This window comes from Diabrotica virgifera, chromosome 9 (assembly GCF_917563875.1).
Source record: "Diabrotica virgifera virgifera chromosome 9, PGI_DIABVI_V3a".
Taxonomy (NCBI): Eukaryota; Metazoa; Arthropoda; class Insecta; order Coleoptera; family Chrysomelidae; genus Diabrotica; species Diabrotica virgifera.
Genome location: NC_065451.1, coordinates 43,065,842 through 43,354,199, shown reverse-complemented (window position 1 = coordinate 43,354,199; position 288,358 = coordinate 43,065,842). Strand labels below are relative to the sequence as shown.

Genomic DNA, 288,358 nt, shown 5'->3' with positions numbered 1-288,358 from the left:
TAACACTAGAAAATGTTAGTTTGATGTCGTATAATTCGCATAGGTCTTTGATTATAGCATTCTCGAATTCTCGACCGCAGTCGCAATGAATTCTTAATGGTGTTCCATAGTGTTGAAAGAAGAGTAAAAGTGTCTTGGCTACTGTTACTGCTCTTTTGTCTTCTAAAGGATAGGCTTGTGTGAATTTTGTCAGTTCGTCACGAATAGTTAATGCATAATTTCTAGTTGGGTATTCGAATATGTCCATATTGATTCTTTCGAATGGTGTTTTTGGAGTTTCTGTTATGACTAGTGGTCCACTTAAGTTTTTTCTACAAATTTTAACTTTTTGGCAAATTTCACATGCTTTTACAAATTTCTCTACATCTTTTGTTAAATTTTTCCAATTATATTTTTGTTTTATTCTTCTGACAGTTTCGTTTATTCCACGGTGTAAATTATTTTTACCACAATGGTAAGGATCTAAAATTTGAGGGATTTCGTCTTCGCTGGCTGTTTTAATTATATTTTGACAGATTCTTAATTTTAATTCTTTGTCAGCAAAAATATAAGAAAATATCTCTAGAATAGGTAGTTCGAGATTATTTTCGACACAATATATTTTTGATTCATCGAATTGATCTTTATTTGCAAAAAGTACAAGAAACAGGTGTGATATTACTCGTTCGGGATCAAAAGGTAATGGTATAATAAAATATTTTCGATCTTTTACTGTTTTGCCGTGTACAATATTAATTCTTCTGTTACTATATTCCATGTTTTCTTCGAATATGTCATTCATTATTTTCTCGTGAAGTTCTTCAAGTTTATTTTGCCAGAAAAAGGTAACAATATTTTTGTTAGATTTGTCTAATAAGTCCGTATTCGATATTTCAACTTTAGAATAATCGATTATCGACTTAGTTCTATAAAGTTCGATAAACTTATCAAGTTCTTCGGACATTTTTTCTATATCTTCTTCATCGTTGTCTTCCTCGTTTTCTTGTGTGTCCGTGTCGTCTTCATTCGATGCATGTAATGTGATTTTCGATTGAAAGTTTGCACAATCTTTAAAATGGTTAATCTTAATCCTTGAGAGGGCATCAGCGTTTCTGTTTATTTTTCCTGCACGATGTTCTATTTTATAATTGTATTCTTCGAGTTTTAGGCGCCAACGCGCTAATCGGCTTCCGGGATCTTTTATCGAGAAAAGCCATGTAAGGGGTCGATGATCGGTAATAAGTGTGAATTTTCGGCCAAAAAGGTATGGTCTAAAATGTTTGACTGCCCACACAATAGCTAGTAATTCTCTCTCTATGGTTGAATATTTTGTTTCTGCACCGCATAACGTTCTGGAGGCATAAGCTATGGGTAAATCTTTTCCTATTGGGCCTTGTGATAGAACGGCTCCAATCGCGAATGCACTAGCGTCAGTTGTTAGTAAAAATGGTTCCTCAAAATTCGGATATATGAGTATTGGATCTGATGTTCTGATTCGTGATTTTTGAGTTCGTTAAAGGCTTCTTTGCATTCAGAATTAAAGATAAAAGGTACGTCTTTCTGGAGTAGTTTTGTAAGTGGTTTAGAAATTTTTGCAAAATTTGGAATAAATCTTCTGTAGTAACCGGCTAAGCCTAAAAATGATTTTATTTCTTTGGTGTTCTTTGGTTCCGGGAAGTTTTTGATGCAAGAAATTTTAGCTGGATTTGTTTTTACACCATTTTCTGTTACAAGGTGGCCCAAATATGCCACTTCTTTTCTTAAAAATTCGCATTTGTCTGGCTGTATTTTTAAATTTGCTTTTCGTAACCTTTTAAAAACTTCTGTTAGTCGTGACATGTGATCATGGATAGTGGGTGAGTAGATAATTATGTCATCCATGTATACTAGGCATCTTTCGTTTTGTATTCCCAAGAGGATGTTGTCCATTAGTCTTTGGAAAGTAGATGGAGCATTCATTAGTCCGAATGGCATGCGGACAAATTCATAATGCCCATTTTCGACGGAAAAGGCCGTTTTCTGGATGTCTTGTGGCTCTATTTCAATCTGGTGAAATCCAGACGCTAAATCTAGTGTTGTGAAGTATTGGCATCTTCCTAATTGGTCTAATAGTTCTGATATTTGTGGTAGAGGATAACGGTCTTGTACTGTCAGTTCGTTAAGCTTGCGATAATCAATAACAACTCGCCATTTTTGTTTCCCTGAGGCATCCAATTTCTTCGGTACAACCCAGACTGGACTCGAATATGGCGACACGCTTTTCTGGATTATTCCTTCTTCTAACATTTTATTAATTTGCGTCTTTACCTCTTCCTTATGTATTTGAGGATATCTATAGGATTTAGTGAAGATAGGTTTAGCGTTGTTTGTATCGATTTTGTGCTTGATTTCGTTTGTGAAAGTCAATTTGTCGCCTTCGACATAAAATATATCTGCATATTCAGTACAGATATCTAAAATCAGTTCTTGTTCTTCGCAATTTAGGTGATCAATTCTTAGTTGTTCTTTAATTATTTTTGTTCTATCTACTACGGGTTCTCCAAAATCATTTCCGTTGTAGGCTAGGATTGTCTCCGAATTTTTGAAAGCTTCAATTGAAATGTCTGAAAATTCGATTGTCTTCGGCATAGCATTAGCATTTAGGACGGAAGTTAAGAATTCTCCATTTTCGTCTACATGGACTAATGCATGAGGTAATCTAACTTTTTCTATTTCTTGAGCTGATAATATGGCATCTGTATTTGATAAGTTGCATTTTAGTCTGCATATTTGTTCGGTCCGGCTGTCAATGGTAATTATGTTTTTTCCTTTTATTCGTTTTCTCTCCGGTCTTTCAAGATTTTTGTCTTGATCTCGGTTATTTACGATAGTGTATTTTTCATTCATAGGGTTTTGGTATCTTAAATTTGATTCCTGTTTAGAATCTGGTTTAATTTTTATTTTAGGTTCGTTTTGTCTTGTTTCCGTAGGGTGTGTCGGTGATATGTCTTTAGGAGGTGTGTTTGTATCGTGTCCTACCTTGTGAAGGGTGAGAGTTTTAAAATTTGTATGCAACTGTCGGGATTTGAGATCTATTACGCATTCATAATGATCTAGAAAGTCTAGGCCTATTATGCCATCGAAGTCAATGTCTAAATTGAAAATAAAGACTTTGTGGGGATTATCGTCAGTGAAAGGAATAAGGACAGATTCTGTTATTAACAATTTTTGATCGGTTATACCTTGGATAGTAACGTTTTCAGGAAATCTATTATGATAATTGCGTGCTGTGTTTTCTTTGAAAACAGTGATTCCAGCACCTGTGTCGATTAAAAGTTTAAAAGTGTTGGTAGCATCGTTAATGTAATATAAATTTTTGGAACTCATGTTATGAAATGGGGTTACAGGAACCTTTGTTCGGGAAAATTGAGATCCGGATGAAAATTGTCTAAGTTGAGTGCCTGGATTTGTTCTTGGATATTCGTAATATCCGTTGAATGGTTCGTATGGTTGGGAGGATGATTTTGATTCTGAAGTGAAAGAAAATCCTGATAATTTTCTGTGTCGAGTGTGTTATTGGTTTCGTAAAAGTTATCTGTTTGTGGATTATTTTCTGTATAATAATCTGTTTCATAGTTTTCGTAGTTATCGGGATTATAATAATTATTATCTGTATAGTAATCGTCTGTATAATAGTTAGTCGTCATTTCATCAGGGTATTCATTTAGAACATGTGCCCTTTGAAAATTTGGGTTTCTTTGAATAACGGATGGACGATTTTGATTTTGATTTTGAGATGAAAAGGAAGGTCTCTGTTGGTTGAAATTTGGATTGTTGGAGGAATATTGATTCCTATTAGGGTTTTGATTGTTTTGATAGTTGTTAGGTCCATTATTATATTGGTTTTGATAACCGTTAGGCCTAGAAAAAGATTGATTTGGTTGTACGAAACGGGAAGAACGGCATTCAAAATTTTGATGACCTATTCGGCCACAATTTGTGCATTTTGTAAATTGAGACGAGGGTCTTCTCATTGGCTGAGAGGGTTTAGGAATAGTTGTCTTAGAATTGGATTTTTGTTCTTCAAAATATGACAATTGAAGTTCGCGTCGAATACGATTGCTTGCTTCAATGAGATCTTTAGGGTTACTAGCCCTAATAATTTGTCCTAGACGAGGTTCTAAACCGGTTAAAAGTGTGTTTAGGGCCATGGTATCGATTAAGTCACATTGGGCGGTTTTTTGTTCTGCGGATAAATCTGCAATTTGGATCGAGGCGTATATTTTTGCATTCAAAACTTGTAAGCGATTAAAGAAAGTTAGAGGAGATTCGTTAGATAGTTGTCTTAGTCTTTGTCAGTCTTGTATTAAGGAGGTCAGGTCTCTACTGTCTCCGAAATGTAGATTTAGTAATTGTTTTATTTCTTTATAAGAAAGTGGTTTTCTAGAATTAATAAGCTGTGCAGCTTTACCTTTGAGTTTATTTTTTATGTGAATCGTTAAAAGAACGCGCTGATCGCCTGTAGCCATCTTAATAGCACAGTCGCACGCATCTAAAAATGTTGAAAGAGAAATCGGATCGCCTTCAAATTCTGGGATAATGGAAAAAATTTCCGAAATCTTATATGGTTCGATTTCTTGTTGAGTTTGGGAACGTGTCTCGGGCATTTTGCGGGATATTTTTAAACGAATATGAAAAAAAGAAGTCTGGAGAAATATAAAATATCTGTATGTAAGGGAGAAAAGAAATATGTAGTGGTATATAAAGGGCAAAATGTATCAATAAAAATAAAAATGTTATATAGAGACAAAATGTATCAATAAAAATATCAAATAATATATCAATAAAAATGTATCAAATATATCAATAAAAATATCAAGAGAAAATATACCAAAAATATAGCAAGTAAAAATATGTCAATAAAATATGGTAGAAATATACCAAGTAATAAAATTATGTCAATAAAATATCAGTATAAAATAGTATAAAGAAAAATGTCAATATTAATACTTTCAAATATTAGATAATCAAATTGTATTTTATTTTTTTTTATGTATCTTGATTAATAAATAATTGACTTGCAGTATAGTCAATCTCGTAAATTATTAAAACAAAATTATTAACGAGATGATTCAAAATCCACTTACATAAAGAAGAACATCGGGACGCCTTGTTCTCTCTGCTCAGCTACCAGGGGCTTCACTAGGTGTTCCTTCCGTAGATCACAGGAGTGAGGTTGTTCGGAGATGCTTTCTTCTTTAAGGGTCGTCTTGTTCTCTCTGCTCGGCTACCAGGGCTTCACTGGGTGTTCCTTCCGTAGTTCACAGGAGTGAGGACTTCCGTAGATTCTTTGATCCGTTAAGGGATAAGAATCCGCCGCTGCCAGTGAGTATACACGTGTTCTAGCAACGTTAAACGGACCCTACTGACTGCGCCAATTGTTAGATCACTAATCACGTATTTGACTTTTTAAAAAAGAACTTTATTTGTTACACATTAAATATTCAAACAATAGTACAAAGTAAATTAATTTAAAATGACTACAATAACTGGACTGGTCGAAGTTGCAGCTAAGAGTGGTCCCGGCATCTGAAAATGGTAATTTATAGGATTGGTATAAAGTGCTGAATCGCTGTTCCCATGAATGTTGGCCAACGGTTCGTACAAAGTTCCTCTGCTGCTTGCTCAGCGGTTTCTGTGGGAATGGTATGATGAAATATGAAGTCGGCGAACTTAGGCTAGTTCAAGGTTAATATTTTCTCATATAACATATATATATTGTTATATTTCTATTTGATATGAAAATTAAAATTTGATAATTATAGACAAAATTCAATTTAATATAAAATATTTTCAATTTTCTCAACCACGGGCATATAAATTTAGAACAACCTGTATACAACAAATTGTTATATTTAATTTTAAGAAGTGATTAAATAAGACTCAAGTGAAATCGATAATAGGTAATTATGTTTGTTCGCGGAAGGATCGATCATTAGCCGATGCTAAATAAGACTAAGTGGAAATAGAGAATAGGTCATTAAAATTTGTATATAGTAGAAAGTAATTTTAGAATGGGAATTAACTATTTTCTTTGAAATCCATTAAGCATATTTAGAAAGTTTAAAAATTGGTTTTGAGGAATACTGCGAATGAGAGTTGGTGGTGGAAGTTTGATTTGTGAATCTGGAAGGGATATTTAGAAAGTAAGGGAATGAATGACAAATAGAGAGCAGAATGTTTTGAGCTGTCGAGAAGTGAAGTCGAGTAGTAGACGGTAGTGTACGGAGAGTGAGAAAGCCGGTGTAGTTCCGTGAGTGTGGAGTATCTATCGTGGAACGAGAGGTAGGCCAGGTTGAGAGTAAAAGAACCTCCTTGAGCCAGGAGTTCCCGGTAGCTGATTGCAGTTTCGAAAAAGGTAGAACACAGCATCACGACAGAAGCAGGAAACGAGGGCTATACGAGCTAGTTTCAGAGGAGAACATTACTGGAAGCCAGGACGAGGTTTTGATTGCAGCCAAGGATAGCAGGAAACGGGTCTTGTGTGAAGACATTCTCAGTTCATCAGAAAAAGGTCAGTCTCATTTGTTTGGACATGAATGTATGGGTTTTCGTAGTAAATACCACATTTAAAATTGAAGAAACATAATCAATAATATCAGAAAAGCTTCATCAAACTTAAATAGAATTGTTGCTAATAAATCATAATAGTTAAATGTTAATAAAAAACTTTCAATTGGAAACCAAAAGGAAATAAGATTCCCATGTGTAAATGTTATGTTTAAGAATAATAAGATATAGCAAATATGAAGCAGTGATTGCCATTTAAATAAAATAAACAATATTTTGATTACAATTGTAACCCATATGTGTTATTATTTTACTCTTTTCTTTCCTATCCCGATTAGGAACCATTGAGAAATACTTAGAAGCCACGTATGTAAGTAATTAATTTTATAAAAAGCCCTGAGATTGAAAACATATTGATATGTGATCTGGTAAATTAATTAGATTATTATTAATGCATTGATTAAATTAAATGACATATGAAAATATTATCTCATATCAACAATCAAGATCACAACAACTGTCGTCCAACGTGGAAAGCATTGATAAGTATTTCTAGTGGTAAATTTGAAGGATAGAAAGAGTAAAGCCGGTATTTGAAAATTTATATGCCTGTGGTAAAAAGTGAGATACTTACATTTGATAACATAAAATTTTAGATCTCTTTAGGTACAAATTTTACATAACTGATTTAATATTTTATTTTTACGATATTTACATTTGATATATTTATTGACAATTTATAATATTTGGGTGAGAAAAAGTCGTCTTGGTAACATACTAGTAAAATTTCATATTTGGCGGGGACAGTACTTCTTGAAAACAAATGTCTGTGACAAGAAGCCAAAGCAAAGACAACAAAAAACAAAAAGAACATTCAAATCAAGAGAATAATTCAGACCAAGAAGATATTTTAGACACGACAATCATGGCATCAGAACAGCAAGAATTATCAGGAATAGATAAATTATTACAAATGATGCAACTCCAGTCACAAAGAATAGAACAAAAAATGGATAAAAATCAGGAGGAAACAAAACAAGCAATGGAGAAAAATCAGGAAGAAACATCAAAGAAAATGGATAAAGTGGATCAAAAAATGGATGAAACACAACAAAAAATGGATGAAACACAACAAAAAATAGATGAAACACAACAAAAATTGGATCAAAAAATGGATGAAACACAACAGAAAATGGATGAAACAAAAAGAATAATGCAAGAAAATCTGAAGGAAACAAAACAAGCCATAGAAGAGAACAACAAGAAAATGGAGGAACGCATAGAAAAGTATGAAATGAAAATTAAGGATCACATGAAAGAACAAGAAATGAAAATTCAAAATAAAATAAAGGAGATAACGAATTGCCAGAAAAAAGAAATGGAAAGTTTGGAAAACAAGTTGCAAAACGCTATTCAAGCAGACATAGAAGAAGTGGAAAGAAAGATTGCGGAAATCAATACTCAACAGAATGTCGGAGAAAGAAGAGAAATGGTTATACATAGCACAGATGACGTGAAGATAAGGTTTGGCGGGGATGTAAGAAGATTACACCCAGTGCCGTTCATAAATAGCCTAAAAAAGAAAATACAGCACATCGGAAATTTCGAAACAGCAAAAGAAACTATCAGAAACCATCTCAAATATGAAGCAAGCCTATGGTTCGATAGCAAAGAAGAAGAATTCGGAAATTGGCAACAATTTGAACAAAAATTTTTGAATTATTTCTGGGGAAAGGTCCAACAATTGGAAATTAACAAGGAATTGCAAAATGGGAAATACAATGATAGGATGGGTGTATCAGAAAGGACATATGCTTTGCAAATTTACAATAATGCAAAACATTTACAATATAATTACTCATCGGAACAATTAGTCGAACTGATTGCAAGACATTTCGAAGAAACGCTGGAAGACCATATCACATTGCAAAACTACAAAGACATAGAAAGTTTATGCCAATTCCTACAAATAAGAGAATCACGGTTAAGAGAAAGAAAATCAAGAAGGTCGCGAGAAGATTACAGGCCCCGAGAAACACAGGATTACAGAGATAGAAATCAAAATAGGAGGGACTATACAAGACGAGATTTTAATCCCAGAAGGGAAAACGAAAATAGAGACAACGGAAGAGGAAATTATGAACAAAGAAATAGGCAATGGAATGAGGACAGAAATCGAGAATACCAGAATAGAAACACCACACGCTCAAATCAAGAAAACAGAAATAATGGTAGACAAAATGAACAGGGATATCGAGAAAACCGAAACAGATCCGACAGACCAAGAGAAAATAGAAGAGAGGTAAATAATACCCAGACAGAAGAATATGACGGAGAGAGAAATTATGACGAAAATATAAACAACAATGAGCAACCGGCGTCTTTTCACGACGGCGCTCACTAAAAACAAAAAAACAAACAGGAATCTTTTGTCACCCCAAGGAGTTTATTAAATTGGCAGGAAACAACGAAAAGAAAAATGGAATTAATTTAAAATTTGTGGATGGATTTATCAACGAGAAACCAATTAAAATTATGATGGACACTGGATCTGAAATAACATTGGTCAACAGAAAACTAATAGAAGAAGTTAACTTAACAAATTTAATTTACAAAATACCTAGGGTAAATTTAGTGGGCGCAAACAAACGGACATTGGCAACTATAAATGAAGGCATACGAGTAATGGTACGACTGGGTAAGAAGATGTATGCACTACAATGTGTAATATTGCCAAACATGTCACATGACATGATAGTAGGAGTTGACGAATTGGCAGAAAAACATGTAGTGATAGATTTTAAAAATAATACGATGAATCTAACAGAAAAAAAGGAATAAAATGGAATTGGAAAGAAGAACAGGAGGAAGCTTTCGAAACATTAAAACGAGAATTCGCAAAAGGAACGAAAATATACCACCCCATTTACAATTTACCTTTTATACTCCGAACTGATGCGTCCATACAAAAATTTGCAGGAGTTCTGTCTCAAATACAAAACGACCAAGAAGTGCCGATATGTTTTATATCTCGAGTGACTAAAACACATGAGAGAAAATATAGTGTTACAGAATTGGAGTTTGCCAGTGTACTATATTGCGTAAACAAATTGAGGTTTTACTTATTGGGAGCAAAATTCACAATCGAAACAGACCATGCAGCTTTAGTACATATCATGAAGAATAGATTAGTAAATAATAGAATACATAGAGGCATTCTATTATTACAGGAGTATGATTTTGAGTTCCGATATATAAAAGGGAAAGACAACATAATAGCCGACGCTCTAACACGGGATGAGGACACCGGAAAAAAGGAAACAATTACTCTACAGGTGGGACTAAATAGATTAATACAAGAAGAAGGGATATACTCGTTAAATGAGATAAGGACAAACCAGGAAGACCTAGAGGAAAGAGAAAAAAGAAGAGCGGAAGTAGAAAATAACATATATTTTAAGAGAATAGACGGAAAGGAACTATATTTAGTGACACAGACATTGGCCGAAAAGATAATAAAGAAATTACATGAGGACAATGGGCATATCGGTAGCAGAAAAGTTTGGCTCGTTTTTAGGGAAAATTACATCAGCCGACAGGATTACCGCATTGCAAAGGAAATTACCCAGAAGTGCGATGTATGTCAAAAGTATAAGAGTCGGAATTTCAAAAACGAAAATGTTGCCAAAAATATTGAAGCCCGAAACAAACTAGACATTGTAGCAATAGATATGTTAAGCGATCTAATTATGACCACTAAAAGGAACAAACATATTCTGATAATGGTGGATGTGTTTTCAAAATACGTAAAATTATATAGTTGCCGCACCACAAAGGGGGAAGAAATATTAAGAAAAATCGACAATTTTATAGCCATAGTAGGAACACCAAAAAAGATTCTACTGGACAATGCAACGTATTTCCGAAATGATCGTTTCAAGGGACAACTTCGAGAACGAGGAATAGAGACAAATTTTGTCAGCATCAGGCATCCACAGAGTAATCCTTCGGAACGATTCATACAGGAAGTGACGAAATTTCTTCGCATTGCAACAGATGGTCAACATCGCCACTGGGACAGGAAAATGGTGGAAATAGAAAGGTATCTAAATACAATTCCGAGCACAGTAACAAAAGAGACCCCAGAATACATCATGAAGGGTGTACTGCCGATAAGGCCATGGGAAGACCAAGAGCCAAAAGAATATCAACAGGTGATTGAAACCGTACAGAGAAGATTACGGCGAAGCAACGAAAAATATATCCAAAGACAGGAACAAAATAGAAAAAGAAGACCAGTGACTTTCCAAAAGGGTGAAAAAGTACTCGTGAGGGCATTACGAGTATCAAATCTTCCTGGGGGCATTTGCGCAAAGTTGATGCCTGTTTTCGAAGGCCCGTATATCGTGAATAATGAAAATGGGATAAATAGTTATGAGTTGAGGCACAGGAACTCGGAAAAGATCCGAGGAATTTATAATATTCACGATGTATACAAATATCACGAATAAAAGACAGAATTACATGAAGTAGATAGTAAGTTAGGATATAAGACGTAGATTAAAGTAAGGAAATATACAGGGAGTTGGTTTTGCCTCGAGAAAATTTATTTAAAAATGCAGATAAATTTTATCGAATACAAGGCGGGGATTTGTTATATTTCTATTTGATATGAAAATTAAAATTTGATAATTATAGACAAAATTCAATTTAATATAAAATATTTTCAATTTTCTCAACCACGGGCATATAAATTTAGAACAACCTGTATACAACAAATTGTTATATTTAATTTTAAGAAGTGATTAAATAAGACTCAAGTGAAATCGATAATAGGTAATTATGTTTGTTCGCGGAAGGATCGATCATTAGCCGATGCTAAATAAGACTAAGTGGAAATAGAGAATAGGTCATTAAAATTTGTATATAGTAGAAAGTAATTTTAGAATGGGAATTAACTATTTTCTTTGAAATCCATTAAGCATATTTAGAAAGTTTAAAAATTGGTTTTGAGGAATACTGCGAATGAGAGTTGGTGGTGGAAGTTTGATTTGTGAATCTGGAAGGGATATTTAGAAAGTAAGGGAATGAATGACAAATAGAGAGCAGAATGTTTTGAGCTGTCGAGAAGTGAAGTCGAGTAGTAGACGGTAGTGTACGGAGAGTGAGAAAGCCGGTGTAGTTCCGTGAGTGTGGAGTATCTATCGTGGAACGAGAGGTAGGCCAGGTTGAGAGTAAAAGAACCTCCTTGAGCCAGGAGTTCCCGGTAGCTGATTGCAGTTTCGAAAAAGGTAGAACACAGCATCACGACAGAAGCAGGAAATGAGGGCTATACGAGCTAGTTTCAGAGGAGAACATTACTGGAAGCCAGGACGAGGTTTTGATTGCAGCCAAGGATAGCAGGAAACGGGTCTTGTGTGAAGACATTCTCAGTTCATCAGAAAAAGGTCAGTCTCATTTGTTTGGACATGAATGTATGGGTTTTCGTAGTAAATACCACATTTAAAATTGAAGAAACATAATCAATAATATCAGAAAAGCTTCATCAAACTTAAATAGAATTGTTGCTAATAAATCATAATAGTTAAATGTTAATAAAAAACTTTCAATTGGAAACCAAAAGGAAATAAGATTCCCATGTGTAAATGTTATGTTTAAGAATAATAAGATATAGCAAATATGAAGCAGTGATTGCCATTTAAATAAAATAAACAATATTTTGATTACAATTGTAACCCATATGTGTTATTATTTTACTCTTTTCTTTCCTATCCCGATTAGGAACCATTGAGAAATACTTAGAAGCCACGTATGTAAGTAATTAATTTTATAAAAAGCCCTGAGATTGAAAACATATTGATATGTGATCTGGTAAATTAATTAGATTATTATTAATGCATTGATTAAATTAAATGACATATGAAAATATTATCTCATATCAACAATCAAGATCACAACAATATAGAATGAACTATTTCGACCTCACGCGCCAGCCTTGGTCAAGGGCGGGCAATTAATGATATGCTTTACTTTCAATCAAACATCTTTTGTACAGGGTGATATTATAAAACCACACCTCCCCGTTTTGTTAAAATTACATATTTTTAAAATGAGATTGATTGTCCATCATCGCCTTTTAGGAGATAGACCTTATATTACTTATATAGTTAAAAAAAATCCTATTCTACACAAAAGTTCATATTTTCCCTATACTAAACTGGTATTTTATAACCTATCACTAGTTCACGTACTTTCACGTCGTGTCTTTTCGTCCTTTTTTTTTTCGTTCACTAATTAACTTCATCAAAACAGTGTCCACACTGCATGAAATTGATCCTAACTTTTAAATAGTCTTTTAGTGCCTATAAGCCGTAACTAATCTAATTGTAATAAAATCTCGAATTTAATACTTCCTAAGCTAAGCTAAATATTACCTAAACCTCTATTAAATGGTATATAAAAAAAGAATTTAACGTTACTTTACTATTTCACCTTATTATTTCAGTCTTATTTTGATTTATTTATATACGCCTTACTAACTTTAAAATATTGTACCTATAATAAAAATGTAATCTCTCTAAGAACTTCACTTTTGTGTCCCTTTGCTTACTATCTACTAACACTATTGTAAGATATTGTCTATCCTTAATTCAAACACTTCCATTTTCCGCGAAAATTTAACCTGAATTCATTATATACAAAAAATAAGTTATTTATAATTTACGTTACTTTAGAGAGAAAAAATTTACAACTTTAATTCTTAGACATAATTCAATGATTAGCTACTTATTTGATATTATTCTTAATTCTGCTTTATTTTGACATTTCTGACAAATTTTATGTATCATCTTTCATTTTTCCCACATATTTTAATAAAATTCTTTTTTCTCTCTCTTCTTCTTGTCTGGTACTATAACTATATTTCTTCATTTTTTTCCACATAATAACACTTCTACAGTGTAAATAATTCATCTTCATATAGATATTTCATATAACAATCATATATCATTTATCTCATATATCATTTCATATAATACCATATTCATCACTTCATATACTAGCTCCGATACCTTCGTTTTACCTTAATAAAAGAGGTTTCACTCGGATGTCTTAGTTCTCCGCCAATATTAACCCGAATTTTCGCCCTGATCTGTACGCACCATTGAGGTGGTATAGTTAACTGAAAACACGAAATAGGTATTTTATGCGGTTCAAATTCTTCTAAAAATATCACAACCTCAATCCCTTGCTTTGAGGCCGTTGTTTATTCACGAATAATCATGAATAAAATAGGTACCCTTCAAAACACAGAGTGGGTCTCTAATAAGCTTTCAAGCTTCTATAAATCACTTAGTACCTTCCTAATTTGACAAGAGCAGTGGGTTTCTTATTGTCTCTAGTTGCCTCATAATATTTAGCTTATAATATTGTTAGTTCTTCTTCTAATCTATATAGTTCTTCTCGAAATTCTTTATCTCGACCAATCAGGTCGGTTCGTTAAAAATATATCTCTTGCTTGTAGCAATGTTTGTCGTATGTCATCACTAATCATTATTTATTAAAAAAATCATTTATATATCATTTATCGCACAAAAATTATTAATTCAGGTTCATCCCATACAAAATTTAACACAAAATCGATGAAAATGTACTAAATATACTCAATAAATATCAATAATAAAACAACTGGCTAATAAAAATTCAATAATAGTATACATATTCGACACAAATTCAATTCAAAATCAAAAAAGAGCGTATGCAAAAGTTAGATAAAAATATTCAAACTCAGTTCATATCTCAAAATTCGATACAAATTTTTGGAAAAAATTCGATATTCCATAAATTATTCAAAAATAACCGTACTAAAAATCGAAATCGGATGGAGATTTTTCAAATAAATTCAATAAGAATTCAAAATTCAATAAAAATTCAATAATAGCATATATTATAATAAACTTCGATAAAAATATTCAATTCAAAAATCACTTCATGTTTCAAAATTCATAGATATTCTTAAAAAAAATCGATACTTCATAAATTATTCAAAAATCAGAAAAGATAATTATTCAATTTTCAATAATAATATGTATATAAAAACCGAGGGAAGCATTTTCAATAAAGATATACTTAATTTCTTACTTACATTTTAACACTTGTGTCTTTTTTCACTGGGTTCGGTTCTTGGGTCCTGGTCTGGTCCATTTTCCGCCGTCGGTGTTTCCAATCTTTAGTTCCCATCTTCAGAAGATTCTCCAACTAATTTACAGGAACGCCATGTAATAAATTATATGTGTTTTGTTACTGCCTTCTAGGTCCCAATTAATTAAAACTCTCTTCTTGGTTCAAATACGTTATATTTACATTTAACTCCATCAACGATTAACCATAATAAATTGTTTACATATCACAGTAACGGCCTACCTTTACATTACTACTACAAATAATAATGATGATATCATATCATCGGGCATTCACTTATATATATTGTTATATTTCTATTTGATATGAAAATTAAAATTTGATAATTATAAACAGAATTCAATTTAATATAAAATATTTTCAATTTTCTCAACCACGGGCATATAAATTTAGAACAACCTGTATACAACAAATTGTTATATTTAATTTTAAGAAGTGATTAAATAAGACTCAAGTGAAATCGTTAATAGGTCATTATCGTTGTTCGCGGAAGGATCGGTCATTAGCCGATGCTAAATAAGACTAAGTGGAAATAGAGAATAGGTCATTAAAATTTGTATATAGTAGAAAGTAATTTTAGAATGGGAATTAACTATTTTCTTTGAAATCCATTAAGCATATTTAGAAAGTTTAAAAATTGGTTTTGAGGAATACTGCGAATGAGAGTTGGTGCTGGAAATTTTGATTTGTGAATCTGGAAGGGATATTTAGAAAGTAGGGGAATGAATGACAAATAGAGAGCAGAATGTTTTGAGCTGTCGAGAAGTGAAGTCGAGTAGTAGACGGTAGTGTACGGAGAGTGAGAAAGCCGGTGTAGTTCCGTGAGTGTGGAGTATCTATCGTAGAACGAGAGGTAGGCCAGGTTGAGAGTAAAAGAACCTCCTTGAGCCAAGAGTTCCCGGTAGCTGATTGCAGTTTCGAAAAAGGTAGAATACAGCATCACGACAGAAGCAGGAAGCGAGAGCTATACGAGCTAGTTTCAGAGGAGAACATTACTGGAAGCCAGGACGAGGTTTTGATTGCAGCCAAGGATAGCAGGAAACGGGTCTTGTGTGAAGACATTCTCAGTTCACCAGAAAAAGGTCAGTCTCATTTGTTTGGACATGAATGTATGGGTTTTTCGTATTAAATACCACATTTAAAATTGAAGAAACATAATCAATAATATCAGAAAAGCTTCATCAAACTTAAACAGCATTGTTGCTAATAAATCATAATAGTTAAATGTTAATAAAAACTTTCAATTGGAAACAAAAAGGAAATAAGATTCCCATGTGTAAATGTTATGTTTAAGAATAATAAGATATAGCAAATATTAAGCAGTGATTGCCATTTAAATAAAATAAACAATATTTTGATTACAATTGTAACCCATATGTGTTATTATTTTACTCTTTTCTTTCCTATCCCGATTAGGAACCATTAAGAAATACTTAGAAGCCACGTATGTAAGTACTTAATTTTATAAAAAGCCCTGAGATTGAAAACATATTGATATATGATCTGATAAATTAATTAGATTATTATTAAAGCATTGATTAAATTAAATGACATATAAAATTATTATCTCATATCAATAATCAAGATCACATCAACTGTCGTCCAACGTGGAGGGCATTGTAAAGTATTTCTAGTGGCAAATTTGAAGGATAGAAAGAGTAAAGCCGGTATTTGAAAATTTATATGCCTGTGGTAAAAAGTGAGATACTTACATTTGATAACATAAAATTTTAGATCTCTTTAGGTACAAATTTTACATAACTGATTTAATATTTTAATTTTTACGATATTATATTTGATATATTTATTGACAATTTATAATATTTGGGTGAGAAAAAGTCGTCTTGGTAACATACTAGTAAAATTTCATATTTGGCGGGGACAGTACTTCTTGAAAACAAATGTCTGTGACAAGAAGCCAAAGCAAGGACAACAAAAAACAAAAAGAACATTCAGACCAAGAAGATATTTTAGACACGACAATCATGGCATCAGAACAGCAAGAATTATCAGGAATAGATAAACTATTACAACTGATGCAACTCCAGTCACAAAAACTGGATGACATTCAAAGAGAAACAAAACTAGCAATGGATGAAGCAAAAAGGACAATGGATAAAAATCAGGAGGAAACAAAACTAGCAATGGATGAAGCGAAAAGGACAATGGATAAAAATCAGGAAGAAACATCAAAGAAAATGGATAAAGTGGATCAAAAAATGGATGAAACACAGCAAAAAATGGATGACAATCAAAAGGAAACAAAACAAGCAATAGAAGAGAACAATAAGAAAATAGAGGAACGCATAGAAAAGTATGAAAAGGAAATAAAAGGATGTTTGACAACAATGAAAAACGAGATAGAACAGCAAGAAATGAAAATTAAAGATCTAATTATGACCACTAAAAGGAACAAACATATTCTGGTAATGGTGGATGTGTTTTCAAAATACGTAAAATTATATAGTTACCGCACCACAAAGGGGGAAGAAATATTAAGAAAAATCGACAATTTTATAGCCATAGTAGGAACACCAAAAAAGATTCTACTGGACAATGCAACGTATTTCCGAAATGATCGTTTCAAGGGACAACTTCGAGAACGAGGAATAGAGACAAATTTTGTCAGCATCAGGCATCCACAGAGTAATCCTTCGGAACGATTCATACAGGAAGTGACGAAATTTCTCCGCATTGCAACAGATGGTCAACATCGCCACTGGGACAGGAAAATGGCGGAAATAGAAAGGTATCTAAATACAATTCTGAGCACAGTAACAAAAGAGACCCCAGAATACATCATGAAGGGTGTACTGCCGATAAGGGCATGGGAAGACCAAGAGCCAAAAGAATATCACCAGGTGATTGAAACCGTACAGAGAAGATTACGGCGAAGCAACGAAAAATATATCCAAAGACAGGAACAAAATAGAAAAAGAAGACCAGTGACTTTCCAAAAGGGTGAAAAAGTACTCGTGAGGGCATTACGAGTATCAAATCTTCATGGGGGCATTTGCGCAAAGTTGATGCCTGTTTTCGAAGGCCCGTATATCGTGAATAATGAAAATGGGATAAATAGTTATGAGTTGAGGCACAGGAACTCGGAAAAGATCCGAGGAATTTATAATATTCACGATGTATACAAATATCACGAATAAAAGACATAATTACATGAAGTAGATAGTAAGTTAGGATATAAGACGTAGATTAAAGTAAGGAAATATACAGGGAGTTGGTTTTGCCCTCGAGAAAATTTATTTAAAAATGCAGATAAATTTTATCGAATACAAGGCGGGGATTTGTTATATTTCTATTTGATATGAAAATTAAAATTTGATAGTTATAAACAGAATTCAATTTAATATAAAATATTTTCAATTTTCTCAACCACGGGCATATAAATTTAGAACAACCTGTATACAACAAATTGTTATATTTAATTTTAAGAAGTGATTAAATAAGACTCAAGTGAAATCGTTAATAGGTCATTATCGTTGTTCGCGGAAGGATCGGTCATTAGCCGATGCTAAATAAGACTAAGTGGAAATAGAGAATAGGTCATTAAAATTTGTATATAGTAGAAAGTAATTTTAGAATGGGAATTAACTATTTTCTTTGAAATCCATTAAGCATATTTAGAAAGTTTAAAAATTGGTTTTGAGGAATACTGCGAATGAGAGTTGGTGGTGGAAATTTTGATTTGTGAATCTGGAAGGGATATTTAGAAAGTAGGGGAATGAATGACAAATAGAGAGCAGAATGTTTTGAGCTGTCGAGAAGTGAAGTCGAGTAGTAGACGGTAGTGTACGGAGAGTGAGAAAGCCGGTGTAGTTCCGTGAGTGTGGAGTATCTATCGTAGAACGAGAGGTAGCCCAGGTTGAGAGTAAAAGAACCTCCTTGAGCCAAGAGTTCCCGGTAGCTGATTGCAGTTTCGAAAAAGGTAGAATACAGCATCACGACAGAAGCAGGAAGCGAGAGCTATACGAGCTAGTTTCAGAGGAGAACATTACTGGAAGCCAGGACGAGGTTTTGATTGCAGCCAAGGATAGCAGGAAACGGGTCTTGTGTGAAGACATTCTCAGTTCACCAGAAAAAGGTCAGTCTCATTTGTTTGGACATGAATGTATGGGTTTTTCGTATTAAATACCACATTTAAAATTGAAGAAACATAATCAATAATATCAGAAAAGCTTCATCAAACTTAAACAGCATTGTTGCTAATAAATCATAATAGTTAAATGTTAATAAAAACTTTCAATTGGAAACAAAAAGGAAATAAGATTCCCATGTGTAAATGTTATGTTTAAGAATAATAAGATATAGCAAATATTAAGCAGTGATTGCCATTTAAATAAAATAAACAATATTTTGATTACAATTGTAACCCATATGTGTTATTATTTTACTCTTTTCTTTCCTATCCCGATTAGGAACCATTAAGAAATACTTAGAAGCCACGTATGTAAGTACTTAATTTTATAAAAAGCCCTGAGGTTGAAAACATATTGATATATGATCTGATAAATTAATTAGATTATTATTAAAGCATTGATTAAATTAAATGACATATAAAATTATTATCTCATATCAATAATCAAGATCACATCAATATAGAATGAACTATTTCGACCTCACGCGCCAGCCTTGGTCAAGGGCGGGCAGTTAATGATATGCTTTACTATCAATCAAACATCTTTTGTACAGGGTGATATTATAATACCATTATAAATATATAATCCGTTATGGAAAAGGAAAGTCAGAAAGTTATAGAAAAACTGGATATCGAAATTGATGAAAAAAATGATATAAGTGAAATCAGAAGAATTGGAAAGAAATGGCAAATAAACAAGACCTATGCTAATAGAGCTAACAGATTGGAATAAAAAAGGGAAATAATCAAGGCAACTCATAAATTAAAGGAAAATAACATATTCATAGATGAAGACTACCCCAAAGAAATTCAAATTCAGAGAGGAATATTACGAAAATAGATGAAAGAAGCGAGAGGAAAAGGATATAAGGCAAATATAGAATATAACAAATTGTACATAAATGATGAAATTTATACAGCAGAGAGCTTAGCTTATGAACAAGAGGAGCAACAAGTCGTAATAGACGCCGATAAGAAACATAATGCAAGATCAAAAGGAGGAAGAACATACAGCGAAAGGTCTACTGAGATAAGAAGCAAATACCCAAGAACAATCCATCCAAAAAACTGATTAGCGAATCGGACGGAGACACGTTGATGACGACCAAGCAAGAACATGGAACATCCAGTACTACGAAAAAGCAAACAAAGAGGATAACTAATAACAAGGAAAACAATAGAGAGAAAAACAAAAAAAAATGAAAAAAGCCATCAAACTAGGAACTTGGAACATCAAAACTTTGTATAACAAAGAGAAGGAACTAGAAATGGAATTTGAAAAAGCAAATTTAGATTTTCTTGCATTAACGGAAACTAAGAAGAAAGGTAAAGGAGAAATAGAGCTAGAAATGGACATTTTCTATTATACAGTGGGGTCGACACAATTAAAAGAGCTGCATCAGGAGAAAGAAGCATAATACACTCCAGAAACAGAAATTTTATAAAAAATTGGAAGGGCATACCAGACAGAATAATGGTAATTGAATTTAAATGCAATAAACAAATTAAAAGTAAAATAGTGGCGTATGGGCCGAACGAAGACGAAAGAGCAGAACGAAAAGATGTTTTCTAAGAAGAGCTATCAAGAGCGACCGAAGGAAGCAAAGGATCCATATTAGTAGCCAAAGATCTTAGTGGGAGAGTAGGGCAGAGAGATCATGCGTACAAGGCAGTAATTGGAATACATGGGGAAAAGAAAAGAAATAATAATGGCAAGAGACTACTCGACTGCTGTCAAATACACAATCTAATCGTCACAAATACCTTCTATGAACACAAAAAGATATTCATAAGTATACAAGGAAAGAACCTAGCAGAGGTGAAAAATCCATAATAGATTAAGAGACGAAGTAACAGAGGATCACAACCAAAGAGCAATAACAAAAGAATTTAGCACAATCAAATCATACAGATTAAGACACAAAACTTTAGCCAACAAATATGTACATGTTTTGAACGAAGAATTAGGAAGGAAAAAATGGGAAAACTTACAAGTGGACCAGATGTGCCAAACATTCAAAAACACAATTATAAAAACAGCAGAGAGAGTTTTTGGAATACACAAAAGCAACAGTAAACATAAATGTACAGCATGGTGGTCAGAAGAAAATAGGAGAAACACACGCAAGAAAAAGGGGATGTGGAGAAAATATCTAGGCAACCGAACAGAAGAAAATTATAAACAATACAAAGAGCAGCAGAAAAGAGTTAAAAATATAATAGTAGCAGCAAAACAAAATTCCTGGAAATATTTTGAAGACAAATTAGAACATGATAGCAGAAGCAATCAGAAATTATTTTATAAGGTCTTAAAAGGAATAAGAGGTAATAAACATAAAGAAGTAACATAAATAAAAGATTTTAATGGAGATCTACTGACTGGTGAAGTGAGCATTATGAGAAAATGGAAAGAGTATTTCCAGAAACTACTACAACATGAACTACACAGCACAAGTGAAGAAGATGAGCAAAGAACGGGCGAGCAAGAAGTTGACTTTATACCAAACATTACACTGGATGAATTAATTGACGCGATTAGGAAGATAAAAAATGAAAAGGTACCAGGTCATGATAAAATTACGGCAGAAATTATCAAAAACATGGGTGATGTGGGATTACAAAAATTATTAGAAATATTTCAAATGATTTGGAGAGATGAACAAATACCTACAGACTGGGAAATTGGTCTGATTTTACCTATACATAAGAAGGTTGACCACAAAAATTGCAACAACTATAGAGGAATAACTATGTTAAATACATTGATGAAAGTTTATGAGCTAATAGTAGAGAGTAGACTGAGAAAAATAATAGAACCAACATTAGATGAATCGCAAAGTGGTTTTAGACCTGGTGGATGTACACAAGATCACATTTTTACGTTAAACGATATAATAAATAAAATATTATCTAGGCAGAAAATGACGTACCTCAGTTTCCTTGATATGGAAAAAGCATTCGATAAAGTACCTAGATCAAAAGTATGGAAAAGTCTGAATAACAGAAACATATCCGAGAAACTTATACGGGTAGCTAAATCAATATACAGAGACACTAAAAACCGTATGATAAGTAAAAATATGATATCCGACCAGCTCAGAACAACTGAAGGTATAAGACAAGGGGAAGCTTGATCCGTTACTGTTTATTCGGTTTATGGACGAAATAATAAAAGAAACAAAAACAAAAGTCAGATCACTACACATGGGGTATAGAAATCTGAAAAGTACAGAGATAGCAGATTGTATATTTGCCGACGATGTAGTAATTTTAGCAGCGACTGAAGACGAGTTACAAAGAAGTGTAAAAACATGGAACAAAGTTTTAAAAAAGTATGGTATGATTACGAACAAAGAAAAATCGAAAGTAATGGTAATATCCAAAGAAAGAGAGGATGTACATGTTCAGATAGATGATACAGAGATTAGACAGGTACAGTCATGTGAGTACTTGAGAGTAACCATGGAAGAAATAGGTAAACAGGGAGCTGAGATCAATAAAAGAATTGATAAAGTGAATAGACTGTACCACGCAATAGAAAAAGCAATTATTAACAAGAAAGAAGTATCGAAACATTAGAAAATAAAGGTATTCAAGGCTATATACAGACCAGTACTTACATACAAATGTGAATCCTGGGTACTAAATAGACAACAGAAAAGTAAGATTCTGGTAGCAGAAATGAGGTATCTACGCAGAGCTTAAGGAGTCACTAGAAGAGATAGGGTAAGGAACAACTACAGAAGAGAAGAACTGAAAATCGAGACAATGATGGAGTATGTTGAAAAAAGACAATTATGTAATTATGTTGGTGGGGGCATTGACAACGACTACAGAAAGAAGTACCAGTTAAAAAAGATATGGGAAACGAAGGTACAGGGGAAAGGAAATAGAGGAAGACCAATAGAGACATGGAACGAAGTGGTGGCAAGGATTCTTGACAAAAAAGGAATATCATGGAACGAGGCAAAGGCTATGGCACAGGACAGGAAGCAATGGAAGAGATTTGTGCACTGTTAACAGAGCACACGTTAGTACCTACACCCAAGGGGTAGAAGGTTAAAGGTTATACATAAGGAACAGAAAATTGGCTTACTTCGGCCACAATATGCGTAATAATAAATACCGACTTCTACAGGTATTTATACAAAGCAAGAGTAAGGGCAAGAGAGGCCCTGAACGTAGACCTATATCCTGGCTGGCCAATCTTAGGAAGTGGACTGGTCTAACGTCTACGTGATCGGATTTCCAGTACAGTTTCTGTTGGAGAACTGTATTCTCCACCCAAAATAAATTCTATTTCACCAACAACAAATTTCCGCGCCGCCTCTGTAACAACCATAAATAATTTCATTACGCAGTGCCTGAAGAAAACTTCCAAGAATGTTAATCTCCGCCCTCTCTCTTTTACCCAAAGCACCCAACGGAAATATTTGTTAACGGGATGAAAGAGCGGGGTGCAACAGTCAGTCAACTATCAACACTCATTAAGAACGTACGCAAAAACCTCTTTTCATTTACGCTTTTTCGAAGAGAATTCTTCACGCCGCAATTAGCAAAAAGCCGGTACAAAGTGTAAATATATGTGTAGTGGCGTCTTTCACGGATAAGTTGTTAACTCAATTGTTCACATGTAAAATTCTATTTCTTGCCCTTTTCAACTTCATTACAGTCATAGCAAAATAGAAAGTGTTTTATTTACATTAACAATTCAACAGGCCAGAATTACAGCATCTTACGGTTCATTAAAAGTTCTCCTCTTAGCTATCGAAGGCTTAGCGACACATTGAACTTACTGCAAGTGCAAAACGCTGGAAAGAGACATTGGAACTACTCCAAACTCTCCATGGAGGAATGTTGAACACCGGCGTCCCTCCATTTTGTTCCTCCGAGACCGGATTTTATTTCAAAAAACACTCAATTCAAGTTTCTATCTAATTCTATTATTTGTTAAAAAACATTTCTGGCTAATGCCAACTCTTTCTAAAAGACATTATAAGTGTCGCGTTTTTCGGATATTCTCGTCGAATAGACAATAATTCCAAGAGACAAAGTGATTGCGTTATTTATTCTACGGACAAATAAACATTCTGTGAACAAAAACAGTGATAATAGTTTACTTCAAGAAGTGGTGTTCAAGGACTAGCTGATTCCAGGAAAAGCAGCCCACATTCAAGTACCAAGAGCCCAGGGGTGACGTACAAAATAAACTTTTCTATATGTAAATTCAAAAAGTTAATTTTCAAAGATCTCTTGCGAAATGTTACTCTAATAAAGTTAAACACTATTTAAAGAACTATTCAGGGTTGAATTTTTGGTTTAATATTGCATGCTTGTTAAAATTCAAAAATAAATAATAATTTCATTCAAAAATAAACAAATTAAAGTTATTACAATGAGCAAAAAAGGTTTAAGTAAATTAGTAAACAAAAAGCATTCAATTCTAGATTCTGTTAATAGAATTCAAACGTGGCTAGAAGCAAACCATGACTCGGAAAAAGATGTTTTCTCATTCAAAACAAGAGAAGGTCGATTACAAGACCTGTTCTCTGATTACAATAACGTACAGGATGAAATTGAATTCCTGGACGATTCTCAAAAATGTGATCGTGCCATATTTGAAGAAAATTATTTTGCGGTTCTGTCAAAAATACAAAGTTCGATTAGAGCATTGGATATTACCAATACAGGGAGCGTCGCTGCCGCTAAGCAAGTGGCCGTAAAGCTCCCGGTAATAAGCATATGCAAATTTTCCGGGCAAATAGGGGACTTCGAAAGTTTTTTTGAGCTCTTTGACACACTGATAATACAAAATCAGTCCCTTTCTGACATCCAAAGGTTTCTTTATTTGAAAAGTTACCTACAGGGTGATTCTCTTAAGTTGGTGGATTCTTTGAAAGTCACAAATGAAAATTTTTCGATTGCTTTAGATATTCTAAAGAACCGCTATCAGAATAAGGTCACAATCATAAATTCTTACTTAACAGAAATTATAGACATTCCTACACTGAGAAACAGCTCACCGCAAGCCCTCAGAAATTTTCTAACTACCGTAACAAAAAATATGCAATTGCTAAAAAATTTGCAATTTTCAAGTACAGAGCTCATTGATATAATTTTAGTTTTCCTGCTAGAAAGCAAATTAGATTTTTCAACAAGGAGACTTTTTGAAACTGAGCGAAATCATTCAGATGTACCAAAATTGGATGTTCTTCTTAAATTTCTTGAAAAAAGGTGCATTGTTCTGGAAAGCCTGGAAAATACAAATCCTAGGCAAGCCAAAAACGTAAAAGTTTCACATCATGCATCCAGTAATAACACATCAGAGGATTCAGATAAAAATAATACGTCAAATAATTTAGTTTCTGATTTTTATTGCATTTTCTGCAAAAAGCAAGGTCATAAAATTTACAAATGTCAATTTTTCAAAAACATTCAGCATGATGACAAAATAAAATTCGTGAATTCAAAAGGTCTCTGCGTAAATTGCCTAGGTAGGCATAATTCTAAAGATTGTTCATCAAAACATGTATGTACCGTTTGTAAAAGGCGCCATAATACAAATTTGCACATTCTGGCACCAAATAATAATTCGGGTAAACATAATACTTTTTCTACGACCCATAAAAATGAAAGTCCGTCCACTTCTACAAATTCAAACAATTACGAACGCGAACATTCGTCAAATTCAAACTTTCAAGGTCCTTCGTTTCAAGGGCAAGAACCTTTTACAAATTCCTTTTCTGCCTTGTCCGTAAAAAATTTAAACATACTTCTAGCTACGGCCAAAGTAACCATTTTCGACAAAAACGGGAAACCTTTAACGGCCCGATTGTTACTCGATACGGGAAGTCAAAATAGCTTTTGTACCCAGTGTCTCGCTGATAGGCTGGGCTACAAGCCATATGACATATCTCTAAACATTTCTGGCATAGGCCAAAGTAATTCGGTTTCAAAAAAGGTGGTCAACATAAAAATGCATTCTAACTATAATAAAAAGTCCTTCAAAATTTCATGTGCCATCTTAGAAAATATTACTTGCAATCTTCCACAGTTCCGCATTCTTACAAAAAAATTACCAATTCCAAGGGACGTTTTTCTCGCCGACGATTCATATCACAAACCTAGTCAGGTAGACATCTTGGTTGGGGCTGATTTGTACTACGACTTAATTCTTCCTGACATAATTCCCCTGGGCCCTAGGCTTCCAGTTTTGCAGGCTTCTCATCTGGGGTACCTAATAGCCGGCGTGATTGCTCCTCACTTGACGGCACCTACAGTAGCAAACAATGCTTCTGGAGATGTTGCTCTACTTTCTACGTGTAGCACAGACGAGCTGCTCACGAAATTCTGGAACATGGAAGAACTTTCTCAAAAACCTATTCTGTCGGAAGCTGACGAGCTGGCCGAACAAATATTTCAAACTACAACAAAGATCCTTGAAAATGGACGCTTTGAAGTAGATATTCCATTAAAAAGTGCACAAGAACACCAATTACTGGGTGATTCATTTTCTATAGCCAAACGGCGTTTTCTTTCACTCGAAAATAAATTCCAAAAAGATAAAAAATTATTTTTCGAGTACAAAAATTTCATTGACACATATATTTCTTTAGGGCATGCTGAATATGTACCTCTTTCGTTCGTAAATGAAAATTCGGACAAAAAATATTTTATTCCACATTTATGTGTCATCAACGAACAAAATAAAAGTACAACTTTGCGTGTCGTCATGGACGCTAGTTGTAAAAGCTCTACAGGAAAAAGTCTGAACGACATTTCATTAAAAGGGTATCAGGTTCAACCCGATTTATTCGACATTCTGGTTCGTTTCAGGCAATACAAATTCATATTTTCCTGTGACATTCAAAAAATGTTTCGACAGACGTGGATCAACAAAGATCAACGCTTTCTACAAAATATTCTATGGAGGGACGATACCCACGATTCTATAAAATGTATTCAATTAAATACTATCACATACGGGACGAATAGCGCCCCGTTTCTTGCGACGAGAGTCTTGCAAGAAATTTCAAATAAAAATAAAGTTCAATTCCCATTGGCCTCGCATTTTCTCGAAAACCAATTCTACGTAGATGATGGTTTATGTGGGTCAAATAATATTCAAGAATTGCTCGAAATACTTCAGCAATTAAATTCTGTTCTAAACCGCCATGGGTTTACTTTACATAAATTCCATTCAAATTCATCCATATTCCTACAACAAATCAACCCAGAACATTCAAAAAATACTACTCAGGAATATGACCTAAATTTCGATTCCACTTCCAGTAAGGTTCTAGGCCTAAAATGGGACCCTGCGGAAGACCAAATAACAATTTCCGTCCCCGAAAATAATTTCTGCCCACCAATAACAAAAAGAAAAATCCTATCTGCGTTAGCGCAATGTTTCGACCCTCTGGGACTCATCAATCCGTTTATTGTTAAAGGCAAAATGCTTATGCAGAAACTCTATCTGCAAAAAATTCACTGGGACACAGAAATTTCGGACAAAACTATTCTAAACGATTGGAACAACTTTCTACAGGACTTGTCACAATTAAAACAATTAAAAATTCCTCGTTTCTATTTTTCTGAAAAAATAATTCTGAAGGTTGAGCTTCATGGATTTGCAGACAGCAGCATGGCAGCTTATGGCGCATGCGTATACCTAAGAACTTTCTACTCAGATGAGACCATCTCTTGTGCATTAGTTTCTTCCAAATCAAGGATAACTCCGTTAAAGACGGTAACACTTCCTAGGCTTGAGCTGTGCGCAATGGTTCTTCTTTCAAAACTTGTTGCAAAAATAATTTCTATCTTTGAAAATCAATCTATAAAATTTCATTCAGTCAGCCTCTGGTCAGACTCCCAAGTAGCTCTGTCGTGGTGTAAAAGTCATCCAAGTCGGTGGTCGGTTTTCGTGGCTCACCGGGTAGCTCTTGTCCAAGAGTTGACTCACATGGCTTCACATAAAGTCTGCGCAAAATGCCGCAGACCTTCTTTCTCGAGGAATGTCTGGTTCTGAAATTCTCAATAGCGACTTCTGGTGGCAAGGTCCCAAATGCTTGCGAGATAAAAATTTCAATGTTTCAAATCTAGTAAATGACAGAGTTCTCGAAAACCTACCCGAGGAAAGAAAAATAAGCCTCGTGGTAAATTCTAATGTGGAAAATTTCTGGATAAAAATTTTCTCACGTTTCTCAAATATTTCACGCTTAAAACGTACAGTAGCGTACGTATTTCGTTTTATTTCTCATTGTAAAAAACAAAAAATTTCTGAACCTCTTTCTGTTGCGGAGTTAAATTATGCAATGGATTTCATCATCAAGAAAATACAGGGTGATGCATTTTCAAAAGAAATTTCGGCGCTTAAAAATAACAAATTTATTTCGAATAAAAACTTCATGTCACTAAAACCATTTTTAGATTCTTCTAATTTTCTCAGAGTTGGAGGCAGACTTACGAACTGTCCCGACATAGACTATTTGCAAAAACATCCGATACTGCTCCCCTCCAATAATCCTATCGTCAATCTTATCATCAAAAATGAACATCTCAGATTGGGACATGCTGGTGCGCAAACAGTTCTCTCAAATCTTCGTTTGAAATTCTGGGCTCTCAATGGTCTAAAGGAAGCAAAACGAATCATTCGCAACTGTACCACATGTTTCCGATTTTCGTGTGCTCCTGCACAACAGCTTATGGGTAATTTACCTGAAGATGGGTTGTCCATTACAACAAGACCCTTTCAAAAAGTGGGTGTAGATTATGGTGGACCCTTTCTGTTAAAATCTTCTTCACTCCGAAAAGCGCCAAAAATCAAGGCATACATAGCCATTTTCGTGTGCATGGTGACCAAAGCTGTGCACATTGAGGTTGTTTCTGATCTAACAACTTCTTCCTTTCTATTAACACTTAAGAGGTTCATTTCCCGACGTGGTAACCCAACTGTCATTTACAGTGACAATGCCACATGTTTTTCTGGTGCAAGAAACCAACTCTATGACTTACACAAATTTTTTCAAAATAAGTCTAATTCTCAAACCATTATGGAATACCTTTCTGAAAATCAAACCTCGTGGAAGTTTATCCCCCCTAGATCTCCTCATTGGGCTGGGCTCTGGGAAGCTTCAGTAAAAAGCGCAAAATATCATATGCGTAGGCTAATAGGCTGTTCTTCTTTCACTTTCGAACAGTTTTACACTGTCATGGTTCAAATTGAAGCTGTGATGAATTCAAGGCCTATCTGTTCCATGTCCAGCGACCCTTCAGATTACACCTTTCTCAGTCCTGGGCATTTTATAATTGGCTCCAGCCTGTCAGCGCATCTTGAGCAAAACTTACAAAAAATTCCGGAAAATAAACTATCCATGTTTCAGCAAATTACAAAAATACAACAAAGTTTCTGGAAAAAGTGGTCTGTTGATTACTTGAACCGGTTACAAAATTCTCCAAAATGGTCCCGACCAAGGGAAAACGTAAAAGTCAATGACTTAGTTCTTCTGAGAGAGGATAATGTACCTCCTCTAAAATGGCCTTTAGCACGGGTAGTTGATACAATGCCCGGGCAAGATGGCAAAGTCAGAGTGGTCAAGTTGAAGACCATCGATGGTCAATTCACAAGGGCAATCTCTAAAATTTCGGTTCTCCCTAATCAAGGTAAAGAAGAGTAGGTTAGACCACAAGGCTCTAACGCCGGGGGGAATGTTGGAGAACTGTATTCTCCACCCAAAATAAATTCTATTTCACCAACAACAAATTTCCGCGCCGCCTCTGTAACAACCATAAATAATTTCATTACGCAGTGCCTGAAGAAAACTTCCAAGAATGTTAATCTCCGCCCTCTCTCTTTTACCCAAAGCACCCAACGGAAATATTTGTTAACGGGATGAAAGAGCGGGGTGCAACAGTCAGTCAACTATCAACACTCATTAAGAACGTACGCAAAAAACTCTTTTCATTTACGCTTTTTCGAAGAGAATTCTTCACGCCGCAATTAGCAAAAAGCCGGTACAAAGTGTAAATATATGTGTAGTGGCGTCTTTCACGGATAAGTTGTTAACTCAATTGTTCACATGTAAAATTCTATTTCTTGCCCTTTTCAACTTCATTACAGTCATAGCAAAATAGAAAGTGTTTTATTTACATTAACAATTCAACAGGCCAGAATTACAGCATCTTACGGTTCATTAAAAGTTCTCCTCTTAGCTATCGAAGGCTTAGCGACACATTGAACTTACTGCAAGTGCAAAACGCTGGAAAGAGACATTGGAACTACTCCAAACTCTCCATGGAGGAATGTTGAACACCGGCGTCCCTCCAGTTTCATTAGGCAAATTTTGTAAAATTTAGATTTTTTAATTTTTGATATTCAATTACGCCCTCTAGCGGTGAATCTACAATTATAAAAATAATTTCCAGGCTTTTCCTGAGACAACTTTTGTTTTAACATTTTTTTTCTCTAAGTTGTACTAAAAATGGTTCCTGAGATATGGCCGAGAGCCATTCTTATTGGGACACCCGGTACACGTGCAATATTCTTCTTCAGCTTTAAGTAGTCCAACATTGGATATAGGCCCCCCCAATTCAATCCAGTCTTTTCTATTTTACTTATTGCCACTGCTTCTCTTTATTTATCATGGTATCCATTGTTGTATTTAAAGATTCCATCTTTTATCCTTCAGTCGGTTTTGTGTCCTGCGAAGCTCCATTTTAATTTGGCAGCATGTTCTCCTGCGTCTTTTAACATTTATTTGTTTTTTTTTTTTGTCTATAAGCTTCACCCCGAACATTGATCTTTCCATCGCTCTTTGTGCCTTTAATGTTTTATCCATATTGGCCTTGGTGAGTGTCCACGTCTGTGAACCATGCGTAAGTATTGGGAGGGTACACTGATCGTAAACTCTAGTTTTCAAGTAATATATTGAAACGAAAAAAAATGCATTAAAAAGTTTTAAATGTATTTGGACATAACAAAACTGCACTAACAAAACACCAAACAGTTACCAACAATACAGAGATACAAGAAATTACATCAATTCTAAGATAAAAAATATAAAAAGAGAATATTGGACACGCTTTACCAAATAAATGGAATACGATTTGTATGGGGCGCAAAGAAAAGTTTGGAAAATACTAAAAAGTAGGAAAAAACGAACGTAGTAACGAATATAGAAGTTTAAATAAAATAGAAGCAGAACAATGGACCGCCTATATAGAAGAACTATATAAGGAAGATACTATAATACCTAAAGAAGAAGAAGAAACAGGAAATGAAGATTAATCCAACATAGAGAAACAACTAGAAATCACAAAAGAAGAAATAAGGAATAACATACGTTAATTAAAAAACAGAAAAGCCCTAGGACCCGAGGGGATACCAAATGAAACCCTAAAATACGGAGGAGAAACATAGAGATCGTTTTCAAGAAATAATATGTAGCCAGCGTGTACTAGACTAGTGGAGGACGAGTATAACAATACCTATACACAAGAAAGGAAACAGCAAAAACCCTAGCAACTACCATACCATCACCTTGCTAAGCACAACTCTTAAACTTTTAACAAAAATACTTGCCAATAAAATAAATGAAGAATACACAATTAGTGAGAAATAACAAGGTTTTCGGAAAAATAGGTCCACAATAGACGCCATATTTATAGCCAGACAAATTTCTGAGAAAGCACTGGAATATAATAAACCTTCATTTATGTGCTTTATAGATCTGACTAAGGCCTTCGATTCTGTAAGATTGGAAGATGTGCTAAGATTACTAAAGGAGCAAAATCAGAACAACAAGATGATAAGGATAATTAAAGGCATTAATACGAAGAACAAAACCAGAATAAAAGTAGAGAATGAACTAACATCGGAAGTAGGAATCAACTCGAGAATTAGACAAGGGAATAGCTTGAGCCCATTGCTTTTTAATTTAGTAATGGGCAAAATCATAGAAAACATTAAAGGTATTGGAAAAGGATATAAGATGGCAGAAAAACAAATAAAAATCCTCTTTTATGCTGACGACGCAATCTTAATCTCCGATAGCGAGGATAACCTACAGCGAATTGCACAAACTTTTAATACAGTCAGAGGCGAAGAACTACAACATGAAATTATCAACAGCTAAGACAAAATCCCTGGTAGTGTCAAGGGAACCCATCAGATGCAAATTAGTAATTAACAACGAACTAATTGAACAAATCTCGAGATTCCAATATCTGGGAGTCGAAATATGTAGTTATGGAGATGTTAAAGAGAGCGTCAGAAACCAAGCAAATAAAGCCAATTACGTGTCAGGATGTCTGAGGGATGTCATCTGGAGAAACAAAGATATGAGGCTGGAAGGGAAAGTACGCATATACAAATCATGTGTAAGACCGATCATGACGTACGCGATAGAAACAAGATGTGGCACAGCAGAAACCAAGAGGATAATGAGAACATCAGAAATGAGAACGTTGAGGTCAATAACTGGGAAAACATTGAGAGACAGAATACCGAACGACAGAATAAGAAATATCTGTAATATACAAGATATAGTAAGGTGGGGAAGACAGAGACGACGAGAGTGGAATCAGCATGTGACGAGAATGGACAGCGAGAGAATAGCCCGTATAGCCAGGGATTCGAAGCCAACAGGCAAGAGACCAATAGGAAGGTCCTTTAAAAGGTGGCGAGATAGCTGGCAATCAACATCACAGCTACGATAAAAGCTCAAAATCGGTTAATAACAGGCCAAGAGGCCTGATATAAGAAGAAGAAGAAGAACATAACTATTGCATTTTAGTCTCTCGTGACGTCAGTAACAAAATATACAATAGTTTATTTATTTTTAAAATTTCCTCAGCTTTTTACTTATTCAATTTATTACCATTCCATAAATAATAAATGGTCTTTGAGAACAACAATCCACACAGACCTGGAAAGTGAAAGACGGCAGATTTATGCAGTATCGGCACTCAAGAGTGTCTATATTGTTCGTTAAAATATTCCGCATTGGATCTAACACCTACTTGAGTGCATATTGTTAATTTTAGCCAATTGCATATCAACTTACTCCGGAAGATTTATAAATTATTAGTCTTAGCACTTAAAAAATCAAAAACAGAACAATCTTTTGCGATAATGAACAGAATTTTGCACATTAGTAATGATCTTTCTCAAATCAAAATAGCTAAATGCAACAGCATACCCAATTACAGCTTGCTCTAGAAGCTTAAATACCAGACACAGACAATATAGAGGGCAAACAGCGCACTGGTTGAAAAAAAGAATAACGCAGCACAAAAATAACTGGAATACAGAGAAAAAATTGTGTGAGGGAGTACATCACTCTAACCTAGTAGGCCATATATTGAATTTATCAGTCAGGATCTTGGAGATATAAGACAACTATTAAAAAGATTATTTTTCGAAATTTATCATATTATCAACAGAAACAAAAATCAATCAATATAAGACAGATACTTGCAAGTTGTGTCATGTATTGCATTATTTTTGATTCTGAGAAACACGGATATTTATCTAACACCTGGTTCCATAATAAAACTAGTTAGCCCTCATGACACATGTGAAAAAAAAACGACCGAAATTAGTACAGCTTCGGATGCTCGACGAACATGATGTATATACAGAGTGTCCCAAAACTCTACCGACAAACGAAGATAGGGGATTTCTCAGACAATTTTAAGACAATTTAACCAAAATCACCTAGTCTGAAAATGCTCCCTAAGAGAGCTAGAGCTCTTTGAAGATGGCGTCTTGTAATGAGTTTTTCTTAAATTCCCCCAGAACGCTTCTATTTAGAAAAACGAAAATGGGAACACATAGTTTGCCTTTCAGAGATAAATCGACTCCATCCATTGCGAATTTCTAGTACCGGTCATAGACGTCTGTTTTGGGTAGGGTAACAGTTATTTTATTGCATCACTTTTTTGTCTTTAACTTTGAAGCGTTTTTGACTCTGGATTATTAAATTAAGAGGTATTCTAGTACTAAGAGGTACTCTTGCTTTAAGTCGGTAGGACACACCGTTTTTTAGAAAAAATCAATTTGAAAATTTTTCGATTCTTGAATTTGAAAGAAACAATTAAAAATAATTTTCAAAAAAAAAACTGTGTGTTTTACCAACTTAAAGCAAGAGTACCTTTTAGTACTAGAATGCCTCATAATTTAATAATCTGGTGTCAAAAATGCTTAAAAATTATAGACAAAAAAGTTATGTTATAAAAATACGTTGACCTACTCAAATCCGACGCATATGATCATAGTATGATACAATTGATCCAAATAATGGCATAATCCAGACATCCAAAATGAAAGTTATCCTCCAACACCAAATTGTTCTATATGGTCCAAATAATGTTCAGAAAAAGTCACACCATTTTGAGCGTCGGGTTTAGGGGGGAGAGGGTGGAGAAATCGGTAAATTCGTAGTTTTGTACGTTTTTCGTCAATATTTCTAAAACTGTACATTTAAGCATGAACAACCTTTTATACAAAAATATTCTACATTAAATTATAAATAAAAAAGGCCCTATGTATAATCTTTCTAAAATGAACGGTTCCAAAGTTACGGAGGTAGTATAGTATAATTGGTCCAAAAAGAGGCCGAACCCAGACATCTAAAGTAAAAGCTTTCCTCCAACACCAAATTGTTCTATATGCTCCACATATTGTTTAGTAAAAAGTTACACAATTTTGAGCGTCCAGTTTGGGGAGGTGATAGGGGAAAAGTCAGTAAATTAGAAGTTTTTAAAAATGTTCTACAAAAAATTTAAAATAAAAAAGGTCATATACAACATAATTGATATAAAATCAACGGTTCCATAGTTATGGAGGATGAAAACTGGAGGTTTTCGATACTTTTTAAATATTATTTGGGGAATTGATGATGATTTTGGGTGGTGAGGTTGACGTTTCTTCAAGGGCTTATCACTAACATACCATCGGCCACTAAAATAGCAAATTTTATTTACAAAACACAATTCTGTTAAAGAAAATTTCTTTCAGAAAATATAAAAAGTATCGAAAACCTCCACTTTTCACCCTCCGTAACTCTGGAACCGTTGATTTTATAACAATTGTGTATAGGACCTTTTTGTTTTAAATTTTATGTAGAACATTTTGGTATTGAACATTGTTTATGCTAAAGCCAGTGGCGGCTTGTCCTATGAGGCAGGTGAGGCAGTGCCTCACCAGTATATCAATTGACTATTTACGTTATTTCGTTGTTTTATAATCAATTTTTTAAATATAATTTAGCTTTTTGAAATTTTCTAAATACCTTTATTTTTATGAAAAAAATTAAAATCCGTACGGCCCTGACTCTTTATCTTCTTATATACCCGTCTTCCATGTGCCATTCCAACTTTCTCAAATCATTACAGTTGAAGCAATTCTCACACCATCTGCAACAGTATGGGACAACGCCAACAGTAAAACCAGAGAACAAAGACCACAAACCGGCAAAATTTGAAATTGTGCCACCAATTCTAGGAGCAAAATGCAACATCCTAGAGGCCAGCCTCACGCTCCGCGGAACGGAATAAAAATAGCCGAATGGCCTCAGCTTCCGCGGAACGGGATGGGAATAACCGAACTGAACCGACTACAAGCACCAGTCGATTGCAGATCATAGTTTTCTATGTACACCCGGTATAGAAGAATGGATTAGTTATTATATTTTAGAAGTTTATATGTTTAAAATATTGTTCATTTTATATCATTGTTCATCATCACCTAATATATTGTTCTAAAGATATTTCTTTGTGGCATTTATGTAATTTATTATTCTAAATGAGAAATAAGATTATACAATTTAACTTAAAAAATGATTTTATTAACGTCTTCACTTCCACATCGGACGTTTACATAAAAAAGTAGTTTTGAAGTGTTTCAAAAATGTTGTATTTTTTGTTTGTGTTTTTTTTTGTAAAATATATAACTATATAATAAATTATTTTTCTTTATTTATTTGTTACAATTACATACAATAGTATATTAAGTATGGAGAACGGTAAGGGTTTTATACCGATCGAAGACAATTGTTTGGAGGAGGAGCGGAGCGACGACTCCAATTATTGTCTGCGATCGGTTACCTTTAATGTTCGACATGCTTATAACGTTTTTTGCACGATTGATACCATTATAAATTATAAAATTAAACATTTTCATCATATTGACTAGTTTCATTCATTTTATCAAGATAGATACATTGGTTGTTAGGTAGGAACTAGGGTGCATAACAACAATGGAGAATTGAGTTTTTATTTAGTTGTCAGTAATTTTAAGTACAATTTTGATTATTATAAATTAAAATATGAGCGAAAGTGAATTTGAAGAAATTGAACGGGCTTGGGAAGAAGGGTGTTCCGCAATTATTCCCGAAAAATCCAAAATCCGTTATCAAAATACCTACCAAAGTTTTAAAAAATGGTGCGAAGGCAAGAATTTCACAATCGAAGAAAATTCAATATTAATAAATAATTCGTTAGTTTTCTTTATTCTTTCAAAAAATAAATTAAAATTAAGAAATTTTTTAACTCGACGGTACGAGAATTACTTACCGTCGAGTTGGAGTACTTACCGTCGAGTTTCTAGTAAATGTCACCTACTGACGTAAAATCTGTCACGGTAAACAGTCAAAAATGATCAATCATGCAAAAAAGTAGTTTTTAAATGTTTCAAAAATGTATGTTGTGGTTGTGTTTTTTTTGTAAAAATTTTTTGAACATACTTATTTAAATCAGAGCGAGCAAAATATTTAAGCGAATAATAATATATTGCAACATGATTCCCACAGCCTTAGCTCATTCCTCATATCTTCCACGATTTTTGAAAAAACGCACACTCTTTTGTTATGTAAAATTTAAAGTTTTCAATATTTGGAATTCAAAATAACTCTATGCACTGAGGCTGAAAGCAATTGAATCGATCGCATTCACTGGAAAAGTTTTAGAGAACTAATCGACAGCGAATTTTTTGTCCGGAATTCTTTGTGAGGATATTTTAAATAAAAAACTTTTGTAGATTATTTGTCCGGGATTTTTTGTTGGATCTTTTTGTCCGGAGATTATTTGTCCGGGAATTTTTTTGGAAATTTTTTGTTCGGGGATTTTTTGTCTGGGAATTTCTTGTCCAGGGATAATTTGTGAGGGTTTTTTGTCAGGGATTATTGGTCCTAGATTCGTCCTAGCGTTATAACGTCACAAAATCAACCTTCTGGCCATTAAAAGGAAGCTAACCATAATAATAAAATTCCTCAGGTGTAGTCTGCCTCACCACCTTATACTATCACGAGCCGCCCTTGGTTAAGGCAAAGTTTTAGAAATATTGACGAGAAACGTAAAAACTACTAATTTACGGACTTCTCCCTAATCTCCCCCCCAAACCAGACGTTCAAAATGGTGTAACTTTTTACTGAAGAATATGTGGACCATGTAGAACAATTTGGTGTTGGATGAAAACTTTGACTTTGTATGTCTGGGTTAGGCCTTTTTTGGACCAATTATACTATACTACCTCCGTAACTTTGGAACCGTTTATTTTAGAAGTATTATGCATAGAATTAGTGTTATTTCAAATTTAATGTAGAAAATTTTTGTACAAAAAGTTGTTCATGCTAAACCGCATAGTTTTAAAAATATTGACGAAAAACCTAAAAAACTACGATTTACCAATTTCTCCCCCCCCCCCCCCAAACCCGACGCATAAAATGGTGTGACTTTTTTCTGAACATTATGTGGACCATGGAGAACAATTTGGGGTTGGACGATAACTTTCACTTTGGATGTCTGGGTTTGGGTCTAGTTATCCCATACTACCAGTACTAGTCGCAATTAATGAAATCGATTCATCTCTGGAATTTTTATAGAAAACGGTGTCTATCGACTCACAGCACGAGTACCTTTTAGTACTAGAATGCCTTACAATTTAATAATCCAGACTCAAAAATGCTTAAAAATTAAAGACAAAAAAAGTTATGCTATACAATAACTGTTGCCCTACCCAAAACCGACGCTTATTACCAGTACTATAAATTCGCAACGGATGGAGTCGATTTTTCTCTGGAAGATAAAATCGCTTTCCAATTGTCGTTTTTCCTAAACAGAAGCGCTCTGGAGATATTTAAAAAAAACTAATGACGCCATTTTTAAATAGCTCTAGCTCCCTTAGGAAGCATTTTCGGTCTAGGTGAATTTGTCTTAAAATTATCTCAGGAATCTTCTGTCTTCGCTTGTCAGTAGAGTTTCTCGATACCCTGTATATTTTTATATACAGGTATTTACTCTGACACTACTGTTTTCTGGTGTGTTTTCGATGTGATACTGTTTTTTTTTGTAGATTCTAATACAATTCTTGCATTTTAGCCTCTAGTGACGTTAGCAACTTAACGTAGAATCGTTTCCTCATTTTAAAAATTCTCCGCAGCTTTTTATTTATTCAATTTATTACCATTCCATAAATAATAAATGGTCCTCGAGAACAACAATCCACACAGAGCTGGAAAGTGAAAGACGGCTGATTTATGCAGTATCGGCACTCAAGAGTGTCTACATTGTTTCTTAAAATATTCCGTATTGGATCTAACACCTACTTGAGTGCATATTGTTAATTTTAGCCAATTGCATATCAACTTACTCCGGAAGATTTATAAATTATTTGTCATAGCACTTAAAAAATCAAAATCAGAATAATCTTTTGCGATAATTAACAGAATTTTGCACATTAGTAATTATATTTCTCGACTCAAAATGGCTAAATGCAACAACATACCCAATTACAGCTTGCTCTAGAAGCTTAAATACCAGACACAGATAACATAGAGGGCAAACAGCGCACTGGTTGAAAAAAAGAATAACGCAGCACAAAAATATTTGGAATACAGAGAAAAAATTGTGTGCTGGGGTACATCACTCCGACTTAGTAGGCCATATATTAAATTTATCCGTCAGGATCTTGGAGATATAAGACAACTATTAAAAAGATTATTTTTCGAAATTTATCATATTATCAACAGAAACAAAAATCAATCAATATAAGACAGATACTTGCGAGTTGTGTCATGTATTGCATTATTTTTTGATTCTGAGAAACACGGATATTTATCTAACACCTGGTTCCATAATAAAACTAGTTAGCCCTCATGACACATGTGAAAAAAAAACGACCGAAATTAGTACAGTTTCGGATGCTCGACGAACATGATGTATATACAGAGTGTCCCAAAACTCTACCGACAAACCAGTGGTTCAGTGCCAGAGTTGCCTAAGCAACAAAATTTTATATTTGGTAGTTCCAGCATAAATTGAAAGAAAATTACTAATTCTATGTGTATAAAACTTGCCTACAAACAAATAATAAAATTTTCCACTGCTGCCATCTAGTTAAAGGTTATGCAGTTAGGTACAACTAACCAGTGATGTGAGCCATACTTGCCTAACCCACTCCAAAATGGCGGTACAGCTGTCAGAAGATGAAGATGGCTCGACGTTTTCTCGGAAAACAGTGAAACTGATCAGGATTATGAACCCACAAATGAAGATTTGGTTTCCTAAGGTATGTACTTGTCATATTTTTAGATTTATTGGTAAAACTATGTTCAGCATAAAGTGTGTTGAGCAGTTAAATATTTTTGTGGCTTACGCAACTTTGTTCCTTACAGTTCTTGAAGGTTTTGAAAAAGTGTAGTTGTTTAGACATTGTTCTATGGTAATAATACATTACAGTAACTACTAACAATTTTCTCATTACAGGTGACGAAAGTGAAAGAAGGTGGAAGGCGATGAGTTATTGAAAAATGGAGAGACAATAAAAGCCACAGATAACGAGAGTGACTAAATACTTATACATTTTATAAACAGTATAATAAATTTAACGTTTGCTTTTCGTAGTTTTATTTTTTCTCTAATTGTTTTATTTTTTCTCTAATCGGCCTTGTAAAGGCAAAAATTGTAGAGCCAAACATGTTTTTAAACATTGCTTACTCCACATTTAAAAAGTTTCAATTACATTTTAATATGAGCTAAGCTTGCCTACAATTTATTCTTCTTCTAAATTCTAAATCATATTCTATATTATGTATATTTTTTAAATACCATTTTTGCTTGGAATGCAAAATAGTCAGGACATAATGAAGTGGAATTAAGTATTTTTTGTTGAGTCATTATTTTTTAATTTGCTTTCAAGTTTGACCTTAAATTCCTCCGTTGACAGAAATTGTGGCATAGGCAACTATGTCACTGAACCACTCATCGTTACGAAGATAGGAGATTTCTCAGATAATTTTAAGACAATTTAACCAAAATCACCTAGTCCGAAAATGCTCCCTAAGAGAGCTAGAGCTCTTTGAAGATGGTGTCTTGTAATGAGATTTTCTTAAATTCCCCCAGAACGCTTCTATTTAGAAAAACGAAAATGGGAACACATAGTTTGCCTTTCAGAGATAAATCGACTCCATCCATTGCGAATTTCTAGTACCGGTCATAGACGTCTGTTTTGGGTAGGGTAACAGTTATTTTATCGCATCACTTTTTTCTCTTTAACTTTGAAGCATTTATTTTTGACCCTGGATGGATTAAATTGAGAGGTATTCTAGTACTAAGAGGTACTCTTGCTTTAAGTCGGTAGGACACACCGTTTTTTAGAAAAAATCAATTTGAAAATTTTTCTATTCTTGAATTTGAAACAAACAATTGAAAATAATTTTCAAAAAAACGATGTGTTTTACCAACTTAAAGCAAGAGTAACTTTTAGTACTAGAATGCCTCACAATTTAATAATCTAGTGTCAAAAATGCTTAAAAATGAAAGACAAAAAGTTATGCTATGAAAATATCTGTTGACTTACTCAAAACCGACGCATATGACCAGTACTAGTCGCAATTAATGAAATAGATTCATCTATGAGACGATTCATCTATAAATTAAAGACAGAAAAGTTATGCCATAAAATAACTGTTGCCCTACCCAAAACCGACGCTTATTACCAGTACTATAAATTCGCAATTGATGGAGTCGATTTTTCTCTGGAAGATAAAAACGCTTACCAATTGTCGTTTTTCCTAAATAGAAGCGTTCTGGTGTATGTAAAAAAACTAATGACGCCATCTTTAAATAGCTCTAGCTCCCTTAGGAAGCATTTTCGGACTAGGTGAATTTGTCTCAGGAATCTCCTATCTTCGTTTGTCAGTAGAGTTTCTCGATACCCTGTATATTTCTATATACAAGTATTTATTCTGACACTACGGTTTTCTGGTGTGTTTTCGATGTGACACTGTTTTTTTTTTAGTATATTCTAACACAATTCTTGCATTTTAGCCTCTAGTGACGTTAGCAACTTAACGTATCATCGTTTCCTCATTTTAAAAATTCTCCGCAGCTTTTTATTTATTCAATTTATTACCATTCCATAAATAATAAATGGTCCTCGAGAACAACAATCCACATAGACCTGGAAAGTGAAAGACGGCAGATTTATGCAGTATCGGCACTCAAGAGTGTCTACATTGTTCCTTAAAATATTCCGTATTGGATCTAATACCTACTTGAGTGCACATTGTTAATTCATAAGGTCATCTAGTGCATGCTTTCAGTATAAATAGTTAAACGAGAAAAAAAGAACGAATTTATGGTTATGGCGGAGACTTCGCGTGTTGGAACGATACGCAGAAGTTTACAACGTTCTTAACGGATTTTGTAAATTTATTTCGATTCTTTATCCAAAAACAAACAAAAATTTAGGTTTTATGTTTATATACCTACTACTGAGCCAAAATTATGGGTGTAATTGTATGTATTTTTTTTATTTATTTAACCTTTAACTACCCGCGCAGCAAGTTATAACCTAACTACACGCGTGGCGTACTTTATACGCCACAAGAAAATACACTTAAGAACAGCGGATTTGTTTATTTTTTGAAGTTATACTTCTTTACCGGCGATATGAGGGTGAATTTTTATATGTTAAAACCTATGATCCCGGCGAATGCGCATTATAACTTTGTTCTGATTGGATGTTCAAATGACATGTCAAAAATTATTCAATATGGCGGCTGTGGCACATCTGTAGTTAAATTATTTATGGTTGTTGCGTTTTAAAATTTGTGTGAAAAGAAACAACAAACAAAAGTTAGTTAACAGTTATACTGCCTTTTTAAATAGTTTTCATATACCTATATTTTTGGACTTTTGGACTATTTTGGACAAGGAAAACTCATTCTAATTTGGTAAGTAGTTTTTATTATAATCATATTGTAATTATACATTTGGATTAGGTTGAAATACAGTAGAGCGTCGATGATCCGAACTAATTGGGGGACATAGGTGTTCGGAAAACCGATTTGTTCGGATAATCGAACTACAATATATTATTGATACATATTTATAGTCATACATATTTATCCACAAGTGAATAAAAGCCATATTTATATACCTACATATTTATTTATATCTTGATAATGACAACTAGCAACTAAACAAAAAAGTGCAGTCTTTGCAACAACATAAGTATTTTTGGATACAATATTGAAGAAAATTGAAGATATTTTAAGCGTCAATTACTAACGCTTGCTCGGTATTCGAGTACGGGACGCGGGAGTCGATAGTTCGAATAAGCGGTCGTTCGGTTGATCGACGTTCGGATAATCGACGCTCTACTGTACATTTATTTTCTCAAGAATGGGGATTTTAGAGAGAAATCCCAAATTAGGTCCGATTTTTTTTAAATAATGATTTTTTGGCGTAGATTTATTTATCTAGTAGGTATGTAATGCTTTAATTTACATACTTAATTTGATTACCAACAAAAGTTCTACCAATCTTCATCTAATATATTGTTTTCTCACTGTTTTGTTATATTTTAATATTTTCTTCCACAAAATTTAAACTACATAATTTAATTATATTCAAAACAACTGTCAAACCGTAAAACGTTCAGTTGCCCTATTTTTCCACATGACAAATAATATGGAATTGGACGAGTGAGTCTAGGCTTCGATTACCAATCAAAGCGCCCCGAAATTCACGGGTTCGATTCCCGATGCAAGTTTTTATTTTTTAATTTTTTTATGCATTTTATGATTGTAAGTATATTTGTTATATAATTTTTTTTTTCGGAAAATGCGTATTTAAAATTTTTGCCAACAATTATTATTGTTCAGAAATCATTTTTTCTTTGTGGCATTTTTCAATGTGTTTGTGTGCGTTTTATTCTTTTATTTTTTAAATTTTTAGTATTGTCTTAAAAATCACATAATATGTAGTAGAAGTATAACTTCTTACGTGCGTACAAAGTACACACACATTCTTTTTTTTTTTTTGAAAAAACACACTTAGTTGTTTGTTATAGGCCTTATTCGGCATCAGCGAATACTTGGAGTTCCTTCTCAGTACGCCAGTTGCGATTTATAACTGGAATCTGTTTACATAATAAATAAAATTCCTAATAAAAAATGTTTTAAAATGTGATTTTTTACATGAGAAAAAGTACTGTTTATAAAGAAAAATATGTTTTTTCTATGAATGCTATACAATGTGCAACTTCTCTCACTACTTACATACATTCAAAACGAACAATTTCTCAGGCAGTGAGAAAAGTCGGCCACTGCAGTGAGAAATATTTTTTCTCACGGGTTCACCGCCAGTTTACATACATATGATCGCCATTTCCACGGTAACATGCACAATACAAACACAATTATTTTTGTCAAACAAAATGTGTTGACACGTGTCAAAACTTACCAAAAATTAGCTTTTATAAGCCTGTTCAACTGTGAATTATATTTTTAAATAAATAAAGTATATAAATATTAAGAATAATAAATACCTATGTGTATATATGTATTTTATTTCAATTTAGGCATATAATATACCTAAAAGCACCTAAATTATTTAATTTTGAAGTTTTAACTTTTCACAAAAACGCATCCATAGAAAAAGTACAGTGTGCAACACGAGAGAAAATGACATATTGCTCTCTCGCTTGATTTGCGGCACTCGCCTCGTGCCTCGGCTCGTGACAACAAACTTCTGCGTTCGTGAGAAATATGTCTTTTTTCTCTCTTGTTGTACAATATACTATTGTGCCATAATGACTTAAAAACAATTGAAAGATGTACTTATGTTACTACTTATATTACTATAATCGTCTCGTGTATTGTACACCACTGGAAACAACAAATAATAAACTGTAAATTACGATGTTCCCAGAACGCCGATTATAACAAAACTAAAAACAATTGTAAAGCACATTCTGGTGATAGGTTAAAAAGATAAACAAGGTCGAAAATTAAATTTTTAAATATATTTGCAACAGAAATCTTATATCTGCGTACAAAATACGCCAGCGCGTGTAGTTAAAGGTTAATTTAAAAGAATTTTGCAATCTGTTGAGTGTCAACAATAAACAAAAGTAATGACATTGACTAAGGACAAGAAAGATTTTATCTACGGGTAAAATCAAAGTACAATTTTTATAAAGTTGTCTAGAAAATAATTACATTTTATAACTACTTACTAATTAGTTTAAAAGTTTACTATAAATGGTAAGTCCAGTGGTTTAAACCTCTTTAACCTACGCTGTTCTTGGAGGTTGTCTAGGAGGTTAAGTGCAAACTGGTTTTCATGATCCTCCAACTTGGCAATGTATGCAGCGCTACGTTTTGTGATGACTTCTTGTACCATATCCATTTTAAGGTCTCGAAGAATAATTCTCTTGTTGATGTACCAAGGTGCCTTATTGATGGTTTTTGATTGGAAGCGTTGGATGATTTCGACGTTGGAGTGACTGGCTGTTCCCCATAGTTCATATGTCCAGATTGGCATAAGTATTGCCTTATAGAGCACCAATTTATTATCCAGAGATAGTCTGCATGAACGGCCCATTAACCAATACATACTTCTGAATTGGAGACCTAGTTGCTTTCTCTTGGTCCAGATATGTTTCCTCCATGTGAGACTTCTGTCCAAATGAATACCAAGATATTTAACCTCGTTGGCTGATGGTAATTGGTGATTGTTTAAAGTTACAGGAGAACAAGTTCCTTTTCGTTTATTAAAAATACCGTGAATAGATTTTCCTTCATTGACTTTAATCTTCCATTCCAAAAACCAATCTTGTATTCTGTCTAGATACGTTTGGAGGAGATGCGAGGCATAAATAGGGTCTGTGTGTGAGGCTAGGTTTTCAGTATCGTCGGCAAATGTTCCTAGCATCATTTCTTCGGTAGGTGGTCTCTCCTCTAGTGGTTTCTGAAGAGTTGGAGGTATATCTGCGTAAACAAGAGATACAAGGTAGATCCCAGCACGCTACCCTGTAGTACGCTGTATGTAAAACTGCATTTTAATTAACCCTTAACTACTGGCGTAGATGCTTCAAGATATAAACTGTGACATGCGGTATGTTATACCGTTGCCTATTCTTTTTTTAATACGAATTTTTTGTATATGTTGTATAATGAGAGTATTTGTTTTTTTTATATCAACTGCGGAATGATTCTTTATACTGCTGTAGTAAAATACTCTGGACCAATAGGACCAACTAGATCCAGACATAGAAATAAAACGTAGAATAGCCAAATCCAAAGAAACCAAAAAAGATTGGATAACAGACGAAATACTAAACTTAATGAACAAAAGAAGAGTATATAAGGACAAAAATAAATCGCTAAACCAGCAAAATATGATGAAATCGAGACGCTACAACATAAACATCGCAGCTTTAATGTACACAGGAAAATAAAAGAATTAACTAGAAAACCAGAATACACACAAAATATACTAGTTGATGAAAAGGGAGATATAGTAATGGATACAGAAAATAAATTGATGGTATGGACAAACAAACTTTATAGAACAGCTGTTTAACGACAACCGAGACCCAATAGATAACGAATATTTCGTTGAAGAAACTGGACCAGAAATAACAGAAAGTGAAGTAAAAGACACCATTAAAGAACTGAAAACTGGGAAAGTTGTAGGACCGGACGAAATACCTACAGAAATATTGCAACTTATAGCCGACTGCAATATATATGTAATTTAATTGTCGAATTATAATATCATATACAGAACAAGTATATTACTCAAAGAATGGCTTCTATCAACATTCGTGACTATACCGAAAAAGGGAAACGCCAGGCAATGTTGCGAACACCATACCATCAGTCTAATGTGCCACATACTCAAAGTATTTCTAAAGATTATTCATCGTAGAATATACAAAAAGTTGGAACAAGCCATTGGACAAACTCAGTTCGGATTTAGAAACGCTCATGAAATCAGAAAAGCATTATTTGCAGTAAATGTGCTAATACAGAGATGTTTAGATGTAAACCAGGACATCTATGTCTGCTTCCTAGATTATCAGAAGGCATTCGATACGGTGAAACATAATCCGTTAATAAAACTACTGAGAACAAAGAACATCGACACACGGGATAAAAGAATAATAAATAATCTGTATTATGAACAAGAAGCTGTCATAAGAATAAATAATTTAATCACCGATAAAATAAAAATCAAAAGAGGTCTTGGACAGGACTGTGTCACAGTATATAGAGGTTCCACAGTAAAACCACTCCTCTGTCGGCGCTTTGATCTCAAGAAGTAATACCGGCAGTACGAAATTGGTAATTCACCAGTGGTGGATGCGGGTTTTCGCTGTTAAAATCCGTACGTTTCTAAGCAACTAGCAATGCGAGAGGGGGGCAAAAGCGACTAAGAACATTGCGCGGTCGCCACGCGCGACTACAGATTTTACTTTCAATTTTTCAGAGAGTGGTTCTACTGGTGGCTGTGTCTGGTCGCCATCACTGTTTAATACATACTCAGAAGAAATATTCAAAAAAGCATTAGAAGATGAAGTAGCAGGCATAAAAATAAATGGCCTACCCATATGTGAAATTAGATACGCCTACGACACAATACTAATAGCAGAAACTATTACAGATCTACAAAGAATTTTAGATAAGGTTGTTGCAACGAGTGAAGAATTTGGTCTGTCACTAAACATAAAGAAAACGAAATTCATGGTTATATTTAATAAAAATATTAGAAACATCAATCTACACGTAAATAATAAAACGATGGAACGAGTTCAGAATTATAACTATTTAGGGACAAACATTAGTGAAACAAACGATTATACCAAAGAAATCCGAATTAGAATAGAAAAGACTAGAAGTGCATTCACTAATATGAAACAAATATTATGTAGTAGAGACCTCAGCGTAAATCTTAGAAAGCGAGTAATAAAATGTTAAATATTTTCTGTTCTTTTGTATGGTGTGGAGACATGGACTCTCAATAAATAATGCCTCAATAGATTGGAAGCATTTGAGATGTGGACGTATCGAGGAATGCTGAGAATCTCCTGGACAGACAGAATAACCTATGAGGAAGTACTAAGGAGAATACAGAACTGCAGGGAGATGCTGGATTTCATCAAAATAAGAAAACTTCAATACTTGGGTTACAAAACACGTAAATTACTCCTAAAATTATTTATGCAGGGGAAGCGCAGCATAGGTAGGAGAAAAATGTCCTGGCTGAGAAATCTCAGAGAATGATTTGTATGCAGCTCAACTGAACTCTTTCGGGCTGAAGTGTCAAATATGAGAATAGCAATGATGATTTCCAACCTTCGTCGCGGAGATCGCACGTAAAGAAGAAGTAGAATAGCAATGACTAAAACTACTTTTATAAAAATAAAGTCATTTCTTTGCAATAATCATCTCAGTTTAGAACTCAGACAAAGAGTGGTTAAGTGCTATGTTTGGTCCGTACTTTTGTATAGTGCAGAAGTATGGACGCTAAAAGTATCGATCATGAACAGAATTGAAGCATTGGAAATGTGGATTCATAGACATATGCTGAAGATACCCTGAACAACAAGAAAAACTAATGAAGAAGTACTAAGAAGGGTCAACAAAGATAGAGAACTGCTAAAGACTGTTAAACATCGCAAAATGTCTTATCTAGGACATACAGTGAGGGGAAGTCGATATAAAATACTACAACTGATCCTTAAAGGCAAAATAGGGGGTTATAGAGGTGTAGGAAGAAAACAAGTTTCTTGGTTAAAAAACATTCATAAATGGACTCAGATACCAAATGCAGGACAATTATTCCATATTGCAGAAGATCGAGAAGCCTTCGCAATGGTGATCGCCAACGTCGGATAATTCTGATATGGCACGTGAAGAAGAAGAAGTAAAATACTCATCCAAATAAAATAAACTTTATTTCTTGAAAAATTGAACAAAGCTACCAAAGAATTGAAAGAGCTAATCATAGCAGAACAAAATCAGGGAATCCAGTGTTATCTGGAAAGCCTTACACCTACAGAGGCCACAGATTATTCGCTGTGGAAAGCAACGAAAAAATTAAAAAAGTCTTACTTGCCTAATCGACCAATCAGAAATGATAAAGAAAAATCTGAAACTTTTGGCAAATATCTGACAAAAGTCTTCATGGCCTTTCCTTCAGATTTATCTGCTGAAGAAGAACACGAAATTACCGACTATCTAAATGTATCCTTCCAAATGGACCTGCCTCATAACAAGTTAACTATTACAAACAATTATGGAAAAAATTAACATAAAAGAAGCTCCTGGTTTCGATTTGGTATCTGGAAAAATTCTTCAAGAACTCTCCTAAAAGTGCTATAGAATTATTACTTACATTTTTAATTCTATACTACGACTAAATTATTTCCCTAGCATCTGGAAAGTGGCCCAGATATGATAGCCAAGCCCGGGAAGAAAACAGAAGAGTTGTCTTCCTACAGACCGATAAGTCTACTGTCAATTCTTTCCAGTGTTTTTGGGAAGCTATATGTTAAAAGGCTCAAAACTATAATAGACGAAAAGAAGATAATTCCAGATCACCAATTCGGCTACCGCAATAAACACGGGACTATAGAACAAGTTCATAGAGTAGTAAATCAAATCAATAAGGACCTGAATAGTAAAATATATTGTTCAGCAGCTTTTCTGGATATATCTCGGGCTTTCGACAAGGTGTGGCATGAAGCATTGCAAGTTAAACTAAAAAGGTTACTGCCCCATCCCCACTTTCAACTTCTACAATCATACCTGACAGATAGGCACTTCCAAATAAAACATGAAAGTGAATATACAGAGCTGCATCCAATAAATTCAGGAGTTCCACAAGGTAGCGTACTTGGACCGATTCTGTACTTATTGTATGCAGTATACGTGCCATCAACACGACTTATCACTGTTGCGACATTTGCCGGTGTGTGTGTGTGTGTGTGTGGGTGTGTGTGTGTGTGTGTGTGTGTGTGTGTGTGTGTGTGTGTGTGTGTGTGTGTGTGTGTGTGTGTGTGTGTGTGTGTGTGTGTGTGTGTGTGTGTGTGTGTGTGTGTGTGTGTGTGTGTGTGTGTGTGTGTGTGTGTGTGTGTGTGTGTGTGTGTGTGTGTGTGTTTAGATTTATGACCTTGGTTTGAACCAATTGGCCAGCTCAATTTTTTATTTTTTTTTATTTTCATAGACACAATTTCCTAATTTTAACTGATATACATTATATTTTAATAATCACAAACATATATTACATACATTACATTAAAAATACATACTAATAAAACACTATTACTAAATACTTATACTAAACCACTAATTGATATTAATTTTTTTTTCTTTTTTTTTTCTTTCGCGCTAAGACCTAAACCCGATTCATCCTCGCGGAGGTTTAGGCCTTCTTTGTGATTTTTTTGTTTTTTTTTTGTTTTTTTTTATTTTGTTTTTTTTATTGTTTTTTAATATTTATTTATTTTTTTTTTATTTTTTTTTTCTTTTTTTTTTTGTTTTTTTTATATATATTTTTTTTTAATTTTTTTTATATATATATTTATTTTTAAATATCAATTTTCATATTTTTTAAGTGGTTATAAACAATTTTATACAAATTTATATTTCGTGTACATAAAATGGACATTGGTACATAAAAGGGAGAGTAACTCCTACTGTTTGTAGATTCTTATATAACTGTTGATTCAGCATCTGGAAGTTTGCGCAATCGAAAATCACATGCTCTAAAGTACCCAACTCCCCGCATGTGCAGTTTTGAGAAGTGGCCAACCCTAGTTTATTTTTGTGAACTGGATATAAACCATGTTTGTTCCTTGCTCTATTTAAGGTTTTAATGAAGTGCCGATTTGTAATGTCGTTAAACCACGGTTTTCTATAAATTTTTGGTTGGATATCATGAAATCGTACACCTTTAAGAGAGATATCATATTCCAGTTGCCATTGTTCCATTTGTTTTTTCTTAAACCATTGTCGTAGATCAGTGACTGGCATTAATGGTTCTTCTATCGTTTCCCCTGTTGTAGTAGCATCCTTGGCAAGTCTATCCACTATTTCATTTCCGTTAATTCCATAATGAGCCTTAATCCAAACCAAAGAAATTTGTTTACCTGTATTCGTAACTGGATTGTTTCTAAAATTTTTATAATTACTACTGATGAAGTGCTTGATAATTTAGTTTGTACTATTGTGTCTACCGAACTTTTGCTATCTGTTAATATAACAAACTTATTCTTGTGATGGATATTAATATACCTCAAAGCTTGAAGAATTGCGATGAGCTCAGCAGTATAACTAGACATTTGATTTGAAAGTTGAAATTTTTTGGATAGATTTTCATTTGAATGGTAAAAGGCGCATCCAGTTGACTCAGCGAATTTGGATCCATCTGTATAAATACAATCGGACTCCGGCCATCTTTTCAGAATTGTTTTCTCAACAAACGTATTTATGTTAAATTGATTAACATGTGGTTCAATATTAAGATAATAATAAGGAATTTGTAGTTCTAATAGGTTATAATCACAATTATAAAAGGGAAGGATGTCATTTCTGTAAACCTCTCTATTAAATTGGATTAATAGCTGATAACTGCTTATTACTTTGGGATGAATTTTACGTCGCCAGAAGGGACTATCTATTTTTGAATTGAGGTTTTGTATTTTCTCAGATCTTTTCTGTGCTAGGAGTTTTGACATAAAAACATCACACAAAAATTGCCGTCTAAGATGCAAAGGAGGCTCTGCGGCTTCAATTTCTGAAATATGTGTTGGTGTGCTTTGTATACATCCAAGACAAAGTCGTAAACACTTATGTTTTATTTTTTCCAATATCTCCAATTAAGTTAAATTTGCATTTCCATATAAAATACAACCATAGTCAATCACTGAACGTATTAGTGCTCTATAGAAGATTAGTGATATATTTGGACCGGCTCCCCACTTTGTGTGGCTAAAAGCTCTTAGTACATTTATTGCGTTTTCACATTTTTTTGACAAATGATGAATATGTTCTTTCCAAGAGAGCTTTTGATTTAAAATTGTGCCAAGGTATTTAACAGATGTTTTATATGGGAATGTGAAAAGTCCTATATTAATTTGGTTTGGTGGTTGATAACGTCTTCTCGTAAATGAACACATGACTGATTTATCTTGAGAGATGCTGAATCCATTTCTTTGTGACCATTCGGCAATTCTTTCTGTGGCGTTTTCTAATGCATTGATTGAAGCTTCGATTGACTTCTTTTCCGTATAAATGCAAAAGTCGTCTGCGTACTGAAGTATTCTAGTTTCTTCGGTAATAGAACTAGTAACATCAGCAGTGTACAGAATAAACAATAATGGACTTAAAATACTTCCTTGAGGCAATCCAATTGATGTGGATTTGGGCGTACCTATCACTCCATTTATATTTAAATACACTTTTCTCTCACGGTATAACTTCATTAAGTTCTCAATAACCCCTTCTGGAATTCCTATGGCGTATAATTTATCTGTCAATATGTCTAGATTAACTACATCATATGCTCCCTTAATGTCTAAAAATAGGCAGGATATTGAGTTGTTACGAGTAAATGCTAATTGTACATCAGTAACAAATGATGTTGTAACTTCTTGAGTTGAACGTCCTCTTCTGAATGCATATTGAACTGCTGATAATAATTGATTTTTCTCCAGCCAGTGTTCTAACCTGTTTTTAATAAGTCGTTCGTACGTTTTCATTATACAAGACCCCAATGCAATAGGTCTGTAGGAGTCTGCAGAATCTCTAGGTTTATTAGGTTTAAGAATAGGTACTATTAAATATTTTTTCCAATCGTCTGGTATGTTCGACTTGTTTGTATATATACTGTTATAAATGCCTAATAAGCGCTGCTTAGTTATAAATGGAATCTCAGCAATCATTGGGTAATGGATGTTGTCTATTCCGGGAGACGTATTATTTCTTTTCTTACAAGCTTGTTGTAATTCGTTCATTGTGAAAGGTTTATTTAGCATGTGATCATTTGTATAATTATTTTTGAACTCTCTTGGTTTTTCGTTAACCCAATTCGGACAGATTTTACTATGAAAATATTCTGTCCAGTCTCCCCACTCTATTTGATGTCTATTTGCTTGTTTCCTGTTTTTGAATCTGTTTAATTTAGCCCAAATTTGCAATTTAATTTCCAATTTAATTTGCCGGTGATACAGCAATTTTGGCATCCCACACTGACCCAACATCAGCCTCTAGGAACCTGCAAACTAGTCAAAACAAGGTCCAAAACTGGCTAAAAATATGGCGTATTAAAGCAAATGGATTGAAATCAACACATGTGACGTTTACCCTGCGCAGAGAAACGTGCCTACCTGTTCAAATTATTGATTGCCAACTTCCACAATCTGATAGCGCCAAATACCACGGAATTCACCTGGATCGACGACTGATTTGGACAAAACACCTATTCACTAAGAGGTGATTTTTAGAACTTTTTATATAATAAATTATACATATTTATTACAATTTTTTATCAATTATCATATACATAACATTACTTGGTAGTTGTGTACCTAAAACACGGAAAAATAGATTTTTTTGAAAAAACTTATTCAAAAAGTTTATAACGAAAAATTTACCATACCTTTACATAATTATTTATTAATACTAAGTGCATTTTTTATTCACTTTTTTTAAACCAATTTGAAAACATTCTTTCACGGTTTTTGCTCTAAATTTTAAAGAACCGCTTGGATTGACATGAAATTTGGCATGCGTATAGCTTACATATCAAAGAAAAAAAGTGATATTGTGCCGATGTGTGCTTTAGCCCTGGGGTGACTTTCACCCCATCTTGGGTGTGAAAAAATATATGTCCAAAATAAGTCCGGAAATGGGTAAACTGACTAATTTTAAGTAACTTTTGTTTTATAGAGCTTTTTCGCCAAGTCAACACTTTTCGAGTTATTTGCGAGTGAATATGTTCATTTTTTAACAAAATAACCACATTTTTAGACGATTTTTCGCAAATAACTCAAAAAGTACGTATTTTGTCGAAAAAAACGTTCTTAGTAAAAATATAGCTTATATAAGAGTAAAAGCCAAGAGTTATAGCCAATGAAAAATAGATTCATATTCACCAAATTGCAAATAGAATATTTCGACGTGAAATATCCAAAAAATTAAGCACTTTTTGGGGAAAACACATTAAAACTTTTTTAAAGTGTTTAAAAAAGCTTTATTTATGTTTTTACAAAAAGTTTCTAGCATTAAATTTAAGCAAGTTACGCTCAAAATAAAGTTGGTCCCTTTTGTTTTTGCAAAAAAAATCGTTAAAACCAACCCCTAATTAGCAACTTAAATGAAATTAATCGTTACCGCTCCACAAATTATTTTACTTACGTTGTGTTTATATGATCTGTAGAGTTCCATCGATTCAAAGTGCTTATTTTTGAAAAAATTTGGTTTCAAAGTAAAATTTTTAAAAATTTAAATTTTGAAAAATATGATTTTTTTTTAAAATCACTTAAAAATTGTTAGAGATACCAAAAATCTCGAAAAACAAAAAAAGTCAGATTTGCTTTTCTGAATATCATGTATTTTTTTGTTTTTCTGTTAGACAACAATTGATTAAGATTTGGTGTTTCTAAATTTGCATACATTCGTGATTAGTGACTCGTTCAACCCCTTGTAACTAGAGCCCTTTCAAAAATAAGGACTTTGAACCGATGAAACTTACAGATCATATAAACAATATATACACGAGTAAAGAAACTTGTTAAGTCTTAACGATTTAGTTCATTTCAGATACTAATTAGGGGGTATTTTGAGCGTAACTTGTTTAATTTTGATGTTAGAAATTTTTTTTATAAAACAAAAATGAAGCTTTTTTTAAACACTTTAAATAAGTTTTATTGAGTTTTCCCCGACATGTGCTTCATTTTTGGTTATTTCACGTTAAAATATTCCATTTGGAATTTGACGAATATGAATCTATTTTTTATTAGCTATATCTCTGCTTCTACTAGGTGTAGAGACGTGATGTATACACCATTAATTTTTTACATGCTATATTTTTGCTAAAAATGTTTTTTCGATAAAATACTTACTATTTGAGTTATTTGCGAAAAACCGTCTAAAATCGTGGTTATTTTGTTGAAAAAATGAATATATTCACTGCCAAATAACTCGAAAAGTATTGACTTAGTGAAAAAACTCTATAGAACAAAAGTAACTTAAAATTAGCCATTTTATCCATTTCCTGACTTTCTTTGGACGAATATTTTTTCACCCCCAAGAGGGGGTGAAAACCACCCCCAGGGCCAAAGCACATATCGGCACGGTATCACTTTTTTTCTTTGACTTGTTAGCTATGTGTATGCCAAATTTCATATCAATCCAAGCGGTTCTTTAAAATTTAGAGGTTTTGCAATATTTTACCGTTAAAGAACGGACTAAAATGAGTATATCAAACTTTGTAATACGCCATTTTAATGCTTTTTCCATTCTCTCGAAGATGTTTGTACTAAGATACAAGACCTACTAACCTACTAACAACCATAGGTGTTACTCTTTTTCATTAATTAGAAAAAAAAGGAGAAAAGTCTGTTCTTTGAAACTAAATTGTTTATAAATAAAAATGTCCGCCAGATCCTACGCAGGAAATAGTTACAATTTGTTCTTATATACAGGGTGTAACAAAAATAAAGGTCATAAATTAAAGCACATATTCTGGGACCAAAAATAGTTCGAATGAACCTATTTTTTTGAATATATCGAAAACTATTAAAGGTTTTTGTTGAAAATGGATACGTAGCATTCTTATGGAAAGAACATCTGAAAGAGAAATTATAGTGATATTTGTGCACCCCATAAAAATTTTATGGGGGTTTTGTTTCCTTAAACCCCCCAAACTTTTGTGTCCGTTCCAAATAAATTATTATTGTGGTGCCATTAGTTAAATTCACAATTTTTAAAACTTTTTTGCCTCTTAGTATTTTTTCGATAAGGCAGTTTTTATCGAGTTGCGGCTTCTTTTTTAATATGCTTACATAAAATTTTTATGAGGGTTTTGTTCCTTTAAACCCCCCAAATGTTTGTGTACCTACGTTCCAATTAAACTATTACTGCGGGACCATTAGTTCAACAATTGTTTTTAAAACTTTTTTGCCTGTTTGTATTTTTTTGATAAAGCATCTTTTATCGAGATGTGACTTCTTTTTTAATATGGTTCAAAATATACTTAAAAATGTAAATCATAAATAAATTTTCATATTATTACAAAGTCTCCATAACCGTACTTTACCATATACAAAAATATGTGGTGAATTTGACAAATATTCAAATATCTCGATAAAAACTGACTTTTAAAAAAAGTAATAAGAGACAAAAAAGTTTTTAAAAACTTGTGCTTAACTAATGGCTCTAAAATAATAATTAAATTGGAACGTACACAAAAGTTTGGGGGGTTTAAAGGAACCAAACCCCCATAAAATTTTTATGGGGTGTCCAAATTGCATTATAATTTTTTCTTAAAATACTACTGCCATAAGAATACCACATGTCCATTTTCAATAAAAAAAAAATATCTAATAGTTTTCGATATATTGGAAAAAATCGATTTTCATTTTGTAACTTCGAAGGGCTGTAACTTTTTTTCCGTGCACATTTGTACTAAGGTAAGTTAGGTTCAATCGAACTATTTTTGGTCCCAGAATATGTGATTAAATTTATGACCTGTATTTTTGTTACACCCTGTATATTACCTGTCGAAAAAACGCTTCAGTAACTTGGCTGTTGAAGTGTCATGAGCAGGGTATATTTTAGTCTTATTACCCTGGCCTATATTTGCAAATCTCTTAAACCCACGTAATGGTAGGGGAGCCCAAGCGGGGATTTTTCAGTTACTCGAAAGCGTCAGATTATCATATGGGGAGAAACCTTGTACCCTATAAATGTACCCTTACTATATATTGCATCTTAATACTCTGTTCGTTAGGGGGTTCCCAAAAAAAATGTACCCTTAGAGAACCCATATTTAAAAAATCTGACGGTTTGAGCAGGGCGTAAGGAAATGGGCGAGTCACAAAATTTCTCAAGAGAAAAGCGAATATTTCGAGTAATAAACGTCACATCAAAAAACTAAAAAATACGTGTTTAATATTTTTCATAAATTTATCGAATGATATCAAACACCAGCCCCCACGGAGAGGGGTGGGGGTTAAATTAAAATTTTAAAGAGGAATTCCGCGATATTTCTCGAAATGAACATCATATCAAAAAACTGCAAAATATACGTATTCAATATATTTGAAATATCTATCGAATTACTCCAAACACGAACACCCACGGAGGTGGGTGGGGGGTTACTTTAAAAAATTAAAAAACACCCCAATTTTTTTTTGGCAGATTTGAATTCCTTGCGTAAAAATAAGTAACTTTTATTCGAGACATTTTTTCGAATTATGGATAGATGGCGCTATAATCTAAAAAAACGATTGTTGGAAATGGAAAATAAATTAAAAATAGAAAATCCTCACTACAATGGAAAACTTTGCTTAGCTTTTTTTGACTTTAGGACCTACTCTTCACAACCAAATAGATTCCCTTATAACGCTCGAGTAACTGCAAATTTAGCATACTTTCCTCCCCTACTATAAGGATGTGCTTGAAAAACATTTAAATTTTTGCATACACTTAACTAATAATAATTTTAAAGCAGTCTTTTTAAAATGTAACGACTTATTAACAAAAGCCACTTCCCTTAAGAAATAATGTACACAAAGAGGGTAAATATAATATCTGAAAGTTAGGTTTAAAACAAGTTACGGTTGTCAAGTTCGCTAGTTCTAAATGTCAACTTGATTATTAAATCTTTATTTTGTGCTAAATGTACTGGCAAATAAGAAAAAGGATATATACGTCAGTTCGCATGGTTTGAAATTCGAACTGGCGTTAAATAAATAGAAATTTTTTTCACCCGAAGTGTAAAATAAAAATATTTTTATTTTGAATTTAAGCTCAAGAAAATGATAATATTTGTTATACAGTGTGAGTCATGAGGAACTGTAAACTGGGGAATAACAAATGAGGAACATTAAAAAGTATATGCTTATATCTAACTTATAAAAGCCCAAGGTGAGACGTCGTGTAGTTTGTCCAGGAAAATAATTCCCGAATAATTTCATTATTTATATTTATTACTGATTTTTAAACAAATTGCATAGGTACGTTATATTAAAATAATGTTTCTAATATTGAAAAAAAAATATTATTTATTTATTATTTGGATTGAAAAAATATTATTAATATTGTTTTTAAGCAATATTGTTTTTAAGCAATTTTTAAGCATATTCTTCGTGGCGTCTTATGCAATTTTCTATTTTACTTGGGAATTAAATCACAATTTGAGTTGGAAATTAAATTTATTGACGTTTAGACTTTCATTTCGGAAATCGTTATCTAAATTTGAAATATTAATAATTTAATCATATTAGTTTTTCACTAGGAAAAATTTCCTGTAGCTGGCTGTATACCATTAATCACAAATAAAATTTAATAAAAAATTTTTGCTTGGTAAAAGGTATATTAGTTTAAAAAGCCCCTATATGGCTACAAACATTGAAACAAAACGTTTTCGCTCTGTAACAAGAGCATCATCAGTGTTACCTAAAATAAGTATAACCATATTAATTAAGCAAAATGTTAAAGTTAAAATGATGACCAAGGTAAAAGCAAAGTTTGGTTATACTTATAAGAACATGGTGAGCCAACCAAAAAATACAAAGGTCAAAGCCTTTCAAAAACAGACTAAAAGTCTTATATAGTTGCTAACATGGCAAAATCCAAAGGATGGATAAAATTCCTATGGCTACGGCCCTAGGGCAACATATGACTCCCACACATGGTAAGTGGGTCAAAAGGTAACTTTAGGTCATTATGTTACAACAGGTGACAGGTATAACTAAGAGATATATATAACACCGGTTTATAGCGTCCTGCGCCTTCCGGTTCCTATTCTCCAGCCGCGTCGATCTGTCCAATCTCCTGGTCGGAGATCTCTCTCAGACATGGCTTTCTGGATTCCACTTATCCAGGTTGTTTTCGGTCTGCCCCTTTTCTTTCTTTCCGGGGGTTGCCATTACATTATTAGCTTTGGGAGTCGATGTTCCTCCATTCTTTGTACATGGCCATACCAACAAAGTTGTTTTTGTTGGACTTCTTCAATTATGTTTGTTTTTCTATTCATAACATCTCGTACCCGTTCATTCGTTATATGTGAGACTCTGGAGATGCAGACCGATCTTCGCCAGAAGTCCATTTCCAGTGCAAGCAACTTCTGTTCTGTTCGCTTATTCAGTTGCCAGGTTTCACATCCATACAGTACCACGCTTTTAAAGATGCTATTATAAAGCTGTGTTTTCTTTTCTTTTGATATAATTTTTGACCAAAGTAGCGAGTTCAAAGCTGCTATTACCTTCTTTCCTTTCATAATTCTTTCCTCTATTTCGAATTCTGTCCTTCCACTTTGTTGGATTCTCGTTCCAAGGTATACATAATCAGAGCTTGGCTCGATAACCATATCATCCTCTAGATGTAACTCACTTTTCTGTCCTCCTATACACATATATTTGGTTTTCTTCATATTAACGTATAGGCCCCATTTTTTGTATTCTCGAAACAGCCGGTTTGTCATAAATATTAGATTATCTTTATCCTGGGCAATCACCACCTGATCGTCAGCAAAATGCAGTGTGTATAATGTTGAGTCGTCGTTTAGCTGTATCCCCATTCCAGAACACGATTTGCGCCACTTATGCAAGACCTCATTTATATAGATTTTAAACAGTGTTGGCGATAAGCTGCATCCCTGTCGTAGTCCCTTATTCACCATGAAGCTATCGGATAATCTGCTGTTGATTTTTATGTTTGCTTGGATATTGTTATAGAATTGTTGCACTGCTTTTATTAAAGTTATATTAATAGGGGATTTTTCCAGGACTTGCCATAATTTACAAAGTGGTACGGTATCATATGCCTTAGTTAGATCAACGAATAGTAGATGTATTTCTCTGTCTCTGGCTACTTTTTTTTCATCGAGTTGGTTGAGCGTGAAGATGTGGTCGATACAGGATCTTCCTGCTCGGAATCCTGCTTGTTGTTCGATCTCTATAGGTGCATATTCATTTTCTATTTGAGCTTTTAAAGTTTTCCCATATAATCTGCTAAAGGTGCTGGTTACAGTAATACAGCGATAGTTCTTGCAGTCTTCCTTGTTACCCTTTTTGTGTATTGGGGTTATCCATCCTGTTTTCCAATTTTCTGGTATGTTTTCTCCATTTGTGTAGTTGTTGAAAATTAAGGTTATTAGTTTGATCAATTTTGCAGTTCAATTTTTTATAAGTTCCGCTGGTATTCCTTCTGGACCACATGCTTTTTTATTTTTTAGTGATTTAATCATTCTCTCAACGAATTCGTCATTTAATTCTACGACTTGACCATTTAAATTGTAGTGCTTTGGTGATGTATTTATGTATTCCTGTCTATTTTCTTGAAGTTATTCTTTGTAGTGGGTTTTCCATTTTTTTAAATCAATCATTTGAAGGTTTGTATTATTTCTGTTTTCATTTCTTAGATTTCGAATGAACCTCCAAGCTTCTGAGGATCTGCTTCAACCTAGATGGCATTCCACTTCCCTACATCTCTGTTCCCAGGTATTGTTCTCATTTTTTGTTAACATTTTTTTATATTTGATTAATTCTTGGCGGTATTGGGTTTTATCATATGCGTTTCGTGATTTTAACCATTTATGATATTTCTGTTGTTTTATTTGTTTCTGTTGTTCAAGTTCATTGCTCCAGACTATGCTGTTATTTTTCCTGGTATTTGTTATCTCCTCCATGCCTAATGCTTCACTGGCTGCTTCCTTAATCGCAAGTGTTATTTTGTCGTAAATTATATTGGTGCTACATGTCAGGTCAATTTGATCAAGTTTTTGATCCAGTCTGTTCTGGTATAGGAACCTGGTGCTGTCGTCATATAGCCCAGTTAGTTTGTATTTGGGTTCTTTGATTATTTCTACTCTTTCTTCTTTCGATGTTTCATTTATTGCATATTTGAAGAGGATTTTGATTCGAGATATTAGTAGGTAATGGTCAGATCCGCATTCTACACCTCTATATACTCTTGTGTCTTGGATTTTCCATTCTGATTTTTGTTTTATTATAATGTAGTCTATAATCGATCGTAGTTGTCTTGTCTCTTGATGCCAAGTGAACTTATGTATGTCCTTGTGGGGATAGAAGCCGTTTAAAATTTGTAGGTTAAATTGTTGACATAGACTAATGAGCCTTTCTCCATTATCATTGGTTACTTCTTCCCCTTAGTTTCCTACAATTAGGTGGTCCTTCTGTCCAATTTTAAGCCGTTTAAAATTTTTAGGTTAAATTGTTGACATAGACTAATGAGCCTTTCTCCATTATCATTGGTTACTTCTTCCCCGTAGTTTCCTACAATTAGGTGGTCCAATAACTAAGAGATGAGACTTCAAAAGCTAATCTGTCTGATGTCAGGGCAACGATTGTCAATGGAACTTGAAGTTTTATGAAATGTTGGTTACGCAGCCACTAAATTTAAAGTTGTTTATGGTACAAGCTATGATAACAGCTAACATCAGTGTGTTGGAATTATAAAAATACGAGAGTTAGTGAAAATAAACTATCTAAGATGTGAAAAAGGAGGCGAATTTGAAAAACCGCAATCATCAATGAGGTGTACTTGAATTGTTGAAGCAAAGATAGGCAAACCAAATTACAGAAGGTATGTTTTGTTAAAACACCCAGTATTTGAAATTTGTGTTGATGAATCTGTCTCTATTCAATAAACTCACAAACAAGTTTTGCATTTACAACATTTCTCAGCATTTGATATCACAACCCCTATTTAGTTGTCTCATCTTTATTTCAGCCAGGTTTATCAGCCATAATTTGTGTTGGGTCACAAATATTAATTATCTATTTCCAATACAAACTACAAAACATACCTTCTGTAATTTGGTTTGCCTATCTTTGCTTCATCAATTCAAGTACACCTCATTGATGATTGCGGGTTTTCAAATTCGTCTCCTTTTTTACATCTTAGTTAACTTCTTTTCACTAACTCTTGTATTTTTATAATTCCAACACACTGATGTTAGCTGTTATCATTGCTTGTACCATAAACAACTTTAAATTTAGTGGCTGCGTAACCAACATTTCATAAAACTTCAAGTTGCATTGACAATCGTTGCCCTGACATCAGACAGATTAGCTTTTGAAGTCTCATCTCTTAGTTACCTGTCACCTGTTGTAACATAATGACCTAAAGTTACCTTTTGACCCACTTACCACGTGTGGGAGTCATATGTTGCGCTAGGGCCATAGCCAAAGGAATTTTATCCATGCTTTGGATTTTGCCATGTTAGCAACTGTATAAGACTTTTAGTCTGTTTTTGAAATGCTTTGACCTTTGTATTTTTTGGTTGGCTCACCATGTTCTTGTAAGTATAACCAAACTTTGCTTTTACCTTGGTCATTATTTTAACTTTAACATTTTGCTTAATTAATATGGTTGTACTTATTTTAGGTAACACTGATGATGGTCTTGTTACAGAGCGAAAATGTTTTGTTTCAATGTTTGTAGATCTATAGGGGCTTTTTAAACTAATATACCTTTTACCAAGCCAACATTTTTTATTAAATTTTACTCATATTAGTTTTGTTTATGTTGCTTTATAAAGATACTGTTCTAATAATAATTTAATTTAATTTAATCTGACTTATTCAAATTGACCCTTCAGACATTATTCACTTCAAAGTAGAATACTTTAAAATTATAATGCCAATATATTTATGAGTTGCACTTCTGGGATGACTTTATTGGAAGAGATTTTACATGAAATGTGATTTGTATTTATAAAGACTACTACATGAAATGATAACAGTAAAGTTCTCGTGTTAGTTATTCCATGGTAAATCACGAGAAAAAAGTGGATTATCTTCGAATAACGTCGTCGCAGGAACGCAACTCATAAATATTGGCAACTTAATTTTAAAGTAATCTACTATTTATATTTAAGCATTAGTACCATTGGAATATAACCAATCTTTTAAGAACTGTACCATATCAGTAGTTACCTGATTGATATAAGGGTGGTGAAAAATAAATTAAGGAAATTAAGAAAAAAATATAACCTTAGGTTGGAATTATATAGCCGAGGCAACACCTACATATGCATGTTAAAAGACATGCTCCACTACCAAGATAATCATGTATATCAGGGGTTCCCAACCGGTGGTACGCGTACCACTGGTGGTACGCGGGAAGAGTTCAGGTGGTACGCGTCGTGTCAACGAAACAAGCGATTACGCTGAGTCTCTATCTGCGGAAGTTCCAGTGCGCTACTCGTATTTGAACGATTTGATTTTCATGAAAAAGTTATAGAAGAGTTTTGTTCTGCAAACCACTTGAATCAAACACTACAGCTGAACTCATTTTAATACAGTAAATGAGTATGTCACATGTTGTATATGTGTTGAGTATGTAAAATTGACAGGGCTAGCAGCAAAAATAAATAAAGTTGCTCCTGAATGCTTGAATACACATTGGGTCTACATCGAGAAGAATAAGCTGCTAAAAGTGTGCCAGAAAATACGATATCCATTTTATCACATATTCTATAAAGGATAGGGCTCTTAATTCAAGATTATTCTCCTTGATGTATAAATATATGGGTGGCAAGTTCAAAACTCTTTTGCTGCATATAGAAGAGAGATCGTAATCTCGAGGGAAAATTTTCACCCGTCTTTTCGAACTAAGGTCAAAAGGTTTAAAGCTTTTGAGTGAAAAAAATAATAACATGAAAAACTTGTCCAGTGATGAAGAACGGTTGTCAAGATTGGCGTAAACTAGCTGACATTTTCGACAGACTTAACACGCTGAACGTGGATCTTCAGGGAGTAAACACAACACCCTTCACAGCCAATGAGGAAATAAACTCTTTCAAAAACAAGTTGGTTCTTTATGTTCTCAAATACAGGGGAAGAAGGTCTGCATTTCCTCAGCTGTCATCATTTTTTGAAGAAAACGAAATATCTGCAATACCGGATGTGGTTGCTGATATAATTCTTCACTGGGAATCTCTTCAAGAGAGTTTCGATAAATATTTATCTAAAGATTATTCCACAAATGACTGGATCAGAAATCCATCTGCAGGAATCCCACCAAATGAGTTGGAATTACAGGGAACATTCATCAATCCAACAGAAGACAGTTCTGTGAAAGTCAGTTTTAAAGAGAAATCCTTAATTGACTTTGACTATGACTCTGCTATTTTTGATGCCATTTGTCACTGGTTAAGATAGTGTCACATTGTGAGACTGTTTTTTTCTGAACTATTGTATACTTATAAAAAATAAAATATAGAAACATACTACCAAGTGTTGAAAAGGACTTAAGAATAAAATTAAGTTCAATTACTCCTGCAATTGACGCTTTATTCACAGGCAAACTGCCACAAGCTTCACATTAATCTCGATACACAATAACTAATGTTAACCCCTCTGTGGCTCAGTGGTAAGAGCGCCTACCTTTGGATCGAAAGGTCGTGAGCTCGAATCTCGCCAGGGTCAGGAATTTTTCGTTTATTATAAATTAATAAATGAAAATAGTTTCTGTCCTTGTGAGATCGGTACTCACGGGAGGGACCGCAGACGTTCGGATACAATTAGCGTCTCTTTGCAAATACAATGACGTGACTTTGCAAAGTAACAACACACTTACTCAACACACGCACTACACATGACACTAGGTACCAAACTGCAAAAATTCACCGTACCTACCAAGCCACTGGCCATTGGTTGTCGAGGCATTAGCTAAATAAAAAAAACTACTGTTGATTTTTGTTGATTCGTATCTTCTGTTTGGCTGATAATTATTTAATTAAAAAAAAACAAGCCAATGAACAAGTACCTAAGTATGTTAATAAAAAAATTAAGGATCGGGGAGGCTTCCTTCCATTCCCCGCACCCAATATTTGGTAGTATGCCAAAATTTTAAAATATTTCAGGTGTTACGCAATTATTGGTAGGTTGGGAACCCCTGATGTATATCATCATCTCAACCAAAGGAATAATCTACTATGGTGTACCTATGTTCTCAGACTGATTAAAAAACGTTATTTGGTCAGAAGATTTTAAGTGTGTTCACGAATTTTATGTTTGTAAAACTGTTCTTTAAAACGAGCCCTATTTCAAAAAGAGTTACCGCCAAAATCACATAGATAGCAACATCTACGAATTTCAATCTCACGCTCAATCTCAACTCAAAGTCTAGAAGTCTGATTGTACGAATGCTATTTTCCTTTCATCAAAGGTGTAACTGACAAAGTTGAAAAAAATCTCAAACCACGAGAAATAAAGACAATTACACCGAGAGAAAAAAATCCTTGACATATAGAAACTTTATTTCTATTTAGAAATGATCGACTTGGCATATTGCCTAAGAAATATATCTTTGTATGAAATTTATAATTTCATTTCTGGCAAACTTCAAGCCCATTTATCAGAAAAAAATTACCCTTGATGTTAATTGATTTTATTAGTCATAAGAATATATTTTCTTGGCATTACAAAACTATTATTTCTGAGCAATAATATAATCGTATATTTAGAATAAGATTAATATTTCTTGAAAATAAAGTAATATTACATACGGCGAAATAAATCATTATGTAAAATCATTAATTTATTAATAAAAACAAGATACAAAACGTTACTATTACATACAAATATTCTCTCCACTCTTAAACTACTGGCTTCTACACAACAAGATGGAGAGGAAGGAAAATCCAACTTCCTTAATTTTTCCTTCTTTTGTTAATAGCACTTTGTATACCAGCAATTCACTAAAACAAAATCGTTATGTAGAAAGTGTAAACTAATTTTAATAAAAAAATTTTTTATAAAGATATACCTAGATATTTATTTTGACAAATTTAGGAAATAAAAAAAAAGAACAATTACACGGCCCCACATAAGAACTACCGTAAAATGGGGTGACTTTTACCGATTTTGTACTTTAATCCTATAAAAATCATATTTTAAATTTTGCTACATTTTTCTATATGCAAATATGTTATGGGTTTAGGCGTCTGCTTTCAGTAGCTTAGATTATAATTACAAGAAAATAATCATGACTTAGAAAAAAAAATAAAAAATGCCTTTGCAAAAACGGCCAACCTAATAAAATTTCACATATTTTTTGTTGCAAATAATATTTGGCTTGAATCACCAATAACTCACAAACTAAAGCAGGTTCACCCCATCTGGGGGGAAGTTGACCGTATATGCATTTTGCCTGTAAAATTATTTTTCTTGTAATTGGGGTTAATTTGACTGTTTTTTAAACCATTTTTTCTTAATTCGTTATATCGGTGGATTTAACAACCCTTGGAATATTAATTCTTTTTTTTTTAATTAAAAATGAATTCTTAGATATTTATAAATTTGAATCGTTAAAAATAATTTTAAAAATTATACAGGGTGGCTGAAGTATATCACAATAGATATTTTTCTATGTTTTCGGCAAATTCACCCCAGCGGTCAAAGTAACCCCATTTTACGGTATTACTACTAATAATAATCAATCATATTTAGTTCAAACATGACATTATTTAACCTACACATATTTGTTTATTTTTTTCTTTTTGTTAGTGAAATATTAATTATTTATCTGTATAATATTAAGTCACACAAAAAACATTGGTTAGCTAAAACAAGAGGGAAAATACAACCAATATAAAATATTGAAGCAGACATAATATTATGTGTTTTTTGTTTTATTTTTTTAATCTAAAAGAGATAACATACCTAATCATTAGGAAATTTTATTACGGGAAAGTATTATTGGTTTACATCTAATAGTCCTGTCGCCAGGGGGGGTACAACGGCCTCGTTAATTCAGATGGACTTACTCAAGTTTTTTTTATGTATTTTGACCCGTAGAACACGAATTTTTTGGGTAACAGTTGATCCGGATGTCGATAAGATTGTTATAGACCAAGAACTTCAGGAATCAAATAACAGCGATTTTTGGCAAAACAAAACACTATTTTGTATTTTTTGGGCCATTTTAAGTAAAAAATATTTCTACAAGTTTTTTCGTAGGATGCACAGTTTTCGAGATAAACGCGGTTGAACTTTAAAAAAATCGAAAAATTGCAATTTTTGAACCCGAATAACTTTTGATTAAAAAATAAAATAGCAAGTCTGCTTACCGCATTTAAAAGTTTAAGTCAAATTATATCGGTTTTGATTATTTCCATTGGTAAAAATTTATTTTTTTATTGTTTAACAAAGCTATAAACACGTAGGGTTTCCCGTGCTTTTACATGTGTTTTAACGCATGTAACGTAGAAATAGTCTTGATTGCACTAGTACCTATTCTACCTACTCGTTCGATTTTAAATGAGAAATCATAGAAACATCACTCACGCACTAGTTGTTTGTAGCTTTGTTTAACAATAACACAATAAATTTTTAGCAATGCAAATAATCAAAACCGACATAATTTGACTTGAACTTTCAAAGGCGCTAAGCAGAATTGCTATTTTATTTTTTAATCAAAAGTTATTCGGGTTTAAAAATTGCAGTTTTTCGATTTTTTGAAAGTTCAACCGCGTTTATCTCGAAAACTGTGCATCCTACTAAAAAACTTGTAGAAATATTTTTTGCTTAAAATGACCCAAAAAATACAAAATATTGTTTTGTTTTGCCAAAAATCGCTGTTATTTGATTCCTCAAGTTCTTGGTCTATAACAATCTTATCGACATCCGGATCAACTGTTACCCAAAAAATTCGTGTTCTACGGGTCAAAATACATAAAAAAAACTTGGGTAAGTCCATCTGAATTAACGAGGCCGTTGTACCCCCCCTGGCGACAGGACTATAAGTCATTTGATATATATTAACTGATTCACAGTTTTTGGCAACAAAATTTCTTAACCATTAAAATATTTCTTTTAGGCTAACTGATTTTTTTATCACAAATAAATTAACAGAAAACATTCTCAGCGTTGCTCCGTGTCTGATGTAGCGTTGTATTGTATATTTTTATAGAAGACGATACATTCAAGGAACCTATTATAGTTGACACATAAGTACATATACACATTTTTAAAAAGGTACTTACATGTACAAATTTCTACCATTTCTGGAAGGCCCCGCAGTTGGTTAATAGCTCCTTTCTTAATATTGTTCTGAAGCTATATATTATATCATTACGTCCCAGCTTTAAATTGTGGCTTGTTTCCTAGTTAGAATAATAAGCACCTTTCTTTCAGAGTTGTCCATCATTATACCTAAAAAGCATGTAAATATACTAATATGTTGCTTTTATAACTACTCGGATATGCAACAATATTATTATTCCATCTTAAATTACTCAATTTACTTTTATTTAATACCTATATACATATTGAAATTGAATCGGAATTGCGAACAGATATGGAATGCTCATAAATAATATTTTGAGTCCTATGGTTTGTTTGGTCTATGGAAGATTGGGGACAGTCTAAATAGGGAACTTCATAAACTCCGTGTTGTTCATTTGGTTTGTTGTCTTTGACTGATCGAACAAGGGATGAACAAGTTTTTGATGCGAGCTACACCGAGAGAACAATTTCTTTTCTCCTAAAACACTGATTTCTTTGAGCCATCTTTCTTAAAATTTAACATATCATATTAATTTTAAACATACCGGTACACGTATAAAGAAACGAGTTTTTTATACAGAACTCAATAATTTCTTACAGATAATTTCTTCAATACTAAGAAATGCATTAATCGGTATATTTTTATTTTTTTGTCCTAAAGTTTTTTTTTAAATTGAAAACTACAAATATTTTACAGTATAAGAAATATATGTTAACTTAATCTATATTTATGTTTGTGAACAAGAAATTTTCTTGCAATCAAATAAATATTTTAAACCACAACAAATAATTCTTCAGAAAGACGAAATGTTACACCAACAAATCCAGAATCCCTCTATATGAACATGAACTAATATCACGCCATCTTGACAAATACTGACGATTAAATCGTAAATAGTTAATCTGCGCAATTCTTTTGTGGAAGAAAATCTATTTGCAAGTAACATTTCGTCTTTCTGAAGAATTATTTGTTGTGGTTTAAAATATTTATTTGATTGCAAGAAAATTTCTTGTTCACAAACATAAATATAGATTAAGTTAACATATATTTCTTATACTGTAAAATATTTGTAGTTTTCAATTTAAAAAAAAATTTAGGACAAGAAAATAAAAATGTTACGATTAATGCATTTCTTAGTATTGAAGAAATGATCTGTAAGGAATTATTGAGTTCTGTATAAAAAAAAAAATCGTTTCTTTATACGTGTACCGGTATGTTTAAAATTAATATGATATGTTAAATTTTAAGAAAGATGGCTCAAAGAAATCAGTGTTTTAGGAGAAAAGAAATTGTTCTCTCGGTGTAGCTCGCATCAAAAACTTGGTCATCCCTTGTTCGATCAGTCAAAGACAACATACCAAATGAACAACACGGAGTTTATGAAGTTCCCTATTTAGACTGTCCCCAATCTTACATAGACAAAACAAACCATAGGATTCAAAATATTATTTATGGGCATTCCATAACTGTTCTCAATTCCGATTCAATATCAGCTCTGTAGGTCAACACCATCTTAATACACGTGACAAAATTTACTTTGAACACTCCAGGATCATAGCCCTCATCTGCTTCTATAAACCAAGAATTATCAAAGAAGCCATTTAAATTAAAAAATGACCAAATTGTCTAAATAAAAGAGATGACGGCATTTGGTTGCCCTCGACATGGAGACCACTCTTAAAGAAAACATTGTCCGCTTCACCTATCAATCCAAATCCCGCCGTGAAAATTCGTCGCGCTAACCTCCACTTAAGGACCACTCCAAATTTCACCGTCAAAAATCTTCGCTCCAACCCTTCTACAAGCCCCACTCCAGCGAACTATTGCATAAATGAGTCGTCCGCCATATTTATGTAATAATATAATTATTATATATAGTGTCCAGTGAATAGTGTAATAGTGTCTGGGGGCTCGGGAGACTGAGACCACGAAAGTCCTGGAGATGGCGTCAGAGATGACGTCGAAAGTTCGGCCAAAAGAATATCCACTCGTTTTAACCCGAATATCTACCCGTTTAGATTTGGACATTAATTCTTGTAATAATAGTGTTGTTAGCTTTAAATTTCATTGTATTAACCGCGGAAATTTTTCCTACAGTGAAATGTAAACCAGAGGTGACAATGATTGACTCTCGACAGGTGCAGGTGGTTGCGATAAGCAACTTACAGCTAAATCATAGCAATCAGGCTATATAGGCCTCAGAAGCACTGAAGATGGTGCATGGGCCAAAAGCAATAAAGAAAAAGACAAAATTAATAAGTTTTATTTACTTCTCCTTCCTAATAGTATCAAAGTCGTTTTGCTGGGATTGAAGTATTTCTTTGAGCACCAACTTTTGATTCCGTTATTTATAGACGGAATTTAGAGCATTTATAGACGATTTGCCTATCTGGTATGCAAATTGATATTTGTGAAGCGGTTTCCTAATTAAAGTTTCGCTTATTATGTAGTAATCTACTAGTATCTTCAATGTTCTTAGGAGAAAAGACGTGAGGCACATGGGGCGATAGGACTTCGGTTCGTCCGTATAAACTTTCCCCGTCTTTGGTATTTTTTTTTATTTAAACAATATAAATACACCTAATCTACAAGATTGATCAGTATTTTTTCTTTAACCTAATTTCGCTAAAAATGTTTGTAAACTAGATGTCACCTGGTCCATCCTAGCTTTTTTTACATGAAATACCCACTTCTTTGTTGTGGCTACACAGCACAGCACTGACTCTGCTTTTCACTAATTGCTCACGTCTTTGTTGTGGCTACAATACAATGCACAACACTAACTAAGCCCGGCACAACTTCACACATTACACGAGCTCGAACGGTTTAGTCCTCTTGAGCCTTCGCATCTGGGATTCGTTGACAAGAAGCTGAAGTGCTTCATGGTTGGGATGCTTATGGAGCCTCTCTTCGTGTCTCCTGGCGACTTTCTTAGTTTCATTTGGAATAGATTCGATTTTAAGATCTCTACGCAAATCGTCATTCCGAACATACCAAGGAGTGAGTTCTTTCAATATGTAAGTTAAAAAAAAAAATTAAAAAATTGTTAGGTCAATATGTTTTTTATAGTCTGGATGAATTCTTTTTAATAAATTTTAATGATCTAGACGGTTCCAACGCTTAGGCTAAAATCACATACTGTTCTTGTACAAATATTTTTGTTAAAATTATAGTTATTGTAAATTTGTGATTTTTTGGAATAAAGATAACTAACTAACTAACACATACAATATTCCTTAATATTCGGTTCTGGAGCGTTTCTAAATTTCGGTAATTGCTTTTTTTGGTACAGCCCCATAATTGTAGGCCATAGGTCCACACCGGTTTCAATATCTGTTGGTAAATTAGTACTTTGTTCTGGATGGAAAGTTGAGAGTACCTACCTATTAGCCAATACGTATTTTTGTATTTTATCTTCAACTGTTCAGTTTTCTTTTTAACGTGCTCCTTCCACTTTAGTTTGACGTCGAGATTTAAACCCAGGTATTTCGCTGTTTTTTTATTAGGAACAACGTTGTTGTTTGGGATAATTGGAAGATTATTGATTTTCTTGTTAGTGAAGTTAATATGAACTGACTTATATTCATTCAACTTTATACGCCATTTTTTGGACCAGCCTTCTATGCCATTAATTGCATTTTGTAAGTTAATCGTAGATTCACAGAGATAACTCTATAGTTGCTCCTATTCTCAGGACTGCTGTATCATCAGCAAATGTGGCCAGTTGGATGTTTTCCCTCTCCGGAATGTCAGATGTGTACAAAAGGTATAGTATTGGTCCAAGAACGCTACCTTGCGGAACCCCTGCATTTATTTGCTTTAACTCAGAGTACCTACTCGTTTTCCATTTTAAATCTAAATGTTCGCTGGTGTAGGTATGACTGCAATATTTCAACGAGTTGCATAGGAAATATTTTCTTTAGCTTCATTAACAGATCGTCGTGCCACACTTTGTCAAATGCTTTTGCGATATCCAAGAATACTGCTGAACAAATTTTGTTCCCTTCTAATGCTTTCTCTATTTCAGTTATTATTCGATGGATCTGGTCAATTGTGGAGTGTTTATCACGAAATCCAAATTGGTGTGTTGAAATAATATATTTTTGTTCAATTATATGGTTCATTCTTCGTAGTAGTAATTTTTCAAACACCTTTGAGATTATGGATAGTAAGGAGATTGGCCTGCATGATGTTAATTCATGGTTATCTTGTCCTACTTTGGGTATCATTATAACCTCTGCAGTTTTCCAAAGGATGGGAACATATCTAAGCCTAAAGGATGCATTTATTAGTGTAGTAAGCTTTACTATGGCTTTTCTAGGTAATTTTTTTATTATCTCACCATTGATCAGGTCAAACCCAGGCGCTTTTTTTGTATTGATGTTCTTGATTAATTTTTGAACTTCTTTTGTAGTAGTCAGTTGTATGTTAACAGAATCAATAGCTATTCGTTCATCGTCTACATGAGTTTCCCCAGGGTTTGGTTGAAATATGTTTTCTAAATAATCAGCGAACGCATCCACTTTCTCTTTGGGATTTCTTGCCCATGTTCTGTTTTCTTTTCGTAAAGCATGTATATGCTGAACTGGTTTATTTATCTTTTTGGCTGCCTACCAGAGGGAGTAATCGGTGCATGCATCATCAGTTAGTTCTCTCAGGTACTTATTGATTGATTCGTTTTAATTTTCGAGATTTCTCTTTGCAGCTGTTGTGTGAGCCTATTTAGCTTATTTTTATTTTCTGTAATTCGAGTTCTTTGTCATACCTTACGAGCCTTTCTTTTTTTCTGTATCAAGTCTCTAATTTCTTTGGGGTAATTGTTTCCCACTGTTTTTCTTTGGATTATAGGTGTGTTGTTCCACGCTGCCTGCTGAATGTTTATCATAAATAGCTCGGTTTCTTGTTCCAATTGTTCTATCGTTTGAATAAATCCACTGAACTCAATTTTCTCATTTATTTCTGATTGGAAGTTTACCCAGTCCGTAAACTTATTGGTCAACGCGGGTTTCATTTCAGTGGTAACAATTTGCTCACTAATTGTTAGTACGATTGGAGAGTGGTCAGATATAAGCTCCTCTACATCCTCTACTATTATAAAATTTGTTGCTACACCTCTGGATATGAAAAAACCTAGGAGTCACTTGGCCAGTAAGTGGGTTTCCCAGTAGAATGCCATCTACAATTGTGTCCCGTCACAACATGCTGCAATTCTTTACCTTTAGGTGTTGAGAGTCTGGAGCCCCAACAGGTATTTTTTGCATTAAAGTCTGCGCCAATTATGTATTTTTCACCCAAGGTTGACAAGAAGTTAGCACAGTCTTCTCTTTTGAGGTTATGTCTTGGAGAGAAATATGCAGCTGCAATGTTAAGTGTGTATTTCTTAGTTTTAACACTGATAGAGGCACATTGTATTTCTTAAGTTTAAATTTTTTCACGTTCCCAGTGGAAAATACTATTTTTAACAGCGACAGCAGCTCCGCCTCTGGCTGAATTTTGTGGATGTATGGCATGATAGATTTGATAACCTTGCAGCTTAATAAATGATTGTCTAGTTAGATGTGTTTCTGCAATTAGGCATATGTCTATTTTTTGTCTTTGTATGGTTACTAATAACTCTTGCTGGTGTTGTAAGAGTCCATTTGTATTCCATTGGAGTATCCTAAGGTCCAGGGGCATTATAGACTGATTATGATCGGCTTCTGATACTTTCAAATCTGTCCAGCCTTTCAAGTATTTTTTTGTTAAATTCTTCTTGTTTGCTCATTTTCTCCATTATTTTTTGCAGCATTTCAGTTACTGTGCCTGTATTATTTTCTGTTTCTGGTTGTGTTGCTTGAGCATAAGATAGTCCAGCTCTTCTTAAAGTTCGGTGTCTATTTTCCATATTTCCTTTATTTAATCTGCTCTCAGGAGCCTTGTTATTTATATTTTTATTTCTTAGTGTTTGCAGAGCTTTTGCAGTGCTACATCCTCTATAATTAGCTTGATGGTCATTGCCGCAGTGAACACATTTTGGAGCTATATTTTTGGGTTTTTTACAGTCTTGGGTTAGATGTTTTCCTATGCATTTGACACATCTTGGTTCCCTTTTGCAGTAATTCTGTGTGTCCCCATATTCCTGGCAGCGCTTGCATTGGGGCAGCAATTTTGGTTTTCTGAAAGCCTCTATTTGTAATCTCGGATTTAATATTTCATTAATGGCATAGATTTTTTTTATATCTTCAGTATATCGAAGCCTTTGTTCTTTAGGTCTTTTAAAATTTGTTCAACTTTGCATGACTGGTGTAAGTTTCTTGCAACTACCTTGACAGGTCTTGACTGTTTGTTTTCAAATGAAAACCACTCCATTTTTTGTATTGTTTAAGACTTCAGTTAGACTCCTGTATGCATCTGAGTCAGTGACATTGATTTTCATATTCCCTCCAGCCAACATGGTTGCCTGGAATTGTATCTTGTTCTTATGTAGATAATCTGATAATTCGTCATATTTTGTACTTTATTAATTATAACTGGTGGAGGTTTTATATTAACCGGTTGCAGTTTGTTACTTTTGGTATTCGTTTCAGGGGATTGTACCTGCGGCGAGTTGCTAGCTTTTCTTTTTTTTTTGAGTTTCTAACCCTAATCCATTCTGTCTCTCTGCTTAGTTCTTCTTCATCTGTATGATATTCAGTTTGGTCTTTTTTAGTGTTCTCCTCAACTGGTTCTATTTTATTTTGAATTATCTCAACTTGTATTTGAAGCTGTTTAATAGTGACTTCTAATTTTTCTCTTAATTGTTTTTCACTCATCCAAGCATTATACAACGCCTACTCATTTTGACTGCGGGCTTGATTTTCGTTGAACAAAGCTTGGTTTTGTTGAACTAGCAGCGCCTCGTTCAAGGTAGACTGCTGCATGTACCCATCCATTTGAATATTTTGATTATCATTCTCAGTAGAATAAATTATGATTTAACAAATATTTATTAAATAAAAAGTAACTACTTACTCAGTTTATCACTAATCACTTTCGGTATTATTAATTACACGATAAAAAACATCCTTCACTTCAACAGTTCGGAAAAGATGTCTTCTTAATTGTTTATAATTGTTTATTAATAGCCTTTAATTACAGAACTGAAAAACTGAGTGTAAACACGTCCGTTTTGTTTCGCTGCTCGATTAGAAGTCCCGTCTTTGGTATAAATACCACTTTTGAATCCCTCCAAGTTGAGGAATGTGACTGAGTACAAGGCTTGCTATGGAAAGCCGCTGTAGTTGTAGCTGTATTTGCAGAAAGCCTTTTTGGAGTAAAGCTCGACCCACTTTATTTTAGATAACTGTATAATTCGTATTAAAAACAGGATATTTTCCTCTAGTTTAGAAATTAGCTCAAATAATCCTAATTCAAAATCCGGGAAATGTTCGGAAATAAAGTCCTAAAATCCTGTTTGTAGGACTTGTTTTTATAAAAACTTCTGACTTGCTACTGAAATCGTTCAAAATTTTCAGAACAACACTCGTAGATAAAACGTACACAGCGCCTGTATTGCCTGTAATCTGTAAATAATAAAGTCCAAAGTGAATAATGTTGTAATGCTAAAACCTTCAAATTTGCTCCCAACTAAACGCCGTTACAGTGTTAATGAAAAGACACAATGAAGATGAGATTGGTGTGGCGTGGCGTGTACACGGTCTTCGCATTCGACGCTTTCGGTCATCCATCATCTTCCGCTGAACGAAATAATTTATCAAAACTACGCCGTAATAAATTAACACGAAAAAGTGCGCATGCTGCTGTTTCCTGAGGTGTACTAAATAATCGCGATTCATTATTTGCTTTGCTTTCGACTATTAATGCAGATGGATGGTTTCGTTTTAAAAAGCCTTGATTTTCCATGACAAATGAGTCTTATTGTTATTGGCAATTATAATGGTACCAGTATCTGAGATAGAAAATTCTGATTGATGGCAAACCCATTTAAAGATTCATGGCTTTTAAATAAAGCTCCAATAAGTCACCTCACCTAATTATCGCAAACATTATCCAGTACATAATCAAAATAAAAGTGGCTACGTTTTGTATAACGTAAGACCTTTTTTATTTTTATATATGCATATAAATTTTCACTTCGGAAAAAATCAAACAAGATAGAACTTTTTGTAATTTTATTAAAAAATTTTTAATAAACATATCAAAAATTCTACTCGAGAAGTGGGTACTTAATTTTTTATTAAACAAATGAACTACGAAGTTTGATGTTTTTTTAAATAACTCCGAAAATATAAATTTTAGAACAAGACTGACTTGACCATTGAAAAATTTTAATACAAAGAATTTTCTAAAATTAAATCTGTATCTTTTTTATTTATAACGCTAAAGCCACCCTTCTCACAAACATTGGCGCACTGTGTAAACTAGTGTACGGCGAAGTGCACGGTTGAGTTATTTTAACGTAATTCTTTAACTAGTGGATCAAATAAAAATTTTCAAATTGAACCTAAAAGAAGAATAATTAAGCCATCTTATGGTTATAATAAAAAGAAATAAAATATATGGGCATAAATACGGTGGGGGCGGAAAATAAGCCTTACATGAATTTTGTTTAAAAATGATTTAAAAATGTGTAACTAATCCAATTTTTTTATAAAACCCTCAATTTTGCACAACTTACCTTTCAAGCATCGTACTAAATGATGTTTTATTTAAAAAAAAAAACTCAAAAATGTAATTCAAATGATATGCCGTCTTAAAAAATGTAATTTTTGAAATCTTCGTAATTTTATAGAATTACCACCACTTTAAGACGGTATTACTCAAGTTTGAACAGATCTATTACAGTTTTATAAGTGCTTTTTTAAAGCTTAGGATGTAATCTTTAAAATGCATTAAATTATTTTCCTTTAGAAATGAAATAGACTATTTCTTTTTGAGAAAATTAAGAAAGATAACAAAAATGCAATACAAAAACCGAAAATTACCAGCTAAAAAAATGTTTATATAAAGTGATCAAAACTTTTTTCTTGGAAAACTCACCTAAAATACATTTAATAATAAACTTCAACAATAATAAATGTTCAACAAAAAAAATTTTTTTACCTCATACAGTATATCTGCGTAGCTCGGAACCTATTGATAACTTTTCTATTATCAGTTTTACGAAAAAAAATTATTCCTTATAAAATACTCTGCATCGTATATAATCTAAGATGGAACCATCAAATATCAAATTTAATGAATTTTATACGAGGTATGTCAAAAAATATGAATTTCACTCAAGAGTAAAGTATCGTTAAATTTCACAATATCGAAAATTGTTATTAAGAAAACTTGTTTGGAATTAAAAAATTTGTTTTAGTGTTTAATTACATCCTTCCAATTAAAATATTGTATGAAATAAAGGCACTTAATTCTTAACCCGCCAGTGGTCGCTATATGAGATTTTCTCTCACGGTTTCAGAAAATGGCGCACAACTTTTTTTCTGGGAAATTATACGCGCTGTAGTTGCTTCTAGTCTCCTAACTATCCTCCCTAGACAATCTAATAGACTCGTCCGCTCAGACAGTGACTCAGTTTACTTAATATCACCATATTGTTGAGTCAGTGTGTTTCATCTGAGAGATTCTCTCATCAAGCGACCACCGGCGTCACCAACTGTGTATAAAAATTAATTTTATTTTTCCCCTTAAAACCCAAAATAATATCCTTTTATAATGTAATAAAAGGCGCCGTGGATGTTGTCTATGATAGGAAATTCCTATATTCTGTTTCACGGGTTAGTTGTAGATGGTCACTTACCATATATTTTTTAATGTTAAATATTGGCGACATCAATAGTCACATTTTATATAAAGATAATAATAATACAAGAGAAAAACGTCGTGTCTTGTTAAAGCAAAGGGCTTTATCGTTGATGAAACCGCATATTTTTTTAAAAATGTTGTAAAGAAAAGCAAAAGTTGGATATGTGAGAGAAAATCTCACGCGCGACCACTCGCGTAACAACCTACCTAGCGACCAATGCCGGGTTAAGACAAATTCATATTTTTTACATACCTCGTATAAAATTAAAAAAGTTTAATATCTGATGGTTGTATCTTATATTTTTAGACGAGGGAGAGTATTTTATGAAGAATAACTTTATTTCGTAAAATTGATAATAAAATAGTTATCATAATTATTGTAATAAAATGATGATGAGTATCCGTAATTTCAGAAAAAAATTTTAGATTAGAATAATGTAATTATATATTTAAACATAGTTTTTAATTTGTAATGGGAAATAAGCTTATAATAATAGTTTTTAATTTTAAAAAACATAATAGCATTTTTTGATATTCTGAAATATAAAGGTACTTTACTCTTTAACGAAATTCATATTTTTGACATAACTCGTATAAAATTGATAAAATTTGATATCTAATGGTTGAGTTTAAGATTTTTGACTATCCAGAGCATTTTATGAAGAATAACTTTTTTTCGTAAAATTGATAATAAAAAAGTTTTCCATGTGGCTCCTAGCTACGCAGACATACTGTATAAGAGCATCTTTATAAGAATTTTTAACTTGCAATGCCATATTCACAACATATAATTTGATCAAAGTAAAATGATGAATTTAAAGATATTTTTAAAATTATTAATACAAAACAGTTGTTATTGTTAAAACAATTAATAAACAATTAGCGGCCAAATCCGCGAGTAGCACTTTTTACTTTAACAATATATATAAACTAACAAAAAAGGTTTTAGGAAAATATAAGCTTGTTTGAATTTTTCCGAAACAATGCATGTTTTCGTTCTAATTGCACTCCCATATTTATAAATACATATATATAACACCGGTTTATAGCGTCCTGCGCCTTCCGGTTCCTATTCTCCAGCCGCGTCGATCTGTCCAATCTCCTGGTCGGAGATCTCTCTCAGACATGGCTTTCTGGATTCCACTTATCCAGGTTGTTTTCGGTCTGCCCCTTTTCCTTCTTTCCGGGAGTTGCCATTCCATTATTAGCTTTGGGAGTCGATGTTCCTCCATTCTTTGTACATGGCCATACCAACAAAGTTGTTTTTGTTGGACTTCTTCAATTATGTTTGTTTTTCTATTCATAACATCTCGTACCCGTTCATTCGTTATATGTGAGACTCTGGAGATGCAGGCCGATCTTCGCCAGAAGTCCATTTCCAGTGCAAGCAACTTCTGTTCTGTTCGCTTATTCAGTTGCCAGGTTTCACATCCATACAGTACCACGCTTTTAAAGATGCTATTATAAAGCTGTGTTTTCTTTTCTTTTGATATGGTTTTTGACCAAAGTAGCGAGTTCAAAGCTCCTATTACCTTCTTTCCTTTCATAATTCTTTCCTCTATTTCGAATTCTGTCCTTCCACTTTGTTGGATTCTCGTTCCAAGGTATACATAATCAGAGCTTGGCTCGATAACCATATCATCCTCTAGATGTAACTCACTTTTCTGTCCTCCTATACACATATATTTGGTTTTCTTCATATTAACGTATAGGCCCCATTTTTTGTATTCTCGAAACAGCCGGTTTGTCATAAATATTAGATCATCTTTATCCTGGGCAATCACCACCTGATCGTCAGCAAAATGCAGTGTGTATAATGTTGAGTCGTCGTTTAGCTGTATCCCCATTCCAGAACACGATTTGCGCCACTTATGCAAGACCTCATTTATATAGATTTTAAACAGTGGTGGCGATAAGCTGCATCCCTGTCGTAGTCCCTTATTCACCATGAAGCTATCGGATAATCTGCTGTTGATTTTTATGTTTGCTTGGATATTGTTATAGAATTGTTGCACTGCTTTTATTGAAGTTATATTAATAGGGGATTTTTCCAGGACTTGCCATAATTTACAAAGTGGTACGGTATCATATGCCTTAGTTAGATCAACGATAGATCTATCAACGATAGATTTATAAATACATAAGGTTCTTGAAACACTAGTACAAGTAGAGCATAGAGCTTCAGTGAAAACGCACCGTCGAGTGCTATTTTGCGCAAGATCTTCACCTCATTCCAAGACTTTCCTTCATCTATTATCTCGTCCACAAGTGATCTTCTACAAGCTTGTGCTGGGCGACCTACTTTTCTTTTTCTTTGAGGATTTCACTCTAGGGCAGTCTTTACAATACTGAAGCTTGTAACAAAAATAAGAAAACTTCTGTTGGAGTGAAAGTAAAAAGAAAGATATAGGTACTCCAACAGAAGTAAGGAAAAAAATAAATAAATAACTAATGGGACATAGATGTAGAGAGGTGGGCTGTGTAAAGAAAAGGGGGAAGTTGCTTCTTCGTTGAGAAGCCGCAGTAGGAAAAAAATAAAAAATACTACTTTAGTGCAGTAATACTGAAGAAAGGGGGATTAGAAGGGATAGAAGTAGAAGTGGGAAGAGACAGAGGCAAACTGAATAGAGTTGGCTAGCAAGAGATGCAAGAAAACCACTTGACACTCAAGGATGGATACGGCTCGTTTGCATGCCTGTCGAAGAACAGTAGCTCTATATAGATAGTAATGATGACTAAAAGGTGAAATAATAAAATAAGAATAATGTACTGAAACTGAATGAAGATGGATAATTGCTACAGACGAACAAAATAAATAAATCTAACAAATCATGGGCGCCATGAAAATGATCTTCGATCATTTTCCCAGGTATCTTATACTGCTGTCAAATATTAAATATATCAAACCTGTAATAATGAACATAAAGGAATAATAAAATAATTGATATACAAAATAAATACATATTTATTAAAAATAACTACTAGATTTTTGACAATCTCTGAGTTACACAAAGTGTATATCATGTGACTCTAAAATGACATAAGTTATACAAAAAGTTATCTCTAAGATAACAACAATAATGTTATCTGTTACAAAATTACAGGTATAAGTACCTCTCACTAACATATAGGGTACAGAATTACATAAGTCTTCTACCAAATGGTTATAGTACGCCTGCTACGTACAACTAAATGAAACTGACAAAGATGAAAATACTACAAATAAATAGGCCCAAGCCTCACTAAGAGAAAATACCATAATGAATAAATAAAGTTAAATATACAAATGAATAAAGTGATAGTAATAGTAATTAACACCGAAACGATGACCTAAATTAACCGAGAAAATGCAGTGAAATAAAGTAACGACGAATTAACCGAACAATCGAAATAAAGCGAATAACAAGAAAATATTTGGGAAACAAGCAAGTAATATTACAAAATAAATTTACCCGAATTACATAAACCAATATCAAAGCAATAATAAAGTATTAAAAACCTAATTTTCTCTAGGCTTATTCCTGTGCACAAGAAGTTACCGTAGATACAAAGTTTGGGAACCAAATACAATAGTATACAAATATGTCATATAAAAACAAAGGTATGCTAAATCTGAAAAAAAAATAATTAAAAAACATAATGTATCAAATAAATGTCTGATATATAAAACCCATAGTTACTTAAAACACAACACTAAATGTTCCCAAACGACTCCTAACGAGGTTGCTGCTGCATCCTCAGAAATGAGCATCAATATGATGCGGTCCCATGCCCTCCGTAGGCCCAGGTGGCAGGACGAAAAGGAGCTGGAATGCTCCCAAAAAGCTTGTTCCCAAAAATGACTTACTCCCAATGGTGACTTGACTGTGGCTGTGGTGGTTTCCCTAGGTGGTCAAAGAAGGGGCTATGACTTCATCTTATGGTTTCTCCCAAATGGCTAAAAACATTCCCAGTTTTATTTCCCATTTTAGACATTAGCAAAAAGTAAAGGGAAGAAGAAATAATTGAGGAAACTTTTTAGAAGCATTAACATAGAAAAACCGATCATTAAAATGGAACAAAAACTAATCTCAGGTAACCTTGAACTATTTTGAGTGTGAAAACATGAACAAATAATGATGAATGTGAAATTTGAATATGATTTATCTGAGGGAATATCTGTAAAAATATATAGAATTTATAAAAAATATTGGATGTTCAATAAGTTTAAAACCTACAGAGAAATGATAACTATTTCCAATATTAATTGAGAATTGCATATGTTTGGTTAATCTAACCAAAAAATATATTAATATATAATTTTCCTTGAATGAATATTCAATAATCGAAATAATCTACATAAAATCCAAATAATGAGTTGACTAAGAAATTTAACAATGAACCTAATATATCAAATGTTCCATCACAAAAAAAACCAGGCTATATAAAAAAAATTATTATGAAAAACTAAATATTTTACCGGGTTGATTCTTATCCATATTCCATGAGGTGTTGAGTTACACATATGTTTCCATACTCCAGGCTCCAGATAGCTTTTCACTTGGAAATTAACAAAAATGATTTAAATAGTTGAAATTATCAACCCGCCATTGGTATAACCGATTCGAACCACAGCTCACAGTCAAGTAAAGAGCATTACTCTCTCATTCAGCGAGGAAGACGTCAAACTCTCACGGAACACGAATTAAATGACAAGGAACGGTTCGACTATGTTCCGTACAGTGTGACGTCACATGAGAAGTCCTTTACGAGAAATTAAAGAATTTAAATGGGAGGTCAAAATAAAATAATTTTAAAAATAATTAAAGCGCTAAAAATGATATTATAACGGGTGGACCGTTACAAGCTACTTTTTCAAAGTTTCTCCAACTCTACATTCTGGACTTTATTTCATTTTCTACACTTTTGTTCGGCCAGGTGTAGCAGATGTTCGTTTCTGATGAAGTTAAACCAGAAAATACAATCAATTATTTGAAGTGTATGTTAAACAAATATCTACAGTTTGTCTTTTTCCAGAGCAACTAGAACAGACATGACATTTGACTCAAATATTCTTACCTTTGTCTTTGTAGTATACTGACGAGATCTCCAAACAGGCTTGAGCATGCTGAATTCCTGTTGAGCTTTTCGTAGCCTCATACGAATATCGTTTTCTATGCATCCGCGTTCTGTATTTAACCCGGTCTATACAGACATTTCAAATAACAAAAATTGCCGGAGAGCCAAATTTTGGTGGAGAGCTAGGGTATACCATAACAAATAAAGTTTAAAAAGTCACCATCGATCCCATGTGTGCGTCAAAAGTTATTCGGGGTCAAAGGTCAAAATTTGAGATTTTTTGGATTTTTTTCGAAAACGGTAAGTTTATCAAAAAAAAAACCTTAAACCAAAGTTGTAGATCTTAAAATTCTCTACAAAAATAGTCCTTACTATTTTTTTCCTAAGAGTTGCCATTCCTGAGATATCGCGATTCAAAGAGTCACATTATACATGATATGCACACGTTTCCACACCACCTGTGAGGTAGTGTAAATACTCGGCGCGTTTTTTACCGTGGTTTCCCCTGTAGGCCTACTCCACTAAATGTTTTGACAATTTTAGGATAATTTAAGGAAACAATACCGGTCAAGTTCTAGATATTACCTTATTATTGATATTGATTATTGATATTGCTATTGAATATTAGGTTAACTATTGTTTTGATTTCTTTAGATATTTTATCAGATTCATATTCTTGAAAGTCTACTTCAACAGTCAAGTCTTCTTCGATTTCATCTTCTTCCTCTTCCTCTTGCTGGATGTTCAAAAATTGTTCAAATGTGACTGAGTCATTGGTCTCTTCATTAAAATCACAGGAGTCTTCCTCTGTTGTACTAAACTGGACATTTGAGCAAGACTGACCTTGGCAGTTGGTACACACTAGAGAACACAGCAACCCACAGAGAACACAGAGAATATGACATTGATTCGGGAATATCGTTATTTATATCCTCGAACATTCTACCGGGTGGGGGGGGGGGGGGAGTACATAGTATTATCGAAAACACAAGATTGAATATCTTCACGAACAATTGCTGCTGCGGCTTTCAAAGTTTTTAACCGCTTGTCTTTTTCATCCAAGTCTTTTTTATCAGACCAGACTTGACTTAAAATATCTTGGTAATTGTCAATAAAACAAATAAATGTTAATTTTCCAGGCTTTTCTGTAATAATAATTCTACTACTATACTTCAATTTCAATCGTATTTTTATAGTTCTGTCATCTAAAACTACATCTTGCCAAACATTCCTTAATTCATCCAACGAAAACTGGCAATTATCACTCGTTTCTATGAATTGAAACATTTTCTCCATCGCAGAGTTTACAGTTTCATCTTGTGGACGGCCAATTTTACGACCAGTATTAGGTTTTAAGAAAGATTTGTAACAACTGTCATGGTATTTTGCATCAGCAGCGACTAAATCATACTCAAAATTAATACGTTCAAGAACAGCCTTCGCAACATCATCAGAACGATCTTTAGCTAATTTAAACAAGGATTCTTTGAATTTTAGTGTAGTCACGTTACGAATTATTTTTCGAAGATGCTGTGCTTTCTTTATATCAGATTCTTCATTGGCTTCATTGCCACAAAATAAACAGTATTTTTTAAAACAAAAATGTGATTTACTTACTCGCGTTCTAGTATGAGGTGGACTTACTTTTGAAGTACTAGCCTGTTCCTCCTCACGTTGTCTTTTCACTGCAGCGATTGAAGTTTTCCGAATGTATGATTTTCTGCAATTCATGTGTATTGTAACGGATTTTTGAGTTCTTAAATACTCAATAAACTCATCACCTCTCTCGACACTAGCTTCGATTAAATTTGGCATTCCACGATCAACCACAACTGTTTTAGTTTCACTTAAAAGGTTATTGCAAATAAAGCAAAACTGACACATTTTTTTTTTTTTTTTTTTTTTTTTTTTTTTTTTTTTTTTTATTTAGAAATAACCGCATTAACCACGAAGGTCATCAGCGGGGTAACGAGAATACAATTAATAAGTTTACAAAAGTATGAAATTGTGTACAATTAAATCTTACTTACTAGGTTACATTTATTAAGGAATTGGAAAAGAGGTTTACAGTCGGTTTGCAGGTTAAGAATGTCTTTCATATTATTTGAATAACCAGATATAGATTGTTTGTAAGCGGCGAATTCATCACATTCTGTTAGCACATGTTTTACTGATACTGGTATATTACATCTTCTGCATTTTGGTGCTTCGGTATGTGTAATGAGATGCTCATGAGTAAGTTTACAGTGTCCTAACCGAAGACGAGATAAGATGACTTGGTTCGATCTGTTGGTTGTATGTGGATTCCATGGACCAGTATCTTCTTTAACGTCTCTTAACTTGCTCGTGGATGTTTTCCATTTTTCACTCCATAAATTGAGAGTCATTGATTTTAGTAATTGTTTTGTATCTGCGGCTGGAATTGATTGTTCTGCCAATATTGGTAATTGCGCAGCTGTGTAAGCCCAACGATCAGCGTTTTCATTTCCCTCGATTCCAGAATGAGAGGGAACCCATAGAAAAACTATTTTTGAGTCTGTTTGATGCAGACTGTGTAATATTTCTTTGATTAATATGACTATTGGATTTTTCGTAAAGGTTTGTTGTATGAGTCTCAATGAATTGAGTGAGTCAGATATTATTAAGGAGTGTTTGGTTTGTGCATTGGAAATGTGCTTCAACGCTTGTAATATGGCATAAAGTTCACCATTTAAGATGCTGTAGGAGCTGGGAAGCTTAAATAAATATTTGGTTTCATTGTTTATGTATACTGCTGCTCCTACACCTTGGGAAGACTTGGACGAATCAGTGAATAAGTGGGTATAATTTTTATATTTTGCGACTATTTGTTTATAATTTTGATATATAAGACGTGGATTGGTATCGTATTTATTATATTTCGTCAATTGGGTGTTTACATGTGGGGTTCTGATAATCCATGGAGGAATGCTGTGTTCATTCATTAACCACGTTCTGGGGAAATTTTGGAGATTTAACGTTGATATATATCGGTGAATTCTAATATAAAAGGGTGGTGGAGAGGTGCTATGTTGAAAAGTTGATTTGAAACGATTACAGAACGTGTTTTTGCGAGCAGGAATTGATGGTATTGATGCTATTCTGGAGGCATAGGATAAACTAAGAATTTGTCGTCTGAAAGATAGAGCTGGTTCGCCCAGTTCGCAGTATAGGCTTTCTACAGGCGTTGTCCTGTAAGCCCCTAGAATTATTCTTATTGCGGTGTTGTGTATAGTATCTAAGCATTTTAATATTGAAGGACGAGCAGATGTGTATGCAATACATCCATAATCAATTTTCGATCGAATAAGGCTTCTGTATATTTTTAGCAGCATTAGACCATCAGATCCCCAAGACTTGTTTGCTAAGCATCTTAATAAATTTAAGCCCTTTTGACAAGAAAGAGTTAGTGTTTTAATATGATTTTTCCACGACAGACGTTCGTCGAATATCATGCCCAGAAAATTTATGTGTGGAGTATAGCTTAGTTTCTGGTTGTATAGGAATATTGATGGTCGATGCTGCTCTGGTATGTTTCTTTTTGAGAATAATATGCAATTTGTTTTGTTTGGGGAGAAATTGTACCCAGACATTATAGACCAACGTTCGAAGGATGTTATGCATTGCTGAAGGCTTTGAGCCATGGTGCTAAGACATCTTCCCTTGATAAACACGATCATGTCATCTGCGTAAAGTCTGGCTACAACTGGTTTCTTTAAATCTTTTAAGACATCATTCATAGCAATTAAAAATAAAGTTGGGCTGAGAATTGATCCTTGTGGTGTGCCGTTTAATTGTTTCTTGGTTGATGATATTGTTCCAGAAATTCGGACTTGGAATTCTCTTTGAGATAAAAAATTGCGTATGAAATTTATTATATTGCCTTTCAATCCCCAGTGATGTAGTTTATTTAGGATGATTTTATGGCATGTAGAATCAAAGGCTTTATTAATGTCAAAATAAATTGCTAGACATTTATCTTTAGTAGCAAATGCTTCGTGAATATGACTTTCTAGGTCAATAATGTTATCAAGTGTGCTTCTAGATGGTCGAAATCCGGATTGTTCGGGAATTAATAATTTGTGAGTTTCCAAAAACCATATTAGTCTCTTGTTGATTATTTTTTCTAGCAATTTACTCATGGAGCAGGTTAGGGAGATTGGCCTGTAAGATTCAGGCAAGAGTGAAGATTTGTTAGATTTAAGTATGGGGATGATTGTTGCTTTCTTCCAGATTAAGGGGAAGTCACTATTATTCCACATGTGATTAAAGATATTAAGCAGGATTTGTTTCGCCGTTTCTGGGAGATTTTTTAGAAAAACTGGAGGGATGTCATCGGGACCAGAAGAACTGTCTTTTAGTGATGAGAGAGATTCCTCCATTTCTTCTTTTGTCAGTGGCTTGTTTAGAGAATTAAGGTTTGCCAGCTCTTTGAATTCCGTAGGGAGGGCAATGTTATCATTAGTTATATTTCTGTTTATGGAAAGCTTATGATAATAGTCTGCGAATGCTTCACCTATTTCTTTTGTTTGGTTTATTCGTTTGCCGTCATAATCTAATGCTTTAATGACATGGTAAGTTTTGTTTCCATAAATACCTTGTATCTTCCTCCATGCCGATGATATTGTAGTGTTTCTGTTTATGCTTCCTACGAACTTCTTCCATGACTCTTTTTTACTTTTGTTGGTAATATATCTTGCTTTTGCCCTATGTTTTTTGTATTCAATTATACTTGTTGCGGTTTTCTCCCTCCTACATATATTTAGAGCAGATTTGCTGTTTTGTATTGCTTCGGCACATTCGTCATTCCACCAAGGCACAGGTTTAAATTTCTTGATATGTTTTGTTTTTCCTATTGAAAATTCAGCGGCTTTTATGATTATTTCGTTAAGTTGAGTTACTGCTGTATTTGCGTCCTTCCACTCATTAATTTTGTATATGTTATTCTCAATGGTTGTTGAGAAAGAGCTCCAGTCGGCTTTCTTTATTTTCCATTTCTGATGGATACTATCTCCGTTTGATATTTTGTCTTTTATAATTGAATTCGTTAATTTTATAGGAAAGTGGTCACTGCCTAGTAAGTCATCCATAACTCTCCATTCAAGGTAAGGACTAATAGTTGGGCTACATAATGAAAGATCGATGCAAGAAGAATTGCCAGTAGCTATATTGAATCTAGTATTGCTGCCATCATTCAGTAAACTTATGTTCATGGTGTTGAATATGTTTGATAGAATTCGTCCCCTTCTGTCTGTTTTTTGAGAACCCCAGGAGTAATTGTGGGCATTAAAATCTCCTAGAAGAATGAAAGGAGTTGGAAGTTGATTAACTAGAGACTCCAGTTCATCCTCAATTAAATAATGGTCAGGAGGAATGTATATGTTGCAGATGGTGTAATTTAGTTGTGCTTTAATTTTTACGGCTATCGCTTCTAGGTTTGTATTTATTCTAATTTGTGTTGCTTGTAGATTCTTTGAGACGTAAATGGCTACGCCGCCACTCGCAACTTGTACATTTCGGTTTTTAACGAATTCATTGTATCCCCTCATTTTGTGGACATTTTCGTCTCGGAAGTGAGTTTCTTGTAGACACAATATGTCCAGAGAATGGAGGGTTATGATATGCTGTAGCATATTTAAACGGGTATAGTACCCATTTAAGTTCCACTGGAGTAATGACTCGAATGTATTTATTGGGTATCTTGAGATGTATTTGAGATATCAGATTGGGTATCACTTAAATCTTGGGATTGCTTTAGTAATTTCTTTTTTAGCCTTGTGACACGAGTTTTTAGTTTCTTAGTGTTTGCGTGAGGATGTAGTTCTTCTAACATATCTATTAGTTTTGGAATATCTTCTGTGAAGTCTTCCGCAATGCTAAGAACATCCCTCGATCCGTATGTATTTTCTAGGAGCTGTTTAAGCTGATGGCTGTTGATTATGAAGTGAGGAGAATGAGAGTCGATATAGTTTATAATAGATTCAGTAAGTTCTATTTCTGGATCTGATGTATTAGATTTGGGTTTTTTGTTTTTCTGAACGGCTGTTTGGGGAAGAGAGAAGGTAGAAGTATTGGGTGGCATTTGTTCTTCTGGAGTGGCTGGGGTCATATCTTCAGCTGTTCGTTTTGTTGCGGATGAAGTTGTTGACTTAGTAGTTTTGTCCGAGGTTGGGATATTTTCAGATTGAGCAGTGTGATCTGGATTTGTTACCAGATTGGATGTGATCAATGCAGTATTGGCGACGTTTGCACAATTTTCTACTACTGAGGAACTTTCGGGTAGAATATTATTTATTGAGTGGGAATTTAAGTCATTAGGAGATGTTTCATCCGGTTGAGATATTGACGAGATTGGAACATTATGTGTGGGTTGTGATGATTGTTGGGAATGTGGGTTAATATTGCCCGAAGGGCATTGGGATGCAACATGACCCGATAATTTGCAGGTGAAGCAGCGTTGACTGTCTAGGGCTAAAAAGATATGATATGATAGATTATCATGTGTTATTTCTAAGAATTCGGGTATGGTAATATCTGGGGAAGGAGCGATATACACCTGTCTTCTGAAGCTGAGTATGTGTTGGTATTCTGGATTTGATGCACCTATTCTAAGAAAGTTTATTGGAGAAACTAATTTTAATCCAATATTTTCCAGTAAGGTTACAAGAGTTTCGTGTGGGATCGTTGGGCTTACATTCGATAATACTAGTCTGTCTGCTGGTGAAATTAGACGTCTTGCTTTGATGACTTCATTATTGACAACAATTTGACCATGATTAGTTAAAAACTCATCAACCAGTGATTTATTGGTTAGATAAACACATATTCTGTTGTGTGAAATTCTGCTACAGAAAATTATGTTTATTGGTTTTACCAGAGGTCCCAATTGGAGAAGATAATCTTGAAGTTTTGCTCCCTGAATGGAGCCGAAGATAAGTGCCTGGTCTTTGTTAGGATACTTGTAGATATTTTTTGAGACAGTGCTTGCATAAGATGTGTTGGAGGTATTCATATTATTTAAATTATTATCTGGGTGAGTGTTGGTGGATGAAGATTGATTTGTAAATGTTGGTTGTGACATTTTATTTAAAATATTCAAATTTGCTAAGTTATTTTGTTAAATATAATTATTGTCCAAAACATTTTTCCCAGGCCGACCCTGCCTTTTGTTGTTAAAAATTCTTTATTTCGCTAGGCGAGTTTTTACTAGCTAATTACTTTTCAGTCTTGTGTATCTGATATCTAACTTCAATCAGCCTAACAAAAATCGTCTGGATGCAGTTAATATTAAAAATTTACTCACAGTTGCTGTTCTTGGTATTTTATGTCACTGCACTAGTAAAACTTAACTATTAAAAGGCTTTTATTTAGCGATAATTTGTTTAAATCGACCGTAAATTACAAAACGTGTGTTTACAAACAGGTCTCACAAACAAGTTCGACACATTTTTAAAACTATAAAATTGTACAAATAACGGTAACGGTACTAAATGATAGACGCTTGTAATAAGTACTTATATTCACTTGAACTGAACCTTTAGCACTAAAAGAAACAGATACAGTAGAGCGTCGATAATCCGAACCCTGGTAATCCGAACTATCGCTAATCTGAACGCAAAAAAAATATACAATTAAAAAATATGATCGCGGACCGAATTTTTGGATTTAATATGACAATATGGGCAAAATATGACCGCGGATTTTTGTTTTGTTTATGCAGAAATGCATACAATATATTTGTTTATTATGCAGGTGTTTCATTCCTTGTAACTAAAACGTACGTACATGTACAGATGTACTATGTTTATGAGCTTTGTATGTATTTTGAACATATGTTCTATAATCCGAACAATTTGATAATCCGAACTACCCCTGTACCAATTAGTTCGGATTATCGACGCTCTACTGTAATATTATGAACCAGACCTACGGACAATACTGTAGCCATTGCCTATAATAGACAATCTGTTCTTTTTTAAACAATGGTATAGCCAAATGTTTTTCAAGGCCACGTGGATAGAGGAAATTCAGTTTGGGACTGATTACCTTTTGAAGAAATATTTTCAGAATAGTATAATATACTATATAAAAGAGACACAAATAGGCATTTAAAATATCTCTTAAGGGCCACATATGTATATACGTGGCTTATATGTGCGTATAATGTATAAAGTAACTTTTAAAATCGCGATATCTCAAGAATGGTAACTCTTAGGAAAAAAATTGTAAGAACAATTTTTGTAGAGAATGTTAAGATCTACAACTTTGGTTTAAGGTTTTTTTTTTTGATAAACTTACCGTTTTCGAGAAAAATCCAAAAAATCTCAAATTTTCACCTTTGACCCCGAATAACTTTTGACGCACACATGGGATCGATGGGGACTTTTTAAACTTTATTTGTTATGGTATACCCTAGCTCTCCACCAAAATTTGGCTCTCCGGCAATTTTTGTTATTTGCCAAGCATTTTGATGTCTAAGTTGACCGGATTAATTGACACTTTCAAGATACTAAGGGCCGGTTGTTCGAACGCTAATCAACAATGATCATTATCAAATAATTAATTACTGTCAATGTCAATTGTTAAAACATAATTAATTACAATTCTGAGACTATAATCAATTAATATAACAATAATTATTAACATAATTAATAATAAATCTCATAATTGTAATTAATTATGTTTTCAGCGATCCAAACAAAGTTGACATTGACAGTTTTGGTGACAGTAATTAAATATTTAATAATGATCATTGTTGATTAGCGTTCGAACAACCGGCCCTTAGTGTACGAGTAGGCATATATAATATGTGAAATTGTTAGAAATTTTATAATTTTGCGGACTGTGTGTTTTAGAGGTATGTGTGATGGTTTAAATGGGAATTTATAAGGGTTTCCACAGAAAATATTATAAATAAGTTAAATCTTACCAAGACTTCTTCTTTAATTTTCCACTGTTCGCGTTTTTTACACACGTGGACCAGTTCGGCAGTTTGCCCGCGTTTCTTTTAAACAGATGTATGAGTTCATTCACGTTTTGACTATTCATGGATTTTTGCACGATTAACCCTTACTCGCGGATTCTTGAGTACTTCTGAAGTAAACAGTGTTTGTTTCACATCACTGAAACCCAGATAGAAAGGTATAAAACGATAATATTGGTGTGACTTACGGATTAGTACAACCAGTCCTTACGCTATGGGTAATAGCGCCAAAGAGAACAATTATACCCTCAAAGCGAGATGAGTGGCACTCGATATACAGTTTCTCCCTTTAACGGGGAGTATTAGAAGAGAGAGTTTTTCCTCTCACAAATGTCCAAGTAAAATGGTCTGTATGGGTAGGGATGAGGGTGAGAAGTAAGAGGGGTGACTGGTACTGCTTTACTGGATAGACCTGGCTTTGTAAATATTATGGATTTAATACAGTAATAAATACATTATTTTTTACATGTGAAGAATATTCCACATTCTCAATCTGCATGTTGTTAATAATAAATAGTATGCTTTCGGTTATACGTCATCTTCCACTAAACGAAATAATTTATCAAAACTACGCGATAATAAATTAACACGAAAAAGTGCGCATGCTGCTGTTTCCTGAGGTGTACCAAATAATCGCGATTCATTATTTGCTTTGCTTTCGACTATTAATGCAGATGGATGGCTACGTTTTAAAAAGCCTTGTTTTTCCATGACAAATGGGTCTTATTCTTATTGGCAATTATAATGGTACCAGTATAAGAGATAGAAAATTCTGATTGATGGCAAACCCATTTAAAGATTCATGGCTTTTAAATAAAGCTCCAAAAAGTCACCCCACCGTTCAGAGTTGACTCCGAATTGCATGAAAGTTGACCGGAGTTGACTTTACTGGGCTAATTAGTATAGTGATTAGGTAAGCAAATTTATATTTGACTTGGTTTTGTTATCTGTTTAAGTTGTTATCGCTCCTGATTTTAAGTCACCTAAATCTTAATATCACTTTTAGGTAATGTTTTTGTTAAAGTTAAATGATAGCACTATGTCTATTACATATTTAAAAAAATATTTTAAGCTATGGGAAATTCTAACTTGTTGAATTTCTGCTTCCCTATTTATTTTACATCAAAATTATTTTTTTTTTATTAGAAAAAGAGGTCGCATCCACCAAAAGGTTATTAGCGACGGAACAAAATATGAATAACAAAAGTAAACAATTACAAATTGCACAAAATGTTTATGGATTTTAGATAATTAACTCTATTGTCGCAGGTACAGTTTTTACCCAGAGCCTGTGGTAGAGCGTTTGGGATCTTGTAGCGCTGTCTTTCTTGTAACTTGTAGCGCTGATCACATATAGGTGGATTCTTTTTTGTGAAAAGGTAAGAGTGCGTTAACCTGGTATGGCCTAGACGTAAACGCGCAACCGCAATTTGTTCTCGTCTATTGCGCGACGATGGAAACCACTCAGACACATTATTTTTGATTTTATTCAACTTAGAATTAGATTGAGATCACTCATTTTGCCACCAACACAACACTTTATTTTTAAAATAAGCTTTCTGGAATAAATAAGTCACTGGAAACACACTTGTCTATCGGTTCCGAAAAATCACTTAAAATTGCCTCTCGTGCAGTCCTGTCAGCATCTTCATTTCCTGTTATTCCGACGTGTGAGGGAACCCATAAAAATTGGACGCTTCTTCCATGTTCATGAGCTTGGGAAAGCTGGTATTTTAGCAACTTTTTAGAAGGATGTTTCGGAATAATGTGTTTTAATGAGTTTAGAGAGCTAAGGGAATCTGTTATGATCAGGGTTTTTGTGAGTGTAAGCTCGTTAAGAAGTTTCACAACACGGTATATAGCGTAGAGTTCAGCTGAATATGTGCTACATACTGGGGGTAAACGGAAAAGAAGACTGTTTTCTGAAGAAACGATTGATGCCCCCACTCCGTCTTCGGACTTAGATGCATCTGTGCCCTTTATAAGGGGCCTCGAACTTGGACCGAATCAGAGAATGGTGTGTATTAGATTTATCGAAATACTCCAGAGATGCATCACAGGTTGGTATATCGATCAGCCAAGGCTCGGGGTATTTAATATCCGAGGAGAAAACCTCCGGAAAATTAATGTTTAGGTTTTGAAGTATGGATTTAATTATTTCGTAGTATGTTTTTTTATTATAGCAAATATCTTGGAATAATATGTTTACATATTTATTTGTAAAATTGTTTTGATATATTGGCTTTGAAATATTGCAAGCGACTGAGGCTGCATGTGATAGAGCGAGGTACATGCGGCGGTGATGTAGCGATGGTTCTCCTAAAAGATAATAAATGCTGGATACAGGTGTAGTTGGGAAAGCCCCTAAGATTAGTCTAAGACTTTTATTATGAATAATATCTAGTGATTTCAGTAGAGATTAATTAGCAGTGGAATAGGCAATTGCTCCATAATCTAGCTTAGAACGTATTAAAGCTTTATACAGGAGGAGTAGAGTGGATTGGTCTGAGCCCCAGTTTTTATTACACAGTTTACAGTTTATTTTCAGTTTACAGAGTTTACAGTTTATTTTCAAAATTAATGAATTGCTCAAATTTTTATTTTATGATTTATTGTTAATAAATTTAATAAAATGTAGTTTAAGATATTCTAGTAGACGAATTCCAGGTTATACTTAGGTATTTACTTTCCGTGTCTGGAACACCAGCAACTTTAAATTCTGTAGTTCCAAGGGCTGGCCACATAGATGGCCTGCCATTTGCTAAAATTAGGTTTTCTTGTGTGTAGTGCTCTCTTATCTCTGTGCATGATAATACTTAAGCTAATACTACATGATAATACTGTCCGCGGAGCGGACTGGTAAAGGCCGAACTGAACCGACTACAAGCACAAGCAGATTGCAGATCCTAGTTGTTTTCTATGCATACGCGGTATATACGAATGGATTTTTATATTTTTTTAGAAGTTTATGGATATGTATTTAAAACATTGTTCATTATCATCTAATATATTGTTCTGAAGCTATATAATTGTGGCATATATGTAATTTGTTATTCTAAATGGCAAATAAACCACAATTTAACTTAAAAAATTATTTTATTAACGTTTCCACTTTAACATCAGACGTTTACATACAAAAGTAGTTTTTAAGTATTCCAAAAATGTTGTATTTTGTGTTGTAAAATTTATAACTAACAGCATTCTAACAGATTATTTTTATTTATTTATTTGTTACATTTACATACAAAAGTAGTTTTTAAGTGTTTTAAAAGTATTGGTTGTGTTTTTTTTGTAAAATTTATTACTAATAAATTATTTGTCCTTCTTTATTTGCTACATAGCCCGATCAAAGAACAATCTGACCCAAAAAAAAAATAAAGGAAGGATGAAAATTTGGGAATATGTAGTTGAAATTGTCTATTATTATATAAGAAAAAGTTTACAGCTCTACATTCCCTCCACTTTACAAAAATGGAGGGGAATAGCTTCTTCTCGGGGGTGAAAAATATACATTCAAAATAGGTTCGGTATTTGATAAAATGATTAATTCCAAGCAACTTTTGTTCTATAGAGTTTTTTTACTAAGTCAATAGGTAGGTACTTTTCGAGTTATTTGCAAGTGAATATATTCATTTTTAACAAAAAAAAAATATTTTTGGACGGTTTTTCGCAAATAACTCTATTGACAAAAAAAATCTTAGCAAAAATATAGCTTATATAAAAGTGAAAAAAAGGTGTTCTTATGTAATAAAATATATTATAAAACGTTTAACAAGATCAGAGAAGAATATGTAATAGAAACGAAAGAGAAGAAGAAAATTTAGATGAATGATACTATACTGTAAGTTATCAAAGAAAGAAGCCATTTTTTTTGGCCTTTCGTATTTCGGTTGTTTATTTGCCTCTGAATCTTGTTGTACATTATTTTGTTGTTCTTTGATTTTCTTCTTTCTTCGATAAGCTGCAGTATAGTGTGATTCATCCAAATCTTTCTCTTCTCTTTCTTTTCTATTACATGTTCTTCTCTGATCTTGTTAAACGTTTCACATATATTTTATTACACACACCATTTTTTTCACACACCATTTTTTTCACTTTTATATACGCTACCTATATTTTTCCTAAAAATATTTTTTTAATAGAACACTTACTTTTGAGTTATTTCCGAAAAACCGCCCAAAAGTATGTTTTTTTTTTGTTAGAAATGAACATTATCACTCCCAAATGATTTGAACGGTACCTAGCTATTGACATAGTAAAAAAAACTCTATACAACAAAAGTTGCTTAGAATTAATCATTTTATCTAATACCAGACTTATTTTGAATGTATATTTTTCACCCCGCAGAAGAAGGGAATGTAGAGCTGTAAACTTTTTCTTATATAATAATAGACAATTTAAACTACCTATTCTCAAATTTCCATCCTTCCTTTATGTTTTTTGGGTCAGATTGTTCTTTGATCGGTCTATACAGGGTGTCCCAGACTAATTTACCCACGCTATATCTCTTAAACGAATAGAGATTTTCGAATGGGACAAAAGGTGATATATTCTACTTGTAATACACTTTAATATGGCGTACAAAAAATCATCCCCTAAATAATCTTCCCTTAGTTACAACCCCTAACTTTAATATTTTTAATAGCACCCTGTATATTTTTTTATAGTTTTGGATGTGGTCTTTTATCGTCTATTCAACACATTTTTTGAAAATACAATCGGTTCGTAAATAACCTAGAAACTATCAGTTTATTTTTGTTAAATTGTGTGTCCCAGACTAATTTATCCAGGCTATATTTCTTAAACGAATAGAGATTTTCGAATGGCACAAAAACTGATCTATTCCATTTGTAATACACTTTCATATGGCGTAGAAAAAATTCATCCCCTAAATATTCATCCCTAACTTACAGGGTGCTATTTAAAAAAATAAGGTTAGGGGTTGTAACTAAGGGATGAATATTTAGGGGATATTTTTTTTCTACGCCATATTAAAGTGTATTACAAATGTAATAGATCAGTTTTTGTCCCATTCGAAAATCTCTATTCGTTCATGAAATATAGCCTTGATAAATTAGTCTGGGACACATAATTAACAAAACTAAACTGATATGTTCTTGGTTATTTACGAACCGATTTTATTTTAAAAAAATGTTTTGAATAGACGATAGAAGACGACATCCAAAACTATAAAAAAATATATAGGGTGCTATTAAAAAAATTAAAGTTAGGGGTTGTAACTAAGGGATGATTATTTAAAGGATGATTTTTTTGTACGCCATATTAAAGTGTATTACAAGTAGAATATATCACCTTTTGTCCCATTCGAAAAGCTCTATTCGTTTAAGAGATATAGCGTGGGTAAATTAGTCTGGGACACCCTGTATAGCAAATAAAGAATGACAAATAATTTATTAGTAATCAATTTTACAAAAAAAAGCACAACCACAACTTTTGAAACACTTAAAAACAACTTTTGTATCTAAATGTAACAAATAAATAAAGAAAAATAATTTATTAGTTATAAACTTTACAAAAAAAAAACACAAACACAAAATACAACATTTTTAAAACACCTAATTACTTTTGTATGTAAACGTTTGATGTGGAAATGGAAACGTTAATAAAATATTTTTTTTTTAAGTTAAATTGTGGCTTATTTCTTATTTAGAATAACAAATGACATAAATGCCACAATTCAGTAGCTTCAGAACAATACATTAGGTAATAACGAACAATCTTTTAAATACATATCTATAAACTTCTAAAAATATATAATAATCCATTCGTATATACCGCGTATGCATAGAAAACAACTAGGATCTGCAATCTGCTTTTGCTTGTAGTCGGTTCAGTTCGGTCTTTCCCAGTCCGTTCCATGGAACCTTAAGTCATGATAATAGATGGTGACTATTCTGAACCGCGCTACCGTGGCAGATACGGTATAGCTATTTGTATAACAAGGGAGGAAAGTGCTACTTTTCCTCCCGAGAATGAAGTTTACTAGCAGTAATCATTCAAGGGAGGAAAAGGCACTTTACTCCCATGTTATACATATGTTTTTTTTACCTTCCTCTAATTAATAACAAGTCATTTTTCAGTTTTACTTAATTTATTTATGTAACTAACCAACAAAATTTAGTAAAGGGTCATTCCATTTCAAATCACTCAATTTTGGAGCAAAACAAATTTTGGACCTCTGATTTGTCTGAAAATTGGTATATAGCTTCTGCGGGACGTAAAAATAAGATATATAAGGTCAAAAAATCTTCTTCTTCTTTTTTTCTCAAAATGTTATTTTATGCGATTTTACAGTGATTTGGTGTTTATTTATACAAATTTGCATTTCTATAGTAAAGTATCAATGGAAAACATAATATTTTAATAGAAGGGACTCAAAAATGTCATTATATGGCATTATAACAAGTTACTTTAATTCAAAACAAGCTTTTGATCAAATTTTATAGTGTAGAAAACGTTAAAATACCGTTTTTTACATTTTTCTCCATTTCCAAAATACATCATAATCGATTTCGCTGAAAATTTGCCCACAGATAGACAAAACATAGGACTTTAAGTGGTGAGAAGGATTTGAATTTTATTACAATACCAAAGAAGTTACATGCAATATTATAGTCAAAAATATAGGCGTCTACTGTAAGTACAATTAACTCGAAAATATCGACCTCAAGATAAAAATTGTTAAAAAGAGATTGTAATAATTGTACATACGATTAATTTTGGAACAATTTCAGTTTCTACCATTTTTGTCGAAAAGTTAAAAATGGCGGAGATATTGAGCAAAACAGGTTCCCCTTTAAAATCAAGATGGCGGGTAACGTAACGGAGGAATTCATTCGTGATTTTAAATTTAGGTTACTACTGACTCCCCTAAAGATCAGAAAAATAAAATTTTGGGCAGCTCGGCATTCAAGGTCAAATGCTATACCGATTGGACTAATATGTACTTTTGAGTCTGATATTACTGCATGTAACTTTTTTGGTATTGTAATATAATTCAAATCCTTCTAACCACTTAAAGTCTATCTTTTGGCCATCTGTAGGCAAAATTTTCAGCCAAATCGATGATGATGTATTTTGGGAATGGAGGAAAATGTAAAAAACAGTATTTTAACGTTTTCTACACTATAAAATTTGATCAAAAACTTGTTTTGATTCAAAATAACTCGTTATAATGACATATAATGACATTTTTGAGTCCTTTCTATTAAAATATTATGTTTGTCATTGATAATTTACGACAGAAAATGCAAATTTGTTGAAATAAACACCAAATCACTGTAAAATCGCATAAAATAACATTTTGAGAAAAAAAGAAGAAGATTTTTTGACCTTAAATATCTTATTTTTACGTCCCGCAGAAGCTATATACCAATTTTCAGGCAAATCTGAGATCCAAAATTTTTTGCCTGAGTGATTTGACATGGAATGTACCTAAAACTAAAACTAACAAGTAGGTACAATATAACGGTCAACTGTCAAATATAAGTCAAATTATTAATGTAAACATGGTTAAATCAAAATAACAATTTACTGTTTTTTACCATTCTGCGAAATACAGGTTGTATTATAAATAAACGTTAAAATGTATAAATGCTTACGTAATAGAAAATAGATACATATTATACAGGGAGTCAATAAGTTATATTTCATGAATGAAATACCATGACGTCACTTTCCTCCCTAGGGAGGAAAAGTACAACTTTGTTCCCTACAATCCGGTCCGGAAAAGTATACATTCGGTAGAGGTAGGTGCAAAAATTGTTTGCAGCAACCATTTTCTCTGAGGGTACTAAATGTGTTGTGGTAACTCACTCTTGTCATAATATGGATCTTGATTTTTTTTCGGAAAACTTTTTCGAGCTCTTAGTCTACTTGTCTGAGTCTGATGGTCATAAAAGTGGTGTCTTCGATCCCTCTCCTGCTTCTTTCGTTCTACCCCTGACGTTTCCTGCCTACTGATGTGTGGTGGAGCGATTCCAAATATGAAGTAGACCTCTTCTATGTGTCGGTTTCAGGTTGTAGCATTTAAAATTCACTTTTTGGTTTTTGCACCTCATTTCAAATCTAATAAAATATATAGTACCTTAGCCGTATCTTAGCCGATTCTACACTTTGATATTCCCAAGTGCATGTAAATAACTTTGGATAACAGCGTTTTATTGAGAGAGTCGCAGAAAGGACACCGCACAAACCTTATGGAAAATAGGTCCCAGTGGATTTCGTTCATACTTTGGGAAAATATTCTTTGAAGCATCCTGATAAAAAGTTCTCATGGGCACAACTCAATCGTATGAAGGATGTTCAAGATATAGAGGCCCAAACTCGGAAAATTATAAGATTTACGGGGTATTCCAATTCCGTGAGTTAGGTACTGGTTATTTGGCAACATGTAGAAGTTTGGATCAAGGAAAAGTACTATTAGTCTAGGATTTCTTCCTGGCTATCCAATGGCAACCTTTACTTTGACCTTGACCTTCAACGGACGTCATCTTCTAGAGTTTCGAGGGTTTTGGCATTAAATTGATATAAACAGATTACTCATGGGTTTTGTGATCTCAGAACACGAATATGCCATCAGAATTTCCCTCCGGATGACGTAGTGGCCAGGGCGTCATCTTCTAGAGTTTCGATGGTTTTCGGCATTCAATTGATGCAAATAAATACTGGAGGGTTTTTGAGGTTGCTAAACACGAATATGTCACCAGAACCGACTCCCGGAGCACCAGGTTTCCAAGGTCAATGAAAGGGGCTCCTGGAGTTTCGAGGGTCTTTGGTACTACATTGATGCATACGGATTAATTATAGGTTTCTGGGGTTGCTGAACACGAATACGTGATCACATTATGCCTACGGCACAATGTGATCCGTGGGTCGGATCTGATAGTGTATGCATGTTCAGCAACCTCAAACTCAAAAACCTAAGAGTAATCCATTTGATTCCTCCGAAACTCCAGAAGATAACCTGTCTTAGGCACCAGGTGCTCCTTTGTCTGTGCTGATCACGTATTCGTGTTCAGCAACCCCAAAAACTCATTACTAATCCGTTTGCATTAATGTAGTACCAAAGACCCTCGAAACTCCAGGTGCCCCTTTCATTGACCTTGGAAATCTGGTGCTCCGGGAGTCGGTTCTGCTGGCATATTCGTGTATAGCGACCTCGAAAAACCCTCCAGTAATTCATTTGCATCAATTTAATGCCGAGAACCCTCGAAACTCTAGAAGATGACGTCCGTTGAAGGTCAAGGTCAAAGTAAAGGTCGCCATTGGATAGCCAGGAAAAAATCATAGACTACTAGTACTTTTCTTTGATCCAAACTTCTACATGTTGCCAAATAACCAGTAACTCACGGAATTGGAATACCCCGTAAATCTTATAATTTTCCGAGTTTGGACCTCTATATCTTGAAAATCCTTGATACGATTGAGTTGTGCCCATGAGAACTTTTTATCAGGATGCTTCAAAGAGTATTTTCCCAAAGTATGAACGAAATCCAGTAGGACCTATTTTCCATTAGGTTTGTGCGGGGTCCTTTGCATCGAAACTTAACCAGAATTTCTAATGAGAATGATCCGAATGATCATTTTTGTGCACTCAACGTTGATAAGGTTTAAAATATTCCTAGTTATTGCGCAAAGTCGCAACAGGTCATTTAAAATAATTGTAGTTTCAAATTTTCTCATTAATTTTTTTTGTTTTAAAACGAGCAGGTTTTAAACTTTTAAATTTACATATGTAAACATGTTGTATGTATAGCCTCCACAATACTATTAAATCTAAGAGCCCTAACACGAGCATCAAAGATCAGAATATACAACAGTGATTAGACCGGTGCTCATGTATGGGTGTGAGACGTGGACTCTGACCAAAGCAATTGAAAGAAAACTTAGATGTTTTGAGAGAAAAATCCTCAGAAGAATCGTTGGACCTTATCACGACCCTAATAGCAACCAATACCGAATGAGAACAAATGCTGAGGTCAAGCAGATGTATAGGTCGAGGGACATAGTCCATGAAATTAAATCTCAGCCTCTAAGATGGGCTGGCCATGTCCATAGACTCCCTAATAATCGCCTTACCAAACTGATCTGGGAGGAAACCCCTACAGGAAGAAGACCCTTAGGACGCCCAAGAATGCGATGGAGAGACAATATTATGGTCAGATCTAAGAACAGTGGGGCTACCCACTGACCCAACTATCATGGACGACCGTTAGAGATGGAAGTGAGTTGTGCATTCAGCCAAGACCCACCCCGTGTTGTAGTGCTACCAAAAGAAGAAGAAGATATGTAAACAAACTTTGTCCTGCTTTATTGTGTAGCACCATGGCAAAATTTTAACCACAAGAAAGTTTTTAGATAAGCAAAGAAAAAGAGTTTAGAAGAAAGAGCAATTCTCCCTAAGTTCTGCCCAATTATCCAGTTCGTGTCCGATTTTCTACCCGAGAAGGAACTCCTAGCAAGGTGCCCTCAACAAATACAGCCTGGACTCCTTCAGTTAAATGTCAATTAGAACATCTATGTAAGTATGCTTATTTACTTGGTGTTGGTAGCTAGATCTCTATCCCCTGAACGTGCCCACAAACCCAGCCACCAAACTAAACCCTGAGAGCCGTTCAGAAGAGTGGTGTGCATTACTTTATCTTCTGTAGAGCCCATATATGTTTATATTCATTAGCCCCCTACCCCTTCAGAGTAAGCATCCCCAATTATAATAAGGTAACCCATTTAATTTAGAGCCACGTCGACATTTCGACGCTGCCAAGCCAAAACGGCATAAACGCCAAAATGACAACTTTTTAGTTAACTGCACTAAAAAATAGGATTTTAATTTCCGCACCAGACAGTCAACGCGGAATAACCGCAGAAAAATTGAAATAGGTGTAATATAGGTTTAAAATTTTTATAAACGCCAGTCTAGTCACGCACGTGAACACCGACGTGAACACCGATTGACATAATCGCCAGTGCCCGTAAGATTATCATTGTGTACATTTCGGTCCAGTAATAATAGTAAAGGTATGTATTTTTACAATTTCTATGGATAAGTAACATGGTATTATCTACCTTTGCAATATTTTCAATTTGTATTGATTTTTGAAGCGTAAACACACTGAATTTCTTTAAAAACTATGAGGCGTTTATGCCAAAACCACATATTTACATCGTGGTTGACACAAGTGCCATTCCTCAATGGTATTCTTATGCAGGTTACTTATTTAAAAATTGCGCAAATAAAACGTTTATTTTAAAATATTATATTGTAACTTTGGACTAGTGTGATGAACAATTCATTTTGTATTACAGCATAGAGTTCAAATTAATTTTATATAGCTAAAAATGGCGATCGATTTTTGGCGTTTATGCCATTTTTTTGTTGCACATGAATAGCAGAAGTAAAAAATAATGGCCTTACTAAATGAAAATAAAACATATACCGAATCAGTACAAAATGATATACTGACTGACAATAATCACGCTATATTTCCCTTAGAGGTTTATGACATTTATAATGCCAACATTGCAGAAGCTTTTAGCAATGACATTATCATCTTTGAGGAACCACCAGACGTTGCAGTAGAAGAAGAAATATTTAGTCACGATCTCACATCATGTTTCAACTTAGCAGCAGATAATGGTTTGGATGCCGGTATAAGTAGTGATCAAAATAAGGAAAATACAAGCAATCAAATCAATACGGATGTTGAACCAAATATTGACAGTGATTATGAATTAGAATCCACTACTTATTATTAGATATCCACTTTTAAGTATTTCATATTTACTTTTAAGTATTCATTCTAGCACCAAAACATGTTTAAAGAATTTAAGGTTTTGTTTTTAACTTAGAATGTATTTTTGATTAATAAAAAATAAACCCTATCAAAAATCTTCGTAATTTCGTCATTTTTCTTGTTGGCATAAACGACAATTTTTGATTTTCGTTTCTTTTTTCATTAATGGCATATATCCCTTTTAAGCGCCATCTTGACTAACCTTACAACGATGCGATCGACACAAATGCCAGAGGTAAGTTTGGCATATTCACCAATGTTATATCTTGATTTGAAATAAGCGCCATTTTATAGTTTTTAATTTATTTCAGACAGTATTTTCAGCCACATTAATGTTCACAATATACTAAAATTTGAAAAAAATAATCACCAATTTTTTTGAATCACTGTGCAGATAAGCAGAATTAGTAAAAATAAAAATAATCAGTTTTTTGTGTTTCCTGAAAAATCAAGTTAATGTCGTTTATGCCGTTTTGGCTTGACAGCGTCGATTTTTAGCGTGAGCAGAGTTACCCCAGACGGGCTTCAAACTCTGCTGTCGAAAAACATCATGCTTATGCAGACGTGCGGAGAGTGTGTGGCTATGCTGCCCATTTTCTGTTAGTTAGTTTGCGGATGATATTGGCTGTGTTCACCAGAAATAATCGGTTTAAGTTTCAACTAAACAGCTGTGTTGCAGCGCTTTAAAACTACGTTTAGTCTGGTGAATGGTATTTTTCCGTTTGACACTTTCATAGTTGGTTTTTTTGTGTTCTCACCTGTTCTATGAACCTAACCTAAAACGAGATTCGTTGTTTTTGTTGATTTATTATACCTATCGTTCAACGATAAATTGGACGTATCTTAAACAAATTTAATTCAAAAATGGATAATATACTACCTTTATTGATGTTTGATAATGAGATGAACAAGAAATAATTTTTAGTGCTGCTGGCTGTGCTGGACTTGGCAGAGCAGAACCATTGGATGACCCACCATAAATAAATAATAATTATCACTTAAATATGAATTATGTTGAAAATGTTGTTCCTTAATACACAGATTTACAATTTCGTGAGCATATACAATTATGTATCTCCTAAGTTTCAATTACTTTATAATTAAAACCATTGTAAAATAAATATTTTCAAATAATTGCGCCATTACAATATATTTCTTAAACACGTTCAATATTGAAGCGATACAAATAATACGTTCAATAAAATGGCGACCGCTTCGTCAACACGTTGAAGTTTAGCCTAAATTGACATGACGTTCACCCGAAAAATCTTAAACAGTTTCAATGCGCTGACGTAGCGCACTGGTCTGGTGAACGCACCCATTATTTCTGGCGCTTACTTTTTTCTTCACATCTTGACAGCGACATTAGTCTATCCATATTTACACCAAGTTATTTTGGCTCGTTCTATTCCAGCATTAGATTAGCGTGCTTCGATCATGCTTATTGCTAAAGTGAAAAGCACATACCTGTGTTTTTGTGAGATTTAGTGGAGTCACTGAAGGTTTTCACCTCCGATTTCGTTGAACCTTCATCGATTTTCATGAAAATTGGTAAGTAGTTAGAAGATACTTCAAGGAACAAAGGTGACATGATGTCAACTTGCGCTTTTACCCTGGGGGTGGTTACCACCCCTTCTCGGGGGTGAAATTTTTTTATTAAAAATAATACCAGAAATCGATAGAGGGGCAACTTCTAAGCAAAATTTGTTATATAAAGTTATTAACATAAATCAATACTTTTTGAGTTATTAAATATCAAAGATTTTATTTTTTCTTAAAAAAATGCATGTTTAAAGCTGTTTTTCACGTATTACTCAAAAACTATAAGCTTTTCTAAAAAAGCTATTATTACCAACATTAAAGATAATAAAAAATTTAATAGACTCCCTACTTAAAGAACTAAACTAATGTTATTTTAAAGTGAGTTATGGGTAATTGAATGTATATTTTTTTCGACGAGTACTCAAATCTAAGTATTCAAGCTTACATAACGGGAAAACGATGCATTTTATAGAATATACTTGTTAAGCACTTGACAAAGTACTTCGGAATACCTATCACACGAGCTTCAGTAGAAGTTAATAGCATCAAAATTAAGCAAGTTATGATGAAAATAAGAGAACCCTTTCGATTTTTTTAGGAAAAAGTTAAAAACTAAACATACGCCATTTCCGCAAAAATTAAAATTTGTAGTAATCCTCACAAGAATTTCTTTATGTTATCATAGTTAATTATTTCAACAAATTTGACCGGTTTAGAATGCATATTTTTGAAAAAAAAAAAGAGGTATAATTTAAAAAAATCAGAATTTTTAGAATTATCGTACTTTTCATTTTCTTTTGATAATAACTCCAAAAATACTCAATATACGTAAAAAATGATAAATAACTAAATTTTAGTTTTTTCTGTAACAAATACTTTACCCATTTTACTATTTTTGTAGAGTAAAAAATAACCGAGATAGAAACGTTTAAAATTTCAATTTTGCTGCGAGAACCATGTAACCGGGGCCATTTAACCTTTTATTGTTAAAAACATAAGAGGTATAAATGACTGTTTTGACGTTTTTTAATAGCTCTTGGAACAAAATTTTAACCATTTATTAGATGGACTTGCTAGTTTAAAATTTAACGGAGTTATTTACAAAAAAACAATAACATTTTTTAGAAAAATGTTTAAAAGTTACATTTTGAAACATTTTTGGTGCATAAACTTTAATGCTATCAACTTGTTCGAGCACTTATTTGATAGATATTTCAATGAGCTTAGACAAATGTTTAATAAGTTTATGTTATAAAATGCATCATTTTCCCGGTATTTAAGCTTGAATACTTAGATTTGGGTACTCGACGAAAGAAATATACATTCAATTACCTATAACTCATTTTCAGTTAACATTGAAAGGTTTTTCTAGTAAGGAATTTATTTGATTTTTTATCAGCCTCAATCGGTTAAAAACATGCATTTTTCTCACGAAAAATTAAAATCTTTGATCTTTAATAACTCAAAAAGTTTTGATTTATTTTAATAACTTTATATAACAAATTTTGCTTATAATTTGTCGCTCTATCGAATTGTGGGGTTATTTTTTATAAAATAATTTTCACCCCCGAGGAGGGGTGGCATCCACCCCCAGGGTAAAAGCGCAAGTTGGCACCATGTCACCTTTGTTCCTTGAGATATCCTCTAACCACTCACAGGTAATAGCTCATATTCACCTTCAGTGACTGCACTAATTGGGTTCCAGATGATTTTCATCATAGTGATCTATGATTGCAAGTTATACAACAATTCAAAGGATTTTCCTAGGACCGTGATTCCTAATTTTGTCTGTATATCGCACCCTCAGTGCAAGACTGCAGTAACTCAAAATTTTATGAAAATGAAGTAATCATGGAATTCGATTGTAAACATGCATATCTATCCCCTGTAAAACTTTAGTAACTTTCAAATGCTTAATGGGCTAAATATTACAACAACAACAGTTTAACTATTTTACGTTTTTGAACATAAGTTCCGTGCAAAACTGTTGTAACTCTAATGTAACAGAGTAACAACAGTTTTGCACGGAACTTTGCAACGGATTCGATAACAAGCAACGAAAAAAGTAATATATTTGTTATTTTCATATCTATATCTGTGGTGTTTAATTTTAATATACAGACCGTCTACGTAATCCATTAACGGCCGAGACAATAAACAAAGATTTTCGAGACCAATCTATTCATGCAAATTTTATGTCCTTTGTGTAATACAGTAAAACCTGTCAATAACGGTCACTAAAAATGACAGAACTATTGGCCGATATAAAAAGCTATTGACAGAACTATTGGCCGCTAATACCAGGTTTTGTAGTCCAAAAATTTTGGTTTGGTTTGAAGCTGGCCGGCTAGTTCAGGTGGCCGGTTTTGACAGGCGGCCGTTAACAGAGGTTTTACTGTATTATATTTATTTTCTATAAGATTTTAGAAGGAAAAACTTAAAACTTGTGTATTGACAATACTGAGAGGTCAAAAATATCTATTCTCAGAAATCTTGTCAAAGAACAGCCAAAAATTCAAATGGCCAAAAAAAAAGATTTGGTATACTTATGCCATTCGGGTATGATACCAGAAGCCCACCATAGTTTTTATAAAAATATTTTGGCACAAGATGATGTACGAGAAGAGGACAACAACTACGGTAAAACCTGTCAGCAACGGCCACTAAAAATGAAAGAGCTATTGGCCGATATAGAAAGGTGGCCGGTGATGCCAGTTTTTGTAGTCTAGACATACAGTAAAGCCTGTCAATAACGGTCACTAAAAATGACAGAACTATTGGCCGATATAAAAAGGTGGCAGCTAATACCAGGTTTTGTAGTCCAAAAATTTTGGTTTGCGGAACTTTGAAGCTGGCCGACTAGTTCAGGTGGCCGGTTTTGACAGATGGCCGTTAACACAGGTTTTACTGTAGGTACATAACTGGTTTGGGTAATTTTTAAACTGGCCGTTAGTACAGGTGGCCGTTGTTGGCAGGTGGCCGGTAACACAGGTTTTACTGTAAAAGTAAATGTGTCTACGCTTTTTACAATTTTCTCCGTGCAAAACTGTTGTAACTTTGAAATTCTAATACTAAATATGTAGTGATTAACAATTTTTTCAGTGCAAAAGTGTTGTAACTTTGAAATTCCTAATTTTTTTTGCGTTAATATTATTTTATTTAAATTTCTATTTTTGGTTAATGTAATATAGGCTGAAAAGCATGCAAAATCATAATTAAATGTTAATTTTCTTAAAATTTGTGTCTTATTTCACCGATATTATCACGAAAATAAACAAAATCGTCTTTATCTCGAAACTTACTTATTTTGACTTACTGCGGTCTTGCACTGAGGGTGCGATATTTTTATTAAATAAAGAACGAATAAAAATAATTTATAATAATATTTATACACAAAACTATAATAAATGTTTTAAAAATTCGCCATTTTATATATGTACCAAGCATTATCTCGAAAGTCTGAGATGAGATAGACGAATACGTCTATCGACGATACGATAGACGTCAGAGATAGAGAAGACTTCCGACCAATGTGTGCTTCCAGTCATGACTTATGGCGCCGAAACATTATCATTAACCCAAGCCACAGTAAACAAACTTAGAGTGGCCCAAAGAAGAATGGAACGGTCACTACTTGGACTGACTCTCAGAGACAGGGTCAGAAATGAAGAAATCAGAAGGACAGGCGTTACAGATGTCATAGAGCGAGTAGCATGGCTGAAGTGGGATTGGGCGGGCCATGTAGCCAGAATGAAGGACGGGAGGTGGACGCAAAAAATTACAGTGTGGAGACCAAGCGAAGACATAGAAAGTAGCGGTAGACCACCTACACGATGGACAGACGACGTCAAAAGGATTGCTGGGAATTGGTTACAGGAAGCCAAGATCGACAAAACTGGAAGAAATTAGGGGAGCCCTACGTTCAACTTTGGATGCAGAAGGCCGGATGATGATGATGAAGCATCTTCTCAATACATTGTAACATTTTCTCAGACTGTTCATTCTTTCGCATTTTAAGTGCTTTAATATCTGTAAATTTTCTTGCGTAGAATAAATTTTGGATTTTAGGTACCCTCAGATAAATCATTTGGAGCTAGATCTCTCGATATTGAAGGCCACTCAATGTTACAGTTAGGTCCAATCAAACAATAATTAATAAAACTGTTTTTAGCGAGTTCCTTAACTTCTCGGCCTTTCTCATTTTAGTGTAGTCACTGAAGGTGGATATGAGCTATTACCTCCGATTTCGTTGAACTTCTATCGATTTTTATGAAAATTGGTGAGTGGTTAACGGATATCTTAAGGAACAAAAGTGAGATAGTGCCAACTTGCGCTTTTATGTTTTTCAAAGTTTATGTTTTTCAAAATATCCCGGGCGGCCCGGGTTCAATTCCTGCCATTGAATTTTTGTTTGTTTGTAAAATTAACAATTTATTTTGAAAAATAATTATTTTTATAATACCACATTTTTATTATTTATACTAGACAATATAAAAAAATCCGTATGTCTTTTATAGAATCGTAAACTATGCATTCGATCATAATTATTATGATTGACCTTAATAAGCAAATTTGTTATACATGAACCCCTGAAGGTTCCTGAGATGGTACGACCAATCTAAGTGAAAAGGGGGGGTGCCCTCTTCGACATTGTTTTTTATTTTTTGGGACAAACTGTTTTTTCTTAATTCTATATGATGTAGAACCAAAAGATACATACAACCCTATTTTTTCACTTTTCTATCACCAACTCCCATTTTTAATAGCAATTTAATATTTCCTTAGTCTCTATAATATATAAAAATTAATGTTTTTTTGTATGTCCCTTATAGAATCACAAACTATGCATTTGGTAGAAAAGGGTATACGCAATATTTTTGAGACAAGGACAGAAACTATTTTTATTTATTAATTTATAATAAACGAAAAGTTTCTGACCCTGGTGAGTTTCGAACTCACGACCATTCGGACCTGTCGATCCAAAGGTAGGCGCTCTTACCGCTGAGCCACAGAGGAGGTTAAATAAAATATTTGATAAAGAAAAAATTTAAGAATTTAGTACTAAATCATTTTTAACGTACATTGAGTATTTTTAAAGTTACTATCAAAAGAAAATGAAAAATACGAGAATTTTAAAAATTCTGATTTTTAAATCATATTTTTTTTTCAAAAATATGCATTCTAAACCGGTTACAATTTTTTAGATCACTACATGCTAATATAGAGAAAGTCTTATATCCTATAAATTTTGATTTTTATGGAAATGGCGTATATGTTTTATTTTTCACTTTTTCCTAAAAAACGTGAAAGGGTTTTTTTATTAAGCGCTTTTCTTTAGTTCAATAGTTTGCGTCAAAGCTTTAGACGTTAATTTGAATGCCTTTTCTTCAATGCAAATGAATGAAAATTTGCGGACATATGCATTCTCGCGAACAATACACGAACAGTCAATAATTTGTTTTTTTGTTTATTAATTGTTTAAATAAAAAAAAAAACGATTTTAATGGAAAATGCTTAAAATTTATTGTTTTTTACAATGTAGAAACTTGAAACTTTTACAGATTGTAGCCAACGATATGAACTATACATAATTTCACTTTTTGCGTTAATTGTTTACATTATGCGTTATAAATAAACAATAAAGTTTCAAATTTTGATCGCTCATATATTTGTTTATATACGAGGGTCGTTTTTTTTCAACCTCCGTTTGTCCATAAAAAATTTCCGTGAAGTGTTTCGCCATTGCGGTGCGGAGTGGGCGACAGCGCATATCCCCTGCTACACTCTACATTAATCCCGACTTCCAGGCATCAGTCTGTACTCTGCTACACACGAAACAACATGGCCGCGACAATTAGTTCTCCCGCCAAGTGTGAATTACGCGCTGTAATTTGACACACACTTGACACATCAAGGATGTGTCAAGTGTGTGTGTCAAATGAAACTTGTGGAAATTCCATTGCCAACGATGTTAAAGTGAAGCGACGGTTGTTTCTCACCGCTTCATCAACACGTTGAACAAGCTCATCTGTAACGACAGAATTGCGACCTTGACCCCCTTCGTCATGCACATCATTTCGTCCTTCTTTGAATTTTCGGCACCATTCACGCACAACTCCATCACTCATAAACCCTTCTCCGTACACTTGACACATCCTTCGATGAATTGCAGCTGCACTATTGCCTTCTGCCTGCAAAAAGCGAATGACAGCGCGTAATTCACACTTGGCGGGAGAACTAATTGTCGCGGCCATGTTGTTTCGTGTGTAGCACAGTACAGACTGATACCTGGAAGTCGGGATTAATGTAGAGTGTAGCGGGGGAGATGCGCTGTCGCCCACTACGCACCGCAATGGCGAAACGCTTCACGGGAATTTTTTATGGACAAACGGAGGTTGAAAAAAAACGACCCTCGTAAAAATCGGCGCTTATTCGTGTCGCTTATTTCAGTCAGTCTTTGGCCGCGGAGTCAGTCGGTTGTGTTTTGATTTGATCGGCCAGCTGCTCATTGTTTAAATGTTTTGTTTTGTTATTGTTTTATTGTTTTGTTTTGGAGTGTTGTGAAACTAGTGTAAGTGTTCAATTTTTTTTTGTTTATTTTCATTCGACCCAGTTTATTGCATATCTAACCTTTAAACCATGTTTTACAACTGTGACAACTGCCTTGAAAAGTTTGCGGATTCAGATAAATATAATCGATTGCGGTGCGATGGAGATTGCCGCAGAAATTTCTGTATGCGATGCACAAAATTAAATAAGTCCACCACTAAAGCTCTATTGGAACAAAAATTTCCCCATCTAAGATTCTTTTGTACAGTATGTGACTCGCCTAGCTTAAGATATTTAAACGGAAAGATAATCAACTTATCAAAAAATCAAATACCACTAGAGAACTTTGAAGCTTTAACTCAAGTTACTAAGAAACTTACTGATAATTTGCCTATTTTCATTGAGACTTACGATTTGTTGACAAAAAATGAAGACAAACTGGACTATCTTACGAAAAAAATTGATGAGATCCATAAACTAAATAACCTGCTGAATCCTGAAATGTTTTAAAATCTGTTAGGCAGATGGAGCATGATATTTTTAATATATCGTCAGTTTTTTTCGGGGGTTCAGATGAGACTATTAAGGTTCAAATCCAAGAATCAAATTCAACTGATATTAAGTTGGGATTAGATAGGCTCTCTTCAAACATCAATGAAATATCGAATCAAATGAGCAATCTTACCAAAAGTCTATCTACCATACCAACGAAAAAAGAGGTATTGAAGAAAAATACATGTTATGCCACCTCAAGTACCCAGACTGAAGAGCCTCAACATTTCGAAGCAAATGCAGAGCAAAAGTCAAAAATTACAGAAGATAAGTGTCACTTTGTAGTTATTAGTAACTTGAGCCCAATATACACCCCTATACAAGTGGTTCACTATATTAAAGAGAAGCTAGGTATCAAGGAATATATAAGATGTTATGCCCTCCTTAAAGATGCCGACACAACAACTGGTTCTTCATTCAAAATAGGTATAAAATCTAGACATCTATTAACCTATTATTTAATAAGGGCATTTGGCCACCGGGTGTAAACATTAAATGGTCTATCGAATCTTCATATTCCGAACCAACGCTTTCATCTGAGTCACATAAGAATATCAGAAGTCCTATTAGCCTGGAAAATTCAAATAGCAGTTTATGCAACAACAAAGATGAAGTTCAGAGCACAAACATAAAAACAGACAAACAGGCCATCGAAATTTGCAAAACTAAGAATCCGTTCCATACCCAAATTAATTTCATTAAGAATGATACTTTAGAACCATCGACTAATCTGGATCCATTGACCCCACCAAGAGTTAGATTAACCAATAACTCTAATAGTCGATATCTTTTAGCCAGATTAAGGGAACCGGATATCTTAAAGGCCATTAAACTTCATCTTGCTTATTTACACGACCAACCTGCATCAGTATTTTATGATGGGTATACCAACACAAGTGTTAAATTGTTTCTGGCTTCCGAAGGACTTCTACAAAGAGTGAAGATCTACGAAAAATTCTTCTAGATTTTAATGATGCTTATGGAATTGGTGCAGATGAGGTAGACGCTGATCTTGCTGCTTTTAGGTCTTTTCTAACTTCGGAAAGAATTATTCACCTACAAAAATCAAGGGAATGCCACCGAAACTACTATTCCGCTGCCTCTCCAAGACGAAATTTTTAAACACCACGACGTGTTCTGAGGGACTAGAATCCTCAAATTATTTTAGTGATAACAACTTTAGCATGGTTCTGATTAATATTCGTTCTATAAGATATAAAACTGATGAATTATTTCTGTTTCTAGAGGAATTAGGGTTTCCACCGATAGTTGCGGTTACTGAGCACTGGATTGAAGTCAACGAGCCTTTTTTTGTAGAAAAATATTCCACTATTGCTAGGTATGACCGTCCAAGTTCAGCTCATGGAGGCACCCTAATTCTTTCTACAAATAATGATTTTTCTCTAGTAACAAAATATGACTTTCTATTAAGTGAAGCATTCTTTGAGTTTTCCTTAGTTTACAGTAAAAACCTTAATCTTTATATTATTTGCATTTATAGATCACCTGACTCTTCCGTGGAACTATTTTTTCAGAACCTGCTTAATTTGTTAGATGACCTGCCACATAAAAGCAGAAAAATTTTATGCGGGGACTTCAACATTAATTATGCTGCTGCTTGTGCTACACAAATATCCCTGGTCAACATATTTGAATCATATGGTCTACCAATGCACATTGATTCTCCTACAAGGATTTCAAAGACTTCATCTACCATAATTGATTATATTGTCTCAGATTTCTCACCCCTTGATGTCTGTGCTACAACTGTTAATGCGGGATTATCTGATCATGAAGCGGTTTATACGAAGTTTAACATCTTTAGCAAGTCCTCCTCGAAAACTCGACGTTTAGGCAGGATTTTTTCCGGTCGGAACTTTCGTAAATTCCAAAATTTATGCTGAACCTCTGAGTGGCACTTTCCTTCCTTGGACGTCGATCATAATTTCAGTGATTTTTTGAATAAGCTGGTCTGTATCTTCAATAAAGCATTTCCTTTAATCACAATTAAGCAAAAACATCGGAAACCCTGGACTACCAAAGGTGTCCGCATATCAGCCAAAAACATGCGTTCACTACTGTATATCAAGAAATTTACTACCAACGTCTCTGTTATTGAATATATCACCAAGTACAGGGCAGTCTATTTAAAACTTATAAAATCGGCTAAAAAATTGTATTATCAAAATCGTCTCAGAAGCTCCAAAAGTGTTGCAAAAGAAACTTGGTCCATAATAAACGATCTTCGAAGTAAAACTCACACAGCTCAAACATTTTCCCTTCCAGACCCAGAAAATCTAAATGAATACTTTGTTAATGTGAGTAAAAATATAACATCAACTATTGTGTCACAACAAGATCCCATTTCCTATCTCCCTAATTCAAGAAAGGTTTCGAATTCATTCTTTAAAAGACCGATTGGTAAATCTGAACTGATCCAAACAATCAAGAGTATCAAAAGCAAATCTTCCTGTAGTACCGATGGACTATCCATAAAAATTTTCTCAAATCTCCCAGACAATTTGCTGGGAGTCCTCATCAGAGTGCCTAAAGACGGCCATCATTATTCCTCTTCATAAGGGTGGTGAAAAATCTATTGCCTGCAATTATAGACCTATTGCATTACTACCGGTACTCTCCAAAATTATTGAAAGACTCATAAAAGCCCGACTTATGTCCTTTCTCGTTGATAACAAGATTTTATCACAAAATCAGTTCGGCTTTTTAAATAATAAATGTACCACCGATGCCATGTTTTCTGTACTACATGAGGTTTGTCAAGCATTAAACAATAATCTCCACACTTCCACTGTTTTTTGTGATTATGCCAAAGCTTTTGATTGTGTAAATCACGACATTTTGATAAAAAAACTAGATTTCTATGGAATTCGAGGTATTTCTTTGAACTGGTTTCAATCTTACTTGGAAAATAGGAAACAACTGGTTAGAGCAAATGATACAGACTCTAGTCTCAGAAATGTTGTATGTGGGGTACCACAAGGTTCAGTATTGGGTCCTTTACTTTTCCTTATCTTTATAAATGACATCACTAGTTTAAAAATCGATGGAAAAGTTTTTCTTTTTGCTGACGATACCAGTATCACTTCGCTAGTTAAAGAGCACACTACCACACCGAAGCCCATTAAGGACTTGTGTAAGAACCTCGCAAAAAGACATTCTTTCCAGAAGATGGATCTGGTGAAAGACTGGCTGGTTAAGAACTCAATGGAACCAGTAGAGAAACTGTTAATAGAGAAGGAGACCCAGGTTGATATGGGAGCCGAAAAAACCGTGGAATGCGGTACCCAAACCGACGCATGGCACGGTCCCCCCAGCGCGGTCAGGATGACGAGTTTTGATGGAGTAAACTCTTACGAAGACTTTCAGAGGCACGCTCGCTTTGATTGGCCTGATTGGATCTTTAAAAAGACAAGCGTTGAAGTGCGGAACCCCCTTGACTCGGTCTGCAACGTGAAAGTTGTGGCCTTAGAGTCAAACGACCCAAATATGGCCCTGTCTATACAGAGATTATATAGGGACAGATACCCGGCTCTCTCCACCCTCGAAGGCGACTTCGAGGTGATGGAAAACTCCTATACGGTGAGAGTAGGCGGCGTAAGGAAAACGACGGAGGAGAGAATCGTTAAAGTAAAGGCCAATACACCGGAGAAAATATGGCTCGCCCTGGAGCGGGTCAGAGAAGAAACCAAGGCGGGAGACTCGGTGGCACTACATCACCTTAGTTTCATGCAGGTGCATGATTTGCGGAAGATGGCTGAAGTTATCTTCTCGAAGACGGAGGTAAGTAAGGTGCAGATCCATACTACGGCCACAAGGAAAGAAAGGCTCACCTATGGATTCATAGTCTCGAAGAAAGATTCGTCTTATTCACAATTACTCGAGGGGGTGGAGAAAGCTGTTGGGGACTCGAAGGCGAAAGATGCCATCCGTAGTCTGCGCAGCACTAAAGATGGGAACCTTCTTATTACTCTGGATAAGGACCAGGATGCAGCCAACAGCATCAAAACCGCCATCACTAACAAGGAGAGCGGGTTAACGGCCAAGATGGTGGGTGCGGAGAAGCAGGTCATCATACATATAAGAGGCATGACCGAAAATACTGAGGAATCACATCTAAAGGCAGCCATTAAAAAGGAATTGGGCACCTGGGAGCCCAGTTTCCTAATTAAGCAACTCAGACCAATGCGTAACAGTACCAAGGCGACCACGGTGGTACTAAGCGCACAGGCGGCCACGAAAATATTGGAAGTCGGACACCTCAAGGTCGGCCTCGTACGCTGCGAGGTGGAGAAGAGGTACATTGTGAAAAAATGCCAAAGGTGCTGGAGCTACCTCCATGAAAGTAGTAAGTGTAATGGACCCGACCGCACTGGGTGCTGTCAAAACTGCGGCAAGAAGGGGCATGCTTTCGATGCTTGCAAAGAAGAGGAGTTCTGCGCGGTGTGCGAGCAGTCGCACCGCATCGGCAGCGGGAGATGTCCTGCCTTCCGAGAGGCGCTTCAGAAAGTAAAGGCGGCGGACCAAGGTAGATCCTCCGAACCTTCCCCACCACTATTCAACCAGCGGCCGGCCACCGGAAATAAAGTCACTAAAACAAAACGCGCGGGGACTCCGTCTAAGGAAGATATTCCTACCCAAGATATCGCTGCTACTTCTCGCACGCAACAGGAGGAGACCGAAATAAATGAGGCCTTAAGCCGTCGCCCTCCTACTACAGAAGACCTGGAGAGGATGGATGACGAGGTGTTCAACGGAGGAGTGTTTACCGATGAAGGACTTTTGGATAATTACGATGTGATGCTAAATGAGGCCACAGAGAATTTGCGTCGTGTTAGGGAGACGACGAGTTCCCCCTTTCCACCCCCCCACCTAGGAAAGGGAACCTTGGATGTCTCAAACCCCCCTCAAGAACAATGCAGCGGTAGTGGCAGCACAAGTACGCTACCCCCCAAGGAGTCTTCCCATCAGAATGGCTCTGGGGCCGAGGAAAATGTAAGAAATGTCGATTAGTGTTCACCCATTCTGCTTTTACACTTCGGGGCTATTGGTTGGGTAGTTTTTCGTTACTAGCGCGATGACGACGGCGGCGAACAGACAGCTCAGGATTTTACAAGTGAATGTTGGTAGAGCCAAGGTGGCGCACGACTTGGTCTATGCGAAGGCCTTAGACATCGGGGCGGATCTGGTGATCGTACCAGAACCCAATAAAAATATCGCTAGTAAGTTTGGGTGGGTGACGGATGTGCTCCGCGACGTCGCTGTCCACCTTATCAATAAGAACGTGAGTATAAAAAAGATCCAAAGGAAGGAGAGTGTAGTCAAAATCAACTTAGTTGATGTGGCTATTATAGCCTGCTACATCTCTCCTAACGTCAACATGGCGGTCTACCGAGATAAGGTGGACAGCATCATGGAAGCTGCTCTGGTGGAAAAGGATTTCATCATAGCCGGGGATATAAACGCGAAATCCGTTCTATGGGGTTCCCCAAGGAACGACAGTAGAGGAGAGGTATGGAATGAGTGGATCTCCTCTCTCGATCTGGTCACCGCGAATAACGGTAAGCCTACTTTCGAGAGGGGGGATTCGCGCACCCATATCGACGTTACGCTGGTGTCAACCAAGTATTCCAGTAGGGTCACGAAGTGGGATGTGCTGGATGACAATCTATTCACATTCCACAAGTATATCTCCTACGAGATCGGATCCAGGGGGTCGACCAGTGGCGGTAGAAAGGTCATGACTTTCGATAGGGCAACCTTCATCGACCGTGTTAGGGATCTCCGCGGGGAGGTCCCTGACTTTGCCAGCCTTAGAGATGTCATGATACGCGCGCATAGGGCGAGCACGAGGCGCAACCAGATTCCGTATACGGTACCGTAATGGTGGAACGAGGAGGTACAAGCAACTAGAATTAACTGTTTCAGACTAAGACGCATCGCACAGAGGGACAGAACCCTGCAATCCAGGGACACATACAAACAAGCCAAAAAGGACCTCACCAAGGTCATCAGGAGGTCCAAACGTATGTGCTGGATGAACCTGTGCGATGCGCTCGAGGACGACATATGGGGCGAGGCCTACAGGATTGTCACTAAGGCCCTGCGTGTCGAAGCCCCATATAGACTCACCGAGAGTAGAACGAGAGACATTGCGGGCATCCTCTTTCCCAGGAAGCCTGATTTGTTCTTCGTGCCCGCCACATGTGAGCGCCCTGAAGCCGTCACTTCCATGGAACTCACCAGAGCAGTGGAAGCGATCAAGACTGGGAAGTCGCCGGGACCGGACCGTGTGCCGCCGGAGGCGGTTAAAATTTTGGTAGCAGCGCAGCCTGAGTTGGTCAGATCGGTACTGACCCAGCTCCTCACGGCTCAAATTTTCCCTGACGTTTTGAAGAGGGCACGCCTCACCCTAATTCCGAAGCCCGGTAAAAATCCGGAGGAGGCCAGCTCCTACCGACCGATCTGTCTCCTTGATAGTCTAGGCAAACTCTACGAAAACGTAGTTAAGAACCGCCTACAAGCGGAATTGGATGCTATAAACGCCATCTCTGATAGGCAATTCGGATTCAGGAAAGCCAGATCGGCGGTAGATGCTGTTAAGTTCATTACAGACCGCGTTAAAGCCACGGCGAGGAGGTGGGCAGTAGTGATCATGTTCGATGTTAAAAATGCATTTAACTCGGCAGGTTGGGGACATATAGTCCGCAGGATGGAGGCCCTCAACGTGTCGAGTTATCTGACAAACGTGATCAAAAGCTACCTAACTAATAGATACGTGTCTGCAGGTAACGACGACATTAAACTTACGGCAGGTGTTCCACAAGGGTCCGTCTTAGGCCCGACGCTGTGGAACATCCTCTACGACGACGTCTTAAATATACGATACGGTCGGGACTGCATCGCGGTTGCATACGCTGATGACCTGGCCATTCTCGTAACCAGCGATATGTACTCTGCCCTGCTAAGAAAAAACCCCGTATCTCCAAAATTTTAAAAATTGAGATTTTTGCACGATTTGAATAATTATGATTTTTATAACATATTCACATAGAAAAAAATCCGTATTTTACATTTCTAACTATTTTATGAAAGAAAATAGTTTCCCCGTAAACGCCAAAAATGACTATTATGCTTAGTATAAACCTGGCATTTAACGATTCATAGTAAAAACCGGGTATATGCTCAGCAGATACGGGTTTTTAACGTAGGATAAACGATATGCGAGGTTTTTTCTAAGAAACAGAGCAACCCCGCTAATAATAGCGCTGTCATTACAATGTTTTAACTAAGTATATTGTCGTGTAAATCGACATTGTATTATCTTGTTTTGACTTCTAAAGACGTTGTGTGCTATTTAATTAGTGTTGTTATTAGCGGAAAAGGTGGAAAATAATTCGTTTGGTAAGTTTACATTTTTATAATAAAATTTTATTAGATTAGAGGTAACCTAAATTGTTTTTTTTTATTTTCAAATGTTTAAATCATTTAACAATAAGATTGTTTTGTTAACAATTGGAAATATTTTAGTTGTAGAATCTTGACCTCAAAATATTAAAATTTAACACAAATCACTTAGATAGAATATGACTGGTTACTGAGTTACAGGGTGTTTTGCTTGTATGGTTGTTCGTTTTTTGATATGTTTCTTTTTTTATATAGTAGGAAAAATAAAAGAATACCCATGAACGATCGCATCAATCACATTTTATTAAGATAATTAATAATCTATCTCTCTCGTTTGTTATTTATTGAAAAAGAACAGCAAATACAATATATGTGATTGTATGTGATTGACGTGATCGTTCATGGGTATTCTTTCATTTTTCCGACTGTATATGCCTTTATATAAATATTTATATAGAACTATTATTTATTAGATATGTCTTCGAAGGCAAAGACAATGATTGCAATGGCGCAAAAGGTAACTGAATTGGACCCAACGTCGAATTCCTCTATTTACAAAGATGATATTCAGCTAGGTGTTCTGGAATCATTACCGTATCCCTTAACTTCTATCACAGTAGAAATAGACATGGTTGAACCAAATAATACTGATGGATGTTTTTAATTGGCCGTTAAAACATGTAATTTGAATCGTGTGGTGGTGAAAGAAATGGGAGTTTCCGATTTTTTTATCTGGAAAGACGTATCATCACAGTCGAAATTAAAAAAGGCAGAGTCACGTGTTTACTTATCACAAGTTGCTAAAGTAATTTTAAAGAGAGAGAGCAAAACTTTACACGTTAAAATTGACGATAACGAAGAGTTGATGGAGATTGACTTTTTGCAGAGCAGAGTGTTAACATCTGGGATAAAGGACCCCTCACCTGGGACCACACCTTCTGGGATTTCTCAGAGTACAAAGGACCAAATAATAAAAAACTTAGGTGAAATTATACCTGAGAACCGTCATCAATTTTGGGAAGAATTACCAACATTAAAATTACCGATTAAAAATAATTAATTTTCATTAATTCAATAATTTTTTGTATTTTTAAATAAAAATTTTCATAAAAACATGTTTTATTCACAAATCTTCATAGAAAATATCATTAAAATATTTAAATGTTTTGCCTCTCGAGGCAGTTATATAAATTTTATAATAATTACATAGTTAAAACCACGCATAAGACAAATTTGGATTATACGTGGTTTTAGCTAAGTAAATTTGAAATAATTCTTTGCATTCTTAGACCGTATGTCGCGTAACTAATGTCCATATTGTAATTTTGCAATTTTTATTTTTGAAATAAGTTAACTATGATGCTACATACTCTACCCTAAATGATTTTATGTTATTATTCTACCAAAAGTACAACGGATTAAATAAAAATCTTTAATCGCGTTTTTCTCAAAACTCGCTATAGTGGAGATACGGGGTTCTCTCTTAGTAGGGCAGTACTGGGAGGTGGTTAGTACGGCCGAGATGTGTTTCAGGCGGGTGAATGCCTGGATGAACGAGAACGACCTTGAACTCGCAGGCGGTAAGACAGAGGTGGTTATCCTAAAGGGACCTAGGGATAGACCGGACCTGTTGTTCCATTTTGGAAACAGCGAGGTCAAGTCGAGCCTCTGTGCCAAATATCTTGGCGTGGACCTCGACAAAGGGCTGGGATTCACCAAACACCTCGCAAGGGTGGTGAGGAAGGCCGAGGCACAAACTGCAGCTCTCCGGAAAATAACACCAAATATCGGAGGGCCAAGTAGTGCCCGGAGAAGACTGTACCTACACGTCGTACAGTCTACCCTTCTCTATGGGGTTCCGGTCTGGGTTGAGGTTCTACGTCACAAGAAATACAGAGATATGATAAACAAGGCACAAAGAAAGCCTCTGTTGAATGTAGTAAGCTCATACAAGACTGCATCAACCGTGGCTCTACAGGTGATCGCGGGCGCCCCTCCCATACATCTGCTAGCTAAGGAACGCCAGTTCCTATATGAGCACCGCCACGGCCACTTACCAGAGGTAAGATCGGCCGCACGACAACAACTCCTGGCGGACTGGCAGCTGGAATGGGAGGCGGAATCTACCAAAGCCCAGTGGACCAAAAGGCTGATCCCGAACGTAGAGTCGTGGTACGCCTGCGAGTTCAAGAGAGTAAATTTTTACTTTACACAATTTTTGACCGGTCATGGATCATTCAGGGCATTCACCCACAGGATCGGGAAGTCGGACGACGACCTGTGCCGGACCTGTCGCGTGAGGGAAGACGCAGAACACTGCGTTTTCCAGTGCAGCGTCTTTGCTCACGAGCGGGTCAGGCTACGTAGTAGGTTTGGCGACATCGGCCCTAACAATATTGTTAATTTTGCGGTCGGAAACAAGGCGGATTTCGAGGCCATAATTGACATTATAACCGGTATAGTTAAGAGAAAATCCGAGTTGGAACGACTGGAGCAGAATGGGTGAGGCGGGTCAACACAATAGTTGTAAAATAAAAAAATAAATATAAAAAATAAAAAAAAAATAAAAAAAAAGCAAAATAAGAAATAATAAAAAAAATAATCCGCGTCAGAAAAATATGACCCTAATTCTTCTAGGGCTCATTCTATCCGCCATACTACAGAACAGTCACCCAAGCCCTGCCGTCTTCAGGCAGGGGTTGGCCCACCTTCCTCCGTGTAGGAATCAGACTTTTCTCTATTTAGTCCTACCGTTTCTAGGCTGGAAAATAGACCCTTAAATGAACCAATGCTTCTGGTTACTTTCTTTCAGACAGCTCGGGATATCCCCATGCATCGCTCCCTAAGGAGCACGTCCAGGGATATTCCGGGTCGGAAGAGGGGGTGGTTTTAGTTGGTAGGCGGCTGGTCATGGGGGGCATGCGGGACGCACGGGCCATATTGTGGCTGGCGCGCCCTAGCGTGTTCTCCTTTCCTGTCCGAGTCCAACAGTACTAGGGACACCTTCCCTAGTCTGCTAAGAGCGTTCCACCTCAGTCCAAAAAAAAAAAAAAGTATCACTTGGAGCAACTCAAATATCGCAACTCTTCATGCTACTATAACTTCTGATCTACTCACAATAAAATCCTGGTCAGATTCTAATTTACTCTCTTTTAACGTAGATAAAACAGTCGCATTACCCTATAAAGGAACTCTTCAACCCTTACCTCTTCATAACAGCCAGATCAGTATCGTTGATTCTGTAAAGTTTCTTGGTATTTTTTTAGATAGCAACCTTAAATGGTCCCTTCATATCGATGTGTTAAGCAAGAAACTATCCTCAGCTTGCTTTGCAATAAGATCTGTCTCGAAGGAAATGGATTTAGCCTCTTCCAAAATAACATACTTTTCATTGTTCAAGTCCCATCTTCGATATGGTCTGCCTTTTTGGGGTTTTGGTACAGCTGCCCAATCCGATGTTATTTTTAAATTGCAAAAAAGAGCAATCAGATATCTGTTTGGCCTCAGAAGAACAACACATTGCAGAAGCTACTTTAAAGATCACAGAATTCTAACATTACCTTCTTTATATATTTTAGAAACTGTTTGCTTAATTCGTAAACATCTACATGTCTTTCCAGAAAGACCTAGACATGACTATTCCACCAGAAATTCTACTTTTGACATCTATTTACCGATCCCGTCCAGTGAGTTAGTAAAGAAATCTATATTATATTCTGCAAAAAAACTATACAACCATCTCTAAAATGACAAAAGCCTATTTATCTGAAAGACCATATTATTCAATAGCAGAGTTTCTTAACCAATAACTAAGAAATTGCAGTATTCTTATGTATAAGTAGAATCTTAATATATATTTGAGTGTCATATGCAGCAGCATAACTTATTAAATCACTTATTAAATTTCTTAAGGTAGATTACGCAATTTGCAATTTTTTAAAATTTTGCAATAGATTGTTACTGATTTTTATTTGATTTTATTATGTTTTATTTATATTGACGATTTGTATAATTTTAGTAAATTGTATTTGTTATTTTTTTTTATTTATGATTCTTGTAAGCTTTGTCTATAAAATTGTTAAATTTTTCATGACAATAAAGCATATTTCTATTCTATTCTATTCTATTCTAAATTCCAATACGATACGAAACAAAACTTCAACGAAAACTCGAATTAAAAAAAAACCGTTTTTTTATCGTAGTCTTAGAAAAACCACCGGTAGAGACGTTTTGTGCTACAATTAATATTATAATTCATTTGGGCGTATTAATTAAACGCTTTTCTTCAGTTCAATCGTTTGGGTTACATCTTTAGACGTTAATTTGACCGCCTTTTCTTCAATGCAAATGACTGAAAATTTGCAGACATATGCATTCGCGAGAACAATACGCGAATAGTCAATAAAATTTTTTTTATGTTTATTAATTGTTTAAATAAAAAACCGATTTTAACGGATAATGCTTAAATTCTCTTGTTTTTTACAATGAAAAAACTTGAAACTTTTACAGATTGTAGCTAATTATATGAACTATGCATAATTTCACTTTTTACGTTAATTGTTTACGTTATGCTTCATAAATAAACAATAGAGTTTCAAAGTTTTTGCAGATTCCGACTACTTTTCATGTTTGTACATCATATGTTTTATACATATTTTAATAAACAGGACGATATATTTTAATGTTTGAAAAGTGTAAGACAAAAAAGTAAAAAATAAAAAAAATATGGAAAAATGTTTTTAAGACACGCTTTTCTTAAGTTACGAGTGACTAAAATTAAAAATATTATAAAAAAAAACAACTAAAAAGCAAAAACTAAAAAAAAGCCACGCTTTTCTTTGACGAATGTGTTAGATTTTTTCATTTTTTTTTAGTTTTTGCTTTTTAGTGGTTTTTTTATATTTTTAATTTTAGTCACTCGTAACTAAAGAAGAGCGTTTCTTAAAAATTGTTTTTTCATATTTTGTTTTTTTTTCATCATCACAACTTGCTTAATTTGATGCTATCAACTTCTTATGAAGCTCATTTGATAGGTAGGACAAGTATTTAGTAGGTATATTTTATAAAATGCATCTTTTATCGTTATTTAAGCTGGAATACTTAGATAGTGAGTATTTGTCTAAAAGCATAAATATATTCAATTACCCATAACTCACTCTAAATAATTAATATTAAATGGTCGTTTAAGTAAGGACTGTATTCAGTTTTTTATTATCGTCAATTTTAAGCATAATAACTTTTTTGTAAAGCTTATAGTTTTTGAGTTATTTGTGAAAAACCGCTTTAGAACATGCACTTTTTTCACGAACAATTAAAGTTTTTGATCTTTAATAACTCAAAAGTATTGACCTATTTTAATTACTTGATATAACAACTTTTGCTTAGAATTTGTCTTTCTACTGATTTGTAGTGTTATTTCTAATACAATAATTTTCACCCCCGAGAAGGGGTGGTATCCATCCCTAGGGTAAAATCGCAAATTTGCAACGTATTTTGCAACAACGCCTTTGTCACTTTTATTTCCTGATGGATCCTCTAACTACTCACCAATTTTCATAAAAGGCTATGGAGGTTCAACGAAGTCGGAGGTCGGAGGTTAAAACCTTCAGTGACTGCACTATTTGTATTTTAGGTACTTTTAATACTTTGTGAAATGAATATACATTAAAAGATTACATTGGAAATCATTCGCCGTATTACGTATTCGTTTTGACACTATCAGTTTTACCAATTTAGTTAAAAATATGTGTAAACTAATCAAATCAATATTATTTAGTTTACCATGGGTAATATAAATATGTCCAAGTTTTTGAAAATTATCTATAAATTATTAAAATCTAGCAGTGAAGTGAATCGGTGACCCTGAAAATATCTTTATAGTTGGAGAATAGTAAATTTTTCGAACATATTCATTTTTTATACACAATAAACATTGGTAGTGCTCATTCAGATTTGCGTATTTGTAAGTATCAAATACTTTTTGTATTTTTTTTGTCGAAATGTCCTTTTACTCCAAGGAAATAAGCTAGAAATAGACCATGTTCGGGGCACTCAAAGATCCAGGTAGCTGACTACTTTTTTTATTTATTGTAGACCTATAGGAAGAAAACCTACCTAATTCCTGCCTAGAGTTTGAGTCCGTTTTTAATTATTAACAATTTAGTGCAAAAATGTCGTTTTTTTATTTTTTACACCCAATTCAAAAGCTAAACAGTTGACATAAAACTACAAAATTTAGTTTTTTAGAACATTGAAAATCCTTCAAAATGCCGCTTTTTGAAAGTTAAAAAGTTAATTTGTTGCTACGCAAACTGCCAAATCAGTGAAAATCATTATTTGTTAATAACTTTTACTTAATTTAACTTAGAACTTTTCTGTTTTACCCAATGTTGGGTATTGGGGTACCAAACCCTCAAAATTTGAGACCGATCCATTAATTAGTTTAAAAGTTATTCGATTTGTTTATCCCAGAGGTCTTTATTTTGTAATAACATAAAACAGAAAATAATGAAGATAGGGCAATTCGGCGTATGCCAAATGAAAGTAAAAAGTCGTACTATTAAAATGTACTAAAAAAAGATAAAAAATTATCATATTATAGTCAAAAATCCTAAAGACAAATTTTTCAAATTTTGTAGTTTATAAACATTTAGAATAACTTTAAAAATAAAAAGGAAAAGATTCCTCTCATTGGCTGTATACCATAATAAAAAACTTACTAATGAAGTAAAAACCTCACGTGTAGGTAGATGGTATATAATTTATTAAAAAAAATTTTCTAAAATGATCCAAAATGGATAAAATCACACAAACGTTTTCGGACCAATCAGTCCATCATCAGGTGGTAGAAACCTAAAATAAGCAAACCACTCCATTAAAAAAAAGGCCAAGATGAAATTTTGACTGTCTGAAAGTTAGGAAATTACAACATGTGGTTACTTACTTTAGATCCAAAGTAGTTGGAACTAGCTACATATTTAGGTCAAAAGACCTTAATATTATAATAATTATGCCATTTCGGCTACAAAAATGTCGACAATAAGTCGATGTCACAAGAAATTAAAATGCAGCGGTATTACAAAGTGGTCTTCATCTTGGCTTCAAACGGACAGACTGAAATATGACATTAAACGGATATTGACAAGACCTTCTAGGTAGGGAATTTTATGTGTATGTAGTTATATTGTATTTTAGAAATGCAAAAAATATTTCTATATTTACTTAAGAGGATCGGTACGTATTTTCGGCTGCAATGCAATTCAAATGGGGATTCATTTTTTTTCGAATCCTGAGAAAACTAATAAGTATTTTTGAAAAATTTAAACGCAGAATGAAAGATCACGTTATTAGCGAGGGCCGAAAGTCCCTGAAAACTTATATAATGTTTATTTTAATAAGTTACAGGGGTGAAAAACTAAGAGAAAATTTAGTGTGATTTTTAATTTCAAATATATCATTCAAAATAAACTTTTTATTTATTCTAAGGGACTTTCGGCCCTCGGTAATAATTTAGTCTTTCATTCTGCGTTTAAATTTTTCAAAAATATTTATTGGTTTTTTCAGGATTCGAAAAAAATAAACACAATGCCGTGGTAATATTTTCCAAATCTATCTTTGTCTTACAACGCACTCAGCCGAATATAATATTGTCAGCATATATTGTCAGTCAGACACTGACAATCAGTGACAATTTTAAATATTTGACATTGCATCGGGAATATGTTGAGTTATTGATTAAATATTATTGAAATATAGTGTATTTGATAAATAATTGATTTAAGACGTGAACTTAATAAAAAGTTATTTATTGTGTATTATTTGTGGAAGATCCAAGCAGAGAATACATCAGGATAATATATTCTGTGATCCAAGTATTTTGTTGTTAAAGATGTTCAAAATTGTAAGCGTTCCATAACAATATATTATTAAAAAATCACTTTAACACTTTTCCTCTTTTCTCGATTGAGTATTAGTCTTTGTTGTACAAATAAATTATTACAATCACTGAATACATAGTTAGTGAAAAAATTATCACATTTATTAACTGAATTAATAATTTCCAATTATAAAAATAACAGTTATCCAAGAACATTCAAAACCCATCTCTTGAAATTAATGATGACATTTTCAAGTAGAATGACATTCTAGTAATGTTTACATGTCCATACCAGTGTGAATTTTACTACGCGTAATTTGCCGTGTAAAGACAGAAAAAGTAGGGATACACGTAAAATATTTGCGAATTATGTACCCATAGCCTTAACTGAATGAATTTAATTAGATATTAAATGAATGAGTGAGAATAAACAATTTAAATTAATAGTCACATAAAATTATTTATGATAATTTCATGACGGTGAAAGCGAAAATTTTGCCAACAAGGTAATGTCGTCACTTGGTAAAAAAGAAGAACAAAATGAAAAAATAAACTGAAGAAAAATAAAAATAAAAAGAAATTTACTAGATGATAAGTATGAGGTAAAAGAATTAGTGAATAAATCTGGAGTTTGGCTATTATGAAATCTAATTTAGTTAAAATCATAGTGTAACAGTATAACTGGTTGTCTAAATTCAAGTAGATATATTAGGGTGAATAAAACAAAACTAAGTAAAATACTATGGTTTAACGGAATTGAGATTAAAGTTCTAAATGGATGTATTATTTAAGTGAAAGTACTGTGAGCTGTAAATAAAACAACGATAAGAGAAAGTTAATATGGTGTGAAGTAAATAATAATAAGATGCCAAATTATCGTATAAAATTATGTGAAAATAAAATTAAAATTAAAAATAAAATAAAAATATAGAGGGAATAAAGCGAGGGTGAAAATAAAGGTCGAAATGTTGCATTATAAAATAAAACAAAAATTGTAGGCCTTGAATTAATGGTTGTCTAACTTGAAGAGAGATTGAAAAAAATGAAAATTAGGAAAAGAAAATAAATTAAAGTTAAAAAGAAAATGAACATTTTATGTGGTCACTGGACCAACAGAGACATGAAAACCTACGCATACCTCCACAAAGGATAGGAGGCACGCAAAGGCACACACATATCTGTCAGCTCAATGATCACATAATAATCATGACAAATTGGCACAATTGTTCTCACAATAACATTATAGGTAATGGTGTGATAAATATATAGTAAAAAAGTAGAGGAAGGTCTTGCTTGTTATGTATAACAAAGCTAATAAAAAGCAAAATGAAAATGTTTGTGGTCAACAAACTGACTGAGATAAACATGCCCAAACCTACCTCCACAAAAGATAGGAGACATGTAAATGCACACACATATCTGCCAGTCCAATGATCACAAACACTAATAACGACAATTTAACTTAGGTGAACTAAAGGATTGTTTATTAGAGGTGTCCAATAACCACCAGCAACCGAACCACAACAAAAAACCTGTTTATTAGAATAAAAGGTAAATAGTTCAGAAAAATATATTGTAAATGGATGGAGGGTTTGTGAAATGTTATTAAGTAACATGTAGTTAGGTAAAGTTATGGATTTGGAGTTATCAAGCTGAAAAATAAAGAATGTCCTAAAATAAAAATGAAGAGAAATATCATGTGAAGCATGGACCCAGTGGAAATAAAAATAGATGTATTTCGAAAATTATGAATTGAGTGAAAAAGGTTAATTCTAAACTATGGAAATAATTGACGGTGTATAGGAGTAAAGTCACGGTTTAATGAAGTTTGACGATTAACACAATTGGGGCTAGTACGTATGTCCTTGATAATCTCCAAATCTTCACACAAATCTAATCTGAGTGTATTTTTATCTTGAATGTTGTGGATCAAAGAAACCCCTTCTGGAACCTTGAGATGATGTTTATTGACTTTAAGATGATGGGAAAAAGCAGAAATATTGTCACGTTTAGAGTGTTCAGAAGTTCGAACTGCAAGAGACCTATAAGTTCTGCCAACGTATGTAGCATCACAGTCAGAACATGACAATTTATAAACACCACTGCGATTAATATAGTGGATGGAGTCTTTGGTGTTGGATAGGATTTTACCAAGAGTGTTATGTACTTTAAATGAAATATTAATATTGTCAGAGCTACTAAGTATATGTTTAATCTTTTCAGAAATTGATGAGTTATGGAATGGTAATGATCTATATAAAGGAGGGATGGTTGGGTTAGAATTGTAAGCCGACTGCCGGAGGAGATTGGACTTTCTCTTACGAATAAGTTTATCAATGATATCAGGACTGTAGTCATTGTTTACAGCTATTTGTTTAATTATATTGAGTTCTTTGTTGAATTCATGAGTTGAAAAAGGAATAGTGTATAGTCTATGTATGAAACTTCTAAAAGCTGAATATTTATGGGAGAGAGGGTGATTGGAGGATGCGTGAATGACATGATCTGTTTGTGTAGGCTTGCGATAAATACCAAAGTTGAATTGATTATTAAGTCTGGCAATGGACAGATCTAAAAAATTGATGGCATTAGAAGACTCTAGTTCCATCGTGAATTTGATGTTTGGATGAAGTTGATTAATTTTTGACAGAAGAAAATTAGCTGTGTCGGAATTCCCTAGGATAAAGACGAGACAATCATCCACATAACGGAACCAGTGTAGGATTTCAGTGTTTTTCATGCTATAATTGGATTCTAAGTTATCCATAAAAACATCATCTAAGAAAGGAGATAAGCAACTGCCCATTGCTAAACCATCAGGTTGTTTATAAATGTGATTTATGTGACTATTAATTTAAATTGTTTATTCTCACCCATTAATTTAATATCTAATTAAATTCATTCAGTTAAGTAAATATAAAAATATTTTTTGCATTTCTAAAATACAATATAACTACATACACATAAAATTCCCTACCTAGAAAGTCTTGTCAATATCCGTTTAATGTCATATTTCAGTCTGTCAGTTTGAAGCCAAGATGAAGACCACTCTGTAATACCGATGCATTTTAATTTCTTTTGACATCGACTTATTGTCGACATTTTTGTAGCCGAAATGGCATAATTATTATAATATTAAGGTCTTTTGACCTAAATATGTAGCTAGTTCCAACTACTTTGGATCTAAAGTAAGTAACCACATGTTGTAATTTCCTAACTTTCAGACAGTCAAAATTTCATCTTGGCCTTTTTTTTAATGGAGTGGTTTGCTTATTTTAGGTTTCTACCACCTGATGATGGACTGATTGGTCCGAAAACGTTTGTGTGATTTTATCCATTTTGGATCATTTTAGAAAAAAATTTTTAATAAATTATATACCATCTACCTACACGTGAGGATTTAACTTCATTAGTAAGAACTTTAAAAATATTTAAAAATATTGTCCCTAGAAACAATCATTTTACATATTAGAAAAGATGGTATTTTACACTACTTGTTAAAAATGTCAATCGGTGACTAGTCGTGGTAAGTGAAAGGGGAGCTGGGAGCCGGCAAATGCATGAGTTCAAAAAACTAAAAAAGGCAACTTAAAACTAGTATAATTTTCTATATCTCGGGATCTACTGAATATATTTTGATCTTTCTTTTTTTAGTGTGTATGTAATTTTCTGTAAATTACAAATATGCAATTCGTCTATTTGAAATTTGACATTTATTAATTAATAAACACTCTAATTTGTTTAAACAATTTTTGAAAAAATATTTTTTTAATCATGGAAAAGTTAAGGTATACTTTAATAAATAAATTATCTTCAATAAATAATTATCTAATAAAAATATGATTAAAAAAATAGATTTTTGTAGAAAAATGTTTTTTCAAGAATGGTTTAAACAAAGTAGACTGATTAAAAATTTGTAAATTTATAAACAAATTGCATATTTGTAATGTACGTAGCAATTACATACAAATTAAAAAAATAAAGATCAAAATCCATTGAGTTGATCCGGAGATGCAGAAAAATGTATTAAGTTAGAAATTGCTTTTCGGTATTTTAACTCGGTGGATTCGTAGGTTCCCCCTAGTAACCGTTTGAACTACATTTTTGAAAAATCGTAGAGAATTCTGTGAAGATACAATGTTTGCACGAATTTTTTTACCAAAAAAACACACATCCCATTCTTTAAAATGGCATCAATGCAATTTTTTAATTAGTATAAACAAATTAGCTGTGAATTAAAAAAAAACACATGGCTTACTTTGTCCCAAATGAACCAAGGCCAAATTTTTTATTTAAAAATTTATGTTAAAATGCTTGCTTTTCGAATATATAAAAAGTTTGTTCCTACGGACAATATTTTTAAAGTTATTCTAAATGTTTATAAACTCCAAAATTTTAAAAATTTGGCATTAGGATTTTTGACTATATTAGATAAGTTTTTTATCTTTTTTTAATACATTTTAATAGTATCACTTTTCTACTTTAATTTGACATACGCAGAATTGCCCTATTTTTATTATTAAACGCTTTTATTTAGTTCAATAGTTTGGGTCAAATTTTTAGACGTTAATTTGACTGCCTTTTCTTCAATGCAAATGAATGAAAATTTGCAGACATATATGTATTCGCGGGAACAATACACGAATAATCAATAAAAAAAAAATTTTCATGTTTATTAATTGTTTAAATAAAAAAACCATTTTAATGGAAAACGCTTAAATTCTCTTGTTTTTACAATGTAAAAACTTGAAACTTTTACGGATTGTATAGCTAATGATATGAACAATACATAATTTCACTTTTTACGTTAATTGTTTACGTTATGCTTCATTAATAAACAATAAAGTTTCAAATTTTTTGCTGATTTCGACTACATTTCATGTTAGTACATCATATGTTTTATACATATTGTAATAAACATGACGATATATTATAATGTTTGCAAAGTGTAAGACTAAAAAGTAAAAAATAAAAAAATATGAAAAAAAATTTTTTCAAGAAACGCTTCTCTTTAGTTACGAGTGACTAAAATTAAAAATATTATAAAAAAACCAAATAAAAAGCAAAAAATAAAAAAAAATTGAAAAATCACACATTCGTTAAAGAAAAGCGTGGGACGAAAACCGTTTATTCGATGAACACGCGCCACGCTTTTCTTTGACGGATGTGTTGGATTTTTTAAAATTTTTTTTATTTTTTGCTTTTTAGTTGATTTTTTTATAATATTTTTAATTTTAGTCACTCGTAACTAAAGAAAAGCGTTTCGTAAAAAAATTTTTTTTTCATATTTTTTTATTTTCTGTCTTATGCTATTGCAAAATAAAGGACTCTGGGATAAACAAATGGAATAACTTTTAAACTAATTAATGGATGGGTCTCAAATTTTGAAGGTTTGTTAAGTACCAAAATACCCAACTTTGGGTGAAACCCTAAAATTTTAAGTTAAATTTAGTAATAGTTATTAACAAATATCGATTTCCATTTATTTTGCAATTTGCGAAGCAACAAATTAACTTTTTAACTTTTAAAAATTGGCATTTTAAAGGTTTTTCAATGTTCTAACAAATTAAATTTTGTAGTTTTATGTCAACTGTTTATCTTATGAGTAGGGTGCAAAAAATCGAAACAATCGCGGTTTTTGCACTAAATTGTTAAAAATTAAAAACGGACGCGAACTATAGGCAGGAAACCGGTAGGTTTTCTTCCTATAGGTCTACAATAACTAAAAAAGTAGTCAGCTACCTGGATCTTTGAGTGTCCTGAGAAAATCCTTATTTCTCTGGACTATTTGTTAGGAATGATATCACAAATCAGTCAAATATCGTTAGGCCAATGACACCATAAGTTTCGCAGTCTTGATTACATTATGCAACAAATTTTCTATTAAGACTACTTTCTTGTTAAAAAGTTCGTTCTTTTGGCATACGTGTATACACTTATATACAGTGCTAGTCAAAAGTCCGTACCCCCCTCGTATCTTTTGAACGGTTATACCTATAATAGTGAAATTTGGAGGGAGGAAATAAACGTACGTAAGTTTCTTAACTAGTTATGACAAGTGACTTAATACTGACAGGTGACGTTACAGAGCCACTGTGACCGATAATTTTAAATGGGACCTTATGGCAAGTGATACCTCGTTTGAACGGTATTTAAAATACCTATTCAGTTATACTAATTTTTTTGGGTTTAAGTCAATTTTGATTTTGGTGAATACAATAAATAAATATAATATTGTAGTTTCGAATTTAATTAATAAAAATTCAAATGTCCGCCTATGGATTTTTTGTCAAGAAAGTTGACGTTTTTTAATTCTCTAGTAGTTTTTACGTCAACGTCAACCTGTTTGACAAGTAATCATAGGCGGAATTTTGAATTTTTATTAATTAAATGCGAAACTACAATTTTATATTTATTTCATTTGTACATCAAAATTAGCTTAAACTCAAACAAAACTAGCATGACTGAATAGGTATTTTCAATACCTTTCAAACGAGGTATCACTTGCCATAAGGTCCCATTTAAAATTATTGGTCACAGTGGCTCTGTAACGTCATCTGTCACTATTACGTCACCTGTCATGACTAGTTAAGGAGCTTACGTCCGTTTATTTCCTCCCTCAAAATTTCACCATTATAGGTTTAACCGTTCAAAAGATACGAGGGGGGGTACGGACTTTTGACTAGCACTGTATAACACTTATTCCAGCGCACTGTATGACGACTACGTGTATGTTATTATTTATTTATTTATTTTAGGTTTACACCCTTAATTCACATAATCCATATTATGTACAGTACGGGAAGATAATTCAAGGAGAACAAATACTTTACATAATTATACATATACATAGAAGTTTAAAATGTTAATTCAAGGAATATTGAATGTGACCCTTTGTGCACTTTATGCCCTTCCAGGTAAGGCCATTTAGTATAATTCAAGAATCATTATTTATCATATTATTTAAAAAGTTCTTCAGTCAGGGTGACGCTCGCCCGCTTCTTCTTTTTATTGCGTTGTTTTCTATTGAAGCTGTGTGATCCAAATGACAATTGTAGCTTACGGAAAAGGTCTGATTTTGTAAAAAAAATTTTCATGTTCATTAATGTTTTCCTGGTTTAGTCGATTCTTGATAGGATTTATTTTTTAGGGTTACGCTGGGTGTTGATATTTGCTCCCAAATTTGGAAGTTATCTGTTCTATTACTTTCCCGTGGTGTATAGATGTACATTTATTAATAAAAATAAAAACCTTATCTTAATAAAAATAAAAACCTTATCTTATACATATAAGGTAGATTAGGCAATTTGCAATTTTTTTTTAATTTTGCAATAGATTGTTACTGATTTTTATTTCACTTTATTATGTTTTATTTATATTGACGATTTATATAATTTTAGTAAATTGTGTTTGTTATTACTCTTATTTATGCTTCTTGTAAGCTTTGTCTATAAAATTGTTAAATTTTTCATGACAATAAAGCATATTTCTAATTCTAATTCTAATCTTGTAAAAGGTATGTTTTAAATCCCGAAAAAGGATTGTATCACAACATAACGTTTTCGGAATCAATATTCCATCATCAGTGTTATCACAGGCCACATTACATGTTTTAAGCCACCATGATATATGGATAAAAACCCTTAAGTTGTTTTAAAATTGTGAAGTTTATATTATATTATAAAATTTTAAGGGATGTTAAAAATATTCCCAGATTAACTCCCGGCATCACAATATAACATCAACCATATTGGGTGTAATATTTAAAGGTAGGGCCTCACATGGCAGAGTAAAGTCCTATATTTAAATATAACAACCAATATGGTTGATGTCATGTGACGCCGCGAGTTAATCTGGGAATATTTTTAACATCCCTTAAAATTTTATAATATAATGTAAACGGATGATGAAGTATTGATTCCGAAAACGGTCTGTTGTGATATAACTCTTTTTAGGGATTTTCACTATATATACCGGGTGTTTGGTAAATAATGGGCCATTGCTTAACCCTAGATTATCGAGGTTAAAATAGGTCGATTTAAGCTAACTTATCTTAGTATAAAAGTTGGTAATAACCTAAATACAGGGTGTCAAAGTTAAAGATTTATTTGACTTATTTTTGAATATTTCCTGACACGCATGGGACAACACGAAATTTGGTAAGTGGTGCTGGTATTGTACAATCAACTAAATTATGTTAAACAAACGTTTCTGGCTACTATCAGGGGCGTACGACGGGGGAACGTGAATATTTGACCCTTCCCAACTTCTGCGCCACTGGCGAAATTGCTATTTTAGTACAATTTTTTTATTCTCAAATACTTTCTATGTAAAAAACAAACTCTTCATTCGTAACGATAAAGTCATTAGTTTTCGAGATATTTGAAGCTAAAAACGAAGTAGCATAACATATTAATCAAAATAATTGTGCCTTTTCATTTTTAACTTCAAATATCCCCAAAACTAATGACTTTATCGTTACAAATGAAGAGTATATTATTTGCAGAGAAAGTATTGGAAAATCTAAAAATTATGCTAAAGTAGCAGTTTCATCAGTGGCGCAGAATTTGGGAAGGGTCGTTACGAATTGAGAGTATACTTTTTACATAGAAAGTATTGGAGAATCAAAAGATTGCACTAATATAACAATTCCGCCAGTGGCGTAGAATTTGGGAAGGATCAGCCATTCACGTTCCCCCGTCGTACGCCTGTGGTAGTAGCCAGAAACGTTTGTTTAATATAATTTAGTAGATTGTACAGTACCAGCAGCACTTACCAAATTTCTTGTTGTTGTGCCATGCCTGTCAGAAAATATTCAAAAATAAATATAACAAAAGTTTAATTTTGACACCCTGTATTTCGGTTAATATCAACTTTGGTACTAAGGTAAGTTAGCTTAAATCGACCTATTTTAAGATCAGGAATCTAAAGTTAAGCTATGACCCATTCTTTACCAAACACCCTGTATATATCTATATAGGGATTTTTATTTTTGTTATACTTCTTTAGAGGCGATTGAGAGTGAATTTTTATTATCCCACACGCCTGCGCACACCGACAGTATGGAGTTAGCTGCTAAATCCTTTAATTTATGTATGCATCAGCGCAAATATCCAATGTCTTTGGATTTGTCTTGCTCGGGAGTAAGATAATAAGTATTATTAAAACATTTTTATTTTTATACTTCACTTGATCTATTTGTCACCGTGGTTTGTAATTACGTCCAAGACGTCGTGGACACAAAGTCCTGATGGGTTAAGGCCCATCCTTGAATAATGTAACTGAAAAATATATCTATTTCAAAAATTTCTTTTAATACAAAACAAAATCTATTCATGAAGTAATACTCTTTACGTCAATCTGATGTTTCCTCAACACCAGTTCAAAATTTCTATTATACAATACACCCCCTGGAGTGAAAGGTTCGGACCTAGACAATGAAAGGATTAACGTGATTATGATTGTAAATTTTTAAATAAAATAAATTTAACAAAATAACGTATAGCGATATATTTTGAGATCATTTATCCTATTTTAGTATTTATATATAGGTATATAAGTGTGTATTTATCATACTGTAAAAATCCATACGCTAAATAAATAAACAAAATAAAAAAGAAATAAGATTGTTTCAATAGTATTAGGGAAATACTTTGTATGCTGTATTGATAAGTGATATACCTGTAAAGTTTGTGCAATTGATTTTATCACCCTTTTTGTGTATGGGAATGATAACACTCTCTTTTCAGGAGGTTCTCAAAATGCTCTTTTTTCCAGATTTGGCAAATCAGCTCTTGAAAGGCATGTATCAAAATGTCTCCTCAATTTTTCAAACATTTTGAATATAGTGTCGGTTCTTGGCTTTGTGATTTTTAAATTTATGGATAGGTCTAGAGCAGAGGTTCCCAACCAGTGTGCCCTGAAGTCCCTGTAAGTGTGCCTCGAAATTTGATTATACGCACTATCATTATAGAGATTATTTACCCAAGTGTGCCGTGGCTGAACTAGTTTTTAAGTTAGTGTGCCTCAAGCTAAAAAAGGTTGGGAACCGCTGCTCTAGAGACTGTAGGTTCTTTCACTATGGGTTTTGCCGTAGAATACACACATTCATTTCAGGTGACATGCACCCAAAATTATGTCTATGATTATAATTAATAAAATTAATTTGAAATCTCTGCCTACATCATTGCTGAGTGAACTTAGTAGTTTAGCAATTATGTTGCCAGTCCCAAACCCGGATAAAGAGAGGAGAGGGAAGTAATTACCTTGACAAAAAAAAAACAAGGTTCAGCTGACTTCGGTTGATAGTATATTGTAAGAGCCACTGTCTACGGTTACAGATGAAGAATATGTCAAACATCCAGAAAACAGATAAATACAATTAGGTCACAATGGTTAGAGGAGCAGATGAACATATTCAAAAATAAGGGTGGAATGAACTCTTCATGGATGACAATAATTAGTCTAGGGGAAGAAAACCGTGAGGATAAATTACCTGGCCCTTCAGGTTGGGGGTTGAGGAGAACCGGTGATCCACCACTCAAAAAAAAATAATAGTACTTACTAATAAGCCCAAACCAACGGACAGAACAAGGTACGGAATAAATAGAATAAATCGGCAATGAAAACGGATAATGAATTTAGGAGCATGGAATATACAGAATTATAACATTAGCAGAAGAACAATAAGGTTTTAGGTCGGGAAGATAATGAACATATGCTATAGATATATTATAATGAGATAATTCAAAAGAAATCATTAGAATACAACCAACCGGATATTTATGTTTCGTTTAATAAGCCATTTAACAGGGTAAAATTAAAGGGCGTTATCCATGTGTTATACTCAATGGAGTATAAGAGTAACACTAGAGTAATACAATAAAAGATAGATAAGAATATATTATAACAATAGAGTTACACAATAAAAGTAAAAGTAGAAGATGTACTAACTGGCCCAATTGAAGCTGGCAATCGGATAAGACAGGCGGATTCACTGAGTCCTCTATTGTTCAACCTGATCATGGCTGAAATAGTAATAAAACGTAAGAACTAAAAAAGGATGTCAAGTGGGAGAAAACCAAGTTAAGATCATGTGATATGCAGACGATGCGGTTGCAGATTTACAACGTACGCTGCACCAATTTAATATAACCGCCAAAAAATTTAACATTAATTTCCAAAAAAAAAAGACAAAATCCGTGGATATAACAGATGGAATCCAGATGTAAATTAGAGCTGAAGAGTCAGATAATAGAAAAAGTGGGAGGTAAAGTGAATGGAGTAAATAGAGCCACAGGTTGCCTGAATGACCCAATGCATGTGGAGAAATAAAAATTACGGAAAAGAAATGAAAGACAGAATTTACCAAAATAGTTGTCAGGCCAATAATGACATGCGGCAGAAGCACGATCTAAGACAGAGAAGACATAAAGATTGCTCAAAACAGAGGAGATGAAAGCCCTTCGAAAAATCGGTGGTAAGAAACTATGGTACAGAGCTAGAAGTACAGATATACAGCGGAGATGCAAGGTGGAGAACATTAAAAACTAGGTAAGAAGCAAAAGAGTAGAATGAAATGACAACATAAGCCACATAGCAACAAATAGAGTAGTAAGGACGACGAGAGATGGTTCCCCAATAGGAAGACGATCAGTAGGATGACCACGAAAACGATGGAACCACAACTTACTGGAGGCACATTAAAAAACAGACAGTCATGTTTATACAAAAAGAAGAAGAAGAAAAGTAAGAATATACAGTGAGTCAATAACAAACATGGACTGGTAGTAAAAGATATGGAAAATCTAAAATTGAATATATATTATGTTCTCACGGAAAGAAAAAAAATGTTAAAAAGGTGCAAGCAGAGGAGTTTCAATTCTTATAAAAAAAATTTATATAACTTGAAAATTATATAAAAATTGCAAAAAGTGGGGATTCCAGAAAATGGTGATCATGTCATCATACGAAGGTGGTTCACTCTGTATATTACATTACACTGTGAAAAAATAATAAATTAAAATAAAAATCGACCTATTACGGTAATTTCTAATAATGTTGTTTATTTAGCTAATAATGAGTTCATGCGTTACTTTATGGACCCACTCATTTTTGCCACCCTGAACCAATTTGAAGCAACGTATTATACATTTTTGGAATCAGCTCAGCAAGCGAAACCTGTAGATTGAAAAAAATGGGGTTGCGTTTAAAAAATGGTGATGACGTCATCATACGAAGGTGGTTCACCCTGTATATTAGATTATAATTGAAAAAAATAGAAAATTAAAATCAAAAATCGACCTGTTTCGGTAATTTCTAATAATGTTTTTTATTTAGCTTATAATGAATTTATGCGTTTCTTTATGGGCCCACTCATTTTTGCCACCCTGTACCAATTTGAAGCAACGTGTTTTACATTTTTGGAATCAGCCCAGCAAGCAAAATCTATAAATTGAAAAGAAATGGGGATTTCGTTTAAAAAAGGTGATGACGTCATCATACGAAGGTGGTTCACCTTGTATATTAGATTATAATTTGAAAAAATAGAAAACTAAAATCAAAAATCGACCTGTTTCGGTAATTTCTAATAATGTGGTTTATTTAGCTAATAATGAATTTATGCGTTACTTTATGGACGCACATAATACCTAATTATATTTATATTATAAGAATTTGGGTAGTACATACCACGATCAGTAAGATCGATAAAATAAAATTATATAACGTAGAATTATGTGTAATGTTTCTGTAAAAGGTGTTTCTAAATAAAAATTATAATAAAAATCTTGCAATTTTATCAAAAGTCCAAATAAGCTTTATCTATTTACAAGATACCCCCTACCGAGAGGGTCTCTGTACCTGTTGGCTTGCTGACTGCTCGATATCGACAACAAGGACAGCCTGTGACCAATGAGCGAGAAAAATTTTAGCAGAACTTTGAGATTTTTGAAAAAGTTTAAACAAAATAGGTGCTTTGTGTTACACTTTATGTTAAAAACAAAAACAGATTTGGAAAGTGGGAAAAATTCTCTAGTGACGTATTTGTATTTAAATTTTTTTACTTTAATTTTAAACAAAAAAAATTAAAAACATACATTGTTTAAACAATTTAATAATTTAAAAACAAATAGAGCACTAGAACTTTTTAATTCCTTTCATATAAAAAAAGAATTATCTCAATATATGCCATAGTTTTTGCGTTATTTTATTTAAACTTTTACATTGAAATTTAGATATGCCCAGAATCGCGAGGAACGGCCTTAATGGTAGAGCATTCGACTACAGGCCGAGAGGGCCCTCGTTCAAATCCGGACAATTCATATTCCTTCTTTTTTTTTAATTTTTGGTATTGTTTTAATAAAAAAAATTTGAAAGTGGTATCTAAGTATTAAAATTAGTTTAATATTTAAATAAAATACAAATAAACTGTTTAAAGTATATTGGTTTCGCTGAAATCATAATAATAGAAGTATAACCCCTTACGTGCGTACAAAGTACATAAATATTTTTTTTCTTGTGATACATTTATTAATGTCTTTGATTTTGTCCTTAATTGATTTAATAATTTCGTATATGTGCCTCTACGGACCAATGTTACTTTACTGTAGTTTTTTTTATATACAGGGGGTAACGAAAATACAGGTCATAAATTTAATCGCATATTCTGGGACCAAAAATAGTTTGATTGAACCTAACTTACCTTAGTACAAATGTGCATATAAAAAAAGTTACAACCCTTTTAAATTACAAAATGAAAATCGATTTTTTCCAATATATCGAAAAATATTAAAGATTTTTTATTGAAAATGGACATATGGCATTCTTATGACAGTAGCATCTTAACAAAAAATTATACTGAAATTTGGACACCCTATAAAAATTTTATGGGGGTTTTGTTCTTTAAACCCCCCAAACCTTTGCGTACGTTCCAATTAAATTATTATTGTAGTACCATTACTTAAACACAATATTTTTAAAATTTTTTGGCTCTTAGTACTTTTTCGAAAATTCAGTTTTTATCGAGATATTTTGAATATTTGTCAAATCCACCACATATTTGTATATGTATGGTAAAGTACGATTATGGAGACTTGGACCCGTGTTGAGCTGCCCCCCCCCCCCACTTGCAAAAATCAAAAAAACAAATAGCCCTGATTTATGAGCTATTTATGAGCTCTCATATTCCGCAAGCTAAAATTTTTGAGCTCGTTCCACTGAGCAGGAATTTGATACTTTAGTGGGGGGGGGGGGGCTGAGTCAGCCCCTCCCACTACTTAAAAATAGGAATATTGAATCGGTTTTTGCGGCAGAATTACGAGCTATTTATGAGCTCTTGAAATTATATAGTTTCGATTTTTGAGCTCATCCCCTTCACCCCCAAACAACCCTTTAATTGATTTAACTTAAGAGAAAAATGCTGAGAAAACTTAAAATATATCGTATTGCGGATATAATTCCTATAGCTTATATACTCTAAGAATAAACTATTAAATCACGTGCATTTCGATTATTGAGCTACAACCCCTTCGCAAGAAAACCACCCCATCTTCCCGGCTTAAGAGAAAGTTGTACTTAAAATGCATTAAACGAATTATTTGGCGACTACATATCATTGAATAATTTATAAGCTTCCAAATTACGCGCATTTAGATCAGTAAATTGCAATTTATTTTGTATAGTGCAGTCACTGAAGGTAAAAATCAACGATTACCTTCAATTTCGGTGAACCTTCATCGATTTTCACGAAAATTGATCAGTGGTTAGAGGATACGTCAAGAAACAAATGTGACATGGTACCACCTTGCGCATTTACCCTGAGGGTGGATACCGCCCCTTCTCGGGGGTGAAAATTATTTTATTAAAAATAACTGCACAAATCAATAAAAGAACAAATTAAAAGCAAAATTTATTATATAAAGTTAATAAAATAAGTCAATACTTTTTAAGTTATTAAAGATCAAAGATTTTAATTATTCGTGAAAAAAATGCATGTTATGAAGCGGTTTTTCGTAAATCACTGAAAAACTGTAAGTTTTTACAAAAAAGTTAATAGTAGTTTAATTCGTATCATAAGCGTAACCAGGATGATCCTAAGGGGGGGTTACAACTACCTGAAAATATCTTATATTCTAAGAATAAACTCTTAAATCACGCGCCTTTCCATTATAGAGCTACAACCCCTTCGTAAGAAAACCATCCCATATTCCCGGCTTAAGAGAGTTGTACTTAAAATAATTTAAATTAATTATTTGGCGACTACATATCGTTTAATAATTTATGAGCTTGCAAAATATACGCATCTCAATTATTGAATTGCCATTTTCTTTCTATAGTGCAGTCACTGAAGGTAAAAATCAACTATGACCTTCGATTTCGGTAAATCTCCATTCATTTTCACGAATTAACAATAACAACTTGGGGTTTTAACCTGATGTATATGTCACCCCTTCTCGGGGGTAAAAATGAATTTATTAAAAATAACCCCACAAATCGAGAGAGGGACAAATTGTAAGCAAAATTTGTTATATAATGTGATTAAAATAAATCAATACTTTTTGAGTTATTAAATATCAAATATTTTAATTTTTGTGAAAGAAAATACATGCTTTAAAGCGAGAGAGAGAGAGAGAGAGAGAGAGAGAGAGAGAGAGAGACATACTTTATTGATACAATGTACCAAAAGGCCATCGACCGAAGTCTTCAGCCAGGCCTTTAAAGCGATTTTTCATAAATAACTCAAAAACTGTAAGTTTTTACAAAAAAGTGTTCATCACTAAAGTTCAAGCTAATAAAAAATATAATAAATTGCTTATTTGAAAAACCCTTTAATGTTAATTTAAAGTAAGTTATTGGTAATTAAATGTATATTGTTTCTGCGACTATTCAAATCTAAGGATTCAAGCTTAAATAACGCGAAAGAGATGCATTTTATAACACTTAGGTACTAAATACTTGTCAAAGTACTTAGAAATACCTATCAAAAATGAGCTCCAGAAAAAGTTGATAGCATCAAAATCCGCTCACCAATTTTTGTGAAAATGAATGGAGATTTACCGAAATCGAAGGTCATAGTTGATTTTTACCTTCATTGACTGCACTATAGAAAGAAAATGGCAATTCAATAATTGAGATGCGTATATTTTGTGAGTTCATAAATTATTAAACGATATCTAGTCGCCAAATAATTTATTTAAATTATTTTAAGTACAACTCTCTTAAGTCGGGAATATGGGATGGTTTTCTTGCGGAGGGGTTGTAGCTCTATAATCGAAAGGCGCGTGATTTAAGAGTTTATTCTTAGAATATAAGCTATACGAATTAAACTACTATTAACTTTTTTGTAAAAACTTACAGTTTTTCAGTGATTTACGAAAAACCGCTTCATAACATGCATTTTTTTCACGAATAATTAAAATCTTTGATCTTTAATAACTTAAAAAGTATTGACTTATTTTATTAACTTTATATAATAAATTTTGCTTTTAATTTGTTCTTTTATTGACTTGTGCAGTTATTTTTAATAAAATAATTTTCACCCACGAGAAGGGGCGGTATCCACCCTCAGGGTAAAGGCGCAAGGTGGTACCATGTCACCTTTGTTTCTTGACGTATCCTCTAACCACTGATCAATTTTCGTGAAAATCGATGAAGGTTCACCGAAATTGAAGGTAATCGTTGATTTTTACCTTCAGTGACTGCACTATACAAAATAAATTGCAATTTACTGATCTAAGTGCGCGTAATTTGGAAGCTTATAAATTATTCAATGATATGTAGTCGCAAATAATTAGTTTAATGCATTTTAAGTACAACTTTCTCTTAAGCCGGGAAGATAGGGTGGTTTTCTTGCGAAGGGGTTGTAGCTCAATAATCGAAATGCACGTGATTTAATAGTTTATTCTTAGAGTATATAAGCTATAGGAATTATATCCGCAATACGATATATTTTAAGTTTTCTCAGCATTTTTCTCTTAAGTTAAATCAATTAAAGGGTTGTTTGGGGGTGAAGGGGATGAGCTCAAAAATCGAAACTATATAATTTCAAGAGCTCATAAATAGCTCGTAATTCTGCCGCAAAAACCGATTCAATATTCCTGTTTTTAAGTAGTCTCAGCCCCCCCACTAAAGTATCAAATTCCTGCTCAGTGGAACGAGCTCAAAAATTTTAGTTTGCGGAATATGAGAGCTCATAAATAGCTCATAAATCAGGGCTATTTGTTTTTTGATTTTTGCAAGTGGGGGGGGGGGTAGCTCAACACGGGTGGGACTTGGTAATAATATGAAAATTTATGTATGATTTACATTTTTAAGTATATTTTGAACCGTATTAAAAAAGAAGCCATATCTCGATAAAAGTTGTCTTCTCGAAAAAATACAAAGAGGCAAAAAATTTTAAAAACATTTTGTTTAACTAATGGTATCCCAGTAATAGTTTAATTGAAGCGTACACAAACATTTGGGGGGTTTAAAGGAACAAAAACCCCATAAACATATTAAAAAAGAAGCCACAACTCGATAAAAAATGCCTTATCGAAAAAATAATAAGAGCCAAAAAAGTTTTAAAATTATTGAATTTAACTAATGGTAAAACAATAATAATTGAATTGGAACGTACAGAAAAGTTTGGGGGGGTTTAAGGGAACAAAAAACCCATAAAATTTTCATGGAAGCACAAATTTCACTATAATTTTTCTTTAAGATGCTCCTGCCATAAGAATGCCACATATTCATTTTCAATAAAAAATCTCTAATAGTTTTCGATATATTCGAAAAACTCGATTTTCATTTTGTAACTTCAAAGGGCTATAATTTTTTTTATTTGCATATTTTTACTAAGGTAAGTTAGGTTCGTTCGAACTATTTTTGGTCCCAGAATATGTAATTTAATTTATGACCTGTATTTTTGTTACACCCTGTATAAAGCCTTGCCGTTTGATTATTTCGTCAAATTAATATTTATTTACGAAAAAAATAAAAAAACGACGTTGAAAATTTAAAAAAAGCGGACCGATGAAGCTCTACAATGACTATACGCGCCTTTACTCCCGAGCAAACCATAGATTGTGCCACTCAGACCTCAGCTTGTGTACGTAACCAAGTTATTTAATTGCCACGTTATACGTTCCACATTATAACATGGAAATAAACATAGCAGAAAAAAAATGTGCAAGACCTGGCACAAAAAAAAAATTCTGAAACACACGGGCAAAACTATGCCATGAAAAAAACGAGAAAAGTCGCCAGATATTGTGAAAATTGTGAAATTTAGTCACATTATTGTATATACTGTTTTAGTGAGGTTCACGCATAATTTTTTATATACGTGATAATAATATATTAATATATTATTATTATACGTCATTATAATATATTGTTTGTAAGATAATATATTGTATTAAAAATTCAATTTTTTTATTTTTATCACTTCCTATCAAATAACTGGGACCACGAGGTACTATTTTCACATTATTTAATGTGTCATTCTTACGGTATATAATATATACCTTCTAGGGCACGTGGATCTTTTCGTCTGAGATATGGGGGCATCCATAAACTACGTCGTTGAAAAGGGGGAGGGGGAACTTTGCTTATTACGACGGTATACGACAGGGGGAGGGGGCCATAAGTGCACATCCGACGTCGTTTTCCACGAATATAAAAAATATACCCCTTTTAGAATGAAAAAGAATTTGTATATTACTTTTATTGCATACTTTTCATTTCGTTTTTATCACTCACAGCCTTAATAGTATCGCTAGTAGTTTTATACAGATTATTTCTTTCACCTGTCAAATTCTGACGTTTTTGCTTTTTCAGCCAATCACCACGCATCGTTCTAGCCAATCATTGAGTGTAATACTGATAAAACAGCCTCTTCCTTGATAAAACAGTCTCTTCCCTGATAAAACTTAAGGTACCCTAAATTTAAAAATATAAAATAATTTATCCATAACCTACTTAAGACATTGATCCTAGTTGTCTTAAAAATATTTCACAGGTGCCCGTATTTACTAATAATACATATTGGTTCACAAAATAATCTTTTCAAATACCACTCGTCCTCTAAATTTTGCTTGATAAACTTTTTCGTTTTCATACTTAAACTTCTTTATCTAGGGTAAAATCACTCAAACAAACCGAAATGGATAAAATCACTCGTCCTTCGGACTCGTGATTTTATCATTCCGTTTGTTTTCGTAATTTTACCAAATAAAGAAATTTTCGTGAAAACCAAAAAAATTTATCGATAACATTTAGAGGACTCGTATTATTACCTTTGAATAACAAACAATAAAACATTGTGCTATGTCTTTAAACAAACGCTTATTTTCAGAACAACATCTGGAAGCAATAAATATTAAACTGTTCACTTATGTACTGAATACTCTGTGTGAAAAAATTTTAAAAGAATGAATAGAAATAAAATATTCAATTCTATTTAGTTATTACATTGTATCTATTTATACTTAATAAAATAAATGGCATTAAAATCAAAACAAAATAAGTATCAAGATTTTTATGAGTTGATATGCAGTTAAGAAAGCATAGGAACTCCGATAAAAGTGTTGTCTTTATCCCTATAAAGCTAATTATTAGTTGTACAGTAAATTGAGAGAGTACGCGGATATTAATGAGCTACATAGTAATACTGATTTGGATACATTCGTAAATAAACTTTGAGAGCTAACTTTTAAAAATCTAGGAATAACATGGAATTTAAAATAAATCACTATGGCCGGTATTATAAACAACAAATAAATCATCAAATAAGTATCTGTGGGTTAAATTTACTTTGCTATTAAATCGACAAGTTAATTAAATTCGGTATTATAAAGCAAAACTACCAAGTAAATAACTAACTAATGAATAAAATATTTATTGAAAACTGTTTGTAGTTTCTTAGTATAATTACAGATGGCGGTGTACGAAATATGTATAAGAAACAAGAAAAAGATATAAATTAGGTTAATTTTATTTTTGTGCCTTCCTGAAGTGTCACCATATGTTTTTTAAATTAGAAATACCTATATAAATTATTATCAAAAAATGGATAAGGCTGAAAAGAAACGAGAGCAAGGAAAAAAGTACACAGAACAGGAGAAAGAAAACATTCTAGAAATCGTAAAACAATACTTTAATGTACTTAATTGACAATAAACAAACGGATGGCAGTGTAAAATTGAAGAACGAAGTATGGGAGGTTAGCACCGAGGAGTTTAATGCAACGGCACAAAGTGGAATAAGAAATGCAGGCCAGTTAAGACTTTTTTATGGTAGCATTAAAAAAAGCCAAAAAAGATAAGGCCAATAAAAAAGTGGAAATTTACAAAACCGGTGGTGGTTCAAATATATTTCAAGCGACAGATTCCATTGGGGTGAAATATTTATCTATGGCGAGTACTAGTGGAACGCAGCCAATAGTAAATATTTATGATAGCACCGCCCCATTTGCTGAACTTCTTCGTAATGAAGGTATAAAAACAGAAATAGGAATATGCTTTATTGCCATGAAAAATTGTACAATTTTAGCGACACAGCTTACAAAAAGTAAAGAAAACAAAACAATAACAATTCAATTTACTAAAATTACATAAATCGTCAGTATTTAAGTGGGGTTGCACAAGTTGCTGAAGAAGTACAGGATCAGCGGTAGTCTTGAACAATGCACTGGAAATGAACATGTTAAACTACCGAAAAAGTGTAAAAGACCTAATTATGTATCGAGGGTCCGACATCACAAAAAAAGTAAGTGTGAAGAAGAAAGAAGATTTTAAAAATTCTTAAAGTTCGAAGAGAAAAGCAAGAGGTAGAGACATTTTAAAATTAGAAAAACAGAAACTAGAATTGACAGTTAAAGAAAAGATTCTACAACTAAAACATAAATATGGGGATGAGTTCGAGAATTTAAAAATGTATTACCCGTTTGCCTAATTTTATTTTATTTTATTGTAAATTAGTTATTAAAATAAAAAATTTAATAGTGTTTAGTTTATTACTGAAGAAGTACATTTCTAAATATTCAACTACGTAGTTGCAAACAGAAAATGGTTATAGTCTAAAACTGAACCTTAGGTATTACTTATATTTTCACAGCAGCCGAAAATACATTGAAACTGTCATTAGTGTCAAATTTACTTGTTAAATAAAATTTACTTGGTAGAAAACTAAAGAATAGTTTATTTCGCAGATTTACTACCTGAGTTAATTTACTTTGCGTTTATAATACGCAAATCTGTGGAATAAATTGTTTTACTTTCAAACTAAATTTTACTTGATAAGTTAAATGTTTTATAATACTGGGCATAATAATAAAAAGGATGGTCATGAGTTGCAATTTCGACGTCGATATGAGGGGGGCGGGTCAACTGCAAACGACGCTTTACGACGGAAGGGGGAGGGTATTAAAAACTCCAAAATTTTTACGGCGTAGTTTATAGATTTTCCCTATTAGACATTATTATGAACCAGAAGCCTAACAAATATGAAAAAAATGCATGGGACCACGTGGCGCGTTAATAAAATACTGATGTTGGTCCCATGCGACCAACGTGGCAGGGAACGCGTTAAGTACCGTCGAGCGCGCTTATTAGAATAGCCTTCGTGCCAAGAAAAAGAATTCCTATAACCGCGATATTCTAATAACCAATTATTGGCGGCTAGTAGAAATATTTTGGGACCTTAAAAATGTCAATGTTAAAGTTATATTTTTAGTTCAGAAATTTTTTTCAATAATACAGGCCTCTTCATATGCTTTTAAATTTCAGCTATAATATTTTGTTAATAAGAATATGCTTACCTTTGTTTTAATATATTTTTAGGTCCACCACAGATACACTTTCAAGGTGACACAATCCAATTATATTCTATAAATAGAATACTATGTCCTGAAATAGATCCTGTTAGAGATACAATATTTGAATTGTACACAAGGTAATTTTGGATTTTGTATATCACAATTAAACTTATATGGAATCATCTGATATTTCTTATTATTTCCAGCGAATTTAAAAAACCAACATACGAAGTCAAATAATAGTTTTGCTTTAAAGCAATTTAATCCCCAATACATACAACTTAAAGCAAACCATAGGTCTGGAAATAACAAATTCAAACTACTTGTTTTAAAGTCTCAATGGAAAACAAAAATAAAATTTAAATTGTTTTTATTTATTTATGTTTTTTTAGCAGTCAGTGTTAACCACCCATGTGAAATTCACCCATGATTCAATATCATGTGAAATACTACAGTTACTAGGTGATAAAGGATTACATATCATCCATTCTATCTGTGTCGCTGTTTGGAATTCAGGAAAATGGCCATCTGATTGGTGTACCTCAATTTATACCACACTACACAAAAAAGGAACTACTACCAGATGTGAAAACTACCGCACACTGTCACTAATAACACATGCTAGTAAAATCTTGTTGGATACCATCAAAAACAGATTCTACATTACCAAATACCTCAGGAACAAGCGGGGTTTGTAAAGGGTAAAGGTACAAGGGAACAAATCCTGAACCTGAGATAACTCATTGAAAAATCTAGAGAGTTTCAAGTACATATGATTATATGCTTCGTTGACTACCAAAAGGCATTTGATTGTGTAAGCTGGATAAATCTGTGGTCAATTTTAATAGAAATGGGCGCACCAATGTACCTGGTGACACTTATTAAAAATCTGTACCAGTCTAATATAGCGACAGTACGACTAGATCAGAAGTTCTCAAACCAATTCAAGACCGAGTGAGGTGTTAGACAAGGATGCGTGTTGTCACCTGACTTATTTAACATTTATGGTGAACATGCCATGAGGATGGTTTTAGAAGGATGGGCCGGCGGAGTAACAGTAGCTGGTAGGAAAATCTCCGATTTAAGATTTGCTGATGACACTACACTTATAGCAGCAAATGAGCAAGAAATGTTTGATCTTCTGCGAAGAGTTGAGTACGAAAGCAATAAAGTTGGTCTGAAAATCAATAAAGCTAAGACAAAAATAATGGTGGTCGACAGATTTGACACTATTTAACTGACTAACATGTTAGTATTAGAGGAATACCAGATAGTAAACACCTTTGTCTATCTCGGGTCTAGTATAAGTAACGATGGTAACTGTGAAGCAGAAGTTCGGAGACGTATTGGTATGGCAAAAAATGCGATGAGTCGCCTAACAAAAGTTTGGAAAGACAGATCTATCTCTCAAAATATCAAGATGAGACTGGTGAATGCCTTTGTATTCTCAATATTTCTATACGGAGCAGAGACTTGGACTCTTCGCGCACGCGAGCGCCAAAAATTGATTCCTTTGAGATGTGGTGCTGGAGAAGAATGCTGCGCATACCTTGGACAGCTCATAGGACAAACGTTTTCATTCTAAACCAACTCAATATTAAAAAAAGGCTGTCCACAATATGTCTGCAACGAATCCTGCAATTCTTTGGTCACGTGGTTCGCAGAGGTGACGGCAGTTTGGAGAGATTAATTGTTTTTAGAAACGTTCCGGGGAGAAGATCAAGAGGACGATCAACACCTAGATGGTCTGACCAAATAAAGCATTCAGCTGGAAACTTATTCTGCGAAGCTCTTAGAGCAGCTGAAGATAGAGAGCAATGGAGAAACATTGTTAGGAATATTGGAAGAAATCACGATCCTCAGTAATGGGAAAACGACAGGAGAAAGAGAGAGAGAGAGAGAGTTAACCACCCCTGAATATTATGCAAGCTTCAATTTGCGTGAGCATACTTTCGATCAGATTGGCAACATGTTGCTGTTGTAGGTAGATCAATTCCTCAAGAGCAGCTTATTCTGACCGTGCACTATTTTGTCAATTATCCCGGTGAGCTCTAATTTTTTTAAGCATATCCCAGAAATGCTCTATAGGGTTAAGGTCAGGTGAGCAAGCAGGCCACTCCCGAACAGTGATATATTCTGCTTCAATAAAATCTGTAGTCACTCTGCTGGCGTATTAAGGTGCATTATTATGCATAAAAATTAAATTTTCTCCCATTTTTCTTCTTCTACTATAGGTTCTAGAACCTATAGGTTCTAGGAACTATAGGTTCTAGAACCAAACCAACAAAACCTGCGAGCTGTTAAAGCTGGTTGGATAAAAATTAAATGAGTTTTTTACCGATCAGTATGTCTCCCCAGAACATGCTAATTCCTACTCCTTATTTGTGAACAGATCTGGTAGTTTTCGTTCTTTCTGGTCTTCCTCACCCTCCACGTACACGAATTCGTCGGTCATCAAATTTTACAAAAATTCTGGGTTAGTCTGAAAATAGCAAATTTTTTCAATTTCCAATGTTCCAGTTTTGGTGTTGAAGACACCAATTTAGTCGATCAGTATTGTGCTGCCTTGATAACTGGGGAACCCGTGACTGTCTCCTGCTGTGTAGTCCTATACACACGAACTATTTTTTATCGTTTTCACAAAAACGCTTACAATAATATTGTATTTAGTGGGAAATAAGCCACAATTAAATTGAAAAAATAATTTTATTAACGTTTCGAAGCCCAAATCGGGTTTCGTTGTCAAAATACAAAATACTACTAAAATAAACAAAAATGTTGTTGCTATGTAAAAAAATTCTTCTAATAATTTATTTAATCTGACTCATTTATATTGGCAACTCAGACGTATATTATACATTTTAAAGTAGAAGACTTTAAAATGATATCGCCAATATTATGAGTTGCGTTGCTGGGACGACTTTACTAAAAGATAGTTCATTCGATTATATAAAATCAATCCCAACTCAAGAATATCCGTCACAAAAAGATCATAGCATGTGATTTGTCTTTAAAAAGACAAACAAATTCAACGATGACAGTAAAATTCTGGCGTTAGAGATTCCATAGTAAATCATGAGGGAAAATCAGGAAAAAAAACCTCGTGATACTATCCCGACATCGTAAGTATTTGGTTTTACATTTAGTTTACTTTCAAAAAACTAATACCAAATTCTGACTTTAATATGTTTAAATTATAAATAATATTAATAATACATAGATATACAATAAGTAATACTAATAACGGAAAATTTGGTATTGTCAAAAGGTTTAAACTATGCTGTTACTCATCCATAAATTCCAAAATTAGACATAATTAGCTCAGTGGAGAAAATATCCCAGTGTCTACCAACTCATGAAAAAGAACAATATAGGGTACTATGTAATCTTGAATTGGAAAAGTCTAATCAAATTGAACAGATTATCAGCAAAGAGGAAATGAAAGCTTTAAAACTTTAAGAAATGATGACTCCATAACGATCCTATCAGCGGATACAGGCAATGCAACTGTAATAATGAATAAATACAATATGAGGACAAAATTACAGATCTAATTACAAATGCACCTTATACCAAATTAACGAAGGATCCAACGAAGACACTGGAAAACAAAATATATAGAACTTTATTCAAATTTAAAAATGATCTAACATACTATCAAAGAAAATTAATGACACCTCATTACAGTAAGACACCACATTCTAATGGAGTGCCGAAAATTCATAAAACGAACAAACCACTTTGACCCATTTGTAGTACTATCAATTCTCCTTGTAGTGAACTATCAAAATTTTTATTAAACATTATAAAACCATTTGCTAATAATGATGACACATTTATAAAAAATACAAAACATTTTTTAAACAAATTATCAACTATTGAATTTAATCCAAATAATATTTTAGTAGGTTTTTACATAAACAGTTTATTTACAAATGTGCCATTTGATAAAACTTTAAACATAATCAAAACGAAATTAGAGAATGATAATATATTGACAACTAGGACAAGACTAAATGTATCAGCTATAATGGAGTTATTGACATTATGTAATATTAATACCTATTTTCAACTTAATAATGAATTCTATAAACAAAATTTTGGTTTAGAAATGGGCTCTCCTTTATCTTCATTATTGGCTAATACATTTATGGAGAATTTCGAAACTAATATCATTTCTAAACAAAATTTAAAACCCACAGTATGGTGGAGATATGTAGATGATGTGTTTTCAATATGGCCTCATAGATCAGAATTGTTGGATACATTCCTGAATATTATAAACGATCAAGAAGAGACAATAAAATTTACAATGAAAAAGGAATCCAATAACACTTTACCTTTCCTCGATGTTTTAGTCTCAAAGAAGGATGCTGGATATGAAACTCAAGTGTATAGAAAACCAACACACACCAACAGATATCTCAATTACAAATCAAATCACAACATCAACGTTAAAAAGGGAATCATTAAATCCTTATATGATAGAGCCAAAATTACTTGTTCTAACGAAAATTCATTTTTACAAGAAAAATAATTGTTAACATCTGTTTTATTAAAAAATGATTATCCTTTCTCGTTTATAAATAAGGAATTGTCAAGATTGGATCGAATGGAGCAGAACAACTTAGAACGGGATCCTACAACATTCACAAGAAATAATAGAAGGAAAATATCAATACCATGTTATATAAAAGGACTATCCGACAAAATTAAAACAATAGGAAATAAATTCAACATTTCAACAACATTCAAAACAACAAACACATTAAGATCTATTCTATCTAAAACTATACCTAACAATGAACAAGAAAGAACAAAGAATTGCATTTATAAAATAACTTGTGAATGCGAACAATTTTATTTAGGTGAAACATCAAGACCATTAAACGTTAGAATAAGTGAACATCAGTCTTATATTAAAAATAGAGAATTTGATAGATCTCAAATATGACAACACGCATGGGATAATGAACATAGAGTTCAGTGGAGAGATTCAAGTATAGTCCTGAAAGAATCAGATAGTAAAAAGAGAAAAATCAAAGAAGCGGCTCTAATTATGCTAAATGAATCCAATTGTGTCGCAAATTCCTCGGTAGAATGCAGTAGGATGTGGTTACAAATACTGAAAGAGGAAGTCAATAGAAATAAAATACCACGATTAGTAAGTCAATAGCATATTGAGTTAGTACAAATTTTATATTTTAGTATTACTTATTGTATATCTATGTATTATTAATATTATTTATAATTTAAACATATTAAAGTCAGAATTTGGTATTAGTTTTTTGAAAGTAAACTAAATGTAAGACCAAAATTTGGTATTTAATACTTACGATGTCGGGATAGTATCACGAGGTTTTTTTCCTGGTTTTTTCCCTCGTGATTGACTATGGAATCTCTAACGCGAGAATTTTACTGTCATCGTTGCATTTGTTTGTCTTTTTAAAGACAAATCACATGCTATGATCTTTTTGTGACGGATATTCTTGAGTTGGGATTGATTTCATGTAATCGAATGAACTATCTTTTAGTAAGGTCGTCCCAGGAACGCAACTCATAAATATTGGCGATATCATTTTAAAATCTTCTACTTTAAAATGTATAATACAGGGTGACGCAAATAAAGGGCCTATTAGAAATATCTCGAGAACTAAAGGCAACAGAATCATGAAAATTGGAATAAAGGGGTTTTGAAGGATGATCTATTAAATGAAAATATTTTTATGTCTTTGCAACTTCCGGTTATACCGGAAGTTGCTTATAACTTCGTTTTTTTAAATGGGACACCCTGCATATTTTTACATTTTTGGATTCTCTTTGATCTCGTCTTTCTGAAAACATCAGGTTTTGTAATATTATATAGGGTATTTTAAAAGATAATTACGTTTTTTTATTAATTTCGTAGCAAAATTAACACCCTGTAGAATTGTAGTAGTTTGACATCTAAAACTCTACTTACGTTCAAATGATTTTTAATATACTCTACTATTGTTAAGAATCATTAGTATAGCTAAATTTTTAATTTTAGTATTTTCTGAGTTTTCTTAAATGGAACACCCTGTATTTTAGTATTGTAGTGAAATGAAATTTTATGGTACTTTTTTATTTCTTAAGCATTTCCTATACCTAACTTTAATTTGTGCTTAATTGTTAATCGCACCAACAATCTTAACTACGTAGGTATTTTGATAGCTAAACCATTATTGGTAATTTTAAGGACCAGTCTGGATTAATATGCATTTATTTCTGAAAAATTATTTGGGATTGAGTATTTTCACGGCCAACCTAATAAAATTTTACGTATTTTTTGTTGAAATTAATGTTTAGCTTGAATCACCAATAACTCACAAATTAAAGCAGTTAGGTATAGGGAATGCTTAAGAAATAAAAAAGTACTATAAAATATCATTTCAATACAGTACAAAAATATAGAGTGTTCTATTTAAGAAAACTCAAAAAATACTCATTCCGAATTTCGACCAACCCTGTATACTAAAATTAAAAATTTAGCTATACAAATGATTCTTAACAATAGTAGAGTATATTAAAAATCATTTGAACGTAAGAAGAGTTTAAGATGTCAAACTACTACAAATCTACAGGGTGTGAATATTGCTACGAAATTAATAAAAAAACGTAATTATCTTTTAAAATACCCTGTATAATATTACAAAACCTCGGAATATAATAATATTACAAAACTTCTTCCTTTACTTGTCTCAAATCCCTTTCTAACTGTGTGTGTTTTGTTAGTGTCTTTCGTTCTTTCACTCACAATTATATCAGGCAGATCTTGCTCTTTTTTTGCAAGTTGAGGCTTTGTTCTTTCAAGTTCACTTTTTTCTTTAGTAAGTCGAGTTACTTGATCAGTAAGAGTGTTTCGACAAGAGTGTTGTGACATCGAAGAGCATCCAAAAATGTAAAAATATGCAGGGTGGCCCAATTAAAAAAACGAATTTATAAGCAACTTCCGGTGTAACCGGAAGTTGCAAAGAGATGAAAATATTTTCATTTAATAGATCATCCTTCAAAACCCCTTTATTCCAATTTTCATGATTCTATTGCCTTTAGTTCTCGAGATATTTCTAATAGGCCAGTTATCTGCCTCACCATATATACGTCTGAATTGCCAATATAAATGAGTCAGATTAAATAAATTATTAGAAGAATTTTTTTACTTAGCAACAACATTTTTGTTTATTTTAGTAGTATTTTGTATTTTGACAACGAAACCCGATTTGGGCTTCGAAACGTTAATAAAATTATTTTTTCAATTTAATTGTGGCTTATTTCCCACTAAATAGTTAATCATAAAAATGCCACAAGGAAATAACTTCAGAACAACAATAATATGGTAGCTTCCAAAAGCTTCTTTTGGAGTTGTATGTATATGAGAAATTGTTGGGTTTCTCCACATGACCAATAATATTTCCCCTTTGTACGTCCGCTAACCCAACATAGTGTATATTTTCGTTTTTGAACGCAAAAGTTAGTTTATTTATTTTCAATAAATTTATAACTAGACCAAATAATCTCTAACGTACAGAGCTGTGTAATCTGATTGTTTAATGGGATTGTTTATTTTTAATAAAAGCCTTTATTATTCACAACAATAACAAGTTTTTTCAAAAGAAATAAATTTTGGTTTAAAATACATGGTGATTCCATATAGCCTAATAAAATAAAAAAAGTCAAAATGTAAATTCGTACAGGTTAAAACAAATTTTATATCAAAGTTCAGGTGGGTACAAAAGATATTTTCAAGAAAGTATCCAAATCATACAAGGGGATCATTGTTTAAATAATTAAAAAGCGGTCATTTTTGCAAAAAATAATTTTTTAACTGCTGAGGTAATTCACTTATTAATAAAGGTCTACGGTGATTTTTTTCTGCAAATATGAAGGGTAAATCTTTCACATGAGACTCACTAAATTAAATTTGACCCCCTATTTATTTAAATAATTGTATATAAATCTTTAAAAACAAATTTGAAAAACATTATTGCTGTCGTTTTAAATAAGCACTATAAAATATCTTATATTACAGACTAAATTACGCTATGTTACCAGTATTAAGTAAAAAAAAAATTTGTCGAAAAATATTTAATATTTTTTGAGATATTGAATTTGTTTATTAAATGTTACTATATTTTCAATTGCAAAAACGCGGTTGTTGCCAAAGAAATATTCACCTGTATTAAATCTTATTATTTTTATTTTTATGTATTTTTTCGATAAATTTATTGATAAATTCAAATTTCAATTAAACTCTCCCCTAAAATGGCATTTGAAAATAATTCAAATATGTTTATAATTTGTTTTTTAATAACGTCGCGGGGATTAAGTATTTTGTAACGCCGTTTCGATAATTGGGTTCCTGGTAATTTTTTACTAATTAAGAAAAATTTTTTGGTCGTTTTTTCTTCTTCTTTTTTTTTCTTGGAGTTAAATTACTACTGGCCCTTTTAGGGTTAAATTTTATTAAGAATGTCGAATCTCTGATTTGTAGATTCTTGACCTAAAAATATTAAGATTTAACTAAAATCTCTTAAATAAAATGTGGCTACTTACTGAGTTACATGGTGTTTTATTTAAAAATTTAAAAATTATTGTTACCAAGTACTTTAAAACTATTTGACGTATCCTTATCATACTTGGCAGAAAGTGTGGCTATTTTACACCCTACAAAATTGTGATTAATAAACGTTTCTAGCTAGTGCCAGAGGCGTACGACAGGGAATAGTGAATGATTGACCCTTCCCAAATTCTACGCCACTGAGTGAATTACTATTTTAGCGAAATTTTTCGATTCTCCAATACTTTGTATGTAAATAACTTTATTGGTATAGATATAGTCATCAGTTTGAGAGATATTGGAAGTTTAAAATGAATGAATGGATGAATCAAAATAACTATGCCGTTTCATTTTTAACGTCCAATATCTCGAAAACTAATGACTTAATGGTTACCAGTAAAGAGTATATTATTTACATAGAAAGTATTGGAGAATCGAAAAATTTCGCTAAAATAGTAATTCCCTCAGTGGCGTAGAATTTGGGAAGGGTCAACCATTAACTATCCCCTGTCGTACGCCTCTGGTAGTAGCTAGAAACTTTTATTTATCACAATTTAGTAAACTGTATAGTACCCACACTTTCTGCCAAGTATGCTAAGGATATGTCAAATAGTTTGACAGAATGGTAAAAATAATTTTTTAAATTTTAAATAGAACACCCTGTAAATCAGTAAGTGGCCACATTTTATTTAAGTGATTTTAGACCAATCTTAATATTTTTAGGTCTAGAATCTACAACTTAGAGATTCGACATTCTTAATGAAACTTAACCCTAAAACTGCCCTCAGTAATATAACTCCAAGAAAAAAAAAAGAAGAGGAAAAAGAGACAAAAAAATTTGTTAATTAGTAAAAAATTCCTAGGAACCCAATTATCGAAACGGCATTTCAAAAAATTTAATTTCCGCGACGTTATTAAAAAACAAATTATAAATAAATTTGAATAATTTTCAAATGCCATTTTAGGGGAAAGTTTAATTGAAATTTGAATTTATCAATACATTTGTCGAATATATACATAAAAATAAAAATTATAAGATTTAATACAGGTGAATATTTCTTTGGCAACAACCGCGTTTTTGCAATCGAAAATAGAGTAACATTGAAAAGCAAATTCAATATCTCAAAAAATATTAAATATTTTTTAAACAATTTTTTTTTCGCTTAATACTGATAACATAGCGCAATTTCTCCTCTAAAATAGGATATTTTATATTGCTTATTTAAAACGTTAAAAATAAATTTTTGCAAATTTGTTTTTAAAGTTTTATGTATAATTATTTAAATAAATAGGAGCTCAAATTTAATTTAGTAAGTCTTATGTGAAATATTTACCCTTCAGCTTTGCAGAAAATAATCCTGTAGACCTTCATTAGTAATTTAATGACCTTAGCAGTTAAAAAAATATTTTTTTTGCAAAAATGACCCTTTTTTAATTATTTAAACAACGATCCCCTTGTATGATTTGGATACTTTTTTGAAAATATCTTTTGTACCCACATAAACTTTGATATAAAATTTGTTTCAACCTGTATGAATTTACATTTTGATTTACATGTAGTGTAATTTTATTTTACTAGACTAATATTAGTTTGGTTGTGTATATGTATAAAAATTGTAAAGAAAAATTGTATACCTACCTAATTATTTACAGATTAAATCCTGAAGTGCCCCAGATTTTAAGTACTGGTGATACTGAATCTTTAAAAAAGTCAAATATCAACTATAGTCGGCCTACCGTTATTTTTTTTCATGGATTTTTGGAATCATCAAAGTCTGATAATGCAGTACAAATGAGAAATGGTAAATATTTTTTTAATATAAAGGCACAGCCTCCTTTACTTTACAAGCCATGAAGAGAAAAAGGCAACGTCGCAATTGATGACGTTGGTAGTCTGACTTTCGGACTACCGCTTTCGAAACCACGATTTTAAAGTAAAATTCAAGTAAAATTTATAGTATTTTTGAGTGGAACAGAAAAATATATTAATTAGAATCTTTTACAAAATCAAATTAAAAGTAATTCCTTGTAAGTAACGTTTATTATTCAAAAAACAAACAATGACAAGAACATGTGTAAAATACTTTATTTTAAATAAATAATATCTTATTTTAAATTATATACAAAATATCGCTAGAAATAACTATAAAATCAATTGCTCACAATGTTTGATGTGCATTGTTGGGGTTTAGAGTAGATAACTTTCTTTTTGCACGATTGATCATTTTTGACTGTTTACCGTGACAGATTTTACGTCAGTAGGTGACATTTACTAGCAACTCTACGGTAAGTAATCCAACTCGACGGTAAGTACCTACTCCAACTTGACGGTAAGTAATTCACTTACGGTCGAGTTAAAAAATCTCTTAATTTTAATTTATTTTTTGAAAGAATAAAGAAAACTAACGAATTATTTATTAATATTGAAACTTATGATACAATTTGTTAAATTATTTAATGATATCCCACTTTTTTGGGCTGTGGTTTCACTTCTAACGGAAACTCCTGCAGAATCGCATACATTAGTAGTATTACTAGTATTAGAATAATTGCGGAACACCCTTCTTCCCAAGCCCGTTCAATTTCTTCAAATTCACTTTCGCTCATATTTTAATTTATAATAATCAAAATTGTACTTAAAATTATTGACAACTAAATAAAAACTCAATTCTCCATTGTTGTTATGCACCCTAGTTACTACCTAACAACCAAAGTATCTATCTTGATAAAATGAATGAAACTAGTCAATATGACGAAAACGTTTAATTTTATAATTTATAATGGTATAAATCGTGCAAAATACGTTATAAGCATGTCGAACGTTAAGGGTAACCGATCTCAGACAGTAATTGGAGTCGTCGCGCCGCTCCTCCTCCAAACAATTGTCTTCGATCGGTATAAAACCCTTACCGTTCTCCATACTTAATACTATTTTTGTTATCGCTTTTATCGTTATTTTTCTTTTTATACTTTTTTGAAGATTCATTACTTTGATGGCTGAAATTTTTGTTTAATTATCTAAAACAATATTACACATAATTTTTATAACAGCAGAATAAACTTTGAAGGTATTTTCCCCACAATCACACAAAAATTCAAAATTTAAGTGAAATCCTTCATGCTGTTGTAAACGTTTCATTACCAAAGATCATAATAACATCAGGTGACAATAATTGTTTTGCAAAAATAATTTTTTAAGATTGGGATTCTTCATAATAAATTCAAATGTTGAACAAAGGTGATAATAAATAAATTTTACTGAATCCGTTGCTAAGCACAAACCATCCATTTTCAAAGAATCATAGTAATCTGCTCCAGTTGTCTCTCCTTTACTGCAAAAAACAAGCTGTTTAACCAGAATCATCTTAATAACACACCTTTTAAAGCTCTTCATAATTTGTAGCACGAAATATTGTAAAATTTTTCAGTTTATCTGTAAATATGGTGAATATTGTATACAAATACATAAGAAATAACAGACTAAACCGGTCTACCAGTAGATGTTGCCAAGTTTCAACTTCATGGCTTGTTAAGTAAAGGTGGCTATGATAAAGGTTAACATTACCATCATCATCATTACACAAACTGTAGCTTCCACTGCTTAACACAGATATCTCTGTGTTGTCTTCAGTGATCTCAATCTTTTGCCCTGTAGATCCAAAGACTAAACATTTGGTTTTTCTGAGTTTATTTTAATGCAGTTTTCTCTCTCGACGTGCCATTTTAGATAACTTTTCCCCAACATTTAATAATGTTGGGGGAAAATGTAACCTTGCTTGAATTGTATGGAGATTATTGCTATTATCGGTGCTATTATCTCCAATTTTTACCATAGCAGTTTTATTTCAGTACAGATTTTTATTGACACAAATATCGTTTTCATCTATTCCTATAATTTGTAGAGTCTGCATTATTTTTAGGTATCGTACTTTATCGAATGCCTTTTCAAAGTCACGAAATATGCAAATACATATTTTCTTTGATTACGGCATTTTTGTCACGGACTCAATAGAGAACGAAAACATGCATTGTTTCGGAAAAAATCAAACAAGCTTATATTTTTCTAAAACTTCTTCTGTTAGTTTATTTTTATGAAGGTAAAATTTCTACTCACAGATTTAGCCGCTAATTGTTTATTAATTGTTTAAACAATAGCAATTATTGCTTTGTATAAATAATTTTAAAAAATATCGTTGAATTCATCATTTTAGTTTGATAAAATATGTTTCTATTTTGTTTTTGATTGTTCTGAATCCGAATATGGCATTATAGTTTTAAAATTCAAAAATTTTGAGCTCTTATACAGCATGTCTGCGTAAATAGGAACCATATGGGAAACTTAATTATGAATTTTACGAAAAAAAGTTATTCTTCATAAAATGCTTTGCATAGTCTAAATCTAAAACTCAACCATCAGATATCAAATTATATCAATTTTATACGAGGTATGTCAAAAATATGAATTTCGTTAAAGAGTAAACAAAATACCTTTATATTTCAGAATATCAAAAATTGTTATTATGAAAAGTTGTTTGGAATTAGAAACAGTGTTTTTTAATCTGAGATTATATCCTTCTAATTGAAAAAATATTCACATACTTTTAACTCTCTCAATTTTCCCAAAAATAAGTTGTTTATTTTATGTCTAAAGTAAATAGTCTAGGGCGCATCTGTTTTGAGATGGACGTTGAGAGGTGACTCAAATTTTTTTGCAGAAATTGCTTAAAAATAACTCATATAATAATATTTGAGTTATCCTTCCACTCAAAATAGTCCGGAACATTGTTTAAATAATCAAAATGTCAAAATATGAAGGAAAAATTCGATTTTTTTATTGGTTCTTTGATTATAACTTTAAACCTATTCATTTCTGAGAAAAGTTGTACTGATATAAAAGTTGCGCAATTAAATTTTCTACAATATAAAATTGGCTACAAATTTATGAACTAGCAACCCTTGTTGCAAAATACCAATAATTGCGAAAAAAAAACATACAAAAGCAAGTATTCGCATTTTAGGTTTTTCAATCATTTATGCTAAACTTTGGACCTTCATATTTTACCCAGAAAAACTTTATGATATAGTAAAACAACACTGCAAATTTCATTAAGATCGGTTTAATAGATTTTGCGAAATAAATTTTGAAATCCAGCTTTCGCAAATGAATTTTAATGTTGCAGGACTTAAAATAAAGCAGATAGCAAGTTGAATTTTTTTTGCTTATAGAAGTGTACTGTACCTTTAATTTGCAATTTGCAAAATTAAAATCGATTAATTACCACGGCGTCAGGAAATTTTTTAAATAAACATTAATTTTTGGTGCTACGCGCAGGACAGCGGTGTTCGATTCACCAAGTTGATTTCCACCAAAATTTCTTCCAATCTTTATCTAAAATATTATTTTCTTACTCTATATTTTGTTGTATTTTAATATTTTAATTCCACAAAAATCAAACGAATTTTATTATTGTTTGTGAAATATTGTTTAAACAAATGCATATTTTTAAACATAATAAACTTTTATTCTCTAATTTAAAATATATGAACAAAAAAAGTTTTTGCTAAAAAAAGTGTTATTTTAAGGGATGGAGCATGTGTTTTTATTTTGCAATAAACAAATTTATTTATTTATATTGAAAGGTAATAAAAATTAAAATGTATCAATCATTATCAAAGGTCATTGTACTGCCCAATCAGAGCAAACTCCGCTGTCCTGCGTGTAGCACCAATAATTAATGTTTATTTAAAAAAATTCCTGACGCCGTGGTAGTTAATCGATTTTAGGTTTGCAAATTGCAAATGAAAGATACAGATGATATATTTAAAATTCCTGACGCCGTGGTAGTTAATCGATTTTAGGTTTGCAAATTGCAAATGAAAAAAAATTCAACTTGCTATCTGCTTTATTTTAAGTCCTGCAACTTTTAAAAAACTGAATTTTTTTTGCGAAAGCTGGATTGCAAAATTTATTTCACAAAATCTATTAAACCGATATTAATGAAATTTACAGTGTTGTTTTACTATATCATAAAGTTTTTCTGGGTAAAATATGAAGGTACTAAGTGTAGCATGAATGGTTGAAAAACGTCAAATGCGAATACTTGTTTTTGTATGGATTTTTTCGCAATTATTGCTATTTTGCAACAAGGGTGACTATTTTTTAAATTTGTAGCCAATTCTATATGAATATGAATTAGAGCAAATTTAAGTTATTTAAGTGAAAATTGTATTAGTTACACATTTTTAAATCATTTTTAAACAAAATTCAGGTAAGGCTCACTTTCCGTCCATGCCGTACTTGTGCCCATACAGTTTATTTATTTTCGTTACAACTATAAGATATCTTAAATATTCTTCTTTTATGTCCAATTTTTACAATTTTATTTTATAAATTAGTTAAAGAATTATATTAAAATAACTCAAGCGTGCGTTTCGCCGAACGCTAGTATACAGTGCGGCAATGTTTGTAAGAAGGGTGACTTTAGCGCTATAAATAAAAAATTATAGAAGCTATAGGTTTAATTTTAGAAAAGTCTTTATATACGGATATTTTTGTGAAATTTTCAGAATTTTTCAATAGTCAAGTAAGCTTTTTTGTAAGATTTATATTTTCGTAGTTATTAAAAAAAACAGTTAATTTCGCAGTTCATTTATTTAATAAAAAATTAAGCACCCACTTCTGGAGTAGAACTTTTTGATATGTTTTTTAGTAAACATTTCTTAATCAAATTACAAAAAGTTCTATCTTGTTTGATTTTTTCCGAAGTCAAAATTTCTGTTGACTCCCCTATATTATTGTTCCACAGTAGAAATAATTTTATTATTATTTTTTAATTGATTATATTTTTAAGGATCTAATTTACTGAACCTTACTACAATTCAATATTACTGTTTTTATTTTAGCATATTTGCACATAGGTGACTACAATGTTATCCTAGTAAATAACGAAAGATTGCTAGCAGGATTAGATTATTTAACAGCGGCTCTAAACTGTGAACCGATTGGCAAATTTTCCGCAAAATTTGTAGACTTCTTAGTAGGCCAAGGTTTACGACTATCTTCACTGCACATTATCGGCATAAGTCTGGGAGCTCAAATAGCTGGAATGACGGGAAAAAATATGAAGACTGGAAAAGCTAAACGAGTAACGGGTAAGTATAAGTAGAGAACTTTTAAGAATTCCAATGTTTTCTCTAACCTGGTGTAAGGACACCAGTAAGAATTCTCCTCTTTTTTCTTACGATGCCTATTTTTTCTGGATATTGACAATTACCATGGTTATCATAATTTTGCTTCTATCTATTCGGAATAGTCTGGCAGTAGACATATTGGACCACCTTCTCAGATTTTGGAGCCAAAATATTCTTCTACCTAGTTCTTTCTTTCCAAATATTTTTCCCTGGAGAATGAATTGCTACAAGCCATATACAGGGTGTCCAGAAACTCTACCGGCAAACGAAGACAGGAGATTCTTCAGATAATTTTAAGATAACTTAACCAAATTCATTTAGTCCGAAAATGCTTCCTAAGGGAGCTAGAGCTCTTTGAAGATGGCGTCTTGTAATTAGTTTTTGTTAAATACCTCCAGAATGCTTCTATTTAGAAAAACAAAAATTGGTGCGCGTATTTATCTTCAAGATATAAATCTAATCCATCTATTGCAAATTTCTAGTACCGATCATAGGCGCCCGTTTTAGGTAGGGCAACGGTTATTTTATCGCAAAACTTTTTTATCTTTAACTTTTATGCATTTCTGACACTGTATTATTAAATTGTGAAGTATTCTAGTACTAAAAGGTACTCTTGTTTTAAATCGGTAGGACACACTGTTTTCTAGAAAAATCGATTTGAAAATTTTTCGCTTTATGAATTAAAAAAAAATTTCAAAAAAAAAACTGTTTAGAAAGACGAAAACTGGTACATTTATTTATATTCCAGAGATAAATCGATTTCATTAATTGCGAATTTCTAGTACTGGTCATAGGCGTCCGTTTTGGGTAGATCAACTGTTATTTTATAGCATACCTTTCTTGTCTTGAATTTTTGAGCATTTTTGACACTAGATTATTAAATTATGAGGTATTCGAGAACTAAAAGTTACTCTTACTTTATGTTGGTAAAATACTTCGTTTTTTGTTGAAAAGTTCTTTCAATTTTTTTTCAAATTCCAAAAACGGGAAACTTTCAAATCGATTTTTCTAGAAAACGGTGTGTCCTACCGACTTAAAACTGGAGTACCTTTAAGTACTAGAATACCTCACAATTTAATAATCCGGTGTTAGAAATGCATGAAAGTTAAGGACAAAAAAGTTATGCCATAAAATACCCGTTGCTCTACCCAAAACCGACGCCTATGACCGGTACTAGAAATTTGCAATGGATCGAATCGATTTATCTCTGAAAATTAAATATGCATACCAATTTTCGTTTTTCTAAATAGAAGCGTTCTAGAGGTATTTAAGAAAAACTAATTTCATGACGCCATCTTCAAAGAGCTCTAGCTCCCTTAAGAAGCATTTTCGGACTACACACCCTGTATTTCTGTCGAAATGAACCGAGGGATTTATTCCAGAAGATCAAATTCCTTACCAGAGAATTTAAACCTCAAACGTGGTCTGTAATAGATAAGGAAGGTGATCTAAAGACCGATACTGACGAAATATTAGAAACATGGCGAAACTACTGTGGCGAGCTATATAAAAACAACGAGGTATCAGCAGAAAATCAGTGGCCATCTGACTACCCTAGAGAACCTACGATCTTACTCGCTGAAGTCAAAGATGCAATTAAATCACTAAAGAGAAATAAATCCCCAGGCATTGATTCAATAACATGTGAAATACTACAGTTACTGGGTGACAAAGGATTACATATCATCCATTCTATCTGTGTCGCTGTTTGGAATTCATGAAAATGGCCATCTGATTGGTGTACCTCGATTTATATCTCACTACATAAAAAAGGAACTACTACCAGGTGTGAAAACTACCGCACAGTGTCACTAATAACACATGCTAGTAAAACCTTGTTTCAAATCATCAAAAATTGATTAAAAACCTATCTACATTACCAAATACCTCAGGTAAAAGCGGGGTTTATAAAGGGTAAAGGTACAAGGGAACAAATCCTGAACCTGAGGCAACTCATTGAAAAATCTAGAGAATTTCAAGTACCTATGATTATATGCTTCGTTGACTACCAAAAGGCATTTGAATGTGTAAGCTGGATAAATCTGTGGTCAATTTTAATAGAAATGGGCACACCAATTCACCTGGTGACACTTTTTAAAAATCTGTACCACTTCAATATAGCGACAGTATGACTAGATCATAAGTTCCCAAACCAATTCAAGATCGAGAGAGGTGTTAGACAAGGATGCGTGTTGTCACCTGACTTATTTAACATTTATGATGAACATGTAATGAGGATGGTTTTACAAGGATGGGCCGGTGGAGTAACAGTAAGTAGCGGATAGGAAAATCAAACGAGCAAGAAATGTTTGATTTTCTGCGAAGAGGTATGGTACTATGGAAAAGGTATAACCGTATTGGTATGGCAACTAAAGTTTGGAAAGACAGATATATCTTTCAAAATATCAAGATGTGACTGGTAAATGCCCTTGTATTCTCAATATTTCTATACGGAGCAGAGACTTGGACTCTTCGCGCATGCGAGCGCCAAAAAATGGATGCCTTTGAGATGTGATGCCTATACAATGTATAAAATACATAACATCTGATGATACAGATTTTGGTTCCATTGGTAAATCGTGATTTCTGAAAAGAGACTTTATCGTTGCGAACGTTGGTGTTGCTTTTCCTATCCGTTGTTTTATTTTAGTAGAGTCGTTCCATTAGCTGTATATGATGGTACTAAGATGTAATATGATAACTTTATTTTAAATAAATAATATCTTATTTTAAATTATATACAAAATATCGCTAGAAATAACTATAAAATCAATTGCTCACAATGTTTGATGTGCATTGTTGGGGTTTAGAGTAGATAACTTTCTTTTTGCACGATTGATCATTTTTGACTGTTTACCGTGACAGATTTTACGTCAGTAGGTGACATTTACTAGCAACTCTACGGTAAGTAATCCAACTCGACGGTAAGTACCTACTCCAACTTGACGGTAAATAATTCACTTACGGTCGAGTTAAAAAATCTCTTAATTTTAATTTATTTTTTGAAAGAATAAAGAAAACTAACGAATTATTTATTAATATTGAAACTTATGATACAATTTGTTAAATTATTTAATGATATCCCACTTGTTTGGGCTGTGGTTTCACTTCTAACAGAAACTCCTGCAGAATCGCATACATTAGTAATATTACTAGTATTAGAATAATTGCGGAACACCCTTCTTCCCAAGCCCGTTCAATTTCTTCAAATTCACTTTCGCTCATATTTTAATTTATAATAATCAAAATTGTACTTAAAATTATTGACAACTAAATAAAAACTCAATTCTCCATTGTTGTTATGCACCCTAGTTACTACCTAACAACCAAAGTATCTATCTTGATAAAATGAATGAAACTAGTCAATATGACGAAAACGTTTAATTTTATAATTTATAATGGTATCAATCGTGCAAAAAACGTTATAAGCATGTCGAACGTTAAGGGTAACCGATCTCAGACAGTAATTAATTGGAGTCGTCGCGCCGCTCCTCCTCCAAACAATTGTCTTCGATCGGTATAAAACCCTTACCGTTCTCCATACTTAATATACTATTTTTGTTATCGCTTTTATCGTTATTTTTCTTTTTATACTTTTTTGAAGATTCATTACTTTGATGGCTGAAATTTTTGTTTAATTATCTAAAACAATATTACACATAATTTTTATAACAGCAGAATAAACTTTGAAGGTATTTTCCCCACAATCACACAAAAATTCAAAATTTAAGTGAAATCCTTCATGCTGGTACTGGAAATTTGCAATAGATGGAATCGATTTATCTCTGAAAAGTAAATACGCATAACAATTTTCGTTTTTCTAAATAGAAGCGTATCTTTCACCTAAGACTTACTAAATTAAATTTGACCCCCAATTTATTTAATAATTACATATAAAATTTATAAACCAAATTTCCAAAAAAAGTATTTTTTTCTTTTTAAATAAGCACTATAAATTATTTTATTTAATAGGAGAAGTTGCGCTGTTACCAGTATTAAGCAAAAAAAATGGTTAAAAAATATTTAATAATTTATGAAATATTACATTTGTTTATCAAATAGGTTACTATATTTTCAATTGCAAAAACGGGGTTGTTACCCAAAGAATATAAAACTGTGTAAAACCTCGTTACTTTTATTTTTATTTTATGTATATTTTCGATAAGTGTATTGATAAATTCAAATTGCAATTTAACTCCCCTCGGATTAAACATTTTGAAATGCTGTTCCGATAATCCGCTTCCTGGGAATTTTTCACTAATTACCAAATTTTTTTGTCGTATTTTTTTCTTCTTTTTTCCTTATAGTAAAAGATATAGTTTTGCTTATAGAGGGGGTTTCATTAAGAATGTCCAATCTCTGAGTTGTGGATTCTAGACCTCAAAATATTAAGATTTAACAAAAATCACTTCAATAAAATATGGCTCCTTACTGAGTTACAGGGTGTTTTATTTAAAAATTTAAAAATTATTTTTGCTCAGTATTTTAAAACTATTCGACATATCCTTTTCATACTTAATAGAAAGTGTATGGACCATTCCACGAACATACGCCTGTTTTGGATTATTTCATATTGGAATAATTATTCCAATAAACAACAAGGTAATTTGCAATTTACTTTCGTTCTTCTTATTTTGCACAGTAAAATATTCGTTGTCGAAGTAATCCAAAACAGGCGTATGTTCGTGGAATAGGGTATAAGTACTATACACCCTATGAAATTATATTAAACACAGGTTTCCGACTATTACCAGAGGCGTACGACAGGCGGACAGGGGAAAGCAAATGGTTGAACTTCCCAAATTCTACGTCACTGGCGAAATTGCCATTTTAGCTCAATTTTTAGATTCTCCCATACTCTCAATGTAAATAACTTTCTTTTCAGTCGTAACGTTAAAGTCATTAGTTTTTGAGATATTTGCAGTTAACCATGTAACGGCACAGTTATTTTATTTTGATTAAGGTTTTGTGCCGCTTAATTTTTTATTTCAAATATCTCGAAAGCTAATGATTTTATCGTTAAGACTGCAGAGTATATTATTCAATGTTAACGATAAAATCATTAGTTTTTGAGATATTTGAAACTAAAAATTAAGCGGCTCAATATATTAATCAAAATAACTAAATAACTGTGCCGTTACATGTTCAATTTCAAATATCTCGAAAACTAATGACTGTATTGTTGCGAGTAAAAAGGAAGTTATTTAGATAGCCAGTATTAGAAAATTTAAAAATTGTGCTAAAATGGCAATTTCACCAGTGACGTAGAATGTGGAAAGGCTTAACCATTTGCTTTCCCCTGTCCGCCTGTCGTACGCCTCTGGTAATAGCTGAAAACCTGTATTTAACATAATTTCATACGGTGTATAGTACCTACACTTTCTACCAAGTATAAAAAAGATATGTGAAATAGTTTTAAAATACTGAGCAAAAATAATTTTTAAATTTTTAAATAAAACACCCTGTAACTTAATAAGAAGCCATATTTTATTAAAGTGATTTCGGTTAAATCTTAATATTTTGAGGTCTAGAATCAACAACTCAGAGATTGGTCATTCTTAATGAAACCCCCTCTATAAGCAAAACTATATTATCTTTTACTATAAGGAAAAAAACAAGAAGAAAAACGACAAAAAAAATTTTTTAATTAGTAAAAAATTCCCAAGAACGCGATTATCGGAACAGCATTTCAAAATATATAATCCCCGCGACGTTATTAAAAAAACAAATTATAAACAAATTAGATCAATTTTTAAATGTCATTTTAGAGGGGTGTTAAATTTAAATTTATCGATACATTTATCACAATCATACATAAAAATAAAAGTAATGAGATTTTAAGCAGGTTTATATTATTCCTAGTTTTTGCAATTAAAAATATAGTAACAATTGATAAACAAATTAACTATCTCATAAATTATTAAATATTTTTTAACCAATTTTTTTTGGTTAATACTGGTAACATAGCGCAACTTTTCCTATTAAATAAAATAAATCTATAGTGCTTATTTAAAACGCAAAAATTATTTTTTTGCAAATTTGATTTTTAAATTATATATATGATTATTTAAATAAATAGGGGGTAAAATTTAATTTATTAAGTCTTAGGTGACAGATTTGTCCTTCGACTATGTGGAAAAATACCCTAAAGACCTTCATTAAAATATAAATTACCTCAGCAATTAAAAAAGTAAATATTGTGCAAAAATTACCACGTTTTAATTATTAAACAATCATCCCCTTATATATACAGTCCTCGGCCTGTAGTTGTGATCAGAACTCTTACGGAGATCTAAATCATATATTTTTCGGTTGCAAAAAACATTTAAAAAAATCCAATGATTTAATTTGTACACTTATTGAAATGAAATATTTTCTTCCATTAAACCTCACACACATTTTGTTAGCTGCCAATAAAAACACCTTGGAACTTTTAGTAAATTTTATTAAAGAAAATAAAATACAAATTTAAAACGGCATAACCCACATCTCTGTAGTTATACTATAAGAAAATTCCTTTTACAACTTTCTGTGGCAAATGGACTTGATTCCATGCCATTATCTTTCCACACACACACACACATCCCCTTATATGATTTTAATACTTCTTTAAAAATATCTTTTGTATTCACCTAAACTTTGATATAAAATTTATTCCAGCCTGTACGGAATTGCGTTTTGATTTTTTTTTTTATTTTATTAGGCTAGTTATGTATAGCTGTTTGTCTCATCATGTCAATTGCTTGTTGGTTAACTTGTTCTTCTTAAGGTGCCGTGTCTGTATTCAGACGTTGGCCGTCATCATGTTTACTGAAACCTCTATCAGCTGCTGCGCGTAATAATTCTTCTACCGTGGAATCACACCATTGTCTAATATTACGCAACCATGAAAGTTTCTATCGACCAATCTATCCCTTTCCCCTCACTTTTCCTTGCATAATAAGGCGAAGTAGATGGTATTTAGGTCCTCTGATTATTTGGCCCAAGTATTCTGTTTTTCTCCTCTCTATGATGTTTATTAGCAGTCATGCTGAATTTATCATTTGGAGAACATGTTCATTGAAAGTATGCAAAACCCACGATATCTTAGGATTCGTCGATAGCACCACAGTCCGAATGCTTCTAATTTATTTATCATTGTGGTTTTTAACATCCTTGTCTCACAACCATACAATAATATAGACCACACGTAACATTTTACGACCTTCTTGCGAATGTTCATCGACAGGCTTCGGTTACATAAAACTGGTTTCCAGGTCATAAAAGCCTTACGTGATATTTCAATCCTGGTTATATTATCTTCATCACAATCGCAATTTACATTTAACCAACTGCCAAGGTATTTAAAATGATTTATCCATTCTATCCCCTCTTTATCGAGAGAAATTACACCTTGATCTACATTTATCTTTCCAACTGCTATTCACTTTGTCTTTGAAATATTGATTTTGAGGCCTTTCCGATAACTTGATTCATTGACTAGATTTACTAATGTCTGGCAAAATGATTTTGATTTTGGTCTACTTTGATTTTTTGGTATTGAGATTAAGTAGGTGTAAGTTTTCTACTTATATCTGATATGCGCAGCATTATTCTTTGCAAACCATCTATGCTATCTGCAAAACCTACTGCGTCGTCGGCATATCTAATGTTGTTTAGACGCAGTTCGTTGACTAATCCGCCTTCCTGAAGTTCTCCTAGTGATTGCTCGCATTAATTTAGGTTCACATATTAAATAACACCGGTGACAGAAAGCATCCTTGTCTCACTCCTCTATATATGGAAACTGCCTCTGTCAACTGGACATCCACTTCAATGTTGGCTGTTAAGTAATATGGCTTTTAAAAATGTTTTAAGTAAGTGGCTTATGTATGTACATAGTCTTCGAATATTTTTTATTTAATTTTTTGGTATAGTTGCGAAGGTATACTTTAACTAGAACAAAGCCTTTTAACTAGTTAAGACTTTAACTAGTTTTTGGGGGATTTTTCCAGTTAGACATATTTTCTTAAATAGTATTATTATTCATTTTATTCCTTATTCCTCCATAAGTTTTATAAATTGTGCATAAGATGTGCCAGGCCTTACAGCTTCATCTTTAGTTTTTTTAATAGCTGACGTGACTTCTTTAATTGTAATCAGGGGTTCTGCATTTCCTGTGCAAAAGTTACGTCCACATATGTATTCAAAGTATTACACACTTAGTAATAGTTTACCTTGGTTATTTTTGCCAAACACCCAAATATTCTATTATGTTATGCTTGCAGTTTCTTTAACTTTTTTGTGTATATTGAATGAATGGTGTTTAAGTTCCAATAGCTGTAGTTCCACACATTGTCCTCATAGTCGTGTACCTCTGGTTTACACTCTGTTTTCTGTGTTGGTCTTTTAGTAGCCCGATGTCGTGTCTTCGGTTGAAACTACGTCGATTCTTCTTGAGCCTAAGTCCAATTTTCCCAGTCAGTGGGTTATGGTCTGACTTGATATCGGCTCCTGGTTGTCTTGACTGATGTTATGCTGTTATAGAATGTAGCTATTCTAAATGGGAAATAAGCCACAATTTAACTAAAAAAATTAAAATTTTGGTATTGTCAAAAGGTTTAAACTAAGCTGTTACTCATCTATGTATTCCAAAATTAGACATAATTAGCTCAGTGGAGAAAATATCCCAGTTTTGATCAACTCACGAAAAAGAACAATATAGGGTACTTAGCCCAATTAAAGTACAATCTGACCCCAAAAAATATAAAGGAAGGATGAAAATTTGAAAATAGGTAGCTGAAATTGTCTATTATTATATAAGAAAAAGTTTACAATTCTACATCCCCTCCATTTTACAAAAATGGAGGGGAATACCCCCCTCTCGAAGATGAAAAAATACATTCAGTATAAGACCGAAATTGAGTATATAGAGTTTTTTCACTAAGCCAATACTTTTCGAGTTATTTGCGAGTGAATATGTTCATATTTAATAAAATAAAATATTTTTTGGACGGTTTTTCTGGGATAACTCAAAAAGTAAGTATTTTAGCAAAAAAATATTCCTACCAAAAATATAGCCTATAAAATATTTAAAAAAAAATGGTGTATTATACATGAGGTCTGTAGACCCAGTAAAAGCAGAGTTGCAGCTAATGAAAAGTAGGTTCTTCTTCGTCAAATTCTAAATCGAATATTTTAATGTGAAATAACCCACTTTTAGAGGAAAATTCATTTTAACTTTTTTAAAGTGTTTAAAAAACGTTTATTTTTGTTTTTTAAAAAAACTTGTAGTATTAAAAGTAAGTGAATTATGCCCAAAATATTGTTGGTCCCTTTTATTTTTTGGTAAAAAATCGCAAAAATCACCCATTAATTAGCATCACATATACATTTTAACATTACCACTTCAGAAGTTACTTTGTCTATGTATTATTTATATGATCTGTATCTATTTGTTTTTAAGTTATTTCCATAAACAATTACGATTTTTTTCAAAATTAAAACAAATGTTTTATTTTAAACCCAATGTCTTTTAAAACTGAGCACTTTGAACCAATAAAACTTATAGATAATATAAACAATACATAACTAAAGTAACTTGTAAAGCGGTAACGATTAATTTTATTTGAGAAGATAGTTAAGGGGTGATTTTCGCCATTTTTTTTACCAAAAAATAAAAGGGACCAACAATATTTTGAGCGCAACTCACTTACTTTTAATGATAGAAGTTTTTTTAAAAACAAAAATAAACCATTTTTTAAACACTTTAAAAAGTTGTAATGAATTTTCCGCGAAAAGTGCTCCGTTTTTTGGTTATTTCACATTGAAATATTCGATTTCGAATTTGACGAAGAAGAACCTACATTTCATTAGCTGCAACTCTGCTTCTACTGGGTCTGCACTAGCCTGTAGATCTCACGCATACACCATTTTTTTCAATTTTTTATAAGCTATATTTTTACTAAGAAAATTTTTTCGCTAAAATACTTACTTTTTGAGTTATCCCCGAAAAACCGTCCAAAAACATTTTTTTTGGTTCAAAATGAGAACACATTCACTCGCAAATACACTGAAAAAAATATTGTACATAGTAGGGGAACAAGGGGCTTGTTGTAATAGGGGTAAGCAGTAACACGGCTATTTCACAGGTTATTTGAACGTTTTAACTAATTTAGCTGACTCAATATTATTCTCTTATCGCCCTGCAAATAAGACCGTCTAGCCAGTCATCCTCCGATAGTTGCAAATAGTAGTCTTGTGCACGTGCTTCATTTGGATGAGGTAATATATTTATAGTGTCTTTCTTTTGGAAGATGAGCAAAAGTTTAAAATAGCAGTTTTTGAATTTTGGTCCGATCATTTGTTGCTTCAAAAATTTCAAAATAAAACTAAAATTTCGAAAATAAAAAATTTGCTACACCTTTTGCAAAAATGACCTTAAGACTTTTATATTACACGAAAAGTTAAGTCAAACAATCCATATAATGTACAAAAAATTTTAAGGCGATTCGTCAATTAGTTTAAATCTTATTCCATTTGTTTATCTTTTTTTCTTGAAAATTCGTGTAAAAATACCAACTTTTGAAATCCCAAAATAGATTTACTCTATAGTCAATATTAACAAAGCTATAGCTATTCAAATTGTTTTCAAGCCAAAAATGAATACATTCGTAAAATGTTTTCGGGATGATAAAAATGAGCTTTTATTAATTTTTTTAAATGCTTTGAAAATACAAGTGTTCTTCTTTTATGTGATTTCTACATAATTGCTGTATAATTATTATTTTCTGAACAATATATATATATATATATATATATATATATATATATATATATATATATATATATATATATATATATATATATATATATATATATATATAAGATGTAGATCTTTGAAACACACTCAGTGAACCAAAGATTGTTCGTAAGGGGATTTTTCCACATTCTCTATTTCATCTATTTTATATATATATATATATATATATATATATATATATATATATATATATATATATATATATATATATATATACATCCTACTATCAATTTGGCATCGATACATTATGCATTTACCATCGATTTGGCATCGTCTTGCAAAGTGGCATCTGTATATCGATGCCACTTTACACTACCTTAATAACTTTATTCCTGTACTTGCTACCAGAAGTCTAATCAGCTCGGTAGTTAGAGATTTGATTCCTTGATGTTACTTTAATATATCAGCTTTCCTTGTTTACCTCTTACTAAGTTATATAAGTTTATTCCATAAAATGTTTGAGTCCAAAATGATCGTACAGTGAAAATATTATATACATTTAGTTCAGTGTTTTACCGTTTTGTCGCTGCCGTTATATACATGAAAACGTATATCCCACTTTCATTATCAATCATTTTGGCATCAGAAATTTGGCATCACTGTTGAATACAATATTATTCACAACGAAAAATAGACAATTTGAGAATGTATATATTATTTTCATAAAGAAATCAGTCTGGCATCATGTTTTATTGTTTTCACCCAATTTTGAAAAAATGTGAAAACTTTGTATTATCCACGTCCGTCTGTCCGTCTGTCTGTAACCACAACTCCTCCGTCAATATACCAGCTAGAATGACAAATGAGGTATCAAATGAAAGCTGATAATCCAAGGATGGTACTAAAGGTGAGATATTTGACCTTGGCGGTCTGTCCGTCGGTCTTTACGACCGCGAATATAACTCCTCCATCATTATACCAGGTAGAATGACAAATGAGGTGTCAAATGAAAGCATATAATCCAAGGATGGTACTAACGGTGAGATATTTGACATAGGCTGTCTTTCCGTCGGTCTCTCCGACCGCAAATATAACTCCTCCGTCATTATACCAGGTAGAATGACAAATGAGGTGTCAAAAGAAAGCTTATAATACAAGGATGGTACTAAAGGTGAGATATTTGACTTAGGCGGTCTGTGACTCGGTCCCTCCGACCGCGAATATAACTTATCCGTCATTATACCAGGTAGAATGACAAATGAGGTGTCAAATGAAAGCTGATAATCCTAGGATAATACTAAAGGTGAGATATTTGACCTAGGCTGTCTTTCCGTCGGTCCCTCCGACCGCGAATATAACTCCTCCGTCATTATACCAGGTAGAATGACAAATGAGGTGTCAAAAGAAAGCTTATAATACAAGGATGGTACTAAAGGTGAGATATTTAACTTAGGCGATCTGTGCGCCGGTCCCTCCGACCGCCAATATAACTCCTCCATCATTATACCAGGTAGAATGACAAATGAGGTGTCAAATGAAAGCTTATATTCCAAGGATGGTAATAAAGGTGAGATATTTGACCTAGGCTGTCTTTCCGACGGTCCGTACGACCGGGAATATAACTCCTCCGTCATTATACCATGTAGAATGAGAAATGAGGTGTCAAATGAAGGCTGATATTCCAAGGATGGTACTAAAGGTGAGATATTTGACCTACATGGTCTGTCCGTCGATCCGTCCGACCGCGAGTATAACTCCTCAATCATTATACCAGGTAGAATGATAAATGAGGTGTCAAATGAAAGCTTATAATCCAAGGATGGTACTAAAGGTGAGATATTTGGCCTAGGCAATCTGTCTGTCGGTCCGTACGACCGCGAATATAACTTCTCCGTCATTATACCAGGTAGAATGACAAATGAGGTGTCAAATGAAAGCTTATATTCCAAGGATGGTACTAAAGGTGAGATATTTGACCCAGGCTGTCTTTCCGTCGGTCCGTACGACCGCGCATATAACCCCTCCGTCGTTATACCAGGTAGAATGACAAATGAGGTATCAAATGAAAGCTGATAATCCAATGATAGTACTACAGGTGAGCGATTTGACCTAGGCTGTCTTTTCGCCGGTCCGTACGACCGCGACTATAACTTCTGCGTCTTTATACCAAGTAGAATGACAAATGAGGTGTCAAATGAAAGCTGGTAATCCAGTGATGGTACTACAGGTGAGCGATTTGACCTAAGCTGTCTTTCCGTCGGTCCGTACGACCGCGACTATAACTTCTGCGTCTTTATACCAAGTAGAATGATAAATAAGGTGTCAAATGAAAGCTTATAATCCAAGGATGGTACTAAAAGTGAGATATTTGGCCTAGACAATCTTTCTGTCGGCCCGTACGACCGCGAGTATAACTTCTCCGTCATTATACCAGGTAGAACGACAAATAAGGTGTCAAATGTAAGCTGGTAATACAAGGATGGTACTAAAGGTGAGATATTTGACCTAGGCGGTCTGTCGGTGGGTCCGTCCGACCGCGAATGTAACTCCTTTATCATTATACCAGCTATAATAAAAAATGAGGTGTCAAATGAAAGCTTATAATCCAAGGATGGTACTAAAGGTGAGATATTTGAGCTGGGTACTCTTTCTGTCGGTCCGTACGACCGCCAATATAACTCCTCCGCCATTATACCGGGTAGAATGACAAATGAGGTGTCAAATAAAAGCTTGTGGGTGAAAACCTAGGACTTACGAAGTCCAATTTAAAAATAGGGCATATCAGAGATATGCCTTAGACATCATAGAAGACAATGACACAGAAAAATCAAACAAGCAATATGTCAAAAGGGCCTTAGTTATGTATCTTCGGTCCTGTTGGTCCAATCGTGATGTATAGCACCTCAAATGATAGGATTTGACAAACAGAATACAATGAGAGAAAAATCAAATACAACCTCATGTCAAAAGGGCCTTAGTCGCGTATCTTCGGTCCTATAAGACCAATCGTGACGTACGGTATCTCAAATAATAGGACTTGACAAATAAAATACAATGACACAGAAAAATCAAATACAGCAACAAGTCAAAAGGGCCCTAGTTATGTATATCTAGTCCTATTGGTCCAATTGTGACGTACAGCAGCTCAAATGGTAGGGTTTAATGAACAGAATACAATGACACAGAAAAATCAAATACAGCAATATGTCAAAAGGGCCTTATTTACGTATCTTCGCTCCTATTGGTCCAATCGTGGCGTACAGCACCTAAAATAACTGGATTTGACTAATATAATACAATGACGTATGAAAATCAATTACCGCATCATGTCAAATGGGCCTTAGTCTTGTATCTACGGTTCTATTGGTTCAATCGTGACGTACAGCGTCTGAAATGATGGGATTTAACTGGCAGAATAAGATGGTGTAGACAAATGAAAATGACGGCATGTAATAACACTTTAAAATTGTAGAAATAAAATGGATTAACACACATGGTATGACATATTAGGTGAGAGTATTTAACAAATAGAATACGATTACATACGTCCAGTTTTTGACAAGCGACTTCTCTACATATGATAAACGCGAAAGGGCCCCAACGTTCACTGCTCGACATAGGCCTCCCGTTCACTGCATATACCCACTGCTTTCTGACGCTGTGACTTGAGAGGATAGGATTTAACGAATAGAACGACAAAGAAGACTAAACAAGGCAGCTCACGGGAAAAACACAACTGTCCGTTTTATACTCTACAGGGAAGCATCAAATATTCAACGTAAGAATATATTAGAGTATAACGGTATGATAAATCTTTTTCTTCTTTTTTTCATTTAGTGCATTCCGTACGTTTTTTAAACATAATCAGGAGAAGTTGTTGAATTTCTGAAGTCTATAAAAGAATTTCTTAACAAACCTTTTTTTAATTGTGTTATGGATTATTTTTAAGAATGTGTTTAAAAGGCAGTTCGCAGGCCTATTGTTCAATGGTCTTATCACTTTCAAGCGCCTGTTTTTTGTAGGACTATTAATTGTTACTTGTGATTTCAACCATTCTAGCGGGGCAATGCCTTTTCTATAACTGAAATGAATATTGTTATCCATTTAATTTTTTTCCTCAATTAATTGAATGCCTCCTACTGGTGTTTGGTCTAAGCTTACCGCTTTTCCCCATTTAAGCTAAACTGCTCGTCAAAAGTTAGGGATATAGAAAATTATGCTCATTTTCATAGCTAATTTTTTCGAGAACAGATTAACGGATTCCACTATTTTTTTTTAATATTTTAGATTTTTCTTTAGTATTTACACAGTTGTGCAAAGGTTTACACAAACTTCTTTTTTGTACTTATACCGAGTGGTAGGTATAAGTACAGAAAAGAAGTTTGAGTAAACCTCTTGATAGGTATTAGTTACGTATCTTCACTCCCATTGGTCCCAACGTGTCGTACGGCGGCTCAAATCATTGGAATCAGCCAACAGAATACAATGACTAGGGAGCGGATTTATATGCGATCAATTTTGATGAAATATTCGCATATATATGCGGTAAAAAATTACGAAATATGCGCAAGATATGCACAAAAATTCAAAAAATGCGCATTTCGGGAAACCACAAATTTTCTGTCTTATTTAGTAATCTTATTTATTATTTTTCAAATAAAATCATTTTTTATATATGCAATTTATTCACAGTTTTTACAAAAACTGCTACCAATAGTTACCTATTTAAAATAAAACAACAATATCACTATAAATATATCTTCGATTATAATTCACTACAATGTGTTTTTCCAAATTCTTTACGAGGAAACATATTCTTTGATCAGACAAAATATTTTTATAACTTGAAAAACTCCTTTCAACATCGATAATTGGTGCGTATTTAAAATAACTTGTTAATTTCCGTTAGAAAATCGTAAAACTTTGGCTAAAGGTGTAAATTCTCTTAACAATAGAGGATTTAAAAAATCACCAGAATTATAGGTAGGTACCTACCCTAATAGCACAAGGACGTCCAATGGACGTCCTTCACGGACTTTAGGGACGTCCATTGGACGTCCGTTTTCGTCCGAGGATCGTCCTTTATACGTCCTATTTTGGTCCAAATGTCGCGCTACCGAACGTCCATTGGACGTCCATCTAATGTCCGAGGGGACATATATTGGATCTTAATCGGACGTAAATTGGACCTTAATCGGACGTACTAGGGGACGTAAATTGGACCCTAATCGGTCGTAAATTGGACCTTAATCGGACGTAAATTGAACCTTAATCGGACGTAAATTGGACCTTAATCGGACGTAAATTGAACCTTAATCGGACGTAAATTGGACTTTAATCGGACGTAAATTGGACCTTAATCGGACGTAAATGGGACCTTAATTGGACGTAAATTGGACCTTAATCGGAGTAAATTGGATCTTAATCGGACGTCTTAGGGGACGTGAATTGGACCTTAACAGGACGTCCAATTTTGGTCCAAATTCCACGTTGCCAAACGCCCAATGGAGGTCCACCTAACGTCCGAAGGGACGTTCGGTGGACGTCAATTGGGCCTTCATAGGACGTCCCAGTTTGGTCCAATGTATTGCTGCCGATCATCCATCTAACGTCCTGGGAGGACGTTCGGTGGACGTCTAGAGACGATATTTATACCTGTGGAGAATGTATTGTGGGAAATAAAAAATATATTTTTTAAGGAACTTATATTACATCTTATATTAATTTACAATTATTGGATATTAGATTATTTACATTAAATTGTAATTACATTTCTCCAAGAAATTAACGCACCACCTTAAAAATGGGCCATTTTTGATGTCTCGAATTTCCTAAAGCCATTGTCCCATCTAAGTGATTTTTTTAATAATATTATAGCCTAGGCTATATGGGCTACCTCCATAAGCTTGTCATGCACGGGGAGCTATACTGTAATAATATTATATCACATCGCTGAGGGAACTCTACATTACATATACTTTTCGAATCAAAACTTTTATTCTCTTAATATTATTACTTAAAAAATATATACTACATTCGTCTCGCTAAACTCGAAAAATAACTTATAAACCATAAAAATCTCCAAAAATATAAATGACATAAATGAGAATTGGCACAATTATTATTATGGTTTTAAGTTGATTTTTCGGATTTAACTACAATATTATGCAAAAAATTATGTTATATCGCAGATTTAAAATGGGTTTATCTCGAAAACAGTTATATTAAGTTTAGCGAGATGATTGTAGTACACTTTTTTTAAGTAAAAATATTAAGAGAATAAAAGTAGACTGGTACGCACTCTGATTTTTGCATAAGAGTTTAATGAAGTGGTAACAAATCAATTGGAAGTTCTGTCCGACAAAATACATGGAACGTTTTCGGTAGTCTGATGTTCCAAGTTTTTAACCTGTTCCACAATTAAAACTTCCCCGGTTCCAGTATTCCCGTACATCAAAGTTTGTCCGACTAGACACCGTGAAGCTATTAACAAATTTTCAGCTTGCTGTTAATCAACTTTTTTTATTACGCGGGATCCAGGTCTATAAATGAATACAATAAATAAGTAGGTAGGTACATATTATACACTTATTTATACGAGTACAATTAATAGTAGAGCTGGTTTTTGGGATGTTACAAGCAGCATTTGCATTTCCACAGAGATACTTATGACAGAAATAATAAAATACCGAGACGGACTATTATTATAATAATTTACAATAGGACCCGACCGACGGCCGACGCTATAGGGACAGGTAAAATTTATGACTGAACAATGCACCGAGCATCGATACAAGCAATATGTACCGGTCGAAGGTTATTTTTTATTGTGCCAAATGGACGTATATAGTACCTACCTTTAAAAATCGAATACACAAATTAAAAGATATTTAACAACCATAAAGATTTGTCAAACTCTATCACCGACTTCATGAAAACAAGTATTACTACATTCTTTGATGGTTTTTGCTGTAAATTTTAAAGGATTGACATGAAATTTGGCATACGCATAGCTAACATGCCAAAGAAAAAAAGTGATATTGTGCCAATGTGTGCTATTGCCCTGGGGTGAGTTTCACTCTTTCTCTGGGGTGAAAAACGTTCAAAATAAGTCCGGACTTCGATAAACTGATTAATATTAAGCAACCTTTATTCCATACTTACAAAGTATGTGTACTTACAAATTAGTATGTGAATTTGGGGGGTGAGTTTCACCCCGAGGAGGGGTGATATACAAAATATAGATAGATACACAAAAGATATACAAAAATGTTTCAAAACATCGAAAAAATGTGGTAAAATGCAAATATACATATCATATTATGATAAAATTGCGATTTTGGCGATTTGCCTTTTTGGATAGAATGATGATGATGTTGATTAGGATAAAACTGCGAAGAATTTTTTTATCGAAATATAGTAAAAAATATGAAAAATATACCAAAAAGCTTGAAAAAATATGTAAGTATGTAAGGAAAAACATAAATAATTAAATAAACTTTTGACAACACAACACAAAAGTTTGAAACACTCACTATTTGGATTGGTTGTCCTGGCATGTGATTTTCTTCTTTGCAGATGACGCTCACGGATCGATGTCAATGTCCAACGGACGTCCGAGCACGGACGTCCAATGGACGTCCAAAGGACGTTCATATTTATTCAACACGTAAGTACGTCCAACGTCGGACGTCCGAAGGACGTTTATTTATAGTCCATCCGCATTAGGACTAAAACTGGACCTATTTTGGGCACACGTACGCTCAACTTCAAAAAGATGCTCTCAATATTAATCTGTAGTAAGGATACATTGATAAAAATTATATTTTTGCTTATTAGAATTAACCACCAAACTTCTATCATCTTGGTAACGGGAATAATAAAACATTATAAAGTCCACTTTACATCAACAATAATTGAACAAGAAATTGACGACAAGTTATTCAAGGTCAAATTTGGCTTATACAAAACACAATTCTACTTCCAATTTTGCCGTGAATAAACAGAAAATAAAGAAATTTGACAAAATAAAACATATCCAATTGTTCTATTTCATCAAATTCCTTCATTTTCTTTTACAAATCATACATTTTGTACTCGTCAAATTTGGCCTTGAATAACTTAGTCAATTTCTTGTTCAATTTATTGTTGATGTAGAGTGGACATAACGAATAATTTACCGATCAGATTTTCACACTTTACATAAAAACAAAAACATGTATTAGATATTAAACTACATATACAGTTTTGAATTAAATATGATTTATAATCTTTTCCATTTAAACTATTTTATTAACATAATTAAGTTAATATTTTATTAAATAATTTTGCTGTTTAATCCCCTTATTGGTAGAATATGTCCAATATGGACGATTGGAAAAGGTCCGTATTTCGTCCGAGTACGGACGTCCAAAGGACGTTCATATTTATTCCACCCGAAGGACGTCCAACACCGGACGTCCGAAGGACGTACATATTTAGTCCACCCGAAGGACGTCCAACGCCGGACGTCCAAAGGACGTACATATTTAGTCCACCTGAAGGACGTCCAACGCCGGACGTCCAACGCCGGACGTCCAAAGGACGTACATATTTAGTACACCCGAAGTACGTCCAGCGTCGGACGTCCAAAGGACGTCCGTTTATGGTCCATGGACGTTAGGACCAAAAATTGACCTATTTTGGACGTCCAAAGGACGTCGTGTGCTATTAGGGTATTAAATATAACAAAAGTATATAAAATTCGGATTTCCGGGTAAAACATCCTTCGTCATTTTAACATCCTACAATCATTTCATAACGGCGGCGTATTATCCTATAAGTACTTTGTGTAGAGATCGTTTATTTTCTAAGAAAAAATGAAAGGCGGTTAATGAGCTGTCTCTCTTGGTTCTGGAATTAATACAGACCACAGCCTGTGCGTGGAAATATTTTGTCGAATTAAAAAATTTACATTTTGTTTTGGACTAATGAAATAAAACATTTTAGTAGTTCCAAAATGACACAAAATCTAGGCATTGGATAAAAAAGTTTATTTGAAGAAAGTGTATTTTTTTGTTCTTCTTAATGGCGGTACAGGCTCGTTTTTTTAATATTGTATTTAATTACAGAATAATTTTCAAATATTACCTAATATATTTTTCAAATTGGGCTCTGTACCGCCATTCTTTATTATATTACGGATACGTGTGCCAAATATCTTGAAAAAATATTCAAAATTACAGCCGCAATCTTGGAACGCGTTTTGGCTACCTGTTGATCGCTACTGTATCACCTTAAACAATTTTTTAAACAAATTCACAAAAATAATTTTTTCATTACGAACGATTTTTTAGATAAGTTGGGTTATTCTGAGCAAAAAAGGTATCTTGAGATTTTTCTCTAAAATTGATTTTTGTCGAGTTATATGGCCATTTTCGCATTTTTCAGGTTTTAAATCGCGTATAACTCGACAACAATCAATTTTAGAGAAAATTGACAAGAGACCTTTTTTGTTCAGAATGTCCAAAATTATCTAAAAAAAAATTGTTCAAAGTGAAAAAATTATTTTTGTGGATTTGTTTAAAAAATTGTTTAAACAATTTTTCGACCACGGCACCTTGTGAATATGTTATAAGGACCTCTTTTTGAGTAAGTTTGTGCAAAAAAATCGAATCGGAATAATTTCACTAACAGGGGCGACGATAAATCCGGGACTATAGCGCTAATTATTAATAATTAAAAATAACAGCTTTGTAATAAAATAATGACAAAAATCTCTTAAGGACCTTGAAGCAATGGTTTGAAACTTGATCTGCTCACTTTTTAATTTCATAATAATAACTTTTAATCGAGTTATTAAGACTTTTAAAATGGCCATTTTCGCATTTTTCAAATTTTTAATCGCATATAACTCGACAACAATCAATTTTAAACAAAAATGGCAAGACACCTTTTTTGCCCAGAATGACACAAGTTATCTAAAAAAAATTGTTCGAAATGAAAAAATTGTTTTTGTGAATTTGTTTCAAAAAAATTTTTTAAACAATTTTTCGACCAATGCACCGCCCGGCACCCTTTGGATATGTTATAAGGACCTCTTTTTGAGTAAGTTTGTGCAAAAAAATCGAATCGGAATAATTTCGCTAGCGGGGGCGACGATACTGCCCGGTCTACTTTTGATGCTGATGGTGATAGAATAGATACTTTTTATATAACAAAAATAAAACTTTTTTTAAACTCTTTAAAAATTTGTGGCGGGTTTTCCCCGAAAAGTGCGTTATTTTTTGGACATTTTACGTTGAACTAGTCGATTTGGAATTTGACGAATAAGAACCAACTTTTGATTAGCTCCAACTCTGTTTTTATTGTGTGTCCAGACTTCATACATACATCATTTTTTTTACTGTTTTATAAGCTTTATATTTGCTAGGAATAGTTTTTCGATCAAATACTTACTTTTTGATTTATTTGCGAAAAACCATCTAAAAACAAAAGTTACAAGGAATTTAATTAGTTTATCCACTTACGGACTTATTTGGACCTATATTTTTTCACACTCGAGAAGGGGGTGGTACTCATCCCCAGAAAAAAAGCACACACTGGCACTCTGATGTTCATTTCGCGAAATATCGCAGGGTTCGTATTTAAAATTTTTAATTTACTCCTCACCCCTTTCCGTGGGGGTTCGTTTTTGGTATCATTCGATAGACTTTTGAAAAATATTGAACACGCATTTTTTAGTTTTTCGATCTGACGTTCATTTCGCGAAATATTCGCTTTTTTGTGAAACTTTGTGACTCGCCCATCATTTCTTCAGATTTGGGAACACTTAATAATCGGAGGGGGCCAAGTCAGGAGAGTAAGCCGCATGAGAAAGTAATTAGAACCCCAACTCGAATTTTTGCTACTGTCACAACGCTCTTGTGAGTCGATGTATTGTCTTAGGTCTTGAGAACACTTTTTTCTTCTGCTTATGGAGTCGTTTTTCATTCATCACATACCGGAACTCACCACATAAATTTTGAAGACCCTGACATCAAAACTGTATTAAATTATATGTGATCTAAGTAAGTTAATGAAAAGTCAGAATAGATAGAGTAGAACACTTATAAAAAAAATTGTAACAAGCAATTGGACATCGTAAGTTCTAATTTTTCACAAAAAGTGACCGGAAGTCGAACCGGCAGTCGATATTTGAACCCTTCGTGTAACTTTTTGTCAGCTGATATGACGGATGAATTTTGTTCACCTACAGATATGGACGAACAGACAGGCATGAAACCGGAAGTATGTATTTGTTCTGGTCTTTCTTAGTCGTGTTGACCAATAGTTTGTACTATTTCGACGAATTTAAAACAGTACTTTCGGTTGCAACTCTGGAACAGGCAGTCCGAGGTCAAACTTCTCACATGTAATATCATATTTTGGTTATAGGCTTTCATTTGACACCTTATTTGTCATTCTTTCTGTCCTACTAATAGACGAGTTGTGTTTATTGACGGACAGACATGGATAATTCTAGGTTTTCAAATTTAATGATAAAAACAATAATTATACAATTCAGTTAACCTGACTATATCATTGTGATAATGACTTCTTATCTAAAAGTGACAACGGCAATAATTGCCGTTGTAATAATTATTATTCCATTCACTCACGATAAAATATCGCAAAACCTCCAGATTTTAAAGAACCGCTTGGATTGACATAAAATTTGGCACACACGTAGCTAAAATGCCAAAGAAAAAAGTGAGATTATGCCGATATGTTCTCTTGTCCTGGATGTGACTTTCACCCCTTCTTGGAGGTGAAAAAACATACGTGCAAAATAAGTCCGGCAGTGGATAAACTGACTAATTCTAATTCTAAGCAAATTTTGTTCTATAAAAGTTTTAGGTCAATACTTTTCGAGGTATGTGCGAGTGAATATGTTTATTTTTCATAGAAAAACACGTTTTGGACGGATTTTCGCAAATAACTCAAAAAGTAAGTATGTACATATTTTATCGAAGAAAATATTCCTAGCAATAATATAGCTTATGAAAAAAAGGTGTCAGTATAAGGTCTGTAGACCCAGTAGAAGCAGGGTTGCAGCTAATGAAAAATAGGTTCTTATTCGTCAAATACCAAATCGAATATTTCAACGTAAAATAACCAAAAAAATAAAGCACTTTTCGGTAAACACTCATCATAACTCTTTTAAAGTGTTTAAAAAAAATTTTTTTTGGTGTTTTTAAAACAGTTTCTAGCGTGAAAAGTAAGCAAGTTACGCCGAAAATAAAATCGTTCCCTTTTTTTGGCAAAAGAAAGTCATGAAAATTAATTGTTACCGCTTCACACGTTACTTTAGATAAATGTATTGTTTATACAGGGTGTCTCCGAAAATAGTGCGTTCCTTTAAGGTGTGGATATAATACACAATTTAGAACAAAAAGGTGTTGTAACATTTTTTCCTAAAGTTAACCGTTTCAACAAAAATTACGTTGTTCTCCATAAGAGTAAATTTTTATTTTCATAAATTTATATGACCTGGCAACATGGCGTAGAAGAACCTGTGACTGTGAAATTTAATCTAATGGGACCCCTTGTTTATTTACTAATTGAGTATCAATTTGCATATCAAAATGTATTTTCGTTTTTTGGTCAAACGGCTGAATTTAGAATAAAATGTTATAAGACTTTTTTGCTCTACATTGTGCTTTCTATCTATACCTTTAAGGAACGCACTATTTTCGGGGAAACCCTGTATATGATCTGTAAGTTGCATTGGTTCAAAATGCTTATTTTTGAAAGGGGTTTTGTTGAAAGGCCTCGAACGAATCACTAGTCACGAGTATGTATATGCAAATTTTGAACAGCCATATCTTAACCAATTTTTGTCTTCCAGAAAATCAAAAAATTCCAAATATTTAAAAAAGCAACACCTACATTTTTTACTCTTTAAGATATTTGGTATCACTAATAATTTTTAAGTTATTTTGACAAAAGTCTTTTTTTCAAAATTAAAGATTTAAAAAAATTTACTTTAAAACCAAATTTTTCCACAAATAAGCACTTTGAACTGATGAAACTTACAAACACAAACAATACATAAAGTTACTTGTGAAGTGGTAACGATTAATTCCATTTGGGCTGTTAATTAGAGGGAGTTTTTAGAATATTTTTAACCAAAAAAAAAGGAACAATTGTATTTTGAGCGTAACCTGCTTACTCTTGCTGCTGGAAACTTAAAAAAAAATAAAAATAAACGTTTTCTTAAACACTTTAAGAAAGTTGTAATAAGTTTTCCCAGAAAAGTGTTTCATTTTTTTTATTTCACGTTAAAATATTCGATTTGGAATTTGAGATATAAGAGCTTATTTTTCACTATAGTCTGTTTTTAAACAAAAGGAGTCATTCAAATTTCCCGCGCCGTACACCTTGTTTGTAATTGGTACAACCTCAGGCAATTTTACTCATATCAAATTTTGACACTATTGGCATTTCATAGGTCAGTTTATTTATTTTATCAGCAATTTTTGTATTTTCTGCGTTCTTCCTTTTATTTTTAGATTTTTAGTCAAGATTACCGTCAAAGGCCGATATGATCAACCAAAAAAGAAGATTTATCTGATGATATTTCTAGTGACTTTCTTGGGTGTGAATCTGTCTTTTAGTTTACCTACTCCTCTTGGTTTTAAAACAAAGCTTAGCAATAACTCTGCTTCTACTGGGTCTACAGACCTGACACATCTACCATTTTTTCACTTTTTTATAAGCTATATTTACTATTTGCTAATTTTTTTTCAATAAAGTACCTACTTTTTGAGTTATTTGCGAAAAACCGTATAAAAACGTTTTTTTTTTGTTGAAAAATGAACATATTCACTCGCAAATATCTCTAAAATATTGACTTAGTGAAAAACGCTATAAAATAGAAGTTGCTTAGAATTAGTCAGTTTATCCAATTCCGGACTTATTTGAACGTATTTGTTTTCATACCCTATAACCGACGAAACTCACCTCCAGATCAAAAGCACATATCGGCACAATATCACTTTTTTTCTTTAACATATTAGCTATAGGTACGTGTCCCAAATTTTATGTCAAACCAAGCGTTTCTTCAAAATTCTGACCAAAAACCCTAAGTAAATTAAACGAAAATATAAAATGAATTTTTCAAACAAATATTTTAAGTCGGTATGAGAAATTTTAATTTAACAGATGAAATCAAATAAACACAATTCAACTCGTAAAATATTTGGACCCTTGCTTGGTAATCCAGCTGAACAGGTAAAGAACCTACCTTTTATGTAGTTTATAATCTGAGAGGATGGAATATTTTACCAAAATATTCCATCCTCTAAGTTTACAATAGACCTTTTCTACCTGTCCTCAAAAGATCGGTATTTTTAACTCGTGGCAACGTCGAAAAGCGTCAAAATGATGGGAAATACACATTTTTATGTGGTGGAAGTCAAAATGGTTATGAAGTGTAAAAATTTTTGTATATAATTTAAATTTTTAAAATTAAAATTTTAGAAAACTGAGAACGATACAGGGCCTTAAAAAATGCGCTCAACAAACATACACGAATTAAAATTCGAAAATGATAGTATTTCTTGGTGATGCCAAATGACTGCAACATGAAAAGATGACATAATGATAGCGGGATGTATATATATATATATATATATATATATATATATATATATATATATATATATATATATATATTTACTCCCAGCGTATGAAGTGAGCCACATATCAAAAGAAACTGCGGTTGAAGTGAGGTCCTGTACAAAGTGAGGTCCAGTATACGGACCTCACTTAGTCAATCAATGTAAGACTTTTTCGTAGACATGTACTGATAGCAAACACTGTTTTTTTACAAAAAAAAGTGGGACCTCACTTTGTATGGTCCACATCAATTTTTAGTTCAGAGATTTTCCGCATAGAGGCGCTGACTTTGGCGTATATTTTCTAACCATGTATATTCTATGCCCTGTTGAATAACTTACGATACACATAGTGAGGACCATACAACTGGCAACATCTGTTCAACCAATCTTTAAAACAGTGGATCGTCAATCGTCGCATAAATTCAAACAGTACAAAAATGTTTAATACTTTAATCCTTTTTGAGAGCGTAGGCGCAAAATTTCGGTCGAGTTCTTTTTAAACGCATTTATTTTTTTCGAATCCTGAGATAACTAATAGGTATTTTTAAAATATTTAAACGCAAAATAGAAGACTACATTATTCCCGAGGGCAGAAGGTCCCTTATAATGAACAAAAAGTTTCTTTTGTAATATATATTTAAAATTAAAAATCAGACTATTTTTTTTCACCCCTGTGACTTATTAAAATAAATATTATAGAAGTTCTCAAGGACTTTCGACCATGGATAATACAGTAATATTTCTTTCTGCGTTTAAATTTTTTAAAAATACTTAAGGTTTTCTCAGTATTCGAAAAAAATGAACGCATTTAAAAATAATTCGAGCGAAATTTTTGCGCATATGCTCTCAGAAAGGCTTAAAATACTATAAATTTTTGTAATCAGTATTTCAATAGTTATTTATGATATAAGTGTTAAAAGTACACGTTTAAGGCACGCATGTGAAAGTTTGCAGAATGAGCGACAGCGAGTTCTGCAATTCACATGAGTGCCTTAAAAATGCACTTTTTCACACGCATATCATGCAATATTTTTTCTACAAACGTAATTACAGGACAATATCTACAAAAACTTTTACTTGAACTTGACTGACATTCCATTTTTATATTTTTTTGACATTACATCAAAATTGCCTATACGATCAATACGAATTGCAGTGCCATAAAATTTTTAAAGCACTAGTGCCTTAAAGCAGCGCCGGATAAAGGGGAGGGCGAGCCGGGCGACCGCCCGGGGCGCCAGAATTTGGGGGCGCCAAATTTTGAGAGACGCTGATATATAAATATAATATTTACCCCCCTCCGTGGCTCAGTGGTAAGAGCGCCTGCCTTTGGATCGAAAAAATCCGAAAGGTTGTGGGTTCGAATCTCACCAGGGTCGGAAATTTTTCATTTATTATAAATTAATAAATGAATATAGTTTCTGTCCTCGTGGGATCGGTTCTCACCGGAGGGACCGCAGACGTTCGGATACAATTAGCGTCTCTTTGCAAAGACAATGACGTCGACATTGCAAAGTAACAAGCCACTTACTCAACACCCACACTACTTACACATGACACTAGGTACCTAACTGTTCAAAATTACCGTACCTACCATGCCAATGGCCATTAGTTGTCGAGGCATTAGCTAAACAAAAAAAAAATATAATATTTTTTACATTCACTATTTTTTTGGACTTTATAGATTATCTTTGGGCTAAGATTACTCCTAAGACAATTAATATTAAATAATTGTAACAATAAGAAAACTATTTCTAGCTCACAAAAATTCTCTAATAAAAATAATGCAACCTAAAAACTGTTATGGCTTTTAAAGGTCATTTTTGTCAGGTAATACCTATCACTTTTATGGTATTACAATGTTATACATACATACTTAAAATACACGAAGATCAGATTTACGAAGTATCAACAAATTTATGAATAGTCAGTGATATTATTATACTGCTACTTGTCATTATAGCCTCAATGGTTAGATAGTTTTGTCTTCCTGTTCTGTAAACTTTGCTTTATCAACATTGTCGTGTGTCCGTGGGTGTGTAATTTGAAATAAAAAAAAAAACAAACCAGGTATATCTATATGAATTAGAATTGACAAGTTCTTTTTCATAATATGAATATATAGAAATTTATTTCGAATACTTTGTACGCGTTAAGATGTTTCACTTTTTGCATAAAAACGGCACGAACGACGTATGAAAAAAAGGAATAATAGATTTTTGTATATATCATAAATTGAACGAGTAATTCCAAAATGATTTGTTATTTGAAATATCTCAGTGGCGTACTATGTTTTTCTTTAAAAAAATTCACACCATTTCAACAGTAGATATAAAATTATTAATTTTATGTCAAAAAATGCGCAATAATTACCTCTTAAAACACATCAAATTTCATTTGCATATCTGAACCGGTTTTAGAACAATAAAGAAATCGTCAGTTTGTAAGAAAAATGTCAACACCCCATATCTCGGAAACGAAGTATTTGCTGACATACGCTTATAGAGCAAACTGTCATTATTTTTTCATATAGAATTACCCTTTAAAGTTTGTTGACTTTATTTAGAAACATCCTGTTTTTTCTTGACCACCCTGGATTTCCATAGTTTTTCCTGTATTATTTCACTTGACCGTTATTTTCAGTTCTTTCTGTTTTTCCAGTCCTGCAGGTTTCTTTTCTAATATTGCTTCGTCCATTTTATCTCTAAAAGATTTTCGGGGTCTGTCTCTCTTCCTTCTTCCTATCGGGCTCCAATCTGTTATTCTGTTTATCAACGATTTTGGTCTGCTCTTCTGCCATGTCCGTACCAGGTTAATCTCTTTTGTTCTATGTTGTCTATTATCCCTTGAATTCATTACCATTATTTTCTTAATCTCTATGTTATTTATTCTATCCCTTCTACAGCTTCTACTTAGGTATTCGATCTCTGTTGCTCTTATTTTGCATTTGGTTTTCGTATTTTTTATTCAATTTTCACACCCATTATTCAGAATACTTTTTGTCATGGTGTTATATTATATTCTTCTTTTTGTTTTTATACTGATGTTCTTATCCCACAGTACCGGGTTTAATTTTAGTATGCAGCATATTGTTTGTCCTAGTAACTCGATACCTAAAACCATAGCTTGGTTCTATAGGTATCGAGTCATAGAGATAATAAAAAGCTCATGAGATAATAAAAAAAAATAATGAATGATTTTATTTGAATTTGCATAGATGATTGTAAGGCCAAGGATATCACAACGGCTCTAAAAGGAAGAGAAAAAATAAAGATGTACAAGCTCGCGTTTGCAAAGAATATCCGCATGTTATTTTATGCTAAGTGGATGCCACTCCCTCAATTTAGTTATTGGGGATGCAGCTATATCTTGCGCACAATCAACATGTTTTTTGGTCTTGTAGAAGATTTATACACACTAAATGATATAAATGAGTCAGATTAAATAAATTATTAGACGAATTTTTTACTAAGCAACAACATTTTTGTTTAATTTAGTAGTATTTTGACAACGACACCCGATTTGGGCGTCGAAACGATAATAAAATTATTTTTTTCAATTTAATTGTGGCTTATTTTCCATCTAAATAGTTATTTATACACATTTTTTACTGGTTGTTGATAATGTGCATTTATCTTTTACCTCGCTTCTTCGTCGCTTGAACTTAAAATGTGCTCGCTATGCTATGCCCTATGTTGGATAAGTTGTAAGTAATAACTATCCTACTATTTTTTAAATAAATATATTTTTACATAGTTCTTTATGGTAAAATTTTGATTTTTTCCTATTTTTTTTATATTTGCAGTAAATTTGTATATTCTTATATGAAGGGGCGCCAAATTTTATTTTGCCAGGGGCGCTCAGAACCCTAAAACCGGCCCTGCCTTAAAGTAGCATTTTTAACGCACGTATGGAGTTCTAAAAATTGCATTTTTAACACGGTTGTAGAAAAAAGCCTTTAAATGAGGTGTCACATGATGTACTTACTTTCCTATTTAAAAAAATCAAAGTTGTGCCTGTCACCTGAAGAAGAGGGATCGCGTAAAGTTCGAAACATTTACGCTATAATATACTATGATTATTTTAAAAATCGACCTATCCGAGCGTTTTTCTTATGTGCTAAAAATAAATAAGTTAATAAGGGGGGTAAAACTTATTCCAGCGAACTGTATTTGTAACAACCAAGGTAGGGATGGCGGTTGTTGAACAAAAAACCGGTTTTCGGTTATACCGGTTTTTTACTTACGGTTTAACCTGGCGGTTATAACTGGTCAAAAAAAGCGGTTGTTCCAAAAACCATTTTTCGGTTTTTTTAATCAGAAGCAAATACTCGATAGGTTATAATGTTAATATAATGTTATGTGTTACATAATATTGTGTTTTCAATTTTATCAATCAAAGGCAAAATAAAAATTAAATTAATTTTTTTTTAATAACGCGGGCACATAAATTTGATACACCCTGTATATTGATCTGTAAATATTTATTAGAATTTAGTTTGGATGTAAGTGGATTTCTTTTTTTAATGAGCTTTTCGATGAACCATTAAAGACTTTTGTGAATAATTAAAGTGAAAATAACGATGTATTTTGATTTAAAATGGAAAAAGATTGTTTAGGGTAGAGGTAATTATCAATTTCTAGAAAAGTGGTTTTAGGAGAAAGTTTGGAATTTTAGTATCTTTGTTTCAACACGAGTAAATGTTGTATAGTTCTCAGAAGGTAATTAGGATGGTCGGAATGGTTTTGAGGGTGACTGTTTTGTTTGTCGAATGGAAAAGTCGATGTTTCAGATTCTTGGCAACGTGAAAGGGGAAAAGTAGTTTGAATGATTAAGAGAGTTTGAAGGGGAAGTCATTATGTTTTTGGCATCGCTGAGGACCGGTTCGACGTTTTAGTGGATAGATAGTTAGCAGATACCAGTGGCTGTTTGATAGTGGAGAATAGTGTTGAAAAGTGGAACGAGAGACAGATCAAATTGAGACGAAATACCTCTTTGATTCTGTATTATTGTGAGAAGGAGAGCAGAGAATTTTTGGAGTTTTGTTTGAATCGAGTACGTGTCAAAAGAGGCCCGGCTTGTTGGAGAATTGGTGCTGGTATGCTGATAGTTTTGAAGCTGGAGAACGGAGAGGGCTTTGATGAGTAGCCTTTAACATAGTCAACGAGGGAGAGCTGTTTTGGGTCACGAGAAGACATCAGAGTGAGTGAAGCAAAAGGTCAGTCAACTTATGTGAAAGATATTTTTATGTTCGGAAACTAAAATTTTGAGTAAAAGGCATATGAATTAAAATTCCAATATTTCTAAAAGTAAATAGGAAGTATAGCTAATCTTGCGAATACATAAATTTGTTTTGTTTAGTTTGTTTTACCAAAGTCATCGGGAACAAACCGATAAATTGTTTTTTTTTTAACTATAATAAATTTAAGTGGTAAAGATTTCATTCAGACATCTGTGTCCACAGGTTTTAGATTTGATAGAGTTTAGAGTATTGATTTTGACAAATAAAAGACAATTCTGTATGTTTATTTTAATATTTTGCTTTATTTCTTTTCCCTATTTTATCCCGATTAGGATCAACTAAGAGATACTGAACCCACGAGAGAAGATAAGTATAACGTGAGATAATTTAGATTTTTTTTATAGTATAAAAAGGCACCCTGAGATTTTTTATTCATTTTTATGTATGATTTGCGACAAATAAATAATTAATCAGATAAATAATAATTAATATATAATTAATAAAAAGCAGATCATAACAATACATTTATATTGCAATTCAGTTTGCTCAATTTTCCTCCCGAAAAATTCCCCAACCAATTCAACCTATAAAAATTTTCCCATGTGCTTTCAAATTACCCTAAAAATGGGCGAAAGTACCCCAATCTGGCATCTCTGATTCGTCGCTCGTTGTAGACGGCGTCGGTGTATATTGCGTTGTCAATTGGGATATTCCCAAAACTCCCAAAAGTGATGATCCTACCGATCTACAGACATCTCCCTAGGATCTATCGAGTTTAAAAAAATATCCAAATGACATATTTTACTTAAGAGGAAACAGTAGCGATCAACAGGTAGCGAAAACGCGTTCCAAGATTGCGGCTGTAATTTTGAATATTTTTTCGAGATATGTGGCACACGTATTCGTAATATAATAAAGAATGGCGTTACAGAGCCCAATTTAAAAAATATATTAATATGTGGAAATTACTCTGTAATTAAATACAATATTAAAAAAACGAGCCTGTACCGCCACTAAGAAGAACAAAAAAATACATTTTCTTCAAATAAACTTTTTTATCCGATGCCTAGATTTTGTGTCATTTTGGAACTACTTTTATTTTTTATTTCATTAGTAGTTCCAAAATGACACAAAATCTAGGCATCTGATAAAAAAGTTTATTTGAAGAAAGTGTATTTTTTTGTTCTTCTTAATGGCGGTACAGACTCGTTTTTTTAATATTGTATTTATTTACAGAGTAATTTCCACATATTATATATTTTTCAAATTGGGCTCTGTACCGTCATTCTTTATTATATTACAAATACGTGTGCCAAATATCTCGAAAAAATATTCAAAATTACAGCCTCAATCTTGGAACGCGTTTTGGCTACCTGTTGATCGCTACTGTATCACCTTAAAAATAAATTCGATAAACCAATTCATCATTTATTGCCATCAAAAAATTTCAGTAGGTAGTATTTTTTAACACATTTGTATAATACCTTTCATTTCCTAAGAATTATGTATTATTTAAAAATTACATAATGGAGATTCCTAATCGTATTTCGGTATTCACATTTCATACAAGAGTCTCAAAGTACTCAAGTACATATAAACAATTTTTAGATGATTTTGGGAATATCGATTTCAAGCAGATCACTTACCTTTTTATGTAAATATTCATGTGTTTCATAAAAGCTGATGTGACACTTTCGTCCAGTTCTTTATTAGTAAATAAAAGTTGAATTATGGTTGTTTGGGTTAATAATTACTTCGCATATTATTTATAATACATATATAGTAGGGGAGCAAAGTATGCTAAATGTGCAGTCACTCGAGCGCTTTGGGGACCTATTGGGTTGTGATTATTAGGTTCTAAAACCAAAAAAGTTAAGTAAAATTTTCCATTTTAGTGGGGACTTTCCATATTTTAATTTAATTTTCCATTTCCAACACCCGTTTTCTCCGATTATAGCGCCACCTATCCGTAATTAGAAAAAACGTTTCGAATAAAAGTTGCTTATTTTTACGCAAAGAATCCAAATCTGAAATAACAAAAAAGTTTAAGATTTTAAAGTAACCCCCCCCCCCACCTCCGTGGGGTCGTGTTTGGTACCATTCGATAGATTTCAGAAAAAATATTCAGAAATTGTAGTGTATTACCTATAAGAAGTTACCGTTAAGCCGGGTCCAGACTATGTAACAAAACATGTTAAATAACAAAGTTTTGTAACTTGTTACAAAATTTTAAATAAACAAGTTTTAAAACACAGTGTTGTATAACATTTTTCTGGTTATATAGCATGTTTTATGTTATCCAACAGATGTCGGTAAACATCAAAGAAAGTTATAAAACCGCACCGCGACTGATCTACACCTAAAAACATGTTATTGAAACATTTCTCTGGCATAGTACCTACGCGAGCAGCAACCGTTGGAGTCATATCGCCTTGTTCATTCTGGAATGATTGTGCTAGATTTTTCTTTGCTCTGTTCACGTAGGGTTATTTACGCGATGAAATTGTCGAAAGAACTGACTACTCATTTAATTGAGCTATTTCGTAAGTAACGAGTATTATGGGATTGCTATGGGATGAGCTACATTTATTGATTTAAAAAACAAATAAAAAACACGATGAATAGACTGAAATAGAAGTGAAAATAGATACAGAAACTGTAGTTAAAACTAATGCAATGCACGTACGCCTATAACTCAAGCCAACAAAAGAAAAGCAGTACGCGGAACCTTAACAGCAAATCGGTGCAAATCAACTCTAAATTTGACATAAATGCTATTCTCTACAGAGCAGAGTGTTCAGACATAAAACCTGTAACATTCACTTCATTCGCTACACAGATGCAGACTGCTTCATCAGCTACTCAAACAGGCACTCAATCATACAATATATCTGAGCCTTTCTATTCCGTCCACTACACCTACATCCGCTACTTCTCCAGCTACACCAATTCAAACAGACAGTGACACTCAATCATGAACAGGTGAAGACGATAATACTGAGGAATTAAATTCTACAGAAATGTTATACTTCCTCTCTGAAACAATGAGTAAAAAGTTTAAAAAATATGAGGCGTTCTTTGCAAAAACCCCATATGTCACTTTTTACAACATCGGAGATATTTAAAAAAAAGTTATTTAATTGAACCCTATTAAGTTTACGGAAATTCTCAAATTAGTGATTTATTATTTTGATGATTACACACAGTTTACAATATAAATAACATTATTTTTTCCTTTTGTTTATTTATGAACGACATTTATTCATTTGACATATGGGGTTTTTGCAGGAATTTTTCATTAATTTATAGGAAAAACGATATTTATAGTAATAAACCAAAATAAAAAATGAACGAAAAATGGTGTTTACTTATAATATCACGCAACACAACTATTCGAAGGATATTTAACCTATAAAAACCTACTGACAGCCCACGGTTCTGACAGCCAAGCGATAAAGTTTCCCGCAAAAACACCAATAACAACTATGGTTTTGAAGGGAATTGCGCTTGACATATGGGGTTTAGGCGGAATCGCCTATATTTTTGTCGCTTATATTTTGAACTACTGTAATTTTAATGCAAGTTTCTTACGCAAGGAACGTAGGTAATTAGTCCTTCAATCCATAGAAGCCATAAGTCCATTTCCGAAAAAAAAGGACAACTGGGGTTTTTGCAAAGAACGCCTCATATACTTTGCTAATAATATAACTGTTAATCTTTCTCTTACTGGAATTGCATCTCGAAATGTCTTTCCTGCCTATTTTATGGCGGTTTCATTTATAAGAAATTCAAAATCAGAACTTTCTATTCTTAAGAAGTTTTTAAAACTGCCATCACATTTAATGTCTCCTGTCGATGGGTCTATGTTATCTCTTTCCAGATCAGCTAAAAGAGCTGTACCACTACCTATATTTTGCTCGAGCTGCTAATGAAGGACACATCCAAAATATTAATTTAACACGCCGGTGTCGCCTCCACAATATTACACAAGCTGCTGTTGCTATGAAGAGATCCTCCGTACATATATGACGCAATTTTATATACTACCTAACCCACCAGCTATCCATCTAAAATGCTGCAAACTTTATGCTCATGTTGTTGTTTTGTTTTTTGTTATATAGTCTGGATACTCATGCTATTAACAAGTTACATAACAAAGTTGTACAACAAATTTGTTGTACAACTTTGTTATTAGCATGTTTTGTTACATAGTCTAGACCCGGCTTTAAAAGTTCCCCGTTTCAGGAAAAAATATTGTCTAAGAGCGATAGCCTAGTGACCTAGTGGGTAGACCTCGGATCTCGGATTCGTAAAGCAGAGGTTTCGATTTCAAATCCGGGGTGTGGATCTCCGATTTTTTTATTTATTGTTACTGCATTCATGTCTGTAGACAATGTTGCAATCTATTATGAGCACAATAAAAAAATATAGTAATAAAATAATAAATAAATATTTCAAAAAAAAACAAGAAAAAAAATAAAATCACTGGAAGCGAAACTAAACAATACGGAAGAAATATAACCACTGGATATGGAACTGGATAATATTAGAAAACTGATATTATAATATGTAAGCACTACGAGCCTAGTAGGCCCATGGCTTGATGTACTATTCTTTTCCACTCCCTTTTGTCAGTCGCTTTTGTTTCCCAGTTCCTTAAGTTAATTCTTCTCATATCTGCTCTAACTCCATTACTCCATCGTGACCTCGGTCTTCCTCTTCGTCTTTTCCCTGCCAATGCACTAGATAGTACCATTCTGGGAATTCTAGATGGACTCATCCTCTGCACATGGCCCAACCATCTAAGTCTTTGCGCCTTAATTACTGCTAGTATGTTAGGATCTTGATAGAGCGCAGTTAGTTCCTTATTTGTTCTTCTTACCCATTGTCCATTTAAGTTTTTCCCACCGAAGATTTTGCGCAGCATTTTCCTCTCCCAAACTAATAACAACTCTTGATGTTTTTTGTTGTGACCCATGTTTCAGAAGCATACGTTACTATCGGCCTTATTACGATCTTGTAAGTTCTTAGTTTTGCTCTTCGTGATATATGTTTACTTCTTAACAACCCATTAAAAGCAAATATAGCGCGGTTGTCCGACATAATTCTCTTTTGTATTTTTTCTTCACAGTTAGGATCTCTTGTGAAGACAGTTCTTAAGTACTCAAATCTCTCAACTTCTTCGAATTTATACTGTGTTCCCTTCGCTGTTGTCATTGTTATGTATTGCCCCCGAACGAATTGCTTATTTGTCCATTCCATATACTTTGTTTTTGCTTCATTTATATACAATCCTTTGGTTGCTGCCCTCTCCTCGAGTTTCATGAGTGTTTCTATAAGTTCTATTTTGCTCCTAGCCAAGATTACCAAATCGTCTGCGAATGCCAAGCACTGATGTTTTTTGTGGTAGATCAGACCTGTTCTATTAATGTTTGATTCCTGTATAACCTTTTCTAGTAATATGCTAAACATTATAGGCAATAATGGATCACCCGATCACCCTGTCGCAGTCCTTGTTTGACCTCAAAGCTTTCTGTTATAGTATTGTTTATCTTGACTTTATCATACTGATATATCATACTGATATTGTTTAAAAACACTAATAATATTGATATAAAATGTTAATCAATTTTATTTATTGTTATAAGAATCAAAGGTAAATATGATTAGGCGAATGAAGCCTTAGGTTTCGCAGTCAATATCCCAACCACGCACACATGTTGCAATCTATTTCAATACGGTTTATAGTACAAAATATACATTTAATATCAAAATAGTGGGATATATTTTTTTAGTTGAGGACACTTGGTCACATTGCATTGTTTCAGGATAAGGTGAAATATCTTCAATAAATGGAAAAAAGCATGTATGTCATATATTATAATACTTTCTATACTCTTAATATGTAGTCTCGTATAAATTTGTAGTGACATGATTTTAAGTATAAGAACAAGAAGCTTGCAACAACTTTCAGAGAAAATAGAAAACTAAAACTATTTTAAAATGATTATTCGAAATAAAACATATGCAAATATTCACTGTATTTGCCATCTAGTGGAATAACTGTAAAATTAAGTCAGTAAAAAAGGTACATTAAGTTTAATTAAATTAAGTAAATCATCTTGTATACTAAAATTAAGGTTCTAAAATTTTCATTTCAAAATGAAAATCGACAGGGGCAACAGTACCTATACTAAAATACACTCTGTATAGATAATTATGTCAATGTTAATAATACTGGATAGAGAATTGAATATCCTTTCAAATGAGCTAGCACACGCCCCTCTTCCCTATTTAAAAATAAGGGGTGGGGGAAATGGAAGGGAGGGGGTTGACAAATGACAGATATGTATGTACCGTAAAAACTGTGTTCCCCTTAGATCAAAAGTCGGGCTTTTATATTTATATGTTAAGTTCAATATAAATTTCACATAACTGAACTATCACTGTGTCCTCCATTTTGATTATTATTGTTCTCAACTAACGCTATTTTCAAAATTCTTGCTTTCCTATCCATCTTTAACGTAAATTATTAAAAAATATAAAACTATTTCTTTATTAACGCTAGTCTCCGATAAGGCTGCCGTGATTTAATGCTGAGGTACTAAAATGTTATAAAATTAACAAACAGTACGAGCAAGAACAAAGAGTCCACATCTTCTTATAACTACAAGTGACTGAAACATCGAAACAATAATAATTCTTACTGTGTTATACAGAAAAAGGCAGTAGAAACGATTAATCTCATATTTATCGACAACACTGTATGGTCCTCACTTGATGAGCTGTAAGGAAATATACACGTAAAGTTTCCTCACTTTGTGCGCATAACGAAAAAGTATATACAGTCTCACTTTAATAGCTGCGTATAATGGCCTCACTTGGGTGGCAATATACTTAAACAATACGGGGCACATATACGTAATTTTTTTTGTGTATACTCGTCATTTTTTAATTGCTATTTACTTGTCAAGGTCACTATGAAGAGTTGAAACGATTATGTCTACGTTTTCTACCGGTCCTCACTAAGTGCGCGTAATGTCAGGACCTCACTTTGATATCTGTGCATATATATATATATATATATATATATATATATATATATATATATATATATATATATATATATATATATATATATATATATAAAAAAAGAATAATTTTGGGGAATGCAGTTAATGTGTTTTGGGCTGATTAGAAGTGAAACACTTTGAACTTTTGTCGAGCTTTCGGACAATTTATTTCCTTTATCAAGACAATCTAAAAATACAAATGTTTAAATTTAGATGAAAACTAGAAAAATAAAAACTTACTGCTCGTGGTTTACAAAATAACTAACATAATTATAAAAAACATAAAAATTCTTTCTAAAAAATATAAATTGTAAACGTAAATTAATTTTGAAATATGTCAAAAAGACATTAATCAAATGTAGTTAGACTACTTTAATAACTCGATAGATTGGGAAAGAAGTTAGTTAACAGTGTATAAAATAATGATATAAAGATGTAAGTAAATTTGAAGTTATAATTATTAGTAAAAAAAACTGATAGTAATGTAAAACAAGTTGATTTAGAATGTTATAAATATTTTTCTTTTGATACTATTTAGTGAAATTTTAAAAATTAATAAGACCAAATTGTTTATAAAATGCATAAATTAGTAATATCAGATCTCAAAATTAAAGTCAAAGTTAGTAAAAATTACAGTCAAAGTTAGTTAGTCAAAGCCAAAATGTTATTATAAATAATGCTTAGATTATTGATATCAGATCTCTTATTAATACAATTTGATTTTTTTATCCAAACCATTTCTTTAAATTCTCTTTTACGTAAATTTACTTCTCTTTCCAAAATTGTTGCTTCTTGAAAAATGAAAACATGATCCTCATTAATAACATGCTCTGCCAATGCACAAGAAGGGATATTTCTCTTGATATCACTTTTATGAGACGTTAGTCTAAGAGATAGGTTACGTGAAGTCTGTCCGATGTAACATTTACCACAAGTACTACAAGGTATGGAGTAAATAACATTAGAACTCTCCATAATTTTTAGCGGAGTCTTAGTTCTGGTATAAAGACTGTTCAAAGTTTTGACATTTTTAGTAGCAATTTTAATGTTTTTGTTTTGTTTAAATAACTTAATTAATTTTGGTGTTAAAGATGGTAGATATGGTAAAGAAAAATAAGATAAGGTAGGTATACTTTCTATCTCTGTTCCTTGTTCATTGATATCTGCCTGCAGTGTTCTATTATAATTAGTGCTAAAAATTAATTTATTTAATAAACAAGGAACAGAGATAGAAAGTATACCTACCTTATCTTATTTTTCTTTACCATATCTACCATCTTTAACACCAAAATTAATTAAGTTATTTAAACAAAACAAAAACATTAAAATTGCTACTAAAAATGTCAAAACTTTGAACAGTCTTTATACCAGAACTAAGACTCCGCTAAAAATTATGGAGAGTTCTAATGTTATTTACTCCATACCTTGTAGTACTTGTGGTAAATGTTACATCGGACAGACTTCACGTAACCTATCTCTTAGACTAACGTCTCATAAAAGTGATATCAAGAGAAATATCCCTTCTTGTGCATTGGCAGAGCATGTTATTAATGAGGATCATGTTTTCATTTTTCAAGAAGCAACAATTTTGGAAAGAGAAGTAAATTTACGTAAAAGAGAATTTAAAGAAATGGTTTGGATAAAAAAATCAAATTGTATTAATAAGAGATCTGATATCAATAATCTAAGCATTATTTATAATAACATTTTGGCTTTGACTAACTAACTTTGACTGTAATTTTTACTAACTTTGACTTTAATTTTGAGATCTGATATTACTAATTTATGCATTTTATAAACAATTTGGTCTTATTAATTTTTAAAATTTCACTAAACAGTATCAAAAGAAAAATATTTATAACATTCTAAATCAACTTGTTTTACATTACTATCAGTTTTTTTTTTTACTAATAATTATAACTTCAAATTTACTTACATCTTTATATCATTATTTTATACACTGTTAACTAACTTCTTTCCCAATCTATCGAGTTATTAAAGTAGTCTAACTACATTTGATTAATGTCTTTTTGACATATTTCAAAATTAATTTACGTTTACAATTTATATTTTTTAGAAAGAATTTTTATGTTTTTTATAATTATGTTAGTTATTTTGTAAACCACAAGCAGTAAGTTTTTATTTTTCTAGTTTTCATCTAAATTTAAACATTTGTATTTTTAGATTGTCTTGATAAAGGAAATAAATTGTCCGAAAGCTCGACAAAAGTTCAAAGTGTTTCACTTCTAATCAGCCCAAAACACATTGACTGCATTCCCCAAAATTATTCTTTTTGTATTATTAACAGGCACTACATATTAATAATTATATATATATATATATATATATATATATATATATATATATATATATATATATATATATATATATATATATATATATATATATATATATACATATATATAATCGGTTCAAACGTTCTACGACGTCTTCCGATTCCCAATCGCCATTGCTCTCGATCGTAGCACATGTCTTCGTTCAAGCCTCTTTCTCCGATTTCCCTATGGATTCCTTCTATCCAGCTTTTCCTAGGTCTTCCTCTCTTCCGCCGTCCTTTTGGTGCCCATCGTAGCACTTGCTTGGGTAATCTGTCTTCTTCCATACGTTGTACGTGGCCAAACCATCTTAGTTGCTTTGTTTTTATATCGTCCATTATTGTATGCTTTACATCCATTATCTCCAATATTCTTGTATTTCTGATTTTTTGTATTCTTGATATACCAACAGATCTTCTCCAGAAGTCCATTTCAGTTGTTCTGAGCATATTTTCGGATTTTTCTTTAAGTGGCCAAACTTCGCTGCTGTATGTTATAATGCTCTTAACAATGCTGTTATAGATGTTACGTTTATATTCTTTGGAGATACTTTGGTCCCATTTTCTGAACAATAACATTGCAAAAAAGATTTTTGGGATAAACAAATTGAACAAAACATAAACTGATTGACGAATTGAAAAGTCTTGAAATTTTTTGTACATGATACGTACTGGTTGTCTCAACTTTTCATGCAATATCAAAGTGTTATGTTTATTTTCGCAAAAGTTATAGCAAATTTTTTATTTTCGAAATCATAGTTTTATTTTGCAATTAGCGAAGCAACAAAAAATGATCATACAAAAATTCGAAAACGGCCATTTTGAACCTTTGCTCATCTGCTAAAATATGAATATTCTAAATTAGATATTTAATTTAGACAAGGCGGAAACGGCGGGTTCGTTGGGAAAAATATTCCCATGAGATATTTTTGCATAATCACATTCGTGAGACATCCCAGAATAAGGTTCAAGAAGTCGCCCAAGTCAATAGTGGGCCAATTTTTTTTAACAATTTTTTTTAATCAAATTGCAAGAATCAATATTTTGGCCCGGACTTTTTTTAGGTTTTTCGGACCATTCTGGACAAAAAAGGTCTCTTATAATTTTTCTCTAAAGTTGATTTTTTTTTTCGAGTTATAAGCAATTTAAAATTTGAAAAACGCGAAAATGGCCATTTTTAAGACTTAATAACTCGGTTAAAAATTATTATTATGAAAGTCAGAAAGTGACTAAATCAAAGTTTAAACTCGCCGCTACATGATCCTGGAGAAATCTGTGTCATTAATTTACTACTAAGCTGTTCACGTGCATGGCGCTTATTATTATTTCTTAAAAATAACAGCTTAGTAATAAAATAATGACAAAAATTTCTTCAGGATCTTATAGGGGGGGAGGAGCTTTAAACTTTGATTTAGTCATATATTGACTTTCATAATAATAACTTTTAACCGAGTTATTAAGCCTTGAAAATCGCCATTTTTCGTTTTTTTCAATTTTAAATTGCTTATAAGTCGAAAACGATAAACTTTAGAGAAAAATTTTAGAAGACCTTTTTTGTCCAGAATGGTCCAAAAAATAAAAGAAAAAATTGCTCGGGCCAAAAATATTGATTCTTGCAATTTGATTAAAGAAAATTGTTTAAAAAAATTGGCCCACTTTTCACGTAGGCGACTTCTTGAACCTTATTCTGGGATGTATCACGAATGTGATTATGCAAAAAATCTCATGGGAACATTTTTCCCTTCGAACCCGCCGTTTTCGCCTTGTCTAATTACCTATTTTTAGCTGTAGAGGTTTAAACGAAAAAACTTCCATTTTTGACACTTATTTGTTAATAACTAAAATTCTCGGCGGAACTGCGACGGGCATTTTAGACTGGGAGATATTATACAGAAGTTCAGCCACGATTTTCTGAGTCCTGCCTTTTGCAATAGTGGAAGGGTAGACGAGGTACTTACGATTTGTGGAAATGTCCACGAATTTCCTGTGACAGTCCTGTCATATCCGTAGAATGACAGGATACTATGGATTTCATGAAGAAAATTTTTTGGGCAGGAGGGTTGCAAGCGGGCTAACGGAGTATATATGTATACAAACATGTAAGGACCATAATGAAATTTTCATGATTTTCTGGGTCCTGCCAACTAAATAAATTAAACATATTTATTTCAAAATGATCAAAAAAAATGTTGGCATGACGTCTTCTACTGTTTAAGTATACTTAATATACTGTTTATATTCCACCAATTTCGAATCTCTAGTACCGGTCATAGGAGTCGTTTTGGGTAGGGCAACGGTTATTTTATCGCATAAATTTTTTGTCTTTAAATTTTAGGCATTTTTGACTATATATTATTAAATTATGAGGTATTATAGTACAAAAAGGTACTCTTGCTTTGTCGGTACGATGCACGGTTTTCTAGAAAAATTAATTTTAAAATTTTTAGTATTTTTAATTTAAGAAAAATTTGAAAAATAAATAAAAAAAACCGTGTATATACCGACTTAAAACAAGAGTAAATTTTAGTACTAGAATACATCATAATTTAATACTCTACTGTCTAAAATGTTTACAAATTAAAGCAAGTTATGAGATTTCGTTGATCTACCCAAGACGGACGCCTCCAATTCACGAATGTCCCTTGGAAAATTCTGCGGAAAATGTTCACTCTGATTCCGTCATTTTTTGAGTCCTGCCTTTAAAAAGGTATATTACTAAAATGCAATCAATACTTTTTCGGTACTCGGCAGGAAGGTTAAACGGTTCTTGTAAGATGGCAGGAGTCCTAGATTTGTAAGAAAATTCCTGAAAAATTCCACGATGTTCTGAGTCATGCCATTTTGCATATATTTCAAGAATCTTAATATAAGTCTATTTTCAAAGAGGCATGATGTTTTATTGTTATTTCGTATACAGGGTGTGGCATTAGTGTGACAAAGTCCAATTACTCGTTTGTTGTAAGAGATAAGAAAAAAAGATATTTAGGTAAAACGTGGAGCAAAGATAGGATCATAATTAAAAAATATTTTCTAATATACAGGGCTACCCGTATTGACAGGGTGACAAAAACTTATGTTTGTTTTTTAAATGGAACACCCTGTATATAATTTTAAGATTCCTAAGATGATTTTAAGACAATTTAACACAATTCACCTAATCCAAAAATGTTTCCTAAGGGAGCTAGAGCTCTTTGAAGATGGCGCTTTGTAATTAGATTTTTTTATCTCCAGAACGCTTCCATTTCGATAGACAAAAACTGGCCCGCCTTTTTACCTTCCAGAGATAAATCGATTCCACCAATTTCGAATCCCTAGTACCGATCATAGGAGTCCGTTTTGGGTAGGGCAACGGTTATTTTATCGCATAAATTTTAATATATTATTAAATTTTGAGGTATTATAGTACTAAAAGGTACTCTGGCTTTGTCGGTAGGATGCACGGTCTTCTAGAAAAATTAATTTCAAAATTTTTAGCATTTTTAATTTAAGAAAAATTTGAAAAATAAATAACTAAAAACGGTGTATTTACCGACTTAAAGCCAGAGTAAATTTTAGTACTTGAATACCTCATAATTTAATACTCTACTGTTTAAGATGCTTACAAATTAAAGCAAGTTATGAGATTTCATTGACCTACCCAAGATGGACGCCTCCAATTCACAATTGATAAAATCGATTCATCTCTGGAAGAGAAATAAACGTAACAGTTTTCGTTTTTCTAAATAGTCCTTTTTATTTTTATTTTTTCAAATTCAAAAACCGAAAAAAATTTTAAATCGACTTTTCTAGAACACGGCGCATCCTACCGACTTAAAATCAAGTGTAACTTCTAGTACAAGAATACCCCATAGTTTAATAATCCTGTGTCAAAAATGCTTAAAAGTTAAACACAGAAAAGTTATGTGATAAAATATCCATTTTCCTACCCTAAACGGACGCCTATGACGGGTACTAAAAATTGACAATTGATGGAATCGATTTATCTCTGGAAGATAAATAGGTGTGCCAGTTTTCGTTTTTCTAAATAGAAGTGTTCTGGAGCTATTTTCAAAAAACTAATTACAATACGCCATTTTTAAAGAGCTCTAGCTTCCTTAGGAAGCATTTTGGGACTAGGTGAACTGAGTTAAATTTTCTTAAAATTATCTGAGGAATCTCCTGGCTTCGTTTGTTAGAAGAGTTTCTGGACACCCTGTATAATAGGTACAATCCCTACTATAACCAATTAATTGTAAAATTATTGATTTTCTTCCTATTACTTTTATTACGTTTACTTAGAAACAAATATGACCTAATCGCTTAAAATAAAGATGTGCAATTTGGTATCAGATTTGAAAGGTGTATAAAAATCCTAGACATTACTTACCTTACCTAGGAAAATAATATTTAATACCGTACGATTGCTTTAACGAAATAAAAATTAATTTTTATGTATTAAATATCTTTGCGGTTATCCTGTCACATTTTAAACGGTTTTAGGTTAGTGTTTTTTACACATACTTGACATGGCATGACTCAGGAAATTGTGGTGATATATCCTGGTCGTGATATATAAAATGTGGTTTGTATAACAACCTGCAATAATTTTACAGACATAAAATTTTATTTTTATATACGAAAAACTACACAAACATCCTGCCTGTTTGTAAATAACTTTATATTAACATTCTTGAGATATGTGCAAAATGGCATGACTCGGAAAATCGTGTAACTTTTCACAACTTTTCCTACACAGTTTTTAAATACTATGTATAGTAAAAAAGGTCCTAAAGATCCCTAAAGATCCTGCCATTTTGAATAATATCTACTTAAATGATTTATTTTATAATAAAATTTATTTTATATCACGGAACCAGGGTAAAAATTGTCCACAGAATTTTCCATTACAGTGCAGTTTAACATTAGGAGACGTCATGCCAACATCTTTTCGATCATTTTCAAATAATTATGTTTAAAAGATGAAGTTTTCGATCGTAATAGCATTATTAATGATATTTAAAAAATATTAAAATATTACTAAAACATTTTTAAATTGAAAGCTTATTGGTCCATTTCCTTGGTAACACCTCCAAGGCTTCAAAAATTTGCAAGCCAAATGGATGTTGAAGCGAAGAAGACAAGAGGGAATTCAAAAAACTTACAATTCACGACCCCGTCTGTTCAGCTGGTAAATTCCAACAGAAAATGGACCTAGTTACTCGAAGTTGTAAAGACCAATGTAAAAATAAAATACAAATTTTATTTTTAATTCAGTTGCAATGCTAAGGCAAAACAATCTTACTTTTCAATTAGAATACGGAGCTCAGTCCAGTCCTCTGAATCGCGATTTTCGGCTCCTATTGGAGCCTCATCGGAGAGAACGTAGGTTTGTTCTCCATACCCCAATTGATCAGCACCGAGAGCCATTCTCACCCATTGCAACTGAAGTGAAAATATTAGGTGGCTAGCGTCATCTGGCAATTAGAAGATGAAGTTTTCGATTCTAATAGCATTATTAATATTTAAAAAATATTAAAATATTACTAAAAGATTTTTAAATTGAAGTTGCTTGCACTGGAAATGGACTTCTGGCGAAGATCGGCCTGCATCTCCAGAGTCTCACATATAACGAATGAACGGGTACGAGATGTTATGAATAGAAAAACAAACATAATTGAAGAAGTCCAACAAAACAACTTTGTTGGTATGGCCATGTACAAAGAATGGAGGAGCATCGACTCCCAAAGCTAATAATGGAATGGCAACCCCCGGAGAGAAGGAAAAGGGGCAGACCGAAAACAACCTGGATAAGTGGAATCCAGAAAGCCATGTCTGAGAGAGATCTCCGACCAGGAGATTGGACAGATAGACGCGGCTGGAGAATAGGAACCGGAAGGCGCAGGACGCTATAAACCGGTGTTATATATATATTTTTAAATTGAAAACTTATTGGTCCATTTCATTGGTAACACCTCCAAGGCTTCTAAAATTTGCAAGCCAAATGGATGCTGAAGCGAAGAAGACAAGAGGGAATTCAAAAACTTACAATTCACGACCCCGTCTGTTCAGATGGTAAATTCCAACAGAAAATGGACCTAGTTACTCGAAGGAGTAAAGACCAATATAAAAATAAAATAAAAAAAAATTATTTTTAATCCAGTTGCAATGTGAAGGCATTGCATTGCAAGGCTATTCTAATTGAAAAGTAAGATTGTTTTGCCTTAGCTTTGGAACTGAATTAAAAATAAAATTTTTATTTTATTTTTATATTGGTCTTTACTTCTTCGAGTAACTAGGTCCATTTTCTGTTGGAATTTACCAGCTGAACAGACGGGGTCGTGAATTGTAAGTTTTTTGAATTCCCTCTTGTCTTCTTCACTTCAGCAACCATTTGGCTTGCAAATTTTAGAAGCCTTGGAGGTGTTACCAAGGAAATGGACCAATTAGTTTTCAATTTAAAAATCTTTTAGTAATAAACTGCGCGTCAGAGATAACGGGCACCCTAAAAAATGGGTCATTTTTGATGTATCGTATCTCCTTAACCTGTTGTCCGATTTAAGTGATTTTTTAAACATAGTACAGCCTCATTCTTTGTAAATAAGTCTGTAATAACATTTTTGCTAAACAGGTAAATTTTCATTGTATACCGGGTGTACGAATCAAACTGTGTTTTTTTCTCAAAGTTCGCAACACCCTGTGGAATATTCTAGCCTTTATAAAATACTGAAATTAAATCCTGACTATAGCCTCAGGTTTTTTGAACATTTTGTTTTTTGACTCATTCTCTTATGTTGGATAATACAAAACTTATGTACTTTAACAACTAGTTATGTTTTTCATCAGTATAGGTTGTTTGTAAATAAGTGCGACAAACTTTAAGGTGCAATTCTGCATGAAAAAATAATGACCGTTTGCTTTATAAACTTATGTCCGCAAATGCTTCGTTTACGAGATACGGGACGTTGAATTTTTTTTACAAACTGACGATTTATTTTATTGCCCTAAAACCGGTTGAGATATGCAAATGAAATTCAGTAGGTTGTAAGAGATAGTTATTGCAAATTTTTTGACTTGCAATCAAGAATTTTATATTCACTATTGGCTGCATACGGGTAATATGACCGATCATATTACCCGTATGCACGCCAATGGTGAATATAAAATTCTTAATTGTATGTCAAAACATGTGCAATAATTACGTCTTAAAACCCACCAAATTTGTATATTTGTATATCTAAACCGGTTTTAAAGCAATAAATAAATCGTCAGTTTGTAAGAAAAAATTTAACATCCCGTATCTCGCAAACGAAGCATTTGCGGACATATGATTATAAAGCAAACTGTCATTATTTTTTAATGCAGAATTGCCCCTTAAAGTTTGTCGCACTTGTTTAGAGAGACCCTGTACTTAAAAAGAACATGGCTAATTTTTATAGTACCTAACTTTTGTATTATCCAACATAAGCGAATGAATCAAAAAACAGAATGTTGAGAAAACTTGAGGCTATAGTTGGGTTTTAATTTCAGTATTTTATAAATGCTAGGATATTTCACAGGGTGTTGCGAACTTTGAGAAAAAAACACAATTTGATTCCTACACCCGGTATACAATTAAAATTTACCTGTATAGCAAAAATATTATTACAGGGATATTGACAAAGAATAAGGCTATAATATAATCAAAAAATCACTTAAATCGGACAACAGGTTTAGGAGATACGCAACCTCAAAAATTATCAATTTTTTAGGGTGCCCGTTTTCTATGACGCGCAGTTTATTTTAATATTTTTTAAATATTATTAATAATGCTATTACGATCGAAAACTTCATCTTTTAATTGCCGGATGAAGCTAGTCACCTAATATTTTCACTTCAGTTGCAATGGGTGGGAAAGGCTCTCGGTGCTGGTCAATTGGGGTATGGAGAACAAGAATACGCTCTCTCCGGTGAGCATCTAAACATTCCGTATATGTATTTGGACCATAGGAGTTTTCTATTGATTCGTTGGAGCACGCGGTAATATTTTAACCAATAGACGGCGAGGTTCCAGATGCATATACGGAATGTCAGGCGGTCCCAAATTCATATACGGAATGTTAAAAATATCGTACACCGAAAAAGATAAGTTTTTTTAGAGTCTTTTAACCCGGCATTGGTCGCTAGGTAAATTGTTACGCGAGTGGTCGCGCGTGAGATTTTCTCTCACATATCCAACTTTTGCCTTTCTTTACAAAATTTTATAAAAAAGATGAGGTTTCATCAACGATAAAGCCATTTGCTTTAAAATGACACGACGTTTTTCTGTTTTATTATGATTATCTTTATATAAAATGTGACTATTGATGACGCCAATATTTAACATTGAAAAATATAATATGGTAAGTGACCATCTACAACTAACCCGTGAAACAGAATATAGGATTTTCATATCATCGACCACATGCACGTCGCCTTTTATTACATCATAAAAGCATATTATTTCAGGTATAAAGGGGAAAAATAACATTAATTTTTATACACAGTTGGTGACGCCGGTGGTCGCTTGATGAGAGGATCTCTCACATGAAGCGCACTGACTCAACAATATAGTGATACTAAGTAAACTGAGTCATTATCTGAGCGGACGAGTCTATTAGATTGTCGAGAGAGGATAGTTAGGAGACTAGAAGGAACTACAGCGCGTATATTTTCCCAGAAAAAAAGTTGTGCGCAATTTTCTGAAACCGTGAGAAAAAATCTCATATAGCGACCACTGGCGGGTTAAAAGGAGATTGATTTTAAAATACTTGTTACTGTATTATTAAATAAAAATAAAACAATTATAGTATTTCGAATGTTATTTGGTGCGAAATTCATATGCGGAATATTAATTATTCGTAGACCAAAAAATGGGACTTTTTATTAATCAGTTAAAGGAGACTGATTTTAGAATACCTATTTTATTAATGTATTATTAAAGAAAAATAAAACAATGATTAGGTACCTATTTGGTGCGAAATTCATAAACGGGAGGGTATAGATTTGAGAGACATATTTCTTTATTTGACTAAGGTTTCGCTTTCTCAGAATTTTTAATGACTTGCACGTGTTTCATTCACAGTCATTTGTCTCGAGTTTCTGTCATGTGTCACATAATATTAATATGTACGACATACGTTATTGGTATATACAATAATACAAAACAAAAACGTATGACGTAGATATATTAATATTATGTGACACATGACAGAAGCTCGAAACAAATGACAATCGATGAAAAGCCCTATATATCAATTATGATGTCACTACCTGTATCATAATGAACTTTATTATGATACAGATTTCCATTAAGATACAGATTTTTAACTAGTAGGGCTTTTCATCGATTGTCATTTGTTTCGAGCTTCTGTCATATGTTTTATAATCTTTGTAATATAATAAATATACACGGATTATACGACATATGACAGAAGGTCGAAACAACTGACTGTGAATGAAAAGCCCTATGTCATGGCCTAAAATGGCGAGTCAAATACATACTGTAGCGGAAGAGAAATCTTGGCCGATCCCCGTATAACAGTAAACACCTCGAGAATGACGTAATCGGATGTGCTAGGCCTCGCCGGAGAATTCTGGAAGGTACGTCACGTAGGCGGAACAAGCCGATAGCTCGAGATGGGAGTCGATTGTTCCAGAATAACAACTGGGTATAAATACGGGCATATTTTGTGAATAAGTTTAGTGTATAAGATAAATTCGTCTGTAACTTATATAAATAAAGTCGTATATAAATTACGAACCGCTAGTTTTATTGTAATTAGAAGTAATTACACTAATCACGCTACAGTTGGTGTCGGTGTTCGGTTAACTTAGTGCGATATAAATAAGTGAATTACAGAGAGACTTTAAAAGACTTTTGAACTTTATTCGTCGGGAATAACCGGAGTGCGTTAATTGTTCGGTATTCGGAAAGACTTTAAAATACTTTTGGACTTTATTCGTCGGGAATAGTTAAAGTGCGTTGATTGTTCGGTATTCGGAAAGACTGTTAAAAGACATTTTGGAAAGTACGTGTGTGCCGACCAAAGATGTTGCTACAAGAACTTACAGTAAAACAGCTCCGTGAACAGCTCGAGGAACGGGATCTGGACAGCAGTGGGCTCAAGATAGTCCTACAAGCACGACTCGAGGATGTCCTCACGAAGAACGGAGAAGACCCAAAGACGTTCCACTTCCAGTCAGCAGAACAAGTAATCTTATCGAAATTAAAAACTGTTTCTGAAACGATCGATGAAACTTCTAGAAGAAGCGACGAGAAACTTGAAGAAGTTAGTAGAAAAAGCGACGAGAAATTCGAAAATGTTGCTAAAAGATTCGATGAGACTTCTCAAATAATTAAAGAGGTCTGTAGGCAAAACAACGAAAAACTAGAAGAAGTTTGTAAACAGAACAATGAGAAATTTGAAGAAGTTTCTAGAACATTCGATAAGATGCAGAAAAGTGTAGAGACCGTAGAAGAGAAGATCAAACAACTAGAGAGCATGATAACTGATACAAAAGTACAACCATCAGTTAATGCAGTAGCTTTAGATCTTGTAGTGAAGGATGAAACACCGAGAAACGAAACATCGCATCATATGAGATTTAAATTACCACCATTCGATGGGAAGTCCTCTTGGTCCATATACCTTAGACAATTCGAAGCTATTGCGACCGCCAACCATTGGACCGAACAAGAAAAGGCTGTTTCCTTGACTGCTGCTTTGCGAGGTGATGCTGCAGATATATTAAGGTCAATTCCCAAGGGTCAAGAAAATTGTTACCAGACCTTGTTCACTCGTCTAGAAAAACGCTATGGAGATGCCCATCTACAACAAGTATACAAAGCACAACTGCGAAGTAGAAGTCAACGAGCAAGTGAGAATCTGCAAGAATTTGAAGCAGATGTGGTTCGTGTGGTGCGGTTGGCTTATCCAGAGGTGCCAGATAGCGTTTTAGAAGAAATTGCAGTAGATACCTTTGTCAATGGGCTGAAAGATAATGAACTACAGAAAGCTTTACGACTAGCAAGACCGAAAGTTTTAGATGAAGCACTTGCTATTGCCTTGGAACACGAAGCAGCTAGCCAAGCTTCACGAAACTATCGAGTAATAACCGTGGAAAAAGGCGATAAGAGAAAAGATGAACGTTTGGTGGAAATGGTACGGAGGGTGATTCGTGACACGATGCCGAAGAGACGCATGAAGAGGGCTGGAAGAGTTGGTTCAAATACAGATGCTTCCTCGATACGGCCATGCAGTGAAAGTTGTAATCACCGGCTTAAAGTAGATGAACAGCTTTGCCCTGTGAGACGAACTACCGTCGTTAATGAGCAATGGCAGCCACAACAGTTACAAGAAGCCCAAGAAGACGATCCATGTATAAAAAGAGTATTGGATTGGATGCGTCGAGGTGAGAGACCTTGTTGGCAAAACATTAGTGCATGTAGTCCGGAAGTCAAGGCCTACTGGAGCCAATGGAATTGCCTGATACTAAAAGATGATCTTCTGTACAGAACCTTTGAGAACGATGATGGTACAGAATCTAAGCTTCAGTTGATTGTACCTAAAAGTAAAGTGTCAGAAGTATTGCGTCAGTTGCATGACGGTACATCAGGTGGACACTTTGGTATTACGAAGACTCTGCAAAAGGTTCGAGAACGGTTCTATTAGGTGAACTGTAAAGATGATGTAAGAAGATGGTGCCAGAAATGTGAACTGTGTGCATCCGGTAATGGTCCAGTTGGTAAAAAGAGAGCACCCATGAGACAGTACAATGTTGGCAGTCCTATGGAAAGAGTAGCAATCGACATTGCAGGTCCATTTCCAGAAACTGATGCTGGAAATAAATACATCCTGGTAGCCATGGATTATTTTACGAAATGGACCGAGGCCTATGCATTACCAAATCAAGAAGCTGCTACCGTTGCAGAGGTACTTGTTAAAGAATTCTTCAGCCGATTTGGTGTTCCCTTGGAGATCCACTCCGACCAAGGGCGAAACTTTGAGTCAGTTCTTTTCCAAAACGTTTGTAAATTGATTGGTGTCAATAAGACCAGAACAACACCCCTGCATCCTCAATCAGATGGGATGGTCGAGAGGATGAACCGAACGATGGGTAAACACTTGTCCAAAGTTGTATCTGAACATCAGCGAGATTGGGACCAACACATTCATTTATTCCTGATGGCCTACCGCTCGGCCGTAAATGAAACTACAGGTCAAACACCAACCTGCCTGATGTTGGGTCGTGAAGTTCGGTTGCCCTGCGACCTAGAGTTTGGCTGCGGACCTTCCGAGGAACATGTTGCAGGCGAAGACTACGTTGACCGCCTGAAATTACGAATGAACAACATTCATGAACTTGCCCGACAACACATCCAGATAGCCAGTGACAGAATGAAAGATCAATATGATTCTCGATGCAAGAATGAAAGCTTCGAAGTAGGTGATCTTGTCTGGCTTTATAATCCGCAACGTCGTCGAGGCTTATGTCCTAAACTGCAAAGACAATGGGAAGGTCCATATGAAGTTAAGAAGAAAATAAATGACGTAATATATAGAATTAAGAAGTTGCCAAACGGTAAACCAAAAGTTATTCACATAAATCGTCTTGCACCATATGCTGGCTCAAATGAAACAGAAGAAGCACGAGTCCTCCAACAGGAGATGAAAGATGTCGCACAGCCAAGTTTTAATCAATTTATGTCAAATTACGCAGCGAGAAAGAGTGCTAGATTCGGCGTGACCACAGAAGTTCAGCAAGATCTGTTTGGTGTTCCAGAAAACGTCTCTCTGGCCCACTGTGTTGCCCAAGACCTCGAGATGACTAAAGGAATATCGTCCGTATTCAATAGAAAGTTCGGCCGCCTGGACGAGTTAAGAAATCAGCAGCCTAAAATTGGAAGAGTACTGCGATTGAAAGATGGTCCTCGATCTTTGCTGTATATGGTGACCAGAAAGTCTTATACGGACACGCCAAGCTACGAGAACATATGGCGTGTTCTAACTAATTTGAAGAAAATCGTGTGTAATTATGACATCAAAAATTTGGCTTTACCAAAAATAGGCCATGCAGTAAAAAATCTGGATTGGAAGATTGTGAGAAGCATGCTTGAAGTGGTCTTCAGAGGAACTGGTGTACAAATCACTGTGTGTTGCATGAACCCGAAGATGTCGTACCCTTCAAAGACAGTAGACTGTTATTTCTTCTTGAAGGGTGTATGCAGAGCTGGAGAGTCGTGTAGATTCCGCCATCCTGGGCCTTCATTTAGAGTTGCTGATCGAGACGCTCAGATCTTAAGAGGGGAGCAGTGTAGCGGAAGATAAATCTTGGCCGATCCCCGTATAACAGTAAACACCTCGAGAATGACGTAATCGGATGTGCTAGGCCTCGCCGGAGAATTCTGGAAGGTACGTCACGTAGGCGGAACAAGCCGATAGCTCGAGATGGGAGTCGATTGTTCCAGAATAACAACTGGGTATAAATACGGGCATATTTTGTGAATAAGTTTAGTGTATAAGATAAATTCGTCTGTAACTTATGGTGTGAGTTTTTATTCAATCTCACCCCACCGTGGCAAAAATGGTTTAATTATTACCTTTTGCCTAATTGGACATAGGTGAATATTTTAGGACCACACCCGTATGTCCCGTCCTTCGATATAAACAAAATAGTGAACTTTTAGGAGAACTGGTTCGAATAATTTGATTTGGTCTGGTTTTAAAGGTGCTAATTAATACGATAGAAAGGGTTGTGTATTAGCGATAAATAAGGGTATTCGGCGAACAAAACATTTATTAACAACAACGATTTTGACAAATAAGCGGCTTAACGATAAATGATATTCTTAATAGCGAACGAGAGAGAGTAAGAGTCTTTTTAATCTATTAATTATTGCGGAGAGAGTATTTTTACGGCGAAAAGAGACGCACAAGCGAACAAAGTGTTCAACTCGAAGAGCAGAAAGAGACTGCTGAAATTCTATTCAAATCTCTGCACTATTATCTTTGATAGTTTAGTTTACACCATTCGCCCTGAAAAGGGCCAAACACATGTTACACTTCTTTGGCAAAATTACCTGCTTTTACCCCGAAACTATAAAAAATGCAGATGTATATTTTATGAAACACACAACGCTACACTCAAGTTTTTCAGAGAATTAAATATTTTAAACACAATACAGATTGTCCCAACAGATTTACAGAGAGATATTTTTATAAAAGCAAATTAATGTAAATAACTGTTGTTTTCACAACATACTCCCCCGCGTTGAAGCACTGGCTTTAACATAAACCTAACCTAACATAAATCAACTTACAACGTTCTTAAGCGAAAACACTCAACTTAACTTAATTTTAACAGTCATTTGGTAGAGGACACAATTTATTAATAGAGCGCTTGAAGACTCCATCTTTAGTTTTGACCGATGCAACTCTTACTCGGCCATCCTTTCCGGGAAAGACATCAATCACTCTTGCTAGAGCCCAGTAAAGAGGAGGAGTGTTATCTTCAATCAACAAGACGAGATCGTTGGGCTCTAGGTTCTTATGAGGAAGAAACCATTTAGGGCGATTTTGGAGTCTGTTCAAGTAGTCAATTGACCATTTTTTCCAAAACATTTGCTGGAGTTTAGAGAGATGTTGCCATAAACTTAATCTATTTTCGGGAATGTGGATTACATCCCTTTCAGGAAATGACGTAAGAGATTGTCCAATCAAGAAATGTCCAGGGGTCAGATAGGTTAGATCAGAGGGATCATTTGAGAGGGAGCAAAGCGGTCGAGAGTTGAGCACAGCTTCAATTTGAGTGAGAACAGTGGTAAATTCTTCAAAAGTGAGCTTAATATCACCCATGAGTCTACGGATATGATGCTTTGCGCTCTTTATAGCGCTTTCCCAGATGCCACCATGATGAGGGGCTCGAGGAACTATGGTTTTCCAGCGAATATGCGATGATGCCAAAAAATCATTAATAGAGCGAGAGTTTTCTTTTTCTTTTAAAAACTTATAAAGTTCAAACAACTGATTACGAGCTCCCAAAAAGTTCGTGGCGTTGTCACTGAATATAGTCTGAGGGAGGCCTCTACGGCTAATAAAACGTTTTAGAGCGAGAAGAAACGTCTCTGTAGAAAGGCCGGACACGACTTCGATGTGAACAGCTCGAGTCGATAGACAAACGAAAAGAGCAATATAAGATTTTATCAAGGGAGCTTTGCGGAGTTTGGAAGCTTTAATCTGAAAGGGGCCACCAAAATCTAATCCTACATGAGCGAATACTCGAGAGGATTGCAAACGTTCCTTTGGCAAATCTGCCATAATCTGAATAGCGGGTTTGGCATTAAATCTAAAACAAACCATACATTGGTGTATGACCTTTTTAACTTCACGTAGTCCATTTAAAGGCCAATATTTAAGTCGAATTTGAGATAAAGTATTTTGAGGACCAGAGTGACAAAGTCTGATATGTTCTCTCTGAAGAATGAGACGTACTACACGATTTTTTGAGGGAAGGAGAAGAGGATATTTTTGATCAAATGTGACGTCTGAGTTACCAAGGCGACCTCCTACACGCAGCATTTCATTTTCATCCAAAAAGGGGTTTAAGCGTAAAATAGACTTATTGGATAGAGTTTTACCTTTTTTAATCTCAGAAATCTCAAGCGAGAAAGAAGAATACTGAAGCATCTTAACAATCTTCAGTTCAGCGTTTTGAAGTTCGCTTACTTCAAGAGAATTTGATAACTTATGAGAAGGCGATTTGGCATTATTGGCAAACCTGAATATAAATGCTAAAGTTCTTACAAACCTTGAAAAATTAGAGAACCTATCAGAAAGAGAGGTGAAAAAATCTATTTGATCATTTCGAATGTGAAGAGTTACTTTCCTTTCTTCGGGTAACTTGGAGGTATAAACTTTTGGATTGTATTTCAACAAATCCAACCGAGATTGATTCAAAAATTGAGGACCATGAAACCACAAAGAAGATTTAAGTATTTCAGCGGGTAGCATTCCTCGGGAGAGTATGTCGGCAGGATTCTCTTTGGATCGTACGTGCCTCCAATGAGCGTTAGGAGAATTATCTAAAATTTGTGCAACCCTATTTGCTACAAATTGAGTCCAACGAGAGGGATGCGAACGAAGCCAAGCGAGAACAATTTCTGAATCCGACCACATATTTATAGAGTCTAAGCGAGAGAGTTTTTCTTCAATAATATTAGCAATCCTTGCTGTGAGCTTACTACACAATAGCGCACCCATGAGTTCCAATCTTGGGAGAGTCAAGGGTTTTAGCGGAGCGACACGACTCTTAGATGCTAAAAGTGAACAAGATACTTGTTCTGATCTATAAATCACACGTAGGTAGATGCAAGCTCCATAAGCCTTTAAACTTGCATCCGAGAATGCGTGAATCTCAACACTAGTGATTTCTTGACTTAAAAAGAGACACCGAGGTATATTTAAATCCTTAAAATTAGAGAGACTGCGAACAAAATTTAGCCACTCATGCAACGTATCTGCATCTATGATATCGTTCCAATTAATTTTGGAAATCCAAATTTGTTGCATGATTAATTTAGCGACAACTGTAACTGGGTTAATTAGGCCTTGAGGATCAAATATTTGGGCAATCATTGACAGTACTTCTCTCTTGGTGTACGAGTCCTTTAAGGTAAAATTTGGGAGAGAGATTGAGAAGGTGTCAAGAATAGGATTCCAACATAAACCTAAAACCTTATTGGAGCCATTATCTGGAGCTATTACATAAGTAGTGTTCGAAGAGAGAGAAGAGATATTTTTTAAAAACAAGTCTGAGTTAGAACACCATTTATGGAGAGAGATACAAGCGGTTCCAAGCAAACTAGTTATTTCCTTATGAGCTTTAAGGAGAGTCTGTACATCATTAGCGCCATAGAGAATGTCATCAATGTAACAACTATTTTGAAGAGCATCACTGGCCAGAGGATACTCAGTCTGATAAGTTTGTGCCAGTTCCATTAAACAGCGAGTACTCTGAAAGCTAGCGCTTTTAGTTCCATACGTTACGGTTTGCAATTCAAGACACTCAATGTCTTTTTCAGGGGAGTCACGCCACAGAATATTTAAAAGAGAGGTTTGAGCAGGATTTATTCTAACTTGTCTATACATTTTTTGTATATCCGTTGTAAAAACGAAGGAATACAATCTAAACCGTAGCAAAATGTCAAAAAGTTCCGGTTGAAGAGTAGGACCTTTGAGTAAAATATCATTGAGCGAATAACCACTAGAGCTTTTCATCGAACCATCAAAAACAACCCTAAGCTTTGTTGTTAAGGATTCTTCCTTAAACACACAGTGATGCGGTAGAAAATATTTATTTTCTAACTTTTCGTTGGTTAGAGAGAGAGGCACTATTTTCGCATGTTCGAGAAGAAGATATTCATTAATGAAAGATTTATATTGAGCGTATGTACTTTCGTTTTTTAAGAGCCTATGTTCTAAATTCATAAATCTTTTAAAGGCCATTTTAAAGGATTCACCTAACATTTTATTAGCGTTTTCAGAGACAAATGGAAGATTTACTTGAAAGCGACCTGAAGGTAACACAAGAGTAGTTTTGCTAAATATTTGTTCCGCTAATTCTTCATCGGGAGTTAATTTACTAGCAAGGGGAACTTCTTCAATTTCGAAAAATTGTTGAAGCAACTTATCCAACTGATTTTCTTCGGGTTCGGATTGAACAAAGAGAGAAACATTTGATTGAGAGATAGCCAAATGTGAATTACGGTGAAAAACCTGAGGATTAATTGTACCAAAAATAACATAGCCTAAGTGAGTATTCTGAAGAATGGGAAGATTTTTTCCTAACCGTATAAATCCATCCGTCAATAATTCACTATAGATATCACCAGCTAGAAGCAAATCAATTTTACCCGGAACAGAATACGAGGGATCTGCGAGAGTGAGATCCTGTGGGACTTTTATTTTACTTCTATCTATAGTAGCTCTAGGAAGCCTACAAGTTATACTATCGAGCACAGCGAAAGAAGTTTTAAAACTTCTGTCCTTTACATTATAGGGGAAAAATTCTAAGTTTAACATTTCGTTTGAGAGTGAGGTGTTTTCGGATATGGTTGATATCTGTAGCTGTTTAAAATAAGGGATGAGTTTTAACTTCTCAACCAAATCACGAGAGATAAACGAATGTTGACTCCCATTATCTAGGAGCGCTCTGGCATGCATGGGTCTGCCGTCTTTCGAATAAACGGTTACTAAAGCGGTAGCCAACAATACATCAGTTTTAACTGATAAAGCTGAGAGAGATGTGGCTGCCTGAGAATCTGGAGAATTTTGCATATCTAAAGGAGGTCTGGATGAGCTAGTAGAAGCTTCATTTTGGCTGCGATTATTAAAAGAATGCTGAGTAGATATGGGAGCGACAACACGAGAAGCACCTTGAGAATTTTGAGGAGTTTGAGCATTGCGCTCACGAGAGAGAGCTTGCCTATTGATGTTACTAGAGGAGGAGACATTTTCAGAGGTTCCATGGAGGGATGAGTGATGATGACCCCCACACAAAGTACATGATCGAGTAGAGCCGCAATCTTGAGAGAAATGTTTACTACCCAAACAATTAAAACACAGTTTCTTACCTTTTACAAAATTAAATTTTTCCTGTAAAGAGAGGCATTTAAAATCATTACACTGATAAACCTTATGAGCATTACTTCTGCAAAAAGTACAATTATTATCAGAGAAAGAGTGTGATGGTTGGTCAACTGATGAGAAGAAAGATGTTTTTGATTGAGACCTGTTATTAACCTTTTTATCATGATCTGAAACATTTAATTTTTCCTGAATATCACACTTTTTCTCGAGAAATTTAAAAAACTGTGAAAGGGTAGGTAAGGTCTTTGTCCCAATATCATATTCAAAGGCCCTATGTGTAGAAAAATCTAATTTTTGTAAAAATATTTCAATTAATAGTAAATCCCAATGCTCAATTGGTACGGACATATTTTTCAAAGCGAGCAGCGTCTGCTGAGCTAGAGTTAAAAATTCGCGTAACGCCTTTGAATTACTTTTAACTAGAGATGGAGCCTTTAACAATTTTTGAATGTGTAAGCTAATCACTGGCGATTTGTTTTCGTAACGATCTTTGAGAGTTTTTACAGCTATATCGAAATTTTCGTCGATAACTTCGATGTTGTCGATCAACTGGAGGGGTTCATTTCGCAGGAACGATTTAAGGTAAATAAATCGTTGCACGTTATTGAGTTCTTCATTGTTCACTATTAGCGTCTCGAAGAGCTGGTAGAACGAGTTGAACTCAGAGAATGACCCGCAGAACGTTTGCATGGTGATCTCCGGAAGCCTAACCTTAGCAGTGGCCACAGTTGACTGAGTGCTATTTGATCTGAGAGGAGGGGGGCCCAACAATAACTCGTCCATCTTACGCTGTAGGCCCGCGAGAATAGAGAAATATTTTTGCTCAGTTGTTACCCTGTCTTCTGCTTCAGTACCGGCTTCATCAATCTCGTCTATCTGATCCATTATTTCTTCATATTTTAAAAAACAGGTTTTTAATTCTGTTTGCCGAAATTGAAATTGTAGCGCATCCTTTTCCGTACTAGCCTTTTGTGAGAGCCAGTTTTCGATTCTTGTAATTTTAGCCTTCAAAGGCGTCCTTTTTTTCTTGAGGTCTTCCATTTCTATCTCGAATTCGATTGAACACACGGCGAGAGAGAGTCTATCGATACGCGGCAAAATCTAAATTACACTGGAGAGTTTTTTGTCAATTAACAAGCGCGGCGAGAGAATAAGAGTCTAAGTTTCACAGAGAGATACAGCGTCTACGTTAAATGTCTACAAAAGTGTTTTTGACCGTAAAATGTCTTTGAGCAGAGTTTACCTTGGATCAGCAATAAAAGTTTTAAAAAATGGAAAAATCTCACCAAATTAGTCCAATTGATAAAGCAACAGGTGGCAGCTACTAACCACACACAATAACTTCACTTTCTTTTACTTAGAGTTTATCGCGACGCGAACTAACAAGTCTTGTAGAGGTATTACACACAAAAATGTCCGAAAAAGCGGCACAAACGCGAAAACCAACCAAAAATCCGGGTCGATGTAGACCATCAAATGGTGTGAGTTTTTATTCAATCTCACCCCACCGTGGCAAAAATGGTTTAATTATTACCTTTTGCCTAATTGGACATAGGTGAATATTTTAGGACCACACCCGTATGTCCCGTCCTTCGATATAAACAAAATAGTGAACTTTTAGGAGAACTGGTTCGAATAATTTGATTTGGTCTGGTTTTAAAGGTGCTAATTAATACGATAGAAAGGGTTGTGTATTAGCGATAAATAAGGGTATTCGGCGAACAAAACATTTATTAACAACAACGATTTTGACAAATAAGCGGCTTAACGATAAATGATATTCTTAATAGCGAACGAGAGAGAGTAAGAGTCTTTTTAATCTATTAATTATTGCGGAGAGAGTATTTTTACGGCGAAAAGAGACGCACAAGCGAACAAAGTGTTCAACTCGAAGAGCAGAAAGAGACTGCTGAAATTCTATTCAAATCTCTGCACTATTATCTTTGATAGTTTAGTTTACACCATTCGCCCTGAAAAGGGCCAAACACATGTTACACTTCTTTGGCAAAATTACCTGCTTTTACCCCGAAACTATAAAAAATGCAGATGTATATTTTATGAAACACACAACGCTACACTCAAGTTTTTCAGAGAATTAAATATTTTAAACACAATACAGATTGTCCCAACAGATTTACAGAGAGATATTTTTATAAAAGCAAATTAATGTAAATAACTGTTGTTTTCACAACAACTTATATAAATAAAGTCGTATATAAATTACGAACCGCTAGTTTTATTGTAATTAGAAGTAATTACACTAATCACGCTACAATACGCTTTGACAGTTCTCAATATGTAAACAAACTGTCAGACTGACAAACTACTTAATTTGTTTGCGTTACAAAATTAATAAATTTGAATATATTTTTTTTTTGTGAATGATCATAGAACAAAAATCGTGTATACAACTTGCATTTAATTATCATTATGACGCTCGTACTCTATACGAAACTCGTTTCGTATCCTTTATACTCGCTTCATAATAACCATCATTAAATGCTCGTTGCATAATATACTATTAAAAACCAGTCTCATTTTAACTGGGTTTAATAAAAATCGTCTTTTTGTTCTACGGCTAAATATTCGTAGAACAAAAAGACGATTTTTATTAAACCCAGTTAAAATGAGACTTGTTTTTATAGTATATTATGCAACGAGCATTTAATGATGGTCATTATGAAGCGAGTATAAAGGATATGAAACGAGTTTCGTATAGTATAAACGAGTACGAGCGTCATAATGATAATTAAATGCAAGTTGTATACACGATTTTTGTTCTATGATCATTCACAAAAAAAAATATATTCAAATTTATTAATTTTGTAACGCAAACAAATTAAGTAGTTTGTCAGTCTGACAGTTTGTTTACATATTGAGAACTGTGAAAGCGTATGTATTTGACTCGCCATTGGTTACTGCGCGTGTGCCACCTTTATCGCGAATGTCATATCGCGATTCTATAGGGCTTTTCATTCACAGTCAGTTGTTTCGACCTTCTGTCATATGTCGTATAATCCGTGTATATTTATTATATTACAAAGATTATAAAACATATGACAGAAGCTCGAAACAAATGACAATCGATGAAAAGCCCTATTAGTTAAAAATCTGTATCTTAATGGAAATCTGTATCATAATAAAGTTCATTATGATACAGGTAGTGACATCATAATTGATATATAGGGCTTTTCATCGATTGTCATTTGTTTCGAGCTTCTGTCATGTGTCACATAATATTAATATATCTACGTCATACGTTTTTGTTTTGTATTATTGTATATACCAATAACGTATGTCGTACATATTAATATTATGTGACACATGACAGAAACTCGAAACAAATGACTGTGAACGAAACACGTGCAAGTCATTAAAAATTCTGAGAAAGCGAAACCTTAGTCAAATAAAGAAATATGTCTCTCAAATCTATACCCTCCCATTTATGAATTTCGCACCAAATAGGTACCTAATCATTGTTTTATTTTTCTTTAATAATACATTAATAAAATAGGTATTCTAAAATCAGTCTCCTTTAACTGATTAATAAAAAGTCCCATTTTTTGGTCTACGAATAATTTACATTCCGCATATGAATTTCGCACCAAATAACATTCGAAATACTATAATTGTTTTATTTTTATTTAATAATACAGTACCAAGTATTTTAAAATCAATCTCCTTTTAAAAGACTCTAAAAAAACTTATCTTTTTCGGTGTACGATATTTTTAACATTCCGTATATGAATTTGGGACCTACTGACATTCCGTATATGCATCTGGAACCTCGCCGTCTATTGGTTAAAATATTACCGCGTGCTGCAACGAACCAATATAAAACTCCTATGGTCCAAATACATATACGGAATGTTTAGATGCCTCCGGTGAGGCTCCAATAAGAGCCGAATTTCGCGATTCAGAGGACTGGACTGCGCTCCGTATTCTAATTGAAAAGTAAGATTGTTTTGCCTTCGCATTGCAACTTAATTAAAAATAAAATTGTTATTTTTTTTTGTATATTGGTCTTTACTCCTTCGAGTAACTAGGTCCATTTTCTGTCGGAAATTACCAGCTGAACAGACGGGGTCGTGAATTGCAAGTTTTTTGAATTCCCTCTTGTCTTCTTCGCTTCAGCATCCATTTGGATTGCAAATTTTAGAAGCCTGGGAGGTGTTACCAAAGAAATGGACCAATATGTTTTCAATTTAAAAATCTTTTAGTAATATTTTAATATATTTTAAATATTATTAATAATTATAGAGCGGAATATATGCAACACAACATTATCAAAATATGCGCATATATATGCATTACTTTTACTACAAATATGCAGGTATTTTTTCTAAATTTGTCTAAATATGCAAATGCATATTAAAAATACTCAAAAATAAAACAATATATTAAATATAAACATTTATGTTTAAAAAATTCAACCTATATTTATGTTTAATACATATTTATTTTTCACATAAAAACAAATGAAGTGACACACAAAAACTGATATTATAATTAAATTAAGAATCTAAATTATAGTATGAATTTATAATCAAATATTTTTCAAAATTTTCAACTAGCAACTTTTGCCTTTTATCACTAAAAACGTGTTTGGACACAGAAAAAGTTTGTTCTACATCTACTGATGTTATAGGACAATATTTTAATTTAGGCCGTAAACTAATTTGCCAAGTCGTAAGACCTTCAGAAAAGTTGCCTTCAAAAATACGTACAACTTTCCTCAAACAATCGAAGCCCTCATTTTTTTCTAAAACATTTTTTAATTTATTGCTAATTGTAATCCCTGTATTTCCGGGAATTTTTTGACAATGAGCAGAAAAAGTGTTAACAAGATTAACCGAATCACTCAATTGTAAATTCCTTTATTCTAATGACTTTATTAGATCTGGTAATAAACTAAAATTCTTTTGTGAGACATGATGCTTTTGTTTGTCAGTTCCTCATTTAAAAAATGAAATGTGAAAATGGATGTAACTTACGATTTCGGAACAGGCCTTGCAAAATACTTTGTCTCCACTTAGCTTTAACTCTGGAAAGCACTTTATCCAAGCACTTTTTTGAATGGTAGACATATTTAATTTTAATATATACCAATCACTTCAAAAACACTAAATACGGTACAACGTTTACTTTAAACAAATGTTGGCCGGAAACTGACAAAATAAATATTAGACCCTTAGAAGCAGGTAGGTACCTACGACTTGCAACGCTAATAAAATAATATTTTTCTGGGAACACCCATAATTGTTAAATTCAGGTAGTAATGGGAAAGTCCAGATAGATAATAATGAGCGATAGATAGATAAATAACGAGCTCGTTCATATCGAAGTTATAATTTATTTTTAAAATATGCAAAATAAATCGTGTTTAGCTTAAATATGCAATGTTGTGTTTTTTGTCTGAAAATATGCAATATATGCATCTATACGCACTTTGCATATATTCCGCTCTCTATTAATAATGCTATTAGGATCGAAAACTTCATCTTTTATTTGCCAGATGACGCTAGTCACCTAATATTTTCACTTCAGTTGCAATGGGTGGGAGGGAAAGGCTCTCGGTGCTGATCAATTGGGGTATGGAGAACAAGCCTACGTTCTCTCCGATGATGCTCCAATAAGAGCCGAAAATCGCGATTCAAAGGACTGGACTGCGCTCCGTATTCTAATTGAAAAGTAAGATTGTTTTGCCTTCGCATTGCAACTGAATTAAAAATAAAATTTTTATTTTATTATGTTTAATTTATTAAGTTGGCAGGACTGAGAAAATTATGAAAATTTCATTATTTTCATTACATGTTTGTATATCTATATACTCCCTTAGTCTTTTTGCAACCCTCCTGCCCAAAAAATTTTCGTCATAAAATTGATAGTATCCTGTCATTCTATGGATGTGGCAAGACTCAGCAATTCATCGCAACTTCCCATTTTTTCCTCATGGTAAATCTAATTTTCACAGGAAAATGTCACAGGAAACCCGTGGATTGTTCCATAAATTGTAAGTACCTTTTCTAACCTTCCAGTATTGCAAAGGGCAGGACTCAGAAAATCGTGGTTGAAGTTCTGTTAATATGTCCCGGTCTATATTTGTATTTATAATGTATTAGGTATATAGTACCCAAAAAACTCATTTGCAACCTGGCTGCTCAATTAGTTTCCCGACAAAAACCTTATTTCTCTCGACTATAGAGCTGAACTTTTACCAAAAGTAAACAGAAATTAGCTAATAATTATAACTAATATTTTAGGGAAACACTGAGGTTGTTTTATGTGTAGTTATTAAGCTGCAAACCCCGTGTATCAACCAGTCAACTAATAGAGAGACATTATACATCAGAGATTGTTTCTGTGAATCACACTAGTAAATCAACTAGTTAAAGTGACCATACAATCAATATTTGATAGATAATCATCAATTGGTTATAAATTTTCTTCATTATATTATTTCACCAAATGTTTTTTTATTTCTACGTAAAGTAACTTTTTCCATTTTTAAATTCAGAAATCATTAGACGACTGTTTTAGGTCTAGATCCTGCCGGACCATTGTTTCAAGTTTTCCCAAAATCCCTAAAAATCGGTGTTGGAGATGGTGAGTTTGTTGATATCTTGCATACTAATGCTTTTGTTACTGGAGAATTAAAGGGTATTGGAGATTTGGATATATGGTTAAATGGTGGAGTAACTCAGCCTGGTTGTTCAGCTCTCGATATTTTGGCAAGAAAAGGATTGAATCTGCCAGAGTTAGGTAGTATATTTTTTTGTATACAGATATGGTATGACTAAATTTTTTTCAGGCAAAAATGATGACAGGGTTCTAGACCTGTACCAAAAAAAAAAAGTTCTGAAAATTTGGCGGGTGTATGTGAAAAGGGATATGAGTCAAAAAATATAATTTTGGGAAAACGGGTTTTTGTGATTTTTGTGACGTAAATGCAATACAATATTATTTGTCAATACAATGTGTATTATCTTCTGTGTATGACTTAATTATGTCGCAAGAACACATTTTTTGTAGTAAATATGGAGTACATCGAATATTTTTTGAAAAAAAATAGAATATTATTTTATTAAAATGCAGGTACAAACAAAACATATCTAATCTAAAAACTTCTAAACAATAATAAATTACTAGTAATAATTATTATTACTAGTAATTTATTATTGTTAATTACCCTTTGTTAGTTATCCCGGTGGTCAGATGTACCTGGAAAAATATCCCTTACATATCTGTAGTAGGCAAATTTTTGTAGTCATGAAAGGTTTGATTTACATAAATATGGCAACAACTCAATTAGGTTATTTCTTTCTCTTTACTAATCGGATTGGCATTTTTGTAAGACATTGTAACATGCCGCGGCCACTCTTTTCCTTTTCTTAAATAATTTAAAGGTGGAAATGACTCTTCTTCTCTTAGGGATGCTTTGTATATTATTTGGCCTGGAACATTGGTATATCGTAACCATTTAATGTCCTTCCAGATATCTTTCTGCCCATCTTCATTTATTTTTCTTCACTGGAAAACTGATTTGAAAAGAGCAGAGTATTCAAAAAAGTCGGAAATGTCCATTTCAGTTACGTCAAAGGGTCTTTAACACCACAAAGCCTTACGAGATTCATCCAATCTCTTGGATGTTCAATGGGACAAGGATATCGTTTTTTCTTTTTTCGATAATCGAGTGGTCGCTGTCACACTCTATATGAGCGTGACCAGGAGTTAAGAATTTATGGTCAATGTGTTCAAGATTGGAATGTTCCTTTAACGCAAGCATGAACATGATAGATACATAACAATTCTTGTTTGGTCCAGCACATGTGTATCTGAATAAAATGTAATTATTTTTGTCGTGGATGGAAACTCTTTAATGTGTTTGCTTAGACACGATGCTATTTGATTGGCGCCGCTTGCAACAATGGCTTCGTGCCACATATAACAGAAAGCTTGTTGATCTTTGCAGCTGTGGAGGGTAAGGTTAAATGTCCAAAGTGGCCTTTTGTAAAAAACAACCGATGTCTGTAGATTCGGAGTTGGAAGGCACTGCTGAAGGTCAAAGCTATATACTAACTTTGAAGGATCTTGACGTGAGCTTTCTTTGTCTGCCTTTTTTGCATTATAAGCCATTTCAGATTGTTGCTGGTGTTCATCTAACTCTTTTTTTATGTTTTGTAAGTATTATTCTGCCTCAGCAGCTCTAATTAACATATTATGTATATCGATTACATGTGGCGCATGAGCCTTTTTCGGGCATGTTAATTTTTAAGTTTAACGAATGAAAGACGCGTTCGTAAATAAATTATGAAACAGGTTCTTTATCAACAGGAATCCATTTTTTATATGCCTGATAAAGTCCAGAAAGCGTATAAGTTTAAGGAAGATATCTCATACCTGTATCTTTTCTACAGTAGTGACTTTCATAATAGTCTAAGAGCAGGGAGGGAGCGGATTTTGTGCGTGATAAGTAATATGGAAAAACTATACGTAGATATGTTGAATTAGTTGTGTACATGACTTTCACCAACGGCCGGAAACTAGAGTGTGGGCCGAGGGTAGTTATAAACGGTCAAAGTCGCGGTTTTTATTATTTTTTTATGAAGCTCATGATCGAGATAGTGCACCAAAATATGGTAATAAGTAGGTCATGACGTAACTAAGTAAAATCTCCAGGGGCGGAACGCTGCTTGGGGTACAAAGGGGTCGTAGGCAGGGTGAGTATAAAAATATATGGGGGTTTTTTTGCCGTTCGTGATTGAGATTGTGCACCAAAATTTGGGAATAAGTAGATCATGACATTACTAAGTAAAATCTCCAGGGGCGGAAGGCTGCGTGGGGGACAAATGTTGTGTCAGGTCACGAAATAATAATGCACACTGCGACTTTGACCCCTTAAAACTACCCTTGTCCCCAACTCTGGTTTCCGGCTCTGGGGATTTCACTTAGCTAAGTCATGGTCTACTTAGTCCCAAATTTTGGTGCACTATTAAGACAGTGTCGAAAAAAAAACCCTTATATTTTTTATATTCACACCTACCCCCACCCCTTTATCGGCCACGCAGCGTTCCACCCCTGGAGATTATAGTTAGTTACCTCATGACCTACTTATTCTCAAATTTTGGTGCACTATTTCGATCATGAGCGTCACAAAGAAAATAATAAAAACGGCGAATTTGACTCCTTATAACTACCCTCGTCCTCCACCTCGGGTTTCCGGCTCTGAGGATTTTATTTAGTTATGTTATGGTCTATATATTCCCAAATTTTGGTGCAATCTCTCAATCACGAACGTCGCAAAAAACCCCCTTTACTTTTTGTATTCACCCCCGCCCCATCCCTTTGTCGGCCACGCAGCGTGGCCACGCTTATAACTACCCTCGGCCCCCACTCTGGTTTTCGGCTGTTGGTGAAAGTCATGTACACAACTAATTCAACATATCCCCGTATAGTTTTTCCATATTACTTATCACGCACAAAATCCGCTTCTATCTCTCCGACTATAAGAAGGAAAGTGTTGACTTAAATAAAATGTTGCTCTACCAAATTTCTATCCGAATCTGAAACTTTGCTTGATGTTACCAAGCCTCTTCTATCATCATGACAAAGATTTAACTATTTCGTTTAATATTTATTTACAATTATTGGTACCAGCAAACTGCTTAAAACCCATAAAATGTAAAACATAGATGCTAACGACACACGATACGTGCAAAAGTATTCAACTTGTAACAATTTATCAACCGGTTAAAAATGTGTAAAAAAGCATAAGTATGCATAAGCTGTTTGTCGCTGAGATCGTTAAATTTTGTTTTTACCAAATCTTGTGGAAAGGGATATAAGTCAACATATTGCTGTCGTCAATTAATTATTGTTCAAAATTATGTGATATATGTTGACATATCTATTAACCCAAACGCAAATCAGAAAAAAATTGGAACGCTTTTGATCATATGTGAACATATACCTATGAATAAATGAAATATTCACAAAATATTTAATTTATTTTGACATAAGCCCGTATTACTTTAAAAATCTTATTTTTAGCCAGTTATATCATTTTACACATACCATAGCTCGTGTAAATATGTGGAGAATAACTTATATCCCTTTTCCTCTAAGTGTAATATCCATTTTTGGAATGTATTGTGTACTTAGCTCATTTTTCCCATTTTCGACTTATATCCCTTTTCACATACACCCGCTATTTGTTAACAGCTTAACGGTGTCCAGTCGGACAAACTTCAATGTGTGGGAACACTGGAACCGGAAAAGTTTTAATTGTGGAACGTAAAAGGTAATAAATCGATTGGAAGTTAAGTCCGACAAAAACATGGGACGTTCGTAGTCAGAAGTTAGAAACCTGTAACCTGTTCCACAATTAAAACTTCCCCTGTTCCAGTGGTCTCGTACATCAAAGTTTGTCCGACTAGACACCGTTAAGCTACTAACAAATTTTAAGCGTGCTATTAATAAACTTTTTTTGGTACGCAAAATCCAAGCCTATTCAGTCATGTTCAAAAATTTGCCATTGATTTATTCTTGATGTATTGATTTAGCTTTTATTTTGATTTTTTAACTTTAATCACCTTATTTTGGGTCCACCCCTAGATTACGTCACTGTGACGTAGAAAATTTGTTTAAAAGAGGCACAAATGCAAAAAAATCGGCTACTAGGTATGTAAGGATGTAAACTATTCAATGGCTACTAGATATGTAAGAATGTAAACTATTCAATGGCTATTAGATATGTAAGGATGTAAACTATTCAATGGCTGCAACCGTATAACATCACGCGAGACAGATCCACTAACGATAAATTTCCTTTATTTTAGAAAATAGTCTCTATGGGTTTAGTATCACCTATGTGCAAGTCAAACCCCCCAACCATTTCGAGTTCATAAATGCAGTTGGCACGAGAAAGGCTTTTTTCTCAATAAAAGTATTACTCCAGAGATGCAGAGACGTCAATTGCGACACACACGTGTCTAGTTTATTACGAGAAAGCATTTGATCAAGTACAGCACGCCAAGATGATGCAAATACTAAAAGAAGCAGGAATTAACAACAGGGATCTGAAAATATCTAGAAACCTTTACTGAAATTAGACTGCAAACCTCAGAGGTGAACGTGAATACACCGAATATGTGAAAATCATGCGTAAAGTGAGACAGGGCTGCATTTTGTCCTCTCTAATTTCTAATCTCTAATTACTTCAGGTATGCAGATGACACAATAGTATTTACAGACAACCTAGAAGACCTACAAGTTCTTATGAACAAAATCACATATTACAGTCAACATTATCGATTCAATATGTTTGTTCGTAGTACGATCCAAACGATCATCAACCGTTGCCAAGCATCAGACGAATGCGCAGTTAACAGGTAGCGCTGCGCTGCCAAAAACTAACAATTTCTGGATTATACATATGGCTTTTGGTATCTGGTTCGAAGGTAACTCCTTGCCTTGATATCGAATGGTACAGCTGTTGACTTGTAGACCTGGGCAGATGTTGTGGCCCTAGGTCCCTGCAGCTATGGTCTTGGTGGTCTTGTAGATGTTGGGTGCGCTGTCTATCTAGATGCATCCTGTTGTCTTCGCCTTATAGCTCCATCACCGGTGAGGATGGATTGAAGCTCCCGAAGGGAAAAAGGTTGATTTTTTTTTCAAAAACTAGAAGATATAATGGGTATAAGTGACAATCATGAAGTAAATAACCAAATTGTACCTTTGCCAAATAGTATTAAAAAACTAGTAGATGGCAAGGGTAAATTAAATGGAATTAAGATGAGGGGAATAGTTAAATTATCTTATTACTAAAAGCATATCAATAGATGAAATAAAATATTCAAAATTAAGATATCAAGACACGTGGAGTGTCGAGGTTAGGTATAAAAAATAGTATAAAAACTATTATAAAAAGCTAGGTATACATGTATGAATATAATGATTGTAATTAATATGATAAGAATCACAAACTCACAACAAGAGAATAAGTGTTGATGGATAAATAAATCTAATATTAAAATTTCATGCATTTTTAAAGAATAATTCTTCCCTTCCGTTTTCAGTTTTATCAGTGAGTAGGGATGAAGTGTCACTGTCATATCAGCGAAACACACAACACATAACATGAAATTTGAAATAACGACTATGGAACACAAGATTTGATCAGATGCTAGACTGTAAGAATATGAAGTATGTTCAGTATGACTTAGATGAAAATAGAGTTGCCTATAGAACGGGCTCCAAACAGGGTGATAAAGAAAAAACAAGTTAAAACGAATACAGAGGATAACTATTAATGAGATATTAAAGAAAATAAAGTAAAATAATTATTTAAAAATAAAATAGCAAAGTTGTGACGTTTGTAACGTTACAATATGGTGTTGAATCGTGATTCTTGAACGAAGATATGCGAAGAAAATTGGAAGTACTGCCCTGTCCACCATATCGAACGCCTTTTCATATCGAAGACTGCTAAATAGATTTTTTCATTTGTGACTAGAGCTTTTTCAATTATTTGTTGCATAGTAAAATTGTGCTCTTGTACACTGTGCTCTGGTTTAAATCCACTTTGTGCGTCTGCTAGTCTAGGTTCTGTCGTCTTACGTAATTAACTTTCTATTATTATTTCGGATATATTTTTATTTTTTTTAAAGGCCCTTTAAAAGGTTGCGAGATAGCTGGCAGTCAACATCACAGCTACGAATACAAGCTCAAAATCGGTAAGAAACAGGCCAAGAGGCCTATTATAAGAAGAAGAAGAAGAAGGTATTTTTAGTCCTGTGCATAATAGAGATATTCGTCTATAATTTCGCAAACCTTAGTATCTCCTTTCTTATGTATTGGCAAAATGGTTGCGATGTTTCACTCCGATGGAGTCTTTTTATTTTTCCAGGCCATATTTAGTATTTCCAACAATTATTTCTTTCCATTTGGTCCTAGAAATTTTAATAATTCTGCATCTAGCTGATCACATCCTGGTGCTTTACCTACTTTAATTTTACTCAAAGCTCCCTTCAGCTCTTCCATATGTATTCCAGATTTATTTGATTAGGTTATGTTGTCGGCCTCATTTTCCTTTTCCTTTATCAATATTTTATTTTCACTATTTAGGAGGCCTGTAAAATATTCTTGCCAGCGCTCGATAATTTTTTCTTAGTCTGATATGATATTTCCCTATTGATCTTTAATTTGATTAAGATTTACTCTTTCTGGTTTTTTCGTGTTTCTCAGTGTTTTGTAAAATAAATTTTGGTTTCCTTCACTATTTTCCTGCATTTTTCTTTAAAATTCTACCCAACTATCCTTTTTGCCTCATTGATCGTTTCCTTATCTTTATTTCTCTGTATATTGTACATGTCATATATGTTTGTTGACTTCTACTTTGTAAATAATTTTTACACAATTTTTTCTTTTCAATAACTTCTTTCTTGACATTTCCGCTCCACCAGCTTGTTTGTTTCTTGGTATTACCACTTCACTATATCCACATATTTGCCTTGTCACTTTTAATATCGAATCTTTGAATTCATTCCATTTATCCTCTAAATTCGTCTTTTGTTCCTCACTGTTACAGTTTTGTATTTGCTTTTCCATTTCTTCCACATATCTTATCCTTATTTGTGGATCTCGCAGCTTATAGCTCTTTATTCGTTATGTTGTGGCACTTTCTCTGTCTCTACCCTTATTATTTAGCATTGGATTCATTATAATTCTAGTTTCTACTAGGTAATATTCAGTGCGTGTTTCAAAACTTTTTTTGACTCTGACATTTCTAATTTGTTTCTTACAATACCTATGTGTTATTATATAGTCTATTATTGATCATTCGTTTCGTGTGGGTAGATAGTTCACTTGTTATTTTGTGGATCCACTTGTGCTCGAAAGATGTATTGTTTATAATTAAATTGTTATCGATGCAGAACTGTAGTGGTTTCTTTCCATTCGTGTTTATTGCATTTTCCCCATCTATATCTATTGCTCCCTGCCATTTTTTATAAACTTTTCCCACTGGCGTTATAATCTACCAGTATACTTTTTAAAATTCAATTATTATGAATGTATTATTCGTTAAGAGAAAATAACTCTTTAATATTTTTTTTAGTATTTTGCAGTCATTTTCAAGCATACAGAACTTACGTCCAATCGCTTTATGAACCAAAAGCCTATTTAATAACCAAATGCCGAAATTATCCTGCTTATCTCAATGGAGAATGTTCAAATGGAAATACGACGTATATTGGTGAAATTATAGACCAAACGTAAGTTACAATATTTTTATAGGGCGTTAAATTTAAAAATATTTCACATTAGTATGCTTCGTTTATCCTTGTATTCACTTTGGTACTATTTTTGAGTTGCTCTTTAATTATTTCTTGCTTGGTTTCTATCTTTATTCTTAATATTGATTTTCTACAGCGTCAAAATTGGACCAATAAAAACGAAGATTAGATATAGTGTCCATTTGGCAATGCCGTCGTATCTGTTTTTTGTGTGAAAACCGTATTCACCATCCCCTCCCCTTTTTAAGTCTTCTTTCGACTCCCATTACCTCATCCTACGTTAAGCCATTCTACTTCCACCACAAAACGATCAAAAAAATGACCAGAAAAGACCTTAGATTTTCGTATGGAGATTAATATGAAAAAATGACTCATTTTGCGCGTTATGTTGCTGTACTTTTACTATTTCTTGTTTTTGATTTTTAATTTTAATACTTTTTATGTCGTCCTACTTATGGTAAGAGATTAGAGGAGCAAATGAGAATATAGGACTTTTATTATCATTTGCTCCTCTATGGTATTACACACTTCATTTTTGAATATTAAGATATGATATGTTTAGTTCTCTTTTTTGTGCTAGATATTATCTGTGTTATACCAGCTAGTTCTACATTTTTTCTTTATCATTTGTTGTATTGTTAATTTATTGTTTCTGTTTTTGTTAATGCGTTGTTGTAGCTTTTTTCTTCTTTTGCCTTTAAGTCTTCGAATATTAGTAAAATATACAATTTTTAGGTACTGCCTTATATCTTTTTAAGTTTTCATGTACTTTCTGTTTTTTTTTTTTTTGTTTCTTTATTCACTTCTCCTATTTTTTTTATACACTGCCTTTTTACAATCTACTCTAAACACAAAGTAATAAGTAAATAGTCTGAAAGTAAATTAAGGTGAGTTAGGTACCATCCAGTGATGGTTCTCTAAGTATTATTGTTTATTGTGGTAGGTCGTCTGGCCATATTCTCTTTAGTCTTCTGTCAGCAAGTGGTTGGGTGAATACATTTTTTATTAATTCGTTGGTGTGGTCTGTGGTGCAATTTTTATATTTAATTGAACGATTTTTTATTAAGTCCTTGATTAGTGGGATGTCCAGATCATTGTGAAGTGTCTGGTTGGATACATACCATGGAGCTTTACTTATCATACGGAGTATTTTAGACTTGTCATATTTCGCCTATTTTAATTTAAAGAAAATACATTTACATAGAAAACAAATAAAGAACACAATTATACGATATTACTTTTAAATATAATAAACTAAATTACATTATCATTTTTTAGCCAAAGGGGGAATTTTTACATAAAAACTGGACCTACAGCCCTAAATATTTAAAAATGTAATACCGTTAAGCAATAAAATGGAAAATAAAAGTATTTTTATTTTAGTTTTACGAAATAATATTTTGCTATTCCAATTTAATTTAATCGATAGCATAGGTTATGTTAGATTTGACAGCCGCTGTTATTTGTGGCTTATTCGCAGCGATCTGCAACTTAAGAAAACCCCACAAGGAGGAGTCTAACGGAATCAAACCATATTAATAGTAGTGCCAGTATAACATGTATGGACTTCTGACGTCTTTAGCTCAAAATCCACACCAAACCGTTACATTTTGGGGACAGACTGGATGCGCTATTGGTTCTCATCTACATTGGTATCGTCCCAAATTTGACAATTCTGTTAGTGGACCTAAACATTCATTAAAAATTGGGTTTGTTGTCAACGTTTTCAGCAGATGTCACGTTTTGTCAACATATGGGTATTGATTGATTGTTTACTGAACTAGTAAGCATACTTAAATTTGTCCACCCCGCTTCAAATAGATATTTCTGTAGGACGTCTGTAAGATTTGGAATATAAAAGAATATCTAATGAAACTGAATAAAGAAACGAAATCAGACTTTGTACAGTAATAAATGCACAATCTTGAATAAAAGTTGTAGTGGTGACATACATACAGAATTTCCTTCCCGTTTTATAACTTCTTTTTGATTTGCAAATATCTTAACATCGATTTAGTTAAATTATTTGGTTTTTGAACCTTAATCAGCTTTTAAATTATGTTAAATTTTTCGAAAGGTTGTGACGGCCGTAGTAAACTAAAACAATAGCCAAGACTGCTTGTATGATAGCATGCATACTACCTGTTTAAACATTCAATTTTTTTATTTTAATCTTTGATGGTGCAATTTTTTATGAAATGGTGGTCGCAGCCAATTTTCCACCAAATATTAAAAAGTGCTCAGATTGTTTACGTCTTATTCTTTTTATTATTATAATATAATTAGAAATGGACATATTATTAACAGTAATTTACTAATTTATAACTAATGTAATTGACAATATTATACTATTGTGTTTTCAATGTATCAATCAAAGGCAAAATGAAAATTAAATAAAATTTTTTTTAAATAACGCGGGCACATAAATTTGATACACCCTGTATTTTGATCTGTAAATATTTATTAGAATTTAGTTTGGATGTAAGTGGATTTCTTTTTTTAATGAGCTTTCCGATGAACCATTAAAGACTTTTGTGAATAATTAAAGTGAAAAGAACGATGTATTTAGGTTTATAATGGAAAAAGATTGTTTACTACGGAAACTATAGAATCCACAGGTAGATGTATTTATCACTTTCTGGGAAAGTGGTTTAAAAGAAAGTTTGGAATTTTAAAATCTTTGTTTCAACCCGAGTAAATGTTTGTAGGGTTCCCCGAAAGTAATTAGGATGGTCGGAATAATTTTGAAAATGACTGTTTGTTTGTCGAATGGAAAAGATTGTTTTTGATTCTTGGCAAGTTGGAAGGGGAGAGGTAGTTTGAATGATTGAGAGAGTTTGCAAAAGAAGTCATTATGTTTTTGGCATCGCTGAGGAGCAGTTCGGCGTTTTCGTGAATAGATAGTTAGCAAGTACCAGTGGTTTGTTTGATAGTGGAGAATAGTGTTGAAAAGTGGAACGAGAGACAGATCAAATTGAGACGAAATACCTCTTTGATTCTGTATTATTGTGAGAAAGAGAGCAGAGAATTTTTGGAGTTTTGTTTGAATCGAGTACGTGTCAAAAGAGGCCCGGCTTGTTGGAGAATTGGTGCTGGTATGCTGATAGTTTTGAAGCTGGAGAACGGAGAGGGCTTTGATGAGTAGCCTTTAACATAGTCAACGAGGGAGAGCTGTTTTTGGGTCACGAGAAGACATCAGAGTGATTGAAGCAAAAGGTCAGTCAACTTATGTGAAAGATATTTTTATGTTTCGGAAACTAAAATTTTGAGTAAAAAGCGTAGGAATTAAAATTCCAATATTTCAGAAAGTAAATAGGGAGTATAGCTAATCTTGCGAATACATAATTTGGTTTTGTTTATTTTGTTGTACCAAAGTAATCGGGAACAAACCGATAAATATTTTTTTTTTAACTAGAATAAATTTAAATGGTAGAAAGTTCATTCGGACATCTGTGTCCACAGGTTTTAGATTTGATAGATTTTAGAGTATCGATTTTGATAAATAAAAGACAATTCTGTATTTTTATTTTATATTTGGCTTTATTTCTTTTCCCTATTTTATCCCGATTAGGATCAACTAAGAGATACTGAACCCACGAGAGAAGACAAGTATAACGTAAGATAATTTAGACATTTTCTTAATATTATAAAAAGGCACCCTGAGATTTTTTTATGCATTTTTATGTATGATTTGCGACAATTAAATAATTAATCAAGTAAATAATAATTAATATAAAATTAATAAGAAGCAGATCATAACAATACATATAAAAGTAGACATTATACATATAAAGTAGACATTATAGTATGATAAAATTGATCCAAAAAATGGCATATCCCAGACATCCAAAGTGAAAGTTTCCCTCCAACACCAAATTGTTCTATATGGTCCACATAATGTTCAGAAAAAAGTCACACCATTTTGAGCGTCGGGTTTGGGGGGGGGGGGATAGGGGGAGAAATCGGTAAATTCGTAGTTTCTAACATTTTTCGTCAATATTTCTAAAACTATACGGTTTAGCATGAACCACCTTCTATACAAAAATGCTCTACATTAAATTTGAAATAAAAAGGTCCTATGCATAATCCTTCTAGAGTGAACGGTTCCAAAGTTACGGAGGTAGTATAGTGTAATTGGTCCAAAAAACGCCTAACCCAGACATCCAAAGTAAAAGTTTTCCTCCAACTCCAAATTGTTCTACATGGTCCACATATTGTTCAGTAAAAAGTTATATCATTTTGAGCTTCCGGTTTGGGGGGGAGATGGGAGAGAAGTCGGTAAATTAGTAGTTGTTTTACGTTTTTCGTCAATATTTCTAAAACTATGCTTTAGTGTAAATTATGTTCTATACTAAAATTTTCTACATAAAATTTTTAACAAACAAGCTGAAAATGTATAGCTGAAAATGTACAAGCTGAAAATATTGTCATAACGAAAACTTTGTATATTTACGTATTTTAATTCATAATAATATGGAAAATTTATATTATGAAAAGTAGTTTAGAATTAATAATTATGTTTTAATGTGCAATTATATCATTCTAATTTAAATGTTATGAACTCTAAAGGTAGTTTACTCTTGATCGAAATTCATATTTTTTATATACCTCGTATAAAATTAATTAAATTTTATACAAGGTGTCCCAAAAGTAGTGGAACGGTCGAATATTTCGCGAACTGAACATCGGATCGAAAAACTGAAAAAATACGTGTTCAATCATTTTCAAAAATATATCCAATGACACCAAACACCAACCTCCACTACACCCCCTGGAGGTAGGGTGGGGGGTAACTTTAAAATCTTAAATGGAAACCCCTAGATTTTCTTACTGATTTGGATTCGTTACGTAAAAGTAAGCAACTTTTATTCAAGGCATTTTTTCGAACTGTGGTTAGATGGCGCTATAATTTTGAAAAACGATTTATCCTGATACCATGGGTAAATTATAGGAACGGTCCAATATCTCGAGAAATACACTTCCAAATAAGAAACCAAACAAATTTTTTTAATACTTTTCGAAAACCTATCGAATAACACTAAACATGACCCTCCAACCCACCCCCCTGGAGGTGGGGTGGGGGGTAACTTTAAAATATTAAATAGCAACCCCCACTTTTTATTACAGATTCGGATTTGTCATGAAAAACTAAGCAACATTTATTCGAAACATTTTTTAGAATTGTTGATAGATGGCGCTTTAATTGGAAAAATACGATTTATTAGCGCCATCTATCAGCATTTTAAAAAATGTTTCGAATAAATGTTGCTTAATTTTTTATGACGAATTCGAATCTGCAATAAAAAGTGGGGTTGCTATTTAAGATTTTAATGTTACCCCCCACCCCACCTCCAGGGGGTGGGTTGGAGGGTCATGTTTAGTGTTTATCGATAGGTTTTCGAGAAATATTAAAAACCCGTTTTTTGGTTTCTTACTTGGAAGTGTATTTCTCGAGATATTAGACCGTTTCTATAATTTACCTATGGTATCAGGATAAATCGTTTTTCCAAATTATAGCGCCATCTATCCACAGTTCGAAAAAATGTCTTGCATAAAAGTTGCTTACTTTTACGTAACGAATGCAAATCTGCAAGAAAAACTAGGGGTTTCCATTTAAGATTTTAAAGTTACCCCCCACCTCACCTCCAGGGGGTGTAGTGGGAGTTGGTGTTTGGTGTCAATTAATAGATTTTTGAAAATGATTGAACACGTATTTTTCAGTTTTCCATCCGATGTTTAGTTCGCGAAATATTCGACCGTTCCCCTACTTTTGGGACACGGTTGCATCATAAATCTTAGAACAAGGAGAGCTTTTTATGAAGAATAGCTTTTATTTGTCAAATTAAAAATAAAAGAGTTATAAATGAAAATGTTCTTGGTATCCATAATTTGAGAAAAATCTTCAAATATTTTTTTCCATTAGAAGGATGTACACAGATACAATACTGTCTAGTGATTTTAGTCAATAATTTTGCCAATTCGACAAAAAAATAATTTCTAAATAGTTAATAATTATTACTAAATAATTAGTAATTTTGAAAATTTCGGCAAAATTCTCAAAAAACAAACAAATTACCTTCTTCAATCACTATCCAGTTGTGTCGAGTTTAGGGAACGACTAGGTATACATAATATTTTAATTTTATAGCAAATGGAACAGTCCATTTATCATAAAGGGGAGGCTATACTGGTATAAAACTTTTTAAAACTGTTAATAAATTATTGCTTTTAAAATATTTATACTCAAATTGTATTTTTGAACATCTTATTTATTTTATATAATAATTAAATTCACTATCAAATGTCATTGATATTTTATTAATACTTAATTTAAAATTTAGTTTGACATTCACGAAGTGTCAAACTCAAATGTAAATAACCTATGCTAGGTAAATCCAGATTTTAAAAAAAAGTAGCCTACTTCCTAATCAACCATTTGAGCTGACGTTTACTGCGTCTGTACCGTCTGTAGTAGGTCAAACCCGACGCTCAAAATGGTGTGACTTTTTTCTGAACATTATGTGGACCATACTATGTGGACCATAGAGAACAATTTGGTGTTGGAGGATCACTTTCACTTTGGATGTCTGGGTTTGGGTCCAGTTATACCATACTATTAGTCGCCTTAGATCTTAACTACTAAATACACAGGGTGTAACAAAAATACAGGTCATAAATTAAACCACATATTCTGGGATTAAAAATAGTTCGATTGAACCTAACTTACCTTAGTACAAATGTGCACATAAAAAAAGTTGAATTTACAAAACCACAATCGATTTTTTCCAACCAATATATCGAAAATTATTAGTGATTTTTAATTAAAAATAAACATGTGGCATTCATATGGCAGGATCGATCATCTTAAAATAAAATTATAGTGAACTTTGTGCACCTCATAAAAATTTTATGAGGGTTTTGTTCCCTTAAACCCGCCCAAAGTTTTGTGTGCGTTCCAATTAAATTATTCTTGTCGTACCATTAGTTAAACACAATGTTTTTAAAACTTTTTTGCCTCTTAGTATTTCTTCGATTAGCCAGATTTTATCATTATGCGGCTTTTTTTTAATAATATATTTACATAAAAATTTTAGGTGGGTTTTGTTCCCTTAAACCCCCCAAATGTTTGTGTACGTTTCAATTAAACTATTATTGCGGTACGATTATTTAAACACAGCGTTTTTAAAACTTTTTTGCTTTGTTGTGTTTTTTCTATAAGTTACCGAGAGAGTAATCTTATTTATCGAGATCCGGCTTCTTTTTTAATATTGTTCAAAATATAATGTAAATTATAAATAAATTTTGGTATTATTACAAGGTCCCTATAATCGTACTTAACCATATATAAAATATGTGGTGGATTTGACATATATTCAAAATACCTCGATAATAACTAGCTTTTTGAAAAAGTACTAAGAAACAAAAAAGTTTTAAAAACATTGTGTTTCACTAATGGTTTTAGAATAATTATTTAATTGGAAAGTACACGTACACAGAAGTTTCGGGAGGTTTAAGGGAACCGGTGTCGCGAAAAAAGGTCGCCAACAATTGGTCGAGCGAAAAAATGTCGCGCACATTTGAGCGCGTATCAAAAGGTCGCCGGCGAAAAAACAGCGCCGACGAAATAAGGTCGCGTGCAATTGATCGCGCGAAAAAAGATCACGTCATGTTTTACATTATTAAAACCATTCAATTGGTTTTCAAAAAGGTTCTAAAGAAATTCTATTTGCATACTTTAACTTTATGCATTATGAGCCGATTAGTCTTGGAATTCCATCTAATTACTTTTTAATGTATTTTGGATGTATAAGAAGATGGGAAAAATAACGTATATCTAAATACTTTTTAATGTATTTTGGATGTGTAGGAAGATGGGAAATATAGGAGAATGGGAAATTATTTCGTATGGTATTTTCAGGTTATTCAAGTGAATATACTTGAAAATTGAACAATTTTTAACATGAAGAAAGTATTTTTTTTGTTCTACGTGAATAATTTTAATATATGGATCTAAATTCAGAAAGGTACTTTCCTTCACACTTTTTACAGGCTTAGGACTGTCAGCAAAAAACTGGCGTGTTTAAAAGTGTTTGCTCTTCCTAATCGGATATCGTTAAAAATGTACAGTAATAATAGTTCTATTTACAGTATATATTACATACAAACGAATACCAGGTACCAGTTTACCTATTTTTGGTATTTTCAGAGACCGGTAATTAGCATAATTGGTTCTTAGTAGAAAGTCGTTATGCAGATTAGTGAAGAATAAGTAGTTTAGATAAGGTCACCTTATTGTGTAGGTATTTATTAGGAATTCCATGAAGTCATTACGATAAGACATTATTGGAAATGCTAAAATAAATATTGTACAAAAGTTCTTTGTCTAATTGTGCGTTATTCACTAATGTGGTAATTATTATTCCATATTCGTGAAACGTACTTTTATTACTTTTTAATGTATTTTGGATGTATAAGAAGATGGGAAAAATATCGTATATCTCATTATTCATTAGCTTGTCGATTTGTCAAGATGGTCTTAACTTACGTAAAGAGTCAAAAAGGTGCCAATATGTTGGTGTATAATGGATATATCCATAGAAAGGAAAAAACGATTGATCAAAAGACAATTTGGAAGTGCGCTCAGTACAATAAGCATAAATGTACCGGGAGAGTTCACACAGTGGGAGATGAAGTAGTGAAAAGTACAAGTCACAACCACGTTGCCGATGCGTCAATATTAGAAGCAAAAAAGGCTTGTAACAGAATGAAAGAACTGGCTCATCAAGTTGAACTAACAACACAAGGAATCATAGCTACCGTTTCACAAGAAGTGTCTGTGCTTATTAGCTTCCGAGAGCTTATTATTCCGGAAGAATACACCAGAAACAATAACGGCGAACCGTTTCTTTTATTTGACAGTGGTCCAAACGAACAGAGAATTTTAATATTTTCCACTGAAAGAAATTTAACTTTGATGGCGAGCTGTGAACACTGGTATGCCGATGGAACATTCACATGTACTCCTCTATTGTTTGGTCAGCTGTATACAATACATACTTCCTAATAAAACTCAGGCAACATACACTCGACTCTTCCATGAATTAAAAACGTTACGACCAGGTTTACGTCCTACAACAATAATGGTGGATTATGAAAAAGCAGCAATTAATGCTTTACAACAAGAGTTTCCTGAAGTCAGAATCCGTGGATGTTTCTTTCATTTCACACAATGTTTGTGGAGAAATATGCAAGGTACAGGACTGCAACAAGTTTATACAGAAGACGCGAATTTTGCTCTACATCTGCGACAATTGGCAGCCCTAGCCTTCATACCTGAAGTAGATGTTGTTGCAACATTCGGAGAGCTACTGGACAGCGAGTTTTACACTCAAAATGAAAATTTACTAACACCTTTAATAAACTACTTTGAGGATGTATGGATAGGCAGCTTGGATCGACGACAACAAAGAAGACCGCCAATGTTTCCAAGGAATCTTTGGAATTGCTTCGAATTTATAGAGGAAGATCTACCGCGTACTAATAATGCTGTCGAAGGTTGGCACAACAGCTTCTCCTCGATATTAAATGCAGCACACCCAAATCTATGGAAGTTTATTACGGGGCTAAAGAAAGAAGAGAGTTTAAATCGATTAAAAGTGGAGCAATACATAGCTGGAAACCAACAACCTCAAAAAAAAATTTATAAAGATACAGCGCGGCGAATAAAAACGATTTGTTTGCAATGCGGGAACCGGCCAAATCTAGAATATTTAAGAGGAATTGCCCAAAATTTTCAACTGCAAGTATAAAAAACTAAAAAACAATTAAAAAAAAATAAAAATTAAAAAAACACAAAAAAATAAAAATAAAAACAAAAAAAAAATTAGAAAAAAATAAAAAAATTAAAATTAAAAAAACTTTTAAACACGCCAGGTACTAACTGCCAGTCCTAAGCCTGGATAAAGTGTGAAGGAAATTTAAAGTATGCAAATCTGTTATTAATATAAATGTATTCTTTAACTATGATATCTTCAATAAGTACTCACCAGTGACAATGTATTAATGAAATTGTGCCTGTTATATAATTTTTAACCACAATATCATTATTTTATTTGGGAAATTTTATTTTAATAAAGATGGTAGCCCTTAACCTACCCTATCTATATGTAGTATATACCCTGTAAAATATATTAAGCTTATATTAAAACTTACTCTTAAATAACCAAGGGTAAATTTTGCGACACTGCCAAGTCGTGAAATAATACCTCTAGGTACTTTCCCTACAACATTTACAGTTAAAATTACCTTAATTCGACCATTAAATTGGTCGAACATTTTACATGATCAATTTCAAATAGGATTATTTACTTCCAATTATTTTCCTATTATTTAAAGTGGAAAATAAAACTAAAGTCATTTAGAAGTCAATATTGGGTTGACGAAATATTTTTTACCAATGGGTTAAAATGACTAATAAGAAAATATTTAACTGTTTGGGTCATTATTTAACAGCAATCCTTTAGTTCTATTGCATCATCTAAATCTGACCTAAGCCTGGATTAAGTGTGAAGGAAAGTTAAAGTATGCAAATGAAAACATATTTTCTGACGCGATCTTTTTTCGCGCGATCAATTGCACGCGACCTTATTTCGTCGGCGCTGTTTTTTCGCCGGCGACCTTTTGATACGCGCTCAAATGTGCGCGACATTTTTTCGCTCGACCAATTGTTGGCGACCTTTTTTCGTAGATCCAAGGGAACCAAATCCCCATCAGCATCAGCTGATCTAAGTGACGTTTCATAATGTTCATTGTTCGTATTTCATAATGTAAGTAACCTGTGCGGCTAATTACCTTTCCAATTACCCTCTGGCGCCCAAAATCCCGATAGCCAACATCTCGACAGCCAAAATCCCGACGGCCAAAACACCGACACGCCAGTATCCCGACACGCCAGAATCCCGAGAGTACATTTTGAATATTTTTTATTGTTTCCTTTTCAAATGCAATACCAAATCATATTGTAGGGTATTGAAATTGAAAATTAATTACTTACTAATTAGTATGGGTACTAACTATTATGTATTTTAAAAGAAAACATCATTAAACACTTTATTTTATAATATAAAAGCTATACTTACTGAAATGGAAGGCTGTAAGTAACATGATAATAATATGCTATTATATGAAAGTAAACTTGAATTCACGAATTGATTATACATAATATGTATTATATTATTGGACTATATATTGGCAAAAAAATAATTTAATTAATATACCCATGAAGGAAATTTTATTTAGAAAATTAGTTCATATTAAATGGTAAATACTTATGGCCATAAACAGAAAACCAAAAATAAATGTAATTATATGTTAAAAAGGAACTTATCAAACCTGTCGAAATTCTGGCGTGTCGGTATTTTGGCCGTCGGGAATTTGGCTGTCGGGATTTTGGTTATCAGGATTTTGGGGGTAGACCCCCAAATACCCATCGTTGGTCACTGCAGTATTTTCTAGCGAAAACTCTGTCTCCCAGGGCAAATTCCCTACCAGGTGTAGGCCTGTCTGATGTCTGATGGAAAGAAAAGTGCTTGTTTGCAAGGTTTTCTTAACATTGCATGAAGATTCGTTCTAATTTCTCGCCCGAACATAAGCTCATACGGGGTAAAACCGCTAATACCTGGTGTACGCAGTGGAGGATCCAAGGAGGGTCTCACGAGGGTCATGACCCTCCCCCACCCCAGACGAAAATTAATATCAAGTAAATAATCCTAAAAAAGAAGAAAAACCGAGAGCCGTCAAATATAAAAAAAATAAGGCCAACCCAAAAAATAATTGAAAACTCACTTATCCCAGGGGTGGTAAGATTTATGCCTGGTTGCACCAACAGATCTTAAGCTCCAGTTTAGCTAAGCTCTACCTATAGATAGGGCCTCCTTGAGTATCACTTACATTGCACCATAATTTTCGATTCTTACCTTATTATCAATGATATTGATTATTACATTATAATTTTCTTATTAGAATATATTATATTTAGATTATATGAATTCTTATCTTATTCTCGTCTAAAGCTTAGGATCTGTTGGTGCAACCGGGCATAAGTGACCTTGCATCCGAAAAAAGTAATTGAATCACCCTTAAGATCCATGACCCCCCCCCCAAATTTCTGGATCCACCACTGGGTGTACGACGTAAACCCCTTCGTACTGTTCTGCTGGGTGATATGGAGCAATAGTTCTATGGGTGATACCGCAATTGGATATAAATTTGTTAAGTTCTGCTGAAACAAATTGTCGGCCGTTGTTAGATGCCAGCATATATGGATTTCCGAACGTGGCAAATATTTGTCTTAGCGTTTGTATACACCACGAACTAGTTTTTACCTTTGTAGATAATAAACAAATTCTCTGCATCCTTTTTCTAAGCTATCGTCAACAAAATTACTATAGGTAATTCGATAATCGAGCACGACACATAAAGAAGACATAAGGTCTGAGGGTTTGAAATATTTTCACTTCACCAATGGTGTTGAATAGATCGCTGGCGAGGGAGTTCATATGAGTAACTTACTCTATCCCTAAATTTCTCATTGTTTCATATTTTTTCACTTTGATAATTGGGACTTTTAGGCCCTTTTCTAGTTGGCGTCTTCCAGTGGCGTTGACTGTTGTTATTCTTAGTACCTTATTCTGAAACCTTCAGACTATTCCCAGGTGTGAATTTGAAGCGGTACCCCATAGCTGGATTCCATTTGACCAGGTTGGTTTTAAAATGGATGTGTATACAAGTATTTTATTTTGAAATGTCAGTTTAGATTTGCTGCCGATAAATTGGTATATTTGCTGCTTTTTTCCGAAATACACTAGTACGCTTTCGAAATATGCTTTTTTCTACTGTTGTCCGAAAACAGAAAAAAATGTTTATTTGATAAATATACATTATTTTCCGTTTAAATTCAATATTTAAGCTGCCACCCATCTGCCTCTTAGCAGTTTGAATATTTAATTTATCCAAAAACAACGTTTTTTTTCAAATTAACATTTTTTCTGACAGCTGTAAAATGTATTTTGCATTAAATAAATTATGTACATTCTTCCTTTTGTCTCAACTAATTCAATTAAAAAAAATTTTTGGACACCCTGTATAAATAATTATGTTAATGTTTATATTAGTGAGTAGAGAATTGAATAACCTTTAGAATGAGCTATCACACGACCCCTACTCTCATTTAAAAAATCATCGATTACATCATCACGCACAGGTGGATGACGTCACTAGTATGATATATTATGCCAAAAAATTATAATTTAAAAATAAAAATCGATTTGTTTCGAGATTTATCTCGAGAGTCGCCCATTCTCGAGGAAATGAATTTATTCCAACTCAAACGTCCTCACTGTATATCGATCGTGTAAAGGCCAAAGGGCGTAACCCCCAAAATTTGAAATTGAGATTTTTGGTTTTTTTGAAAGACTGAACAGAAATACACCTCCCGGACAAAGGTGGTACTCCACCTATTACTATAAACCTATAGAATATCAGAATAATGTCATTATGTATGTACATTGGGCGGTTTCACAATTTCATCCCAACATTTGGCGTAACCCTCACGGCGTAACCCAGAACAGCTAATATCACGTACCGGATAATTGGCGTAAGCCTAACTTTTCCTTGGCATCACCTGATCAAAATTCTTCCACGGTTACAGCAAAAGTATCATTAGATCCGGAAAGTGAAGAAATAAGAATTTGTGTGAAAGGGCACAAGACAAGGCGATCAACCATTACTTCACCTTCACTGGCATCGCTATACAACGAAGAATGAAAATTGGCACCTAAAAAAAACTGGGAACCGGAAGGCGAAGAACGCTATAAATAACCAGCATAATAATAATCATCTAAAAAGTACGAGAATCTAAAGAATTTAATTAAAACTAATGTTATTCCAAATCGGTATGGTATGTTTAACAGTAAATGGTTGAGTTCAAATACTTACCACTATAAACATCTTGGATTAACCGATAATAGTATAAAAGGCCCGGTTTCAGGTAAAATTTAAATATGTTTTCTGGTAAAATTTCTTTTGCTTTATTATGGGAGTACCGTCTAGTCAGTGTTAATTGTCAAAAGCCCAACTCTGTCTACCTCGATTGCTTATCGCTACGGGTTGGTCTTAACAATGGGCCAGGTCAGATAAATTTAATAATATTTACGACCGCACTAATTGCACTCAACCATTTACTGTTGAACAAACCATACCAGGAAGAATATATCAAAATGAGATCAGACACTTCGGAGCTAGATGAACTTGCTGAAACTGATGGGGAAGACTAATTTTTGTATACAAAGTGGGCCAAAAAAACAGTCCACCTCGATATTTGGTAGTATTTATTAGATTTTAAGGAAATTACGAAACAGGTCGATTTTTGAACTAAGGGGGACACATTTTTGCGGTACATACATTTGTCGTTTGTCAAACCCTTCCCTTCCACTTCCCCCATCCCTTATTTGTAAATAAAGAATAGGGGTTGCGTGCTAGCTCATACAAAAGTTATTCAATTCACTATTCAGTAATATAAACATTAACATAATTATTTATACAGTGTGTCCAAGAAAAAAATTTAATTAAATTAATTGATACAAAAAGAAGAATGTATGTAATTTATTTAATTCAAAATACATTCTATTGTTGTCACAAAACAGAAAAAAATGTTTTTTGATAAATAAGCATTGCTTTTCGCTTAATTTCAATGTTCAAGCTGCCACCCATCTGCCTCTTGGTAGGTTGAATATTAAATTTAAGCAAAAAACAATATTTATTTGTCAAATAAACATTTTTCTCTTTTTTCTGTCAGTAGTAGAATATATTGTAAGTTAAATAAATTGCATACATTCTTCTTTTTGTGTCAATTAATTTAATTCAAAATAATTTTTGTTGGACACCCTGTATAAATAATTATGTCAATGTTATTATTACTGAATAGAGAATTGAATAACCTTTCAAATGAGGTAGCACACGAACCCTATTCCCTATTTCAAAATAAGGGTGCGGGAATTGGAAGGGAGGGGGTTGACAAATGACAGATGTACAGAGCGACAAGTGAGAGGTGGCGGCTGACCTTCTCGTATTCTGCATTTGACGCTGTGTATTTTCGCTCAAGGTCACGCGCGAGCACTGGCTTGTCGGGTAGTATGTACCGTTAACATGTGTCCTCCCGACCTATTTCTTCATTTCTTTAAAATCTAATAAATACTGAAAAATATCGAGATGGACTGTTTTCTTTGGCCCACTATGTATTTTGTTTAATGTTTAATAATTAATTGGTAAATATTAATATATTATGTAATATAGCATTATTTAGACTATTATTTATTATTGTGTACCTATCAGATCATTTTACACAACCAATATCACATTAGAGTAATAAGTACTATCAACCAACATTAAGGGGATTATGACATTTACAGCGTAACCCTCATCAACAGTCGTTCCAAAATATTTAAACAAGCCAGCCAAAAGGCGTAACCCACAAAATATGATATAAAATTATTTTTTCTTGTATTTGTAAATAATAATAAAAAATTTTGTGGTATTTATTTAATTCAGGAGATGAAGTGCTACATGTAAATAGTAAAATAATATTGAAACTAGCTACATAGTTTAAGTAATTCAGTTTTTAAGCCTTCTGTAAAATTCATAAATTGAGGGTTTTGTCCTTTGGCCTTTACACCATCGTATGTTTGTTATTTCAATTCACTGGTGGATAATGATCCTTTTCATAATGAAAGTAACGTCTATTAATTTTATTTTGTTCGCTTTTATTTTGCACTTTTTTAGCCATACTCCTATTTTGTTCAGGTTTGTTTGTATATTCATTGTAGCTCTTGCAGGATTGTGATGAAAGGCTAGTATTGTATTGGACGCATTGGAGTACTGGGTCGTATTTTTAGATAAATATGTGTAAACATATTGTTTATTCTGTAGTGGGAATTTCTGACGTGTCCAATAAAATATAATATAGACACTGCCCTGTGGTACTTCAGATTCTATGTAAAACATGTTGGTACATTCGGACTGGCGTTTTACTATGAAACGAAATGAGATAAACACAATACTAAAAAATGAAATAAACACACAAATTCAAATATTGACGACAAACATTACCGAAGATCTCACACCAAGATGGAATACGATTACAAGTGCTGTAACAGACATCGTGAAAAACAACTTGGGGTACAAACCAAGGAACAAGAAGCAAAAATGGATGACAGAAAAAATACTTTTACTAATGGATGAACGACGACGACACAAGAATAACCCAGATGGTAGCAATATGTATATAAACATTAACAGGCAAATAAAAGCAAAGATAAGAATAGCAAAAAATAAATTACAACGACAGCATTACGATCGGAGTTTACATAAAAAGCTTGAGGAGACTGCTGGAATATACAGAAAACGAAGGCCAACTACCATATTTAATCAGTTTAACCAGCTAGTGCTAGGTGATATAGAGATAATTCATATAAGGGAAAACTATATCCAGGAGGTTTTTCATGACGAAATTCCCATGAGTGAAGTTTATACAGACGACCAGCTGACTGGCCTTTCAATCATTAAAGAGGAAATAGAAAAGGCAATATTATATTCAAAAAACAATAAGGCACCTGGACCAAATGAAATCCCTTTAGAAATACTCAAACTACTGGATGAAATAGGAATTTCAGCACTACATAAAATATTTAATTTTATTTATGAGACTGGTTGCTATTCTCCACAGTGATTGCTCTCTACATTTATTCCCCTACCCAAAAAAGTCACTGAAAAAATATGTTAGGATCACAGACTCATTAGCCTAATGAGTCATACTTTAAAAATATACTTGAAAATACTACATCAAAGATTATACAGAACATGTGAATGGGACATCAGTGATTCTCAGTTTGGGTTTAGGCAAAATTTAGGAACAAGAGACGCAATAGTAGCAACACAGGTGTTGGTCCAAAATTGTTACGATCAGAGTAAGAACGTATTCCTGTGCTTTTTATATTACGAGAAAGCGTTTGATTGTGTCCAACGTCACGAGTTAATGCAGATCCTCAAGAAGCTTGATATAGACCAAAAAGACATAAGATGCATTGAATACTTGTACTTTTATCAGTCAGCACAATTAAAAATAGACAATTCTATATCCAAACCCATAGATATAAGAAGGAGTGTTCGGCAGGGATGTGTGATTTCCCCTCTTTTATTTAACGTTTATTCGGAAGCCATATTTCAGGAGCCTTTGGAAGATGCAAAGATGGGATTCAAAGTAAATGGAATATTGATCAACAACATACGATATGCTGATGATGCTCTTTTAATTTGTGACAACATAGCAGATCTTCAACAACTTGTCACTATAATCGGAGAATACGGTAAGCGAATGGGATTCGAGACTAATACCAAAAAGACCAAATTCATGATCATCTCTAGAAACTTGGATGCATTTGAAAGCTCCACCATAACACTGAATACTAAGTCTATTGAAAGAGTGAGCAAATTTAAATACCTTGTAACGTGGCTTTTTGAAAACTGGGCATCGGACAGGAAAGTAAAATGTCGCATTGAGCAAGCTCGACAAGCTTTCGTAAAATTCAGGAAGGTACTAACCTGCTCAGAGTTCGACCTTACACTTAGACTAAGGTTTACTAAATGCTACGTGTGGTCGGTGCTGCTATATGGCATAGAGGGCTGGACAGTCAAAACGAGGGATATAAACAGATTAGAAGCCTTCGAAATGTGGCTTTATCGCCGTATCCTAAAGATACCATGGACGGCTTAAGTCACAAAAATAGATGTCCTTAAAAGAATCAACCAAAAACGCCAGCTTTTCGAAAACATCAAGAAAAGAAAAACGACGTATTTGGGTCACATCATGCGAAACCAAAAATACCAGTTCCTTCAACTTATTGAAGACACGAGAGGAATAGGACGCAAGAAAATGTCCTGGCTCCGAAACATAAGGCAATGGACAGAGATTAACGACATACAATCTCTGATATGCATTGCAAGAAACAGAGAGTTAATGGAAAATGTGATGGCAAACATCCCTTAGTGGATTTGCATTTGAAGAAGAAGAAAAAGAAGTTTTACTAAGAAATACATATCTATTAGTTTTATATGATTTTAAATAATGGATAGAAGTTGTGTGTTAATATTTTTTTTATTTTATACAATAGTACAGGATGCCACACTATATTTATTGAAAGCTTGGCTGATTTCTATGAATGTGGCTGAACAATAGATTTTATTTTGTAAGTCATTGCTAATTTGCTTAATGAGTCTGTAGACCTGTTCTATTGTACCGTGATTTGCTCTAAAGCCGAACTGATGATCTAGTGTGAGCTTATTTTCCCATAATATTGACGCCACTCGCTGAAGTACAAGTTTCTCAAATATTTTTGGTGACATTGGGAAGAGGCTGATAGATCTGTGCGGGACACATGTTCCTTTGTGTTCTTCAAATGTTCCTTCTTAAATAATTTTACTGTGATAACAAGAATATGTTTTAAACTTATTTACAGAAAAAAAAAACTAATAAAATATCCAAAATCTGTACACTTTGTCTATTTAATGAAAAGCAATTCATTTACTCTTTATTTATTTGCCGTCTTAATCTCTTCGCTTAATCTATCTCCATCTCTAATCCGCGGACTTTTATTTATTGTAAGGCAGCTGGCACCATCTAACGAAGTATTTATGGACTGTACAGATTCTAATTGCCGCTGTCAGTAAAATAAAAAATATTAATTAGAGACTGTTAATTAATTTTTCAGTCAGACCGCAGCAGCGGTGGGAGTTTTAACAAAGTTGGCTTGGAGAATTTTTCTAAACTGCCATCAGATAGGAATTAAGAGCTTTGCACGCGAAAAAGTTCTTTTCAAATATTATTGAGCGTCTAAATATACAAGAATAAAAAACTGCTAAACGCCGTAAAAATAAGTGGAGCATACAATATTCCAGCTAAAAAAGAGCTGATATGAATATTACGTAGCGCGAAAATGTATTTTCATTTCGATGGAAAATAAAATTATAGTTTTATTTTCAATGATATTTCCATAATATTTGCTAAATTTGAAGTAAAACGCGCCACAAAAGAGTAATTTTGATACAGTTTGTGGAAAATATTGTGGAAAAATCTTTCAAAATGAAACTAGAATTTTATTTTTCATCAAAAAATTTTTTTTAATGTTGTAATATTTACAATATGTCCTCAACTAAGAACAATAGGTAAATTATTTGACAAAAATTGAAAATTTGACCTGTAGAGGGAGATCCAGTGATCACCCTCTTTACATAAATTAAATTAAAACAATTTTAAAATAAGTTTAGTTATCACAGATTATTCGAATCTTCTTGCTAGGTCCACTACTTTGAATCTCCTCAGGCGTCGTACATCATTGTCGTCATCAGCGAGGTTGTTGGCTAATTCGTTTTTATGAGATTCTAGTCTCTTAGAATATTTTTTGTAATATTCCGTTATTACTGTTTTTATGGATGGCAAATTGAGGTCTTGCTCTATCACATAGTTTGGCACGTACCAAGGGGCATTCAGAATTGTTCTAAGGACTTTGTTCTGGAATCTCTGCAATATTTCTAGGTTAGTTTGACTGGCTGTCCCCCAAACTTGGATACCATAGGTCCACACTAGTTTTAATATAGTTTTATATATCAGCAGTTTGTTTTCAAGTGATAGTTGAGATTTAAGACCGATGATCCAGTACATTTCTCGAAATTTTATTCCTAGTTGTTTTCTTTTTGTAAAAATGTGTTTTTGCCAAGTTAATCTCCTATCAAGATCGATTCCTAGGTACTTGACAGTATCGGTTTGTGGGAGTTGCGTTTCATTTAGTGTTACAGATGGACATGTTTGTCTTCTCATGGTGAAGGTTACATGGATGGATTTACTCTCATTCGCCTTTATCTTCCATTTTTTAAGCCATATTTGTATATTATTAAGGTCTTTCTGAAGGGTTCTGGATGCTGTATTTGGATCATGGTGAGAGTCTAGCACAGCAGTGTCATCAGCAAAAGTTGCACACGTTGTTTTGTTACTTGTGGGTAGGTCAGCAGTGTAGAGCAAGTACAATATCGGTCCCAAGACACTTCCTTGTGGTACTCAGGCTTTTATTGGTCTTAGGTTGGTCTATTCATTATCCTGCTTGACTAGGAAATGTCGGTTGGAAATATAGCTATTTAGGATTTGATAAATAGGATGAGGAAGGTTTTTCTTCAGTTTAAAGAGCATACCAGCATGCCATACCTTGTCGAAGGCCTGACCAATCTCCAGGAATGCAGCAGAACAATACCTTTTATTTTCTAGATCACGTCTGATGTGTTTTACCAGTCTATGTACCTGTTCTATCGTTCCGTGTTGTGTTCTGAACCCAAATTGGTGTTGGGGAATTAGTTTCCTTTCTTCTATAACTGGGGATAATTGTTTAAGGAGAAGTTTTTCCAAAATTTTTGATAGAACAGGTAGCAGGCTTATTGGTCTGTATGAAGTCACCTGAGTTTTATTTTTCCCTGGCTTAGGTATGAGAATAATTTGAGCAAGTTTCCATTGTTCTGGGTAGTAACCTAGCCTAAATATTGCATTAAATACTTGCGTTATCATTTTCAGACCTTTGCATGTAAATTGCTGCAGTACTTTCCCGTTGATCAGGTCATACCCTGGAGCTTTTTTTGGACTAATTTCATGCTGGATCATATTTCTAACCTCTTTAGTGGTGTGGTGATTTTTTGTATAGGTAAGTCCATCTGGTAGGGCGATTCCAGGAAGTCATTTATTTCTTCCTCTGTGTCACCATCTTCTATGGGATGTGGCTGGAATACATTAGTGAGATGATTTGCAAATGCTTCGGCTTTTTCCTTATTATTTCTACACCAGTTTCCCTCTTGGTTTCGTATTGGTGGTATTTGTTGTTTCGGGTGTTTGATTTTTCTCGTGATTCCCTTCCAAAGGGAATATTCACTATCTGCGTTTGCTGATAAACCGGTAAGATATTCTTTTATTTTGTTATTTTTGATATTATGCAATTGTAGTTTAATTTCCTTGGTGATTTTATTTAATTTCGTCTTGTTCTCAGGTGTTCTTTTTCTTCGCCACTCTTCCTTTACTTTTCTCTTTCTAGCAATCATTTCCTTTATTACAGTTGGGCAATTCTCTTTAAATTCTGTTTGGTAGCAGTCAGGGCTAGCATACCAAGCAGCTTATTGTATAGATTTCTGAAGATTTTCTACTGCTGCGTAGATGTCACTTTCTGTTTTCAATGGGATGTTTATGTCAATTAGTTCATCTAGTTTAGTCTTGAAAATGCTTAAGTGTGTTTTGTTACTGTATAGTGATGGTTGTTTAGTACTGTTTGTTATTTGTGCATACCATGTCGTGTTTACGCTAGAGTGGTCAGAGGGTAGATCGTAACAAGATTCTACTTTTGCCAATTTAACATTAATTCCTTTAACAATATAGAAGTCGAGTAGATCAGGTATTTTTGCATTGTCGGTAGGTCAGTAAGTTGGTTCCCTTGTGGTGAGGTAATTTGCATTGGTCGCATTTATAGCTTTAAGAGCTCTGCCTTTTGTGGTAATAATTCTGGATCCCCAGGTAGTATGCTTAGAATTAAAATCTCCTCCTGCTATAAATCTATTTCCTAATGTTTTAAAGAAATTTTCAAACTGTTCCGTTTTGTTATTGTGCTTTGGCGGACAGTATATAGCTGATACTGTTAGTGGGCCTAGTTGATCTTCCACAACAATTCTGGTGGCCTGTAGATAGTCGCATTCATGTTTTTGTATTTCGTAGTGCTTTAGTTTATTACTAACTTTCATCAAAATGAAAATACATTTTCGCACCACATAATATTCATATCTGCTCTTTTGTAGCTGGAATATTTTATGTATTATTTTTACTGCGTTTAGTGGTTTTTTATTCTTATATCAGGAGTTTTCCAAAGTTTTTTATAAATTAAATGTATGACGTTGAATGTAATGTTTCTCGATTACACGTTAATCGTTATAAATAATGATCACCTTTGCCGCGTTATCCCCCAAATGATCTAGTGGTTACGACACTAAACTGGTGATAGTAAAATCCTAGTACATATCCCAGATTGTTTTCAATATAATTTATTGTGTGCATCGAATGCATATTGGATTATTTTTTATGTTCGAAATATATTTAAAAAATATTGAGATGGCAGCCAAATGCACTCGGATTGCCCGATCAAATTTAGCGTCGTAACCACTACAACTACATAAACTATTTTGGCGGTAATGGTTAAATAGATTATACTTTTGGAGCTCGATCACTTTTAAACGGCTTAACCGATGTTGATCACTAAACATGAGTTTGAAACATACTAGCAGAAGTATCTGACGCATCCAATGTCAGGTATGAGAACTGAAGATATTACAGGAGTTATTCAGCTTAAAAGACCGTTTTTTCCCATAAGAAATAGATTGATCATAATTATGAAACCTATAACTTAAAAACTTGAATTTTCACACATATGAGGTATACACCGTTAGAGGCGTCTAAAAACCTTCTACAAACGCTCAGTTATTGGCGAAATTCGTAGGTTGAAATTTTGACTAATTGTAGAAAAACCAAAATTTTCAAAGTTTAGTTTTTCAGATTTTCGGCTATACTGAGCCGTGTGTATGTGTGATATTCTGACCGCTTAGGCACCATTTTAAAGACAAAACTAACTCAACGCTATTGATATGGTGTTTTTTCGGTTTGCCTTTCTCTCCTTGAACCTAATATATACACTCCCAAAAATATGAAATTTTGTACTTACCCAGTCCTATAGCTGGCTTATGTCTGGTCAAAAGTCATAAACTACACTGCTTCTGAATCGGTCCTAACCCCCTCTTGAAACGAAGAAAAAACATCAGATCGCTGGAACTTTTCCACACGCATACATACCCACAAACAGTTTTCCCGTTTTAAATAGAAATTGAGTAATACTTCTGAGCTCTGTAACTTTTGAATATTATAACCGATTTTCAAAATTTGACATGCGTTGGAAAGGTTATAATCAGTATTATCTGAAGCCGTAATGGTCGGACTTAAATTTTTGAAATTTTTGAAGAATTTTGGAAACGAGTACGAAAAAAGATCCTAAATTAGAAGGGTCGTAAAATCCACACCCTTGAACCAAAATGGATGTTTGGCATTTGCATGGGCGAGTTTATTCTTAGTATTAAAAAAACTTGAAGATGGAATTGGACCCAATTTTCGATTCAATCAGATTTAGATAATCGAAAATTTCGTGTATATATAGTATAGCATGTAGAGCGGTTATGCGCCACTAACGAGAACTACCGTTCTCTGGGATTCTTTTTTGTTCTGTTGTGAAATAATTGAAAAACATTCTGCAGCGATTTTTTGTGGCATTTTAATATTAGTCCAGGGCGCATCTGTTTTGAGATGGACGTTGAGATGTGACACATATTTTTTGCAGAAGTTGCTTGGAATTAACTCATATAATAATAATTGAGTTATGCTCCCACTCAAAAAGGTCCGGAATATTGTTTAAATAATCAAAATGTCAAAAAATGAAGGAAAATTCGATTTTTCTCTTCGTTTTTTGATTATAGCTTTAAAAGTATTCACTTTCGAGAAAAGTTGCACTGACATAAAAGTTGCGCAATTAAATTTCCAATAACACAGGATAGGTTAAATGTTTCAAAATAACAATAATTGCGAAAAAACCATAAAAACAAGTATTTGCATTTTACGTTTTTCAACCATTTATACTACACCTAAAACGTTCATATTTTACCCAGAAAAGCGCTATAATACTCGTATATTAAAACAATACTGTAAATTTCATTAACATCTGTTCAATAGATTTTCCAAAATAAATTTTGAAATGCAGCTTTTGCAAAAAAAAATTATTTTTTCAAAATGTTGCAGGACGGAACAGAAAGCAGATAGCAAGTTAATTTTTTTTTTTTATAGAAGAGTACTTTAACTTTCACGTGCAATTTGCAAAATTAAAATCGGTTAACTACCGCGGCATCAGGATTTTTTTTAAATAAACATTAATTTTTGGTGCTACGCGCAGGAAAGCGGTGTTCGATTCACACAAGTTGATTTCCACCAAAATTTCTTTAAATTTTTATCTAATATATTATTTTTTTACTCTATATTTCGTTGTATTTTAATATTTTAATTCCACAAAAATCAAACTAATTTGATTATTGTTTGTTAAATATTGTTTAAACAATTGCATATGTATAAAAATAATAAACTTTTATTTTCCACATTCTTTATAATATATGAACAAAGAAAGTTTTCGCTAAAAAAATATAATTTTAATGGAGAACGCATGTGTTTTTATTTTGCAATAAACAGACTTATTTATTTATATCAAAAGGTACTAAAAATTAAAATTTATCTATCATTATCAAAGGTCATTGATATGACCAATCAGAGCAAACGTATCCGCTGTCCTGCGCGTAGCACCAAAAATTAATGTTTATTTAAAATAATTCCTGACGCCGCGGCACTTAACCTATTTTAATTTTAAAAATTGCAGATGAAAGGTACAGTAATATCCTATAAGTAAAAAAAATCAACTTGCTGTCTGCTTTATTTTCAGTCCTGCAACATTTTGAAAAAATGATTTTTTTTTTGCGAAAGCTGGATTGCAAAATTGATTTTGTAATCTATTAAACCGATCTCAATGAAATTTACAGTATTGTTTTACTATATCATAAATTTTTATGGGTGAAATATGAAGGACCTAGTGTAGCATAAATGGCTGAAAAAAGTAAAATGCGAATACATGTTTTTTATGTCTTTTTTTCGCAATTATTGCTATTTTTCAAAAAGGGTGACAATTTTTAAAATTTGTAACTAATCCTATATTGTAGAAAATTTAATTACGCATCTTTTATGTCAGTACAAGTTTTCTAGGAAATGAATACTTTTAAAGTTATCATCAAAAAACGAAGAAAAAAATCGAATTTTTCAATTTTTCCTTCATTTTTTGACATTTTGATTATTTAAACAATGTTGCGGACCTTTTTGAGTTGGAGGATAACTCAAATATTATAAGATGGGGTAATGTCAAGTAATTTCTGAAGAAAAATATGAGTCACCTCTCAACATCCAAATGTACTAATATTTTTACAGATGCGCCCTGGTCTATATAGTTTACTCTTGTTTTCATCCATTTTACATTACAATGTGAAATCCTGGAATTATCCATGTCTATCTGTCAGTCCGTAAGCAAGACTATTCCGTTATTAGAACAGATATAATGACGAATGGGCTTTCGAATGAGACCTGATAACCCAAAGATGGTATTAAAAGTGAGAAATTTGACCACGGACTTTCGTTTCTAGAGTTACAACCGGATGTACTGTTTTAAAGTCGCTGAAGTAGAACAAGAGATATATTAATTATTTATATGGGAAATAAGCCACAATTAAAATGAAAAAAAATAATTTTATTAACGTTTCGACGTTACTAAATTTATTAAATAAAATATTAAATTTTTATTTATTAAATAAAATACAATATGAGGACAAAATTACAGATCTAATTACAAATGGACCTTATAGCAAATTAACGAAGGATCCAACGAAGACACTGGAAAACAAAATATATAGAACTTTATTCAAATTTAAAAATGATCTAACATACTATCAAAGAAAATTAATGACACCTCACTACAGTAAGACACCACATTTTTATGGAGTGCCGAAAATTCATAAAGCGAACATACCACTTAGACCCATTTGTAGTACCATCAATTCTCCTTGTAGTGAACTATCAAAATTCTTATTAAACATTCTAAAACCATTTGCTAATAATGATGACACTTTTATAAAAAATACAAAACATTTTTTAAACAAATTATCAACTATTGAATTTAATCCAAATAATATTTTAGTAAGTTTTGACATAAACAGTTTATTTACAAATGTACCATTAGATAAAACTTTAAACATAATCAAAACGAAATTAGAGAATGATAATACATTGGCAACTAGGACAAGACTAAATGTATCAGCTATAATGGAGTTATTGACATTATGTACCCATAATACCTATTTTCAACTAAACAATGAATTCTATAAACAAAATTTTGGTCTAGCAATGGGCTCTTCTTTATCTCCATTATTGGCTAATATATTTATGGAGGATTTCGAAACTAATATTATTTCTAAACAAAATTTAAAACCCACAGTATGATGGAGATATGTAGATGATGTGTTTTCAATATGGCCTCATAGATCAGAATTGTTGGATACGTTCCTGAATATTATAAACGATCAAGAAGAGACAATAAAATTTACAATGGAAAAGGAATACAATAACAGCCTACCTTTCCTCGATGATTTGATCTCAAAGAAGGATATTGGATATGAGACTCAAGTGTATAGAAAACCAACACACACCAACAGATATCTCAATTACAAGTCAAATCACAACATCAACGTTAAAAAGGGAATCATTAAATCCTTATATGATAGAGCCAAAATTACTTGTTCTAACGAAAATTCCTTTTTAGCAGAAAAACAATTGTTAACATCTGTTTTATTAAAAAATGATTATCCTTTATCGTTTATAAATAAGGAATTGTCAAGATTGGATCGAATGGAACAGAACAACTTAGAACGGGATCCTACAACATTCACCAGAAATAATACGAGGAAAATATCAATACCATATATAAAAGGACTATCCGAGGAACTTAAAACAATAGGAAATAAATTCAACATTTCAACAACATAACAAACACATTGAGATCTATTCTATCTAAAACGAAACCTAACAATGATCAAGAAAGAACAAAGAATTGCATTTATAAAATACCTTGTGAATGCGAACAATTTTATTTAGGTGAGACATCAAGACCATTAGACGTTAGAATAAGTGAACATCAACCTTATATTAAAAATAGAGAATTTGAGAGATCTCAAATATGTCAACACGCATGGGATAATGAACATAGAGTTCAGTGGAGAGATTCAAGTATAGTCCTGAAAGAATCAGATAGTAAAAAGAGAAAAATCAAAGAAGCGGCTCTAATTATGCTAAATGAAACCAATTGTGTCGCAAATTCCTCGGTAGAATGCAGTAGGATGTGGTTACCCATACTGAAAGAGGAAGTCAATAGAAAGAAAATACCAAGATTAGTAAGTCAATAATATCGAGCTAGTACATATTTTATATTTTAGTATTACTTATATATCTAGTATTATTAATATTATTTATAATTTAAACATGTTACAAGTCAGAATTTGGTATTATTTTTTGAGAGTAAATTAATGTAAGACCAAATACTTACGATGTCGGGATAGTATCACAGGGTTTTTCCTGGTTTTCCCTTGTGATTTACTATGAAATCTCTAACTCGAGAATTTTACTGTCGTTGCATTTGGTTGTCTTTTTAAAGACATATCACATGCTATAATTTATTATGACGGATATTCTTGAGTTGGGGTTAATTTCATGTAATCGAATGAACTATCTTTCAGAAAGTCGTCCCAGGAACGCAACTCATAAATATTGGCAATATCATTTTAAACTCTTCTACTTTAAAATGTATAATATATGTCTGAATTGCCAATATAAATGAGTGAGATTAAATAAATTATTAGAAGAATTTTTTTGCTTAGCAACAACACTTTTGTTTATTTTAGTAATATTTTGTATTTTGACAACTGCACCCGATTTGGGCGTCGAAACGTTAATAAAATTATTTTTTTCATTTTAATTGTGGCTTATTTCCCATATATATATAATTAATCATAAAAATGCCACAAGGAAATAGCTTCAGAACAACATTAAGAGATATATTATTCGACGCGCCTTAGCAAGTCGAGGACAATTATATATTTCGGATTTTTATATAACTTCCGGTTGTTATATCGCTTCCGGTTAAAAATTTGTAAAATTTATTATGCGAAATTCATAATTTTCATAGATTATTCTACCTCGTATAATATTGATAAAATTTGATATCTGATGGTTGAGTTTTATATGTTAGACCATGCAGAGAATTTTATGAAGGTTAACTTTTTTCGTACGGGCTTTTAACAAAAGTCGAAAAATAAGCAGATCTCCCTCCTACAGAAAGGAGAAAATGGAGGAGAATATACAAAAAATTATGGAAATGATGGCAGGAGTAAGTCTAAAAATCGAGGAACAATCAAGAGAACTTAGCGAGATGCGTAGAGAGCAGAAAGAATATAGAGATGAAATAAGAGAGCTACGCCAGGAGAATGTAACATTAAGAGGAGAAAACACGAAACTAAAACAGGCAGTTTATCAAATAGAAGAACGGCTTGAAAGTTTAGAAAATCAAAAAAGGCGGAAAAATATAATTATACAGGGATTGAACATAGATACAAATGGGCCAGATATCCTAAAACATGCAATGAAAAATTTTATGCAGACAGAATTAGAAGTAGATGTACAAATAGAGAAGGCTCTGAAGTTAGGAGAAAAAGTTTGTCTGGTTGAGCTTGAAAAGGAAGAAGATAAAAGAAAAATCATGCGAAACAAAACCAGATTGAGAAATCGAGAAGAAGGTCTAGTTTATATCAACGATGACCTATCAAAGAACGACAGAATTGTACAGAAACGTGTCAGACAAAAAGCGCAAGAACTAAGAAAGGAAGGGAGAAAAGTGAAAGTAGGGTATAAGAAAATATATGCCGATCATGAAATATGGCGCTGGGATGGAATGAACCAAACGATGGTGGTAGAGACCAAAGCAAAAAACTAAGCAATAGCAATGAAAGGAAACAAATGACGACGAAAAATGCAAAGAATAGGATTACGAACTATGGAAATAAAACAAATCAAGACAGCAATAAAAAAGAAAAGCCGAAAAATGACAAGATACAGTTTGCAACAGAGATAAATAAGACGGAAACGACGCAGGCAATGGACAAGGCAATAAGTAAAGATAACAAAAAGAAAACTAAAGTCAACTTGGGTACATGGAATGTAAGAGGCACATACGAAACAGGAAAACTCAAAGAATTAATTAGAGAAATTAAAAGATATAATGTAGAAATAATAGCTTTACAAGAGACAAAACAATTGGAAACAGAAATAGTAGAAATAGAAGACGTGGTATTTTTTAAAAGCGGGGGAGAAACCAGAAGGTTAGGAACAGATTTTATAATACAGCGAAAATGGAAGGAAAGGGTAATGGCATTCCAACCAATATCAGATAGACTATGCACAATAAGATTAAAAGGGGACAAACGAAACATAAGTATAATAAATGTACACGCACCGATTGAAGATGCCACAGAAGAAGAAAAAGATGAATTCTACGAGCAATTGGAAAGAGAATATGATAAATTACCAGTGTTTGACATCAAAATAATAATGGGAGACTGCAACGCCAAAGTAGGAAGAGAGAATATATACGAACACATAATAGGGAAATATAGTAAGCATGAGGTGTCGAACGATAATGGCCAAAGAATAATAGGCTTTGCAACAGAAAGGCAAATGGTGATACGAAGCACACAATTACGCCGAAAAGATATATATAAAGGAACGTGAATTTCCCCTGATAAGAAGACAGTAAATCAGATAGACCATATTTTAATAGAGAAGAAGCATGCAAACAATGTAATAAATGTAAAGAGCATGAGAGGAGCGGACTGTAACTCTGACCACTACCTGGTGAGAGCAGAATATAAAATCGAGCATAACATAAAGCGAAACAATAAAACAACAGAAAAAATTGGAAAACAATTTAACATAGGACTACTAAAAGATAACAACACACAGAAGAAGTATGAACAGGGAATAACCAACAGACTAATCAGGGAACAAGAAACGTCAAGCCCAGACAAACAATGGCAAAATATCAAAGAAGCAATCTTGGACACAAGTAAAGCAATCCTAGCGAAAACCAAAAGAAAACACAAAACAAAAGATTGGTATGATGAAGAATGTCAAGAAGTAGCAGAAGCAATAAGAAAAGTAAGACTCAAAAATCTCACAAATGACGAAGAAAGCACTAGAGAAGAATACAGAGAATTGAGGAAAATCATGAAAAGAAAATGTAGAAGCAAAAATAGAAAATACAACGAGAACAAACTGAAAGAAATAGAAGAAAAATTTCAAAAAAAAGAAATAAGATCATTCTACCAGGAAGCAAAAAAAATGGAAAGAGGATATCAAAAAAACAACCCATATATGAGAGATGATAAAGGGATGTTGCTAAATGAGCCTGAAAAAATAATGGAAAACTGGCACAACTATTTCACAGAACTGCTAAATAAGAGCGAAGTACAAAAGGAAACAAACCATGAAATTGAAGATGATCAGATAGCAATAGAAATACCCACAGAACAAGAAATAAAGAACGAAATAAAGAGCCTGAAAAATAACAAAAGCCCAGGAATAACAGAAATATCGGCCGAAATGATAAAATCAGGAGGGAAAGGACTACAGAAAGAGATATATGACCTGATAAAAAGAATATGGGAAGTAGAAAAAATGCCAGAAGAGTGGACCATAGCAAGAATATGCCCTATACATAAAAAAGGTGATAGAATGCGATGCGAAAACTACAGAGGCATCGCACTATTAGAAATAGTTTACAAAATCTTGGCACAAAGTATAAGAAAAAGGCTAAGTCATTATTCGGAAAAAATACTGGGGGAATACCAGGCAGGTTTTAGAAACAACAGATCAACGACTGACCAAATATTTGCCTTAAAATAAATACAGACTACCTGTTACGAACATAAAACAGTACTATATGCTTTGTTCATAGACTTTAAGCAGGCTTACGACACAGTAAATAGACAGCAGATGTACGAACTGATGAAAGAATTGGGGATACCAAGTAAAATTGTCAGGATGATAAAGATGACGATGGAAAACACAACAAACGAAATAGCTTGGAAAGGGTATACATCCAAAAAGTTTGAAACCAAGGAAGGATTACAACAAGGAGACCCACTATCAACAATGGCATTCAATCTAACATTGGAAGGAATAATCAGGAAAAGCAGAATAAACATGCAAGAAACGATATTTAAAAACGGCCACCAATGCATATCATTTGCAGATGATCTGACGCTATTAGCAACAAGCAAAAAAGAACTACAAAAGTTAATGAAAAACATAATAACAGAAGCCAAAAAATTCGGACTTAAAATAAATGAAGAAAAGACAAAATATATGATTATGGGAGAGATCCAAAAAGAAAAAGAGAATAACATCATAGTACAAATAGATGGAGAAAAAACATACTCGTTTAAAAGAGCCAAAGAAATTATTTACCTGGGAGCCAAAATAGATGAAAATGGTCATGAAGAAGGGGAGATAAAAGCAAGAATAGCTAAAGGAAATAAAAAATATGGAGCATTACGCACATTATTGAAATCCAAATACGTATCAAGAAAAACAAAAATAAGAATTTATAAGACTGTTATCAGACCTACAGTAACATACGCAAGCGAAACATGGGTGCTCAAAAAGTCAGAAACAGACCTGTTAGAAAGATGGGAGAGAAAAATGCAAAGAGCAATATATGGAGGTGTGAAAATAGAAGGTCAGTGGAGAAGAAGAACCAATAAAGAATTGGAAGAACTATATCAAGAGCCAACGATTACGACGACGATCAAAGCACAGAGAATACGATACTTGGGGCACATAGAGAGAATGGGAAGTAAACGAATGCCAAAAATGGTACTTTCACGAAGACCAATACAAAAGAGGAGGAAAGGCAGGCCAAGGAAAAGATGGAAGGACAGTGTATATGAAGACTTGAAGAAAAGTAACATTGAAAGGTGGAAAGAACTAGCATTGGACAGAAGGAGATGGAGAGAGGTTGTGAAGGAGTGTATAAAAAGACTGAAGTGTATTTAAATAAAATTTATAAGTTATGTAAGTTATATTAAGTTATTTACTATATTATTTATGTAATCAGAAATGTAAACATTTTAGCCCTAGGCCTACAAGGCCTGTTGCGCTTAATAAATAACTTTTTTCGTAAAATTGATAATAAAAAAAGTTTGTCCCATATGGTTCATAGTTCCCATTAGTGTTACAGTTACTGAAATAGTACATGTGATATAGCAATCGACTCCTTGAAAGGTCGAACTCGGATGTTTAGTTCCGGTTTTGATGTCATTTCTGCTTAAAAAGTTATGAGCATTAGCTGGGAGCAATTGACTCAAAATTAGTAAAATCGTATATCGATCGACGTAATGTTACACAATAGTAAGGGAGCAATGCTAAATGTGCAGTCACTCAAGCGCTTTTGGAACCTATTGGGTTGTGACGAGTAGGTCCTAAAACTAAAAAAAGTTAAGTGCAGTTTTCTATTTTAGTGGGACTTTCCATTTTTAATTTAATTTTCCATTTTCAACAATGTACTTTTTAGATTATAGCGCCATCTGTCCATAATTCGAAAAAATATTTCGAATAAAAGTTACTTATTTTTACGTAAGTAATCCAAATCAGCAATGAAAAATGGGGCTCCCATTTAAAATTTTAAAGTAACCCCCCACCCCTCCTCCGTGGGGGTCGTGTTTGGTGCCATTCGATAGATTTTTCAAAAACATTGAATAAGTGTATTTTTCAGTTTTTTGATCTGATGTTCATTTCGCGAAATATCGCGGGATTCGTATTTAAAATATTAAATTTACCCCCACCCCTCTCCATAGGAAGCCGTGTTTGGTATTGTTCGATAGATTTTTGAAAAATATTGAGCACGTATTTTTTAGTTTTTCGATCTGTCATTCCTTTCGCGAAATATTCGCTTTTTTCTTGTGAAACTTTGTTACTCGCCCATTTCCTTGTTCCCATCTCAAATCGTCAGATTTTTGAAATATACACTGTTTTGCATGTTATTAACAAACTTACCTTATCTTAATCTGACAATTTCGAGTTTTTCTAAGGATAGATTTTTTTTTCTGGTCCCCCTTAACCAACGTTCCTGTATAAGATCCAATATATGGTAGGGATACATTTACAGGGTACAGGTTTCTCTCCGTACCAGAATCTGACGCGCTCGAGTAACTGCAAAAATCCCCGCTTGGGCTCCCCTACCACAAAGAGTTCAAATATTAATTCCCATCCTACTCCTGGTCAAGTTGGGTAAAAACCTAAAACAGTGTGCGTGAAAAAATGATACAAAAAGTGATTATTTCTGTACTTGGGCATAAAAGAACTTGGTCTTGAAAACTATAAAATTTCATAATATAATGATTATAAATTTTATTTTCAAAATATCGCTTAAAACGAAAATGACGATGTAACAAAAAAGGTTGATTAGCCATAATTTTTAAATTAGAGAGAAAACAATAGATATAAAAATGTCAAGGATTATCAATCTTAAAAAGTGAATTACGAGGACGCTTTATCATAGGGTTAGGCACTTTTTTTATATAAGAACAGTGCAGTTCAATGTACAAATAAAAAGGGACTGGTATTAAGAAAAAATCTGAAAGTAAATTATATTAGATTAATAAAATTATCTTTTTTTAACGCCTAAATACTCGCACGGCGCATGAGAAGGCCAAACAGTTTTTTAGTTCAATATTTTTTTGTTTTCATTTTCATGGAGACTTGTTTTGTTATGTATTCCTCAAACATAATAATATATTTGTCAATATGAATTTGACCCCATTAAACACATTTTTTACATATTTATTTCTTTTCAAAACTATATACAAATAACTAAAAAGATACATGAGTTGACGTTTCAGAGGCGCTATATGGGTAATTATAAATTAAATTTTTGGGCATAAACTATCACCGGGACATAGGCATAGGAAAAACCTACCGGTTATAACCTAAAACATGTTTTTTTAGTTTGCAATAACCGGTATTATCGGTTGTTTTTTTATCCCGGTTATAACCGGTTTTTTCTTTTTAAAGTCATAACCGGTGAAAAACCGGATAAATTACCTCTGAATAAAAATAATAGATTTTGAAAAAAACAGTTTTTTTTTATTTTACGCTGCAACCACAAGGGTTACTAGCGACCTAAGAAACATAAAACAGGTAAAGTTAGTAAAGTTACAATACCTGATATTATAAGCCAGTGTCTTTTAGATAACTTATTGTATTCATTCATGTTTACTCCTAAGACTTCCTTTATAAGAAAAAAATATTGTTTGTATAAGTTCATCAATGGTTTGTTTAAATTTGGGATCAAAATTTGTTTAATGTTTATATTCCTTAATGGCTCTCACACTCACTGAAATATGTTTAAGAAATGTGATAAGCTGAATTGGTTATTTTGATGAATTTTAGAATAAGCACGTCTTGTTTGTTGAATTGGGGAATCCTAGTAAAAATAGATATTAGTATCAATCATTATCTGTACAGTAATGGTGGTATTATAATTACATAATATTGTATAGATGCTGTACCTACCCAAACGGCAATAAACGTATTTTATCATTAATAAATCCAGGAAAAAAAATATTTCCTGTGAAATCACTTTAAAAAAATAAAATAATTTTGTATATCTAGTGTAAAAGGACTTTTTTTCAGAACTACAACAGATTTGCAAAAACATTTAGGACAATAATACATCCAGTTCGGAATTTTAACAATGATTCATTATTTCTTTTTATTATATTCGTATAATAAATATAAAAATATATAATATAATTATATAATTATAATAATAATTATATAATATTGGTATAAAAATAAAAATATATATATAAATATTCGTTTTACTATTATTTATGTTTTCTGTTTTTATAATATACATGTATATATCCGTATATTACTTCATAATATTACTTATCTTATAGTGTTAGAAATAGGTATGGTCCTTTTCATGAGCATTTTTCAGTGCGTCACAAATAATAGAAAAAAGGTAAGTCCGTGATAATACACATTTATTCTAACATAAGGGTTTAGTTAAATCTGACAGTTGTCAAATTTTATTTGCAATTTGGCATAAAAACAAATCAATTGTGTTTATTGCATTTATAAAGTGGTATTTTTTTTATTTGTATAGTCTTATAAATTGTACAGATATTATTCGTAGATATATTATATAATTCGTAAATAATTTTTTTTTTTCGATTATAGCGCCATCTACCGATAACTACATATAATAAATGTTATAAATGTCTGTAATCACCGACGTGCCTTTTTTCTGTAACATATAGTTTAAGGTGTTAGAAAGAAATCGAAAAACTGTGACGCACTGAAAGATGTCTATGAGAAAAAGAATACCTAATTTCACTACCTTTTGTATTTTTAAATTATTTGGTATTGTTTCGACCCGAAATTTTCATTGCTTTAGTTTATTATTAGGTAGCTCGTAAATTAAATCACTTATTCTGAGAACAAAAATAGATCGATTGAACCTAACCTACCTTAGTACAAATGTGCACTTAAAAAAGTCACAGCCCTTTGAAATTACCCAATAAAAATATATTTTTTCCAATATATCGAAAACTGTTAGAGATTTTATATTCAAAATGGACATGTGGAGTATCACAAACTAAAGTGCAATCTAAATGTAACGTTGTAACCCAGTGGGTATTGAAAATTGATTAAAAAAACTGAAAACCGGTTTTTTCAATAACCGGTTTTTATGACCGGGAATAACCGCCAGGTTAAACCGTAAATAAAAAAAGCCGGTTTAACCGAAAACCGGTGTTTTTGTCAACAACCGCCATCCCTACAGTAAGACATGGTCTCATTCGGGAAATTTTCTATCGTATGCTGTAACTCTATGGGATTCCCAGCTAAATCGTTTGTAATGATTGTAATTCTAAATATATATACTAATATTAGTATAGTCCATTTACTGACGGTTTTTGCTCCGGATTTTAAAAAACCTTTTGGATTGACATGAAATTTGACCTAAACATAGCTAACATGTCAAAGAAAAAAAAATGATAGTGTGACGGTGTGTGCTTTTGACCTGTCGGTGTGCATCAGGGGTTAAAAGTATTCGTTTAAAGAAATCCGAAAGTGGATAAACTAACTAATTCTATACAACATTGTTTATATAGAGTTTTTTCACTAAGTCAATAATTTTCGAGTTATTTCCGAGGGAATGTTTATTTTTCAACAAAAAAAAAACACGATTTTAGACGGTTTGTCGCAGATACCTCCAAAAGTAAGCATTTCATCAAAAAAAAATTCCTAGCAAAATATACCTTATAAAAAATGAAAAAAAAAATGGTATATATAAGAAGTCTACAAGAGCAGCAGAAGCAGAGTTGTAGCTAATCAAAAATTGATTTTTATTGAAAAAATTCCTAATCTAATATTTCAAAGGGAAATAACCAAAAAATGAAACACTTTTCTGGGAAAACCCTTCACAATTTTTTTATGTCTTAAAAAAGTTTGTATTATATGTAAGGTTCTAGCTTCAAAAGTAAGCAAGTGACACTCAAAATAAGGCTGGTCCCAATTAAAAAAAAATCGTGAAAATCACCCCCTAATTAGTATCCCAAATGAGATTAATCATTACTAGACCAGGGCGCATCTGTAAAAATATTAGTACATTTGGACGTTGAGAGGTGACTCAAATTTTTTTGCAGAAATTGCTTGAAAATAACTCAAATAATAATATTTGAGTTATCCTCCCTCTCAAAAAGGTCCGGAACATTGTTTAAATAATCAAAATGTCAAAAAATTATGGAAAAATTCGATTTTTTTCTTCGTTTTTTGATTATAACTTTAAAAGTATTCATTTCCGAGAAAACTTGTACTGACATAAAAGTTGCGTAATTAAGTTTCCAATAACATAGAATTGGTTAAAAATTTAAAAAATAGTCACCCTTGTGGCAAAATAGCAATAATTACGAAAAAACCATACAAAAACAAGTATTCGCATTTTACGTTTTTCAACCATTTATACTACACTTAGGACCTTCATATTTCACTCACAGAAACTTTATGAAACAGTAAAACAACACTGTAAATTTAATTAAGGTTGGTTAAATACATTTTGCAAAATAAATTTTGCAATCCAGCTTTCGCAAAAAAAATTAATTTTTTCAAAATGTTACAGGACAGAAAATAAAGCAGATAGCAAGTTGAAATTTTTTTTGCTTATAGAAGTGTACTGTACCTTTCATTTGCAATTTGCAAAACTAAAATCGATTAACTACCACGGCGTCAGGAATTTTTTTAAATAAACATTAATTATTGGTGCTACGCGCAGGACAGCGGATAGTTTGATCTGATTGAGCATTCCAATGACCTTTGATAATGATTGATACAATTTAATTTTTATTATATTTCGATATAAATAAATAAATTTGTTTATTGCAAAATAAAATCACATACTCTATCCTTTGAAATAACACTTTTTTAGCAAAAACTTTCTTTGTTGATATATTTTAACTTGGAAAATAAAATTTTATTATATTTAAACATATGCAATTGTTTAAACAATATTTCACAAACAATAATAAAATTAATTAGTTTGATTTTTGTGGAATTAAAATATTAAAGTACAACAAAATATAGAGCAAGAAAATAATATATTAAATAAAGATTGGAACAAATTTTGGTGGAAATCAACTTGTGTGAATTCTACACCGCTGTCCTGCGCGTAGCACCAAAAATTAAGGTTTATTTAAAAAATTTCTTGACGCCGTGGTAATTAATCGATTTTAATTTTGCAAATTGCAAAGAAAAGGTACAGTACACTTCTATAAGCAGAAAAAAATTCAACTTGCTATCTGCTTTATTTTCAGTCCTGCAACATTTTAAAAAAATGAATTTTTTTTGCGAAAGCTGGATTGCAAAATTTATTTTGCAAAATCTATTAAACCGATCTTAATGAAATTTACAGTGCTATTTTACTATATCATAAAGTTTTTCTGGGTAAAATATGAAGGTCCTAAGTGTTAGCATAAATGGTTGAAAAACGTAAAATGCGAATACTTGTTTTTGTATGTTTTTTTTCGCAATTATTGCTATTTTGCAAAAAGGGTGACTATTTTTTAAATTTTCAACCAATTCTATATTGTAGGAAATTTAATTACGCAACTTTTATGTCAGTACAACTTTTCTCAGAAATGAATAGTTTTAAAGTTATAATCAAAAAACAAATAAAAAATCGAATTTTTCCTTTCATATTTTGACATTTTGATTATTTAAACAATGTTCCGGACCATTTTGAGTGGGAGGATAACTTAGATATTATTATTTGAGCTATTTTCAAGCAATTTCTGCAAAAAAATTTGAGTCACCTCTCAACGTCCATCTCAAAACAGATCCGCCCTGGACTATACCGCTTTAAAAGTTACGTTACATATAATATGTATTCTTTTTATGATGTACAAGTTTTGTCGATGCAGAGTGCTTATTTAAAAAAAAAAGTTATTCTAACATAATTTTTTATTTTGAAAAAATACCTTGTTTTTTCCAAAAAAAACTTAAAAATTATTAGTGATACCAAAAATCACAAAAATCAAAAAGCTAGGTTTTGCTTTTCAGAATATTTTAGATCATTTGTTTTTCTGTAAGAAAAAAATTGGATTCTGCTCAAAATTTACATACACTCGTGATTAGTAACTCGTTCATCTTCATTCAACTACAACCCTTTCAAAATATTTTAACATAGTATGTTATTTTGGAATAGTGATGCACCTGTTATACTTCTGAATGATTAAGTAAATTACTGCATTCACTGAAAATTCATAACAAAAAAATTTTTTAAAGTGCAAAAAATGGAAATCTTAATCAAAGGCATTAATATTACTTTCATACACATTGGACATCCTACAACTTTTTGCATTTGTTTGGTATGAAATTAGTAACAAAGTCTACAATAGGAACGTGGGTGGAAATGAAAGTCCATGCAATTTTGGGGTCGTATCAAATTTTATATCGAAATCAGTATATTAAGGCCAGATTTTGTTATTCAGAGGTTTTTGGGGTCGCCGACCCTCGGAGCACCTGGTTCTCATGGTTACTACTAAAGCACGTCATCTTCTGGAGTTTCGAAGTTTTCGACACTAAATTAATGCAAACAGTTTACTCGGGAGTTTATGGGGTCGCTGAACATGAATACGCCATGAGAATGGGCCCTTAAAACACCTGGTGTTCAGTGTACAGCCAAGGCACGTCATCTTTTGCAGTATTTTTAAGGGTTTTCGACACTAAATTGACACAAATAGATTACTCAGTAGATTTTGGGTTCGTTGAACACGAATACCCCATTAGAACCGACCTGGAGTACCTGGGTACTTTTAGGTCAGGTTATCTGTTGAAGTTTCGAAGATTTTTGACAATAAATTGATGCAAGCATATTACTCAAGTATTTTTGAGGTTACTGAACATGAATATGACCTTAGAATCGACTGTCGGAGCACCTAGTGCCTAGGGTAACGTTGATGTTCATCACTTGGGAAACAAAATACTCCAGAGGTTTTCACCTATGTCATATTCATGTTCAGCATCCAGAAAAATCCTCTTGTATCAATTTAGTGTCAAAAGTCCTCGAGGTTACAGAGGGAGACGTGTATAGCAGTCATCCTTGGCACTAGGTGCTCCAAAAGTCGGTTATGTTGTCATATTCGTATTCAGCAACTCCAAAAGCCCACGAGGAATTTACTGATAACAATTTAGTGCCGAAAACAATAAAAATTACAGAAGATGATGTGGCTTGGCTGTAACCCTGGGACCAGGTGCTTTGGGAGGTAGCTACCACAATCTCCGAATTTGGTTGCTTACTGAGCGCCGGATTAACCATTAGGCGGACTAGGCGGCCGCCTAGGGTGCGTGCACTTGATGGGGCCCGTGTCCCACTCAAATACATTAATTATTATTGAATAATTTAAGCAGTAATTAAAAAAATGTAAAATATTAAAGAAATCAAATAGGGACAAAGAAAAAAAGAGTCTTCTGTCAAATATGTCAGGAAAATACAACCGACTTGAAGCCAAAATTAAGCATTTTTCTCCAATGGCATTTTATACTCCATATTCAATTTTGGCCGATCTCCACGACGGAGGTCGGCAACCATCATAGCTATTCAGACTTTGGAGACGGCTGCTCTGGAAAATTAATTTGATGTACATCCGTACCATTCTCTCAGGTTGCGCAGCCACGATATCCTTCGTCTCCCTATGCTTTAATCTTTCCTTGCATAATCAATTGGGGCAAGTTTTATCGCTCTCTACGAGTAATATGTCTGAGATATTCCAATTTTCAAATATTTCTTACAAGCTGTTAATTATTTTAGTATGGTTCAAGAAATATTCGTTTTTTTTTTTCAATTTGTATCCACCGATGGGCCTTAGTCCATTCACTCACGGTAAAATATTGCAAATTCTCCGGATTTTAAAAAACCGTTAGATTTTAAAGAACCGCTTGGATTGACATGAAATTTGGCATACACATAGCTATCATATCAAAGAAAAAAAAAATGATACACATTATGCCGGTGTGTGTTTGGCTTTGAGGTTGAGTCCACCGCTTCTCGAGGGTGGACTCAAACTGACTAATTCTAAGCAACTTTTATTCAATAAAGTTTTTTCACTAAGTCAATAGTTTTCGACTGTGAGTTCTGTAGACTGAAATGAGAAGTAGGTTCTTATCCGTCAAATTCCAAATCGAATATTTCAACGTAAAATAAACAAAAAGCACTTTTCAGAGAAAACTCATCATAAATTTGGTAAAGTGTTTAAAAAAGTTTTATTTTTGTACTTTTGTTTCTTAAAAATGTTTCTAACACAAAAAGTAAGCAAGATACGCTCAACGTAAAGTTGATCCCTTTATTTGGGTAAATAAACTGGTTAAAATCACCTCCTAATTAGCATCCCAGTAGATGAAATTAATCGTTACCTTGACAAACTACTTTTCTTATGTATTGTTTATAAGCTCGGTAAGTTTTATCGATATAAAGTGCTTATTTATTAAGGGATTGTAGTAGAAAAGACTTGAGCAAATCACTAACCACCAGTGTACGCAAATTTTGAACAGCCATATCTTAACCAATTTTTATCTTCCAAAAAACCAAAAATCTAAAATATTCAGAAATGCGAAAGCTACATTTTTTACTCCTGAAGATTGTTGTTATCACTAATAATTTCTGAAAAAATTACATTTTTTTTTAATTTCCAAAAAAAATTGTTTTGGTTTAAATCGCAATGTTTTGAACTATAAACACTGTGAACCGGTGGAACTTAAAGATCATATAAATTTTTTTTGTCAAGTTGGTCCCCTTTTGGGACAAAAACAATCTTTAAAATCACCCCCCATTTTGTACTTATGTATGTATTATTTAAATGATCTGTAAGTTCCACCGATTCACAGTGCTTATATTTCAAAACAGTGAGATTTAAAGTTAAACAATTTTTTTTTAATTATGAAAAAGTCTTTTTTTTTCAAAATAGCATAAAATTTATTAATGATACCGAAAATCTTAAAGAGTAAAAAAGTGTACGTTTCTCTTTTCTGAATATTCTAGATTTTTTGTTTTTTGGAAGATAAGAATTGAAGATATGGAAAATTTTCATATACTCGTGCTTAGCGACTTATTTAAGCCCTTTCTACTACAGCCCCTACTTCCTTATTTTTTGTGCTATAAATATTTTTTTTTCAAAAACAAAATAAATCTTTTTAAGACTTTAAAAAAATTGTAATGAGTTTTCAGCTAAAAATACTTGAATGTTTGCCTATTTACGTTGAAATATTCTATTTGGAATTTGTTGTATAAGAATCTACTTTTTATTAGCTCCAGCTCTGCTGGATCTACATATTATTTTATACATACACCATTTTTTTTATTTTGTGTACGCTATAATTTTCCTAAGAATATTTTTTCGATAAAATATTTAATTTTTGAGTTACTTGCGAAAAACCGTTTAAAACGTGTGCTTTTTTTTGTTGAAAAATGAAAATTTTCACCCGCAATAAGCTCAATTAGTATTAACAGTGAAAAAACTCTAGAGAACAAAAGTTGCTTAGAATTAATCAGTTTATCCATTTCCGCACTTACGTTGAACGTACGTTATTTCTTCCCCGAAGGGGTGGTACTCATCCCCAGGGCAAAATCACACATCGGCACAATATTACTTTTTCTTTGTCTTTTTGAAGCAGTTTATGCATTGCAAATGCAGTTATGCATTTGTGCTTATTTCTTTATTGTACTTAAGCTTTTTTCCGGACAACCTGAACACAATGCAAAAAGTTGCAATTCGATAGGTGCTTATTATAAAAATCGACTTTTTATCCATTTTTATTTTAAAATCCGATGTTTTTTGTTTCAAATACCCTGGTCTACTGGTAAACACTTTATTATTTATAATAACAAATACATTGCATAAAGTAGATATTTTTATAAAAAACCGTTACTTTACTTCAGGCTGCTCTGATTTTTTCCCCGTCCCTGGCAAGGAATATCAATTTTCTTCATTAAATATCGTTACTGGAACAAAGGCTCAAATTCCCCACATTTTTCTTCCAGATAACGGTCTCATGATGTCCGTTTACTTATTAAAGAATGCTTTCAAACCAGTCGCCCTATATTTTAACCTTTTTTACAAGGTTATTTCATTTCTGTCACTTTCACAAAAAAATCAAATTAAACGAAATCAATTTTGTTGAGGAACTTGTTGCGCGTTGTTAGGGAATTGATTTGAATGCTTTAAAATGAGCAATCACAAGACAATAAATTGACGTGAAAAAAGTAAAACGTTGAAAAAAATGAGTTAATATTTTATTATTATATTTATTATGTAGGCAGAGACCGAAAATATTTTTTATCACCAACCGTCACTAAAGTCAGTTATTATTGTACTCATTTGCCCTCATTTGCGGCAGTAAAGTAGCACTTTATTGTACTGAAAGAAGAATTTTACTTTACCTGCCGCGATTAATCAAATTAACTGAGATTGAATATGGTCGATAGCAGTAATCGAATGGCGAGTAATTGAGTGAACTTAAAATTATTTATTTACTTTAATTATTAAAAATATTGTACACAATTGGCGATATTATCAATTAAAATTATGTAAAAAAGGAAAATTCTGTAGTATTTTGTAATTATATTCATATAAAATAAATTAAAGCTTTACCGATTTAGTAATTATTCAAAATTGATAACTATCGATTAAAAATCGAAACGGTCATTTTGCAAAAGTTATCTGTCATCGCTGTCATGAAATTATTATGAAGTCTAAAATTTAAAAAGCTTTTAAATTGTAAATTGTAAGTAAGTGTTAAATGTGATAATTGTGTAATTGTAAGTGTGATAAAATTTTGTATGCACCACGTCAGTAAAGACTCTTTATCGAACTCAACTATTATTCGCCTTGCTCGTTATGCTCGCTCTGCACATAATATCAGACTCGTTCCATAAAGAGTAACTTTACTGACTTGGTACATAAATAACTATAGTCGTTTTGAATAAATATACTTACGATGGCTGTTGCATTAGATTATAAGCCTGGATCCCGCGTACCAAAAAAAAGTAAGTTAATAGTTTAACGGTGTCTCGTCTGACAAACATTGATGTACAAGAACACTGGAACAGATTAAAAGATTGGAACGTCAGACTACGAAAACGTCCCATGTATTTTTTCGGACAGAACTTACGAATCCGAATTACAACTAGTATAAACAATAATCATAATCATGATCCAGAATCAGAAAAGCTATTAGAAAGACAAGTCTTAAGTCACGGGATAAAACGAAAGGCTGAAGATGACGTATTTGAAAAACCTTCCAAATTAATTAGAAAAGAACTAAATAATAAAGACAATACATACTTTAACCAATTAGTCTAGGCGCCAAATAGAGGTCACCGTGTCCTTTTCAATTCTGATGGACAAACTCAACGGTTTCTTATGGATTTTTGGCTGCTGATTACGAATTTCGAGGGTGGAATTTGATACGAGTGGTCAAAAAATTGTTATAAACAATTAAATTGTTTATAAATTTTTTATAAGGCTCTGGCTCATAAACTAAAAGAGATCAAAAATAATGTTTCAAATAAAATTTGTTCATTAATATAAAACGAAGAAAAAAGCGTTTACTAAACTTCAATCCAACAATTAGAATTCAAGATATTGTAAAATTAGTGCACAATGCAAATTGCAAATTGCAAAATAAGTATTTTTCGAAGATTTATCGATCGTAACTCGGTTTCTACGCATGCAAATGAGCCTTAGAAGGTCTTATTTTAAAGAATATCAATTTATTAATATAGGCTTTATTAATAGGCTTCCAAACAGAGTTTGTTAAATTACTTGATCTTCATTTGTTTTTAAGTTATACGCATTTGAATTTATAATTTTCTTAAAAAAAATGTACATTAATTTGTTTATAAGGGTTTCAAGCAAATTTAAGCTATGAAAATTTATACGTTAATTAACAATAATGATAGAACAACTCAAAAGAAACATTTTGAGCTTAGGAAAATGTTTTTAAGTTTATTTTTGGCCAAGATATCGATATTTTAATACTGCACTCTGAGGCGCAAGATCGGATCACCGCGTAAAGGTTCACGCTCTAACTTCTCGATGCAAATTATAATTTCTATGTATATATACTGATGTGATCTTGATTATTGATATGAGATAATATTCTTATATGTCATTTAATTTAATCAATGCATTAATAATAATCTAATTAATTAACCAGATCACATATCAATATGTTTTCAATCTCAGGGCGAATTATAAAATTAATTACTTACTTTCGTGGCTTCTAAATATTTCTCAGTGGTTCCTAATCGGGATAGGAAAGAAAAGAGTAAAATAATACACACATATGGGTTACAATTATAATCAAAATATTGTTTATTTTATTTAAATGGCAATCACTGCTTAATATTTGCTAGATCTTATTATTCTTAAACATAACATTTACAAATGGGAATCTTATTTCCTTTTGGTTTCCAATTGAAAGTTTTTATTAACATTTAACTATTAGGATTTATTAGCAACAATTCTATTTAAGTTTGATGAAGCTTTTCTGATATTATTGATTATGTTCTTCAATTTTAAATGTGGTATTTAATACGAAAAACCCATACATTCATGTCCAAACAAATGAGACTGACCTTTTTCTGGTGAACTGAGAATGTCTTCACACAAGACCCGTTTCCTGCTATTCTTGGCTGCGATCAAAACCTAGTCCTGGCTTCCAGTAATGGTCTCCTTTGAAACTAGCTCGTATAGCTCTCGTTCCTGCTTCTGTCGTGATGCTGTGTTCTACCTTTTTCGAAACTGCAATCAGCTACCGGGAACTCTTGGCTCAAGGAGGTTCTTTACTCTCAACCTGGCCTACCTCTCGTTCCACGATAGATACTCCACACTCACGGAACTACACCGGCTTTCTCACTCTCCGTACACTACCGTCTACTACTGGACTTCACTTCTCGACAGCTCAAAACATTCTGATCTATATTTGTCATTCATTCCCCTACTTTCTAAATATCCCTTCCAGATTCACAAATCAACCTTCCACCACCAACTCTCATTCGCAGTATTCCTCAAAACCAATTTTTAATCTTTCTAAATATGCTTAATGGATTTCAAAAAAAAATAGTTAATTCCCATTCTAAAAATACTTTCTACTATTTACAAAATTTAATGACCTATTATCTATTTCAACTGAGTCTTGTTTAGCATAGGCTAATGATCGAACCTTCCGCGAACAACGATAATGGTACGCGCCATTCACTTTGTTTGTTCTCGGCGCATTGTCCCGAGTTTCGTAAGCTTCTTCTAATCACTTCTTAAAATTAAATATAACAATTTGTTATATACAGGTTGTTCTAAATTTATATGCCCGTGATTGAGAAAATTGAAAATATTTTATATTAAATTGAATTCTGTTTATAATTATCAAAATTTAATTTTCATATCAAATAGAAATATAACAAATCCCCGCCTTGTATTCGATAAAATTTATCTGCATTTTTAAATAAATTTTCTCGAGGCAAAACCAACTCCCTGTATATTTCCTTACTTTAATCTACGTCTTATATCCTAACTTACTATCTACTTCATGTAATTCTGTCTTTTATTCGTGATATTTGTATACATCGTGAATATTATAAATTCCTCGGATCTTTTCCGAGTTCCTGTGCCTCAACTCATAACTATTTATCCCATTTTCATTATTCACGATGTACGGGCCTTCGAAAACAGGCATCAACTTTGCGCAAATGCCCCCAGGAAGATTTGATACTCGTAATGCCCTCACGAGTACTTTTTCACCCTTTTGGAAAGTCACTGGTCTTCTTTTTCTATTTTGTTCCTGTCTTTGGATATATTTTTCGTTGCTTCGCCGTAATCTTCTCTGTACGGTTTCAATCAACTGTTGATATTCTTTTGGCTCTTGGTCTTCCCATGGCCTTATCGGCAGTACACCCTTCATGATGTATTCTGGGGTCTCTTTTGTTACTGTGCTCGGAATTGTATTTAGATACCTTTCTATTTCCGCCATTTTCCTGTCCCAGTGGCGATGTTGACCATCTGTTGCAATGCGAAGAAATTTCGTCACTTCCTGTATGAATCGTTCCGAAGGGTTACTCTGTGGATGCCTGATGCTGACAAAATTTGTCTCTATTCCTCGTTCTCGAAGTTGTCCCTTGAAACGATCATTTCGGAAATACGTTGCATTGTCCAGTAGAATCTTTTTTGGTGTTCCTACTATGGCTATAAAATTGTCGATTTTTCTTAATATTTCTTCCCCCTTTGTGGTGCGGCAACTATATAATTTTACGTATTTTGAAAACACATCCACCATTACCAGAATATGTTTGTTCCTTTTAGTGGTCATAATTAGATCGCTTAACATATCTATTGCTACAATGTCTAGTTTGTTTCGGGCTTCAATATTTTTGGCAACATTTTCGTTTTTGAAATTCCGACTCTTATATTTTTGACATACATCGCAATTCTGGGTAATTTCCTTTGCAATGCGGTAATCCTGTCGGCTGATGTAATTTTCCCTAAAAACGAGCCAAACTTTTCTGCTACCGATATGCCCATTGTCCTCATGTAATTTCTTTATTATCTTTTCGGCCAATGTCTGTGTCACTAAATATAGTTCCTTTCCGTCTATTCTCTTAAAATATATGTTATTTTCTACTTCCGCTCTTCTTTTCTCTCTTTCCTCTAGGTCTTCCTGGTTTGTCCTTATCTCATTTAACGAATATATCCCTTCTTCTTGTATTAATCTATTTAGTCCCACCTGTAGAGTAATTGTTTCCTTTTTTCCGGTGTCCTCATCCCGTGTTAGAGCGTCGGCTATTATGTTGTCTTTTCCTTTTATATATCGGAACTCAAAATCATACTCCTGTAATAATAGAATGCCTCTATGTATTCTATTATTTACTAATCTATTCTTCATGATATGTACTAAAGCTGCATGGTCTGTTTCGATTGTGAATTTTGCTCCCAATAAGTAAAACCTCAATTTGTTTACGCAATATAGTACACTGGCAAACTCCAATTCTGTAACACTATATTTTCTCTCATGTGTTTTAGTCACTCGAGATATAAAACATATCGGCACTTCTTGGTCGTTTTGTATTTGAGACAGAACTCCTGCAAATTTTTGTATGGACGCATCAGTTCGGAGTATAAAAGATAAATTGTAAATGGGGTGGTATATTTTCGTTCCTTTTGCGAATTCTCGTTTTAATGTTTCGAAAGCTTCCTCCTGTTCTTCTTTCCAATTCCATTTTATTCCTTTTTTAAGCAATTTTATCAGAGGGATTTCCTTTTGGCTCAAATCGGGAATCAGTTTTTTAAAATAATTAATCGTGCCAAGAAAACCTCTCAATGTTTTCAAATTCGTTGGTCTTGGGTATTCATCTATGAGCTTGACTCTGTCTTCGGCTAATCTTACTGTTTTGGTGTCCAATTGAAAACCCAAATAAATGACTTCTTTTTGAAAAAATTGACATTTTTCAATGTTTAATTTCAATCCCGCTGTGTCCAATTCTTCCAGAATTATTTCTATGTGTTCCAGATGACTCTGAGTATCTTGTGAAAAAATTAATAAATCATCGATATAATGAACTATGAAATCTTCATGGCGATTCAAAATGGTATGTAGAGCTCGGACGAGTGCAGCACAAACACTTTGCAATCCAAATGGCACTACCTTAAACCGGTAGACAATACCATCAATAGAAAAAGCGGTGTAGTTTCTACACTTTTCAGCTAACGGTATCAACCAAAAACTGTGTTTTAAGTCAATTTTCGAAAATATGTGTGACCCGGTGATTCTTCCAAAAATGGCCTCGATGTTTAGAGGTGATTCATATTGTGATACAGTGTGCTGGTTGATATTCCTGGCATCTAAACATAATCTCAATTCTCCATTGCTTTTCTTTACTATCACAATCGGGTTAACATACGGTGAATCACATCTTTCGATGATTTGATCTTCCAACATTTTATTTATTTCTTCTTTCACCTCTTGTCGATACTTGTATGGAATCGGGTAAGTCTTTGATCGAAAATTTCCCAAGTTTTTCACCTCAAATTAATGTTCGTACTTTTTAGCCACTCTGTTTTCCTCATTGATCAAATTTTCGTAGTTTCTTAACATCAACCGCAATTCTTTTTCTTTCCCTTCTCCACATATTAATTTTCTGTCTTCTTTCTCAGATTCTTCACACATGTTTACCGTGCATTCTGCATCCTCGTTTGCATATACCTCCTCTTCAAATACCACTGTTTCAATCATATTCTTTTCACTTTCATTTTTTAGCTTTATTTCTTCTTCTCCTGAGCTCGTCTCTTCTTTTGAGGAATCCCAGGTTTCCTTTGTTTCTGATACTCTCAAATTTTCTTCTTCTGTGCTCAACTCTTCTTTTGAGGAGCCACAGGTTTCATTTTCTTTTATCCTTTTCTGACTTTTTCTCCCTTTTCTTCTTTGTCCTTGCTTCGTTGCCAAATTCATTTCCACTGTTTGTTCTTTACCTGATTCGTCCGTATTTTGTTTCTCCTGTTCCTTGTCCTGTTCCTTTTCTTTTTCTTCTGTTAGTTTCATCGTATTATTTTTAAAATCTATCACTACATGTTTTTCTGCCAATTCGTCAACTCCTACTATCATGTCATGTGACATGTTTGGCATTATTACACATTGTAGTGCATACATATTCTTACCCAGTCGTACCATTACTCGTATGCCTTCAGTTATAGTTGCCAATGTCCGTTTGTTTGCGCCCACTAAATTTACCCTAGGTATTTTGTAAATTAAATTTGTTAAGTTAACTTCTTCTATTACTTTTCTGTTGACCAATGTTATTTCAGATCCAGTGTCTATCATAATTTTAATTGGTTTCTCGTTGATAAATCCATCCACAAATTTTAAATTAACTCCATTTTTCTTTTCGTTGTTTCCTGCCAATTTAATAAACTCCTTGGGGTGACAAAAGATTCCTGTTTGATTTTTGGTTTTTAGTGAGCGCCGTCGTGAAAAGACGCCGGTTGCTCATCGTTGTTTATATTTTCGTCATAATGTCGCTCTCCGTCATATTCATCTGTCTGGGTATTATTTACTTCTCTTCTATTTTCTCTTGGTCTGTCCGATCTGTTTCGGTTTTCTCGATATCCCTGTTCATTTTGTCTACCATTATTTCTGTTTTCTTGATTTGAGCGTGTGGTGTTTCTATTCTGGTATTCTCGATTTCTGTCCTCATTCCATTGCCTATTTCTTTGTTCATAATTTCCTCTTCCGTTGTCTCTATTTTCGGTTTCCCTTCTGGGATTAAAATCTCGTCTTGTATAGTCCCTCCTATTTTGATTTCTATCTCTGTAATCTTGTGTTTCTCGGGACCTGTAATCTTCTCGCGATCTTCTTGATTTTCTTTCTCTTAGACGTGATTCTCTTATTTGTAGGAATTGGCATAAACTATCTATGTCTTTGTAATTTTGCAATGTGATATGGTCTTCCAGTGTTTCCTCGAAATGTCTTGCAATCAGTTCGACTAATTGTTCCGATGAGTAATTATATTGTAAATGTTTTGCATTATTGTAAATTTGCAAAGCATATGTCCTTTCTGATACACCCATCCTATCATTGTATTTCCCATTTTGCAATTCCTTGTTAATTTCCAATTGTTGGACCTTTCCCCAGAAATAATTCAAAAATTTTTGTTCAAATTGTTGCCAATTGCCGAATTCTTCTTCTTTGCTATCGAACCATAGGCTTGCTTCATATTTGAGATAGTTTCTGATAGTTTCTTTTGCTGTTTCGAAATTTCCGATGTGCTGTATTTTCTTTTTCAGGCTATTTATGAACGGCACTGGGTGTAATCTTCTTACATCCCCGCCAAACCTTATCTTCACGTCATCTGTGCTATGTATAACCATTTCTCTTCTTTCTCCGACATTTTTTTGAATATTGATTTCCGCAATCTTTCTTTCCACTTCTTCTATGTCTGCTTTAATAGCGTTTTCCAACTTGTTTTTCAAATTTTCTATTTCCTTTTGCTGGCAATTCGTTATCTCCTTTATTTTGATTTTGATTTATTTAATCTCTAACTCCTGTTTCTCGCTCTTTTCTGCAATCTCCTCTATTTTTTTAACCATTTCCTTCTTAATACTCTCTATATTTCTGTTGTTTTCTTCTATGGCTTGTTTTGTTTCCTGTTGATTGTGATCCATTTTTTTCTCCACTTTATCCATTTTCTTTGATGTTTCTTCCTGATTTTTATCCATTGCTTGTTTTGTTTCTCTTTGATTGTCATCCAGTTTTTGTTGTGTTTCATCCATTTTCTGTTCCATTCTTTGTGACTGGAGTTGCATCATTTGTA

At 33.2% G+C, this 288,358-nt stretch overlaps 1 protein-coding gene across 1 annotated transcript; it reads left to right on the top strand.

The window, feature by feature from the left end:
• The first annotated feature begins 124,987 nt into the window (after positions 1-124,987).
• LOC126892956 (lipase member H-like) lies at positions 124,988-238,949 on the top strand. The gene is made up of 8 exons (XM_050662898.1): positions 124,988-125,128; positions 133,801-133,959; positions 148,864-148,975; positions 159,070-159,218; positions 164,320-164,568; positions 229,825-230,046; positions 237,401-237,557; positions 238,857-238,949. Exons 2-8 carry the CDS (start codon positions 133,905-133,907, stop codon positions 238,906-238,908), a joined length of 996 nt encoding a protein of 331 aa, XP_050518855.1. The 5' UTR covers positions 124,988-125,128; positions 133,801-133,904; the 3' UTR covers positions 238,909-238,949.
• Positions 238,950-288,358: the final 49,409 nt, after the last annotated feature.

What these genes read in the sequence shown, in the direction of transcription:
- LOC126892956 (XM_050662898.1), top strand. Translation starts at nt 133,905, where the DNA reads ATGTTAATTCAAGGAATATTGAATGTGACCCTTTGTGCACTTTATGCC. An exon ending in AAAAGCTAAACGAGTAACGG is followed by an intron (nt 164,569 to 229,824) that starts GTAAGTATAAGT and finishes CGACTGTTTTAG; the next exon opens with GTCTAGATCCTGCCGGACCA. An exon ending in ATTGAATCTGCCAGAGTTAG is followed by an intron (nt 230,047 to 237,400) that starts GTAGTATATTTT and finishes TATTTTTTTTAG; the next exon opens with TATTTTGCAGTCATTTTCAA.